Below are 288,358 nucleotides of genomic sequence, written 5' to 3'. Positions count from 1 at the left end.
CACACTGGTAAAACACATGCACAAGACGACACTGGGAAGGCTGATGCACCAAGCGCTCTGGGAAGGCTGGTCGACCGGAGCACATTTGTGAGGCGAGCACACTTGGGGAGGCCAGCAAGAGATCACACAGGTAAAGCTGTTGGACCAGACGCACTTCACCAGTGGCTAACGCACTAGATGACACCGGCTCGCCGATGCACCAGACCACACTTGGAGGGCGGATGCGCCAGACTACACTGCATAGTTTGAAACACCAGATAGCACTGAGGACACTGATGGAATACAACACAGTCCTGAGGACGATACGCCACAAAGGACCAGTGAGGCCGATACGCATAACAACACTGTGGAGGGTGTGCAAACAGACCCCACTCGTACCACTACTGCACAAGACCACACTGAGGAAGCTGATGCCACAGGCCACACTGGGTTAACTGATCTACCAAAGCACACGTTTGAGGCTGAGGGCCACAGTGGGAAGCCTGAAAACACAGTAGCAGACAGGTCAGGGTTATACACCAGACAATCCACACCCGGGAGCTGATATCCCTGAACCCATTGTGGATTTATACAGAGCGCAGCACGCCACTGACGCTGCATGACCACAGCACACTGGGTGGTGTACCACCAGTGCCCACTAGGGTCGTAGATGGAACAGAGCACACTGGTGAGGCGATACACAGACCAAACTGAGAAGCTAATATACCAGAACACATTAGTGAGGCTAACTCACAAGACCACACTCTGGAGTTTGATGCACTAGACCACAGTGTTGAAACTCATGTACCAAACCACACTCGGGACGCTGATAAAGCAGATCTCATGGAGGACAATGATGGAACAAAGCACAGTTCTGATGAGGATACGCCAGCGCGGACCAGTGCGGCCTTTAAAACAGACCACACTATGGAGAGTTTGCACTGCGTTGGGCTCGAACACATGATCGTGACATCCTCTATATTGGTGAGGCTGGAGCAATAGAGCGCTCTATAGAGTCTACCGCCTTAGACAACACTGTGGTGGCCAATGCACTAGACTAAAATGGGGAGGGGTTGCTGATGCACAAGAACACACTGGACGGGCTATACACCACATCGCACTGACGACACTGATGTTCGAGCCGAACGCTGTGCGCCACGTATATAACCTCCCCCCCCCTATACCCGGAAAAGTTTTTATATCTTTGAGTCGCTTGATATTATATTAATGAGTTGGATCTCTCTAGGGAGTGGCTATATCATTCAGTTGGTACAGATTATTAATAGTCTGTATTTATTTGTTATTGAGAGCAAGTTCATATCACGTACGTACCGCAGCATGGATGTTGTAGCTGGTTAGCAACTCCGAGTCCGGCGATGTCAGCATCCCCAATGAGTTCTGAGATATCAGCCTCCCAAGTTTGACTTGTCATTAGCCTCAAACGTGTGCCTTGGTAGATCACTTTGCCCAGTGTGGCCTGGTGCATCAGCCTACCCTGTGTGGTCTGGTGGATTAGTGTTACCAGTCTGCTCTTTTTGCAAAAACTCCAAAGTGTGGTCTGGATATAGGCCTCCCTGGTCCGCGCTGGCGCACTGCCTTTTTCCATCAATGTCCGCACGCGATCTGCTTTATCAGCGTCCGAGTGTGGTTTCCTACATCAATTTCACCACTGTTGTCAAATGCATCGGCATCCACAGTGGGGTTCTAGTGCGTTAGGGTCAACAATGTGTTCTGATCGATCACCTCCCCCAGTGTGGACTGCTGTACGGGACTCACACTTTGGCTCTGGCGCTTTGGCCAAACCAGTGTGCTTTAATGTGCCGAGTGGGCCCTACTTGTGCAGCACCCAGCGTACAATGGTCAAGCAGCGATGCTGTGCGCTGCGCTGTGTCAGCATCCAGAGTGCGTACTGGGATATCAGCCACCGCAGTGTGCATTGTCATTAACCGACTGTGGTCTGGTACATGAGTTTCACCACTGTGGTCTAGTGCATTGACTCCAGAGCGTGGTCTTGTGAGTTAGCCTCACCACTTTGTTCTAATACGTTAGCCATTCAAGGTGGTCTTGCATCGCCCTGCCCGTTGTGATCTAGTGCTAGGATCCTGCTAGGAACCATCAAGAGTCCATAGTGCGAATTGGTGTATCAACGTATCCATAGTTGTCTAGTGTTGTCAAGTGCATCGGCGTCCACAGACTGGTCTAGTGCGTTAGGCTCACAAATGTGTCCTGGTTGATCAGCTCGACAGTGTACTAAAGTGGATCGGCCACCTTGAGTTGTCTAGGGCGTAAGCCTTACGAGTGTGTTCTGGATAATTAACTTCGAGAGTGTTGTAATGTGCATCGGCCTCCTAGTGAGGTCTCGCGAATTAGCCTCACCAGTGAGTTCTGGCATCAGAAGACCTGTGTTACGGTGTTTCAGGCTACACAGGTGTTCTCGATAAGCCTCACCAGTGTTGTCTTGTTCATTAGCGTTACCACGTTTACATTGTGCTCTACCTGAATACCCTCCCCAGTATGGTCTGGTGATCGCTGGGGAACATTTTTCAGCACCTTGCTCTGTTCCAACCCTGTCCTCAGTGCGATCAGGTGTATAAGCCTCCCATTGAGGTCGAGACATTGGCCACTACCGTGTTCTTATGCGTTGGCTTCTGCAGTGTGCTTTGCTGTATAAACCTCACCTGTGCGCTACTGTGCATTCAGGCTTCCTAGTATGGTCCTTCGAATCTAACTCAGCTGCAAACGTGTGCTTTGGTAGATCAGTTTGCCCAGTGTGGCCTGTTGCTTCAGCTTCCTCAGTGTCGTCTTGTGCATTAGTGTTACCAGCGTGCTTTCTGCAAACCCTCCATACTGTGGTCTTGTGTATCGGCCACACTGGTCCGCTCTTGCGTAACCACCTCAGCACTGTGTTTTGTTCCTTTATTGTCCTCCATGAGAACTTCTTTATCAGCGTTCCGAGTGCGGTGTGGTACATGAGTTTCACCACTGTGGTGAGGAGTGTGCTATGTTCAAGCAGCGTCACTGGTGTACTGCGCTGTGTCCGTATCCACAGTGGGTTCTGGGATATCAGCCTCCCCGGTGTGGATTGTCACTAGCATCAAACGTGTGCTCTGGTCGATCAAATTGCCTAGTGTAGCATGGTGCATCACCCTTCCCTGTGTGGTTTGGTGCATTGGTGTTACCAGCGTGTTCTTGTTGCTCACACTCCACAGTACGGTCTGGTGTATTGTCCTCAATGGTCCACGCAGGTTATTCTCGTTGAACTGTGTTTTTTTAAATCAATGTCCTCAATGCAATTTGCTTTATCAACATCCCGATTGTGATCTTGTACATTAGTTTCACCACTATGGTCTAGTGCATCAGCCTCCAGAGTTTGGTCTTGTGAGATAGACTCAACCGTCCGTTCTGGTAGATCAGCCTCGACAAGGTGGTCTTGTGCATCGCCTTCCCCTCTGTAAACTAGTGTTTTAGTCTCAACAGCGTACTCTTCTGTACCATTGACGGCCTGGGCTGGGACCACGCCTGCTTGGATGAGAAGTTCTAGAATTTCTTGTTTTTCTTGAAGTACGGGAATGTGTCGATGTTCTGGAATATCTAGGAGTTCTGGAAACGATCTTTGTATTTACAGTATCCGGCGCCATCTCGGGCTCTGACTTGCTAACAGCCACAACATCCATGCTGCTGTACGAAGGTAATATGAACTTGCTTTCAATAATCAATAAATACAGACTATTATAAAATCGTTATGATTGATAACTTTGCCCCCCTTCCTTATCAACTCGAATGATAAAGCCATCCCCTAAATAGAATCCATGCTCATTAATTTAACATCAAGCGCCTCAAAGATATAAATACTTTTCCGGGTACAGAGAGGAGGTAATAAACGTGGCGCAGATTAGTGTGGCTAACTCACGACAGGCACTAGACCACAGTGGTGAAACCAGACCACAGAGCGGACACTGATAAAGCAGATATCATGGAGGACAATGATGGAACAAAGCTCAGTTCTGAGGAGGATACGCCAGCGCGGACCATTGAGGTCGATGCACCAGACCACACAATTGAGTGTTTGGACAGGGCACGCTGGTAACACTAATGCCCAAGACAACACTGGTGAAGCTGAAGCACCAGGCCACACTGGGCAAACTGATCTACCAAAGTGTTTATATCTTTGATATTAAATTAATGAGCATGGATTCTGTCTATGGGTGATTTTATCATTCGAGTTGGTAGAGATTTTTAATAGTCTGTATTGTAGCATTTCATTGCCCTGGTCATTTAGAATCGCGATATTAAAATCGGCGTTTTGCCGTGAATAGCGATAAAGTGTCGGAAATCATGCGGCAGAAAATACGACTTGTAATATACAGACGTGCAGAATTAAATAGGCCATGAATATCTTGGAAGAAAGTGCAGACATGTGGAATCCAAATGGCCGTGATTTAGATGAATGCAGTGACTTTTAATTAGAAGAAACAACAATAAGAACGGGTGAACATCGCATGAAGTCATCGGGAAGAGATTTACGAATGAATTGATAGGCATCTAGAACAGAAGAATATATGTTTTTCGTAGTCGTAACGGAAATCCCAAGTGGAGCCTCAAAAAAAAAAAAAAAAAAAAAAAAAGGGAGTAAATGAAGTAAATCGTGGAGCGCAGGTTCCGAGTAAACTAGCGTATCAAAGATTTATTATTGAAGACGAAAATCGATCAATTAATGTATCTAGTGAAGACACAGCAACACTTAAGATCATTCAAATTATAATATTGACGTTTGTCACATCATAACCTACTCTGCTCAACATAAGTATAGTTTAAGGAAGATATACGAGTAGCATGGTTGTCAAGCTAATGATGTCTTCAAATATGTGTTTTATGCATGTCTTCGAGAGCTACGAGATGACCGGCTAGACTGAAAATGGGACGAGAGTCTGACGGTAACTCGCCAACCATTCCTACGGACCCGAGGATCGTGGCCGCAGCCCGGTCATGATGTAGCGATAACCGGGAGATGAACGTCCTAGGAGAACCAGGAAGCAGCCATCCCAGTCCAGAAACGCAGATGGATTAAGTTAAGTTTCACAAATTTCTTTTCTTAAATTGTAGTTAGATGGTGATATCAAGTTGTCGATGGTGATTGTAAGAGAGCTAGGTCGATATATCTTCGAGAGGTGATCTCAATATCGAGTTTCAGCGCGAATGTACCAATGTTGATGTTTAACGCTACCGTTGACGCTACGGTTTCTATTAATAGTGAGGGACGCTATGAGGTCAGCTTACCTTGGAATGAGAGGTTCGAGGATCTGCAAGAAAACCTGGAAATTGCTGAGAAGAGGTGCAGGTCTACTTCAGTGAAACTGATCTGTGAAGGAAAGTATCGTGACTATGATGAGGTACTTAAAGAATGGCAACAAGAAGAAGTGATAGAAGAAGTACCACTCAAAGAAATGAATAAGAAATGCCACTACTTACCACACCGGGGAGTTTTCAAAGACAACTCCACTACATCTGTCAGGCCGGTATTCGATGCCTCCAGCAAGGGTAAGGGATCTCCATCTTTGAACGAGTGCCTAGAAAAGGGTCCCAATTTACTGGAGCAAATTCCACCGATTCTGACAAGATTTGCCGTGGGAGAATAGGTGTAGTTTCTGACATCAGGAAGGCCTTTCTTCAAATTTCTGTTGCTCAACCTGATAGAGACTTTCTCAGATTTCTGTGGTGGGAGGATTTTTCCCAAGGAAAATTCAAGGTTTTTAGACATAGAAGAGTAGTGTTTGGACTCAACTGTAGCCCTTTTTTGTTGAGTGCTGTACTTAACCTTCTTCTGGAGAAGAGTCCACCCGAATTAAGGCATACATCTGAAATGCTAAAGAGATCTTTCTATGTTGACAATTGTGTTGCGTCCGTTGACACCGAAGAAGAATTGATCCAGTTCATTGATGAATCCACACGACTTCTTGCAGAAGCAAAGTTCGAACTTCGAGGCTGGGAAAGTAACTGCTTGGAAAGGACTATAGGACTGCAAAGTGTTAATCCCGTTCTTGGCCTGCTATGGGATAAAGAGAATGATGAACTGTTCTGTGACGTTCGAATGATGACTGAAACGGGGACGATCACCAGAAGAAAGATCCTGTCTATGGCCCAAAGGATTTTTGATCCTGTTGGATTTTCATGTCCATTTACTTTGATCCCGAAACTTCTTATACAGAGTAGTTGGAACCTCAAGATGGGATGGGATGATCCATTGCCTGAAGAGATGCAAAAGAAATTCAAAAGGTGGGAGCAAGAAATTCCGCAGCTTTCCGAGTTGAGGGTACCAAGACGCATAAGTGCTTGTGAAACTGAAGAAACTTGGAGCCTCCACACCTTCTGTGATGCCAGCAAAAGTGCCTATGCCGCAGTTATTTTCCTGAGAAGTGGACTGGAAGGATCTGTTCTGGTGCAACTTGTCATGGCGAAGTCGAGAGTTACGCCTCTGAAGACTTTAACAATGCCCAGGTTGGAACTTCTGTCTTGTTGTATAGGGAGCCGTTTGGCAGCCACTGTGAGGGAGACTCTAGGTAAAGACATCCCAGAATATTTCTGGACTGACTCTTCTACAGCCTTGCACTGGATCAAGACAAATGATTCGTGGGGTCCATTTGTCAGTAACCGTGTGAAAGAGATTAGAACACTGACGAGACAGCAAGACTGGAGACACATAGCCGGTGACCTGAATCCTGCCGACCTTCCATCGCGAGGATCTTCTGTGCGATCTTTGATTGACTCCCGATGGTGGGAGGGGCCAGGTTGGTTAAAGCTGGAAGAAAAGGACTGGCCCCTATCATATATTAATGCAGACGAAGAAGAAATTCGGCAAGAGAAGAAAAAGTCGTCTCCATGCTTGGTTAGTACTTCGCACCAAGACGCAGCATGGTATCTACGACGATTTTCCAAATTTACTCAGATTGTCAGACTTGTAGCTTGGATACTACGCTTCGTTGCCAGAACGCTGAGGCGGATAAGGTGTGAAAGCGATGACCTCACAGTTGATGAAATAGAAGAGGCTGAAAGGAGGCTTCTGAAACTCGTCCAGACAGAAGCACTGGGAAAAGGAGAAAGTGACAGTATGAAATCACTTTGCACCTTCATTGATCGGGATGGCCTTCTAAGGCTGAAAACAAAAATTACTCGAAGGGAGGACGATGAAAACTTCAGATACCCTATTATATTACCTTCCAAACACAGAATCACACAACTTCTGATAGAAGAGTACCATGTGAAACATTCACACGCTGGAGTTCAGATGTCGTTGGGAGGGCTAAGAGAAAAATATTGGATTTTAAGAGGCAGGAAGACAGTTCGTGGAGTAATATCCAAATGTGTTACCTGCAGAAGATTTGAGTCAAACAAGATAATGGCTGAGCCTGCACCGCTGCCAAAGGACAGGGTAAATGATGCTTTAGTTTTGAAGTAACTGGAGTGGACCTCGCCGGCCCGCTTTACCTGAAGAGTGGTGAGAAGGCATGGATCGTGCTATTCACATGTGCTGTCTATCGTGCCGTACATTTGGAGTTGGTTCTGAGTCTCTCGACAGATGCATTCCTCCAGGGTTTGAGGAGGTTTATCGCAAGAAGAGGAAGGCCTCGTGTAATTTATAGCGATAATGGCACAAATTTCACCGGAGCAAATAGCTTGATGGCCTCACTAGACTGGAGCAAGCTAAAGGAGGTTGCAACCATTCAGAGAATCCAGTGGAAATTCATCCCACCCACTGCGGCATGGTGGGGTGGATGGTGGGAGAGGGTGGTGCAGATGATAAAGAAGCTATTAAGGAGGACACTTGGAAGGGCTTCTTTGAACTATGAAGAGATGTCTACAGTCTTGTGCGACGTGGAGAGTGTGGCTAACGCCAGACCCCTGACCTACCTGTCCGAAGACCCAGATGACTTGACACCACTGACCCCTGCAATGTTCCTGCAGGACAATCTTTCAGTTGGGGTAGCAGATCTTGACCACCTGGATGCTATAGATATCAGGAAGAGAGCAAAGTACGTCCAACACCTGCGGGAGCAGCTGAGGAGAAGGTTTCGGGAGGAGTATCTGAGTGTTTTGGTGCAGCAGCAGACTGGGAAGGTACACAAGGAACTTTTGAAGGTTGGTGATATAGTTCTGGTTGGTTCTGATGATAAAAGAAGACTGGAATGGCCTGTTGCTAGAGTGGTAGAGGTAATCCCAGGACAAGATGGTCACGTGAGAGTAGTGAAAGTTAGAGTTGCAGGAAGAGATATCATCAGACCTATTCAACGAATTTTTCCCTTGGAGGTGTCTTCACCAGAGGATGTATCACATCTGGAAAGAGATAGTGATGTCAGCCTGAGAACTGACGTTCCAGCTGTAGAGCCTGCAGTCTTGAAGACTAGGAGTGGGCGTTCAGTGAATGTACCAGTTCGGTTTAGGGAGTAATCTAATGATGATAATTTTTTGGGGTGATCATTTGATTTTGTTGTATAACAAAAAATCAAGGTGGGAGGTATGTCACGTTCTGTCCTTTTGTAGAGATCTAGTTGAGTGAAATAACTTTACGTTTGATGGGCTTTGGTGCAGGGACACGAGACAGTCACTTGTTACAGTCTTAGAGTTATGGTTATGTTGTGTATATAGATGTGTCGGAAATACAGTCTTACCTTGAATAAATCAATTTGTTGTTACTGTTTCCGAAAATAAGAAGTGCCTGCATTTTTGACAAACCAGTCTGTCAGGTAGGTTTTCTGGTTTGAATGGAACAATAGGAAAGGTGGGAGGGGGAGTTTTCATTCTGGTGAAAGAAGAATTTGTAAGCTACGAAAAAGTTAAAGATGAGACACATGAAATTCTAGGTGTAAGGCTGATTTCTAAAGATAACAGGCAACTTGATATATTTGGAGTGTACAGATCGGGAAAGGGTAGCACTGATGCGGATTCGGAATTATTTGATAGGATAGTCAGCTATGTGGGAAACGACATGGAAAGAAATGTGATTGTAGCGGGAGATCTGAATTTGCCAGATGTAAATTGGGAAGGAAATGCGAACGACAGGAAGCATGACCAACAAATGGCAAATAAGTTAATATGGGAAGGACAGCTGATTCAGAAAGTGATGGAACCAACCAGAGGGAAAAATATCCTGGATGTGGTGCTGATAAAACCAGATGAGCTCTATAGGGAAACTGAAGTAATAGATGGTATTAGTGATCATGAAGCTGTTTTTGTGGTAGTTAAAAATAAATGCGATAGAAAGGAAGGTCTTAAAAGTAGGACTGTTAGGCAGTACCATATGGCTGATAAAGCAGGTATGAGGCAGTTTCTAAAAAGTAACTATGATCGGTGGAAAACGGTAAATAAAAATGTAAACAGACTCTGGGATGGGGTTAAAGAAATTGTTGAGGAATGCGAAAACAGGTTTGTACCTTTAAGGGTGGTAAGGAATGGTAAAGACCCACCTTATTATAATAGAGAAATAAAGAGACTAAGAAGGAGGTGCAGACTGGAAAGAAATAGAGTTAGAAATGGCTGTGGAAGTAAGGAGAAATTGAAGGAACTTACTAGAAAATTGAATCTAGCAAAGAAGGCAGCTAAGGATAACATGATGGCAAGCATAATTGGCAGTCATACAAATTTTAGTGAAAAATGGAAGGGTATGTATAGGTATTTTAAGGCAGAAACAGGTTCCAAGAAGGACATTCCAGGAATAATTAATGAACAAGGGGAGTGTGTATGTGAGGATCTTCAAAAGGCGGAAGTATTCAGTCAGCAGTATCTAAAGATTGTTGGTTACAAGGATAATGTCGAGATAGAGGAAGAGACTAAGGCCAAAGAAGTAATAAAATTTACATATGATAACAATGACATTTACAATAAGATACAAAAGTTGAAAACTAGAAAAGCGGCCGGAATTGATCAGATTTCTGGGGATATACTAAAGACAATGAGTTGGAATATAGTACCATATCTGAAGTACTTATTTGATTATTGTTTGGTCGAAGGAGCTATACCAGATGAATGGAGAGTTGCTATAGTAGCCCCTGTGTATAAAGGAAAGGGTGATAGACATAAAGCTGAAAATTACAGGCCAGTAAGTTTGACATGCATTGTATGTAAGCTTTGGGAAGGCATTCTTTCTGATTATATTAGACATGTTTGTGAAATTAATAACTGGTTCGATAGAAGGCAATTCGGTTTTAGGAAAGGTTATTCCACTGAAGCTCAACTTGTAGGATTCCAGCAAGATATAGCAGATATCTTGGATTCTGGAGGTCAAATGGACTGTATCGCGATTGACATGTCTAAAGCATTTGATAGGGTGGATCATGGGAGACTACTGGCAAAAATGAGTGCAATTGGACTAGACAAACGAGTGACTGAATGGGTTGCTATATTTCTAGAAAATAGATCTCAGAGAGTTAGAGTAGGTGAAGCTTTGTCTGACCCTGTAATAGTTGAGAGGGGAGTTCCTCAAGGCAGTGTTATCGGACCTTTATGTTTTCTTATATATATAAATGATATGAGTAAAGGAGTGGAATCAGAGGTAAGGCTTTTTGCGGATGATGTTATTCTCTATAGAGTGATAAATAAGTTACAAGATTGTGAGCAACTGCAACGTGACCTCGAAAATGTTGTGAGATGGACAGCAGGCAATGGTATGTTGATAAACGGGCCTAAAAGTCAGGTTGTGAGTTTCACAAATAGGAAAAGTCCTCTCAGTTTTAATTACTGCATTGATGGGGGTGAAAGTTCCTTTTGGGGATCATTGTAAGTATCTAGGTGTTAATATAAGGAAAGATCTTCACTGGGGTAATCACATAAATGGGATTGTAAATAAAGGGTACCGATCTCTGCACATGGTTATGAGGGTGTTCAGGGGTTGTAGCAAGGATGTAAAGGAGAGTGCATATAAGTCTCTGGTAAGACCCCAACTAGAGTATGGTTCCAGTGTATGGGACCCTCACCAGGATTACCTGATTCAAGAACTGGAAAAAATCCAAAGAAAAGCAGCTCGATTTGTTCTGAGTGATTTCCGACAAAAGAGTAGCGTTACAAAAATGTTGCAATGTTTGGGTTGGGAAGAATTGAGAGAAAGAAGAAGAGCTGCTCGACTAAGTGGTATGTTCCGAGCTGTCAGCGGAGAGATGGCGTGGAATGGCATTAGTAGACGAATAGGTTTGAATGGCGTTCATAAAAGTAGGAAAGATCACAATATGAAGATAAAGTTGGAATTCAAGAGAACAAACTGGGGCAAATATTCATTTATAGGAAGGGGAGTTAGGGATTGGAATAACTTACCAAGGGAGATGTTCAATAAATTTCCAATTTCTTTGAAATCATTTCGGAAAGGGCTAGGAAAGCAACAGATAGGGAATCTGCCACCTGGGCGACTGCCCTAAATGCAGATCAGTATTGATTGATTGATTGGTTTGGAATTAAGTGCAAATTTATTACTAGACATGTTTGTACTATGATGGAAACAAAATTTTACATTGTACAGGAACCATTACAACAGAGTCACATTGTACCACAGTCAGTTATATAGATAACACAACTCAAACTAATCAATAATATTTAAAAAATACCAGACCACAGGGTCAAAAAGTAGAGCCAATTGACACAAATATTTTGTACTTGATCTCAGTCTTATGAAATTTACAGGAACAGTCGTTTCTGCATAGGAGTGCATTAGTACTTCGTGGGGTAACCCTTATTTTTGAGGATTGCCCTGCACCTCTTACCTATAGAGTCGACTAAACGCCTGCATTCGTCGCTGCTGATCAGATACCAGGCTCTCTGGATTTCTTCCCAAAGTTTATCTAAAGATGTAACTTTTGAGCGGTCAATTCTCTTGTCTATGATCTCCCATAAGTTGTCAATGGGTGATGCGTCAGGGGATTGAGGTGGCCACTCTAATACTTCGATATGGTGATCTTGAAAAAACTGCCTTATGATCCTTGCAGTAGGCTTTAGATCGTTATCGTGCTGAAATTTCCATTTCAGCGGCATTTCCTCTTCAGCATAAGGCAGAATCACATTTGCCAAGATGTCTTTGTACATTTCTGCGTTCATTATGCCGTTGATACGGTGTATTGGATCAATGCCGTACCATGAAAAACATCCCCATACCATAACACTTCCGCCACCGTATTTCGCAGTTTTTAAAGTGTACTTGGGATTAAATTCCTGGTTTGGTGGGCGGCGCACATAGACTTTTCCGTATGAGGCAAACCTATTATACTTATATTCATCGGATCAAAGGATGTTCCTCCACCAAATATTAGGATTTTGTTGATTTCTCCGGGCGAAGGCCAACCTTTTCCGAACATTAGCTTTTGAAACATGTGGCTTCTGTCTCGCAATGCGCCCATTCAATTTTGGGGATCTCAGTCGTCTTTGAATCGTTGAGGTTGATGGTTGAACATCATTTTTGTCGCTAAACAAAATGGATTTCAGTCGTGGTGTTGACAAAAATGGGTCTTTCTTTACTTCCCTAGAGATGAGTCTGTCTACGCGAGGAGTAGTTACACGAGGTCACCCCCTGTTCTCCACCTGCGGCTTTGTTTGTTTTGCCAGTCTAATGGCGTTCTGGACTCGTTTTCGCGAAACGTGTAAATCTTTGGCTATTTGATACATGGACATCCCACTTTTGAACATCCGGAACATTACTATACGCTCATCATCACTCGTATGCTTTGCTCTGCCCATCTAGAAAAATGTAAACAAAACCAAACGTCAATTTACATAAAAAGTAATATTGAGTGGAGGTTTGTTGAAAATAATATCGCTAGCCCCCATAACAACTGCAAAAAATCAATTTGAACGGGACTTCTGTAAAACGGCTCTATTATTTTGATCCATAAGATTCTTACCTTTATGCTTCTTTACGCACGTCTAGCTCAAACGCTTCCTTTCGCACGACTACAGATAGCAGCGACGCCTTCCCTGATGTTATCTAAAAGGGACTGACAACACGGCACTCGTGGAGATTTTGAGAAGTAATAGATATCCTAGTTCTTAATCCCATCAGTAGAGGTGGCTCTATTATTTTGACCGCCACTGTATACATCGTACCACAAGAAAGCTACCTCTATATTGAAGGACGACTAGATAAATCAGATGGAAGTGGACCTAGCACATCTCAACTAAACAATCATGGTCTACCATCTCTCTTTTCTGAAACGTGATATGAAGTAAATAATGTGGAAACAGATCGAAGAATGTTGGTATTACAAGTGCAATTAAACTCTACCCTTCTTTTAGTGATGAAAGTAATCCTTTACGGATGGCAGGATGGTATCAAAAATCTACTAACAACTGGATGATTAATGAGGATTGAACACTTACAGGTATGTTATCATTGAAATTTATTCTTGGCTTCAAGAAGACTTTAGACGTATTATAATCAACGCAAAACAAGAGCTAATTCTTATCCGTGATCGAAGTGATTACGATTCTCTGGAAGTAGCAGAAACACCAGTAGACTCGAAAATTACACTTCATCGTATATTGTGGAGGATTCCAAATGTACCATTATCTGATCGAGGAACACTTCGATTGCTCAAGATTGTAGAAGATGATACGTTTTCGATTTTGGCAGCTGCATGAGTATCCTGTGTTACCACCTACAAACAAGCATAGCTGGGCTGTTTAAACGTCACGTTTTACTGAAAAGCCTTTGCCTATTATTCTTGGATTTCAAACCAATCGTAAATTCAACATTGAAAAAGACAGCTCAGAGTTTGATCACTGTAAAGTAATAAATATTATACTACATCTCAACGGAATTACGTATCCATATGAAAACATGGACAATAATTTTGAGAAAAATAAATTTGGGATGCTCTATGCCATGTTTTGTAAATTCCAATCATCGTATTATCAGAAATAAGATTGTCTGCTATTTCCGCCAGAATAATTTAAAAATAAAGCACCGATTGTAGTTATAGACTGCTCTTATCAGGAAGAGAATCTATAAAAGAATCTCCTGTCGATATTCGTTTAGAATTTGAAACATCTCAAAATATTCCTGCTGACACAACAGCCTATTTTGTTATTATTCATATGAGTGATGTTACTTACTATCCGCTAACGAATATTATTAGAAGACTAAAAATAAGGACAGCCCTTTATCACGATCATTAGTGTGTGCTTCTACACTGTACACAATGGAACGGAAAGAAAAAAAAAGACTTCACAGTTACAATCGTCTTGATAACGAACAAAACTGTGAATGTGCATGCTGTTCGCCTACCATCGAAACTAATACGCTACATCTTATGTACAATCAATCAATCAATCAATCAATCAATCAATCAATCAATCAATCAATCAATCAATCAATCAATCAATCAATCAATCAATCAATCAATCAATCAATCAATCAATCAATCAATCAATCAATCAATCAATCAATCAATCAATCAATCAATCAATCAATCAATCAATCAATCAATCAATCAATCAATCAATCAATCAATCAATCAATCAATCAATCAATCAATCAATCAATCAATACTGATCTGCATTTAGGGCAGTCGCCCAGGTGGCAGATTCCCTATCTGTTGCTTTCCTAGCCTTTTCCTAAATAATTTGAAAGAAATCGGAAATTCATTGAACATCTCCCTTGGTAAGTTATTCCAATCCCTAACTCCCCTTCTTTTAAATGAATATTTGCCCCAGTTTGTCCTCTTGAATTCCAACTTTATCTTCATATTGTGATCTTTCCTACTTTTATAAACGCCATTCAAACTTATTCGTCTACTAATGTCATTCCACGCCATCTCTCCGCTGACAGCTCGGAACATACCACTTAGTCGAGCAGCTCTTCTTCTTTCTCTCAGTTCTTCCTAACCCAAACATTGCAACATTTTTGTAACGCTACTCTTTTGTCGGAAATCACCCAGAACAAATCGAGCTGCTTTACCTTTGGATTTTTTCCAGTTTTTGAATCAGGTAATCCTGGTGAGGGTCCCATACACTGGAACCATACTCTAGTTGGGGTCTTACCAGAGACTTATATGCACTCTCCTTTACATCCTTACTACAACCCCTAAACACCCTCATAACCATGTGCAGAGATCTGTACCCTTTATTTACAATCCCATTTATGTGATTACCGCAATGAAGATCTTTCCTTATATTAACACCTAGATACCTACAATGATCCCCAAAAGGAACTTTCATCCCATCAACGCAGTAATTAAAACTGAGAGGACTTTTCCTATTTGTGAAATTTACAACCTGACTTTTAACCCCGTTTATCAACATACCATTGTCTGCTGTCCACCTCACATTTTCGAGGTCACGATGCAGTTGCTCATAATCTTGTAACTTATTTATCACTCTATAGAGAATAACATCATCCGCAAAAAGCCTTACCTCAGATTCCACTCCTTTACTCATATCATTTATATATATAAGAAAACATAAAGGTCCGATAATACTGCCTTGAGGAATTCCCCTCTTAATTATAACAGGGTCAGATAAAGCTTCACCTACTCTAATTCTCTGAGATCTTTTTTCTAGAAATATAGCAACCCATTCAGTCACTCTTTTGTCTAGTCCAATTGCACTCATTTTTGCCAGTAGTCTCCCATGATCCACCCTATCAAATGCTTTAGACAGGTTAATGGCGATACAGTCCATTTGACCTCCAGAATCCAAGATATCTGCTATATCTTGCTGGAATCCTACAAGTTGAGCACCGGGCGAGTTGGCCGTACGCGTAGAGGCGCGCGGCTATGAGCTTGCATCCGGGAGATAGTAGGTTAGAATACCACTATCGGCAGCCCTGAAAATGGTTTTCCGTGGTTTCATATTTTTACACCAGTACCTTAATTAAGGCCACGGCCGCTTCCTTCCAACTCCTAGGCCTTTCCTAGACCATCGTCACCATAAGACCTATCCGTGTCGGTGCGACGTAAAGCCCCTAGCAAAAAAAAAAATACAAGTTGAGCTTCAGTGGAATAACCTTTCCTAAAATCGAATTGCCTTCTATCGAACCAGTTATTCATTTCACAAACATGTCTAATATAATCAGAAAGAATGCCTTCCCAAAGCTTACATACAATGCATGTCAAACTTACTGGCCTGTCATTTTCAGCTCTATGTCTATCACCCTTTCCTTCATACACAGGGGCTACTATAGCAACTCTCCATTCATCTGGTATAGCTCCTCCGACCAAACAATAATCAAATAAGTACTTCAGATATGGTACTATATCCCAACCCATTGTCTTTAGTATATCCCCAGAAATCTGATCAATTCCAGCCGCTTTTCTAGTTTTCAACTTTTGTATCTTATTGTAAATGTCGTTGTTATCATATGTAAATCTTATTACTTCTTTGGCCTTACCGCACTCAAGTAAGTGAGGCAGTTAAGATATTCTATATACAGAAACTTATATCAGATGCCAAAACATCTGATTCAGTGTTTACCACCAGGATTTTTATCTACGTACGCTGCTCCCTTCGTAGATGCTTTTTGGGACATACTTCCTCTCCATAGTAAGATGTCAACCGATGTAGCTTCATGCAGACGCTGTCGACGACATTACAATCCTCGAAGTGAAAATGGTTCAGACGATTGTGATGGAGATAATCCGACGATTGTAAACTGTATACAGTGTATGGATGAACTTTTTCCCTTCATTACAGTACCTGATATTAATTCAGTAAGGAACAAAACACATGTATAACAACAAGGTAGGAACTGCATTAACTTCTTTCGTAAAGCATAATATTCATAGTATAATATATTTAGAAAATAATTTAATAAACAATAAATGTGTTTGTTTAATTTAAATGTTGCAGGGGGCAGTAATCTCTTAGGGAGTAGAGCAACCTTGTGGGCAGAATAACCAGGATTGTTGTATAACCGGTAGTAGTCTGTTTAATTTTGTAAATAATTACACAATAAATATTTCATTAAATTAAGAATATTTTGTTTATTACATTCCCTTTGCCTCCTTACACCTTTCGAAAATATTCACACTCATGCTATCTATAAAGGCTAGAGTTTACTAGAGTGTGACCTTGATATCGAACAAGTCTACACATGCATAACCATGTCGACGTCGTCGCTGCAGGCTAAAACAGAATGATCTTGGTATGGCACGTGCTCAGTCCCATCGGAGACAGTCTGTCGGATGGAGGCGTAAAGCCTTGAGCATAAGATCACGTTGTCATGGTTATGCATGTTTAGACTTGTTCGTCACTGTCGGATGGAGACGCAAAGCAGAGTAAAACTGGGCCAGACCCCACCAAAAGAGTGTCTGTTAAGATAAGCCCTTTCAAAATCAAGTCTGTGTGGTTAGGCTTGCTCTCGTACGAAAGACTATGACTGTGATGTCACGTTATTTGTCCATCAGATGGAGACGTAAAGCCATAAGCAGACCACACGATAACACAGGTGCACAACTAGGTAGTCTGTGGGATGGAGACCTAATGCCTTGAGCTGACCCCTTTTAAAATCACAGATGGCGACTGTGTAATTAGACCCCTCCAAAATGGAAACGGGAGGGGTATCTGGCCGTAAAACGTTGCCCAAGATGGCGACTATGCAGTTAGGCCCTATGAAATGGTGGCGGGAAGGACATCTTACCGTAAAATTGGGCCTCTGAGTCCTGTGTAGTTAGGCTTCTTCCATGATGGCATCGGGATGAGCATCTGTCCGTAAAACCGGGCCCTAGATAGCGACTGTGTAGTTAGGCTCCTCCAAGATGACGTCGCGAAGGTCTTCTGGCCATAAAACTACGTTAGGCCATATGGGAGGATCAAAATGGCGACGGGAAAGTTATCTGTCGGTAAAACGGTGCCCCGTGTAGTTAGGCCCTCATAAATTGTGTTGGGAAGTGCATCTGACCGTAAAGCTGGGCCCTGTGTAGTTAGGACCCTCCGCGATGACGTCGGGATGGGCATCTGTCCGTAAAACAGGACCCTAGATAGCGACTGTGTAGTTAAGGCCCTCCACGATGACGTCGGGAAGAGCATATGGCCGTAAAACTAAGTTATGCCATATGTGCTCCCACTGGTCGGAGAATCAAAATGGCGATGGGGAGGTCAGATGACCGTAAAACTGAGACCTGTGTACGGGGTAATTAGGCCCCTTCAAAATGGCGTCGGGAAGGTGATCTGATCGTAAAACTAGTCAATCTGTACTCCATGAGAGTAGTATAATTGGATGGTTCGGCGGCCTCCTCCACCTCCGGCTCCCAGGGGCCTGCTCCTCCTCCTCCCGAGGGGCCTTCCCAGGGGCCTCCTCCACCGCAGCCAGCGGCCTCTTCCAGTGCTGCCAACTTAACCTTACTAGCGCGAAATTCGAATTGGTAAACAAAGCCACGTGCTTCTATGACAGCCACGTGCTTTCTGACAGACAACAACGCATCGCTATCCTCAGTACTGCCATCTTGACGGGCCTATACCTCAGTGCTACCAACTTAACCTAACTAGCGCGAGATTTGAATCGGTAAACAAATCCACGTGCTTTTTGACAGACAACAACGTATCGCAAACCTCAGTGCTGCCATCTTGACGGGCCTAAACCTTAGTGCTACCAACTTAACCTTACTAGCGCGAGATTTGAATCGGTAAACAAAGCCACGTGCTTTTTTGACAGCTGTCATCCGCCATCTTTAATCAAGAGAGCACCGTGCTGCCCTCTTGCAGGTAATTTCGTCAGCTGTCATCCGCCATCTTTAATCTACAGAGCACCGTGCTGCCCTCTTTATGGCTACTACCTTAAGCACGTGTTAGCGGGCAATTTGAAAAGTTCCGTTAGCTGTCATCAACCATCTTTAATCAAGATAGCACAGTGCTGCACTCTTTAGTTGAAATGTGGTGGTGGCAAATTCCACGTGCTCTTGTTTGGAAACAAACCCACATGCTTTTTTGACAGGTGCCTTCCGCCATCGTTAATCAAGAGAGCACCGTGCTGCACTCTTCAGATACTTACCTTTGAAATGTGGTGGCTGCAATTTAAAAAATTCCACGTGCTCTTGTTTGAAAACAAATCCACATGATTTTTTGACAACTGTCATCCGCCATCGTTAATCAAGAGAGCGCAGTGCTGCACTCTTTAGTTGAAATGTGGTGGTGGAAAATTCCACATTCTCTTGTTTGGAAACAAACTCACGTGCTTTTTTTTACAAGTGTCATCCACCATCTTTATTCAAGAGAACGCCGTGCTGCACTCTTTAGTTGAAATGTGGTGGCGGGAAAATCGAAGTGCTTTACAAACTCACGTGCTTTTATGACAGCTACCATCCGCCATTTTTAATCAAGAGAGGACCGTGCTGCCCTCTTTAGCTACATACCTTTAACATGTGGTGGCGGCAAATTCGAAGTGCTTTACAAACTCACGTGCTTTTTTGACAGCTGTCATCCACCATCTTTAATCAAGAGAGCAGAGTGCTGCACTCTTTGGTTGAAATGTGGTGAAGGCAAATTCGAAGTGCTTTACAAACTCACGTGCTTTTTCGACAGCCGCCATCCACCATCTTTAAACAAGAGAGCACAGTGCTGCACTCTTTAGCTACTTACCTTTGAGGCGCACAATTTGAAAAATTCTACAGCAGCCATCTTTAATCAAGAGAGCACCGTGCTGCACTCTTTAGCTAGATACCTTTGAAATGTGGTGGCGCACAATTTGAAAAGCAGCCATCTTTAATCGACACTCTTTATCGTAGTAGTGGACAATTTCTACGACACTGATGTCATCCGCCATCTTGCATTGCAAACCTTAGTGCTGCCCACTTTATCTACTTACCTTTGAGGCGGAGATAGGGATAGCTGTGTTGATTAAAGATGGCAGCTTGTCAAATAGAATTTTTCAAATTATCCGCCACTACATTTCAACTAATGAGGGCAGCACTGAGGTTTGCGATGAAAGGAGGAGGATGCCAGCTGTTAAAAAGTCACGTGGATTTTAAATTACCAGCAGTGTCGTAAAGAGGGCAGCACTAAGGTTAGCGGTGCAAGATGGCGGATGACAGCTGTCACGTGTACTTGCCCGCCACCACATTTCAGCTAAAGAGTGCAGCACGATACACTATCGATTAAAGTTTGCTGCTGTCAAATTGTCCGCAATACCCTAGTACTCAAGATGGCGTCGGGAAGGGCATCTGGCCGAAAAAATGAGGTTAGGCCCCTTCATGAGTTTAGGCTTGCTGTCTTACGCGAGTCCACATTGCTGAACTACTTAAGATGGCGTCGCGAGGATCCGCATTGTCCTACTACAAAATATGGCGTCGGGAAGGTCATCTATCTGTAAAAGTGGGGTTAGGACCCTCCAAGATGGCGACTGTTGGCATTGGGAAGGGCATTCCCGTAAAACTTAGGTTAGACCCGTCTAAGGTGGCGACTGGGTGGTTAGGGTTGCTCTCTTATGAATATCCGCAAATCTGCATTGCCCCACTACTGTACTAGGGGTCAATGACCTCGTGGGGAAATGTTGATTCAGTTCCAATTGTTTTAGAACCCGTGTTGCTATGCTAATTACACTACTTCTTATTTTCGCTAGTACACTTTTTTAGTGTTATACGCACACCCAGACATTTAATTTGCTAGCACACACTAACGTAAAGAAAACACAAGATGCAAAATACGAAATCGATTCTTACACAGAAAAAACAAGCAAATGCTGTGAGCTAGCCCTTACACACGTAGACATTTTATTACTACGCACAGTAAAAACTTAGAGATAGCAAACACGCGAGTTTAATTCTCTGCACACTTCATTCACCTACGCGCAGTAAAAACTTAGAGCCGGGCTGAGCGGCTCAGACGGTTGAGGCGCTGGCCTTCTGACCCCAACGTGGCAGGTTCGATCCTGGCTCAGTCCGGTAGTATTTAGATAAGGGTTATTCTGCCCGAAGGCAGGTCCGAACCTCCGCAGAGGTGTTCCTGAGCCGGAGTTTACGTGCGGTAGGGTGGCCAGTTCCTTTTCGTTCCTCCATTCCCTTACCCCCCACCAACAGCGCGTGGCAACCCATCCAACTCCTGACCACGCCCAATGTTGCTTAACTTCGGAGATCTCACGGGATCCGCTGTTTCAACACGGCTACGGACGTTGGCCGGTGGTATTTGAAGGTGCTCAAATACATCAGCCTCGTGTCGGTAGATTCACAGGCACGTTAAAGAACTCCTGCGAGACTGAATTCCGGCACCTTGGCTCCTCCGAAAACCGTAAAAAGTATTTAGTGGGACATAATGCAAATAACATTAATTAACTAAAAACTTAGATATAGCAAACACACGAGTTTAATACTGCATTCACATATTTTGTATTTGATTTTTGTTTGCCTGAGATTAACAATATATATTTACATGAGGAAAAAGGGAAACATTTTCTCATAGTTTAATATTTTTGTATGCGGATGTGTGCTTTGAGCGAAGCCATCAAAAAAAGTGAACGAGATACAGCGATCACCGTGTCTGCCAGCACGTCGCTGGAGGCTAGACCGGTTGTTTGACTCAGTGGCAAGCACAGCACCTTTTACTTACCTACAGTATCGATTCTATACAGTACTGAGTATTATATAAAAATAATTATCCCATCGGCGTCCTGGTGTTAATGAAAAAAGAAACATATGAAAACCATCAACATGTACAATATGACTATCTGTTCTATTGTTAATCGATTCTGATACTGTTTAATTTCTATGACTTCTCTATCGGTTATCCTTTCAGTTTTCCTGACCTGCTCAGGGAATAAAACCCGAGACCTGACCGGGGCCGCTATCTTTCTATCGGTTGATAAGTCTATAGCTGAGTAGTCACTGTTATGTTCAGTCCCTATGGCAGACCGTCCAGTCCCTCTCCGAGATCGCATGTTATTATTATTATTATTATTATTATTATTATTATTATTATTATTATTATTATCATTATGTTTATTTAGAAATTGCTCTTATCGTCATAAAAATAATTGTTAAGTCTCTAATTCTTTACTGTTGGCAGAAGATGCTAGGAGGCACCCTAACTTACGAGCCGTTTTCAAACTCACATGCAACGGAAACTTCTGTTATTGATTAAGTCACAGAGCATGTTTCCCAAACGTAGGCGACCTGCTCGTTGTGTTATCCAATACCAAACTCTATAGCACTACACCCCTTGAATGGCCTTGCCAACCAAACGGCCGCTGCAGACCCCGGAAGGCCTGCCGTCTGGTCAGCACGACAAATCCTCTCGACCGTTAGTCTTAGCTCTCGAGACCGGGGACCACAGTTTCTGCGGTTAGATAACAAGTGTCCTAGAGCTTTAGACTCTAAGTTTGGGGATTCAAATGGGGAAGATGACTAGTACCTCGCAGGGAAGCGGCCGTGGCCTTAAAGTAGGTACTATCCCGGCACTTGTCGGAAGGAAAAAGTAGTAAAATACGTTTTAGGATGACTAAGGTCGGAATCGAACCTACCTCTACTCAGTTAACCTCCCGAGGCTGAGCCGACCCCATTCCAGCCCTCGTAGCAGAGGTGGGAATCGAAATCTGGCCTCTGGGGGTAGCAGCTAATTATACTTACTACAGGGGACAGTTTCAATTCTACGAATGCATGACAGGGATTCGAACGCAGGCTTCTAGAAATAGCAGGCTAGGTACGATCCCGACATTTGCTTGGAAGGAAGAAGTAGGATGGCTGAGGTGGGAATCGAACCCACCTATACTCATATAACCTCTCGAGGCATAATGGGCCTCGTTCCAGCCCTCGTAGCAGAGCCGGGAATCGAATTCGGGCCTCCGGGGGGTAGCAGCTAATTACTGTAACTGGAGAGGTGGACTAGGAATTTTTTCAATTCTAAGAATGCATGACAGGGAATCGAACGCAGGCTTCTAGAGCTAGCCGCCGTAGCCTTAAGTTAAGCACCATCCCGAGTCATTACTGCCACATTACTAAAAATAATATCGTAAAACAGCACAGCCACTTCGTACAGCAGCTATGTATTTAATATTATTAATTCATACATTTGTTTCAACACACATAGGTATACTGGTAGTTTTGTTCAGTGAGCGAGCTGACTGCAGCTTTGATACAGGAAGCAGCATGCTGCCGTTTGCTAATAACTCTGATATGCCCGGCCAGATGTCTCCCTCTCATGGGTGTACAAAACTGGACTAAACTGCACGTTGTAATAAGTAATAAACTGTAATAAGTAAGAGGGATATCTAACCGTAAAACTCTGCAAAATATGGTAATTATGCATAGTTATGTAACTATATCAGTGCAGGTCTTTTCCTTAAAAGCCCCGTAGGCGTCGTGCGTGTCGTAATAAGGATAACACGGTAGGCAGGTTATCTATTAGTAAAACTATGTTCCTCCCAAGATCGCGATTTTTGCGTGTAGTTAGATCACCCCTATAACTGTGTGAGAGAGCTGGGTAGCGCGCTGCTGTAAGCTTGCATCTATGTTTTAAAACCCCTACTGTTAGGAGCTCTAAAGGTAGATTTCCGTGCTTTCATATTTCGACTACAGTCATATATTAAAACTGCGCCAAAAATGGTAATAGAGTGTAGTTAGGCCCACGTCTTTTGAATTGAAGCCCTTTGGCGTCCTGCGTGTTGTAATAAGGATAACACGGTAGGCTTGTTATCTAACCGTAAAGACTGTGCCCCTCCCAAGGTCGTGAATTTTTGCGTGTAGTTAGGTCTGCATGCCGTGTTGAGGTTGACTTAATTCAGTGAGTAACTGAGTGTAGTTAGGCCCAGGTCTTTTGAATTGAAGCCCGTTATCGTCCTACGTGTTGTAATAAGGAAAACACGGTAGGCTGGTTATCTAACCGTAAAAACTGTGGACCCCGGGCTCGAGAGCTAAGAATGACGGTCGATAATATTTGTCGCGCTGACCACAGGACACCACGTAATCGGCAGGCCTTCGGGGCTATGCAGCGGCCGCTTGGTTGGCCAAGGCCATTCAAGGGGTGTAGTGCTATGGAGTTTGGTATTGGATAACACAACGAGCAGGTCGCCTGCGGTTGGGCAACACGCCCGGTGATTTATGAATAACAGAAGTTTCCGTTGCATGTGAGTTTGAAAACGGCTCGGCCTCCTAGCATATTCTGCCAACAGTAAAGAATTATAGGGATAACAATTATTTTATGACGAAAAGAGCAATTTCTAAATAATCATAAAAATAATAATAATAGTAATAATAATAACATGCGATCTCGGAGAGGGACTAGACGGTCTGCATAGGGACTGAACATAACAGTGACTACTCAGCTATAGACTTATCAACCGATAGAAAGATAGCGTCCCGGTTAGGCCTCGGGTTTTATTCCCTGAGCAGGTCAGGAAAACTGAAAGGATAACCGATAGAGAAGTCATGGAAATTGAACAGTATCAGAATCGATTAACAATAGAACTGATAGTCATATTGTAAATGTTTATGGTTTTCATATATTTCTTTTTCATTAACACCGCGACGCCGATGTGATAATTATTTTTATATAATACTCAGTACTGTATAGAATCGATACTGTAGGTAAGTAAAAGGTGCTGTGCTTGCTACTGAGTCAAAAATCCGGTCTAGCCTCCAGCGACGTGCTGGCAGACACGGGTTCGCTGTATCTCGTTCATTTCTTTTGATGGCTTCGCTCAAAGCACACACCCACATACAAAAATATTAAAATATGAGAAAATATTCCCCTTTTTCCACTTGTAACTATATATTGGTAATCTCAGGTAAACAAAATTAAATGCAAAAAATGTGAATGATATATTAAACTCGTGTGTTTCCTATATATAAGTTTTTACTGTGCGCAGTACTAAAATATGTACTAAGTAAGGGCTAGCCCACAGCATTTACTTGTTTTTTCTATGTAAGTATAAATTCCGTATTTTGTGTCTTGTGGTTTTTTCACGTTGGAGTGTGCTAGCAATTTAAATGTCTATGTGTGCGTCTAACACTAAAGAAGCGTACTAGCGAAAATGAGAAGTGGTGCAGTTTCCTGACCTAATGCAGTGCGTTTGTAATCATGTATAGTTTGTTGTTATCTTACGCATTCTTTACGCTTTGTTTTCCACTACACAACAGAGATTTTTTAGTTGCCGATTCCATGCATGTAATACGAGGGCCATCCGGAAAGTAGTACCCGTTAGCGCCCCATTAAGCGCTGACGACTCGGGTAGCCGCTGGGCTGTTAGTGGCTTGTTTGCCTGCTCTGTGCGAGGTTGCGTGACGCCTGTGCCCTGTCTGTGATCGTTTAAAATGTTTAAACAAATTGAGAACCACGCCAGTTTTGAAGTGAGGGCCGTGATTAAATTTCTTAATGCACGAAACGTTCGACCTTGTGATATTCATCGCCAATTAACGAAGGTGTGTGGAGACAATGTGATGGACGAGTCGTCCGTTCGGCGCTGGTGTCGCAACTTCAACCTGGGGAGGGGGAATACACACGACGAGGAGCGTTCAGTGAGACCATCTGTCATTACAGACCAACTGCTGAGCGCAGTAGACGAACGAATGCGTGAGGAACGATCGGCGCGTCACAATTGATGAACTCGTGAACATTTTCCTAGCATGTCTCGAACAATTGTTCATGAAATTGTCAACGACCATCTGCATTATTAATTTTCTTGTGTGGGAAAGTTTCGCTTGACCACGTGTTCTGTAGTAAAATGATATCTTCACATTTCGTGTGCTGTGTTCACTTTCCGAAAGTCTTCTTTGATAAATTTCAATATGTTTGATTATGTCTAGTTTTCTTCCATTTGTGTTCCGATTGTAACATTTATGTAAATTCCGGTTGTTTCAAACCGCGTAGTGATATCGTGCTAAGTATTATCTCGATACGGTATTTGGTACTGTACTCCCGTGTCTGAATGTTTATCTCTTGAACAGCTGATGTGGTGATCTGTTAGAGATACCTGATGACTGACCTATACCTCGAGTCTGCGCGCGCATTTTCCATCTTATAAATTTACTCGTGTCGTAATCTTGTAGATTGTCAGGTCAGGAGTGATCCTGATACCGTATCCGACAGTAGACGGTACTACCTGCGACTGTCTGGCCGAGGGTTGGGCGGCCGACACCAAAGCCGACAAACTAGGGGAAGACCAACAGCTACGGGTGGAAGAGTTTTCCCCTAGAAGGTTTCATGAGACCCTTGTGTAGGAAATGACACATAAATTCATCAGCTGCTGCCTTGCAGTGAGGTAGGTGACTGCCAAAGGCTAAGGGAGAATACCCCTGACAGAAAATCCCCAGCAGTGTTAGGCTTAGCAAGTCAACTGAAGGGTTATATCGATTGCTTTCAACTACAAAACGAGCCTCGGAGCGCAAAGAAAATACCAGATAGACACGTCTTCTCAAACATCTGCAACGTATGATGACCGTAAGGCTGATGTTCAAGTACGATGTTCTGAGAAGCCCAAAAGAAAGAGTCCTAAACACAGAATTGGAACATTAAATATCCTGACCCTGACTGGCAGAAGCGAGGAGCTGATAGATATGATGGAAAGGAGGAACCTCTGTATTCTTGGCCTGAGTGAGGCAAAGTGGAAGGGAAGAGGAACAAAAAAGCTAAGAAAAGGATACAAACTACATTGGAATGGAAATAAAACAGAAGCCAAAAATGGTGTAGGTTTTATATTAAGAGAGGACATTGATGTCATCAGTGAGGTAATATATGTTAATGAAAGAATTATTAAGTTGAACATCTCTCTTAACAAGAGTGTGCTGACAGTAGTCCAGGTGTATGCCCCACAGACTGGCTGTAACGAAGAGGAAAAAGAACAATTCCGAACTGATTTAGAAGAAGCTATAGAAAGAGAGGAAAATATCATAATAATGGGAGATCTAAATGCTCAAGTTGGATCAGACAGGCGTGGATATGAAAATGTACTAGGTCCACATGGTTATGGAGACAGGAACCCAGAAGGAGAAAGTCTTCTAGATCTATGTGTAAGGAATGGCTTGAGGATAAACAACAGTTGGTTTCAGAAGCAGCTAAGTCATAAACTAACAAGATACAGTTGGAATGGAGATACTAAAACTCTGATAGATTATTTTATATCTGACAATGAAGCAGGAAAGACCATATGTGATGTCAGAGTTATACCAAGTGAAATCCTGGACAGTGACCACAGACTTCTCCTCGCAACAATGAAGCACATTGAAATTTATAGACCTCAGAAATACAGGAAACCAAAAATTAAGACATGGGAGCTAAAGAAGACAGAGAAACAAGTTGAATACACAAAAAAAGTGACCAATAAATTACCATCAGATGCATTACAAGAAGGCAACATCGAGTGGACTAGATTCAAAGAAAGCATTGTCGGAGCTGCATTAGAAGTTTGTGGTAAAACTAATAGCAAAATGAAGGGAAAAGAAACTCCTTGGTGAAACGATCGGGTGAAGATTGCTGTGAAAGTGAAAAATGAAACCAGGAAAGCCAGAGACAAAGAAATGCAAAAAGGAAGTCAAAGGAACGAATCTAGAGTAAACGAACTGCAGCAGAAATACAGAGATCAGAAGTTACAAGTAAAGAAAATTGTGGCCGAAGAAAAATAGAAAGCTTGGACTGATTTCACAGATAAACTACAGCAAGACAGCAAAGCTAATTCTAAACTACTTTACCGAACAATACGAAATATAAGAAGAGACAATGAATACATAACAGTAATAGAGGAACCAGATGGTAACATAGTAGGGAGGAGACAGAAATAAGGAAGATCATGAAATCCTATTTTGATAATTTTTACAACAGTACTGGGAAAGACTCCAATGATGTAACCACGCAGGTCAGTTTAAGCTGCAATGATGAGCCTGACCAAGAGAGTCCGCCAACATGGAAGGAAGTAGAGACGGCCCTTAATAGTATGCCCAAAGAAAGATCTACAGGATTTGATGAAGTCAGTGCAGATATGATCAAAGCAACTGGTGCAGTAGGAATACAGTGGCTTCATAGAGTAATTAATGCAATATGGAAGGATAGGAAAGTCCCAGATGATTGGAAAAAGGGAATAATAATACCTCTCTTCAAAAAAGGAAGCCGGAAGAAATGTAGCAATTATAGAGGGATCACTTTATTGTCTCATGGTTTGAAAATATTTCAGAAAATACTTGAAAAAAGGCTAAGGAAAATAATAGAACCACAACTACAGGAAGAACAATATGGATTCAGAGAACACCGATCAACTACCGATCTCATATTTGCACTTAGAATACTGTTAGAAAAACATTGGGAGAAGGGCAAAGACTTAATACTAGTGTTTTTGGATCTCGAAAAAGCATTTGATAGTGTTCCAAGGAAGACTATATGGGAATGTTTAAGAAAGAAGAATGTACCCAAAGGGCTTATCCAGAAAGTTAAAATGCTTTACGAAGACTGCTGCAGTTGCGTACAGATAGGAAACGGTAATTCTGATTGGTTCCAAACCACTAAAGGAGTGCAACTAGGCAGTACCCTTTCACCATTACTTTTTATCACTGTCATGGATGAAGTCATGAAATAAATTAAGCAGAAGAACAATATGGACATCAATGCATTTGCATTTGCAGATGATGTAGTAATTTGGGGAAATACAGAGAAGGAAGTCTAAGAGAGGCTCAACACCTGGAATGAACATTTGAAAGCACACGGATTAACAATAAATAAATCGAAAACTGTTACTATGTCTGTCAACAGGCAGAAGAAGAAAGGAAAAATAATGCTGGAAGGTACACAACTGGAAACAGTAGACCAATATAAATATCTTGGGTGCATCATTTCAAGTGATAACAGAATACAGCATGAGATTAACAACCGCATTCAAAAATCAGCTCAGTTTTACCATCAAGTTCGGAACCTCCTCTGGAACGAACAAGTTCCCTTAAGATCAAAGCAGATTCTATTCCAATCATACTTCACCCCCATAATAACATATGGCCTAGAAACCTGCACAACAACCCAACAAGTGGACAGCAAACTACAAGCCGCAGAAATGAAGTTCCTACGAACTATGGTACAGAAGACAAAAAGGGACAGGGTAAGGAATGAAAGAATAAGGGAGCAAGCTGGTGTGTACCCATCCCTGAATGAAAAAGTGACAAGGGCCCGTTTGAAATGGTTTGGCCATGTCAAACGAATGGACGATGGAAGGACAGCAAAACAATGGCTACACACAGACGTGGCCGGAAAACGACCGGTAGGAAGACCTAGGAAGAGGTGGCTGGACCAAGTGAAAGAGGACATAGGAACAAGAGGAATCAGCTGGGATGTCGTCTTGAGAGAAGAGTGGTACATGGACAGACAGAAGTGGAAAGTGCTCGTAAACCACACCCGGGCAACTGGAGTGGAAAACTGATGACGATGACGTAATCTTGTGTTTCTTCCAGTCTACGTAAAGTGTTGTGTGATTGTTAGAAGGATCAGTGTATTTGGTCAAGTTTTAGCATGATGTCTCATTAAGTTGTATGCAAGTTTTGTTTCTGCAAGTTTTCGGCAATAATTTTGAGTTTATGTTGTGAATTTTTCGTCGGTCTTTTCGAGTGGTTTTCTGTTCGTAAATCTCGTGTTTCGGCAAATTATTTCCTAAATTTGTTTCTTGTCGCCTGTTGTGATATTTTCGGCAGTATTCTACGTGTGTGATCTTTTAAAATTATTTTCCTGTGGTATTTTAGCTCTGTATGTACTTAAATGTCATGTGGTGATATTTTTGGTCTATTTCTGTGTTTGGGTTCGTTTCTGAATAGGAATGGGACTATTTTGCGGACAGTTTCCCGACCAGCCGCTAAATTCGAAAGTTTCCTAGTTTGTCTTGTGCTTTTCCATCGTTTAGGTGTCTGTTTCCTTGTCATGTATATTTATTTACGCGTGTGTTCCTATACTTGTTAGGAGGGTACTACATTCACTGTGATAGTCTTGTAGGGTGAGTCGTGCTCACCAAATTATTAGACCAGCTAGGCTGAGGCTCATTTTGGGAAAATTTGACGGGTTACGGATCTGCACTTGTGCTTGTGACATCTGGGAAATCTAGTAGTAGTAGTAGTAGTATTTATTCATTCATCATGTCGTTTACATCTGATATGAGATTCTTCTGTGATCCTTTGGCCCAATATTAGGTGCTTAGATGGAGAACGATGTCCATTGTGATTATAAGAATGAGTACTAGGAGGATTTTCTGCAAATGTTCATTTTGGTGTTCTTACGCTGAGCTATAAATTGTTGTTAAATTCATAATAGGTCTGCAGGTGGTCAAGATTTAACTTTCTGTTATTTTAAATTTGTCACTAGCTAAATTTTGAAGGTATCGTGATTTAGCTAAGCCATTCAGTTAATTTTTCTGCTTGTTTTCTTTTGTTCGATGTTATCGATATTAAAAATTTCTTGCTTTACGGGTTCGTGTCTTCTAAATTTATGTACTCAATTTGTAGAAGTATGGGATTCTGTAGACTGAGTGTGGTTCTAAATTTGTAGCTGTGTTGTATCTGTCCTACGATTTTCGCATGTAATTGTGTATTTGTCTTGGGTGCCTTGGGTAGGCAAATGGGTGTGTGTGCTGAGACTTAGGGTTTAAGGTGCTGAGAGGCTATTCCTCTTTTGGGAGTACGATGTTGGCCCTTAGAGTCTCAATGTTGTGTGATAAGTTCAAGTGTACTTGAGGTCATGTACTGTCCTTTTTTCTATTCTGGGTACTTCTTGATGTGTCATCGCACGGGTATTTTGTGTGTGTATGTGTACTGTGTTCTTGTGATGTGAGATGGAGTCAGTATTGAGGTCGTCCGTGCTTTTACCATTGGTTGGTTATACTCATTCAGGGATCGTCGCACTTGATTTGGTGGTTTGATGTTGTCTGTGCGTATGCCGGAGGACAGATAAGCTTGGTAGTCTTGTGTGTCGTGCGGTTATCTGTTAATCTCTGGTATGAAGGTTGTACTTGTGCCTTTTTATTGATTATATCAGTGAGTTGGATTTCTGTATGCGCACTCTTGCATCCCTTTTGTTTTTCATTTTTGAGTTCCTGTTGTTAAAGTAAGATAATTTTGATTTGGTATTCCTGGCCTAATTGCGCCTTAAGTTGATTGGTGTGACACGTAATACGCAATGTGAGTATCTATGCCAAAAAAATTATGAGTACATGACATGGTAAATAAATAGTGACTTACTAACCTCAGTTCATTGAAATTGGTTGCAATCTAACGTAATTCAGTATTTATTTCCCTGTTTTGAGTTTCCTTGCAAATTTCTAAATGTTTTCCTTTTATTTGTTTGGTTCTTTTCTTAACGTTGGATGATTAAGAATGCACACGGAAAATTAATTTAGTAGTTATAAGGGATTTAGTTATAAATAAAATTTTGTTTTTGGGGTAAAAATCCGGCCGGATACGTTGGCAATCTTATAGGTTATTTAAGAATATTAATTGTAATGAGCATGGTTGCTGTCACCGTGTTAGGTATAATTTAATGTAATGCTTTTTGGGGGTAAGATTTAGATCTTCATTTAAGTGTATAACTTGGGATTATCTGTAAAATTTTTGGGTACTAGAGTAAACTCCGGCAGATTTTCTTTTAGTCTTTTAACGTTGCTTTTGAAATCTTAAATAGCGCTTGCCTTGGGGGGCTGAGGAATACCTGTGCTACTGTGGGAGGAAACTTCCATAAAGAGCCTCATGGATTCACCGGTTTGGTGCTCATAATTTAGTTAGTTGAAGAATTAGTTTAAGAAGAAAAATACAAAATCCACCCTTCAGCCCTTCATAATTTTAAAAGCTCTTCTGGATGGTCAGACGATGGCGTTTCCGATGTCTTCTGTTTATGCTGCCGATTGGTTTCTGTTGCAGTAGCGGCGATACCATGGTGCTTCTTCAAATGGTGATGCCTGTTTGGGGGGCTGTTATGTGCCTGTTGGCCACTAAGATCCGACGACGGAGTGGGCTGGTGTTCTTACGAGTAGCAGTACAGCACCACACTTCCCACCTGTTATAAGTCAGTTCACTGTTTGAGTGAGCTGAAAGGAAGCTTCACTGGTGACCTCAGTGGGACTGAACGCGTGTGGAGGTTGTGGGCATCGGCCGAGGTCTGCGCCTTCATTAATCAGCGATACCGGTGGTCACCTGGTGTCTCTTCGACCTGGATGGACGTTCCTGAAGTGAACGAAGTATTCTAGTGTCAAGTGTCGGATAGGATGTGTGGTCACAACCCCCTCAGTGAAAGTTAAAAAGTAATTGTTTCGAGCGTAAGAGGGGGAGGATGTGGCCGTTGGTGAGTAGAAATCAGTGAAGCAACAGAAGTCCGTATTATGTAATATTATGTAAATTTTTGTCTTGTCTTCATTTTAGGTAAACAAAAACATTTAAAAAACTGAAGATTTTGTGCAAAGCAAATTATTGTATGAAGCTTTCTTATTTAAAAATTATTACATATTTTGGCATATGAAGAAATGGACTATGAAGAAGATTTATGTTCTGTTACATTTCCTGATTTAAATTGTATTATTTTGTTAACTATGGAAAGGGATGTGGAAATTTTATACATGACTTGTGAGACAGGGTGTGCCACGTGTAAGTGGCCCTTCCTGTCTTTTTGTAATATCAGCGAAGATGCAAATTCTGCAGAAAGCATAATTCTAGAATATCATTGTCATTGGTCAAAAGTACAAGTGTTTTTATTGGCCAGTATATTATAATTTTTAATTGGTGAATGTGGCAAACTGGACTGTTGCTATTGGTCATTTGTAATCACTCTCCTGTTTGTGGCTCCTCGTGTGTCTTTGAATTTGGATCACTACAGCGGGCGGGCGTGTTTAGCGCCCGTCCCGCAATGGGTCGTCAGCCGCCAAAGGTAAGCGCATTTTTGCCTTATGCTATTTAAATATTTCGGAAAATTCCCACTTAATGTAAATTCAGTAATTATGTAGAATTTCATCTCGTGTGCCGGAGTTTCATCTAGTTTTCTACATTTTCCAAAATAGAGCATTTATATGACTTAGCATTTATGCTAGTCCGCAACTTTGATTTATGAGGCAGACCTTCTTTTCTAACTCTAGTTGTAATTGTAGTAACTGTAACACTTTCTCGAATTGTGTAATTAATTTAGTTTCGTTCGAGGTTGCCTCCTTTCATTCTGTAAATTCTGAAACTCTTATGTCAAAGTCTGTTCGTCACTGAAGAGCTTAATTGTTTCCCTTACACATCTTTTGTTTGTACCTCAAGTATCAGTTAATCCGCAGTTCATTTATTTGTTCATTTATTATTGTATGTTCATTTTCTCAATAATTATTTGTCTGTTGGGTGTATTATTGTAAGTCTTTTCTCCCCCATAACGTTATACCTTCCATAGACCTCGTAGGGCTTCCAAGCACCTTCCACTCCCCTGTCTTAGTTGTCATTTTTAGGCCTGTAAGTGTTCCCTTGTATTTGATTTAATATTGCGTATCGAAAGATACTCGTCACATTTCCATGTTTTGATCTGAATTCACCGCCACTGCGTCATTTTTCTATTTCCTTATTCATATTAAGTGTTTCTATTATTCACTATTTCTGTATTCACATTTTATGCCTATTATTATTATTATTATTATTATTATTATTATTATTATTATTATTATTATTATTATTATTATTATTATTATTATTATTATTGTTACCGTGTTTTGGTGGTAGGTAGAGGTGTAAGAAGGTGCGGGCGTGAATGGGTCTCAAACTACGGAATCAAAGTTAATGTAAAATTTAACAAGGTTATATTTTCTTTTCAATATTAAGTAATAACAAAGAACAGGTACTTAGTAGCCGAAACACGATTTGAAATGTACAATTACAGGGGTTACAGAGTTTGGGCTTCGAGCCCTGAGTTCACAATTCTTGAGCAACTAGCCCAACTTTCCGATATACAAATTTTAACAAAGGGGCAGAAGACCCCAATCAAACCCTGGAGCACTTGCTCCAAATTACACAGTAAAGCCTCCTCGAGGCACACAACACTCCGTTTCCAAAAGAGCCTCTCGCTCTTTAATTTAAGCCTCTCCCAGGCCACACCAAACTCCACCTCCAAGTTGTCCTCAATGGACATAAACACAGGGGTAAAATACCCAATCTACTGAGGTCTATTAAATGAAAAGCAGGTTAATTAAATGACCTCTAAAACAATTTGAGAGGAGGCGAACTTGCACTCCTAATACACTTTGATTTTAAAACCTACTTTGGCTCTTAGGCTACTGATGCAAGGGCTAATCCCATACTACAGAGGTGACTTAGAAAAGAACAATTTGTTTTACGTTATCGAAGAATAGGTTGAGAAAAATAAGTTCACCTCAAAACAATATGAGTGGGAGCTCGAGAGGGTTAGCACTCTCTATCCCAGTATGTAGCTTTAAAAGAGAATATATGAAAAGAGTAGTTACATTTAGGAAAAGGTTACATGGTGGAACGCTTCGAACCCGCCCCGAGAGTTAAACTGCTGAGCAAGAAAAGAATGAATTTATTAATCGGCCATTACCTTATTGTTGACCGCTGCCGAGGAAAGAGGCGCTTCCCGCCCCCTGCTATGTACTTTACACACTGAAAGATGGAACAGAAGTGGCCCGGAGACCCTAAAATCAGCAGTTTATATCCTCTCGCGGAAGGTTCTAGGCGTTAGGGGAATGAAAACACCCTCCCTCAACGTTTTTATTGGATAGGACCCCGCAACAGATTCAAGTTGGGGGAAGATACCCCTGATTGGTCAGAAATTAATTAAAGAAATTCGGGATTGGTTACATTCATAACAAGGGGAAGAAAGGGGTAAATATTGCCAACTTAAACAATGACAGAAAGAAATTTAACAAAGAACAAACTCTTGAAATTAAATTTTCTCCAAAAAAATAGTTCTTTGACTCCTCACTAGGTTGCACTATTGTTGATCTTCAGTAGTGTCCTCTAGAAGAGAAAGTTCACACTTCTTACTTCAAGTGAAACAAAACCACATCAAAAATGACACAGTTCAAAAACTCAAAATTTTCCACGTGGTGACATCTTCTGAGAAAGTAGAGAATTAATAGCGTAGATAAAGTTCAGAGTTCCTCCAGCAGAGGAGTTTCAACTGGCGCACATTTTAAATTAGCGGAGTGGAGGTGTACCGCCCGGTACAGACCTCCCCCCCAAAAAATTCCTCCAGGGATGACACATGAAGTCAGTTTGAAACAAGTTCCAAGTTATGATGTGAATATGAAGATAGATTGCAGAAGCTTTTATGATATTTTCTTAATTTGGTTTGTTTTACTTTCAAAATTTTGTTGTTGCAGATGAAGAATAGTTTTTAAGTTTGTAGAAGTAGAATTCTGAGGATAAACTTTTAATACTTAAAAGCGATGAAAAATTTTGCAATGTCCACCAAATATTGCTGTTGAATTCCCATGAAACGGTATTAAGGTTGAACAGGAATGTCTATGTAGTTGATGTAGGCTAAGTTGGATGGCCAGACCGGCCGTTACAGCTTGCGTCCAAAGGAAGCCGCTCGGACCCCTCAAGTACCCTGAGATACCGCTCGCCCGCACTATGAGGGGAGCAGAGGTGTTGAAACACGCCGCGCCCGCGGTGAACATATACAGGCTGCGGGCAAGTAGCAGGTCGTGCGCCGCACATCAGCCTTGGCCGGGAGGAGAGCTCCGGCTCGCCGTGCACATGTCGTCCTCGCTGGGGCCGAGGGGGCCCGTCCTCGGGCCCAGTTGCCGCACGGCGCCGCGCGGCTGCGGGGGCACTGAAACATTAAAACTAGGCGGCAGAATTGTGTTGGACCATCATGTATCTTTTGAGGGCACAGGCATGTAGAGAGATTGAGGGGCCAGCGGCGTGGAGATATCCATGGCGTTTCATCTAAGCCAGCCACTGTGTGTAGTGGAGCAGGAGACGGGAACGTGGTAATGGCCGTGACAAGGACAGGATGGCAGTTTAACAATCGGGGGAGGTTTACAAGAAATGCTTACATATAAAATAAAATAGAAGGAGCAGAATGCCTTAAGAGTGGAACTCAAAAAAAAATATAACCCTCATATTCCTTTCAAATTATATGAAGCAAGTTGACACAAAATTTACACTGGTTTCACCTGTGACAGGTGAACCCTAAATATCCTCTCGGTGGCTGGATTGCTTACTAACAACGTAACTGGCGTACGAAAATCGAGAATGATACAAGGCCCATGAAATCTGGGGGCAAGCTTGCCCGCGGGAACAAAATTCTTGACCACCACCTGGTCACCTACCTTCAAAGGGGAGGGTCTCCGTCCACGATCATACTTTTCCCTAACCTTTTCATGAGATACCATAAGATTGGCTTTAGCCTTCTTCCAAAGATCTTTGATATTATCCGGATCTATTGTCTCGGGTAGAATGTCACTCAGAGACCAGAGGTTAGAGAGCGGCGTGTTGGGAACAAACTTGAACATCAAGGAAGCTGGAGTGAACTTATGAGATTCATGAACCGCCGAATTCAAAGCAAAAGCTAACCAATGCAGGGACGTGTCCCACCTGGAAGGATCTTCATGATGATAGGCGATAAGTGCGGACCTGAGATTACGATTAACCCGTTCAGCCAGAGATGGTTGAGGGTAATAAGCAGAAGTGGTTACATGAGAGATGGACAAGTCAAAACAGAATTTACGAAAAAGATTTGATGTGAACGCCTTAGCATTATCAGATACAATATATTGGCACGGACCAAAAGAAGCAAAAATAGAATTTAGACAGGTAATGGTGGACTGAGCGGTAGCCAGCTTAGTCGGAAATAACCAAGAAAATCTGGTAAAACCATCTACACATACAAGGATGAATTTGTTGGCATTTCCCTTCGACTGGGGGAAGGGTCCTACATAATCAATATACAGGCGTTCCATGGGGCGCGACGCTTGATGAGAAGACAAAAGGCCTACTTTAGTGGACATGGTGGGTTTACTGAGCAAACACGATTTACAAGCTTTTACAAGTTCCCGAATTTCACCGTCCATACCTTTCCAGATGAACCTTTCACGAATCTTTTCACGGGTTTTAAAGATTCCAAGATGCCCCCCTAATGGGGTCTCATGATAGTATTTGAAGATCATAGGCCCCAGAACAGCTGGAACGACAACTTTCATCATCTTGTCCTGCCTCGAAGGGCAACATAAAACACCATTCCTCAGAACATAAGGGACAACATGTTCCCCAGAAGAAAGGGTTTCCATTATCGGAGCCAGCGTCGGATCTTCACGTTGGTATTTCTCGATATCCCTAAAAAGCATGGGAGCGTCTGTTAGGATGGCATTAACCTCAGATAGCATGGACTCGGGAGTTGATGAACTGTCGACCTGTTCATGGTTATCAACGTCGTCTGAAAACATACGGCTGAGTCCATCAGCAACAACATTTTCGGTACCTCTGATATGCCTGACATCGAATTGGAAGGCAGAAATACGGATGGCCCAACGGGCTATACGACCAGTACGACGCGGCCTACCTAAGACCCAGCTTAAGGCTTGATTATCGGTCTCCAGGTCGAATTTAACATGTTCCAGATAGAGACGGAACTTCTCTAAGGCGAATAAGACTGCCAAACCTTCGAGCTCATAGATGGAATACTTGGCTTCTTGAGCCGACAAGGTCCTAGATGCATAGGCGATGGGTCGCCTCCCTAGTTCAGTCTCTTGAAGAAGGACTGCAGCTACTGCTGACGACGATGCGTCGGTTTGGACGATGAATTTCTTCGAGAAATCAGGCATAGCAAGTACAGGGGCATTACAAAGTGCTAATTTAAGGTCTTCAAAAGCGGCTTGTTGAGAGGGTCCCCACTCGAATTTGATGCCTTTCCTACGAAGAAGGTTTAAGGGCGCCGCTCTATTAGCGAAGTTAGGAATAAACTTCCTGAAGAAATTCACCATACCAATGAACCTGGCGATACCTTTAATGTCCTTGGGAGGTTTAAAATCACGAATGGCCTGTGTTCTAGAATGATCGACTGCTACACCATCAGGTGACACAATATGCCCTAGGAAAGACATAGAGGGCTTAGCAAAGGCAACCTTGGACAACTTAACCGTTAACCCAGCCTTACGAAGGCGATCGAGAACTTCTCGCAGATGATCTAGATGTTCTTCAAAAGTCTCTGAAAATACGACAACATCATCCAAGTAGTGATATAAGTACTCAAATTTAATGTCGGAGAAGACCCTATCTAGTAGCCTAGTGAGTACAGCTGCTCCAGTGGGGAGCCCGAAAGGCACGCGGTTGTATTCGTATAAATTCCAGTCCGTAGCAAACGCTGTAAGATGTTTAGACTCTTCGGCAAGGGGAATTTGATTATAGGCCTGATTCAAGTCCAAGATGGTGAAGAACTTGGCCTTACGAAACCATGAAAAACAAGAATGAAGGTCAGGAAGGGGCACAGATTGCAACACCACCTTCCGATTGAGAGCCCTGTAATCAATGACAGGCCTGAAGCCTCCTTGGGGTTTCGGGACTAGAAAAATAGGCGATGAATACGCCGACTTAGAGGGCCTAATAATACCATCCTTCAACATCTGATCGATAATTTCTTTCAGAGCCTTCATTTTAGGAGGAGATAGCCTATAAGGTGGAAAACGGACAGGAATCGAATCCGTTACCACAATTTTGTATTCAATAAGGTCAGTAACACCAAGAGTATCAGAGAACACCTCGGGAAACGACTGACACAGTTTGCGAATACTATCAGCCTGCTCCTCAGGTAGATGTCTAAGGTCTAACAACATCTCATCCTGGGTAGGCGAAATAGAAGAACATGACACAGAATTACACTTTAATAGTGGGATTTTACAATTAGAAGCAAATTTGAATGTGCACGACCTAGACTGGAGATCGAGCACAAGACCAGTGTGAGAAATAAAGTCCGCTCCCAATATAATGGGGCAAGACAATTGCTTGGCCACAAACAATTTAACTTTCCATGTAAACTTAAAAACACGAATTTTGACCAGTAAGGAACCTAGAATTTCTAATGGAGATGAATTAGCCGAAACGTATTGAACAGGAGAAGAAACATAGTCAGGAAGTTTACAAACCGTTTTCAATTTAGAATACCATTCAGCCGAAATAATCGAACAAACACTGCCTGAATCTAAGAGAGCTGTTATAGGCTCGTTATTTAACTCAATCTTAAGAAAAGGAACAGGTGCGGGGGTATCCGCCGCAATCCTAAGACATTCTTTAGGGCATTCAAAAGATGAATTTGAAGGCTGATCGTCCTCTGAATTTACAACCTGTTTACCAGGGGCTGAGTCTCGGGAAGATGGATTAATCGACTCAGCCGAAGCCACTAGTCACTTTTTGTTATTGGCGTAGGTGGAATTTGCACCAGAAGTTGAGCAGGAGGGGGTGCTATTCGAGTTTGGGCAATTCTTGGCGATATGTGAGAAGGCCCCACACTTAAAACAGCCTTGTGATGACCCGGCTCCATTCCTCGTCCCACTTGACTTGATCAGTGGACACTTGTTGCGCAGATGATCAGGCGACCCGCAAGCATAACATTTACGGGGATTGACTGGTCGGCGAGGTAGAGGCCGAGTGTTACTAAAGGAAGGCGGGGGTTCTTTCGCGACACGCAAAGAATCGGCGTATCTAACTCCTTCCGCTGAAACGGCCAATGCTTCAAGTTCAGAGGATGTTTGCGGGCACGCCGCGAAACACAAATATGACCTATAGGGAGGTGAAATTCCCTCTACAATAGCCTGTACAATTTGATCTTCAGGAAAATGAAGGGCAAACACCCTAGTATAAAACTTAATGTCCTGTATGAAATCAGCCAAGTTTTCATCCAACCTCTGTACTCGATAATAGTATTTCTGAATCAGAGATGACCTCGCGCGGGCAGGAATAAAATTTGCAAGTAGATGTGCATGAAAATCTTCGATGGATGACTGTTCAGCTATGGCTCTTACTATTTTGTCGGAGAGAATGCCAATTGCATAGGGATAGATGATTTGCAAAATTTGACATGGAGAAAGAGAAAACACGAGGGCATGATCCTGAAATTCCACTAGAAATATTAAAAATGAAATTACGTCACTGGTGGTATTAACAGAAAACTTGGATATACCTCTGAGCAACATTGCCAATGGATGAGGCAAGCTGCTGAATCCGGGTGACATAGTGGGTAAAGGTTTAAGTGGCAAGGAAGTTAATTCAGAACGGATGTTACTCAATGATGCACGACGTTCAGATTCGTTGTCCAATGGGGCAGGGATAGTTTGAGCAGCAACGGTTATCCTATTAACTTCTCCCTTGGGAGGCGCTTCCTCACTACCTGCATTCACTATGGTGGGTTGATCAGATTTGGGAGGAACTTCCCCAGTTAACAATAGAGTGACCTTACTAGATAATTCGGAAATATTTTCCAGGAGCGTACTAGCTTCCTTCCTCTGAACGTCATTCAGTTTTAGAGACAACAGATCGTTAACCCTATTCGAAAAATGATATAGCCTGCCTTGCACGCGCTTAATTTGATTAGGAGACGGATCATTTTCATCAAAAAAACGAACTACCGAAGCTAGCCCAGTAATATTCTCGACGATCGTGGAAAGAGAGTCATCAATTTCTTTCTCTCCCAAATTGGGGATGGAAATGGGCAAATCAAGGGACTCTCTAAGCTTGTTAGTGTCTACTGCAACCGTGCCTCCAGATTGCACATTTCTGATAGTTAATTCATAGATCAACTCCTCTTTGCGCAAATAATTAAGATGGAGAACATCGCGAGGGCCTGGCATGATAACAGAACAATTTTGAACAAGTCCAAAAAAATTCCAGCAACTGAGAAAATGGTTAGAGTTCGGATCAAAACAATGTGTAGCCGTCAAAAGGGGCTAAATTGAGACCCATTCAACCACGCTCTGCTACCACTTGTTACCGTGTTTTGGTGGTAGGTAGAGGTGTAAGAAGGTGCGGGCGTGAATGGGTCTCAAACTACGGAATCAAAGTTAATGTAAAATTTAACAAGGTTATATTTTCTTTTCAATATTAAGTAATAACAAAGAACAGGTACTTAGTAGCCGAAACACGATTTGAAATGTACAATTACAGGGGTTACAGAGTTTGGGCTTCGAGCCCTGAGTTCACAATTCTTGAGCAACTAGCCCAACTTTCCGATATACAAATTTTAACAAAGGGGCAGAAGACCCCAATCAAACCCTGGAGCACTTGCTCCAAATTACACAGTAAAGCCTCCTCGAGGCACACAACACTCCGTTTCCAAAAGAGCCACTCGCTCTTTAATTTAAGCCTCTCCCAGGCCACACCAAACTCCACCTCCAAGTTGTCCTCAATGGACATAAACACAGGGGTAAAATACCCAATCTACTGAGGTCTATTAAATGAAAAGCAGGTTAATTAAATGACCTCTAAAACAATTTGAGAGGAGGCGAACTTGCACTCCTAATACACTTTGATTTTAAAACCTACTTTGGCTCTTAGGCCACTGATGCAAGGGCTAATCCCATACTACAGAGGTGACTTAGAAAAGAACAATTTGTTTTACGTTATCGAAGAATAGGTTGAGAAAAATAAGTTCACCTCAAAACAATATGAGTGGGAGCTCGAGAGGGTTAGCACTCTCTATCCCAGTATGTAGCTTTAAAAGAGAATATATGAAAAGAGTAGTTACATTTAGGAAAAGGTTACATGGTGGAACGCTTCGAACCCGCCCCGAGAGTTAAACTGCTGAGCAAGAAAAGAATGAATTTATTAATCGGCCATTACCTTATTGTTGACCGCTGCCGAGGAAAGAGGCGCTTCCCGCCCCCTGCTATGTACTTTACACACTGAAAAATGGAACAGAAGTGGCCCGGAGACCCTAAAATCAGCAGTTTATATCCTCTCGCGGAAGGTTCTAGGCGTTAGGGGAATGAAAACACCCTCCCTCAACGTTTTTATTGGATAGGACCCCGCAACAGATTCAAGTTGGGGGAAGATACCCCTGATTGGTCAGAAATTAATTAAAGAAATTCGGGATTGGTTACATTCATAACAAGGGGAAGAAAGGGGTAAATATTGCCAACTTAAACAATGACAGAAAGAAATTTAACAAAGAACAAACTCTTGAAATTAAATTTTCTCCAAAAAAATAGTTCTTTGACTCCTCACTAGGTTGCACTATTGTTGATCTTCAGTAGTGTCCTCTAGAAGAGAAAGTTCACACTTCTTACTTCAAGTGAAACAAAACCACATCAAAAATGACACAGTTCAAAAACTCAAAATTTTCCACGTGGTGACATCTTCTGAGAAAGTAGAGAATTAATAGCGTAGATAAAGTTCAGAGTTCCTCCAGCAGAGGAGTTTCAACTGGCGCACATTTTAAATTAGCGGAGTGGAGGTGTACCGCCCGGTACAATTATTATTATTATTATTATTATTATTATTATTATTATTATTATTATTATTATTATTATTATGGTAGCCGTAATTGTCGTCTGGGCCCGACTATAGCTTCTTAGTTATTGCGACCAACTTGCCACGCAATTAAAAGCTTGTTGAAAGATGAATATCTATCCTTTCCAACTACTGATGCATGATATCGTACTGGTGACTCATTCCTCAGAAAATGCAACTTCACGAATTGCGTTGGGAGGGAGAGACGGAGAGCACTTTAGAATATGTTGTCCGTCTAAAATTTCGAGCACATATTACAATTACAAACAATACTTTTCAATTCTCCTATAAGTAGTGGTTGATGCGAACTGCAGAACCATTCCATTTGATTACCGTACAAAAAAGGCACCAGAGCGATTCTGGACACTTGAAAGGTAGTGCATTGTTTCAAATGTTAGGAAAATTTGGCTTTATTGTCCCACAAGAGAGAGAAATTTGATGCGACCGTTTGCACAGAAAAATATTGATGAAAGAAGAAGTATATACAACTATCGCCTCTCCGAAGTTCACAAAAGTGTTCAGTGTTGCTTCGGTATAATGGCAGCGAAATGGAGAATTTTGCATAAGCCTATCGAAATGAAGAAGAATACTGCTAAAGAGACTGTAAAAACAATGTGCATTCTCCACAATTTCGTGCTGACACATGAAGGACCAAAATTCTCTCAGGAGAGACAGAACCATTTTCGGCATGTTATGGTTTTAGGTGAGCCTAATCCCCGCAGACATAGAGCACGGTACAGATTTACAGACAGTGCGATACAAACCAGAAACATTTTGACGGATTATTTCAACGGAAATGGAGTTGTATCGTGACAGAGAGTTTATGCTTTAAATGAATACATTATCCAACGCTACAATGACCGCATGTAATTTCTAACAAACATGTGTTTTAAGAAGAACTCATCAATATCCCAACATGTAAATGAGTATCATAAATGAATAAATAAAATGTAAATAAATTTTAGATTACTTCCTGCACTACCTCTTCCCAAAGCTTCTTGAGGACAATGGCATTTTTGTATAGCTCGTGTGATGAGTTCCACAAGGCTTCTCTCTTAAATACCTACTACTGATACAAGTAATTCATCCATATTCCACTAAAAAGCGAACAAACGTACGTCAAAAGTAGCTAAAGTACAAAGACAAGTTCACGTTTGTAGCTGGATAGAAGCGTGGTTTAACAGCCCAGCCCGTTCACTAGGAGCGACTACCCAAGGAGCCAAGCTAAGCCAAGCGCTCGGTGCGGTCACTACCATTGGTTCTAGGCAGTTCGTTTGCTTGGATGAATCATCCTAGCGACTATCCACCATCTAGGCGCTAAGCGAGTCACCTCTGGTGTGGACGCAGCTTTGCTCTAACTCCCTAGCAGCATTATTTGCAAGCCAACTGAGACGGTGAAGCGCTGGCCTCCTGACCTTAACTTGGCAGGTTCGAACCTGGTTCATTCTTGTGGTATTTGAAGGTGTTCAAGTAAATCAGCTCGTGTCGGTAGATTTACTGGCACGCAAAAGAAATCCTGCGAGACTAAATTTCGGAACCTCGGCTTTTCCGAAAACCGATTAAGTGGTTAGTAGAACGCAAAAACTAAAAATATTGATTATTAGTCTTTTCAGCTTCGTCCAGCCATAACTTTATCGCAAAGGACTCTTCTTAACACACCACTATTTAAAGTTTAAAAATGTGAAATATTTCCCAAACTAATACAGCTACGCAGCTACGTAGTTGCAAACTGATGTCATGTATATCAGCAACTCTCTGTACATGTGGTTAAAATTTAGTTATGATACAATTAAAACTGTGGAAGTTTATAATTTGTAATACCTCCCCATAAGAGGAAAGAACATGATAAGGGTACTGACGTATTCTACAAGCACAAATACCCTAAGACACTCATAATTGGGTAAAAGAGAAAATTCAATAACTGTCACAGAACAAGAAGAACAATTACAATCGCGATCTTTTTAAGAAAGGCTTGCTGCCTAAACTACACGACAGGATGCCTAACCAACCCCTAAGCTTATCACTGCCCTGTTGAAGCTTCGACTGTTGATTACATCGTTTGGGTCATTGTATGATTCATTGATCTTGTGTTTAGGGTAGTTACGCCCAAAGAGAATATGAAGGTTACGCCAACAAGGGACAGTTGTGCGAAATTTCAGCCCGCTATCTTTGCGGCAAGTGAATTATTTAGTGATATTTTGTTTGGGGTTGTTATCTCAATTTCACCCTGTTTACCACAAAACTTCGGGATAAAACAAGTTTTAGCTTATAAGGAGCATCTGTGCTAAATTTCAGCCCCCTATCTGCATGAGAAGTAATGATTGAGTGAGACAGGGCCTTCGGTTTTATAGATCGTAATAATAATAATAATAATAATAATAATAATAATAATAATGATAATAATAATAATAATAATAATAATAATAATAATAATAATAATAATAATAATAATAATAATAATAATAATAATCCTCTGCGAACCATGTGACCTTGCCGCGGTGGGGAGGCTTGGGTGTCCCAATGATGCAGATAGCCGAGCCGCAGGTGCAACCATATCGGATGGGTATCTGCTGAGAGACCAGACTAACGAATGGTTCATCGAAAGGAGGGGGGGGGGGGGGTAGCAGCCTTTCGGTAGTTGCAAGGGCGGCAGTCTAGATGATTGACTGATACGGCCTTGTAATAATACTCAACATGGCTTAGCTGTGTTGATACTGCTACACGGCTGAAAGCAACGGGAAACTACAGCCGTAACTAACTCTCGAGGACATGCAGCTCCCTCTGTATGAATGATGTACTGATGATTGCTTCCTTCCGGTTAAAATATTCTGGAGGTAAACTAGTCCCCCATTCGGATCTCCGGGTGGAGACTACACGAGAGGGGGCGATCATCAGGAAGATGGATACTGACATTCTGCGAGTCGGAGCGTGGAATGTTAGAAGTTTCAATCGTTGTGGTAGGTTAGAGAATCTGAAAAGGGAAATGGATAGACTAAAGTTAGATGTAGTTGGTTGAAGTACGTTGGCAGGAACAACAGGATTTTTGGTCAGGCGACTACCGAATTATCAACACAAAATCAAACAGGGGAAATGCAGGAGTTGGTTTAATAATGAATAAGAAAATAGGGCAACGGGTAAGCTCCTACGACCAGCATAGTGAAAGAATTATTGTCGTCAAGATAGACACCAAACCAATGCCCACCACAATAGTGCAGGTCTATATGCCTACTAGTTCAGCGGATGACGAAGAAATCGAAAGAATATATGAGGAGAAAGAAGATTTAATACAATATGTAAAAGGTGACGAGAATCTAATTGTGATGGGAGACTGGAATGCAGTGGTAGGCCAAGGAAGAGAAGGTAATACAGTAGGAGAATTTGGATTGGGACAAAGGAACGAAAGAGGAAGTCGGCTGGTTGAATTCTGCACTGATCATAATTTAGTCCTTGCCAATACTTGGTTCAAACACCACAAACGACGGCTGTATACGTGGACGAGACCTGGAGACACTGGAAGGTATCAAATAGACTTCATTATAATTAGGCAGAGATTCAGAAACCAGGTGTTGGATTGCAAAACTTTCCCAGGAGCAGACGTGGACTCTGACCACAACTTGTTGGTCATGAAATGCCATCTGAAGTTGAAGAAATTGAAGAAAGGAAAGAATACAAAAAAGATGGGATCTGGACAAGTTGAAAGGAAAGAGTGTGAGGGATTGTTTCAAGGAACATGTTGCAAAAGGACTAAATGAAAAGGCTGAAGAAAACACTATAGAGGAAGAGTGGAGAGTCATGAAAAATGAAGTCAGCAGGGCTGCTGAAGAAATGTTAGGAAGGAAGAAAAGATCAACTAAAAATCAGTGGATAACTCAGGAGATACTAGACCAGATTGATGAATGACGAAAATACACGAATGCTAGAAATGAAGAGGGCAGAAAAGAATACAGGCGATTAAGGAAGGCTGTATGGTCCCGGGAAAGGTAGATGCTGCATACAGGAAAATCAAGGAAACCTTTGGAGGAAGGAAATCTAGGTGTATGAATATTAGGAGCTCAGATGGAAAGCCACTTCTAGGGAAAGAAGAAAAAGCAGAAAGATGGCAGAAGCATATCCAACAGTTGTATGAAGGTAAAGATGTAGATAATTTGGTTCTGGAACATGAAGAGGCTGTTGATGCTGATGAAATGGGAGACCCAATTTTGAGGTCAGAGTTTGACAGAGCAGTGAGTGACCTCAATAGGAACAAGGCACCTGGAATTGATGACATTCCCTCTGAATTACTGACTGCCTTAGGAGAAACCAGCATGGCAAGATTATTTCATTTAGTGTGTAAGATGTATGAGACAGGAGAAGTTCCATCCGATTTTCGGAAGAATGTTGCTATACCTATTCCCAAGAAAGCCGGTGCTGACAGGTGTGAAAACTACCGCACCATTAGTTTAGTATCTCATGCCTTCAAAATTTTAACACGTATTATTTACAGAAGAATGGAAAAAGAAGTTGAAGCTGAGTTGGGAGAAGATCAATTTGGCTTCAGAAGAAATTTAATGTAGGAACACGTGAAGCAATCTTGACTTTACGTCTGATCTTAGAGGATCGAATCAAGAAGGACAAGCCCACGTACATGGCATTCGTAGATCTAGAAAAGGCATTCGATAATGTTGATTGGACCAAGCTATTTATGATTCTGAAGATGATAGGGATCAGATACCGAGAACGAAGAATTATCTACAATCTGTATAAAAATCAGTCTGCAGTGATAAGAATCGAGGGCTTTGAAAAAGAAGCAGGAATCCAGAAAGGACTGAGGCAAGGCTGCAGTTTGTCCCCTCTCCTTTTCAATGTTTACATAGAACAGGCAGTAAAGGAAATCAAAGAGAAATTTGGAAAGGGAATCACAGTCCAAGGAGAGGAAATCAAAACCTTGAGATTTGCCGATGATATTGTCATTTTATCTGAGACTGCAGACGATCTCGAGAAGTTGCTGAATGGTATGGATGAAGTCTTTGGTAAGGAGTACAAGATGAAAATAAATAAGTCCAAAACAAAAGTAATGGAGTGCAGTCGAACGAAGGCAGGTGATACAGGAAATATTAAATTAGGAAATGAAGTCTTAAAGGAAGTAGATGAATATTGTTACTTGGGTAGTAAAATAATTAACGATGGCAGAAGTAAGGAGGACATAAAATGCAGACTAGCACAAGCAAGGAAGAGCTTTCTTAAGAAAAGAAATTTGCTCACTTCAAACATTGATATCGGAATTAGAATGATGTTGTTGAAGACTTTCGTGTGGAGCGTGGCATTGTATGGAAGTGAAACATGGACGATAACTAGCTCAGAAAGAAAGAGAATAGAAGTTTTTGAAATGTGGTGTTACAGAAGAATGCTGAAGGTGAGATGGATAGAGCGAATCACGAATGAAGAGATACTGAATCAAATTGGTGAGAGGAGATCGATTTGGCTAAATTTGACGAGAAGAAGAGATAGAATGATAGGACACATCTTAAGACACCCAGGACGTGTTCAGTTGGTTTTTGAAGGAAGTGTAGGTGGTAAGAACGGTAGGGAAAGACCAAGGTATGAATATGACAAACAGATTAGAGCAGATGTAGGATGCAATAGTTACGTAGAAATGAAAAGGTTTGCACAGGATAGGGTGGTATGGAAGTTGCATCAAACCAGTCTATGGACTGATGACTCAAATAAACGATGTCTTTTATTTTTTCTCATATTGACTATACGATCGTAACGTACAGCTGATCCCCGGTTTGGTTTCGAAGTGGCAGATATGTTGCTATTTAATGTTGATATGCAAGTGTTTTGTAGGATTCTTTTAAGGCATACCCCGATATTAGGTAAATATATATTGCGTTAACTTGGTTGTTTTCAAAGGATTTAAAAATATTAAGATAGCTCAGATACCTAAAGGCCGGTCTCCACTGATTAACATTTAACACCAACATGTTAAATTTAACGTGTTACAATGGACATGTATATTGTGTTTATGTCTTCCAATTGACTTTTCATGTTAACTCAGAATGTTGAGGTTAACACTTTTAACATGTTGGCGTGTTTTCCGCTCCAAGTGGAAAACATGTCAATTCAATTCGTTGTTCGTGAGATGTTGGCACAGCTTCGGCAACTTCCTTGCCGTTTCCATGTCAACAGATAGTCAAACGACGCAAACGACGTGCTTCTCGTGAAGTAGGATTATAGTTTCAACACTCCGCAACACTCGTTCTCTTTGTTATAAGCTACAAATACAGTACCAGTACCGGTACGCGTACGCGTGTCGTTCTGTCTACACTATACTAAAATTTATGGTCAGAAATGTAGTGGAGCAAGATTCCTTTGGACTTAATTAATGATATAATAGAAAGGCCTTGTTTGTGGAATGTCTCATCAAAGGAATACAGAGATAAAGCGAAGAAAGCCGACAGTTTCCACGGACTCTATATAATTATTCCCGCGAGTGCATCGAAAAATACCTAGCGTACCTCCGCTCCCAGTACAGTCGAGTATTGCAAAAAATCAGAAAAAGTCTGAAGTCGGGGGGCGGGAACGGACGAAGTTTATACTTCATAGTGTTTTGCTTTCGAAGCAATGAGCAGGATGAGGGGAGGAAATGTGTCTAATAAAACTGCATTTGTAAATCATAACAAGAAGCAACAGTGGCAATAACAAAGGCCAAATCTTTTTCATCTGAGTCCATTGTCCTTGTTTGAAAATACTAGACACCACCTAAATTTATTACCGCAAACTGATATGATGAACTACCTACATATAAACAAAGAAAGTTAAGTTTAACATGTTTATTAAGTGTGGACACAATGTTAAATGAAACAGTATTCAACATTTAACATTTAACATGTTGATGGTGTCACCAGTTAACATTTAACACTTTTAACATTTAACATGTTGTTGTTAAATGTTAATCAGTGAAGACTGGCCTTAAGATAGCTGTTGATCCTATTCTCTAAAATAAAGACAAATAAAACTTCTGCTTGGACATATGCAGAATGCAAGTAGACAGTACCGGTACAATAATTTATCTCTTAACTCTGTGCCTATGTTATATTGCGCTGTTTGTGATTGATTAAAAAATAGATAGTTCTCATAATCCTGACAGGAACATGACAAGGAACATTTTCATATAAGGAGTAATCAGTGCTGGATCCTTCATAAATGTTTCTCAGGAAATTTGAAAATGTGGCCTCTTTCTCTTGTATACATGCGATAGAAGATACACATGAAACATACAGTACCGGTAAGTATTAAATTAAACATCTTTTGAGTACAAACCATTGCAAAATCATACTGGACAAAACCTGCACATTTTACGAATGGTCAAGATTGGAGTTCATTTGTAAAATTCTAATTGGATACAAGCCTTCAAAAGGCTCTCCAGTGGTTGGATATGATTTATGATCTAATATGTAATATTATAGAAAAGAAAACAATAAGAAGTGTAATATTAGCTCATATGTCATCTTTTTTATAGTATAAACTGTTCTACTGGTAGAATTCTTTCTCTTTCCCATAGGTATGAAAATTCATACTTCCTTTGGATGTTAAATTTTATCAATCTGTTCACAAGTATCCAATGAGAGTGAGAAGAGATGATGATCATTTTGGAGAGAAAATACAAGATTCAAGATCTATTGAATAATTGTAGTTATTGTATTGGAGGGTTATGTATCTCTGTGTCTGATTTAAAAATGACATTCTTCATGTTGATTTGTTTTACCTTTACGGGATATAGAAATATTGGTATAAATGTTCCAGGTTTTAAATCTTGGGAGTTGTACTGTATTTCTGTAGAACTTCTTGGAGTATCAGAGATATTTGAAGATTCTCCTTTATCATATCTTTAGCCCACAAAAACTATATTCAGTACTCCTGACATTTTGTGTAGCTGTGTGTGATATCATGACCTGCTCTCATAAAATATTGCTAGGGAATTGTTGATGCCAAAAATAACTTCTTCAGGACTAAATTCTAGCTCTGTAAGCCTTTAGATCTGGGGTTCTCATAGGGCGTAAGCCTACATGCAGTAAGAACTCAAAACATAAGATACTCTGTCAATAATATTAGACTATTTTTGCAATTTAGTGGGAAATGTCCTTGTTTAATTTTGCACATCTGTTTGATGTGGGGAGGAATCACAGAAAAAGACACCTGTAATTCTTGATATGCAGAAGGAAGTCGTTCACATTTCTTAATTTCAATACAGGTCAGTGCCAAAAATCCCTGTTTGCACAGATATGTTGTTGAAAACTTTATTAATATATATATATGGCATGCTCTGATAACACCAAGAACTCTCCTTTCACTGAAATAGTGTTTCTTGCCAAAATTTCAGCTTCAAAGTTTGATCGGCTTGAAGTTCAGCCAATTCTTCTGCCTCTTCTAATGGTAGATGTTTTGTGTCCTCAGAAGTAATGACAAAAGGATTGCGAATCCAGTCGCATTCGTTCACCTTGAAGGAAGGAAAATATTCTTGTAGTTTATTCTCCAGAACAGAAAGATGTTCAAAAAATCAGACTGGAACAGATATCAGTATCAGCTGTAAGGGGAAGCATTTCAATATCAATATTTTTTAAATTTTAACTTCCACAGTTGAATTTTTCTTAAGGATCCATTCAGTTTGTCAGTTGATGTAAGAATATTCTCTTTCTTTGCCTGCATACTGGCATTGAGATTATTGAAATGTGCAAAAATATCAGCTAGGTATGCAACTTTGTAACACCAAGTTTTGTTGCTAATGAGGTCAGCAAACTCACATTTTTATGTGGCAAATATTAGTTATAACTGATTTTTAAGTTCATAAAATCTGGGAAGTGCACTTCCTTTGGACAACCAGCAAATTTAGGTATGAAGGACCAGAGTTTCATGAACTTCTCCTGCTTCCTGACACATTACTTTGAGAAGTCTAGCCTTTAGAGCTCTACTTGCACAGTAATTAACAATTTCAACAACCAAGCTCATTACTTTTCTTAAATCTGATGGAATGGTTTTTGTCACCAAAGCTTTCCGATGTAAAAAACAAAAAACAAAAGTGATGTGTGGATCCAGTGTGAAAAAAATCTTGCTTCAACCTTGAAGTAAAACCTCCCATTCGACCAGTCATTGCTGGGGCTCCATCAATGCACACTGAAATACAATTGTTCTAAATCAGTCCATTTCCTTCCAATGTTGCTGTCATAAAATTATATATGTCTGATCCTGTTGATGTCAGAGGCAATTCCTTGCAGGACAGGAACTGTTCAGTAAGTGATTTTTTGTTTAAAAATCTTATGTAGTGCAATCATTGACATTTTTTATGGTATAAGTCCAGGATCCGCCGGCACGGGCGAGCACGGACTCCGCCGCCGCTGCTTGTGCGTCTATATGACGTCATATATGACGTGTTGGCTAGTTGATGTTTGCAAACATGGCGGATAATTCGAAGGGACGTGTAGCGGCTGCTAAATGTATGAATTAATAGTCTGTTATATTTAGCTGTTTGAGACTGCGTGACACAATTTACAGGCAGTAGATTGGGTTACAACTTGACTAGATGGTTCGTGAAATAGGTATTAACGGTACGATATGATGGGGCTCACTTGATGTCGCGAAAACTTTACGAGTATTAAGTACGTCCGGCAACTACGAAAAGCATTGGTGTGGTTTGGTTAGGTCCGGCTAGTGGCAAAACCATCGGTCTGGGGACAAGCAAAGGGGGTCTGGCACACCATACAAAAGCAATTGTTTCTCACCAAAAAACACTGATAGTGACAGGTTAGGCTGTGATCCACCAAAAACCATTGATAGTGACAGGTTTGGTTGTGATCCACTAAAAACCACTGGTAGTGACACGTTAGGTTAGGTTTGGTTAGGTGCGACAGCATTGCTAACTGAATGGGGTGATCCACCAAAAACCACTGATAGTGACAGGTTAGGTTGTGATCCACCGAAAACCACTGATAGTGACAGGTTAGGTTGTGATCCACCAAAAACCACTGGTAGTGACACGTTACATTAGGTTTGGTTAGGTGCGACAGCATTGCTAACTGAACGGGGTGATCCACCAAAAACCACTGATAGTGACAGGTTAGGTTGTGATCCACCGACAACCACTAATAGTGACAGGTTAGGTTGTGATCCACTGAAAACCACTGGTAGTGACACATTAGGTTAGGTTTGGTTAGGTGCGACAGCATTGCTAACTGAACGGGATGATCCACCAAAAACCACTGATAGTGACAGGTTAGGTTGTGATCCACCGACAACCACTGATAGTGACAGGTTAGGTTGTGATCCACCGAAAACCACTGGTAGTGACACGTTAGGTTAGGTTCGGTTAGGTGCGACAGCATTGTTAATTCAGCGACCGTTCTTGGAAGTACACTTTTGGTGATCACATCACGAATGGGAAGGCAACACTATACATACAAGTATACTGCAATCACTGAGACAGAGTTGACAGAGGAGTGGACAGAAGATGAACTTCTTGTGTTTACGTAGATGTACTCCCTCTTAAAGTAATAATTACTAGTATGGATACAGCACCGAAGAGGAGTTTTAATTGTTTTGGCTAGTTGTACTTCGTCTTAAAACAATAATTACGACTATTACAGAGCTGGACACATGACTCGATTGTTTCTGTCTAGTAATACTTCCTCTTAAAACAATAATCTCGACTATGACACACAACTCGATTGCTTTCGTCTAGTTGTAGGCCTAATTCCTCTTAAGAGAGTAATCACGACTATAACATAGCTGGAGACACGACACACGGCTGGTTTGTATTAGTCTGTTATTTAGTTGTACTCCCTCTTCAAACAATAATCACACTGCCGGTAATGAAACTCATGATTTGAGTTTGATGTATTTTTGGTCCTCGTAGAAGTTAAGTTGGCAACAGTTGAGAGAGAGACGACAGAGTCATGCTTTGGGGTAAATATTAATTACTTCGCAATGCCATCTCTATTACTGGTAGTGTACTATATGTATCTATATATACATCGTATACACCTCAAATTATCAAGTAACATGTTAACTGAGTGGATAAGCTGATGGACTACGGAGTCGAAGATCACTGGTTCAAGACGACCTATTGCCAGGAATTTATAACAGGTAAGTAAAATTAGTATAGTATGCGAATATGTAAGTGGAATAAGTACGTATAAATTAGGTTAAGTGGACGCTGGTGAAGTACAGGCGTGAGTTGAAACAAGGTGAAGAGATAGAAAGTAGAGGCGAAATTTCTTCAGTAAGTTTTAATTTCTCCCCACCCGAAACCTCTCCTACCCAGGAGGTCCCATAAGTATGTCGTCACAGCTGTGCCGGCGAATTCTGGCCTTGTTCTGCAGCCTCCCCTGAAATGGAGTAACTATTTATTTACAAGCAGGTGAAGTCAAAGTTTTTGCTGCTGTATGTGCCTGCATATTCCTGGCAATTATTTCTGCTACTTTATAGCTCACCACTAGTGCTTTTTCTGAAGTTGTAATTATTTTATTCATTGCCTTGCCTTCATTAATTTGAGAAGAGGTTAAACAAATTAAATAAACTTTATATTTATTTTCGAAGTGACTACATTTTGTTTTCAAGTATCTCTTCAGTTTGCTTAATTTTTTGTCACATACAACACACTCAGGAAGTTCACGATTTCCATATTCAGTAAATGTAAATTGGAAGCATAGATAAGAATCCTGATACCTGCTCACAGCTCCGGACTGTGCAGAAGTAGCTTCTCACCGACACTTGATCTGAGTGATTCACTTGCTCCATTTTCACTGTGATGTTTTTCACTACTGTTTAATTGTTGGTGTTTAATTAAAAACTTCTCCATATTACAACATATGAGGCGTATAGTATCAAAACCGGCCAAGTCACAAAATTTACGAAAATGAGTTAAGGTTATCAATTCGAAGTAGAAGTATAGCACTATCAGGTGAAACAATAATATGGTTTAAAATCGTCCATGTCTTCATGTTATAGAACACTGAATTCTCGGTCGTGCAACAGAATCGGCCAAGTTATGCAGCCAGTGAATTCAAAACCGGCCAAGTCAAGGAACGAGCGACAACCTTTATGTTGCAGCATTATTGTCTGGAATCTTGTGTTGTTACATTAAGCAACAATGTGATAATACCAGTAGGCAAAATCGTTCCTTGTAATGTATATTCTTTGAAGTCATTATATTTTGTTTTTTGTTCGTTTTCAACACTGATTTACGTATTCGCGGGCTTCTTGCCATCATTGGCGCCAAAGCAATCCTATTTCCGGTGTGCTCGTATTTTGTCATTATTGTGTGCTGTAATGTGGATATTGTTCCGAGTGAAGAACTGAAAGATTTACTTTCATACCTTGTGAAATTGTACAAAACTGCAACAAAAACGGCCAAGTCAAAATTTAAATTAACAAAAAAGATGGGTTAATTATGAGTTAGATTTCTCAAAACAGCGGAACTTAAATATTAAACCATTAAGGATATAACTGTGAAAAATAATCTTTTCTGACCATCATTGCTTTGTCTCTACAGGTTTTTCGTCCATATTGAAAAATATGCCTTGAGTGACTTGGCCGGTTTTGATACTAGACGCCTCATATTATCTGTATATTTACTTCAGTTTTATTTTAACACTGAATATTGCGACTTATTCAACAATCAATTGCACTACATTTAAACATCTCTCCGAATCCAACTGAAGTATTGAACTGACTGAAGGTGACCATTGATTGTGTTTTCTTTTCTTTTTTTTTTAGAATATGCTCCACCAAGGTTTGGGAGTGATCGACATGTTTCTCTACTAATGTTTCATTGGTTCGTGTACCCTCCGCTAGGGTTATCCATCTTTCGGGACTACTCTGTAGCATTCGAAATTGCTTTAAAGCAGGCATAGTTACTTGTACGTTGAGGTGTGCTGCTATACCCAGCATAGCGAAACATTGTGCCGCGAACGAAAAATTTTTGAGAACCCCTGCTTTAGATAGTTATTAGAATATAAAACTTATAAAAAATTAATAGAATAACCAGTGATTGCCAGATCTTATAAATCAAACCCTGTATTACATGTAGGACCAAACTCCCCCACTAATAAGTATGTTTACTTACATAGTAAAGTATCGGTCATCAGTCACCACTGATCAACATTTATGGCAGTCATCCAGATAGCAGATTCCCTATCAGTTGTTTACCTGGTCTTTCCTTAAACAATTTGAAAGAAGTTAGAAATTTATTGAAAATCTCACTTGGTAAATGATTTCAGTCCCAAATTGCTCTTCAAATAAATATATCATGAAGAGTGTGACATTTCACAAAATAGTAGCTTAACAAAAAGTGCTCATGACTGAAATTAATTCAATACATGTCACTTCCAACATTCAACACATGTTTCATTATGACCTGAAGAGCAATAAAAACTCTGTAACATTTAGACCAATGGTCTGGTACAAAACTCCCGTAAAGGGGCTCTCTACTAAGCTTCCCTAGGTTCTGGTTCTAGCCAAGAGATGTGAAGACGAATAAAGAAAGTGTGCTTCAGTACAGGTTGGTAGCTTTGTTGGAGTAAATGAAAAAGGTCTAAAGAGAAGAGATCATTTTCCTTCAAAGCCACATGCAGTTTGCTCTCTCAGTGCTAGGTGAGGAACATACTGAAGTTGTACGTACACATTTCTTAAGAAAATTAATTTTCTCACTTCAGAAATAGATATTCATATTAGAATTTTGTTTTAAGGACATTGAGTTTATGTTTAGCTTGGGGAGATGGGAAACTTGTTTGTAAGTTTTGATTTAGTTAAAATCCAGCCATTCTTGAGGAAAATAGTATACCAAACAACTGAATTTTGGAACCTCAACAGGGCAGAATTACAGATGGATTTTGTAAATTTGATCATCGTACAGTGTGCCTATGATGCAGTCATTTACAGAGCCATGAAAAATAATGATCTGGTTCAATTCCAATCGGCTCCAGATGGTATAGTTCTGTGGTGTGATGTAAATAAAATGTGTGCAAATGTTCAGAAGTGTAATTATATAAGACTAAGCAGAGCTAGACAACCACTCCATAACTAGCCTACTCTATATGGAATCCAACTACCATGTTCCAGCTTCTTGGTATTCATATTACAGAGGATTTGAAATGGAATATGCACGTGGAGGAAGTGGTGAGTAAGGCGTACAAAGCAATAGGATTTTTCTGTATATATTTCTCAGGAAGAGGAAGGAAAGCCCTACAAATGGCTTATATATCCCTGGTGCGGCCCACACTACTCTATGGTCTTCCTTCCTGGCACCCAATGACAACAGAAAATATGAGGAAACTAGAAGGTGTTCAGTGATGAGCAGAATTTATAATAGAAACAGATCCCTCTAAACACAGCCAGGTTATTGCCACCAGTTAACTCATTATGTAAACAAATAGACACAGCCTTCCTTAAGAAATCTCTGACAGGCATTACATACCTCTCCCATTTCCACCACCTGCAGCTTAATTAATGCTCTGTTAAGATAGGCCAAGGACTTACTCTCGTTTCACCCCTCGCCAGAAAAACCTCACATATATATATAAATACTAAATAGATTTTGCACATGGTCTGTTTGTCTCTGGATAGTGCGGCCAGGATTCGGGAGATAGTACGTTCGAACCCCACTGTCGGCAGCCCTGAAAATGGTTTTCCGTGGTTTCCCATTTTCACACCAGGCAAATGCTGGAGCTGTACCTTAATTAAGGCCATGGCCGCTTCCTTCCAACTCCTAGCCCTTCCCTGTCCCATTGTCGCCATAAGACCTATCTGTGTCAGTGTGACGTAAAGCAACTAGCAAAATAAAAAAACAAATAGCTTGTCTCTAGAATCTTCTACCACCTGAAGTAAAACTACTTCCTCTTCCACCTTTCCTTCTCACTATAAAGAAAATCTATATGTAAATAAAAACCCATGTATGATGTATATAATTTGTATAAATTAGAATTTCAAAAACGATGAGTAGAAGTGCAGTTGAATGTGGGTGAATGTATATGCATGCTGTTGTGAAAGTGGTTGTGAATGAGGGGTGCGGGTATAAATGACTGGGTCTTATTACTCTAAGAGTACAGTGTTTGCAGTATAAATATGTAAATGTAAAATTGCTACATGCTGTATTTATAAATATTGAGGAGAGTTTATGTAAACATACATCTGGGGATGGAGGCACTTCGTTGTATGTGGGGCATGCGCTTTCTCTATCTACCACCCGTAGATTATACAAAAATGATTATTATAATAATAATACTACAGCAGCAGATGACAGAAGATGATGATGATGATGATGATGATTGTTTTTTAAAGGGGCTTAACATCTAAAGTCATCAGCCCCAAATGACAGAAAAAAGGGCTGGGAAATTTGATGTTTTGTTTTGGCTCTCTGTTAATAGAGATTCAGATGCTAAGTAGCAAAAATTTTTGAAATATGTCCTGACAGTGTTTGGGATAACATGTGTATTTTAAGGTATGTTTTCCATTATGAATTTTGTGAAAAAAATTTTAAGTCCAAGATAATTATTGAACACTTGAGAGCCTTTGCTGGAACTTGGTGTATTCCACACTTTGAAAAGACATGCCATTTCTGTCAATCATAAGGTTAGTTGGAAGAATTATATATTTCAAAGGTATGATAATAATTGAATTTAAAATACCATTCATTTAAAATTGTGTTTGTATGCAAATGTATTGTATTTAAACACTCCATTGGTAGAAATTTAAAAAATCAGGGAAATGCAGTTCAAATTGGCACTAGTATACATGATATTGCATTTTCTATTGTTATTTAATGAAGTAACCAGTCGCTGTAATCGAGACCGGCACCTAAATTAATCAACCAAATATTTGGACCCCAGAGCTTCCTCTATTACAATATACCATCAATTTGGACCCTAGGGAAGAAGCAATTAAAGATCCCGGAAGTAGATGGTCATGTAATACTCGAGGTCCTTTAGCTATGATCACAATATCAACAGTTGAAATGTTGAACCAAAACTTTGTTGCTTAGTGTAAGGACTGATGATCTGAAAATATTTTGTAATAATAATAATAATAATAATAATAATAATAATAATAATAATAATAATAATAATAATAATAATAATAATAATAATAATAATCATAATCATAATAATAAAGATGTATTTTCTGGCTCATGTTTCAGTGTAAACTCTTTGGTAGTAATTTGCAATCTCACAACTTTCTGACTACTTCATTAGCATCTTGAAATGGACGTGGAAGTAGAGATCAAAGAGGAGCCATTTTGGTGTGAAGGAACAGCAAATACTTCACTTGTAAGTATCATTCCAGATAACTTTATTGTGATTATAATTTAACCCTTAGGTATGAAGTGGCAACTTATTGCCACTATACCATTTCTTTATGGAAAACCTCCCAATGAAGGCCAAGAATCCAAGAAAGGCTTTGTAGAAGTGAGCTGTTAATCCTTTATTCTTGCTCTGTCTGTTGATTCACTCAACACATATTTTTTATAATCTTCTGAGTGTGATGCTTGTAGTTCAATAACTCTCATCATAGCAGGAAGAATGTCAGTCTAAATCATTCAAATGGTAAAGCAATGGCCTGCTGATTTCCTGGTTCAGTTCAGTGTATGGGAATAATGTTACTGCATTGAACGTGGGCCTGACATATGAGCACACTCTTGTTCATCATCTCAAGGTTTGATATTTCTTGTAATGTTCTTATGTATCTTGTTCAAATATCAAAATTATGTTAAGGAGAGCCAATATTGGAGGTGAAATCTAACAGCAAACTACTTGTTCTTCATGAACATACAGTGTTATTCTAGATGTATGATTGCAATTTAAAAATCTATAATTTATAAAGTCCTTCACATAATATAATGTTTGGTACATAATGGTACATAACCTCTTCAAGTTTTAAAAGGTACTACCATGGGTGCTTAATGCTTCTTCCGTTCATCACATGGAACACCTAGGCTGTAGTCCAGTTAGTTTAATAAAAAATCATGTCTGTATTGATGACCATGAGAGCAGCAGCAACCCTGGAGGTCATTCATTGTTACTGGAAGTTGTAGGGAACACTGACATAACGCCATTTTCACTTTCGCTCTTTCCTGACTTGAATGTTCTCTGCCCGGTGTGCTGATGATTGATTGTTTCACATATATTTTGATATAACTGATGTACAGTGCTGTAACAGTGGTGTCGTTAAACTTTACTAGTACTCATCACAACTCCAGATAATGAGGTTGTGAGTCCCCTGATGGTTAACTATACTGAGAGAGTTCAGAGTAGGTAGCATTAAGTTACATTTTATTGTCAGTATCAAAATTACTCAGCCAGTTCTTTGGTCCAGGGGGAAAGACCCTTCCTCTTACCTAGAAGCTCCTAGTTTGATTGTTGGCCAGTTCAGATATTCTTGTACCTGAATGTAAGAGTTAATTTAGGATCTATTCAGCCTACATGAGAATCTTACTGCTAATAACTTTTAGGTCACTCTTTTCAAATGAATTATTGAGAGTGACTGGTTAGGTCTGATTGGCTAAAGCACTGTTAGTTATGAAAATCATTATCTGCACTCATCATGTCCACCATGACAGTATCCATCTGTATATCTTATCATTTTTGGCACAAAGAGAATTACTGGTACTTAGCCTACTTATGGGGCTTGTTATGGGAGATGTAGATGCATGTATGGGTGATTTTTTGTCTCTTTTTCTCCCCTGATTTTCTAAATTTTGTTATCCAACATTCATTACCTTAAGGAACTGTGTGGTGTTCAGTGGACATTTTTGGTGGAATTTTTTGGCATTAGCTTTAGTGTCCTGCAGAGTTGGTGAACGTATGAGAGCAGTGCAAGAGGTCAGTATTCTTACAATGATAATTGCCCAGTCCTTGTAAATAGAGAGTATATTTAGTATGTCTGTACAGTGTTAAATTACTTGTAATAATATAGGGCAACTTTGAAAGGAATCTAAACAAGACAAAGTCATCCACAGTACTGTGTCCATTCCAGCAATCTGATAGTTCCTCATCTTGGTAGCATATCTGTGTACCAGTGAGGAATCCCATCTTGGAATATAAAATTGACAGAATTCTCATTCATTTGTGGAAATGACAATAATTGCAAAATTTCAACATCTGGTGGACATATCCCAGATATCTCTAATAAATGAAAGAATCCTTGTACCTTTAGTTTTAGATTGCAGAGCATATGTTAAGCTTTCGGGAGCCTTATTCTTATTCCACATTAGCAGTAGGTTATTCCTTGCCCAATATGTGGACAGTTTGCAGAATTATTCTCCCATTCAATGAAATGCCACCTTACCTCTGGAAATCAGACATACAACAAAATCGTTGACCTCCATTGCTCCACTGTGATATTCCAACTCTTTCGGTCATTTGACTGTAAATACTGTATCAACTAGTTGCCATAATTTAAAATCATTAGAAGACAATATATGGTAATACAATATTATTATTATTATTATTATTATTATCATCCTCCCCTGCGAACCATGTGACCTTGTCGTAGTGGGGAGGCTTGTGTGTCCCAGTGAAGCAGATAGCCGAGCCGCAGGTGCAACCGTATCGATGGGTATCTGTTGAGAGACCAGACTAAGGAATGGTTCATCGAAAGGGGGGTAGCAGCCTTTCGGAAGTTGCAAGGGCGGCAGTCTGGATGATTGACTGATATGGCCTTGTAATAATACTCAACATGGCTTAGCTGTGTTGATACTGGCACACGGCTGAAAGCAATGGGAAACTACAGCCGTAACTAACTCCCGAGGACATGCACCTCTCCCTGTATGAATGATGTACTGAAATGGCTTCCTCCTGGGTAAAATATTCCGGAGGTAAACTACTCTCCCGTTTGAATCTCCGGGTGGGGACTACACGACAGGGGGCAATCATCAGGAAGGTGGATACTGACATTCTGCGAGTCGGAGCGTGGAATGTTAGAAGTATGAATCGTTGTGGTAGGTTAGAGAATCTGGAAATTGAGATGGAGAGACTAAAGTTAGATGTAGTTGGTATAAGTGAAGTACGTTGGCAGGAAGAACAGGATTTTTGGTCAGGCGACTACCGAATTATCAACGCAAAATCAAACAGGGGAAATGCAGGAGTTGGTTTAATAATGAATAAGAATATAGGGCAGCGGGTAAGCTCCTACGACCAGCATAGTGAAAGAATTATTGTCGTCAAAATAGACACCAAACCAATGCCCACCACAATAGTGCAGGTCTATATGCCTACTAGTTTAGTGGATGATGAGGAAATCGAAAGAATATATGAGGAGATAGAAGATTTAATACAATATGTAAAAGGTGACGAGAATCTAATTGTAATGGGAGACTGGAATGCAGTGGTAGGCCAAGGAAGAGAAGGTAATACAGTAGGAGAATTTGGATTGGGACAAAGGAATGAAAGAGGAACTTGGCTGGTTGAATTCTGCACTGATCATAATTTAGTCCTTGCCAATACTTGGTTCAAACACCACAAATGATGGCTGTATACGTGGACGAGACCTGGAGACACTGGAAGGTATCAAATAGACTTCATTATGATTAGGCAGAGATTCAGAAACCAGGTGTTGGACTGCAAAACTTTCCCAGGAGCAGATGTGGACTCTGACCACAACTTGTTGGTCATGAAATGCCATCTGAAGTTGAAGAAATTGAAGAAAGGAAAGAATACAAAAAGATGGGATCTAGACAAGTTGAAAGAAAAGAATGTGGGGGATTGTTTCAAGGAACATGTTGCACAAGGGTTAAATGAAAAGGCTGAAGGAAACACAATAGAGGAAGAGTGGATAGCCATGAAAAATGAAGTCAGTAGGGCTGCTGAAGAGATGTTAGGAAGAAAGAAAAGATCAACTAAGAATCAGTGGATAACTCGGGAGATACTAGACCTGATTGATGAACAATGAAAATACAAGAATGCTAGAAATGAAGAGGACAGAAGAATGAAGTGGATAGAAAGTACAAGGTAGCCAAGGAAGAATGGCTGAGGGAGAAGTGCAAGGATGTCGAAGGTTGTATGGTCCTGGAAAAGGTAGATGCTGCATACAGGAAAATCAAGGAAACCTTTGGAGAAAGGAAATCGAGGTGTATGAATATTAAGAGCTTGGATGGAAAGCCACTTCTAGGGAAAGAAGAAAAAGCAGAAAGATGGCAAGAACATATCCAACAGTTGTATCAAGATAAAGATGTAGATAATTTGGTTATGGAACAAGAAGAGGCTGTTGATGCTGATGAAATGGGAGACCCAATTTTGAGGTCAGAGTTTGACAGAGCTCTGAGAGATCTAAATAAGAACAAGGCATTTGGAATTGATGATATGCCCTCTGAATTACTGACTGCCTTAGGAGAAAGCAGCATGGCAAGGTTATTACATTTAGTGTGTAAGATGTATGAGACAGGAGAAGTCCCTTCCGATTTTTGGCAGAATGTTGTTATACCTATTCCCAAGAAAGCCGGTGCTGACAGGTGTGAAAACTACTGCACCATTAGTTTAGTATCTTATACCTGCAAAATTTTAACACGTATTATTTACAGAAGAATGGAAAAAGAAGTTGAAGCTGAGTTGGGAGAAGATCAGTTTGGCTTCAGAAGAAATGTAGGAACACGTGAAGCAATACTGACTTTACGTCTGATCTTAGAGGATCGAATCAAGAAGGACAAGCACACGTACATGGCATTCGTAGATCTAGAAAAGGCATTCGATAATGTTGATTGGACCAAGCTATTTATGATTCTGAAGGGGATTGGGATCAGATACCGAGAACGAAGAATTATTTACAATCTGTATAAAAATCAGTCTGCAGTGATAAGAATCGAGGGCTTTGAAAAAGAAGCAGGAATCCAGAAAGGACTGAGGCAAGGCTGCAGTTTGTCCCCTCTCCTTTTCAATGTTTATATAGAACAGGCAGTAAAGGAAATCAAAGAGAAATTTGGAAAGGGAATCACAGTCCAAGGAGAGGAAATCAAAACCTTGAGATTTGCCGATGATATTGTCATTTTATCTGAGACTGCAGACGATCTCGAGAAGTTGCTGAATGGTATGGATGAAGTCTTTGGTAAGGAGTACAAGATGAAAATAAATAAGTCCAAAACAAAAGTAATGGAGTGCAGTCGAACGAAGGCAGGTGATACAGGAAATATTAAATTAGGAAATGAAGTCTTAAAGGAAGTAGATGAATATTGTTACTTGGGTAGTAAAATAATTAACGATGGCAGAAGTAAGGAGGACATAAAATGCAGACTAGCACAAGCAAGGAAGAGCTTTCTTAAGAAAAGAAATTTGCTCACTTCAAACATTGATATCGGAATTAGAATGATGTTGTTGAAGACTTTCGTGTGGAGCGTGGCATTGTATGGAAGTGAAACATGGACGATAACTAGCTCAGAAAGAAAGAGAATAGAAGCTTTTGAAATGTGGTGTTACAGAAGAATGCTGAAGGTGAGAAGGATAGATCGAATCATGAATGAAGAGATACTGAATCGAATTGGTGAGAGGGGATCGAGATAGTAGGTTCGAATCCCACTATCGGCAGCCCTGAAAATGGTTTTCCGTGGTTTCCCATTTTCACACCAGGCAAATGCTGGGGCTGTACCTTAATTAAGGCCACGGCTGCTTCCTTCCAACTCCTAGGACTTTCCCATCCCATCGTCGCCATAAGACCTATCTGTGTCGGTGCGACGTAAAGCCACTAGCAAAAGAGGGGATCGATTTGGCTAAATTTGACAAGAAGAAGAGATAGAACGATAGGACACATCTTAAGACACCCAGGACTTGTGCAGTTGGTTTTTGAAGGAAGTGTAGTTGGTAAGAACGGTAGGAGTAGACCAAGGTATGAATATGACAAGCAGATGTAGGATGCAGTAGTTACGTAGAAATGAAAAGGTTAGCGCAGGATAGGATGGCATGGAGAGCTGCATCAAACCAGTCTATGGACTGATGACTCAAACAACATTATTATTATTATTATTATTATTATTATTATTATTATTATTATTATTATTATTATTATTATTATTATTATTATTATTATTATTATATACTGTGCATTTATAGCACACATGAAATGTTCTTCACTACTTGTGCAGTCTGTTTAGGAATGAAATTTATAGAGTAAGATTTGTAGGGGTAAGTTAATAGTGTCACATGTCAAACACATTAGAAGTAATGTACAAGAATTATCCAGAAAAGGGTAGGACAGCAAAGAATGGCTTGGAAGCTGTTACAGTCCTGCTTGATGGACTGTGAACCCTAATGCATATATAACAGCAATGCAGGAGTAATTATTTTTGTTGCATAATTCTTGTAAACTGCATTTCAGAAGAAATGTAGGAACACGTGAAGCAATCCTGACTTTACGTCTGATCTTAGAGGATCGAATCAAGAAGGACAAGCCCACGTACATGGCATTCGTAGATCTAGAAAAGGCATTCGATAATGTTGATTGGACCAAGCTATTTATGATTCTAGAAACAAGATGCTAGTACATCAGAATTGTTTAATCAAATTGTGCCATGGAACTGCTTATGATCAGAGCACGTAACTATGATGTTTAGCTTCGTAACACTTACTTAACATCATACACTGATTGTTTAGCTGCAAACCTTCCCACACTTCCTAATATCTTCGAGCTCTGTTTGGTGTTGTACAGTGAAGGCTGTGAAATGCTTGTCATGCTTAATCTTTGTAGTAGGATTGTAAAGTCCAAGTGCTACTCCTCTGACACGTGACTCATCCTCTGCATAAGTACTGTTTCTATATGATGCCATATGGTATTCCACGTAAGTAGCTGATTACATTTTGTATATGCTATTGAGTTCGGTAAAATTGTCAACACAAAAAAATTATATAACAGAGTTTTGATGCATAAGAGATTATTCAGCTACTTTGGAACATTGTTTTCTTACTGTAAGATTACTGCTGAAGTTTATAAGTATACTTTCAAATGTTGAAATCATTGTTAAACAAGTCATGTTCCATAATTATTGGAATATGAACAATCTACTGTGTAACATGAAATATTTGGGTATGGATAGACACTATTTTTGCAGGGCTTCTGGCTGTTTGTTAAACTATAGCTGGTTGCCTGTTATTAAAGGTATTGAGAGTGTAATTTAAATAAGGCATGTTATTTGAACTGGTGTTGAAAGATGGTATTCAAATAAAAAATGTCCAAAACATGACTCCTGTCTTAATTGATACCATGAAAAATTAAATGGCACTTTCTGTCAATGACTTTGTGATGTCTGTAGGCATAGGATACTTCCCTCTGTGAAGCAGAACATTAGCACAGCTGTTATTTCTCCACGTTACACTCCCTTCAGGGACTCTGTAATATTCTAGGTCGACATGCCTCAAGGTCTATTCACTGTGACCTGCAGATGTGCATAAGCCTTGCGGACTGACAAAAAGGCTTTATCAAATCATAGAATGTGTGATATGATTTTAATTTAAGTTGAGGTAAGATGTAATAGAGGAAGGGCAAGATGAATATTCTGAGTACGTTTTCCCAACTGAAGACACTCAGCTTCTTTTGCTGTTCTTCTGAGACTTTGACACACTGGATGAGAAAAGTCTACATTTGAGGTCAGGGGTCATTCACTGGGGATGATTATTGAAAGTATTTTTTCCTTTAAAACATCAATCACTTAATTACTTGTACAGTTACTAGATAGGATACCCAGCTTAGTATATGAGGATGGCCTGATTTAAGCACTCTGATTTGTTCAAAGTAAATGTGCTGGCCCACCTCGACACTCGATGAAGAGCACCGCGGTAGGATTTCATCAGGGTCCACCTATGGCGTCTAGGAACCACACGCCTATTAACTATGGTGGCTACACGCTTTTAACTCGCCACCACCGGTAAGACGTCCCACGAACCATGCCAGCTAGGCACCAACGAGCGATGAACCGACCGTATGGGACACAAATACAATTACAAGCTTTTCAACTGCAACAACTTTAATATACGCTATTGGAATTGGAATTGCCACGGCTGTTGGCACCAGACTTGCCCTCCAGTGGATACTCGTTAAAGGATTTAAGGTGTACTCATTCCAATTATGGGGCCTCCGATGAGTCTCATATCGTTATTTTTCATCACTACCACCCTGTGCCAGGAGTGGGTAATTTGCGTGCTTGCTGCCTTCCTTGGATGTGGTAGCCATTTCTAAGGCTCCCTCTCCAGAATCGAATCCTGATTCCCCATTACCCATTACAACCATGGTAGGATCAGAACCTACCATCGACAGTTGATAAGGCAGACATAAAACATCGGAGCAGCAGTTTGTTTCATACAACAAGGACCTTTCCTTACTTACCAGCTGACTGCCTCCCCTCTTGACCCCTCCCAGAAGGCAGACTTTTATTGTCACTACTGGCTGAAGAGTTACTGAAAACTTAAAAAGCAGTGACTTTTAAAATTTAAACTTTAGTAACAACTTCCTAGATGGAGATATATCTGTGTGTATATCTGTTTTTATGCAATTCTTTTTGGCTCTTGTCTTCTTAAGATTCACTTCTCTCTCTTCCCAGTCACCTCTAATTGTTACGTACTTATGTCTTCATCTCCATCACAATTCTTCCTTCCTCTTCCTTTTTCTGTCATTTCTTTTCACTTCAATTCCTTCCCACCTATCTTTGATTAGTCTGATGACAATGTTGATTTCTATGTTTTGACTCATTTCAGTACTTTGTAGGTATTATTGGAGGGACAGAGTCATCCGGCCTATCTCAAGCAGCCATTTGTTTCAATGGGGCGCAACGTTCAAACCTACCTGTGAGCTTCTTTGTTTACTTTCACGACATGTTTAAGCTGAGCATGTATGAGTTGAAATATTACAATCTGTTAACTTCATTGTCCATATTCTGGTTAAAGTATTTGCATATATAAAGATAGGAACTTTCCTCCTAATCAATACATTTATTCTATTATAAAGTACATAAAACATGCTAATATGTCATACCGGTTTTGACCCTTTTAGTGGGTCATCTTCGGCTGATGAACCTATCATCTTAATAATAACAACTAATAATGCTAAAACACAGCTTGTCCTAATTATGAATGACCCATGCTAACTTAAAGTGATGTATTGTGGTAACAAAATATGATTGGGAAAATGGTTTTTAATGGTCTGCAAAGTTCACCAAGTTTGTCTTGATGCTGATCTTGATGTTCACTCATTTAAACCAGTGTTGCATTGTTGACACACTTAGTTGAAAACATTTCAATGTTGAGCTGGTAAAATATTACTAATGTCAATTGTGAATGATTAATTTTAAAATAATGATGTTTTATGATAATAAAAGGTGCTTGAAGGAGTAACTTTGACAGTCTGGAAAGTTCACCAGTCCATTAAAACACTGTTCTTGATGTTTGTACATATTCTCACTCATTCAATCCATTGTTTCAATGTTATACACCTGTATTAAAATATAAAATCTCTTATTGCTTAGTTACGTGGTGCTGTATTTATAAATTTCCCATGAGTGGGAGATTATTATTGTGTGATGATGTATGTTGATGAGCTTGTATGATGTCTTCATAAGCTCATCTCAGAGTGAAATTGTTGGGCTTTGAAGTCCTGTTAACTAATGTGCAAAAAGTTCCCTTTTTCATACTCGCATTTGTTGTATTGTGTCAAAAGATCTGGTGGAAAAAGAGAAGTGTTTTTCTAATAGAGAATGTCTATGGAGCGTGTTTTAAAAATCAATGTGTGTTACTTACTGTCCTTGTGCGCTAGTCGGGAGTACACGATGCACTGCTTCGTGTGTGCCGAGGACTAGCTATTGTGGCATTGGAGGTGAAAAGTAGTAGGGCCAAGGGGACAGCTTCAGGTAGGGCGGAGCGTGTCTATTGGAGATGCGTTTTTGCTTTAGTTCGTTGACTCTCTTTAAATAAAGGGTTTTTTAAAAGTGGGATGGCAGCATTAAAATGAATGGTTGCTTTCTCTGTGATGTTTAGATTAAAATTTGTATTAGCATACTGATCCATAATGATATAGAATTCTTCCAATATATATTGAGTAGGGGCCCTTAGAGTTTATGCTAAGTATTTCCAAGTCGTTTTCAATATTGGAAAATTTATGATTATAATCCTCTATGTGTTGTCCTATAGACGAGAAATGGTTGTGTTTTATAACGTTAATGTGTTCATCATATCGGATAAGAAAGCTCCTGCAAGTACACACTGGCTTCGCAATTATTAAATTTTATTTGGTATACACCTGAGTGACTGTACTTGTTATTTTCGTTCACAGATGTAGTGTTGTGCACGATTGTGGCATTATTGTGTGAGATTTTATAGGTTATTCTTAAATTTCATCTTTTAAGGATGTTAGTTATGGGGTAAATATTGGCGTTGTTAAAGGTAAATATCATGTAGTTTTTCTTTGATTGATTTTGATTTTGGCTAGTGTTTTATTTTGTGGATATTTTTTTTGATCATATCTTTATTGTATCCATTTTGCTTAGCTATTTGGTAGATTAGGTTTAATTATTTTTAGATCTTCGTGAGATAATGGTATGTTAAATGCTCTATAAATCGTACTATAGTAGGCTGCTTTTTTATGAGCATTGGGATGAATGGAATCTTTCTTTATTGTGTTAGATGTTTGAGTAGGTTTCCTGTATATTCTATATGTTAGGTGATCTTCTTGCTTGGTGAGTGAGAGTGAGATCTGTTTTGGTTTCCATTGTAAATTTTATGTATGTATCTGTTCTAGTAAGCTTTTTCCATCTGTAAATCTATGGTCTACAACAACAAAAATGTTGTCCACAAACCTACACCAAAAGGAAATATTCTCGATTTTACTGATCTTGGAACATTCTATACATTGAAATAATAACATTAAGTTATTTATTAGACCACCTAATCAATACAAAATCGTCTTGGATGATTTACATAAATTTGTTAGCTAATAGTGGGACATGTTTCGCCTTCTCTGAAGGCATCATCAGCCATAGTCTTAACCTTAAATTAAAAATAAGCGTCTAAATAACATGTAGTGATGAAATGAATTTTAAAATCTTGAAGAGATTTGAAGTAAAATAACATTAAAAATAACAATGATGGTTTGAAAATACAATGTGATGAGATACAATAGTGGAAGTATTAACAAAATTACCTTAGAAGGCTGCTAAAATAAGTACAATGGAATAAAACAACAGATTGTTATACAACAAGTAGTAAGATTGCATAAAAGTAAAGTTGATAGTAATGGCGGTTATAATTAGACGATGGCGAAAAATTTTATGTAATCAAAGTAAAGAGGAGAGAGTAAAAGTCAAAGTTAGTCGAGAGATCCGAAGTTCATTATGATCTTGAAGATAAAGGATGAAAGTCAGATGCATATGGTGAAGTTGTAGAACACGTTGAGGATATGAAGTTGGTGAATAGAAGTTGAAGAACAGTTTCAAATAGGATCACTATGGACCATCTCAAAATTTGAAGTGATGTTCAAATGTTGTAAATTGTGAGTTTGTAGATATTCTAGTTGAAAAAGCATATACAAGTGGAATCTGTAAATGGAAGCAAGAAACGTAGAGTTGATTGTGTGAAAAGATATTTGAAAAATCTTGAAGTAGAATCGTATGCACTTACCACTTGACGGTGACAAAGATAGCTTGTAATATTATGAGTAAGAAGTATTTGCAACAGTAGACTTCTTGCTACGTGTGTTATAACTGAAGTTTTGTGTTGGAGGGGGATCTGTTTGCGTTGACGTGACTATTAGAGGGGGGCTGCTATTGGTGGGAGGGAAGGAAGAGAGTGTATTACTGCGCGTGTTGTAACGGTGTAAGGCTATTGGAGGGAGCGATGTTCCGGTGGGTGTGGCTATGGGTTTATTGGTTGTATTTGAATTAGAGGTACTAGCGGTGGGGGGAAGGGAGGGGGGTATATTAGCTGTAGAGGAGGTGGGAACTCTAATTGATGTGAGGTTGAAGATTTTTAAGAATTTGTTGGTGAGGGAAGTTGATTCTCGTAATAAAATAAGAATCTGTTCATACAAGGGGCTTTTTTTATCAATAGTGTCATTTAGATTTTTATCTTTATTAAAATGTTGGTCGAGGAAAATAAATAAGTTTTCATATTCTGTCATGAGTTTGCTTTTATCAACTCTTTTTAGGATATGGAGGTCTTGTTCTATTGTGGTGAATTTATGCCCGGTGTCCCTCATATGGTTGGCCATTGCGGAGAATTTGTTGTGTTTTTGGGCATTGTAATGCTCGGCGTATCTGGTAGAGAAGCTGCGGCCAGTTTGGCCAACATAAGAAAAATTACATGTAGAGCATTTCAATCTGTATATTCCTGATCCAGAGTAACTATTGTCTGTGATGTTGATAGAGTTGTGATTGAAGAATAAATTGCGATTAGTGTTTTTTGTTGTGTAGGCTATTTTTATTTCGTGCTTCATTAATGAATTGGTTATCGGGTAAATGCTATGGTTAGTGAACGTGAATTTAGCGTATTTTGGTTTGACGGGTTTTAATGGAGTTAAATTGGTAGCTAGTTTTAGTTTGGTTTTATTGATGATTTTATCAATCATATTCGTGTTAAATCCATTGAATTTAGCTATTTCCTTGATGAATAGTAATTCTTTCTTTAAATTAGTAGAGGACATAGGGATCTTTAATGCTCTATATATTAAACTGTGATAAGTGGCTTTTTTATGTGAGTTGGGATGTAAAGAATCATTTTTTATGGTTGTTGGAGAAAAGGTGGGTTTTCTGTATATTTGGAAGTCGAATTTGTTCAATGCTCGTGTGATTTTGATATCTAAGAAGTTCAGAGAGTTATTGAACTCATCTTCTTTAGTGAATTTAATATTATTATCTAAGTTGTTGAGGAATGATAGTATGTTATTGCTGTTGTTGATTTGTTTATCAATGATAGCTATGGTATCATCAACATAGCGATGCCAAAGACAGAGTCCGTTGATGTTATTAATAATCTTACTATGTTCGAGATTATCTAAGTATATGTCGGCTAGTATTCCAGATAACGGGTCTCCCATCGCTAGACCTTCTTGTTTGTAAATTTTCTTATTGAAGGTAAAATAGTTGTTGTCTAAAACGAAATTAAGTAATTTTAACCATTCATCAATTTCGATTTTACTCAATGTGCTATGTTTCAACAGATTGTTTTTTATGATGTTAATAGTATTGTTGATAGGGATATTAGTATACATGTTGGTGATGTCAAAAGAACATAAAACGTGGTTTGGTTGTAGACTGAACTTATTTAGGGAATTACAGAGTTCGATCGAGTTCTTTATGGGGTTGGAGTTGTGAAATTTGAAGTGTTTTTTTAGGAATTTGTGTAGGAATTGAGAGGTTTTATAGGTAGGACTATTGATACTATTAATTATAGGTCGAATGGGGACATCTTTTTTATGAATTTTGGGCAGTGATCTGACTGTAGGTAATTTTGGGTTCATTACAGTTAATTTCTGATAATCTTGATCATTTAAAATGAAGTTAGAATTTTTCAGAAGGTTCTTTAAGTTACGCTGTATTTTGTTTGTAGGATCTTTGTTAATTAAGGTATAGGTATTGTCTGAAAAAAAGGTTTCAGTTTTATTGATGTAATCTTGTTTGTTCATTATTACTATGGTGTTGCCCTTATCTGCTTTTGTAATTACTACGTTGTTGCTATGGATTTTGGATTTCAGGTTTAGAATTTGTTTCGAGACATTGTGGTTATTATTAGATGTTATCTCATTAATCAAAGTTGGGAGTTTCTTTTTTACTTCATATCGTACGTCATTCTGTTTATCAATTGGGATTTGTTTATCGATATTAGTTTCGGTTTCAGCGATGGTAGTGATGATGTCTTCTGCCTTTTTGTGATTAGGCCAATTATGTTTGATGCCTTTATCTAATAGATTTAATTCTTGGTTAGAGAAGGTTGCATTAGATAGGTTGATTGTAGTGGGAATGTTAGTCAAATGGGAAGGGGACACTTTGTTGTTTGTATTTTGGTCAGGAGTTTTACATTTGTTTTCTTGAAGACTAAGTAATTTATGGTTTAGGGTTTTCTGTTTCTTGTCTAATACGTAAGATAGTTTGAGGTCAGTGTACCTTAAAAATGAGCTCCATTCAAGTGGGGGTAATTTCTGAGAGATGGTCAAATGAGTCCTATATAATTGTAAATTTAGTAAAGATTTCTTCTTGTATAATAGTTTAATTTCATTTTTCAACCATATGTTGTTTACTTTCTTTTGAGTGGCATTAGATTTTGAATAGGGATGACTTTTTCTTTGTAAAGATTTGAGAAATTTAGGTACCAACTCTAATTTCAAGCAATCTTTAAGAAACTTGATATCTCTAGAAATCTTGCCTATTTTAATTTTTAGGTTTAAGTACTTGTTAGGTTTTACTATTGCCTGGTTGGCATTGACATTACATGTAATAAATATCATTCTTGGTCCGTATTGATGATGTAGATTGAAATAATAACATTAAGTTATTTATTAGACCACCTAATCAATACAAAATCGTCTTGGATGATTTACATAAATTTGTTAGCTAATAGTGGGACATGTTTCGCCTTCTCTGAAGGCATCATCAGCCATAGTCTTAACCTTAAATTAAAAATAAGCGTCTAAATAACATGTAGTGATGAAATGAATTTTAAAATCTTGAAGAGATTTGAAGTAAAATAACATTAAAAATAACAATGATGGTTTGAAAATACAATGTGATGAGATACAATAGTGGAAGTATTAACAAAATTACCTTAGAAGGCTGCTAAAATAAGTACAATGGAATAAAACAACAGATTGTTATACAACAAGTAGTAAGATTGCATAAAAGTAAAGTTGATAGTAATGGCGGTTATAATTAGACGATGGCGAAAAATCTTATGTAATCAAAGTAAAGAGGAGAGAGTAAAAGTCAAAGTTAGTCGAGAGATCCGAAGTTCATTATGATCTTGAAGATAAAGGATGAAAGTCAGATGCATATGGTGAAGTTGTAGAACACGTTGAGGATATGAAGTTGGTGAATAGAAGTTGAAGAACAGTTTCAAATAGGATCACTATGGACCATCTCAAAATTTGAAGTGATGTTCAAATGTTGTAAATTGTGAGTTTGTAGATATTCTAGTTGAAAAAGCATATACAAGTGGAATCTGTAAATGGAAGCAAGAAACGTAGAGTTAATTGTGTGAAAAGATATTTGAAAAATCTTGAAGTAGAATCGTATGCACTTACCACTTGACGGTGACAAAGATAGCTTGTAATATTATGAGTAAGAAGTATTTGCAACAGTAGACTTCTTGCTACGTGTGTTATAACTGAAGTTTTGTGTTGGAGGGGGATCTGTTTGCGTTGACGTGACTATTAGAGGGGGGCTGCTATTGGTGGGAGGGAAGGAAGAGAGTGTATTACTGCGCGTGTTGTAACGGTGTAAGGCTATTGGAGGGAGCGATGTTCCGGTGGGTGTGGCTATGGGTTTATTGGTTGTATTTGAATTAGAGGTACTAGCGGTGGGGGGAAGGGAGGGGGGTATATTAGCTGTAGAGGAGGTGGGAACTCTAATTGATGTGAGGTTGAAGATTTTTAAGAATTTGTTGGTGAGGGAAGTTGATTCTCGTAATAAAATAAGAATCTGTTCATACAAGGGGCTTTTTTTATCAATAGTGTCATTTAGATTTTTATCTTTATTAAAATGTTGGTCGAGGAAAATAAATAAGTTTTCATATTCTGTCATGAGTTTGCTTTTATCAACTCTTTTTAGGATATGGAGGTCTTGTTCTATTGTGGTGAATTTATGCCCGGTGTCCCTCATATGGTTGGCCATTGCGGAGAATTTGTTGTGTTTTTGGGCATTGTAATGCTCGGCGTATCTGGTAGAGAAGCTGCGGCCAGTTTGGCCAACATAAGAAAAATTACATGTAGAGCATTTCAATCTGTATATTCCTGATCCAGAGTAACTATTGTCTGTGATGTTGATAGAGTTGTGATTGAAGAATAAATTGCGATTAGTGTTTTTTGTTGTGTAGGCTATTTTTATTTCGTGCTTCATTAATGAATTGGTTATCGGGTAAATGCTATGGTTAGTGAACGTGAATTTAGCGTATTTTGGTTTGACGGGTTTTAATGGAGTTAAATTGGTAGCTAGTTTTAGTTTGGTTTTATTGATGATTTTATCAATCATATTCGTGTTAAATCCATTGAATTTAGCTATTTCCTTGATGAATAGTAATTCTTTCTTTAAATTAGTAGAGGACATAGGGATCTTTAATGCTCTATATATTAAACTGTGATAAGTGGCTTTTTTATGTGAGTTGGGATGTAAAGAATCATTTTTTATGGTTGTTGGAGAAAAGGTGGGTTTTCTGTATATTTGGAAGTCGAATTTGTTCAATGCTCGTGTGATTTTGATATCTAAGAAGTTCAGAGAGTTATTGAACTCATCTTCTTTAGTGAATTTAATATTATTATCTAAGTTGTTGAGGAATGATAGTATGTTATTGCTGTTGTTGATTTGTTTATCAATGATAGCTATGGTATCATCAACATAGCGATGCCAAAGACAGAGTCCGTTGATGTTATTAATAATCTTACTATGTTCGAGATTATCTAAGTATATGTCGGCTAGTATTCCAGATAACGGGTCTCCCATCGCTAGACCTTCTTGTTTGTAAATTTTCTTATTGAAGGTAAAATAGTTGTTGTCTAAAACGAAATTAAGTAATTTTAACCATTCATCAATTTCGATTTTACTCAATGTGCTATGTTTCAACAGATTGTTTTTTATGATGTTAATAGTATTGTTGATAGGGATATTAGTATACATGTTGGTGATGTCAAAAGAACATAAAACGTGGTTTGGTTGTAGACTGAACTTATTTAGGGAATTACAGAGTTCGATCGAGTTCTTTATGGGGTTGGAGTTGTGAAATTTGAAGTGTTTTTTTAGGAATTTGTGTAGGAATTGAGAGGTTTTATAGGTAGGACTATTGATACTATTAATTATAGGTCGAATGGGGACATCTTTTTTATGAATTTTGGGCAGTGATCTGACTGTAGGTAATTTTGGGTTCATTACAGTTAATTTCTGATAATCTTGATCATTTAAAATGAAGTTAGAATTTTTCAGAAGGTTCTTTAAGTTACGCTGTATTTTGTTTGTAGGATCTTTGTTAATTAAGGTATAGGTATTGTCTGAAAAAAAGGTTTCAGTTTTATTGATGTAATCTTGTTTGTTCATTATTACTATGGTGTTGCCCTTATCTGCTTTTGTAATTACTACGTTGTTGCTATGGATTTTGGATTTCAGGTTTAGAATTTGTTTCGAGACATTGTGGTTATTATTAGATGTTATCTCATTAATCAAAGTTGGGAGTTTCTTTTTTACTTCATATCGTACGTCATTCTGTTTATCAATTGGGATTTGTTTATCGATATTAGTTTCGGTTTCAGCGATGGTAGTGATGATGTCTTCTGCCTTTTTGTGATTAGGCCAATTATGTTTGATGCCTTTATCTAATAGATTTAATTCTTGGTTAGAGAAGGTTGCATTAGATAGGTTGATTGTAGTGGGAATGTTAGTCAAATGGGAAGGGGACACTTTGTTGTTTGTATTTTGGTCAGGAGTTTTACATTTGTTTTCTTGAAGACTAAGTAATTTATGGTTTAGGGTTTTCTGTTTCTTGTCTAATACGTAAGATAGTTTGAGGTCAGTGTACCTTAAAAATGAGCTCCATTCAAGTGGGGGTAATTTCTGAGAGATGGTCAAATGAGTCCTATATAATTGTAAATTTAGTAAAGATTTCTTCTTGTATAATAGTTTAATTTCATTTTTCAACCATATGTTGTTTACTTTCTTTTGAGTGGCATTAGATTTTGAATAGGGATGACTTTTTCTTTGTAAAGATTTGAGAAATTTAGGTACCAACTCTAATTTCAAGCAATCTTTAAGAAACTTGATATCTCTAGAAATCTTGCCTATTTTAATTTTTAGGTTTAAGTACTTGTTAGGTTTTACTATTGCCTGGTTGGCATTGACATTACATGTAATAAATATCATTCTTGGTCCGTATTGATGATGTAGATTGAAATAATAACATTAAGTTATTTATTAGACCACCTAATCAATACAAAATCGTCTTGGATGATTTACATAAATTTGTTAGCTAATAGTGGGACATGTTTCGCCTTCTCTGAAGGCATCATCAGCCATAGTCTTAACCTTAAATTAAAAATAAGCGTCTAAATAACATGTAGTGATGAAATGAATTTTAAAATCTTGAAGAGATTTGAAGTAAAATAACATTAAAAATAACAATGATGGTTTGAAAATACAATGTGATGAGATACAATAGTGGAAGTATTAACAAAATTACCTTAGAAGGCTGCTAAAATAAGTACAATGGAATAAAACAACAGATTGTTATACAACAAGTAGTAAGATTGCATAAAAGTAAAGTTGATAGTAATGGCGGTTATAATTAGACGATGGCGAAAAATCTTATGTAATCAAAGTAAAGAGGAGAGAGTAAAAGTCAAAGTTAGTCGAGAGATCCGAAGTTCATTATGATCTTGAAGATAAAGGATGAAAGTCAGATGCATATGGTGAAGTTGTAGAACACGTTGAGGATATGAAGTTGGTGAATAGAAGTTGAAGAACAGTTTCAAATAGGATCACTATGGACCATCTCAAAATTTGAAGTGATGTTCAAATGTTGTAAATTGTGAGTTTGTAGATATTCTAGTTGAAAAAGCATATACAAGTGGAATCTGTAAATGGAAGCAAGAAACGTAGAGTTAATTGTGTGAAAAGATATTTGAAAAATCTTGAAGTAGAATCGTATGCACTTACCACTTGACGGTGACAAAGATAGCTTGTAATATTATGAGTAAGAAGTATTTGCAACAGTAGACTTCTTGCTACGTGTGTTATAACTGAAGTTTTGTGTTGGAGGGGGATCTGTTTGCGTTGACGTGACTATTAGAGGGGGGCTGCTATTGGTGGGAGGGAAGGAAGAGAGTGTATTACTGCGCGTGTTGTAACGGTGTAAGGCTATTGGAGGGAGCGATGTTCCGGTGGGTGTGGCTATGGGTTTATTGGTTGTATTTGAATTAGAGGTACTAGCGGTGGGGGGAAGGGAGGGGGGTATATTAGCTGTAGAGGAGGTGGGAACTCTAATTGATGTGAGGTTGAAGATTTTTAAGAATTTGTTGGTGAGGGAAGTTGATTCTCGTAATAAAATAAGAATCTGTTCATACAAGGGGCTTTTTTTATCAATAGTGTCATTTAGATTTTTATCTTTATTAAAATGTTGGTCGAGGAAAATAAATAAGTTTTCATATTCTGTCATGAGTTTGCTTTTATCAACTCTTTTTAGGATATGGAGGTCTTGTTCTATTGTGGTGAATTTATGCCCGGTGTCCCTCATATGGTTGGCCATTGCGGAGAATTTGTTGTGTTTTTGGGCATTGTAATGCTCGGCGTATCTGGTAGAGAAGCTGCGGCCAGTTTGGCCAACATAAGAAAAATTACATGTAGAGCATTTCAATCTGTATATTCCTGATCCAGAGTAACTATTGTCTGTGATGTTGATAGAGTTGTGATTGAAGAATAAATTGCGATTAGTGTTTTTTGTTGTGTAGGCTATTTTTATTTCGTGCTTCATTAATGAATTGGTTATCGGGTAAATGCTATGGTTAGTGAACGTGAATTTAGCGTATTTTGGTTTGACGGGTTTTAATGGAGTTAAATTGGTAGCTAGTTTTAGTTTGGTTTTATTGATGATTTTATCAATCATATTCGTGTTAAATCCATTGAATTTAGCTATTTCCTTGATGAATAGTAATTCTTTCTTTAAATTAGTAGAGGACATAGGGATCTTTAATGCTCTATATATTAAACTGTGATAAGTGGCTTTTTTATGTGAGTTGGGATGTAAAGAATCATTTTTTATGGTTGTTGGAGAAAAGGTGGGTTTTCTGTATATTTGGAAGTCGAATTTGTTCAATGCTCGTGTGATTTTGATATCTAAGAAGTTCAGAGAGTTATTGAACTCATCTTCTTTAGTGAATTTAATATTATTATCTAAGTTGTTGAGGAATGATAGTATGTTATTGCTGTTGTTGATTTGTTTATCAATGATAGCTATGGTATCATCAACATAGCGATGCCAAAGACAGAGTCCGTTGATGTTATTAATAATCTTACTATGTTCGAGATTATCTAAGTATATGTCGGCTAGTATTCCAGATAACGGGTCTCCCATCGCTAGACCTTCTTGTTTGTAAATTTTCTTATTGAAGGTAAAATAGTTGTTGTCTAAAACGAAATTAAGTAATTTTAGCCATTCATCAATTTCGATTTTACTCAATGTGCTATGTTTCAACAGATTGTTTTTTATGATGTTAATAGTATTGTTGATAGGGATATTAGTATACATGTTGGTGATGTCAAAAGAACATAAAACGTGGTTTGGTTGTAGACTGAACTTATTTAGGGAATTACAGAGTTCGATCGAGTTCTTTATGGGGTTGGAGTTGTGAAATTTGAAGTGTTTTTTTAGGAATTTGTGTAGGAATTGAGAGGTTTTATAGGTAGGACTATTGATACTATTAATTATAGGTCGAATGGGGACATCTTTTTTATGAATTTTGGGCAGTGATCTGACTGTAGGTAATTTTGGGTTCATTACAGTTAATTTCTGATAATCTTGATCATTTAAAATGAAGTTAGAATTTTTCAGAAGGTTCTTTAAGTTACGCTGTATTTTGTTTGTAGGATCTTTGTTAATTAAGGTATAGGTATTGTCTGAAAAAAAGGTTTCAGTTTTATTGATGTAATCTTGTTTGTTCATTATTACTATGGTGTTGCCCTTATCTGCTTTTGTAATTACTACGTTGTTGCTATGGATTTTGGATTTCAGGTTTAGAATTTGTTTCGAGACATTGTGGTTATTATTAGATGTTATCTCATTAATCAAAGTTGGGAGTTTCTTTTTTACTTCATATCGTACGTCATTCTGTTTATCAATTGGGATTTGTTTATCGATATTAGTTTCGGTTTCAGCGATGGTAGTGATGATGTCTTCTGCCTTTTTGTGATTAGGCCAATTATGTTTGATGCCTTTATCTAATAGATTTAATTCTTGGTTAGAGAAGGTTGCATTAGATAGGTTGATTGTAGTGGGAATGTTAGTCAAATGGGAAGGGGACACTTTGTTGTTTGTATTTTGGTCAGGAGTTTTACATTTGTTTTCTTGAAGACTAAGTAATTTATGGTTTAGGGTTTTCTGTTTCTTGTCTAATACGTAAGATAGTTTGAGGTCAGTGTACCTTAAAAATGAGCTCCATTCAAGTGGGGGTAATTTCTGAGAGATGGTCAAATGAGTCCTATATAATTGTAAATTTAGTAAAGATTTCTTCTTGTATAATAGTTTAATTTCATTTTTCAACCATATGTTGTTTACTTTCTTTTGAGTGGCATTAGATTTTGAATAGGGATGACTTTTTCTTTGTAAAGATTTGAGAAATTTAGGTACCAACTCTAATTTCAAGCAATCTTTAAGAAACTTGATATCTCTAGAAATCTTGCCTATTTTAATTTTTAGGTTTAAGTACTTGTTAGGTTTTACTATTGCCTGGTTGGCATTGACATTACATGTAATAAATATCATTCTTGGTCCGTATTGATGATGTAGATTGAAATAATAACATTAAGTTATTTATTAGACCACCTAATCAATACAAAATCGTCTTGGATGATTTACATAAATTTGTTAGCTAATAGTGGGACATGTTTCGCCTTCTCTGAAGGCATCATCAGCCATAGTCTTAACCTTAAATTAAAAATAAGCGTCTAAATAACATGTAGTGATGAAATGAATTTTAAAATCTTGAAGAGATTTGAAGTAAAATAACATTAAAAATAACAATGATGGTTTGAAAATACAATGTGATGAGATACAATAGTGGAAGTATTAACAAAATTACCTTAGAAGGCTGCTAAAATAAGTACAATGGAATAAAACAACAGATTGTTATACAACAAGTAGTAAGATTGCATAAAAGTAAAGTTGATAGTAATGGCGGTTATAATTAGACGATGGCGAAAAATCTTATGTAATCAAAGTAAAGAGGAGAGAGTAAAAGTCAAAGTTAGTCGAGAGATCCGAAGTTCATTATGATCTTGAAGATAAAGGATGAAAGTCAGATGCATATGGTGAAGTTGTAGAACACGTTGAGGATATGAAGTTGGTGAATAGAAGTTGAAGAACAGTTTCAAATAGGATCACTATGGACCATCTCAAAATTTGAAGTGATGTTCAAATGTTGTAAATTGTGAGTTTGTAGATATTCTAGTTGAAAAAGCATATACAAGTGGAATCTGTAAATGGAAGCAAGAAACGTAGAGTTAATTGTGTGAAAAGATATTTGAAAAATCTTGAAGTAGAATCGTATGCACTTACCACTTGACGGTGACAAAGATAGCTTGTAATATTATGAGTAAGAAGTATTTGCAACAGTAGACTTCTTGCTACGTGTGTTATAACTGAAGTTTTGTGTTGGAGGGGGATCTGTTTGCGTTGACGTGACTATTAGAGGGGGGCTGCTATTGGTGGGAGGGAAGGAAGAGAGTGTATTACTGCGCGTGTTGTAACGGTGTAAGGCTATTGGAGGGAGCGATGTTCCGGTGGGTGTGGCTATGGGTTTATTGGTTGTATTTGAATTAGAGGTACTAGCGGTGGGGGGAAGGGAGGGGGGTATATTAGCTGTAGAGGAGGTGGGAACTCTAATTGATGTGAGGTTGAAGATTTTTAAGAATTTGTTGGTGAGGGAAGTTGATTCTCGTAATAAAATAAGAATCTGTTCATACAAGGGGCTTTTTTTATCAATAGTGTCATTTAGATTTTTATCTTTATTAAAATGTTGGTCGAGGAAAATAAATAAGTTTTCATATTCTGTCATGAGTTTGCTTTTATCAACTCTTTTTAGGATATGGAGGTCTTGTTCTATTGTGGTGAATTTATGCCCGGTGTCCCTCATATGGTTGGCCATTGCGGAGAATTTGTTGTGTTTTTGGGCATTGTAATGCTCGGCGTATCTGGTAGAGAAGCTGCGGCCAGTTTGGCCAACATAAGAAAAATTACATGTAGAGCATTTCAATCTGTATATTCCTGATCCAGAGTAACTATTGTCTGTGATGTTGATAGAGTTGTGATTGAAGAATAAATTGCGATTAGTGTTTTTTGTTGTGTAGGCTATTTTTATTTCGTGCTTCATTAATGAATTGGTTATCGGGTAAATGCTATGGTTAGTGAACGTGAATTTAGCGTATTTTGGTTTGACGGGTTTTAATGGAGTTAAATTGGTAGCTAGTTTTAGTTTGGTTTTATTGATGATTTTATCAATCATATTCGTGTTAAATCCATTGAATTTAGCTATTTCCTTGATGAATAGTAATTCTTTCTTTAAATTAGTAGAGGACATAGGGATCTTTAATGCTCTATATATTAAACTGTGATAAGTGGCTTTTTTATGTGAGTTGGGATGTAAAGAATCATTTTTTATGGTTGTTGGAGAAAAGGTGGGTTTTCTGTATATTTGGAAGTCGAATTTGTTCAATGCTCGTGTGATTTTGATATCTAAGAAGTTCAGAGAGTTATTGAACTCATCTTCTTTAGTGAATTTAATATTATTATCTAAGTTGTTGAGGAATGATAGTATGTTATTGCTGTTGTTGATTTGTTTATCAATGATAGCTATGGTATCATCAACATAGCGATGCCAAAGACAGAGTCCGTTGATGTTATTAATAATCTTACTATGTTCGAGATTATCTAAGTATATGTCGGCTAGTATTCCAGATAACGGGTCTCCCATCGCTAGACCTTCTTGTTTGTAAATTTTCTTATTGAAGGTAAAATAGTTGTTGTCTAAAACGAAATTAAGTAATTTTAACCATTCATCAATTTCGATTTTACTCAATGTGCTATGTTTCAACAGATTGTTTTTTATGATGTTAATAGTATTGTTGATAGGGATATTAGTATACATGTTGGTGATGTCAAAAGAACATAAAACGTGGTTTGGTTGTAGACTGAACTTATTTAGGGAATTACAGAGTTCGATCGAGTTCTTTATGGGGTTGGAGTTGTGAAATTTGAAGTGTTTTTTTAGGAATTTGTGTAGGAATTGAGAGGTTTTATAGGTAGGACTATTGATACTATTAATTATAGGTCGAATGGGGACATCTTTTTTATGAATTTTGGGCAGTGATCTGACTGTAGGTAATTTTGGGTTCATTACAGTTAATTTCTGATAATCTTGATCATTTAAAATGAAGTTAGAATTTTTCAGAAGGTTCTTTAAGTTACGCTGTATTTTGTTTGTAGGATCTTTGTTAATTAAGGTATAGGTATTGTCTGAAAAAAAGGTTTCAGTTTTATTGATGTAATCTTGTTTGTTCATTATTACTATGGTGTTGCCCTTATCTGCTTTTGTAATTACTACGTTGTTGCTATGGATTTTGGATTTCAGGTTTAGAATTTGTTTCGAGACATTGTGGTTATTATTAGATGTTATCTCATTAATCAAAGTTGGGAGTTTCTTTTTTACTTCATATCGTACGTCATTCTGTTTATCAATTGGGATTTGTTTATCGATATTAGTTTCGGTTTCAGCGATGGTAGTGATGATGTCTTCTGCCTTTTTGTGATTAGGCCAATTATGTTTGATGCCTTTATCTAATAGATTTAATTCTTGGTTAGAGAAGGTTGCATTAGATAGGTTGATTGTAGTGGGAATGTTAGTCAAATGGGAAGGGGACACTTTGTTGTTTGTATTTTGGTCAGGAGTTTTACATTTGTTTTCTTGAAGACTAAGTAATTTATGGTTTAGGGTTTTCTGTTTCTTGTCTAATACGTAAGATAGTTTGAGGTCAGTGTACCTTAAAAATGAGCTCCATTCAAGTGGGGGTAATTTCTGAGAGATGGTCAAATGAGTCCTATATAATTGTAAATTTAGTAAAGATTTCTTCTTGTATAATAGTTTAATTTCATTTTTCAACCATATGTTGTTTACTTTCTTTTGAGTGGCATTAGATTTTGAATAGGGATGACTTTTTCTTTGTAAAGATTTGAGAAATTTAGGTACCAACTCTAATTTCAAGCAATCTTTAAGAAACTTGATATCTCTAGAAATCTTGCCTATTTTAATTTTTAGGTTTAAGTACTTGTTAGGTTTTACTATTGCCTGGTTGGCATTGACATTACATGTAATAAATATCATTCTTGGTCCGTATTGATGATGTAGATTGAAATAATAACATTAAGTTATTTATTAGACCACCTAATCAATACAAAATCGTCTTGGATGATTTACATAAATTTGTTAGCTAATAGTGGGACATGTTTCGCCTTCTCTGAAGGCATCATCAGCCATAGTCTTAACCTTAAATTAAAAATAAGCGTCTAAATAACATGTAGTGATGAAATGAATTTTAAAATCTTGAAGAGATTTGAAGTAAAATAACATTAAAAATAACAATGATGGTTTGAAAATACAATGTGATGAGATACAATAGTGGAAGTATTAACAAAATTACCTTAGAAGGCTGCTAAAATAAGTACAATGGAATAAAACAACAGATTGTTATACAACAAGTAGTAAGATTGCATAAAAGTAAAGTTGATAGTAATGGCGGTTATAATTAGACGATGGCGAAAAATCTTATGTAATCAAAGTAAAGAGGAGAGAGTAAAAGTCAAAGTTAGTCGAGAGATCCGAAGTTCATTATGATCTTGAAGATAAAGGATGAAAGTCAGATGCATATGGTGAAGTTGTAGAACACGTTGAGGATATGAAGTTGGTGAATAGAAGTTGAAGAACAGTTTCAAATAGGATCACTATGGACCATCTCAAAATTTGAAGTGATGTTCAAATGTTGTAAATTGTGAGTTTGTAGATATTCTAGTTGAAAAAGCATATACAAGTGGAATCTGTAAATGGAAGCAAGAAACGTAGAGTTAATTGTGTGAAAAGATATTTGAAAAATCTTGAAGTAGAATCGTATGCACTTACCACTTGACGGTGACAAAGATAGCTTGTAATATTATGAGTAAGAAGTATTTGCAACAGTAGACTTCTTGCTACGTGTGTTATAACTGAAGTTTTGTGTTGGAGGGGGATCTGTTTGCGTTGACGTGACTATTAGAGGGGGGCTGCTATTGGTGGGAGGGAAGGAAGAGAGTGTATTACTGCGCGTGTTGTAACGGTGTAAGGCTATTGGAGGGAGCGATGTTCCGGTGGGTGTGGCTATGGGTTTATTGGTTGTATTTGAATTAGAGGTACTAGCGGTGGGGGGAAGGGAGGGGGGTATATTAGCTGTAGAGGAGGTGGGAACTCTAATTGATGTGAGGTTGAAGATTTTTAAGAATTTGTTGGTGAGGGAAGTTGATTCTCGTAATAAAATAAGAATCTGTTCATACAAGGGGCTTTTTTTATCAATAGTGTCATTTAGATTTTTATCTTTATTAAAATGTTGGTCGAGGAAAATAAATAAGTTTTCATATTCTGTCATGAGTTTGCTTTTATCAACTCTTTTTAGGATATGGAGGTCTTGTTCTATTGTGGTGAATTTATGCCCGGTGTCCCTCATATGGTTGGCCATTGCGGAGAATTTGTTGTGTTTTTGGGCATTGTAATGCTCGGCGTATCTGGTAGAGAAGCTGCGGCCAGTTTGGCCAACATAAGAAAAATTACATGTAGAGCATTTCAATCTGTATATTCCTGATCCAGAGTAACTATTGTCTGTGATGTTGATAGAGTTGTGATTGAAGAATAAATTGCGATTAGTGTTTTTTGTTGTGTAGGCTATTTTTATTTCGTGCTTCATTAATGAATTGGTTATCGGGTAAATGCTATGGTTAGTGAACGTGAATTTAGCGTATTTTGGTTTGACGGGTTTTAATGGAGTTAAATTGGTAGCTAGTTTTAGTTTGGTTTTATTGATGATTTTATCAATCATATTCGTGTTAAATCCATTGAATTTAGCTATTTCCTTGATGAATAGTAATTCTTTCTTTAAATTAGTAGAGGACATAGGGATCTTTAATGCTCTATATATTAAACTGTGATAAGTGGCTTTTTTATGTGAGTTGGGATGTAAAGAATCATTTTTTATGGTTGTTGGAGAAAAGGTGGGTTTTCTGTATATTTGGAAGTCGAATTTGTTCAATGCTCGTGTGATTTTGATATCTAAGAAGTTCAGAGAGTTATTGAACTCATCTTCTTTAGTGAATTTAATATTATTATCTAAGTTGTTGAGGAATGATAGTATGTTATTGCTGTTGTTGATTTGTTTATCAATGATAGCTATGGTATCATCAACATAGCGATGCCAAAGACAGAGTCCGTTGATGTTATTAATAATCTTACTATGTTCGAGATTATCTAAGTATATGTCGGCTAGTATTCCAGATAACGGGTCTCCCATCGCTAGACCTTCTTGTTTGTAAATTTTCTTATTGAAGGTAAAATAGTTGTTGTCTAAAACGAAATTAAGTAATTTTAACCATTCATCAATTTCGATTTTACTCAATGTGCTATGTTTCAACAGATTGTTTTTTATGATGTTAATAGTATTGTTGATAGGGATATTAGTATACATGTTGGTGATGTCAAAAGAACATAAAACGTGGTTTGGTTGTAGACTGAACTTATTTAGGGAATTACAGAGTTCGATCGAGTTCTTTATGGGGTTGGAGTTGTGAAATTTGAAGTGTTTTTTTAGGAATTTGTGTAGGAATTGAGAGGTTTTATAGGTAGGACTATTGATACTATTAATTATAGGTCGAATGGGGACATCTTTTTTATGAATTTTGGGCAGTGATCTGACTGTAGGTAATTTTGGGTTCATTACAGTTAATTTCTGATAATCTTGATCATTTAAAATGAAGTTAGAATTTTTCAGAAGGTTCTTTAAGTTACGCTGTATTTTGTTTGTAGGATCTTTGTTAATTAAGGTATAGGTATTGTCTGAAAAAAAGGTTTCAGTTTTATTGATGTAATCTTGTTTGTTCATTATTACTATGGTGTTGCCCTTATCTGCTTTTGTAATTACTACGTTGTTGCTATGGATTTTGGATTTCAGGTTTAGAATTTGTTTCGAGACATTGTGGTTATTATTAGATGTTATCTCATTAATCAAAGTTGGGAGTTTCTTTTTTACTTCATATCGTACGTCATTCTGTTTATCAATTGGGATTTGTTTATCGATATTAGTTTCGGTTTCAGCGATGGTAGTGATGATGTCTTCTGCCTTTTTGTGATTAGGCCAATTATGTTTGATGCCTTTATCTAATAGATTTAATTCTTGGTTAGAGAAGGTTGCATTAGATAGGTTGATTGTAGTGGGAATGTTAGTCAAATGGGAAGGGGACACTTTGTTGTTTGTATTTTGGTCAGGAGTTTTACATTTGTTTTCTTGAAGACTAAGTAATTTATGGTTTAGGGTTTTCTGTTTCTTGTCTAATACGTAAGATAGTTTGAGGTCAGTGTACCTTAAAAATGAGCTCCATTCAAGTGGGGGTAATTTCTGAGAGATGGTCAAATGAGTCCTATATAATTGTAAATTTAGTAAAGATTTCTTCTTGTATAATAGTTTAATTTCATTTTTCAACCATATGTTGTTTACTTTCTTTTGAGTGGCATTAGATTTTGAATAGGGATGACTTTTTCTTTGTAAAGATTTGAGAAATTTAGGTACCAACTCTAATTTCAAGCAATCTTTAAGAAACTTGATATCTCTAGAAATCTTGCCTATTTTAATTTTTAGGTTTAAGTACTTGTTAGGTTTTACTATTGCCTGGTTGGCATTGACATTACATGTAATAAATATCATTCTTGGTCCGTATTGATGATGTAGATTGAAATAATAACATTAAGTTATTTATTAGACCACCTAATCAATACAAAATCGTCTTGGATGATTTACATAAATTTGTTAGCTAATAGTGGGACATGTTTCGCCTTCTCTGAAGGCATCATCAGCCATAGTCTTAACCTTAAATTAAAAATAAGCGTCTAAATAACATGTAGTGATGAAATGAATTTTAAAATCTTGAAGAGATTTGAAGTAAAATAACATTAAAAATAACAATGATGGTTTGAAAATACAATGTGATGAGATACAATAGTGGAAGTATTAACAAAATTACCTTAGAAGGCTGCTAAAATAAGTACAATGGAATAAAACAACAGATTGTTATACAACAAGTAGTAAGATTGCATAAAAGTAAAGTTGATAGTAATGGCGGTTATAATTAGACGATGGCGAAAAATCTTATGTAATCAAAGTAAAGAGGAGAGAGTAAAAGTCAAAGTTAGTCGAGAGATCCGAAGTTCATTATGATCTTGAAGATAAAGGATGAAAGTCAGATGCATATGGTGAAGTTGTAGAACACGTTGAGGATATGAAGTTGGTGAATAGAAGTTGAAGAACAGTTTCAACTAGGATCACTATGGACCATCTCAAAATTTGAAGTGATGTTCAAATGTTGTAAATTGTGAGTTTGTAGATATTCTAGTTGAAAAAGCATATACAAGTGGAATCTGTAAATGGAAGCAAGAAACGTAGAGTTAATTGTGTGAAAAGATATTTGAAAAATCTTGAAGTAGAATCGTATGCACTTACCACTTGACGGTGACAAAGATAGCTTGTAATATTATGAGTAAGAAGTATTTGCAACAGTAGACTTCTTGCTACGTGTGTTATAACTGAAGTTTTGTGTTGGAGGGGGATCTGTTTGCGTTGACGTGACTATTAGAGGGGGGCTGCTATTGGTGGGAGGGAAGGAAGAGAGTGTATTACTGCGCGTGTTGTAACGGTGTAAGGCTATTGGAGGGAGCGATGTTCCGGTGGGTGTGGCTATGGGTTTATTGGTTGTATTTGAATTAGAGGTACTAGCGGTGGGGGGAAGGGAGGGGGGTATATTAGCTGTAGAGGAGGTGGGAACTCTAATTGATGTGAGGTTGAAGATTTTTAAGAATTTGTTGGTGAGGGAAGTTGATTCTCGTAATAAAATAAGAATCTGTTCATACAAGGGGCTTTTTTTATCAATAGTGTCATTTAGATTTTTATCTTTATTAAAATGTTGGTCGAGGAAAATAAATAAGTTTTCATATTCTGTCATGAGTTTGCTTTTATCAACTCTTTTTAGGATATGGAGGTCTTGTTCTATTGTGGTGAATTTATGCCCGGTGTCCCTCATATGGTTGGCCATTGCGGAGAATTTGTTGTGTTTTTGGGCATTGTAATGCTCGGCGTATCTGGTAGAGAAGCTGCGGCCAGTTTGGCCAACATAAGAAAAATTACATGTAGAGCATTTCAATCTGTATATTCCTGATCCAGAGTAACTATTGTCTGTGATGTTGATAGAGTTGTGATTGAAGAATAAATTGCGATTAGTGTTTTTTGTTGTGTAGGCTATTTTTATTTCGTGCTTCATTAATGAATTGGTTATCGGGTAAATGCTATGGTTAGTGAACGTGAATTTAGCGTATTTTGGTTTGACGGGTTTTAATGGAGTTAAATTGGTAGCTAGTTTTAGTTTGGTTTTATTGATGATTTTATCAATCATATTCGTGTTAAATCCATTGAATTTAGCTATTTCCTTGATGAATAGTAATTCTTTCTTTAAATTAGTAGAGGACATAGGGATCTTTAATGCTCTATATATTAAACTGTGATAAGTGGCTTTTTTATGTGAGTTGGGATGTAAAGAATCATTTTTTATGGTTGTTGGAGAAAAGGTGGGTTTTCTGTATATTTGGAAGTCGAATTTGTTCAATGCTCGTGTGATTTTGATATCTAAGAAGTTCAGAGAGTTATTGAACTCATCTTCTTTAGTGAATTTAATATTATTATCTAAGTTGTTGAGGAATGATAGTATGTTATTGCTGTTGTTGATTTGTTTATCAATGATAGCTATGGTATCATCAACATAGCGATGCCAAAGACAGAGTCCGTTGATGTTATTAATAATCTTACTATGTTCGAGATTATCTAAGTATATGTCGGCTAGTATTCCAGATAACGGGTCTCCCATCGCTAGACCTTCTTGTTTGTAAATTTTCTTATTGAAGGTAAAATAGTTGTTGTCTAAAACGAAATTAAGTAATTTTAACCATTCATCAATTTCGATTTTACTCAATGTGCTATGTTTCAACAGATTGTTTTTTATGATGTTAATAGTATTGTTGATAGGGATATTAGTATACATGTTGGTGATGTCAAAAGAACATAAAACGTGGTTTGGTTGTAGACTGAACTTATTTAGGGAATTACAGAGTTCGATCGAGTTCTTTATGGGGTTGGAGTTGTGAAATTTGAAGTGTTTTTTAGGAATTTGTGTAGGAATTGAGAGGTTTTATAGGTAGGACTATTGATACTATTAATTATAGGTCGAATGGGGACATCTTTTTTATGAATTTTGGGCAGTGATCTGACTGTAGGTAATTTTGGGTTCATTACAGTTAATTTCTGATAATCTTGATCATTTAAAATGAAGTTAGAATTTTTCAGAAGGTTCTTTAAGTTACGCTGTATTTTGTTTGTAGGATCTTTGTTAATTAAGGTATAGGTATTGTCTGAAAAAAAGGTTTCAGTTTTATTGATGTAATCTTGTTTGTTCATTATTACTATGGTGTTGCCCTTATCTGCTTTTGTAATTACTACGTTGTTGCTATGGATTTTGGATTTCAGGTTTAGAATTTGTTTCGAGACATTGTGGTTATTATTAGATGTTATCTCATTAATCAAAGTTGGGAGTTTCTTTTTTACTTCATATCGTACGTCATTCTGTTTATCAATTGGGATTTGTTTATCGATATTAGTTTCGGTTTCAGCGATGGTAGTGATGATGTCTTCTGCCTTTTTGTGATTAGGCCAATTATGTTTGATGCCTTTATCTAATAGATTTAATTCTTGGTTAGAGAAGGTTGCATTAGATAGGTTGATTGTAGTGGGAATGTTAGTCAAATGGGAAGGGGACACTTTGTTGTTTGTATTTTGGTCAGGAGTTTTACATTTGTTTTCTTGAAGACTAAGTAATTTATGGTTTAGGGTTTTCTGTTTCTTGTCTAATACGTAAGATAGTTTGAGGTCAGTGTACCTTAAAAATGAGCTCCATTCAAGTGGGGGTAATTTCTGAGAGATGGTCAAATGAGTCCTATATAATTGTAAATTTAGTAAAGATTTCTTCTTGTATAATAGTTTAATTTCATTTTTCAACCATATGTTGTTTACTTTCTTTTGAGTGGCATTAGATTTTGAATAGGGATGACTTTTTCTTTGTAAAGATTTGAGAAATTTAGGTACCAACTCTAATTTCAAGCAATCTTTAAGAAACTTGATATCTCTAGAAATCTTGCCTATTTTAATTTTTAGGTTTAAGTACTTGTTAGGTTTTACTATTGCCTGGTTGGCATTGACATTACATGTAATAAATATCATTCTTGGTCCGTATTGATGATGTAGATTGAAATAATAACATTAAGTTATTTATTAGACCACCTAATCAATACAAAATCGTCTTGGATGATTTACATAAATTTGTTAGCTAATAGTGGGACATGTTTCGCCTTCTCTGAAGGCATCATCAGCCATAGTCTTAACCTTTGTCACCGTCAAGTGGTAAGTGCATACGATTCTACTTCAAGATTTTTCAAATATCTTTTCACACAATTAACTCTACGTTTCTTGCTTCCATTTACAGATTCCACTTGTATATGCTTTTTCAACTAGAATATCTACAAACTCACAATTTACAACATTTGAACATCACTTCAAATTTTGAGATGGTCCATAGTGATCCTATTTGAAACTGTTCTTCAACTTCTATTCACCAACTTCATATCCTCAACGTGTTCTACAACTTCACCATATGCATCTGACTTTCATCCTTTATCTTCAAGATCATAATGAACTTCGGATCTCTCGACTAACTTTGACTTTTACTCTCTCCTCTTTACTTTGATTACATAAGATTTTTCGCCATCGTCTAATTATAACCGCCATTACTATCAACTTTACTTTTATGCAATCTTACTACTTGTTGTATAACAATCTGTTGTTTTATTCCATTGTACTTATTTTAGCAGCCTTCTAAGGTAATTTTGTTAATACTTCCACTATTGTATCTCATCACATTGTATTTTCAAACCATCATTGTTATTTTTAATGTTATTTTACTTCAAATCTCTTCAAGATTTTAAAATTCATTTCATCACTACATGTTATTTAGACGCTTATTTTTAATTTAAGGTTAAGACTATGGCTGATGATGCCTTCAGAGAAGGCGAAACATGTCCCACTATTAGCTAACAAATTTATGTAAATCATCCAAGACGATTTTGTATTGATTAGGTGGTCTAATAAATAACTTAATGTTATTATTTCAATCTACATCATCAATACGGACCAAGAATGATATTTATTACATGTAATGTCAATGCCAACCAGGCAATAGTAAAACCTAACAAGTACTTAAACCTAAAAATTAAAATAGGCAAGATTTCTAGAGATATCAAGTTTCTTAAAGATTGCTTGAAATTAGAGTTGGTACCTAAATTTCTCAAATCTTTACAAAGAAAAAGTCATCCCTATTCAAAATCTAATGCCACTCAAAAGAAAGTAAACAACATATGGTTGAAAAATGAAATTAAACTATTATACAAGAAGAAATCTTTACTAAATTTACAATTATATAGGACTCATTTGACCATCTCTCAGAAATTACCCCCACTTGAATGGAGCTCATTTTTAAGGTACACTGACCTCAAACTATCTTACGTATTAGACAAGAAACAGAAAACCCTAAACCATAAATTACTTAGTCTTCAAGAAAACAAATGTAAAACTCCTGACCAAAATACAAACAACAAAGTGTCCCCTTCCCATTTGACTAACATTCCCACTACAATCAACCTATCTAATGCAACCTTCTCTAACCAAGAATTAAATCTATTAGATAAAGGCATCAAACATAATTGGCCTAATCACAAAAAGGCAGAAGACATCATCACTACCATCGCTGAAACCGAAACTAATATCGATAAACAAATCCCAATTGATAAACAGAATGACGTACGATATGAAGTAAAAAAGAAACTCCCAACTTTGATTAATGAGATAACATCTAATAATAACCACAATGTCTCGAAACAAATTCTAAACCTGAAATCCAAAATCCATAGCAACAACGTAGTAATTACAAAAGCAGATAAGGGCAACACCATAGTAATAATGAACAAACAAGATTACATCAATAAAACTGAAACCTTTTTTTCAGACAATACCTATACCTTAATTAACAAAGATCCTACAAACAAAATACAGCGTAACTTAAAGAACCTTCTGAAAAATTCTAACTTCATTTTAAATGATCAAGATTATCAGAAATTAACTGTAATGAACCCAAAATTACCTACAGTCAGATCACTGCCCAAAATTCATAAAAAAGATGTCCCCATTCGACCTATAATTAATAGTATCAATAGTCCTACCTATAAAACCTCTCAATTCCTACACAAATTCCTAAAAAAACACTTCAAATTTCACAACTCCAACCCCATAAAGAACTCGATCGAACTCTGTAATTCCCTAAATAAGTTCAGTCTACAACCAAACCACGTTTTATGTTCTTTTGACATCACCAACATGTATACTAATATCCCTATCAACAATACTATTAACATCATAAAAAACAATCTGTTGAAACATAGCACATTGAGTAAAATCGAAATTGATGAATGGTTAAAATTACTTAATTTCGTTTTAGACAACAACTATTTTACCTTCAATAAGAAAATTTACAAACAAGAAGGTCTAGCGATGGGAGACCCGTTATCTGGAATACTAGCCGACATATACTTAGATAATCTCGAACATAGTAAGATTATTAATAACATCAACGGACTCTGTCTTTGGCATCGCTATGTTGATGATACCATAGCTATCATTGATAAACAAATCAACAACAGCAATAACATACTATCATTCCTCAACAACTTAGATAATAATATTAAATTCACTAAAGAAGATGAGTTCAATAACTCTCTGAACTTCTTAGATATCAAAATCACACGAGCATTGAACAAATTCGACTTCCAAATATACAGAAAACCCACCTTTTCTCCAACAACCATAAAAAATGATTCTTTACATCCCAACTCACATAAAAAAGCCACTTATCACAGTTTAATATATAGAGCATTAAAGATCCCTATGTCCTCTACTAATTTAAAGAAAGAATTACTATTCATCAAGGAAATAGCTAAATTCAATGGATTTAACACGAATATGATTGATAAAATCATCAATAAAACCAAACTAAAACTAGCTACCAATTTAACTCCATTAAAACCCGTCAAACCAAAATACGCTAAATTCACGTTCACTAACCATAGCATTTACCCGATAACCAATTCATTAATGAAGCACGAAATAAAAATAGCCTACACAACAAAAAACACTAATCGCAATTTATTCTTCAATCACAACTCTATCAACATCACAGACAATAGTTACTCTGGATCAGGAATATACAGATTGAAATGCTCTACATGTAATTTTTCTTATGTTGGCCAAACTGGCCGCAGCTTCTCTACCAGATACGCCGAGCATTACAATGCCCAAAAACACAACAAATTCTCCGCAATGGCCAACCATATGAGGGACACCGGGCATAAATTCACCACAATAGAACAAGACCTCCATATCCTAAAAAGAGTTGATAAAAGCAAACTCATGACAGAATATGAAAACTTATTTATTTTCCTCGACCAACATTTTAATAAAGATAAAAATCTAAATGACACTATTGATAAAAAAAGCCCCTTGTATGAACAGATTCTTATTTTATTACGAGAATCAACTTCCCTCACCAACAAATTCTTAAAAATCTTCAACCTCACATCAATTAGAGTTCCCACCTCCTCTACAGCTAATATACCCCCCTCCCTTCCCCCCACCGCTAGTACCTCTAATTCAAATACAACCAATAAACCCATAGCCACACCCACCGGAACATCGCTCCCTCCAATAGCCTTACACCGTTACAACACGCGCAGTAATACACTCTCTTCCTTCCCTCCCACCAATAGCAGCCCCCCTCTAATAGTCACGTCAACGCAAACAGATCCCCCTCCAACACAAAACTTCAGTTATAACACACGTAGCAAGAAGTCTACTGTTGCAAATACTTCTTACTCATAATATTACAAGCTATCTTTGTCACCGTCAAGTGGTAAGTGCATACGATTCTACTTCAAGATTTTTCAAATATCTTTTCACACAATTAACTCTACGTTTCTTGCTTCCATTTACAGATTCCACTTGTATATGCTTTTTCAACTAGAATATCTACAAACTCACAATTTACAACATTTGAACATCACTTCAAATTTTGAGATGGTCCATAGTGATCCTATTTGAAACTGTTCTTCAACTTCTATTCACCAACTTCATATCCTCAACGTGTTCTACAACTTCACCATATGCATCTGACTTTCATCCTTTATCTTCAAGATCATAATGAACTTCGGATCTCTCGACTAACTTTGACTTTTACTCTCTCCTCTTTACTTTGATTACATAAGATTTTTCGCCATCGTCTAATTATAACCGCCATTACTATCAACTTTACTTTTATGCAATCTTACTACTTGTTGTATAACAATCTGTTGTTTTATTCCATTGTACTTATTTTAGCAGCCTTCTAAGGTAATTTTGTTAATACTTCCACTATTGTATCTCATCACATTGTATTTTCAAACCATCATTGTTATTTTTAATGTTATTTTACTTCAAATCTCTTCAAGATTTTAAAATTCATTTCATCACTACATGTTATTTAGACGCTTATTTTTAATTTAAGGTTAAGACTATGGCTGATGATGCCTTCAGAGAAGGCGAAACATGTCCCACTATTAGCTAACAAATTTATGTAAATCATCCAAGACGATTTTGTATTGATTAGGTGGTCTAATAAATAACTTAATGTTATTATTTCAATCTACATCATCAATACGGACCAAGAATGATATTTATTACATGTAATGTCAATGCCAACCAGGCAATAGTAAAACCTAACAAGTACTTAAACCTAAAAATTAAAATAGGCAAGATTTCTAGAGATATCAAGTTTCTTAAAGATTGCTTGAAATTAGAGTTGGTACCTAAATTTCTCAAATCTTTACAAAGAAAAAGTCATCCCTATTCAAAATCTAATGCCACTCAAAAGAAAGTAAACAACATATGGTTGAAAAATGAAATTAAACTATTATACAAGAAGAAATCTTTACTAAATTTACAATTATATAGGACTCATTTGACCATCTCTCAGAAATTACCCCCACTTGAATGGAGCTCATTTTTAAGGTACACTGACCTCAAACTATCTTACGTATTAGACAAGAAACAGAAAACCCTAAACCATAAATTACTTAGTCTTCAAGAAAACAAATGTAAAACTCCTGACCAAAATACAAACAACAAAGTGTCCCCTTCCCATTTGACTAACATTCCCACTACAATCAACCTATCTAATGCAACCTTCTCTAACCAAGAATTAAATCTATTAGATAAAGGCATCAAACATAATTGGCCTAATCACAAAAAGGCAGAAGACATCATCACTACCATCGCTGAAACCGAAACTAATATCGATAAACAAATCCCAATTGATAAACAGAATGACGTACGATATGAAGTAAAAAAGAAACTCCCAACTTTGATTAATGAGATAACATCTAATAATAACCACAATGTCTCGAAACAAATTCTAAACCTGAAATCCAAAATCCATAGCAACAACGTAGTAATTACAAAAGCAGATAAGGGCAACACCATAGTAATAATGAACAAACAAGATTACATCAATAAAACTGAAACCTTTTTTTCAGACAATACCTATACCTTAATTAACAAAGATCCTACAAACAAAATACAGCGTAACTTAAAGAACCTTCTGAAAAATTCTAACTTCATTTTAAATGATCAAGATTATCAGAAATTAACTGTAATGAACCCAAAATTACCTACAGTCAGATCACTGCCCAAAATTCATAAAAAAGATGTCCCCATTCGACCTATAATTAATAGTATCAATAGTCCTACCTATAAAACCTCTCAATTCCTACACAAATTCCTAAAAAAACACTTCAAATTTCACAACTCCAACCCCATAAAGAACTCGATCGAACTCTGTAATTCCCTAAATAAGTTCAGTCTACAACCAAACCACGTTTTATGTTCTTTTGACATCACCAACATGTATACTAATATCCCTATCAACAATACTATTAACATCATAAAAAACAATCTGTTGAAACATAGCACATTGAGTAAAATCGAAATTGATGAATGGTTAAAATTACTTAATTTCGTTTTAGACAACAACTATTTTACCTTCAATAAGAAAATTTACAAACAAGAAGGTCTAGCGATGGGAGACCCGTTATCTGGAATACTAGCCGACATATACTTAGATAATCTCGAACATAGTAAGATTATTAATAACATCAACGGACTCTGTCTTTGGCATCGCTATGTTGATGATACCATAGCTATCATTGATAAACAAATCAACAACAGCAATAACATACTATCATTCCTCAACAACTTAGATAATAATATTAAATTCACTAAAGAAGATGAGTTCAATAACTCTCTGAACTTCTTAGATATCAAAATCACACGAGCATTGAACAAATTCGACTTCCAAATATACAGAAAACCCACCTTTTCTCCAACAACCATAAAAAATGATTCTTTACATCCCAACTCACATAAAAAAGCCACTTATCACAGTTTAATATATAGAGCATTAAAGATCCCTATGTCCTCTACTAATTTAAAGAAAGAATTACTATTCATCAAGGAAATAGCTAAATTCAATGGATTTAACACGAATATGATTGATAAAATCATCAATAAAACCAAACTAAAACTAGCTACCAATTTAACTCCATTAAAACCCGTCAAACCAAAATACGCTAAATTCACGTTCACTAACCATAGCATTTACCCGATAACCAATTCATTAATGAAGCACGAAATAAAAATAGCCTACACAACAAAAAACACTAATCGCAATTTATTCTTCAATCACAACTCTATCAACATCACAGACAATAGTTACTCTGGATCAGGAATATACAGATTGAAATGCTCTACATGTAATTTTTCTTATGTTGGCCAAACTGGCCGCAGCTTCTCTACCAGATACGCCGAGCATTACAATGCCCAAAAACACAACAAATTCTCCGCAATGGCCAACCATATGAGGGACACCGGGCATAAATTCACCACAATAGAACAAGACCTCCATATCCTAAAAAGAGTTGATAAAAGCAAACTCATGACAGAATATGAAAACTTATTTATTTTCCTCGACCAACATTTTAATAAAGATAAAAATCTAAATGACACTATTGATAAAAAAAGCCCCTTGTATGAACAGATTCTTATTTTATTACGAGAATCAACTTCCCTCACCAACAAATTCTTAAAAATCTTCAACCTCACATCAATTAGAGTTCCCACCTCCTCTACAGCTAATATACCCCCCTCCCTTCCCCCCACCGCTAGTACCTCTAATTCAAATACAACCAATAAACCCATAGCCACACCCACCGGAACATCGCTCCCTCCAATAGCCTTACACCGTTACAACACGCGCAGTAATACACTCTCTTCCTTCCCTCCCACCAATAGCAGCCCCCCTCTAATAGTCACGTCAACGCAAACAGATCCCCCTCCAACACAAAACTTCAGTTATAACACACGTAGCAAGAAGTCTACTGTTGCAAATACTTCTTACTCATAATATTACAAGCTATCTTTGTCACCGTCAAGTGGTAAGTGCATACGATTCTACTTCAAGATTTTTCAAATATCTTTTCACACAATTAACTCTACGTTTCTTGCTTCCATTTACAGATTCCACTTGTATATGCTTTTTCAACTAGAATATCTACAAACTCACAATTTACAACATTTGAACATCACTTCAAATTTTGAGATGGTCCATAGTGATCCTATTTGAAACTGTTCTTCAACTTCTATTCACCAACTTCATATCCTCAACGTGTTCTACAACTTCACCATATGCATCTGACTTTCATCCTTTATCTTCAAGATCATAATGAACTTCGGATCTCTCGACTAACTTTGACTTTTACTCTCTCCTCTTTACTTTGATTACATAAGATTTTTCGCCATCGTCTAATTATAACCGCCATTACTATCAACTTTACTTTTATGCAATCTTACTACTTGTTGTATAACAATCTGTTGTTTTATTCCATTGTACTTATTTTAGCAGCCTTCTAAGGTAATTTTGTTAATACTTCCACTATTGTATCTCATCACATTGTATTTTCAAACCATCATTGTTATTTTTAATGTTATTTTACTTCAAATCTCTTCAAGATTTTAAAATTCATTTCATCACTACATGTTATTTAGACGCTTATTTTTAATTTAAGGTTAAGACTATGGCTGATGATGCCTTCAGAGAAGGCGAAACATGTCCCACTATTAGCTAACAAATTTATGTAAATCATCCAAGACGATTTTGTATTGATTAGGTGGTCTAATAAATAACTTAATGTTATTATTTCAATCTACATCATCAATACGGACCAAGAATGATATTTATTACATGTAACATTCTATACAGTCCATATATATCTCAGCCAATTTTCCTGATGCCTGTCATTGTAGGGAGGCCCTGTTGTTTATAGATAGTGTCATGGAATCCAAAATAATTGTTATTATGGGCAAATTCAAGCAGATTTATCAATTTATTATTTCTAGAATGCTTAGGCATGTATGATTTTTAAGATAGGCTCTATTAGTTTTATTCTTTTTGTATGGGTATGTCAGGGTACATATTAATGATGTATGATACTGCACACTGGTGTTGCTCAATTTTAAATTCTTTTGTGATTTTGCAAAATTCTGTTGAGTTTCACATTGCTTTCTTAGCTAAAAATATGTAATGCTTCTTAAGGAACGTTTGAATAAACTGTGATAATTTATATGTTGGACTTTATCTGAAACTTATGATGGGCTTCATAGAAACATTTTCCTTGTGAATTTTAGGTGATGCTTTAACTGTGGGCAGTCTGGGATTCATTATGGCAGTTTTTGAGATTTCTCGCTCGTTAGAAAGGAAGTGGATGTTTGTTAGTAGTGTTTTAAGAATTTTTTGGGTGTTGGTATTTGGGTCTTAATTTGAAAAGTGTTGTCAAGAAAACGTTGTTTGGTTTTAGTTGTGTACACCTTTTTGGCAATAATAACGGTAGTATTACTTTTATCTGCCTTCGTTACTAATAAGTTGTTATCCTTAATTTTGTCTTCAAGTCTCTTAAGTTGTACGCCGCTGATGGCATATTTTTTGTTGCTGTTATTGTTAAGCTTGTTAAGCTTGTTGATGTATTGTGGCAATCTTTTCTTGACTTTGTACCTAATTTCATTACATAAATCATGTGGAACTTTGTTTAGAGCATTTTCCCTTTCTGTAATAATGCTGGTAACATTTTAGAAGATTGAGGTGTTCTCCAAATTTTGTTTGGGTCCCTTGTTCAGCATATTGGTCTCTATTTTGTTGAAATTTATGTATGTTAGGTTTTAAATGATCAGGTGGAATGTGTGCTTAGCATCTTCATTTGATCTAAAAGGGGTGTTTCTATTGGGAACACTATCTTGTTTATGTTGGGTTTGTGAATGTCTCAGTGTATTTAACTTTTTGTCTAATGTGTTCTGTTTACAAACTGCTAAATTTGTTAGTCTGTCTTGAGTGATTTGCTGAAAATCGTCCCAATAGTATTGGGGTAAATCATGGGAATGCTTTAAGATGGGTGTCATATAGTTTTAAGAAATTTTTTTTTTCTGTGAAGGAATTTTATCTCGTCTCTTAACCATATTTTGTTGGTCTTTATCTGTGTGTTACATGTTTGAGTAGTGTTCCTGTGTCTGTTATTATATTGTTTGAGAAAATTTGGTTTTAGATCATTCAATAGGCATTCTCTTCGAAAAGTGATGTTTTTGACTATATTCGTTATTTTAATCCTTAGTTTATGATTTTTGTAAGCAGTGCTTCTTGCCTGATTGGTTGGAATATTATAATCTATTAACTTCATTGTGCATATTGATGGTTAAATTATCTGTGAATATAAAGACAGGAACTTTCCACCTAATCAATACATTTATTCTATTATAAAGTACATAAAACATGCTAATATGTCAGTACCAGTTTTGACCCTTTTAGTGGGTCATCTTCAGCTAAAGATCCTATCATCTTAATAATAACAACTTATAATGCTAAAACACAGCTTGTCCTAATTATGAATGCCTCATGCTAACTTAAGATGATGTATTGTGTAAATAAAATATGATTGGACAAATGGTTTTTAAAAGTCTTCACGTAGAGGCGCGCGGCTGTGAGCTTGCATCCGGGAGATAGTAGGTTCGAATCCCACTATCGGCAGCCCTGAAGATGGTTTTCCGTGGTTTCACATTTTCACAACAGGCAAATGCTGGGGCTGTACCTTAATTAAGGCCACGGCCGCTACCTTCCAACTCCTAGGCCTTTCCTATCCCATCGTCGCCATAAGACCTATCTGTGTCGGTGCGACGTAAAGCCCCTAGCAAAAAAAAATAAAAGTCTTCAAAGTTCACAAGTTCGTTTTGATGCTGATCTTGATGTTCACTCATTTAAACCAGTATTGCATTGTTGACACACTTATTTGAAAATGACACGTATAGTCACTCACGACAGTAAGTAATACACACATTGATTTTTAAAACACACTCCATAGACATTCTGTATTAGTAAAATCCTTTTCTATTTTTCCACCAGATCTTTTGACACAAAACAATGAACGCGAGTATGAAGAAGGGAGCATTTGCACGTTAGTCAACAGGACTTCAAAGCCCAACAATTTGACTCTGAGACAAGTTTATGAAGACATTATACAACCTCATCAACATACATCATCATACAGGAGTAAATCTCCTACTGACGCGGAATTTATAAATACGGCACCATGTAACTTAGCAATAAGACATTTTATATTTTAAAATATGAAACCATGGACTGAATGAGTGAGAATATGTACAAACATCAAGAACAGTGTTTTAATGGACTGGTGAACTTTCTAGACTGCCAAAGTCACTCCTTCAAGCAGGTTTTATTATCATAACACATCATTATTTTAACATTAATCATTCGCAATTAACATAGTAATATTTTACCAGCTCAACATGAAACATTTTTGAAGAAGTGTGTCAACAAAGCAACACTGTTTTAAATGACTGAACATCAAGAGCAGCATCAAAACAAAATTGTGAACTTTGCAGACTTTTAAAAACAATTTTTCCAATCATATTTAATTACTACAATACATCACGTTAAGTTAGCATAAGTCATTCATAATTAGGACAAGATGTGTTTTAGCATTATAAGTTGTTATTATTAAGATGATAGGATCTTCAGTTGAAGATACCCAGTAAAAGGGTCGAAACCAGTATTGATGTATTAGCATGTTTTATGTACTTTTATAATAGAATAAATGTATTGATTAGGTGGAAAGTTCCTCTCTTTATATTTGCAGATACTTTAACCATCAATATGGACAATTAAGTTAATAGATTATAATATTCCAGCCAATCAGGCAAAAAGTACTGGTTACAAATATCACAACCTAAGGATTAAAATAATGAATATAGTCAAAAACATCACTTTTCAAAGAGAATGCCTATAGAATGATCTAACGCCAAATTTTCTCAAACGATATAATAACAGACACAGGAACACTACTCAAGCACGTAACACATGGATAAAGACCAGCAAAATGTGGTTAAGAGATGAGATAAAATTCCTTCATAGGAGAAACAATTTCTTAACTCAAAACTACATGAAATCCACCTTAAAGCATCCCATGATTTACCCCGATGATATTGGGACACTTTTCCAGCAACTCACTCAAGAAAGACTAACAAATTTAGCAATTCATAAATAGAATACATTACACAAAAAGTTAAATTCACTGAGACATTCACAAACCCAACATAAAAAAGATAGAGTCCCCAATGGAAACACCCCCTTTAAATCAAATGGAGATGGCAAGCACACATTCCACCTGCCCATTAAAAACCTAACGGACACAAATTTCAACAAAATAGGAACCAATATATTGAGCAAGGAACCAAAACACCATTAGGATAACACCTCAGTCTTCCAAAATGTTATCACCATTATTACAGAAACCAAAAACACTGTAAATAAAATTCCTCATGATCTACGTAATTAAATTAGATATGAAGTCAAGAAAAGATTGCCACAATACATCAACAAACTTAACAATAACAGCAATAACAAGGATGCCATCAGCGTCGTAAAACTTAAGAGACTTAAGGACAAAATTAAGGATAACAACTTATTAGTAAGGAAGGAAGATAAAGGAAATACCACCATTATTATTACCAGAAATGAGTATATAACTAAAACCAAACAATGCTTCATTGACAACACTTTTCAAATTAAACAAAAAGACCCTACCACCAACATCCAGAAAAATCTTAAAACACTACAAAAAAGATCCAGTTCCTTTTAAACAAGCAATAAACGTAAAAAATGACCATAATGAATCCCAGACTGCCTACAGAAAAGCATATCCTAAAATTCACAATGAAAATGTTTCTATGAAGCCCATCATGTTTTAGATAAAGTCCAACATGTGAATTATCACAGTTTATTCAAACGTTCCTTGAGAAGCATCCCGTACTTTTAGCTAAGAAAGCAATACGAAACTCAACAGAATTTTACAAAATCCCAAAAGAATTGAAAATTGAGCAACACCACGGTCTTGCTGATGCTTGTTGTTTTAAGGGGCCTAACATCGAAGGTCATCGGCCCACACCACGGTCTAGTATCATACGACATCATTAATATGTACCCTAACATACCCATACAAAACACAATAAAACTAATAGAAGCCAATCTTAAAAAATCATAGCGGCCTAAGCATCCTAGAAATAGAAGAATTCATAAATCCGCTTGAATTAGCCTTTAATAACAATTATTTCAGATTCCATGACACTGTCCATAAACAACAGGGCCTCCCTATTGGATCACCAGCATCAGGAATATTGGCTGAGATATATATAGACCATCTAGAATATTCTGAGATCACCGAGCTCGATAGCTGCAGTCGCTTAAGTGCGGTCAGTATCCAGCATTCGGGAGATAGTAGGTTCGAACCCCACTGTCGGCAGCCCTGAAAATGGTTTTCCGTGGTTTCCCATTTTCACACCGGGCAAATGCTGGGGCTGTACCTTAATTATGGCCACGGCCACTTCCTTCCCACTCCTAGCCCTTTCCTGTCCCATTGTCGCCATAAGACCTATCTGTGTCAGTGCGAAGTAAAACAACTAACAAAAAAAAAAAAAAAATAATTCTGAGATCAGTAAAATCCAGAATATTTTCTTTTGGTGTAAGTTTGTGGGCAACATGTTTGTTGTTGTAGACTGTAGATTTACAGATGGAAAAAGCTTACTAGACCAGATAAACAGACTGGACCCATACATAAAATTTACAGTGAAAACCGAACCAGATCACACTTTAAATTATTTAGACATATCTATCACCAAGCAAGAAGATCACCTAACATATAGAATATAGAGGAAACCTACTCAAACATCTAACACAATAAAGAAATATTCCATTCATCCCAACGCTCATAAAAATCAGCCTTCTATAGTATGATATATAGAGCATTTAACATACCAATATCTCACGAAGATCTAAATAAGAATTAAACCTAATCCACCAAATAGCTAAGCAAAATGGATATAATAAAGACATGATCAACAAAATCGTCCAAAAAATAAAACACTAGCTGAAATCAAAACGTATCAAAGAAAGACTTCGTGATTTTACCTTTAACAACGCCAATATTCACCCCATAACTAACATCCTTAAAGGATGAAATGTAGGAATAGCCTCTAAAACCTCATGCAATAATACCACAATCCTGCACAACACTAAATCTGTCAACGAAAATAACAAGTACAGTCACTCAGGTGTATACCAAATAAAATTTAATAATTGTGAAGCCAGTTATATCGGGCGTATTGGCAGGAGCTTTTTTTATTCGATATATTGCACATGTTAATGCTATAAAACAAAACTCTTTCTCATCTATAGGTCAACATATAGAAGATTATAATCATAAATTTTCCAATATTGAAAACGACTTGGAAATCCTAAGCATAAACTCCAAGGGCCCCCTGCTCAATATATTGGAAGAATTCTATATCAATATGGATCAGTATGCTAATCTTAATTTTAACCTGAACGAGATCACAGGAAAAGCAAACATCCTTTTTAATGCTGCCATCCCACTTTAAAAAAAATATTTATTTAAAGAGAGTCAAGAAACAAAAGCAAAAACGCACAAATGAACCTCCAAAAGACATGCTCCACCCAACCCCAAGCCATCCTCTTGGCCCCACTACTTCTCACCTCCAATGCCACAATAGCTAGTCCTCGGCAGACACGGATTAGTGCACGGCGTGCTCCCGACTAGCGCGCAAGCCAACAGTAAGTAACACACGCATTGATTTTTAAAACACGCTCCATAGACATTGTCTGTTAGTAAAATTCTTTTCTCTTTTTCCACCAGATCCTTTGACACAATACAACGAACGAGAGTATTGAAGGAGGGAACTTTTGCACGTTAGTTAACAGGACTTCAAAGCCCAACAATTTGGCTCCGAGATGAGATTATGAAGACGTCGTACAAGCTCATCAACATACATCATCATACAATAATAAATCTCCTACTGACACGGAATGTATAAAGACAGCACCACGAAACTTAGCAATAAGAGACTTTATAACATAGAAACAATGGATTGAATGAGTGAGAATATGTACAAATATCAAAAACAGTGTTTTAATGGGCTGGTGAACTTTCTAGACTGTCAGTGTTACTCCTTCAAGCATGTTTTATTATCGTAAGACATCATTATTTTAACATTAATCATTTGCAATTAACATAGTAATATTTTACCAGCTCAACATTGAAACGTTTTCAAATAAAAGTGTCAACAACGAAACACTGGTTTAAATGAGCGAACAACAAGATCAGTATCAGAACAAACTTGTGAACTTTGCAGACTTTTAAAAACCATTTTCCCGATCATATTATGAAGTATGATAGGGCTCGACCGAAGTATGTTTGATAGGTACAAGTTCAAATTAATAGTATAACTAATTGGTAGATACTGACTCCATGGGAAAGTACTGTAAATGCCAGTGTGATTGGCTCAGAGGGTTGAGGCACTGGCCTTCTGATCCCAACTTGGCAGGATGATCCTGGCTTGGTTCGTTTGTATTTGAAGCTGCTCAAATATGTTAGCCTCGTGTCAGTATATTTACTGGTTTGTAAAAGAACTTGTGCGGGACTAAATTCTGGAACCTCAGTGTCTTCAAAAGCTGTAAAAGTAATTAGTGGGATATAAAACCAATAACATTATTATTGTACTGTACTGTAAATCCTGTTACGAGCCCATTGGTAATATTGAAAGGGAAAATATATTTTTGAAATCTGCAGGCTTATGAGTTATTGATGGTGAATAATTTAGTTGACTCAGTTAATGTGGACTGGATATGAAAGATTGAAAATGGTCAATAGGCTGATTGATCCACATTGACCATTTTCAATCTTTCATATCCAGTCCACATTAACTGAGTCAACTAAATTATTCACCATCAATAACTCATAAGCCTGCAGATTTCAAAAATATATTTTCCCTTTCAATATTACCAATGGGCTCGTAACAGGATTTACAGTACAGTACAATAATAATGTTATTGGTTTTATATCCCACTAATTACTTTGGTTCAGAGGGTCTTGGGCTCTAGGACGCTCCCGATGTGGGATTTTAACAGAATTGTTATTTGCTTTGACGGAAGGTGTATTTGTATTTGTCCCTATAGCCTTCCCTTCGTTTAAACTATGAACAAATTACACTATGAACAGTTTTCACTATGAACAAGCACAGAAACGCATCCCTTCAATAGGATGGACATTGGGCTTCAACATACATATCCCACGTCGTTCCATCTATACAATGGGTTGGTGAATGAAGCCCCTCCACCAACTTCTGTCTTTGTACTTTTCTCCTTCTTCAGTGTTGTCCCACTCCCCTCCTCATTGCTGAATGTAATTTTTCACCATGTCTCTATATCGCATTCTTTGCCGCCCTCTTAGTCATGAATATTTTAACTGCTTCGCTTGTGACCATACCATTTGAGTCTACGCAGTGTTATGTTATCCTGCATTGTGCCAACATGAACCTTGTCCCTGATGTTCTCATTACGAATTTTATCTCCTCTTGTTTTGTCAACCATCGCTCGGACAAATCTCATTTCAGCTGCCTGAATTCTTGCTTCATTCTTTTTCCTCATGGTCCAGGTCTCACTTCCATATGTCAAAATTGGCATGTAATAAGTTAGATAAATTGCTCGCTTGCATTTCAATGGTACATTTAGGTTCCATATTAGGTCTTGGACAGCTGTAATGAATGTTCCTCCAGCTTGAATCCTGCTGGTTAGTTCTTCTTCAATGAAAGCTCTCTCTGATATCATGCTTACTAGATATTTGAATTTGTTGGACGTATTGAGTTGTTTACTCTCTATTTCTATATAACCTTCAGGTTGACCATTTCTCTGCATAACCAAAACTTCACTTTTGTACTGACTGAATCTTAGGCCGTACCCTTTAGCTGTTACTGTCCATGCATTGATCTGATCCTGAAGTTCCTCTTTGAAATCTCCCCGTATACAGATGTCATCAGCAAATAGCATGACTTTCATTTTGTTGTCACTGATGTTTTAGCATACTTGTTGAATTTCATTCATCACAGTAACGAAGTGAAGATGTGACAGAACTCCACCTTGTCTTAGGCCCGTAGTTATTCTAGAGGGTTCTATAATTCCTGATGTTGTTTTGATGCGACTACTGATGTCTTGATATAAATTCTGAATTTGTTTTATTATGTCATTATTGATTCCACTGTGTCTCAGCATTTCCCAGACTTTGTCCCTACTTACTGCATCAGAGGCCTTTTTGATATTCAAGAAGGCCAGCCAAAGGACCTTATTATGTTCATAATACTTCTCCTCAGCTGACACAGTCCAAATGTTAGATCAACTGTTGATTTGCCTTTCAGGAATCTGTATTGTTCCCCTGAGAACTTTAATTCTATTAATGGTCTTATTTTCCTTTCTAAAATCATTTCATACTACTTTCCCACTTGGGAAGGTAATGTAATTCCTCAGTAATTGGAACATTTCTTCCTGTCACCTTTCTTAAAGAGTGGAATCATGATACTTTTTTTCCAATCTCCTGGTATCTGCCCATCCTTCCATATGTGTGAAAAAGTCTATACATCCACTGCTTTTCGGCATGACACATAGACCTGATCATTTCACCACATACTTCATCAATTCCTGGAGATTTTCCTACTTTGATGTATTCCCAAGCTTATTCTGTATCATTCCATGTCAGATCTGCATAGTGTCTTCCATCCTTCCATCATTAACTAATCTATCTAATGGAATGTTTGTGATATCATTCACATTTAACAGCTTATCAAAATAATTCTTCCATTCTTCTTTCATCTCTCTGTCATCTGTAATGAGATACCCACTATCACTAGTCATATAATTAGTCTGTTCTTTATCCCTCCTTCTATTCTTCATCATTCCATACAACATTTTATGTAGCCATCTACATCTTCATTTAGTTTATCACTCCATTCATTCAACCATTTTTCTCTTTCTGGTCTGACAACCTGCTTAGATTCTTTTTTTGCCAACTTATAGAGTTCTTTGTCCTTATCTGTTCAACTTTTGAAATATTTTCAGTAGGCATTGTTTTTTTTAAGGACTGTGTCTCTTGTTTTATCATTCCACCATGGTGTCTCTTTCTATTTCCTTTTGCCATTTGTTCTTCTGCATGTCTCCTCTGTTGTCTCGACCAAGCATTCCTTGAAATTTTTCCATTCTTCTTCAACTGCTGAGGTGTCTGTTTTTGGTATTTGATGCCGAATATTCATGATATTCTGCGGCCTCCTCTTTTTCCTTCGATTTCCAGACCTTTAATTTCTTGTCATGGGATAGTTCTTATTTCCATGAACTTTTTAATCTGGAACTACTAACAAGGAACCTATGATCACTGTCAAGAGACACGCTTAGGATCACTTTCACATCCAGCAAGATTTCTTGTATATGCTTATCTAAACCAAACCAAACCCCATGGCACTACAGCCCGTGAAGGGCCTTGGCCTACCAAGCGACCGCTGCTCAGCCTGAAGGCCTGCAGATTACGAGGTGTCATGTGGTCAGCACAACAAATCCTCTCGGCCGTTATTCTTGGCTTTCTAGACCGGGGCCGCTATCTCACCGTCAGATAGCTCCTCAATTATAATCACTTAGGCTGAGTGGACCTCGAATCAGCCCTCAGGTCCAGGTAAAAATCCCTGACCTGGCCGGGAATCGAACCCAGGGCCTCCGGGTAAGAGGCAGGCACGCTACCCTTACACCACGGGGCCGGCTATATGCTTATCTACCGTAATATAATCAATGATGGACACCTCTTGTCTGTTCCGTCCATACCAAGTTTCACTTCCATACAATGCCACGCTCCATACAAAAGTCTTCAAAACCTCTTTCTAATTCCTATATCAATGTTTGAAGTGAGCAAATTCCTTTTCCGAAGAAAGCTCTTCCTTGCTTGTGCTAGTCTGCATTTTATGTCCTCCTTCTGCCATCGTTAGTTATTTTACTACCCAAGTAACAATATTCAGCTACTTCCATTCAGACTTCATTTTTAAATTTAATATTTCGTGCATCACCTGCCTTCGTTCGACTGCGCTCCATTACTTTTGTCTTGGACTTATTTATTTTCAACATGTACTCCTTACCCAAGACGTCGTCCATACCATTCAGCAGCTTCTCGAGATCTTCTGCAGTCTCAGATAAAATAAAAGTATCATTGGCAAATCTCAAGGTTTTGATTTCCTCTCCTTGGATTGTGATTCCCTTTCCAAATTCCTCTTTGATTTCCTTTACTGCCTGTTCTATGTAAACACTGAAAAGGAGGGGGACAAACTGCAGCCTTGTCCTACTCCTTTCTGGATTGCTGCTTCTTTTTCAAAGCCGTCGATTCTTATCACTGCAGACTGATTTTTGTACAGATTGTAGATAATTTTTCGTTCTCGGTATTTGATCCCAATCACCTTCAGAATCATAAATAGCTTGGTCCAATCAACATTATCGAATGGCTTTTCTAGATCTATGAATGCCCTGTACGTGGGCTTGTCCTTGTTTTGATCCTCTAAGATCAGATATAAAGTCAGGATTGCTTCATGTGTTCCTACATTTCTTCTGAAGCCAAATTGATCTTCTCGCAACTCAGCTTCAACTTGTTTTTCCATTCTTCTGTAAATAATACGTGTTCAAATTTTGCAAGCATGAAATACTAAACTAATGGTGCAATAGTTTTCACACCTGTCAGCACCGGCTTTCTTGGGAACAGGTATAACAACATTCTACCGAAAATCAGATGGGACTTCTGTCTCATAAATTTTACACACTACATGGAATTGCCTTGCCAGGCTGGTTTCTCCTAAGGCAGTCAGTAATTCAGTGGGAATGTCATAAATTCCAGGTGCCTTGTTCCTATTTAGGTCTCTCACAGTTCTGTCAAACCCTGACCTCAAAATTGGGTCTCCCATTTCATCAGCATCAACAGCCTCTTCTTGTTCCAGAACCAAATTATCTACATCTTCACCTTGATACAACTTTTGGATATGTTCTTGCCATCTTTCTGCTTTGTCTTCTTTCCCTAGAAGTAGCTTTTCATCTGAGCTCTTAATATTCATACACCTAGATTTCCTTTCTCCAAAGGTTGGCTTGATTTTCCTGTATGCAGCATCTACCTTTCCTAGGACCATACAACCTTCCACATCCTTGCATTTCTCCTTCAGCCAGTCTTCCTTAGCTGCCTTGCACTTTCTATCCACTTCATTCTTTAATCGCCTGTATTCTTTTCTGCACTCTTCATTTCTAGCATTCTTGTATTTTCGTCGTTCAGCAATCAGGTCTAGTATCTCCTGAGTTATCCATTGATTCTTAGTTGATCTTTTCTTCCTTCCTAACATTTCTTCAGCAGCCTTCCTGCATTTTTCATGACAATCCACACTTCCTCTATTGTGTTTCCTTCAGCCTTTTCATATAGTCCTTTTTCAACATGTTCCTTGAAACAATCCTTCACGCTGTTTTCTTTCAACTTGTCCAGATCCCATCTTTTTGCATTCTTTCCTTTCTTCAATTTCTTCAGCTTCAGAGGGCATTACATGACCAGCAAGTTATGGTCAGAGTCCACGTCTGCTCCCTTTTCAGGTTCCCTAATCTACCACAACAATTCAAACTTCTAACATTCCATGCTCCAACTCGCAGAATGTCAGTATCCATCTTCCTGATGATCACCCCCTCTCGTGTAGTCCCCACCCGGAGATCCAATAACTGTGTTATTTCTCAGACAGAAATCTAGGAGTCTGCTTCCCTCAGTGTTCCTTGGTCCCCAACCATGTCTCCCCATGATGCTCTCATAACCTTGCCTATCGGACCCTACTTGGGCATTCATGTTACCAATAACAATTTCATGCCACCAATAACAATGGTTCCTTCACCTCTAACCTGCTCTTCCAAGGATTCTTCAAATAGGTCGTTCTCTGAACTATCACAACATACTTGCAAGGCATAGCACTGAATGATACTAATGTTCTGGTTAGGGTTTAATTTTAGACTGACTTGGATAATCCTGTCAGATTTGAAGTTAATGTCTGTTACATGCTGTTTCATTGAATGGTCCATTATAACACTCACTCCATTCTTAGCTGAACTTCCTCCCAACCAGTACAGATGTTAACCTTCTCTGAGTTCTTTTGACCCTTGTCCCTTCCAATTGGTTTTACTCAGTCCTAGTACATTAATATTCCTCACTTTCATCAAATCAACACACTCTTCTATTTTCCCTGCCAAGTTAATGATATTCAGAGTTGCTGCTCTGATTGTGGGCATTGTCTTGTAGATTTTAGTTCTCTTGTTCAATCCTGATGGAGCATCGAGCGTTGTGCTGTCATTAAAATCAATACCGGGAGGACTTGGTTCCTTATTGGGTTTATTTAGCACTCCAAGTCTTCTGTTGGTTTTGAAAGCAATTAAAATTTGTCTCTTGCACTGACTTGCTAGGCCTAACGTTTCAGAGGATTTTCTGTCAGGGGTTGTTTCCCGTAGCCTTTAGCAGTCCACTGCCTCACTGCAAGGCAACAGCTGATGAGTTTATGTCTCATTTCCTACACAAACGTCTCATCTAACCTTCTAAGGGAAAACTCCTCCACCCGTAGCTGTTGGTTTTCCCCTAGTTTCTCGGGTTTGGTATGGGCCGCCCAACCCTCGGCCAGACAGTCGCAGATAGTACTGTCTACTGTCGCATACGGTAGCAGAGTATTTCCTGACCTGACTGGGCTTTAAGCCAGGACCAAATCCTCATGTGCAACACAGTTCACCACATTGGGATGTGAGCAAAACTGTAGAAGGAGAAGGATCATATATGGCTGTAAATCTATTTATGCTTTATAATGCAGTCATATACCATTGCACTTATCACAGTGCATTTTTTTTAGTTCTCTTGTAGGACCCTGCACATAACACTGCCTCACCTCTCTACCTTATAAACACACCAAAGTTTTGAGTATCTACAGAATCTGAGCTTTTGGTATATGGTCATTTCAGTTATGTTTAGAGTCTTATATATAACTGATAGCTCCAGTTCATTAGTAGACATGTTAATTTGCCTCTGAAAAATAACTGAAAACACCTTCCAGGGGATGACAGATTCACCTATAGCACACAATAGTGTACCATTAAGTTACAATTGACACGGTAACTATCATGGCAATACAGCGGATAAACAGGCGCGGAGCAACTTCAGGCGGCATAAATACGAATGGAATATACCCATACGGCAAGTCGATCTTGAGTAGAAGGCGCAGGTCGATATTGACCGGCGAGAGAGAAAAGAGTTTCCAAGATTGAACAACTATGGACCGTAAAATAATTGAATGGAGTCGATTCTTAACTACCTTGTGAAGAAAACTGCGTTAAGGAAGAACAGCACATCTTACTACGAGATAAAGAGAAAAATCAACGTATTATAAAATACTAAAGTAATATATATAGATTAAATCGAAAAATTCAACCTCCAATATCTGCGGGATAATCAAGGAATTAAAGAAAAAACGCCCAGATATTGAAGTAAAGTGTGACTACAGCCGAGTCAGACATCGACGTGAAAAGGGGCCGAAAATAGCATAATAAGTGGCCAGTCTATACCAAAAAACGCAGAAATAACTGTCACAAGTTATAAGCGGTATCTGTTTAGGCGACATAGTTGACGGAAAGCAGGCCAAATTAAGGATATATATAATTTAAGAGAAACATTTCTATCAGTCATAAGAAATATAAACTCAATTATACGTATTGGAAAACCTGCAGTCCAACAGAGTAATATGTATTCTACAAAATATTTGCTGTCTTTTCGTTGCATGAACACTGCTGACGTGATGGAGCTCGCCTAAACTGATGGGGAAAGATTGCTCAAGATGAAACAGCTTAAGCCAAGATGCCTAGCCGAAGCCAGCCGTGACGTAATCCTGGAGCATGGTTGACTATTCCGAGATGTCCTAGTCGAGGAAGGAGCCAGCAGCGAAATGCCGATACGAGATAAGTAATATGGTTTCAAAGTTTACATTATAAAAATTATAGTCAATTGCTAGAATATATTTATTTGAGTACAGAAGTGCCTACAGAAAAATATAAAATGCCAATAATTGAGTACTAGTATGTGGATTTGAATAATTAACCGCTGACATGTGCTATTTTAAGTAATACAAATGCAGTGCTCGTGAGATAATTTTAGGTTGTTATAAACAAGATCAGAATGATCATGCCTATGTTTAAATGCCAATCTACTTGAATAGACTAATTAATATCGAACCAGTTGTGGTTAAGAGAAGCGTATGCGATGTACGTAACGTAACCTAGTAATTATGAACACTTGATCAGCAGACGTGGCCAGTACGATGATAGTATTGAAAGGAAATGATTAAATATTAGGAAGTTGCAGTTTATGAATGGAGATTCAGGCTATTGGACTGTTTTTACCGTAACACAGAGGTTATTGAGGTGAAGTTAGACGTGTATGTTTTTATATGTGGAGGTGTCGGAAAGAATTGATATATGAGAATTGCACAATGTTGTTAGTGTGAAGAGATATGTATTGTTCTTTGCATTCGCAATGGCTAGATGATGTTATTGCGAGTTTCTGTGTTGGTTACGGTTTTGATATAGAAGTTAACACTGCAAGCGATGGAATTAGGTCACGTTTAAGTGAATGTATGATACAGTCCAAGCATTAAATGGTCGATAAATAGCATTTGTACCAAAGATATCGCTAGGTTATTTGAGTATTACATGCAATATAGTCTGAATATAGCCTAAGAATATGAAGGAATATCGCATAAGTCTATAAACGTCTTAGTATGTGAATGTAGATTGGTAGAGCAGTTTTTCTTTTACCTAATGTTGGCACAGCGGTGAATATTTGAGAGTTGATTTTAAATGCAAGTGCACGTAATTATGAAATCATTTGGCACGAATTTTGCGGTTTCAAATGATTGATTATCTTTGTGGTGGCATTCAATAGTAAGAGTACTTGATTTTATCTTGCACATATGAAAGTGTATGATAATTATATACTTGATATTAGTATCGATAGGTACATTTATAGTTGCATTGATGTTTTTTTTTGAAACCTTAATTAAGAAGCATATTACTTATCTCATGTCGTGAAAGAGTCATAATGAAAATCCAAACCAGAACTCCAAATGAGAATCCAACGGATAACCCAAAGCAATTCCAAATAAACCTAACAAGAAGATATACCACTCCGTCCTTATAAATAAAGAGTTATCCCTATCTTACCCCATGAAACATTCTGAAATAATGAAAAATTGTTATACGACCGGATGAAATTGAGGAATATTCAGTTTAATGATTATAATTTGAGGAATTTCAATTATGTTTACCATTATGACTACGAATTCAAGAATGATATTGTAATCTGAATGCATTTTCTTTTCACTATTGCCAATAATTTAATTGCTATTTCGTTTATAATATATTAGCATGCTAATAAACTAGACTTAGGATTATTTATGCATTTCTTTTCTCAAAGTAATTTATAATACATAGTAATAAGATAGTAAAAGTTAATTAGGTTATTTATGCTGAATAATGAACATCATATCGGGTTATTACTTAAATGTGGGGGAATTGAATGATTGATTGCATACATGACTACTCTTCAACGGAACCTACGACTTGTTTGTATAATTTGAGAGCTGAAGTGAAACATTTTACCCTGAGAACCGAAAGTATACCCCCGACCATCGTACTTGTTCATGCGAAAGACCCCTGTTTACGAGTTGTTTAACCTAGATTTGGATAGTTCGAAGCCGTGGTATGATATTTTGATTGCCCAACGTGAATTTTCTGAGTAGATAGGTGCCGATGATAAGAGAGTAGATGGTTGGAAAGGTGTAATAAGTAACACAGCTCAAAATTTATAATGTCAGTACATCATATGTGAAATTTGCTGAATAGTGAAGGGTTATCTTGTTTAGGATGAGTAGAATAGTTATTTATTACTTACATTATCATTACAGACTGTTATGTCTTTCAGTGTTCAGTTTGCAAACCTCTGTGAATTTACTAAACGTCGCCACAATTCCCTATTTGCAAGTAGTGCTGTGGCCTCATTCAGTTCTATACCTGTTATCTTTAAATCATTAGAAACTGAGTCTAACCATCGTCATCTTGGTCTTCCTCTATTTCTCTTACATGGTCCATAATTCTCGTAGATAAATTTATCCTCCTCCATTCGTCTCACATCATCCCAACACCAAAGCCGGTTTTTGCCTGCAGCTTTATCCATCAAGTTCATTCCTAACTTAGCCATTATCTTCTCATCCCGAGTAACCACCTGCCATTGTTCCCACCCTTGACAGCAATCATTCTTGCTACTTTTACGCCGGTTACTTTTAACTTACGAGTAAGATATATTGAGTCCACCCAGTTTACTACACCTCGATTCAATCTTGCTTACTATATTACCATCCTGGGAGTTCACACAACCTAAATACTTAAAATTATCTACGTGTTCCAGCTTTGTATCACCATTTTAACATTCATTTCTGTTGAATTTCTTACCTAGTAACATCAATTTAATCTTCATAAGGGTACTTTTCATACCATACTCATTGCACCTTTTTTCAAGTTTCAAGATATAAGACTGCAGGCTTTCAGCACAATCTGCCATTAAGACCAAGTCTCGGAATAGGCCACATTGCATACTACATTTCCACCTAACTGAATCCCTCCCTGCCACTTTATACCTTTCAGCAGAAGATCCATGTAAACTATGAACAAAATGGTGAAAGATTACAGCCTTGTCTAATACCTGTAAGGTACCCTGAACCAAGAACTCATTCTATCATCAATTCTTACTGCAGCCCAATTGTCAACATATATGCCTTTGATTGATTTTAATAATCTACCCTTAATTCTGTAGTCCCCCAATATGGCAAACATCTTTTTCCCCGGTACCCTGTCGTATACTTTCTCTAGATCTACAAAACATAAACACAACTGTCTATTCCACACGTAATATTTTTCAGTTAACTGGCGCACACTGAAAATCTGAAAGTCTGAAACCACACTGGTTTTCATCCAATTTCCTCTCAACCACTGATCGCACACTGCCTTCCAAGATACTAGTGAATACTTTGCCTGGTATACTAATCACTGAGATACCTCAATAATTGTTTCAATTCTTCCTGTTCCCTTGTTTATAGGTAGGTGCAATTACTGCCTTTGTCCAGTCTGAATGTACCTTACCAACACTCCATGCTAATCTTACTACTCTATGAAGCTATTTCATCCCTGCCTTCTCACTATACTTCACCATTTCAGGTCTAATTTAATCTTTTCCTGTTGCTTTATGACAATGGAGTTTATTTACCATCCTTTCCACTTCCCCAAGTGTAATTTCACCAACATCATTTTCCTCCCCTCAATGAGCTTGGTTGTTCATACCACCACCAGGAAGATTTCCTTTTACGTTGAGAAGACTTTCAAAATATTCCCCCCACCTGTCCAATGATTCCCTGGGATCTATTATGAGTTCACCTGAATTACCCAAAACATTGTTGATTTCCTTTTTCTGTCCCTTCCTGAGATTCTTTATTACTGTCCAGAAAGGTTGACCTTCTGTTTGACCTAGCCTTTCCAGGTTATTGCCAGAATCTTGCCACAACTTCTTTTTGGATTCAACAACTATTTGTTTCACTGTTTTTTTTTTCATCTGCGTACAATTCTCTGTCTGCATCTGCCTTTGTTTGGAGCCATTTCTGATAGGCCTTTTTTTATGTGAACAAGCTTCTCTCACTGTATCATTCCACTAAGAAGTTCGCTTTTTCCACATCTTTGCACACACTCGTTCCTAGGCATTAATTTACTGTTTCTACTACATCATCCCTTTATGCCACCCATTCCTTTTATATATCCTGAACCTGCTTACTCTCCACTGTTTGAAAATTCTCACTAATCATGTCCATTATACTTCTTTCAATTTCCACGTTCTGGAGATTTTCTAACCATATTCGTTTGCAGACAGATTTGACTTTCTCTATCCTAGGCCTAGAGATACATAGTTCAGTACAGATCAGCTAGTGGTCCTTATCATAAAAAAATCCCCCAAAACCCATACATTCTGATTAGACTTCCTGAATTCAAAGTCGGTTAAGGTATAGTCAATTATGGATTCGGTACCCGTAGCCTCCCATGTATAGCGGTGAATAGCCTTATGCTCGAAGAATGTATTGGTAACTGAAAAAAACACACTAGCAAAGAAGTGCATCAAACACTTTCCATTCCCATTACCTTCCATATCTTCCCTACATTCGCCAATCACCCTTTTGTATCATTCAGTTCTATTTTCCACTCTCGCATTGGAATCACCTATTAGCACTATTCTATCCTTGCTGTTGACCTTGACTATGATGTCATTCAATGCTTCTTAAAACTTGTCAACTTCATCTTCATCTGCACCCTCACATGGTGCAATGAGGCAATTGTATTTCATTTATTTATTTTAATTTTATTTTATTTATTTTTTATTATTAGTCAAATATTGATAGAACCAAAGTTTGGAGGTATTTTATCTCTATATCTTATGGTAAAATATCATTATTTCATTTCACTGGGTGTCTATCAAATGGTAGGAAAAGTTGACCTATTCAGTATCATTAGGATATATATATCACAAATTGTTGCATCATGTACATCTTTATACATGTATTCATTATGTGTGCTGACCAGTCAAGAATTTCAGTCAGGGTCATACCTAGATTCTTTACTTCCTTAATGAATAAGAATATGGTTGCATTTAATGACACTGCAGGAATAGTATAATATTTGTACATGATGTTTAATAATTTCTGAGAACTGAATATAAAATTGAAAATGTGGTCAGAATGGGGAGAATAGCACCAGTAAAATTGTTTATAAAAGTGATAGGAATATCATCGACCTCACTCGCCCTGGATTTAGTTAAGTACAGGAATTTCTTAACTTCATTAGTGCTGACTGTTATCAGTATTTCTGTACATTTTTCCAGATGTCACAGTGATATTTTACAGTGCTTTATCTGTGATAAAATAAAAACATTATCACTGAACATTCAAATGGTATGTTTTTCATCTCATGGAAATGCATCTTTTGGTTTTAATAATGCTTTTAACACACAACTTTGTCCTAAACATTAGCAAAATATTGAAATTAACTCAGTCAATCAGTTACCTGCATTTAGGGTTGTTGCTTAGGTGGCAGATTCCCTGTCAGTTTTTTTTTCCTAGCTTTTTTTTAAACATTTTCAAAGAACTTGGAAACTATTTGACATTTCCCTTGATATCTTATTCCAATCCCATGCTCCTTCCCCTATAAATGAATAGTTGCCCCAATTTTTCCTCTTGAATTCCAAATACTGGCAGGTAATGAATTATTAGGCAGATTTGTTGGTGACTAATTTGGCAGACGTATGTGAAGATCTCACCTAATTTATATTCTTTTCCACAGGAGAATTTTGTTCTTGTATCAGAAATGGTCCCTCTGAAACAAGAAACCAAATCAGAGTTGATAGAGCCAGGTCCAACACAGGAAAATGCATTTGAGGTAATGTACATAATTTGATATGCTACTGTCTGATAATGGAAATAGTGAGGGAACAGATGAACATTTAAGTTCAGTTCATAAAATTTTAAGATCCTAGGGAAAATAATTTTTTTAATAAGATTGACAGTTTCCCAACCCAGTTTTTACAATTTCCTCAAGGGGTTCCAAGATATCGCACTAGGTATCATGACAGATGTTAATGCGGGAGCCATTTCAGTTTTGACTGAGTTAATTTATAACTTTAGTTCTTCAGTCTGTTGAAACTAATTTTTGAATACATACAGTTGAGAGAATATCTGAAAAAGAAAATGTAATATAAAACTTTACCTGAAAAGGAGAGAACTTAATTATGATAAAATAATGCATATTCATTTATTATTTCTACCTTCAGTGGAGCTTGTATATTATTATTAGATTTAACAATATCAGGGTACCAACAAACACAAAAGATTGTACAAAAGAAAATGGAAAGATGTTGTGAATTTATTTGAGGGCAATACACTAGAATATCATCAGTTTATTTCAAATCACACACTTATAATAATAATAATTATTATTATCATATTATTATTATAACTTACGAATTGAGAAGTGTAAATCCTGTTTCCACTCTTTCAATAAATTATTGTTGGAATGTTGGAACCAGGGCCAGGACTTATGATCTTTTCACTGGTGCATTATACACATTGCTGATATATATATAGATCCTTATTTTTAGTTACCCTATGGCAATTACTTTTTTAAAAATATTGCCTCATTATTTGTTACATTAATTTTTGTTTTTAAGTCATTTTGTATTCTTTTGCATTATCATTTAATCATTTTTTTATTTTTTTACTCTGTTTATCTAACATGAAAGTTTATTTCAAAATTAGGCAAAGATATTTATTTTCTGCAGATGCTCAGATAACTTCCTGAGAAATACGTGAAGTAAAAGTTGCAGCAGATAAATGATGTTCCATTCAGCAATATGCAGGTTGGGTGACATGTTTGCATATCTGACAAGTGACATGTTTGCATATCTGAAAGATATTCAAATTTATGCGATAGGCGATGAAGTGTGGTGTCAGAATTGGCACTATGTCCTTGAAAATCATGTTTGTTGAAATACACATTCTACACTTCATGGGGGTTATCATCATATGTGTTTAATATTGTGACATAGATGTGAGTCAGTCATGCTTTTATGGACAGGAAGAAGATGTTGTTAGCAACTTAATGAATTTGAATGAGGCCATAATATATGGCTACAAGAAGGGACATGTTCCTTCCCTGACAATGCATAAAGACTTGGCAGGGATGTATTTACAGTCATCGGTATTGGTAACAATGGTCAAGGAAAAGCATTGTCTCAAGAAGACTAGAGCTTGGCCACACCTTGACCATTATGGTAATGGAAGAATGCCATATTCGCTGCATGCTTGTGATGGATTATATGGCATCTGCAGCAGCCATTAAAGCTGCAGATGGTACAAGATTAACACAGCAAACTGTAACAAATGAATTACTCGAAGGACAGCTCGAAGCCAGACTTCCTCTACTGTTCATGGTAAAATCTCAGAATAACTGCCATCTGCGACTTCAGTGACGTCATGCTAGATGTCACTGGAGGGCAGAGTGTAGATCTGTTTTGTTCTCCAATGGAGGCATTTCTATCTTGGAGCCATTGATGGTTATATATTGGTGGCCAAATGATCACTTGGAAGCAAACTGTCTTCAGAATTGACTGGTAATTGAACCGGTTGTGCTGTCATTCATTCGCAGTATTCACAGGGGTGTTTCCCAGATGCTGCTGTCATCCAGTGTGCTCTAAAGTAGGTCGACCAATTGCCTTGGACTGTGAGATCACTAGATATTTAACCCATTGAACATATATATGATATTATGGGACAACAAATCTAGCATCATCTAATACCAGCATTAACCTTTGCTAATGTGACTGGCCAGGTGCAACAGGCATGGAACTTGATTCCACAAAATGACGAAAGGCACCTGTACTGCACAATGCATTCATGTTTTAGAAATAATGATGACTATAGCGGTTATTTATGTACGACCATGTTGCTTATCTTCTTGTGCTCTTTTGAATCTGTAACCTGGAAACATTAAAGAAATATGTTTCCTATACAATTGCTTAGCCTTAGTTTTGTTCCAATAAACTAATGTCTTCTTGGTCTTCTTCAATTTTATGCCAGATGTTTCTGTAATTATTATTATTTGATGAAACTTATTAATTGTATTCACTCAGTCATGAGTTAAAGGTAATGTGGACACTAGGACATGTTGTTAAATGCCCCTAGGAGAGCAACCATTGGTTGAGTAGGTATGTCATGTATCAGAGTGGTGATATCATATGACATGCCATGTTCACCACCTTGTTGAATTGGGTAAATATGTATTTTCCTTACTATTTTCTGGACCATTTCTCAAACATTTTAAGTCATTTTACAGAATTTTGGGGTCATTTTTGGTGTTTATTAGGTTATCAAAATCTGGCCTTGGTTATAACTCGTCCATGTAGGAGTTTTCTTAGATTTTACAGAAATGATTAATTTAGACGAGAGTTCATCTTTGGACAAAATTGAGCTTCATTTTCTTAACATGGGTAGATCCTAGTGTGCATCTTTTGTTATCCCAGCATTTGACAGTCAAGGTTCATAGTATTGAATTCATAGTATTATTACGGGAATGCTATTTAGTTCATCGACAGGAATTTCGTATGCCTCATGAATGAGATAGTTTGATTATTGTATCAAATGGTACGGAATGTATCGTGAATTTTTACATTGTCAGGCAATGTTAATTGATTATTTTGTGCTTTATATGAGCTGACTTTCTGTTATGACCAACTTCTATTAATTTGAGCTCCATTCATTTGCAAGCCTCCTTCTATGACATAGCCTCCATGGCTCAGGCGGCAGCACACCAGCCTCTCACCGTTTGGTTCTGTGATTCAAATCCTGGTCACTCCATGTGAGATTTGTGCTGGAAGAAGTGGGTGCAAGACAGGTTTTACTCTGTGTACTCCAGTTTTCCTTGTCATCTTTCATTCGAGCAACACTCTTGAATATTATTTCATTTCATCTGTCAATCATTAATCATTGCCCCAGAGGATTGCAACAGGCTTCAGCAGCTGGCACAATTCCTATCCTTGTTGTTGGATGGGGGCTTCATTCATTCTTTTTCTGACTGATTGAATGACAGGAAACAGGGAGTGGATTTTCATTCTCATCCCTGAGGCGGTACTTCAAAGAAGGGTGCTAAGTAGAGGTACTTTGGTTAATGCCACAAGAATATAGGCATAAATTACCAGCATGGTCTCTCCTGATTACAATGCAGATATGTTCGACAAAGGTTTCAAAGCAATATTCAATGAATGTCTCCTGTGGAGAGAAGCTGCAGAGAAGTCTGGGATTCCATGACCGTAGAGATGAAAGTTAATAATAGGAACACAAAGAGCATAGGCAGGAGGAAAGCAAACTAGTGGTTGTAATTTTTAAAGCTGCACATTGGAGGTTTCCTTTTACTGTTAGTTTTCTGCAGTAGTCCCACATAATATAATTATCTGGACATGTATGTCAGGAGTTATCTAAAATGCAGGTTTACTTCGGTCTTACAGTGTTTTAATCAGAAAGTTAGTTTCTAGTGTATTATTTGAAATTACATATTAAGACGTTCCTTATAGACACATCCGGCAGTAAGGAATGGAATAACAGTAATTCAAGCTAATGTTTGTTCTGGTAAAAACTGCAAAATAGTGTCCAAAATATCCCTAGGTGATGTTTCTTTCACATTCCTCTGGTAAACTTGTGATTCATCAATTTAACTAGTCACTGTTCTGTGATAGTTGATTATGTTGAAACTTTTCACCATTAATCGAATATTTGTGATTCACCTCTGAGTAAGTTCAACTTTAGTTTTTTTTCATAAACCAAGGATATGTCATTAGTCTAAACATTGCATACAAAGTCAAATTATTGTCTTTTAAATTTTTCTGAAGTTAGATATGGAAGGTGATTTACTGATATGTTTCCAATTCCCTTTTCTCCAGAATCAAATTTTCTCTGAACAGGTTTCTCCTTATTGAAGTTTTTGCTTGTTGATATTAATCACAGCCTACATTGTCCATTACCACTTTTTCCAGTTATCCTCACAGTATATTCTTTCCCAGTAGGAATATAAAACTTAATATGAAATCAACCTGCATGTTTTATGATGTGTACATTTTTGTATGATTTCTTCCAGAGTGTCAATAATTTATAGTTTAAAATTGTACCCTAATATAAATTCAGCTGTAGTTCCATTTCTCTGGAGAGATTTTTTTGAAGTGAGGCAAATATTTATAGGAAATTTTTATGAGCAGCTGCCTAAAATTATACATTCATGTTCTCAATTAATCATAAATGCTGCTCTTTTCTTTACATTCCATGTTTTTGGACTCTAAGATGCACTCTTTTTACCCAGGAAATACAGCCTGAAACTTCCCTTCATCTTGTGGTCTGTAGGTCTATAGATACTTGTCACTGATTATACAGAAATGCACTTTTTATAATACCATGATCTTGGATAAGATATCTAACATGAAATAATGGTAGGGGCAGTGACTAGTAAAGAGGGTGGGAGAGAGGGGAGTGTCTTGGCTTCAGACTTGAACAGTGAGTTAATCTGTTTTGAAAAGTTACTGAGTGGCATTTGTTGAGATATTTCTGTCTACTATAATACCAGAATTAGAAGAAGTAGAATTTACAAAACTACATGCTAATAGGACAGCAGAAAAGTCTTTGAAACATCATCTAGGGAAAAATTGATTTGCTGGTAGTGAAAAGAATTTTGAGGGAAGTACAGATTTTTACAAGAGCGTTATGAATTACAGTGGAAATGAATACATTATTTAGGAATGAAATGAGTTGCTGTAGTTTCATTTTCCAGTGTAATATGTTGTGTTCAAACTTAAAGTATAATATTTCATGATAAATGTTTTTTTATAAATGCATTTATAAATTTTTGCCTTAAATTTATTTTATAGTTAGGGTTATAATATTGATCTAGTAAAATGAAATATTGCTCTTTTAAGTCAATTAAAGGGCCTTTGTTTATTATTTCGATGATGTCTATATCGTGATTAACATCATGAAAGCTATGTTTATAATCATTTATATGCTGTCCTACTGCCGAAAATCTCCCGTATTTAATAGCATTTACATGCTCGTATCTGATCTTAAAGGATCTTCCTGTTTGTCCAATATATGTGCTGGCACAGTTGTTACAGTGAAATCTGTATACACCTGACTTATCAAAGGGGTTAGTAATGTTAACTAGGCTAGAATTATGAAATATGCCAAGATTTCTATTTTTGGTTCTAAAGGAAATATTGATAACTTTCTTCTTAAATATGTTGGTTATTCCGTAAATGTCAGGATTAAATGTAAAGGTTGAATAAGTTTTTGATCTACTTGTTTCTTTTTGTAAATTGGATTTCAATCAGTGCATAAACTTATATATTATAAATTCTATTAAACTAAGGTTGTAGCCATTGTGCAATGCAATGCTGCATATAGTGTTAAGTTCTTTATTTAAATCTGATTTTGACATGGGAATGTTAAAGGCACAGTGTATCAAACTATTATAGGTAGCATGCAGAGTCTTGTTTAATGGTTATAGCAGTGTGTGTTGGTTTTCTATAAATTTTGTATTTAAAAGAAAACAGAAGCCTAGTAATGGTTAAATGTAAAAAATTAAGGACCTTGTTAACTTCGGATTCTGTTGTGAACTTGATGTCTGGATCGATATTATTAAGGTGTGCTAGGGTGGTAGATGTGTCAATAATACATTGGTCCATAATAATAAACATATTGTCTACAAATCTGGACCACAGATGTATGTTGTTAAATTTCTTGTCTTTCTCAATTTTTTAATATTCTAGGAAATCTAAGTATATATTGGCTAAAATGCCAGATGCTGGTGAACCAATGGCTAATCCGTCTTGTTTGTGTATTACCTTGTCGAACATGAAGTAGTTACTATTGGTTAGAAGTTTTAGGATGGTGATGACGTCAGCTATTTTGAGTTGGCTAAGTCGGCTTTGAGTCCATAGATCTTTTTTAGAATGTGTGATAGTACATATATCACACCCTCACACTATATGTAGAGGTAAGAGATTTCATTGTCAGTATTCGATTTATTATTATTATTATTATTATTATTATTATTATTGTTACGGAGTTTCGTGGATTTGCAGAGGTGAAAGAAGGTGCGGGGGTGAACAGGTCTCAAAATACGAAATTAAAGTTAAGATAAAATTTAGCAAGGTTACATTTTCTTTCCAAGATTAAGAAATAACAAGAATGGCAGGTACAGAGTAGCGAAGCAACCAATCGAGAATGTACAATTACAGAGTTACAGGATTTGGGCTCAGAGAGCCAGACACATAATTCTTGAGCAATAAGCCCAACCTTACGCTATACAAGATTCAACAAAGGGGCAAAGACCCCAATCATGCCCAGGAGCTCTTGCTCCCAATTACACAGTAAAGCCTCCTCGAGGCACGCATAAACAAATTTTAAGAAAGAGCGACCCGCTCTTAAGTTCAAGCCTATCAAAGGCCACACCAAATTCCACCTTCAAGCTGTCCCCCAAGGACACATACACAGGGGTAAAAATACCCAACCTACTGAGGCCTATTCAGAGAAGAAACAGAAATATTACATGGCCTCTAAAATACCAACTTGAGCGGAGGCGTTCTTGCACTCCTAATATACTTTATTTAAAACCTACTTGGCACTAGGCCCCAAATGCAAGGGCTAATCCCATACTAAAGAGGTGACTTATAGAAGGAGACAATTTACATTACGTTAAGGAAGAAACGGTTGAGAAAATAAGTTCACCTCAATGCAATATGAGTGGGAGCTCGAGAGGGTTAAGCACTCTCTATTCCAATATGTAGTTTAACAAGATAGAATTGATACCAAGTGTCTTTACATTTTAGGGAAAAGTTACATGGTAAAACGCTTTGGACCTGCCCCGAGAGTTAAACTGCTGAGCTAGCAAGGAAAGAAGTTATTAAACGGCCATTACCTGGTGGTTGATCTGCTGCCCGACGAAAGAGGCGCTTCCCGCCCCCTGCTACGTACTTTACACACTGAAAGATGTTACTGAAGTGGCGTGGAGACCCGAAAATCAGCAGTTTATATACTCTCGCGGAAAGTTCGAGGCGTTTCAGGAATGAGAACACCCGCCCACAATCATTTATTGGTTAATAACGAAAACCCCTACACTAGATGAAGAAGAAACACATTATTGGTGGAAAATTAATTACAGAATTCCTGATTGGACAAATTCAAAACAAGGGGAAAGAAAGGGTTAATATTACCAACTTAAATAGGGACTGAAAGAAATTTAACAAAGAACAAACTTTTGAACCCAAAATTTCTCCAAAAACACAGTTATTTCACTTCGCACTAGGGTGCACCATTGTAATTCTTCAGTAGTGTCCTCTAGAAGAGAATGTTCACACTTCTTAATACAGGCAAAACAAAAATACATCGAAAATGACACTGTTCAGAACACTTCAAAATTTACAGGTAGTGACATCTTCTGAAAAACTTGAGAATTAGCACTGTAGTTAAAGTTCAGGCTTCCTCCAGTAGGAGAGTTTCAACTGGCGCAAATTTTAAATTAGCGGTGCGGAGGTGTACCGCCCGGCACAATTATTATTATTATCTGCATTTCAATTGTATATTTTGTCATTAATATTTGTAAGCTGGGAGGTCTCTATATATGTAGTATGATTAATTTGTTTTGACCATACGGCTGGGAAAACATTGCTATATTGGAACTTGGAAACTTTGCATGAGTCACGTATATATCCCAATCTGATGAGATGAGCTTGTTGTTGTACTAGGAAAGTTCTGTGACTCATGTGAAACACCCCAGAGTTTGTTATATTCTTGGGACCATGAAGGAGTTCATGGTGTGGTCTTGACAAGAGGATCTACCATGATTGGCTGGCGAGGATCAATCCAGACGTATCATGTGAGAGGAAGGGGAATGCTGATGTCTATAAAGGTTGATCAAACGGCGCGAATCAGACACACTCTACGAGAAGGAAGTAGTGCACACACAGTGTATGGGGATGAAGGAGTGCGAACACACACGGGAGTGAAACTGGATATACTGTAATGGAGTGACACTGCTGCACTATACTGGACTGGACTTCAAACGTTTGTGGTGCGTAGTCTTGTTTGTGGAACGTAGTATTTTTATGTTTGTGAGAAGTGACGGACATACAACTTAGTATTGTATCATTTAGTGGTGGGCTTGTATTACATGTTGCTGACAGCTGGCAGGTGCTATATCTCAGATTTTCCATAATTTATGCTCAGGAATGACAAGCGTGTGTTGCTCAAATGTATATATCTTGACAACAAGTGTTAAAGTATGTGAACTCAGTATTAGGAGGTACAGTATTTGTGTGATTTTATAAGTGCTGATTATGAGAATTGGCAAGTTGTGTTGATATAGAGACAGTGAAGGGTTCTTATATACATATATGTACATTGTTCAAGGAAATAACTACAAATGGTGGCTTAGTTCTCGGTTTCGTTTTCCCACTGTTTTCATTGTTGTTGTAAATATGGAGTCTTCCAGCAATCTTTTGTTTGTGTATTATAAGTATATTTTGGTGTGTTGGTGAGGTGCTCATGCACGGATTTTATTGAGAATATAGTTAAATAGAATGAGTGGTGTTATTGATTAACCTAGGTGCAGTTCCTATCTATTTAGTCATTTTCAGAAGGTTAGGTAAGGCCTGAAGCAGATGTACCCATACGCAGCATTATGTACACGCCCTGGGATATAAGGAATTATCATGCTCTATCTAAATTCGAGGGATCCAATCTGGTGAACTCTTGTGCCCATACTACGGACATTTCGATTAATTATGTTTATTAATTTTATTACGTTTTTGAGTAATTTTATTTATTCAGTTTTTATTATTATTATTATTATTATTATTATTATTATTATTATTATTATTAACAGAAAAGTTACAATTGGCGCCCTTGCATGGGGCTGAATGATTGGTACATCTCTTAGGCTTATAAGCATAGGTGCACTTGTCAGGTGTGGATGGAATTCTGAAAACCATGTCAGTGAAATGTTTCATATGTTTGTTGGGGTATGAAGAAATGTTTTAACGAGTCGAGTATTATAAAATTGAGAAATAGAGATGTTGTTGAAGTTCTTGATACTATGAATCAGGATAAGAGAGGCCAAAGGAATTCCACCACATTGAGTTTATCTAATTTAAGTGAGACTAGTGAAATGGCTGATATTAGAAAAGATCAGTTAATAGGTGAGGAACCGAGTATCCCGTCTCAAGCTCAGCATGAGCGTTTGTTAAGGAAATGGTTCAAAGGGATGATTAAATCGCTATTTAATGAATTGTCTAGTAAAATCGATAATCAGAGTGTTGAATTAAACAGTAAGAGTGATGAATTGTGCAGTAAAATCGATAATAATAGTATTGAATTATCTAGTAAAATTGATAGCCAGAGTAAAGAGTTGAAGTGTGAATTGAGTTTTTTAAGTAATGAAATATACAGTATTAATAGTGAATTAAATTCAGTTAGTACGGAACTGTCCAGTAAGATTGAGAATCAGTGTAAGGAGTTAAATTCAGTGAGTGTTGAATTGTCTAGTAAAATTGATAGTTTAAGTAGTGCTGTGAATGGTAGAATAGTTGAATTAAACCAGAAGTTTGACCATCAAAGCTAGGAAATTCAGGAATTCAACAATAAGGTAGAAGCTCAATGCTTGGAATTGACTGAGAAAATTGAATGCCGCTTTAATGTAGTTAGGAAGGAATTTGTTGAAAACGGCAAGGAATGTGATAAGAGAGTAAAAATAGTGGAAGATAAAGTCAAAGAAATAGATAGAAATAAAACCAGCCAGAATGTTTTAGCGAAGCAAATAGATAAAAAGACTGAGAAATTGGAGAAAGACCTCAAGTCAATAGAAGGAAATGCCAGAATGGTAGTTGAAGAAGGAGTTAAAGCATGTCATATAAAGTTAAGGCAGGAGATCAGTCAAATCCAAGTAGGTAGCAGTATATGTAGTAGATACGTATCTTGTACGAAGGACTCTGAATTACCCAAGTTTAATGGTGGACAGTTTAATCCGATGGAATTCTTGAAAACGGTCGAGAGACGGTTTTCCAAGAATCTTGACGATAGTTTAATTGAGTGGAATATGGTTGATGAGACGTTGGATGTTGCATTTGTTGGAGAAGTGAGATCTTGGTTTCAAGTTTGTAGACGGGGTATTTCGAGTTTGGAGGAATTTAGGGAGAAATTTATAGGCGCATGTTCTGATCAGCCAGAATATTGAAGGTCTAGCATCGGAGAGAGATACCATCCGCAGATGTTGAGGCATTTTCCTGAGAAGGTCGGATTGTTACGATTAAGGAATTAGAGCAGCTGTTAGAGAGGTTTGATGTTTTGGAAGGGCAGGGGAGGACTAGGCATTGTGAAGGTAGAAATTACGGGATAATGGGAGACAAGATAATCAGCTAGGGGGAGATAGGAATAATCATAATTTCAGTCATTCTCGGCAAGGGAATCAGGGTGTTAATTCTGGAAGGGGAAACAGGCACTCTAATCAGGGAGTTAATCACCAGGAATATTATTGCAGAAGACCGAATCAAGGGGAAAAACCTCCAGATCAAGTCCAGAGACATGGTAATAGTGAACAGGCCACGTCAAGTAATTTAAACCGGAATAGGACTTCTTAGTTGGGTCAGATAGGCAGTCCGATACCGAACTTCCTATTCACGCAATGAAACAGGTAAGTTATGAGGTAGACATAAAAGAGGAATTATTGTATGACGATGTGTTTTGTGATCAGGGAGATTTTGTGCATAGGGGGCGTGATGAAAATAAGAAAAATGTGTCGGATGACTTACTTTGTGCTAGTAGTGATGGTAATAGCAGTGTTGCGATCAATAATCTTGTGGAAGTTTCTGAAATTGAAAGTGAAGTTTTTTGTAAAGTTAATGAAAGTTGTTTAGTGAGTGAAGAGATTTTACAGAGTATACATCATGAGGATGTTTTTGTTGATTTAAGTGTACATGAGGAGATTAAGGTTAGGTCGATTATGTGTGAAAATGGTGACTTTGAGATTAATGAAACTTCTGATAAGAGAGTCGAAAGTAACAGTGTTGTTGGCATGAAAGTGGTGCGAGTGGGAGCTGATATGAAGGTGGTGAAGAAGGATTAATTGTTGGGGAATTAAGTAGTAATGATGGTGATTTCATAGTGAATTATGGTAATATTTTGTGTAATAGAGTGGGCGTAGGTGAGAATGGGAGTGTGTGCGAGATGAAGGAATGTCTATCCCAGCGATTGTGTAACGTTTCATTTAAAGCTCAAAGTTGTGTAAATGATTTGAATGACTTGCTGAATGATATCGATGTGGAATGTGTGAAAAGTATGTGATCTGTTTGTTTGCATTAATTATGATTTTGTAGAAGAGAAAACATTGTGAGATTCCTGCACATTTCAGAAATAGGGATTTCTTTGTTCTGAATGTTCTGAATGAAAGTTTGTATGATTCTTGTGTGACTGAATGGGATGAATGTTTGTGTGTGAGATAGATTGTATTTGTGACGTAGTTAGGTTTTATTATAGTACGCATTCCTCATCTATCAATGCTGATGTTAAGTTTATATATACTTTTTTCATTTATATCAGTGTCCATATACTGTGGACAGTAGAATAGGCAAGTGTGCTTATAGGCTCCTAACCGCTGACAACAAGGTCCTTGGGACATTTAATATCTATAGCCTTCGCAGATATAAGAGATAGGATCTGCACCTTGGATGTAAATATTATCGTACAGTAGTAAGAAGGGATTGTATTCATGGGTGTATGAAACAATCAGTGTTGCTTGTATATAGCCATATCATTATTGTTTGGAGAAATTGTATTTCGTGTGTGCGAATACAGTGCAGTAGACACAATGTATATATCATTATCACAGTAGTTTAAGTGTTCAGCTATGTCATTCTAGGGTTATTTATGAAGTTCTGTTGTGAGATGAATCATAATATGTGATATAATCAATTGACCAAGGGGGCGTTATGTGATAGTACATATATCACACCCTCATACTATATGTAGAGGTGAGAGATATCATTGTCAATATTCGATTTATTATTATTATTATTATTATTATTATTATTATTATTATTATTATTATTATTATTATTATTATTATTATTGTACCGGGTTGTACACCTCCACGTCGCTAATTTGAACTTTGCGCCAGTTGAAACTCCCCTACTGGAGGAAGCCTGAACTTTATCTACTGTGTTAATTTTCTAGTTTCTCTGAAGATGTCACTACCTGGAAATTTTGAAGTTTCTGAACTGGGTCATTTTCGATGTATTTTTGTTTTGCCTGTAGTAAGAAGTGTGGACATTCTCTTCCAGATGGCACTACTGAAGAACTACAATTATGCACCCTAGTGCAAATTGAAAGAACTATGTTTTTGAAGAAATTTTGTGTTCATAAGTTTGTTCTCTGTTAAATTTCTTTCAGTTATCGTTTATGTTGGCAATATTAACCCCTTCTTTTCGCCAGATTTGAATTTAGCCAATCCCGAATTTCTTTAATTAATTTATGACCAATCAGGTGTATCTTCTTCAACTTGGATATGTTACTTAACCCTAGCCAATAAAATTCTTGTGGGAGGGTGTTCTCATTACTGAAACGCCTCGAACTTCCCGCGAGGGTTTATAAACTGCTGAATTTCGGGTCTCCTGGCCACTTCAGTAACTTCTTTCAGTGTAAAGTACGTAGCAGGGGGCGGGAAGCGCCTCTTTCTTCGGGCAGCAGTTCATCCACAAGGTAATGGCCGTTTAATAACTTCTTTTCATGCTAGCTCAGCAGTTTAACTCTCAGGGCAGGTCCGAAGCCTTTTACCATGTAACTTTCCCTTAAAATGTAAAGACACTCGGTATCAATTCTATCTGTTTAAACTATAAATTGGGATAGAGAGTGCTTAACCCTCTCGAGCTCCCACTCATATGGCTTTGAGGTGAACTTATTTTCTCAACCGTTTCTTCCAGTCTAGCGTAACGTAAATTGTCTTCTCATATAAGTCACCTCTTTAGTATGGGATTAGCCCTTGCATTAATGGCCTAGTGCCAAGTAGGTTTTAAACAAAATGTATTAGGAGTGCAAGAACGCCTCCCCTCAAGTTGGTATTTTAGAGGCCATATAATTGACCTGTTTCCTTACTTAATAGGCCTCAGTAGGTTGGGTATTTTTTTTACCCCTGTTTTCATGTCCTTCGAGGACATCTTGAAAGTGGAGTTTGGTGTGGCCTTTGATAGGCTCGAACTTAAGAGCAGGTAGCTCTTTCTTAAATTTTGTTTCTGCGCGCCTCGAGGAGGCTCTACGGTGTAATTTGGAGCAAGTGCTCCTGGGCATGATTGGGGTCTTCTGCCCCTCTGTTGAACTGTGTATACTGTAACGTTGGGCTTATAGCTCAAGAATTGTGTGCCTGGCTCTCGGAGCCCAAATCCTGTAATCATTGTAATTGTACATTTTCGAATTGTGATTCGGCTACTGAGTACCTGTTCTATTTGTTATTTCTTAATCTTTAAAAGAAAATATAACCTTGTTAAATTTTATCTTAACTTTAATTTCGTATTTTGGGACCTGTTCACCCCCGTACTTTCTTTCACCTCTGCCATTCCACAGATACCTCGGAACAATTATTATTATTATTATTAATATTATTATTATTATTATTATTATTATCTGCATTTAAACTGTATATTTTGTCATTAATATTTGTAAGCTCTATATATATGTCTCTATGTATGTAGTATGATTAATTTGTTTTGACCATACGGCTGGGAAAACATTGCTATATTGGAACTTGGAAACTTTGCATGAGTCACGTATATATCGCAGTCTGATGAGATGAGTTTGTTGTTGTACCAGGAAAGTTCTATGACTCATGTGAAACACCCCAGAGTTTGTTATTTTCTTGGGACCAAGGAGGAGTTCATGGCGTGGTCTTGACAAGAGGATCTACCATGATTGGCTGGCGAGGATCAATCCAGACGTATCATGTGAGAGGAAGGGGAATGCTGATGTCTATAAAGGTTGATCAAACGGTGGGAACCAGACACACTGTACGAGAAATAAGTAGTGCGGACACAGTGTATGGGGATGAAGGAGTGCGAACACACACGGGAGTGAAACTGGATACACAGTACTGGAGTGACACAGCTGCACTATACTGGACTGGACTTCACACGTTTGTGGAACATAGTCTTGTTTGTGGAATGTAGTATTTTTATGTTTGTGAGAAGTGACTGACATACAACTTATTATTGTATCATTTAGTGGTGGGCTGGTATTTGTTGCTGAAAGCTGGGAGGTGGTATATCTCAGATTTTCCATAATTTATGCTCAGGAACGACAAGCGTGTGTTGCTCAGATGTATATATCTTGACAACAAGTGTTAAAGTCTGTGAACACAGTATTACGGGGTACAGTATCTTTGTGATTTTATAAGTGCTGATCATGAGAATCGGCAAGTCGTGTTGATACAGAGACAGTGAAGGGTTCTTATATACATATATGTACATTGTTCAAGGAAATAACTACAAATGGTGGCTTAGTTCTCGCTTTTGTTTTCCCACTGTTTTCATTGTTGTTGTTGTTGTAAATATGGAGTCTTCCAGCAACCTTTTGTTTGTGTATTATAACTTTATTTTGGTGTGTTGATGAGGTGCTCATGCATGGATTTTTTTGAGAATATACCTAGATATGTTAGAATCAGTGGAGTTATTGATGAACCTAGGTGCAGTTCCTACCTATTTAGTCAATTTCAGAAGGTTAGGTAAGGCCTGAAGTAAATTTACCAGTACGCAGCATTATGTACATGCCCTGGGATATAAAGAATTATTATGCTCTATCTAAATTCGAGGGATCCATTCTGGTGAACTCAGGTGCCCATACTACAGACATTTAGATTAAGTATGTTCATTAATTTTATTAGATTTTTGAGTAATTTTATTTATTCAGTTATTTATTTTAGTATTATTATTAACAGAAAAGTTACAAATGATTTGTAAAACTTTTTCTGGTGTTATATTTGTATACATATTGGTGATATTGAATGAATGCATTGTACTGTATGATGTGGTTGCAGTTTAAAGCTGTCTAATTGTTTGATTAATTCTGTATTTTTTTAAATGGATTTGTTTGCCTGAAAAGTGTAGTGTTTACCCAGGAATTGTTGAATGAATTGCGCTGTTTTATAAAGGGGGCTCATTCTAAAATTTACTACAGGACGTATAGGAACTCTGTCTTTAGGGATTTTGGGTTGCGATTTAACAGTCAGTAGTCGTGGGTTCATATTGATAATCTTGTTTTTTTCACCATCAGCAAACAGGTTGTGTGTTTGAGTATCTGTTTTAATTATTTTTGAATAGATTGGGTTGGATCATTATCAATTATTGTGAAGGAACTATCTGTAAAAAAGGATTTTGTTTTGGCAATATAATCTGTTTTGTCCATTATAACAGTAGTGTTCCCTTTGTCTGCTTTGGTAATAATGGTTTTTGTGTTTTTATATCTTGTTTTTTAGTTGAAGAATCTTTTTTCTATCTGCAAGTTTTGTTGTAGTTATGCTGTGAACTGGTGTACTGAGAATGATGTTTAATTGTTTTTTAGCTTCATGTCTGATTTCTTCTTGGGTATCATGTTGTAATTGGGTCCTTTGGAAAGGATAGCAATTTCTTCTTCATCTAAGTCAGTGTTGGAAAGATTGATAAAAGGTGGGTGAAACTGGGATAAAAGATGAGTATGTGTGTTATGTAAGATCACATTTTTGGGTGGGCTGTTGTCTGCAATGGATTTATTGGACAGAACTTAGAATTTATGGTCTAAAGTCCATTGTTTTTGAGAAAGTACAGCATAGTTACTTCCAGATGGGTTTCATAAAGACAATTATTTAAGAATGATTTTTTCCTACGTAAAAACTTAAGTACAATTTGAAGCCAAAGTTTGTTAGTTTTTTGGTGTAATTTTTTTCTGTTGCGGTAGGATATGTAATTTTTTTAATTGGGAGTCAAATTATTCACGATACACGTTTTAATAAAGTTTATATCCTTGCTCAACTTTCATGTTTAGATTCTTAAACTCATAATGGTGAGTTTTATTATTTGCCTGGTAGGCTATCCTATTTAATGTCAGAAATTTAATTTTGGTCCTATTGAATCAAGATTTACATGAAGAAATATGGGTAATTGTGAAGTTATTAAATACGTCCCATATTTATTTAATCTCATTATTTGACCGGTTTTGGCAAGTATGCTTGCCATCATCAGCCTAAGAAAATGGTGACAAGGCATTTAGAAAACTACAATAAAATAATTTTAGTTTTTTTTTGTATGTACATTTTGAACCATTGTTCTTAAATTATGTTTTCGTATTGGGTGCACACCATAAAATTTGTATATTTAAAATACAAAGACTAGAATAATTCTTACAAGATACAAGTCATAAATATTATATGATCTTTTGAATATAAAAATATAAATATGAATATAAATAAATATAAATAAAAAACTATAAAAATAATTCTGTGGTCCAGATTTGTAGACAATACATTTATTATTTTGGACCAACATATTACTAAATGTAGCAAAGGCTTTTCAGTCTGTCAAACACATAGCAAATACAATGTAAATTAAAACACTAAAAGCATATCTGTAAAAAACACACTAACATACAAAGAATGACATGTTTCGTTCTACAAGAACATCCTCAGATTCTATCAAATCACTTAAAATAAGCTTATATATGTACAGTATTGTTTACGTAGCGTAAACTTGTCAAAGATAAGGAGATAAGTGATAACATGAAACAGTAATGACAAAAAATAAATTATATACAATTATAATATAGTGAAAAACTTACGTATTTATCTAGACTGCCGATGTTAAGTCTGTTGTCACCAAACACTATTTCAGGACTGTGGTCATGGAAAGTTTGTGGTGAGCCACGCTGTGCGTGGAGAGGGGAGGGCAGGACAGGGAGGGGCCTAGTAGAACGATGTGGATCTCTCCTATTGGATGATAAAATCGGGTAGACTATAGAGTGGAGAGGGGGGGAGAGATGTAGGGCGGAGCGGCTGGAGCGCTGTGGAACTTTCCATCAACATTGGTGGGGGGGGAGAGATGTTATTGACCAATTTCATGTGAATTGTACCTGTATGTAATATGGATGAATGTAATTATTATAATTTTTATTATTTATAATAGGTGAATGAAGTACGGAATGGTATTATTATTATTATTATTATTATTATTATTATTATTATTATTATTATGAAAAAAGCAATTCACCTTCCGTCAACATTGGAGAGGGGAGAGAAGTTATTGACCTTTTACATGCGAATTTACCTTTATGTAATATGGAAGAATGCAAATTAATAATTTTTAGTTGAATAAAGTAAGGGACGTTATTATTATTATTATTATTATTATTATTATTATTATTATTATTATTATTATTATTATTATTGTACCGGGCGGTACACCTCTACACCGTTTATTTAAAAGTTGCGCCAGTTGAAACTCCTCTTCTGGAGGAAGGTTGAACTTTATCTATTCTATTAATTCTCTACTTTCTCAGAAGATGTCACCACGTGGAAAATTTTGAGTTTTTGAACTGTGTCACTTTTGATGTGTTTTTGTTTCGCTTGAAGTAAGAAGTGTGAACTTTCTCTTCTAGAGGACACTACTGAAGAATTACAATAGTGCAACCTAGTGCGAAATCAAAGAACTATTTTGTTGGAGAAATTTTTATTTCAAGAGTTTGTTCTTTGTTAAATTTCCTTCTGTCATGGTTTAAGTTGGCTGTATACCCCTCTTTTTCCCCTTATTTTAGATCTAGCCAATCCCGAATTTCTTTAATTAATTTTCCACCAATAATGTGTTTCTTCTTCCTCTATGTAGGGGTTTCTTTTCCCGAACCAATAAAGATTTTGTGGGAGGGTGTTTTCTTTCCCCTAACGCCTAGAATCTTCCGCGAGAGGATATAAACTGCTGATTTTGGGGTCTCCGGGCCACTTCTGTTCCATCTTTCAGTGTATTAAGTACATAGCAGGAGGCGGGAAGCGCCTCTTTCCTCGGCAGCGATCTACTACCAGGTAATGGCCTATTAATATCTTCTTTTCTTGCTAGGTCGGCAGTTTAACTCTCGCGGCGGGTTCGAAGCGTTTTCCATCATGTAACCTTTTCCTAAAATGTAACTACTCTTTTCTTCTATTCTCTTGTAAAGCTACATTATGGGATAGAGAGTGCTAACCCTCTCGAGTTCCCACTCACATCGTCTTGAGGTGAACTTATTTTCTCAACCAATTCTCCCGTAATGTAATGTAAATTGCCTTTAAGTCACCTCTGTAGTATGGGATTAGCCCTTGTATTAACGGCCTAGTGCCAAGTAGGTCTTAAGCAAAGTGTATTAGGAGTGCAAGATCGCCTCCTCTCAAATTGTTATTTTAGAGGTCATGTAATCAACCTTCTTTTCATGTAATAGACCTCTGTAGGTTGGGTATTTTACCCCTGTGAATACGTCCTTAGAGGACAGCTTGAAGGTAGAGTTTGGTGTGGCCTTTGAGAGGCTTAAATTTTAAGAGCGGATCGCTCTTTTGAAATGGAGTGTCATATGCCTCGTGGAGGCTTTTCTGTGTAATTCGGAGCCAGGGGCTCCTAGGGATGAATGGGGTTTTCTGCCCCTCTGTTAAAACTTGTGTTTGTGGTAAAACTGAGCTGATCGCAGAAGTCAGGGCGTGAAGCCCAAAACCTGTAAATATTGTAACTCCCCTTGTTTTGCTACATTGTACCTGCCATGTCTGTTATTGCTTTGTTTTTGAAAAGAAAATATAACCTAGTTAAATTTTAAATTAATTTTACATTAACTTTGATTCCGTAGTTTGAAACCCATTCACGCCCGCACCTTCTTACGCCTCTACCTACCGCTAAAACACGGTAACAAGTGGTAGCAGAGCGTGGTTGAATGGGTCTCAATTTAGCCCCTTTTGACGGCTAAACATTGCTTTGACTCGAACTCTAACAATTGTCTCAGTTGCTGGAATTTTTTGAGTTTTTCATAATTGTTCTGTCATCATGCCCGGCCCTCGCGATGTTCTCCTCCTTAACTATTTGCGCAAAGAGGAGTTGATATATGAGTTAACTATCAGAAATGTTCAATCTGGAGGCACGGTTGCAATAGATACTAACAAGCTTAGAGAGTCCCTTGATTTGCCCATTTCCATCCCCAATTTGGGAGAGAAAGAAATTGATGACTCTCTTTCCACGATTGTCGAGAATTGTTAGGTTCACCAATTAAAGATCAGAAAACACCCCGCTGAAATCATATATTTTTACTTTTTATTCAGAAGAAAAAACAAGCACTTCTCTATGTCAGCCATTCACATTTTTTTTCAACACCCACACACACTCTCCAACCCAGACATCTCTCTCTACTGCCAACCCCATCATATTACATTTAATTTCAAATATGTTACAAACTCAACATCCTCCCACCTTGAGTTGTGGGAACAACTCAACACATCATTTATCCACATAACAATACAAAACTGAATTTACTATACACAATACAAAACAGCAAGATCACCTCTCCCCTTTTCTTGTCTCTTTTGGAACTCAAAATAAATAAAAACACTTGAGATAAATATCACATAGAATAAATGAACACTTGTGAAAAAATATCACTCAATCCTCAAATCTTTTGGGTTTAATCACCAGTCTCCCACTACTAGTTTTCAGTTTGGAGCTATCGGTCGATGATTTAATTGTCCTTCGGTCACTTTCTTTCTTTTCACACAGCTTAAATTGTCTGAAGACATGGTCTTCTGCAGATGTCACTTCGAGTGGGTATACCTTCTGCACCGGTCTCACGAGTACCCCTCTTTCAGTCTTCAGACGAACAAGTCTCACAACACCACCTTTGCCAGGGATAACTTCCATCACTCTTGCCAACGGCCAATTCAGTCTCTTGGGGTTGTCATTGTCTACTAGTACTACTTCATCCACGAAGGGTTTGTACTGACTTTTTGTATGGTGGTTCTTCTGAATTAGTTGTCCAAGATACTCATTCCTAAACCTCAACCTTAAAGTTTCTTTTATTTTCTGTCTATATCTGTATCTTTTGTCGAATCTTACATTTTCTATCATGTCGATATCGGGCATTCCAACCTCCTTGACCTCTTGCAGAAACATTGCAGGGGTTATTGCCATCAGGTCACTTCCATCATTGGACAGGTAGGTAAGCGGCCGAGAATTCATCACAGCTTCGATGTCACACAAGACTGTCATCATTTCTTGGTACGACAAGCACGAATTTCCCAGAACTTTCCTGAGCATTTGTTTGAGAACACCAATCAATCTCTCCCACCAACCTCCCCACCATGGTGCAGCGGGAGGATTAAATTTCCATTCAATTTCATTTGCAGAACTATATTCAATAATTTTATCCCACTGAATCGTTTCCAAGGCATTACAGACGCCATGAAAATTCGTCCCATTATCACTGTAGACTATCGCTGGCCTTCCACGTCTGGATACAAAGCGTCGAAAGGCTTCTAGGAATGTTGAGGTAGCCAAAGATGTCACAAGCTCCAGATGGACCGCACGAAAAACAGCACACGTGAACAAACAGACCCAGGCTTTCTCTCCTCCTCTCAAAATCAAAGGTCCTGCAAAGTCTACCCCTGATATCTCAAAAACCGAAGCCTCTCTCACTCTGTCAACGGGTAGATGAGCCTGTTCCGCTTCAAGATGTTTTCCATGGTATCTTCGGCAGACAACACATGATGCAATTGCACTCTTCACAGTTCTTCTTCCACCGAGGATCCAGTATTTCTGTCGGAGCCCGCTGAGCAGAATCTGTGTACCAGCATGACATAACTCTTTGTGTTTTTCCCTAATGCGAGCACGAACTAAAGCATGTTTTGCAGGAAGGATAATAGGACAGCGGAAAGCGTAATCATCCCGACGTGCTATTATCTTTGTTTTCAGTCTCATCACTCCCTCGTCATCAGTGAAAACACAGAGTGTGCTAAATCTCTCGTCCTTTACATCTACAAAACACTCTTTTTGTATGAACTTCATCACAATTTTCTCCGCTCTGGTCGTCTCCTCAACTGATAGTTCTGCGTATATCCTAGTTAATTTTTGTTGTCGACAATTGTGCAGAAATCTCAAGATCCACCCCATCATGCGAACTGTTTTCCGAAAACTCGAGAAATAGTCGAGGTGCCACTCTTGCGTATTTGACTTATTTTCTATTGCGGTCATAGTGTTGACTTTTCTTCTTTTTTCTTCGAACACTTCTTCATCGTTTCTTGTAACTTCGGAGCAGGGCCATTGAGTAGGGGATTGTTTCAGCCATTTCGGACCCTCCCACCATCTCTGTTCCAGTAAATGCTTTGGATCACATCCTCTTGATGCCAGGTCAGCTGGATTCATGGTTCCAGGAACATGTCGCCACTGTTCAGTTCTGGATAATCTTCGGATTTCTTGAACTCTATTCCATACAAATGTTCCCCAAGGTTCGTCTAATTTTATCCAGGATAACACTGTCGATGAGTCACTCCAATAATGAACAATAATTTCCTTTGACCTTAATGATGGTAACACTGATGTGGCAAGTCTAACACCTATGGTAGCTGCTAATAATTCCAGACGTGGTATGGTGATCTTCTTCTTGGGTGCCACTCGTGCCTTTGCTTGTACAAGCCGTAGATCCACGTTATCAATCCTCTGTACTCGCAAGAATATAACTGCTGCATATGCGGTTTGACTAGCATCGCAGAATATATGTATAGAGATATCTTCAACCGATTGCAGCCTTCCAATCAGACATCTGTGAATCTTAATCTCAGCCAGGAGAGGTAGTTCTGCCAACCATTTCAGAAACCTTTTCTTTGTCGATTCATTTACCTCAGTGTCCCAGTCCAGCTCAGAAGCCCAAAGTTCCTGCAGAATTAATTTAGGGCAGAGAGATACAGGACATGAAAAACCAATAGGATCAAATAATCTATGAGCAGCTCTTAGTATTGTCCTCTTTGTTATTACATCAGGTATGATATCAATGACATGTGCCAGATTCAACTCCATAGTATCGTTTTCTTTATTCCAAACGAGTCCCAACACTTGTGATAGGTTTTCAGTTGTTTTGTCGTGAGAATACTCCCACCCTCGCAGGTTGAAAGATGCCTTCTCCATAATTATTTTTGCCTCTTTCATGAATGAATTGAGCTCAGCTTCATTGTTAACACTTGTAGTACAATTATCTACGTAGAAACATTCTTTCAGTCTTTCTATTGTCGGAACCAAGTAGGGATTGTTATCAACTGCTTCTCTCTTCATCTCGTTCAAATGGAATTCTATTGTTGCCGACAGCAAGAAAGGAGAACATGCAAGACCGAAAACAACTCTATTATGACGAAACACTTTCATCTTTTCTGTACTTTCCTTATCCCACCAAAAAAATCTTAGAAAGTCACGGTCTCTAGGATGGACGCTTATTTGGAGAAATGCCTTTTCTATGTCTGCGATGACTCCAATATCATTTTCTCTGAACTTGAGTAATGACCTAGGAATCAACTCTATAAGGTTAGGTCCTTTTTCAATACAATCATTTAGAGAAGGAGCGTTCCTCTGTTTCGCAGAGGCGTCAAATACAGGTCTTATCTTGGTGGTGCTGTTCTCTTTCAAGACAGGTCGATGTGGTAAATAGTGTCCGCCATTCGCCAGCTCTTCTTCGGATACCATTGCAATAATTCCTTGCCCCATCCAATCTCGTAAGACACCATCGTATCCTCCATAATGTTGCTCAGTTTGTAGTTTCATTGTGACTGTCTCCAATCTGCGCTGAGCTATTTCGCTATTGTCCGGAAGAGGTGGATGTTGCTCGCTCCAAGGTAGACACACTTCATATCTGTTGTCTTCATTCAGCCTTACAGTCTCAAGGAAATTCTTCCTAACTCGTTCATTCTTCTCTATGGTAGATTCCTTTTCTGCAGGATCAGTAATTCCAAGAATTTCTAAGTCCCAGAGATCACAAATTTTTGTTTGTTTTGAAAACAATGATGCCACCAACAGTGACGCTGCATCCCTTCTAGGTTTATTACTTATAATTTTTCCCATTAGTGTCCACCCTAGAACAGTCTCTACTAGAACTAGACCACACTTTAGTTGATGTGTCTTTCCAGTAAGCAATTCACCTGCGACATCTGCCCCCAGTAGAATCTGTATGGGTCCTCGGTCTTGTACGTCTGTTAAACAAATCTTCAGATCCTTTATCTCATTACTCCAAGCACCATTTCTAACATATGGAACATCTTCACAAATTATTTCTTGGCTCAAAACTTGCAGTTCCTTGGAATAGTTTCCCTCTAATCTTCTTAAACTTATGTTGTAACAATTATGCTTTACCTCTTGGGAACGTACTCCCCCAAACAAAGAGTGTATTAGAGTTTCCTTTCCGACTGACTGGTACCCCATTTGTTCAGCTAAGCCACGCACAATGTAAGATTTAGTAGACCCGGTATCAATGATCGCTCGCACTGTTTTTTGTTTACTCTTACCCATAACAACAACCGCCAGAGTTTGTAAATATACCTCAGGAGAACAAGAGACGTTAGCCATAGACTTATCTACATGAGTGGCATCCTCACTAATCGACTTTCTTTCTCCCTCAAAATTATTTTTTGAAACACTTTCTTTGTCTTTGTTACCAAGTTTATAACACATTAGTACCACATGCTTCCCACCACAAACAATACATCTAATAATGGATTTACAAGCTTTACTTTGATGACCTCTCTTTAAACAATTAAAACAACAGTGCTTGTTACTCAAGATTTTCCTTCTTTCCTCCACAGTCATTTGTTGAGCTTTAATGCATTCTGAACTTGAATGAAGTTTAAGACAAAATACACACTCCTGTCTTTTAGAAATATCAGTAGATAACAAGGCAGAAGCGGTGGGGACATTTGGTTCAGCGGCTTCCCTTGGTTTTTTGCCTCCCTTAATCTTGAGCCCTTGGGATGTATTAATGTTGAACCCTTTCATTGCTAATGAAATTCTTTCCTCACTAACAACTTCACTTTGGAGAAAAGCCATGAGCTGTTTCAAACGATCTTTGGAGACAGAATCACATCTGAAAGAAGTATTCCTTTGCCAGGCCCTTAGTAAGTCTTCTGGCAAGGATGATTCAATTAAGGGGTATAGCATTGCAGTGCACTTTTCTGTAGTAACTCCTAAACTTTCCAGAGACCTGAGATGTGATTCTAATTTATCATATAAACTACTAAGTGTTGTTTTTTCTGTAGAATTTACTGCATTGTTTAAAACTAGCTTCAATAGTTCACGAACGTAAACTTCTACCTGTAAGTCGTCCCTACCAAATCGAGCTTGAAGACTGTCTATCGCTTTATGATAATTGTCGGCAGTCGGAGGGAAACTTGTGACTAACTCGTACGCTCTAGAACCTTCTATCATAGCTTGAATGAGATACTGGAATTTATCTTCCTCCCCCATGTCCTCATCTTCGTGTATTTTACGGAACTGACTCCAAAAATATAACCAGTCAATTATTTCCCCAGAAAACTTCTTCAATTCTATTTTTGGAAGTCTGTATTTCTTTCTTTCAGCTATATTTTCATTTACTACACTTTGGGTAGAGGAAGCCGGCACAGTGGTATTCAAAAATCTTGTTGCTTTAGCCCTACAGCTCAAGAATTTACGTCTATATTCATCAGCTGATTCTTCCTCATCTGCTATTTGATCAACCTCACAATTATCATCTATCATCTGTTGAAATACCAATCCATCTAAATTAGCGATAGTATCATACCTTTCTTGAAGGATTTCTAGTTGTACCTGAATTTCTTCTGTGTCTGGTTCACCGTCTTGTAACGACGACATAACCTCGTTGTATACTCGTGTAAATAACCGCCGCTTTACGGTCCTTGCTTTCGTGAGGTTTTCCATCTTTTTTATTTTCACGGGGATCTTCCTTTATTAATGATGTCCTGTCACGGTCGCCAATAAATGTTAGGTTCACCAATTAAAGATCAGAAAACACCCCGCTGAAATCATATATTTTTACTTTTTATTCAGAAGAAAAAACAAGCACTTCTCTATGTCAGCCATTCACATTTTTTTTCAACACCCACACACACTCTCCAACCCAGACATCTCTCTCTACTGCCAACCCCATCATATTACATTTAATTTCAAATATGTTACAAACTCAACAAGAATATTACTGGGCTAGCATCGGTAGTCAGCTTTTTTGATGAAAACGATCCGTCTCCTAATCAAATTAAGCGTGTGCAAGGCAGGCTGTATCACTTTGCAAATAGAGTTAATGATCTGTTGTCTCTAAAGGTGAATGACGTTCAGAGGAAGGACGCTAATACGCTCCTTGAAACTATTTCTGAATTGTCTAATAAGGTCACTCAATTGCTAACCGGCGAAGTTCCTCCCAAAACTGATCAACCCGCCACAGTGAATGTAGGTAACGAGGAAGAGCCTCCTCAGGGAGAAGTCAATAGGATAACCGTTGCTGCTCAAACTATCTCTGCCCCATCGAACAACGAATCTGAACGCCGTGCGTCATTGAGTAACATCCGCTCTGAATTAACTTCTTTGCCCTTGAAACCTTTAACGACTATGACACCTGGGTTCAGCAGCTTGCCTCATCCATTGGCAATGTTGCTTAGAGGTATCTCTAAGTTTTCCGTCAACACCACCAGTGACGTAATTTCATTTTTAAGATTTCTAGTGGAATTTCAGGATCATGCTCTGGTTTTTTCTCTTTCGCCATGTCAAATTTTGCAAATTATCTATCCGTATGCTATTGGTATTCTTTCTGATAAAATCGTAAGAGCCATTGCCGAGCAATCATCTATTGAGGATTTCCATGCCCATTTGCTAGCTAACTTCATCCCGGCTAGGGCCAGGTCCTCCCTGATTCAGAAGTACTATTACCGTGTACAGCGCTTGGATGAAAACTTGGCTGATTTCATTCAAGATATCAAATTCTACACTAGGGTGTTTGCTCTGCACTTTCCTGAAGATCAGATTGTGCAGGCTATTGTAGAAGGTATTTCGCCATCCTACAGGTCATATTTGTGTTTCGCGGCGTGTCCGCAAACCTTCTCGGAACTAGAAGCATTAGCCGTCTCTGCGGAAGGAGTTAGGTATGCCGATTCCTTGCGTGTGGCGAAAGAACCCCCGCCTTCCTTTAGTAACACTCGGCCTCCACCTCGCCGACCAGTCAATCCCCGTAAATGTTATGCTTGTGGGTCGCCTGACCATCTGCGGAATAAGTGTCCTCTGATCAAGCCAAGTGGGACTAGGAATGGAGCTGGCTCATCACAAGGCTGCTTTAAATGTGGGGCTTTCTCACATATCGCCAAGAATTGCCCAAACTCAAATAGCACCCCCTCCTGCTCAACTTCTGGTGCAAATTCCAGCTATTCCAATAATAAAAAGTGACTAGCGGCTTCGGCTGAGTCGACTAATTCTGCTTTCCGAGACTCAGCCCCTAGTAAACAGGTTGTAAATGCAGAGAACGACCAGCCTTCAAATTCATCTTTTGAATGCCCTAAAGAGTGTCTCAGGATTGCGGCGGATACCCCCGCACCTGTTCCTTTTCTTAAGATTGAGTTAAATAACGAGCCTATAACAGCTCTCTTAGATTCAGGCAGTGTTTGCTCCATTATTTCGGCTGATTGGTATTCTAAATTGAAATCTGTTTGTAAACTCCCTGACTATGTCTCTTCTCCTGTTCAATACGTTTCGGCTAATTCATCTCCATTAGAAATTCTAGGTTCCTTACTGGTCAAAATTCGTGTTTTTAAGTTTACATGGAAAGTTAAATTGTTTGTGGCCAAGCAATTGTCTTGCCCCATTATATTGGGAGCTGACTTTATTTCTCACACTGGTCTTGTGCTCGATCTCCGGTCTAGGTCGTGCACATTCAAATTTGCTTCTAGTTATAAAATCCCACTATTAAAGTGTAATTCTGTATCATGTTCATCTATTTCGCCTACCCAGGATGAGATGTTGTTAGACCTTAGACATCTACCTGAGGAGCAGGCTGATAGTATTCGCAAACTGTGTCAGTCGTTTCCCGAGGTGTTCTCTGATACTCTTGGTGTTACTGACCTTATTGAATACAAAATTGAGGTCACGGACTCGATTCCTGTCCGTTTTCCACCGTATAGGCTATCTCCACCTAAAATGAAGGCTCTGAAAGAAATCATCGATCAGATGTTGAAAGATGGTATTATTAGGCCCTCTAAGTCAGCGTATTCTTCGCCTATTTTTCTAGTCCCGAAACCCCAAGGAGGCTTCAGGCCTGTCATTGATTACAGGGCTCTCAATCGGAAGGTGGTGTTGCAATCTGTGCCCCTTCCCGACCTTCATTCTTGCTTTTCATGGTTTCGTAAGGCCAAGTTCTTCACCATCTTGGACTTGAATCAGGCCTATAATCAAATTCCCCTTGCCGAAGAGTCTAAACATCTTACAGCGTTTGCCACGGACTGGAACTTATACGAATACAACCGCGTGCCTTTCGGGCTCCCCACGGGGGCAGCTGTGCTCACTAGACTACTAGATAGGGTCTTTTCCGACATCAAATTTGAGTACTTATATCACTACTTGGATGATGTCGTCGTATTTTCCGAGACTTTTGAAGAACATCTAGATCATCTGCGAGAAGTTCTCGATCGCCTTCGTAAGGCTGGGTTAACTGTTAAGTTGTCCAAGGTTGCCTTTGCTAAGCCCTCAATGTCATTCCTAGGGCATATTGTGTCACCCGATGGGGTAGCTGTCGATCATTCTAGAACACAGGCCATCCGTGATTTTAAACCTCCTAAGGACATCAAAGGTATCGCTAGATTCATTGGTATGGTGAATTTCTTCAGGAAGTTTATTCCTAACTTCGCTAATAGAGCGGCGCCCTTAAACCTTCTTCGTAGGAAAGGCATCAAATTCGAGTGGGGACCTTCTCAACAAGCCGCTTTCGAAGATCTTAAATTAGCTCTCTGTAATGCCCCTGTACTTGCTATGCCTGATTTCTCGAAGAAATTCATCGTCCAAACGGACGCGTCGTCGTCAGCTGTAGCTGCAGTCCTTCTTCAAGAGACTGAACTAGGGAGGCGTCCCATCGCCTATGCATCTAGGACTCTATCGGTTCAAGAAGCCAAGTATTCCATCTATGAGCTCGAAGGGTTGGCAGTCTTATTCGCCTTAGAAAAGTTCCGTCTCTATCTGGAACATGTCAAATTCGACCTGGAGACAGATAATCAAGCCTTAAGCTGGGTCTTAGGTAGGCCGCGTCGTACTGGTCGTATAGCCCGTTGGGCCATCCGTATTTCTGCCTTCCAATTTGATGTACGACATATCAGAGGTACCGAAAATGTTGTTGCCGATGGACTCAGCCGTATGTTTCATAACGACGTAGAGACCCACGAACCGGTCGACAGTTCATCACCTTCCGAGTCCATACTATCTGGTGTTAATGCCATCTTAACAGATGCTCCCATGCTCTTTAGGGATATCGAGAAATACCAACGTGAAGATCCGACGCTGGCTCCGATAATGGAAACCCTTTCTTCTGGGGAGCATGTCGTCCCTTATGTTCTGAGGAATGGTGTTTTATGTTGCCCTTCGAGGCATGACAAGATGATGAAAGTTGTCGTTCCAGCTGTTCTCGTGCCTATGATCTTCAAATACTATCATGAGACCCCATTGGGGGGGCATCTTGGAATCTTTAAAACCCGTGAAAAGATTCGTGAAAGGTTCATCTGGAAAGGTATGGACGGTGAAATTCGTGAACTTGTAAAAGCCTGTAAATCTTGTTTGCTTAGTAAACCAACCATGTCCACTAAGGTAGGCCTTTTGTCTTCTCATCAAGCATCGCGCCCCATGGAACGCCTGTATATTGATTATGTAGGACCCTTCCCCCAGTCGAAGGGAAATGCCAACAAATTTATCCTTGTATGTGTAGATGGTTTTACTAGATTTTCCTGGTTATTTCCGACTAAGCTGGCTACCGCTCTGTCCACCATTACCTGCTTAAATTCTATTTTTGCTTCTTTTGGTCCGTGTCAATATATTGTATCTGATAATGCTAAGGCTTTTACATCTAATTTATTTCGTAAATTCTGTTTTGACTTATCAATATCTCATGTAACTACTTCTGCTTATTACCCGCAACCATCTCTGGCTGAACGAGTTAACCGTAATCTCAGGTCCGCTCTCATTGCTTATCATCATGAAGATCCTTCCAGGTGGGACACGTCCCTGCATTGGTTAGCTTTTGCTTTGAATTCGGCGGTTCATGAATCTCACAAGTTTACTCCAGCTTCTTTGATGTTCAAGTTTGTTCCCAACTCGCCGCTCTCTAACCTCTGGTCTCTGAATGACATTCTGCCCGAGACAATAGATCCGGACAACATTAAAGATCTTTGGAAGAAGGCTAAAGCCAATCTTAAAGTGTCTCATGAAAAGGTTAGGGAAAGGTATGATCGTGGACGGAGACCCACCCCTTTGAAGGTAGGCGACCAGGTTATGGTCAAAAATTTTGTTCCCGCGGGCAAGCTTGCCCCCAGATTTCATGGGCCTTGTATCATTCTCGATTTTCTTACGCCGGTTACCTTATTGCTAAGTAATCCAGCCACCGAGAGGATATTTAGAGTTCACCTGTCCCAGGTGAAACCGGTGTAATTTCTGTGTTAACTTGCTTCATATTATTTTGAAAGGATATGAAGGTTATATTTTTTCTTTTTTTTGAGTTTCACTTTTAAGGCATTCTGCCCCTTCTGTAATATTTTGGTTTTAGATGTAAGCATGTTTGTGAAACCTGCCCCGACCCATTAAACTGCCATCCTGTCTTTGCCACGGCCATTACCACGCTCCCGTCTCCTGCTCCACTCTACACAGTGGCTTAATGAATACCATGAATATCTGCACGCCGCTGGCCCCTCACTCTCTCTACAAGCCTGTACCCTCAAAGAAAATGATTGTCCAACACAATTCTGCCGTCTAGCTTTAATGTTTCAGCGCCCCCGCAGCCGCGCAGCGCCGTGCAGCGACTGGGGAGGGGGATGGGCCCCCTCCTCTCCAGCGAGGACGACATGTGCACGGCGAGCCGGAGCTCTCCTCCCGGCCAAGGCTGATGTGCGGCGCACGACCTGCTACATGCCCGCAGCCTGTATCTGTTCACCGCGGGCGCGGCGTACTTCAACACCTCTGCTCACCTCATAGTGCGGGCGAGCGGTATCTCAGGGTACTTGAGGGGTCCGAGCGGCCTCCGTTGGACGCAAGCTGCAACGGCCGGTCCGGCCATTCGACTCAATCTACATCAACTACATGGACAGTCACCATAAGCAATAATTACATTTGGGAATTTAACAACAATATTTGGTGAACATTGCAAAACTTTTCTTCACTTTTAAGCATTAAAGGTTTATCTTCAGAAATTCAACTACTACAACAGGAAAACTTTACTGCACCGGCAACAACAAAAGTTTGAAATTGCAACCAACCAAATTACTAAAATCTTATAAATGCTTCCGCAATTAATCTTAATATCAACATCAAAACTTGGACCTTATTTGGAAACAAAGCTTATGTTCTTCTGTGTTACCCCTTGGAGGAACTTTTGGGGGGGGAGGTCTGTACCGGGCGGTACACCTCTACACCGTTTATTTAAAAGTTGCGCCAGTTGAAACTCCTCTTCTGGAGGAAGGTTGAACTTTATCTATTCTATTAATTCTCTACTTTCTCAGAAGATGTCACCACGTGGAAAATTTTGAGTTTTTGAACTGTGTCACTTTTGATGTGTTTTTGTTTCGCTTGAAGTAAGAAGTGTGAACTTTCTCTTCTAGAGGACACTACTGAAGAATTACAATAGTGCAACCTAGTGCGAAATCAAAGAACTATTTTGTTGGAGAAATTTTTATTTCAAGAGTTTGTTCTTTGTTAAATTTCCTTCTGTCATGGTTTAAGTTGGCTGTATACCCCTCTTTTTCCCCTTATTTTAGATCTAGCCAATCCCGAATTTCTTTAATTAATTTTCCACCAATAATGTGTTTCTTCTTCCTCTATGTAGGGGTTTCTTTTCCCGAACCAATAAAGATTTTGTGGGAGGGTGTTTTCTTTCCCCTAACGCCTAGAATCTTCCGCGAGAGGATATAAACTGCTGATTTTGGGGTCTCCGGGCCACTTCTGTTCCATCTTTCAGTGTATTAAGTACATAGCAGGAGGCGGGAAGCGCCTCTTTCCTCGGCAGCGATCTACTACCAGGTAATGGCCTATTAATATCTTCTTTTCTTGCTAGGTCGGCAGTTTAACTCTCGCGGCGGGTTCGAAGCGTTTTCCATCATGTAACCTTTTCCTAAAATGTAACTACTCTTTTCTTCTATTCTCTTGTAAAGCTACATTATGGGATAGAGAGTGCTAACCCTCTCGAGTTCCCACTCACATCGTCTTGAGGTGAACTTATTTTCTCAACCAATTCTCCCGTAATGTAATGTAAATTGCCTTTAAGTCACCTCTGTAGTATGGGATTAGCCCTTGTATTAACGGCCTAGTGCCAAGTAGGTCTTAAGCAAAGTGTATTAGGAGTGCAAGATCGCCTCCTCTCAAATTGTTATTTTAGAGGTCATGTAATCAACCTTCTTTTCATGTAATAGACCTCTGTAGGTTGGGTATTTTACCCCTGTGAATACGTCCTTAGAGGACAGCTTGAAGGTAGAGTTTGGTGTGGCCTTTGAGAGGCTTAAATTTTAAGAGCGGATCGCTCTTTTGAAATGGAGTGTCATATGCCTCGTGGAGGCTTTTCTGTGTAATTCGGAGCCAGGGGCTCCTAGGGATGAATGGGGTTTTCTGCCCCTCTGTTAAAACTTGTGTTTGTGGTAAAACTGAGCTGATCGCAGAAGTCAGGGCGTGAAGCCCAAAACCTGTAAATATTGTAACTCCCCTTGTTTTGCTACATTGTACCTGCCATGTCTGTTATTGCTTTGTTTTTGAAAAGAAAATATAACCTAGTTAAATTTTAAATTAATTTTACATTAACTTTGATTCCGTAGTTTGAAACCCATTCACGCCCGCACCTTCTTACGCCTCTACCTACCGCTAAAACACGGTAACAATTATTATTATTTACGATAGAAGCAATTTAAAGAGTAGGTGTTGTCAGATATTATGCGAGTAGAGCAAATATGGGGGAATTATTTAAATGTGTATTATTATTATTATTATTATTATTATTATTATTATTATTATTATTATTATTTACGATAGAAGCAATTTAAGGAGTAGGTGTTGTTAGATATTATGTGAGTAGAGCGAATAGGGGGGAATTATTTAAATGTGTATGCTCATTCAGGTTATTGGCATTAGTATTTTTTGCGACGTAAATTTCTATTGCTTCTTTAATATTCAAAGATTTACTTTTATTTTCGAAGTGTAAATTTTTTAGATCAGTGTTGATGTCTGTGAAATGGTGTGAACAGTCGTAGATGTGCTCCCCGAAGGCTGAATGCCGATTATATCTGATCGCGTTTTTGTGTTCTTTGTATCTTGTATGGAAATTACGTTTTGTTTGACCTATGTATGTGGCGTTGCAGTTAGGTTCTTGGCATTTGAGTTCATACACTCCTGACTTTGAGAAAGGGTCCTTTTTGTTTAAGTTGCACCTGCTGAAGTGTCTCTGTAGTGTGTTATTCGTTCGAAAAGCTACTTTTAAACCTTGTTTCTTGAAAATGTTAGCTACTTTGTATGTGTTATTGTTAACATAATTGAGAACCACGTAGTTTTCTTTGTCGTGTGTGGTGCTTTCACGGCGACTTTTCTTATGTTTATTTAAAAGTTTATCCACTGTGCCTGGAGGATGGTTGTTTTCTTTCGCGATTTGTTTAATTATTTGCATTTCTTCATTGAAATCTGTTTTGCTCATTGGTATGGAAATAGCTCTATGTATCATTGTATTCAGTCCTGCTATTTTGTGTGTGTATGGGTGGTTCGAGTTGTTGTCAATAGTGTGTGACGTCTGAGTGGGCTTTCTGTATACCTTGTAAGATAGGTTGTCATTATTCCTGTTGATTGTGATGTCTAAATAGTTTATTTTCTTGTTATTTTCTGGTTCCATTGTGAAGCTGATGGATTTGTGTAAAGAATTTAGAGTGTTTAATAACTGGTCTGCATTAGTGACGTCATTATCATATATGCATATGACGTCATCCACAAATCTGCTCCAATGTAAGATTCCTTTTGAAAGCTGGCCCATTAAGAACATGTTTTCGAAGTTATTGAGAAAAATGTTTGCTATTATACCTGATAACGGTGAGCCCATGGCTAGCCCTTCTGTTTGGCAATAGATTTTGTTGTTAAATGCAAAGCAATTTTGGTGTAGTGTTGTTCTAAGAAGGTTAATAATTTCCTTGGTTTCTTGTAGAGAGGTGTTTTCCTTAAGAAGGTTTTCGATAATTTTAATGGATTCATCTATTGGTATGTTGGTGTACATGTTAGTGATGTCAAAGGATATCATACGTGTGCTCTCTGTTATTTTAAGTTTATTTAATTCTTGAATTAGTTCTAGGCTGTTTTTAATTGATCTGTCTCCTTTAAGTGAAATTTTCTCTTTTAGGATGATGTTCAGTTGTTTGCTTACATTGTAACTTGGCGCGTCTTTAAAATTTACTATTGGTCTAATGGGACAAAGCTCTTTGTGTATTTTGGGCAGGGCTCTTAGTGTGGGGAGTAAGCAAACAACTGAACATCATCCTAAAAGAGAAAATTTCACTTAAAGGAGACAGATCAATTAAAAACAGCCTAGAACTAATTCAAGAATTAAATAAACTTAAAATAACAGAGAGCACACGTATGATATCCTTTGACATCACTAACATGTACACCAACATACCAATAGATGAATCCATTAAAATTATCGAAAACCTTCTTAAGGAAAACACCTCTCTACAAGAAACCAAGGAAATTATTAACCTTCTTAGAACAACACTACACCAAAATTGCTTTGCATTTAACGACAAAATCTATTGCCAAACAGAAGGGCTAGCCATGGGCTCACCGTTATCAGGTATAATAGCAAACATTTTTCTCAATAACTTCGAAAACATGTTCTTAATGGGCCAGCTTTCAAAAGGAATCTTACATTGGAGCAGATTTGTAGATGACGTCATATGCATATATGATAATGACGTCACTAATGCAGACCAGTTATTAAACACTCTAAATTCTTTACACAAATCCATCAGCTTCACAATGGAACCAGAAAATAACAAGAAAATAAACTATTTAGACATCACAATCAACAGGAATAATGACAACCTATCTTACAAGGTATACAGAAAGCCCACTCAGACGTCACACACTATTGACAACAACTCGAACCACCCATACACACACAAAATAGCAGGACTGAATACAATGATACATAGAGCTATTTCCATACCAATGAGCAAAACAGATTTCAATGAAGAAATGCAAATAATTAAACAAATCGCGAAAGAAAACAACCATCCTCCAGGCACAGTGGATAAACTTTTAAATAAACATAAGAAAAGTCGCCGTGAAAGCACCACACACGACAAAGAAAACTACGTGGTTCTCAATTATGTTAACAATAACACATACAAAGTAGCTAACATTTTCAAGAAACAAGGTTTAAAAGTAGCTTTTCGAACGAATAACACACTACAGAGACACTTCAGCAGGTGCAACTTAAACAAAAAGGACCCTTTCTCAAAGTCAGGAGTGTATGAACTCAAATGCCAAGAACCTAACTGCAACGCCACATACATAGGTCAAACAAAACGTAATTTCCATACAAGATACAAAGAACACAAAAACGCGATCAGATATAATCGGCATTCAGCCTTCGGGGAGCACATCTACGACTGTTCACACCATTTCACAGACATCAACACTGATCTAAAAATTTTACACTTCGAAAATAAAAGTAAATCTTTGAATATAAAAGAAGCAATAGAAATTTACGTCGCAAAAAATACTAATGCCAATAACCTGAATGAGCATACACATTTAAATAATTCCCCCCTATTCGCTCTACTCACATAATATCTAACAACACCTACTCCTTAAATTGCTTCTATCGTAAATAATAATAATAATAATACACATTTAAATAATTCCCCCATATTTGCTCTACTCGCATAATATCTGACAACACCTACTCCTTAAATTGCTTCTATCGTAAATAATAATAATAATAATAATAATAATAATAATAATAATAATAATAATAATAATAATAATAATAATAATAATAATGTCCCTTACTTTATTCAACTAAAAATTATTAATTTGCATTCTTCCTTATTACATAAAGGTAAATTCGCATGTAAAAGGTCAATAACTTCTCTCCCCTCTCCAATGTTGACGGAAGGTGAATTGCTTTTTTCATAATAATAATAATAATAATAATAATAATAATAATAATAATAATAATAATAATAATAATACCGTTCCGTACTTCATTCACCTATTATAAATAATAAAAATTATAATAATTACATTCATCCATATTACATACAGGTACAATTCACATGAAATTGGTCAATAACATCTCTCCCCCCCCTCCAATGTTGATGGAAAGTTCCACAGCGCTCCAGCCGCTCCGCCCTACATCTCTCCCCCCCTCTCCACTCTATAGTCTACCCGATTTTATCATCCAATAGGAGAGATCCACATCGTTCTACTAGGCCCCTCCCTGTCCTGCCCTCCCCTCTCCACGCACAGCGTGGCTCACCACAAACTTTCCATGACCACAGTCCTGAAATAGTGTTTGGTGACAACAGACTTAACATCGGCAGTCTAGATAAATACGTAAGTTTTTCACTATATTATAATTGTATATAATTTATTTTTTGTCATTACTGTTTCATGTTATCACTTATCTCCTTATCTTTGACAAGTTTACGCTACGTAAACAATACTGTACATATATAAGCTTATTTTAAGTGATTTGATAGAATCTGAGGATGTTCTTGTAGAACGAAACATGTCATTCTTTGTATGTTAGTGTGTTTTTTACAGATATGCTTTTAGTGTTTTAATTTACATTGTATTTGCTATGTGTTTGACAGACTGAAAAGCCTTTGCTACATTTAACTAAGTCAACACTGGAAAACATGGCTTCATTTTTAACAACATATTACTGACGCATCTACCACCCTAGCACACCTTAATAATATCGATCCAGACATCATGTTCACAATAGAATCTGATGTTAATAAGGCCCTTAATTTCTTATATTTAACCATTGCTAGGCTTCCGTTTTCTTTTAAATACAAAATTTACAGAAAACCAACACCCGCCTTTAACATTCACATGTCAAAATCAGATTTAAATTAAGAATTTAACACTATGCATAGCATTGCATTGGACAATGACTACAACCTTAGTTTAATAGAATTTATAATATATAAGTTTATGCACTGATTGAAATCCAATTTACAAAAAGAAACAAATAGATCAAAAACTTATTCAGCCTTTGCATTTAATCCTGTCAATTACAGAATAACCAACATGTTTAAGAAGAAAAATATCAATATTTCCTTTAGAACCAAACCTTGACATATTTCATAAATCTAGCCTAGTTAACGTTACTAAACCCTTGATAAGTCAGGTGTATACAGATTTCACTGTAACAACTGTGCCAGCACATATGATGGACAAACAGGAAGATCCTATATGATCATATACAATGCGCATGTCAATGCTTTTAAATACAGGAGATTTTCGGCAATACGACAATATATAAATGACTGTAAACATAGCTTTCACGATGTAAATCATGGTATAGACATCATCGAAATAATAAAAAAAGGCCCTTTACTTGAGCAAATGGAGCAATGTTTCATTTTACTAGATCAATATTATAATCCTAACCATAATCTTAACATATTGTCTGTAAAACTTACAATTTTATTAAATTTCTTTTGTAAAATAAAGGTATGTCATATGGTCTGGACTGATTTAAGGTCCGAAAAATGTGGTATATTTTATTTATGTACAACTGATTTTATCCTGTCCTGAAGTCAGATCCACTTCTCTTGAGTTTGTGATTTTACTGGTTGTACAATAGATAACTTCGGAATAACTGTCTTAGTATCAATCGGTTCTTGTTGTTATTCTTTTAGTGTGTGTACACAGAGGGATGATGTTTGCCTAATTTTATCAATAACACATCTGCGGTCATGTTTTAAGCACTGTCCATTTGTTGGAAGAAAGGTCATCATCATCATCATCGTTGTCCATATCCCTAGTTTAGCTTGCACCATGCCAGGGTGTTTCTGGCACCTTTCACTCTTCTTATAATTGACCACCATTTTTCTTCCTTAACTGTGTTCCAGTCAAGGTTTCTTTTAATTGTACTATTCTTCATCCCTTTCAACCACCTTCATATTGGTCTCCCTCTTGTGCCCCGCATGATCTATCTGAGTTTTTCCATCAACCACTTCGTGATCATTCCCTCTTTCATCTCCTTAACATGTTCAAACCATTTAAGTTCCTCCTTCTCCATTTTGTCCAAAAGTTTTTCCTTCCCAATCCTTATATTTCTTATCATCTTGAAATGTCATTTCACTGGCTTGGATTAAATTCTCCTACCCTTTGGCTGTGTCCAGGTCTCCTTTGTTAGCAGCACATCTTATACATCATTGGTACTACCTTTGCTGCACTGATTGGCTTAGACGGTAGAGGCACTGCTTTTGTGACTTGGCAGGTTTGATCCTGGTTCAGTGCGGTGTTATTTGAAGGTGGTCACTTATGTCAGCCTTGGGTTCATAGATTTGCTGGCATGTTAAGGAACTCCTGCTGGACTCAGTTCTGGCACCCCAGTGTCTCCGAAAACCATGAAATATAGTTAGTGGGACTAAAGCCAATTATCTTATTATGTACTTCATTCCCCCAAATCAGGTTTCTTTCACTTTGGTGGAATACATTTCCCTGTTGAATTGTTTTACTGACCACTAAGTTCAGACCTTAATTCTACATCATTTGATTCCCAATTACTTGAAGCTCTCCACAAATTGAGGGTTTTGCTGCCTTATTTTTCTAATTCCCTCCCTTTCTGTTCTTACTCTTTTCAGTGTTGATTTTCATCCCATAATTTTCAACAATTTCACTCTGCCTTCTTTGCTCCCCACCCCACAGTATTATGTTCAGCTCCCTGTCCCCATATTGTACCTTTGTCTCCTTCACACTGATCATAGGATGATAATATGAAAATACTGTGGGATTAACTGGTAGTAAAACAATGTGTTCTGAGATAGGAAATCTGTGGGGAAACTTTTTGCTGGGAATAAAATAATTGCCTTGAGAAAAAATGATTGGTAAAGCTGTCTGAGAATGATGGCAGGCAAGTCATCAACCTGGAGAGCCTGCTTGATGATTAGAATCCTTTCTGCAATAGAAAGAATTCAATACTGGCAAGTCATGTCTTGAATAGAGAGTATGCAATAGGAAAAGGAGCACATAATTGGTTAGCTACTCAGAGTGGGAAGAGGGAGCAGTGGAATGAGAGGCATGATGTTCTGTCTTCATTCTTTCAAGTTTCTCCTTTCCTTTTCCTACCTCATCTAATTTTACCCAATCCCTAGTTTTCTTATTTCTCTTCATATAATAATGACTTGGTTTGACACTTTTCTTTTTGCTTTCCTTTTGTTATGTTCTTAGATTTGAAGATATATTATTGATAATTTTACTGTGCCAATATGAAATTTACTTTTTGTTGTAATTTTCTCTTACTTTCCACCACCACTTAACCTTACTTTTTCACTCGTTTCTTCTTTTCTTACCCTGATCACATCTTTTGAGCTTTTACTATATTCTAGAATGTTACAGTCTCTTTTCCTTTTTGCCCCTACGTCACCCTTGTTTTTCTATGAATTCTCTGCCATCTCTCCACACTTGGTCAGTGTGCTATGGATTTAGTTCGAAGCTGGAACCTACTTCTACTTCATCTCATTGATGACACTTCATTGATTTCTGATGTGTCTTCAGCTGACTAAGGTAGGTGGAGAGATTTCTGAATTTTCTGTGCAAGCTCGTTCTTCCCAGTTCTGTTGTACAATGCTTTACATGGATATATTTTTTTGACTATGCTATCTTATATTTCATCATTCTTGTTTGCCTTGGTTGCTTTACTCATTCAGGACAAATATTTCATGTTCCCTATGGGAATCAACATCTATATCATCTTATGGCCAAGAAGGCATCAATTTTGGGAAGTGAGACATAGTCTGTCATAGTGCATTGGCACTGCTGGTGGCTTCAAGTAGCCTATGCAGTGGCCTCCACGGTATGCACTAGACTTGCGTCTTGGTAGGTGTGCTAAGTACCAACAGATGGGTCCAACTTAGCACACGAGGGCGAAACGCAGGCAACCAAGAATGAGTTAGCTGTAAAATTTATAATGTCAAATAATGGACCATTTTATTGTTATTATAAATTTACTCATTCAGGACAAATATTTCATGTTCCCTATGGGAATCAACATCTATATCATCTGATGGCCAGGCAAGCATCATTTTGTGGAGGTGAGAACATAGTTTCTCATAGTGCATTGGCACTGCTGGTGGCTTCAAGTAGCCTATTCAGTCGCCTCCAAGGTATGCACTAGCCTTGCGTCTTGGTAGGTGTGCTAAGTACCAACTGATGAGCCCAACTTAGCACATGAGGGTGAAATGCAGGCAACCAAGAATGAGTTAGCTGGAAAATTTATAATGTCCAATAACAGACCATTATATTGGTATTATAAATTTACTCATTCAGGACAAATATTTCATGTTCCCTATGGGAATCAACATCTATATCACATAATATGGTCTCAATAAGGACATTTCCAGATTTCCATTTACAACCTGAAAATTATAAAAAAAGATCCACCCCTATGACTGATTCAGTGCAGTGTGACACTAATAGACTTTCTCAAATTCCCAAATTGGTGTGGCCATCTCATCATGTACTCGACCCTTCCATCTTCTGGTAATAGCTCTTTAAGTCACTTAACTTTCACATTATTAAACAGTGTCTTACCTCAACTTGTTGCAACACATCCCCAATCATTATTTAATTAATTATTTCATGTTAAGAAGGTTTCTGAAGGCAGAATTGGCTCCTTTTCAGCTACTTCACAGGCGTTAAGCTAACCTTCCCATCAAACCTCACATCATCCCACATCTATTCAGATATATCATCCTGTGATAAGATGCTTTCATTTTAATGGCACTGGTCACACTACTATGAGTTGCTCTACCTGGCAACAGGGAAACGCTTTCCACACTCGTTAGGCAGTGGACATTAGTCTGGGTTAAATCTGCCAGTTTCTTCTCTACCATTCCAGAATACTCCTGTCAACATCCCATACATCTTATATTATTGTTCAGTCAAATAATATCTTTACCATTGCTCTCTTAGATTCTGGAGCTCCAATTTAGTTACTTAGTAATTCTTTTTTTTTCAAGATCTAAGGCACACATTCCCTACATTTGAACCCTGTTCTTCTATTTTACAATGTACCTCAATTTCTAATCATGTTCTAGAAACACATGGAAAAATTCAGCTTAATTTATAAATTAATCAGTTTACTTGTCCTTATATATTTCTGTTCATTAAAGACCTTTCATTCCCCATTGTTATTGTTCCTGATTTTTTCATCATAATGGTTTAACTTATAACTCTTTTCTTCTACCTCTTTCAATTTTCAAAAATATACCAAGATTCTTTTAATAAAACATTCTGATCATCATTTTTCTACAATGTACATTGCATCTCAACAAAATATATATTTTGTACATCTAGCCAAACTGTTTCTATTAATTGGTTATTAACAACTTTTGCTATTGTAATTACTCCTGAACTTGTTACTGTTTCAAATTATACCATCCACATTGCTATCAGTGATTGTATTCCGCTCATTCTACCTGTATGTGTGCATGTCCACAAAAATCTCATCTGCTCGTTATTTATACAGGTTTGCTTCTCACATTTTAAAATTCCTATTTCTTTCTTATAGCCTTCTGCTGACATTAAGGAGGAAATATTGGTAGAACAAGATAAAGTTGATCTGCTGGTCCCATCCATGGAAGAAGAAAAGTAAGTACACCACTAACTCTTACACCATATGGAATATAGACTCTAATATCTTAAAAACCTAGTCATTACAAATATTTTTTTGCTAGGGGCTTTACGTCGCACCGACACAGATAGGTCTTATGGCGACGATGGGATAGGAAAGGCCTAGGAGTTGGAGGGAAGCGGCCGTGGCCTTAATTAAGGTACAGCCCCAGCATTTGCCTGGTGTGAAAATTGGAAACCATGGAAAACCATCTTCAGGGCTGCCGATAGTGGGATTCGAACCTAATATCTCTCGGATGCAAGCTCACAGCTGCGCGCCTCTACGTGCACGGCCAATTTGCCCGGTCATTACAAATATGTGATGTGTTCATTTATGTTGAGAAGATGTTAAATATATTTTTAGATATAGTTTTATTGAAAAAATATCTGGAGAAAATATCTGAGGTAGATCAAAATACAGTAAAACCTCGTTAATTCGAAGTCGTTGGGACTCAAAAATCGGACTTCGAATTACGTGATTTCGAATTAACCGCCAATTCGCAATTCAGAAGTACCAACCCTTGCCGCGTTACAAAATATTCTAAGGCCCGTTACTGCATGCAGTTAACCTTGATTCACAGTTTATACCTTTCAAATGCCATGAAAAAAGAACTATTTACAAAATGTATCCAAGAAGGTGCATTTACAGTATTCAAATAATGCACTCGGATATCTCACTGGTAAACATAACCTCACGCAACGAAAGAAAAAAAAAAAAAGCATGATTCAAAGACGAGGAGAAATCTATGCTAGCTCCCATGTGCAAGTGCTTTATTAATTGGATTACTATACTGTGTGCATTTTAGATGCCTTGTATTTACACAGAAAGTACCTGATGCCCTTAAAATCGAACTTTCCTATGATTATCCTTGTACGATTTCCCACCATGGCACTTCCTTCGTACTTCAGAAATGTAAACACTTGCCGCGTCACGAAGTATTCTAAGACCCATTAATACATGCAATCACCCCGATTCACAGTTTAAACCTTTCAAATGCCATGGAAAAAACTATTTCCGAAATGTATCCAAGAAGGTGCATTTACAGTGTTCAAATAATGCGCTTGGATAAATCACTGACAAACATAACCTCACGCAATGAAAGAAAAAAAATCGCACAATTCAAAGATGAGGATAAATTATGCCGGTTCCCCTGTGCAAATGCATTATTTTTTGGATTTCTTTACTGTTTGCATTTTTATTATAGATGCTTTGTGTTGGCATGGGAAGTGCCCGACGCTCTTAAAACATTGTGGCTTATCGAAGTTTCCTATGACGAGGGGATAAAGTATCTCGCTTCCATGTGCATTGCAATTGCAACGCACTACTATGACCCCCATCCCTCACACTGTACGATTTTCGGCTGGCAATTTCTCCTTTAAAACCAAACCTAAGACCGTTTGGGCTCGCATTAAAATAAAGCAATGCAGTTTCACCGGCAATGACAATATTGTTCGGTGCCTACGAATTTATTATATTTGCCACGTTTTTTCGTCAACTGTCGGCATCGCCAGTGTTCACGGATTCTGTTTTCCCGCAGACTGCCTGTTGCGTGATACTACGGCGTTCCTTAAAAGGTTGAATACGAAAGAATTCAGATTTAATTCAATTTAGCAATCATGAAGCGCACTGTAGACCCACCAACGTGAGTGTAAGTGCGGAAAGCTACCCCTCCTCGTTCCGGAACGCGCGTTCTATTATGACGCGGAGTGGATAAATTTCAAGTTGAAATTACTCTGTAACATACTATTGTTTTAGAATGTAAAGGCAGTTTCGAATTAAAAGTCTGCATTTCGGTAATGGTGCCAACATTGTACTTCGAATAACGAATTATCCGTATTTCGAATTAAACAATTGAAATAACATGCAAAACTGTATCTCATGTTTCCGGGAACGAGAGCTTCTTCGAATTAGGCGGGATTTTGAATTAACCGATTTCGAATTATCGAGGTTCTACTGTATATCTGAAGTTGATTCATTATAATACCTCTGATCAACTGTGAAAAATTTCGTCATTCTTTCTGTGGCACTTCAACATTTGCCATCAGGGTGTATTATCTGAAATGTAATTTCAAACTATTTTCTCCAAAGCCTTCTGAATTATATCTAAGGAATATTAATCCCTTTGTACCACCAGTAACTCACAGAGGAAGCCATGTTCATAGATTGTCAACTGAACCTACAAATTCAACAATTTTTGATATCAGAATATATTGTAAGCAACATAGATAGTAAAATTATTATAATTTTAATAATTAATCCTTCATTGATTGATATATACACCTTTCATCATGGCTCCCTCTTAGTTCATAAACCATGGCAATTGCTATTAAGTGGTCCTAGGAGACGGAATACTGGTTGCACGGAATATTGTGAATCGTGGATCTCCTTGTGCTCAGGTGGCTAGGACTGAACTGTCCATCTGTAGTCCCTATCCTGTTAGAAGAGGGATCCTATTTGGGATCATGAGTAAGTGGGATAGCCTTCTGCTTCAGAGAATTTACCAAGCCTATTGGAGTAACGGTGCCCTTCTTTCTTTATTCGATAAACTAATTTGCTGAAATTCGGTCCCGCAGCAGTTCTTCTTTTGTTAAAGGGAGTCCCAGACTTTATCTCTGTTCAGGTTAAACATGAATGTTACTAGCTTTACATCCTACTAATTACTACTCAGTGATGGCAAAGTGCCGGAGGGATACCCAAATTCAATCTCTGTGTTAGGTCAGATGTTGTAACTTTAGTAACAATGTTATTTGCTTTACCTTTTATTAACTACTATTCAGAGACCCCGAAGTGCCGGAATTTAGTCCCACCATAGTTCACTTATTTTGAAGGGAGTCCAAAAGTCGATCTCCGTTTACATCAGATATTTTGGATTTAACAATAACGTTACTGGCTCCGCGTCCTACTAACTACTTTCCAGATCCACTGAAGTACCAGGATTTATTCCCACCATGGTTCATTCTTTGTTCAAGGGAGTCCCAAACTCGATCTGTGTTTTGGGTCAAATGTTATAAGTTTAATAATAATGTTATTGGCTTTACGTTTTACTAATTACTTTTCAGAGACGTTGAGGTGATGGAATTTTGTCCTGCAATAGTTCTTTTATAATTCAAGGGAGTTCCACACTTGGTCACTATTCTGGATCTTATTGACTTTATGTTTTATGAAATACTTTTTCGAGTAGCCGAGGTGCCGGAATTTAGTCCTTCAATAGTTCTTTTTTTGTTTAGCTCAAGGAATCCCAAATTCGATTTCTGATTGGTTGTTAAAAATTAAATAACTGGAAAGGAGGTTCAACCTATTCAATACTCAAAGGAAAGAAACGTAACAATCACATTTCTATTTAAATGGGACCGGTTTCGACCTTAGTCTAGGTCATCATCAGCCATAAAAACATATAAAATGTTTATGAATGTTGGAGGTCAGTTCCACACTCTGTTAGGCACAAAGACACGACACCACATTCTGTCCTGCATAAAGTCACAACACTACTAATCAACATACGAAGATCAAAAAGGCTTGAATTCGCAGACGAACAGATCTGTAGTAGAAAGCCGCCAACTCCCGGTGACCAGCGCGGCACACTCAAGGTCACGCGCTGCGGCCAAACACCAAAGTAGAGTGGAGAACGTTTCTAAGGTCCAGAACCTGTCACGGCTGCGGGAAGCCAATTAGGTATATAAAAATATACGACGCCAATTAGTGCAACTGAATGAGCACCCGTACTCCAGATAAGTTCTTGGTAAACAGTTGACTTGAAAAAACAATTGTAGAGAGAAGGAAAAAATGTAGTAAAAAGCGCAATATCGGAAAACAAATGAAAACTTATATGCACAGTGCGCTATTATTTATTTTATTTATTTACATATTTTACGCCCACATTGGAGCACTGAAATCAATACATTTGAGTTAATTTCTTCTTCTTCTTCTCCTAGAACTTTTTCATCCTCTCCGACCTGGAAGCCCTTTGTGTGTCCGATATAGTATATTGTTTCCGTTCAACTGCTTTTAGTTTGAGACTTATGCTTTTGTTCTTCAAAATCCTCTTCTCTTTTCTGTCTTTGATTTGCTGCCGAGTTATACCCAATTCTTCCAAATCGTCCTGAACTTCTTTGAACCAATTATTATTGATTTTATTCTTCAAAAAGTAATCGAATAGTTGTTTCAATATCCTGGTGTCTGCTAATCTTGATATGTGACAGAAAAAGGAAATTCTTCTTTTACGCATTGTAGATATTATTGATTCACATTCACGATAGACAATGTTGTTAGGCAACAATCTCCACTGTCCATCAACTTGGTGTTTTTTATTAATAATTGTTCTAAGAATTCTTCTCTCAGTTTTCTGTAATTTGTCTGTTGTAGATTTTACATTTAATTTGAATAAAGTTTCACTAGCATAGGTTGCCTCTGGTTTAACTATGGAATTATAGTGTTTCAGCTTAGCGTTTATCGAAAGAGATTTTTTTTTATAGGTTGGCCAGGTAAGTCTTTGTGCTTGTTTAAATTTAGTTGTTCTGTGTTCTATTGCTTCTTTTTCATTTGTGTTCCATGTTATTATTTCCCCAAGATATTTGAATTTCTGAACAATTTTAATCTCTTTATTACTGTTCAGCTGAATAACTGGTAAATCAACTTTAAAAGTTGGCATCATTTCTGTTTTTTCAAATGAAATTTGTAATCCCATTTTTTTAGCTATAATTTCTAGTTGTTCAATTTGAAATTTAGCCTCTTCTATTGTATTTGCAAGTAATGCTAAATCGTCCGCAAAAGCAAGGCAGTTGAGTTTAATATTTCTACCGATCTTGATAGTTGGTTGGCATTTCTTGTTCCATTCACGCATAACCTTCTCCAATGCACAATTAAATAACAATGGTGAAAGTCCGTCTCCTTGTCGAAGTCCAGTTCTTATAGTGAATGATTCTGATAATTCACCTCTAAATTTAACTTTTGCCTTCGTATTTTTAAAAGTCATATTAATGAGGTTAACAAGTTTTTGATGTAAGCCAAATTCTTTAAGGCTTTTTAATAATGAGTCACGATGAATACTGTCGTATGCTTTTTTAAAATCTACAAACGTGATGACCAGGTTATGATTGAAGTAGTCGAAGTTGGCGCAAGACAAAAATTTGAAAGAGGAGAATAAATTAAACGAGGAAGAGTGATAGTGAAATAAGAGAAAGAATAAAAGAAATTGAAGTTAGATGGTAATGAGGAAAGATAAGATAGGGAAATGAAGGAGGGGTAGTTTAAGGTGGGTTAGGAGGGTGGGTTATTGGAGGTAGAAAATGTGGGTGGGAACTATGTAAGACATGGAAAATAGAATTGGGGTTTTGGAATTTGGAATTTTTGAGAAGAAGAATTAGGAAGTCAAAAAGGATATTGGGTTTTTCAGAAATGTCGTTTAAATTGAAATTAGGGTTGAAGTACTGGTCAAGGTGGATAAAGCAATTTTCAGTAATGTTTAAGAGGGGGCCTTTGTTAATGATTTTAAGTATGTTTATGTCATTGTCAATATTGGTGAAACTATGTTTGGAGTCTTGTATGTGCTGTCCTATGGCGGAGAATCTGTTGTATTTAATGGCGTTAACATGTTCAGAGTACCTGATATTGAAGTTGCGGCCAGTTTGTCCGACGTAGGAGGAACTGCAGTTGTTGCATTTAAATCTGTATACACCAGATTTAGAAAAAGCATTAGACTTATTTAGAGATTTAGAGTTGTGTAAGATATCAAGACTTCTATTGTTAGTTCTAAAAGAAATTTTCATATTATGTTTTTTAAAGATATTAGTTATTTTATAAGCATCGTGAGTAAAAGTGAAGGTGGAAAAAGCAGTTGGTTTTATTGTGTCTTTAGATAAAGTGGTTTTTGGACGGTGTTTGAATTTGTTGATGATGCGGTTAATGAAGGAGTTGTTAAAGCCATTAAATTTAGCAATGTTGCGGATGGTGTTTAATTCATTATTTAAATCTTTTTTGGACATAGGGGTGTTGAAGGCACGAAAAATTAAGCTGTTATAAGTAGCACGTTTATGAGCTTGGGGGTGCGAAGAATCTTGTCTTATTGTAGTTGCTGTTTGGGTTGGTTTTCTGAAAATTTTGTAAGATAAAGAAGAAGGATGTCTAGTAATAGTTAGGTCTAGAAAATTAAGAGTTTGGTTGTGTTCTGATTCGAGGGTGAATTTAATGTTAGAGTCTAAGTTGTTGAGATGAAGAAGTGTAGAGGCTGCGTTGGTTGATTCCTCATTTAATATTACCAATGTGTCGTCGACATATCTCGCCCAAAAGAGGATGCTGGAGAAATTATTATTATTATTAATACTTGTGTTTTCTAAGAAGTCAAGTTAAATTTCAGCAAGAATGCCAGAAGCAGATGAGCCCATAGCCAAGCCATCTTGTTGATAAATGGTGTTGTCAAAGGTAAAATAATTATTGTTGAGAACTAATTTTAAAATAGACATGAAGTCTTGAATTTCAAGTTTACTTAGGTTACTGAATTTGTTTAGGTTGTTGTTTATAATGGGGAATAATTTTGGAATTGGAATACTAGGGTACATGTTGACAATGTCAAAAGAATGGAGAGAAAAATTTGGTTGCATTTCAAAATTTTTTAATTTGTTGATTAGATCAGAAGTGTTTTTAATAGATTTGTTGGATAAAAATCGATAATTTTTAGTAAAAATGTTTGGATGAATTTAGAAGTGTTGTATAGGGGACTGGGTCTGTAATTGATAATTGGACGGATAGGAATGCTAGTTTTGTGAATTTTAGGGAGGGCTTTGGCAGTGGGTAGTCCAGGGTTCATGTTTATTAGTTTAGTTTTTTCTTGATCTGTAAATCTATCTAAAACAACTCTGAGTGATGATGAAAACTCAATCCTTTCGAAGGGCTTCAAACACAATTGGCCCAATCTCAACACTTTCAATGTAGCCACCAATTTAATTATTGAATCTGAAATAGCCATTAACAAAATGCCAACAGATGAACAAGATGAAATCAGATATGAAGTAAAAAGGAAACTTGAAAAAATCTTCATTAACAATAACAAAAACACTTCTCTTATTAATTATAATAATAATAATAATAATAATAATAATAATAATAATAATTTAATTAAAGATAATAAAACCATTTCAGATCTTAAAAAGAAAATCAATGACAATAATCTCATTATCACCAAATCTGATAAAGGCAACACTACTGTCATAATGGATAAAACTGACTACTTAGATAAAACCAAAAACTTTTTCAGTGACCCTTCTTTTTCTATAATAAAAAAAGACCCAACCACAAAAATCCAATGCCTACTCAAACATACTTTAAAAAACGTTTCCTTTCTCCTCACAGATCAAGAAAAAACTAAACTAATAAACATGAACCCTGGACTACCCACTGCCAAAGCCCTCCCTAAAATTCACAAAACTAACATTCTTATCCGTCCAATTATCAATTACAGACCCAGTCCCCTATACAACACTTCTAAATTCATCCAAACATTTTTACTAAAAAATTATCGATTTTTATCCAACAAATCTATCAAAAACACTTCTGATCTAATCAACAAATTAAAAAATTTTGAAATGCAACCAAATTTTTCTCTCCATTCTTTTGACATTGTCAACATGTACCCTAGTATTCCAATTCCAAAATTATTCCCCATTATAAACAACAACCTAAACAAATTCAGTAACCTAAGTAAACTTGAAATTCAAGACTTCATGTCTATTTTAAAATTAGTTCTCAACAATAATTATTTTACCTTTGACAACACCATTTATCAACAAGATGGCTTGGCTATGGGCTCACCTGCTTCTGGCATTCTTGCTGAAATTTACCTTGACTTCTTAGAAAACACAAGTATTAATAATAATAATAATTTCTCCAACATCCTCTTTTGGGCGAGATATGTCGACGACACATTGGTAATATTAAATGAGGAATCAACCAACGCAGCCTCTACACTTCTTCATCTCAACAACTTAGACTCTAACATTAAATTCACCCTCGAATCAGAACACAACCAAACTCTTAATTTTCTAGACCTAACTATTACTAGACATCCTTCTTCTTTATCTTACAAATTTTCAGAAAACCAACCCAAACAGCAACTACAATAAGACAAGATTCTTCGCACCCCCAAGCTCATAAACGTGCTACTTATAACAGCTTAATTTTTCGTGCCTTCAACACCCCTATGTCCAAAAAAGATTTAAATAATGAATTAAACTCCATCCGCAACATTGCTAAATTTAATGGCTTTAACAACTCCTTCATTAACCGCATCATCAACAAATTCAAACACCGTCCAAAAACCACTTTATCTAAAGACACAATAAAACCAACTGCTTTTTCCACCTTCACTTTTACTCAGGATGCTTATAAAATAACTAATATCTTTAAAAAACATAATATGAAAATTTCTTTTAGAACTAACAATAGAAGTCTTGATATCTTACACAACTCTAAATCTCTAAATAAGTCTAATGCTTTTTCTAAATCTGGTGTATACAGATTTAAATGCAACAACTGCAGTTCCTCCTACGTCGGACAAACTGGCCGCAACTTCAATATCAGGTACTCTGAACATGTTAACGCCATTAAATACAACAGATTCTCCGCCATAGGACAGCACATACAAGACTCCAAACATAGTTTCACCAATATTGACAATGACATAAACATACTTAAAATCATTAACAAAGGCCCCCTCTTAAACATTACTGAAAATTGCTTTATCCACCTTGACCAGTACTTCAACCCTAATTTCAATTTAAACGACATTTCTGAAAAACCCAATATCCTTTTTGACTTCCTAATTCTTCTTCTCAAAAATTCCAAATTCCAAAACCCCAATTCTATTTTCCATGTCTTACATAGTTCCCACCCACATTTTCTACCTCCAATAACCCACCCTCCTAACCCACCTTAAACTACCCCTCCTTCATTTCCCTATCTTATCTTTCCTCATTACCATCTAACTTCAATTTCTTTTATTCTTTCTCTTATTTCACTATCACTCTTCCTCGTTTAATTTATTCTCCTCTTTCAAATTTTTGTCTTGCGCCAACTTCGACTACTTCAATCATAACCTAAAAATTTTTTTTTTCTTCTTAAAAAATAGCGCACTGTGCATATAAGTTTTCATTTTTTTTCTGATATTGCGCTTTTTACTACATTTTTTCTTCTCTCTACAATTGTTTTTTCAAGTCAACTGTTTACCAAGAACTTATCTGGAGTACGGGTGCTCATTCAGTTGCACTAATTGGCGTCGTATATTTTTATATACCTAATTGGCTTCCCGCAGCCGTGACAGGTTCTGGACCTTAGAAACGTTCTCCACTCTACTTTGGTGTTTGGCCGCAGCGCGTGACCTTGAGTGTGCCGCGCTGGTCACCGGGAGTTGGCGGCTTTCTACTACAGATCTGTTCGTCTGCGAATTCAAGCCTTTTTGATCTTCGTATGTTGATTAGTAGTGTTGTGACTTTATGCAGGACAGAATGTGGTGTCGTGTCTTTGTGCCTAACAGAGTGTGGAACTGACCTCCAACATTCATAAACATTTTATATGTTTTTATGGCTGATGATGACCTAGACTAAGGTCGAAACCGGTCCCATTTAAATAGAAATGTGATTGTTACGTTTCTTTCCTTTGAGTATTGAATAGGTTGAACCTCCTTTCCAGTTATTTAATTTTTAACATCAATAATTTCAATACGGAACAATGAAATTTTTATCTTTAAATTCTGATTGGTTGTGCGTAAATGAAGAGGGATTAGAACCTGCGTATCTTTCATGCATATGAAATTTATTCAGTTTAAGCTCTAACTATTGAGTCTATTATGCTGTTAACTGTGCAGGACTCCAGGCTAAATGCAAACAAACAATGAACTTAGTATTTCATGTCTAAGCATATACTTCCCATTCTAATGAACTCGTACATACTGCTGTGACCGCATTTATACTGCTTCCCCTCCCCGTATTCAGTTAATGTACCTTAAGGTAATAATTCCTACTTAGTCTTCAGTGAAGAAAAGCTGGTCATCGATCCCTAGTCAGTTTGATGATTTTTAATATTTTTTCTCGTTATGCGCTTGAGTTGTTTAGTTCTGAATCCAACTAAGCTGCAGGTTTGAAACCCCAGGTTGGTGATTGTTTTCCTTTGCTCAGAGTTATATGTTTTAATTTTTGGAGTTAGATATTTGAATAACACATCAGCTTTGATTTCAAGTGAACTCTAGTTTCTAATAATAATTTTGTCAGTTATTTTAACTTCCAATTCCTGTAGTGCTGAAGCCAGGTCTTTCATTTAAAGGCACAAGCTTTAAATGTACAGTTACTTAGTTAAGCATGCTTGTTTGCTGCGGATCTATGGGTTAGATTCCTATTTGGTTCAGAACAGTTTTTAAATTCTTGGAGCTCAAAGGTTGGGTGTTTTTAATATAGTGCACAATCCTTTAGTTACTTTGATAGCCAGCAATCCGAGGGAAAGAGTACCGAATTTGATGACTGGTCCAGGTGGTGATTTTTAATATCTCACATCTCAAACATTAGGTGTTTTGTATTAAATGCATGCTTTCAGTGAGGAGTCACTTACTTAGTGTGATACTCAGCAGACCAAAGGGGAGAGCCCTGGGTTCCCTTCCCACTCCATGTAGCGCAAACGTTTTCGGTTCAGAACACAAGGTTTTATCTCTAAGTGAAGTAAGCAATATTGTAAGCCAGACATCACGTAGTGCTGTAGGGAGCCGGTGTTACTCGCTCTGCTCGGGACGGGTGTTTGTCACGTAGTGAGAGAGCAGCAGTCAGGTGGGTTGCATACTGTGGCCGTACTGTACTTGCACCACTGGCCTTCAGTACATACTAAGTCATGCATTTCCCCCAGTTCTTACCCTACTTGCTCGCTAAGCTGCTCTCGTTCCTCGACAGCGGGGAGCAAACTGACTCCGAAGGCATTTCGCTCTCGATTGATTATGCCTGCTGTAAGCTACTATAAGTCTGTAGAATAAAGAACTGTAAGCTGAACCGTTAAATTAAAACTTCATTGTCCAAACAGTAAAAACTGGCAACACGTTACACATCAGCTCAAACACTAACGTACTGGACATTGTACTTGCTTAGCTTCAAGACCCAAGAATGCTTTCCAATCTTATGCCCCTATGAGTAAAGCATATGTATTATGCCTTTCACCTTCTCCCTATTCCCATTAATACAGTATGTGTGCATAGCTTGCACCAAGCTCAGCTCCAAGAACCTCTGGACCATGTCTCATCTTGTCTAGCTGAGTTAAGCCTGGTATCGAATCTCAAACTTGAATCTCTAAGGCCTGTGTAAGGTTAAGCCAGGCATCAAATCCATGCCTGTTAGGGTAACCTAGCACTCTTAGGCATCAAACTTCAGTCTGTAAAGCTAACGCCTGTGTAATGTTAAGCCTAGGGTGGAATCCAGGACCAGTGAGGTTAAGCTCAAGTTGAATCCGTACCTGTTAGGCTATGCTTGCACTCTAGGCAATAATCACATTGGCAGTTAGGTTTGGCTTGCAGATTTTGGCTTCAAACTTGGGTCCTTAAGATTAAAGTCCTTAATCCTGGGGTCAAACCTGGGGTCTGTGAGGTTAAGCTTGAGGAAGTTGCCAGCATAACACCATGGCAGTATAATGTGCACTCTTAGCCGGTCACTCTACTTTCCGTAATGCCCACCTAGTAAGGTCATGTGAGGTTAAGTGTGCACAGTTATTCAGCACATTCCATGTGGTGGCAGTATCTCCCAGGGGTGTGTGGAGGTAGCGGTTCCAGATCTGCCTAAATGTAACTACTAGTATTGTATTAGCAGTTATGAATACTTTCTAGAAGCAGAGGGCTGTTGACTGCTACACATGGGAGGGTAGGCCACCACATCTGCTGCACACTAGATCACAAATGACTTTTAATTCAGAAAATATGGTAGCAATTCGCAGGTATTCCAGAGATGTTTCAATGTTATGGACCAATATTTGATATCCAGAGAAGTATGGTAGCAATTCGCAGGTTTTCCAGAGATGTTTCAATGATACAGACCAATATTTGATATCCAGAGAATTATCTCTCGGTGTAGGATATAAAAAGTAAAATCTCTTTGTAGTGCAAGATGGATAGAAAATCTCCAGGATGAGGGAATTATACAGAATTACATGAACATTAGTATGGAGAGAATCGTAACTATAGGCAGTAAGCAATTTCAGGATACAGGAAGGGAATGTGTGTCATACCGGTATTGGGAGAATCATAACTATAGGCAGTAAGCAATTTCAGGATATAGGAAGGGAATGTGTGTCATACCGGTATGCTGTAGAAGGAACAGCAAGAGAATGCCTAGGAGCAGCTGTGTACAAAGATGGGAGAAAGTGAACATCTTGATGGAACAATGAATTGAGGGAAGCATTTAAATGTAACAAGAAGTGGTGTTCAAAATGGATACAAAGGTTGATGCAGACATGGAACTGTATCTAAATGAACAAAACACAGTGTAACACATGATTGTTGAATGAGGTTGAAATCTTGGGAAGATATTGGTATAAGTCACAAAGGCTAGGTGAAGCAGAAGGGAATATTTTTGGACAGTACTAAAGATTCTTATAAAGTGACGGCAACAAAGAAATGAATAATGTTTTGTGCAAATCAGGTGAATTCATAGTAGCTCCCAGGGAATCACTTTTCAAGTGGAAAAAAATGTTTTGTATGAAGTGTTGAAATTATTTAAAGAGGTTCTCACCTCACTACACTCCAAGTAAATCCTTTGCTAATGAATTAGGTATTATTTTATAATGAATTCTCCTCCCCTGTGCAAAATGTTCAATTTAGTCCAGCTAATTAGCATGAAAATATTGGAATAAAATGTCATTGCTAAGCCCTTATCACCAAGGGAGTTCATGTGAAATGTGTGACTGATAAGATTCTAAATTACTAGTAATAGTTCTTCATTAGACTTCTAAAGCATTTCTTTCTAGATACTTTTGTTCCGTTTCTCTGATTTTGTGATTATTATTATGTGTGTTGCAGTGTGTTCGTTCATAATGGAGAACGTCTCCCGCAATGCCACGAATGTAAGAAAGTTTTTAAGGAAAGATCTAGCCTCCGGAAACACGCCGTCGTACATACTGGAGAAAGGCCATTCCAGTGTAAGGAATGTGATAAGACTTTTACACAGCGAGGCAACCTGCAAAAACATCTGCTTGTCCATAATGGTGTAAGACCGTTTCAATGCCAGGAGTGCTATAAGACATTTACTCAAAGGTCTTCTCTCAAGACACACATGTTGTTGCATACTGGAAACCGTCCTTTCCGTTGTAATGAGTGCAATAAAGTGTTTACGACTAAGAGTTACCTTCGAATACACGCAGTTGTACACACTGGACAAAAACCATTCCAGTGCAAAGAATGCAAAAAGACGTTCTCTATGCTTCCTAGTCTTCGCACACACATGCTACTCCATAATGGAGAAAAGCCCTTCCAGTGTCAGGATTGCAACAAATTATTTTCTACCAGAGGTAATCTCCGGCAACACATGATGATTCACACTGGGGAGAAGCCGTTTCCATGTTTAAGATGCAATAAAGGTTATACAACAAGGTCTCTTCTGCGCAGACACTCCGTTGTTCATACTGAATAAGCGCCGTTCCCGTATGACGAATGCAATAAAGCTTATACAACAGGGTCTCGTCTCCGGAGACACACTACTGCTCATCAGGAATCAGCGCCCTTCCCATGTGAAGGGTGCAATAAAGCTTATACAAAAGGATCTCGTCTCCGAAGATCCTCCGTTGTTCAAAATGAATGAACGCCATTGCCATAATATCGTTTTTCTTTTGCGGTCACCTCCGAAACCGCCTAGTGTTTTATACTGGAATAAAAGGCCTTCTCAGGGTGAGGACTGCAGTCAAGAATTTTCTGACACCATAAGGTAATAGAGAATAGAATAGATTTAATTATCATCAACAGATTGTTTTCTCAATTAAAGATGATTGGATAAAACATAATATACAACAAATACACCTTAAGTAAATAACACTAATGCCCTAAAATAATAACCAAGTTCAGTCTAAAGTTAGAGACCTGTTTATATGCATATTTACAAAACAAATAAAATAAATAATAAATAAAATTTAATCTCCTTCAATAATTGACATTATTAAAATACATTTAGTAACATTAACATATCTTACAGATAGGGCCTACATTCATTAGGTCATGTCTGAATTTAGACGGGGGTGAGTGAAAAAGGTCCACTGATTCACTCACCTCATTTTGTGATGTTAGTGCCCTCACAAGCCATGAGTTAGCCCGAGCCACAGTTCTCACTTTAGGCAGATGAATAACATACCTTTGCCTAGTATTGCAACGAGGAACAGGTAAAGGAATCAGCTGCAGTAATGTATTCGTCAGACACTTACGTATAAAGATAGAGACAATTGGCACATTTGCTGCGTTAGTGCAATGTCTTCATGCCCATATTCTCACAAAAAGACTCCTAATCGGATGAAGAGAGAGAAATACCCAAACCCTTGTAGCTGATCCTTTTCATGAACCTTATTTAGACTCATTCCAAGTTTTGTATTAAATACTGCCGAGAAGGCAGCCACACCTCGCAACAGTATTCTAACGATGGCCTGATTAGAGTGCAAAACAAAGTTATTAGAGTTCTAGGAGAAACAAATTTGGCACAATGTCTTCTCAGAAAGCCAAGTATTTTAAACCCTTTCCTAGAAATCTTGTCTAAATGTTTGTCGAAAGAAAGACCATAGCAGTTTGAAAGTGTCACACCAAGATCATTTTTTTCATTCACACGAGCTATACGAATTATTGCATAAATGGTAGGAGCAATTTACTGGTTCCAACTTGCGTGAAAATGTAATTGGGCTGCATTTTGAAGTATTCAAACCAAGCAGCCACTTTTTACATCAGTTACTTAGTAGGTGTAAGTCAGGCTAACAACTTACAGTCCAACTCACTATTGATTACCTTAATGATCTTTAGATCATCAACATAGAGAAGGCAATTACTGTGTTGTATAGCTGATGTTATATCATTTATGAATATGAAAAACAAAAGACGGCCCAGTAAGGAGCCTTGGGGGACACCTGAAGTAGGGTGGTACGGTTTTGACATAATACCATCAGCTTTTACTATGCAAACTCTGTTAGTGAGATAGCTTCTAATCCACTCCAAAGCACTTCCTCCTATCCCATATGCTGACAATTTGGTGAGTAGAGCATCATTTTGAACTGAATCAAAGGCTTTGGAGAAGTCTGTATAAAGAACAACGTCTTGTTGCCTCCTACGAGAGATTCTGAAATGAAATTAATATACACCGCCATGCTGGACACGGTAGAGCGTTTCTGTACAAAACCATACTGTGAACCACAATCTCTTATGCACGAACTTCTCTGCCACCTTTGAACTTAGGGACAATAACACAACAGGCCTATAGTTATCAAACACCATTTTCTCTCCTTTTTTGAACACTGGTACGATGTAACCTTTCTTCCACTCACACGGAAAGTACCCAGATGAGAATGACATTTATTATTATGCTAAGTGGCCTACCTAGCTCAGATGCACATTCATTCAATACTATTGTGGGTACGTCATGTGGACCACATGATTTGGAGGTATCCATAGAAGCAAATTTCTTCAGGAAAATGTCCAGTAACCACGCTTCTATGATGCCTGTAAAAATAATATTATTTTCTGGGAGCTTGCGGATTTTTGCTTTGTTGTCCAGAGAGGGTGTTCAACTGTGTTGAATGGAATATAGCCTGTAGGACAAGGATTTTTCTCCAAAGGCATGCCAGTATACATACTCAAGAGATAATATTCCAGTGCAAGGAATGCTATCAATTGTTTCATTTTAGTCATCTTGGAACCCCCGTAGTTCATCAGAATGGAGGAATGACGCCAGTATTGCAATAAAATATTTGGTGACAAAAGTTTTTTTTCGTAAGACACGTCGTCGTTTATACTGGTGAAAGCAATTCCACTGTGAGAATGTACAAACCACGTCAAGAATGTGACAAAATGTTTATTACCTGATATAATCTCTGAATACTAACAGTAATTAATACTGGGGAAGGCCCTTTTTAATGCAAGAACGCAGGAAAGTGAATACTCAATTAATTCATCTCTGATGACACATAGCACTTCATACATGAAATAGGCAGTTTCAGATCCAGAATGCAACAAACAGTTCATTTTAGTATTTTTTGAAGATACATGTTAATTAATACTGAAGTTGGTCCCTTCTAATGCAAGGAATGCAATAAAGACGTCTGTAGGGTCCGAAGAAACAAGGTAGACCATATAGGAACAAGGGCTTACACATTTAGAAATGTAATAAATCGTTCGCTTGATGAAGTTATCTCCGACCCCACAAGGTAAATCATAATGGGTGAACGCCGTACCGTTGTGAAGAATGCAGTAGTATGTTTATTTAAAGAAGCACTCTCCTAACCCACGTAGAAATTCATACTCACAAAAAGCAAGAAGGTTAAGTGTTGTTTGCACTTGTACGTTTTCTCGTCCCAGTTGACTGCAAATATGCTGTCAACCATCTCGTGTCTGGCTCCAAGGCTAAATGTTTGGTGTGCCTGCCTTCGGGATAAGTGGGTCCCTGTTTCGCTTCACAGCTGTGTCGGGGATTCGAACATTTATCTGTGAATTCCGACCGCTCGAGGTCGTCGTGAGCTTGCCGTTTTGAACTTCAGAATTCATCGTATATAATACTCCATCCTAACAGACTAGCAGTTTGCCTATAAAGTATGAACTGGTAGAACCTACACCAGGCGTCTTAGGAGGAAAACGAAACCATTTTGCTATAAGCCTCGTCGTTAACAAACGTTCTGGATTGGGCATACAGTCGAACATGCCATTACGGACACCCTTAATCAGCGGACACCTCCCTATACGGACAATTTTCCTCGGAACCGATTTTATTTTACGTAAGACAAGTGTTAAATAGGCCTCATATTAGTGGACACCTCGAACTCCGGATAGCGAACATCGTAATTTCTCCGGTCCACTTGACCTAAGCGGACAATTCACACGCTGCCCGACAATTTATTACGCCGGACCACATGTTATCCTTTCTTTTAAAACCATTCTTCAGACATAAGGAAATAACTTTTTAATGTTTGTACTATTCCGCGAGCAAGGGGAGAGGAGGTACATCGGAATGCAGTTCTACCTAGTTGTGTACAGGCCTATTCCGAGAATTCTAATTGCCCAGAAATGCTGCCAGAGACTGTTGACTCACAACTTACCAGGTGATTTTCTTCCCTTCCTGCATCATTCCATTCATAACTCGGATTGTCGCTGATAAGGTAGAGCTCAGGTAGTCAACTTGAGAAGGAAAAAACAGTACAGGCGCTAATTAATAATAATAATGTTATTTGCTTTAAGTCCCACTAACTACTTTTTAAGGTCTTCGGAGACGCCGAGGTGCCGGAATTTAGTCCCGCAGGAGTTCTTTTTACGGGCCAGTAAATCTACCGACACGGGGCTGTCGTATTTGAGCACCTTCAAATACCACCGGACTGAGCCAGGATCGAACCTGCCAAGTTGGGGTTAGAAGGCCAGCGCCTTAACCATCTGAGCCACTCAGCCCGGCACAGGCGCTAATTAGTGAGACAGAAATACTGTAGCATTTCATTTGTCTGTTAAACATGGATTACAATGGATTACTTCACGAAGCTGTAATGTTTGTAAATGATGTAAAATCACTTACAGTAAATCTCTATAATATACTAACACAGAAATGACTTAGAATAATAAAATAAAGATATGTATGCTTATATTTATGGTGGATGTTTTTTGCCGTTTAAATGTCCGATTTTTACATACTTGTTTTAGCGGAGACCTCTCGTAACGGACATTTTTCCTTGGAACCAACGGTGTCCGCAGAAGGGAGGATCGACTGTATTAGGGTTTTCAATAATGAACCTCTGTACCGACAGGAGATATTTGAATTAATATTTTTCTTTGTATTCGTTTGAGCATCAAGTAATGAAAAATGTTGTTTGTTCCTCGTGAGCTTTTAAAACCATTTACACATTATGTCTTGATTTGTATATGAAAATAAATTTGACGTTCTGCTAAGTACAATTTTGTGAAAACCGGTTGTAATTCCCTAGATCGATCATGTAAAACGCATTGCAATTAAAAAACAAAGATATGAAAACGATCAAAAATAATTATTGTTCAGTAATAACAGTCAAACCGGCACCACCCTCTAGGTCCCAGGTACAACCTAGGGGTGATGGGTTTATAACCTTACCCACCAGTGAGAGAGGAAGAGAGAGAGAGAGAGAGAGAGAATGACACCCTGTTGCTAACGTGTTCGACCCAAAAAGGAAGTTTAATTGAACACGAGGGAGAACAAGGGGCACAAGTAAAACAACAAATCAAAGGTCAAAACAGAATAAAACAACATGTTACATTAGAAATTACCCAAAGGAAGAAGTTAGCACACTTACCGAAAGCAGCAAAGGAAGACGACTTAAGGTCGTGGAAGCAAATACTCAAGAAAATTGGTGGCAGTGCTCCACCGAACGTGGTGAATGAAAACCAACACTTTAGTGGAATCAAAAGAACTTTAATTGAAAAATAAATTGGAGGTAACAAAATTAAATCTTTAATTTGAGAAAACCTAGGTGTATTTTAAGAGGAAAAACCATAATCTGGAAATAAACCCAACGTAAAGTTTGAAAAGAGGTGAAATGTAAATAGCTATTAACGATAGTAAAATTAATCAGAAAAGACCTGGAATGGTTTGGAAATAATTAACACATTAGTAATCAACAATTAAGAAAAGTAGATATTCTTTAACAAATAATAAATTATTATTATTATTATTATTATGAAAGCAACGAAGTAGGAAAAAAGGTTGACCTCCGTACCTTAATGTTAGTTAAAATAAACTGTAATTTGAAAATAACAACAAAATAGGTCGACCTCCTTACATTGATACGAGCATTAATAAAAGGTTAAAATAATATGTGATCGATCACGGAAAATTAATTAATTAAAAATACTATACTCAGTAAACAAGGTATTCAGTTAAATTAATGGTCAACGCGGCCGCTTCTCACGATTATCACAATTAACTCGTTTAATTTCCACCGAGGACAGTTTCCAAGATATATAGAAATTTTACATAGAAATTACACAACCACCCAGACCAAGAAAAGGTAAACAACTGTAAATGGTGGCCAAAATTAATTAATGAACTTTTAAAGACAGCAAACGATACACACAACACGAAAATATATTATTCAAGATCCACACAGGAACCGAGCGCCAGACTACAACATCAAAATCCCAACAACAATTACCCACACAAACACGTTGCCTAGGTAACAGCCAAACAAAAACAACGCCCCCTTCAAACAAGGATGAAAACAGGCTTGAGAAAATAATTCACAGAAAACCCCAGGAAGAAAGAAAGCATACCAAACAAGGGGGAAGAATCACAGAAATACAAACAGAAACCCCAAGGAAAAGCTAAACGCGCTATATTGGAGACTGCACCTTGGTACACACCGAAAGTTACAAATTAAGGTGCAAAAAAACTTTTATTTTATATTTAAATTAAATATTCTAATTCAGCTCGCTATGGACCTACCACGCTAGTGTGATTAGTTGCCGAAACCGTTTTCCAGACTTTCATAACCGCACACGACAATAAGTACCAATTTGAGGACGAAGTCCAAATGGTTATTATTATTATTATTATTATTATTATTATTATTATTATTATTATTATTATTATTATTATTATTATATTCTGAAATCATCGGAAACACAAAAATCTTCTGCTTCACGGCGAGTAAGATGTTTCAGACACTGGTACATACCTTTTGGTGTGAAGAAATTTTGAGAAATCCAAGCCTGGCCATTGTTGATGAAGAAAGCTACCACGAGACCTGCAAACAAGACCTTGTTACCGAGAATCCAGGAGAAATATACCACTGAGAAAGTATTTCACAGGTACTTTGGAAGGCCAACTAGATGTTCATCAAGGGAAACATCCCTGTTAGTCAAGAATTCACGGGGGTTTTAGAATAATCCTCCGCTCCATAGCGAAGCGTACTCTCACACTTCTATCCATCATGGCTCCCACTAGCGAACTACTGCTCCAGTTCCTGGCGCGGCCAGCACCAGCTTCGTTTGGTGACTACACGCGCATGCGCCGTTAGGCGGAGACATTCACTAACAGAATAGAGTAGCGAACACGCCATAACGTAACTTAAAAAGGGTGTATTGGCGTAAAGCCGTTTGACACAGTTTTCCAATGGTACTACGACCAGTCCGAAAAGGTTATAAAGGGAGGCTCACACTACTTAATACTGTCTCAGCCCTCCCGCCCCGAAACAACAACAAAATCTCATGCATATGTCATCGATAATGTGGTGGTCACATATAAACTAAATTTTGGTGAAGTAGTCCAACTGAAAACGACCACGAGGATAAACAAGTTTTAATTAGGAATCCACACGGCCAGGTTAATAGTTCAAGACACAGTTCCACATTACGTTGCTTTTCAAAATAATTGGCGGTGTGCGATCAACATCAGTGTCCAGAAACGTTAATCGACCACTCAGAAAATCACAGTAGTAATGTTTCTCACCGGATAGAGAGCACAATGACCAGAGTTTATAAAATTCTCACTTGCACTCGATATACTTTACTTCAAGGCATCACACGATGATATAGTTTTGAAACATGAACAAGTTCACCTTTGAGGTTTGGCAAATCTTACATTAATCACAGATATACCAACCAAAACCAAACGAAATCCACTTGATTATTACTGCACGCATCCAGGTTGTTTCCTAAAGCACGGTGGTAATTTAATTTTAACACTAGAGTACATTTAAAAATCCCCTTTGGTATTAAGAAAGTGCATGATCTCGTGTTGCAAATGAGTGACAACAGGAGAAAGAAACGCACAGTAAGACCCGAAGGAGGGCAAAAACCGCAAGGAGAGGAAGATAAAGCAAAACAGGAAATTAAAAGCAGGTGAGTATTCAGTTACGAGGATCAATGGATCCGCCAATTAACTTTACATGATGCTAGTTACCAACAAACTAACTGAGGCCCAGAGCTTTCCACATGGCCCGATTAGGCACCGAAGGAAAATGAACGGTCAACACAACAACAATTAAGAAACCAACAGGAAACCACATAAAATATCCTATGTTACTCTACCACGAAGGGCACCTAGCAAGGGTACGTACAGAAACAATTAACAAGAGCACATAGAAACATAGGGTACATACCAACACTTAGTACCAATCAATACTAAGACTGAAACCGCAAATAGTTCATGAAAATAATGGAAGGGAAAGCAGTAAAGTTACTCAAGCACAAATCACCAAATGATAATCACATAAATAAGGATACAGGACCACGCAATAGAATAGACGCCCATGGAACACATGGCTTAGAATAACTGGAGTTAAATTAAGAGGGCAAATGAAAAACCAATCAAATTACACTTATAGATACATGAGTAACACACACACAACCACGGAGTGGCGAACCCGTCAATCTGCCCAAGGATCAGACAACAGGAGCAGGATTCAAATACGCAATACACTGAGATCGCCAACCTATCCTTGGTCACCTACATTATCTCGGGAAATGAGTAGAAAAGAGTAAACTATTACCTTCAATAGACCAAAGGAATACCAGCAGAAGGTAAAGACGCAGAAACAACTCAAGTTACATGGAGGTAAGACGGGGCGACAGTAGAATCGATGGGCAATCAGGAGACCCCTATAGGTTACCAGATGGAGGGATCGCGATCAGTCGGTCATCCGTAACAGTCACATCGAAAGTACCACCACTAGAAACAAATGCCCAGAGCCACAAACTACAGAAAGTGACGACGAACCGAGATTAAGAGAGGAAAAACAAGTTGAAAATCCTAGAGCCTTCAGAAAACCAAATATTACCAACCAGAAGGTTTACTACATCAGAATAGTGGATTCAAAACAAACAGCCAAATCTACCGTAACACAGAGGCAAATTAAAGGACAAATAACATCCCAACCAAGGTGTCTTGACAACCAAACATCATAACCTCAAACACGATTACAATAATGACAAGCTAGAAACACGGGTCAACTCATTAAGAGATCAAAGGATATCCATCCTCAACGCGTGCTCACCAGCCACAACACAATTTCAGCACAATACGAAGCAGAAATTACAACACCAAACCAGGTACAAGCTAAGGATTAGGTCCATTCCACATAGGCAAAAAGGAGATATATCCTCAGGAAAGAAGTCCAATAGTACCACTGAAAAACTTATACAGCAACTGGTAGATAAGGTAAATTACACTTCGTCACTAACAATCCACAATTCAAGGGATTAAAACAATACCACAAAACATTACCAAGTCACAAGACAAGAGATTCAACCACAATGCTGGCAGGAGTGCACTAACCAAACGCCCACAGATATCAAATCGGAAACAGATTTTCTACATAACCTCAAATCGATACCAAAATCAAAAGGTAGGAGGATGAATACCACCCCCAAAACAGTTACGGGCAAAATAATATGATGGAGGGTTCACGCATAGAATACCACATTAAAACAGCCGCGAAGAGTGCCCAAAGGAGGAGTGTCAGATCACTCGATCATGGATGAATACAACCATCAGTACCCGGAAAGTGAAACACCTTTAAGACGCGCAGTCCAAGCACAAAGGAAGCAGGGAACCTCTCCGACACCAACCAATCGTAATACACCATAACCAGAAATCGTACAATATTAAAATGGCACAAATTGCAACCAAATCATGACTAAGCTCCACACACCTACACACACACACAAACACACACACTGAAAGGATGATAAAATGATAAACACTCAGGTACCAAACACACTCCCTAACATTCCATCCCAGTAATGATTAAGTCACTAGATGACCACCGCATCCAGCGCAAGGAATTCAATGCGGAGCCACTAAAGGAGTAAGACTAAAAATTTGCATTTTAAACGCCTAGAGAAAACAGAGGGCCAAACAGAAGCACAATTTAAGTTTAGATGAAATTAGATTTCCTCCATGGTACTTCAGTAGTACACCACTCAAGCATAAGGTTCAATAACATGAATATAACATCCCGAGGTATTAATACCACCATCACAAGACAATTAAGGTAAACCAATTTCCAACTACAAGAAGCCAAACAGAGTAACAGTACCACACGTAAGGGGTACTAAATTAGGGTCACCAACCCAAGGCAAAATAAGGACCAGATTGACTCCCTCGCCAACCCACAGTATGTGTTCTAAGCTCAACTAACAGTACAGGTCAGTTACCAAAGGTGCATCCAACCAGCGGAAGATGCGGTACAATTTTGCCAGATCAGCCAGGTTTAACTTGTGAAACATGAACTCGCCTAATTCGTTTTGCTACAGGGTCACTTACCAAAATTGAAACCCGAGACAAGAACTCCAACACAGTACACGGGCCTTGGTACCTAGAGGCAGGCTTTGCCGAAAACTTATTCACAGCATTACTTATGGGGTAGAATTTAATGTACACCAGATCACCAACGTTCAGTTTTGATGGCTTTCTACCTTTATCGTACTGTCTTTTGGCCTTCTCATGTGACACAGCTAGATTCCTTTTGGCTTCGTTCCAGATCTTTTGAACATCATTAGGCCTAGATAGGTCCGGCAGAAGATCTTCAATACATAGAAGGTTAGACATAGGGGAGTACGGGGTATAGCTGAACATTAAAGACATAGGCGTCTTACCATGAGACTCATGAGTAGCGGAATTAAAAACATGGGCCATCCAATGCAGACAGGAGTCCCATTTAGACTGGTTGTCATGATGATAGGCAATCAAGGCGGACTTTAGGTTCCGATTCAACCTCTCTGCATAAGAAGGATTTGGGTAGTACGGGATACCCTTTGAAAGAGTAACTAGTGAAAGAACTAGCATTGTCAGATACTAAGAACTAAGGTGGGCCAAAGGATGCAAAGATAGAATTTAGACAGGAGATAGATGTACGTGAATTAGTGGACCTGGTGGGGAAGATCCAACCAAACCGGGAGAAGGCATCTATACAGACAAAGATGTGGGTGTTTCCCAGGGAAGATCGGGGGAGGGGACCTACAAAATCGATGAACAGTCGCTGCATAGGGCGTGAAGCTTGTGATGAAGACAATAATCCAACCCGATTATTCAAATTAGGTTTGCTGATGGCGCAAGATTTACAGGACTTGACCATGTTCCGGATGTCATTATCCATTTTCTTCCAAACGAAGAATTGCCTAATTTTCTGACGAGTTTTGAAATTTCCTAGATGACCACCAAGGGGAGAGCAGTGGTAATATTTAAAGATGACAGGTACCAGAACCTTTGGAACGACAATTTTGAAATTATGGTCCTTGCGACCCTTACAACAGAGAACACTTTTAGATAAGGAGTAAGGTTTTACTTCGGTCCCACTACTGATTGTGTCAATGATGTTTTTCAGATCCGGATCAGTTGTTTGATGATCTCCAATTTCTTGGTACAACAAAGGGAAATCGGTGAGGATGGCACTAACCCCTACGGTATTGACAGCAAGCTCATCGACACTCGGGTTGGCTTCAGTACAAGGATTACCTTCAAACATCCTGCTCAAAACATCGGCAATGACATTCTCTGAACCACGAATGTGTCGAATATTGAAATTAAAAGATGAGATTCGTAATGCCCATCTAGTTATCCTACCGGTCCTTTTAAGTCCATTTAACACCCAAGAAAGAGCCTGGTTATCGGTCTCTAGATCAAAGTTCACATGCTCAATAAATGATCTAAATTTTTCTAGTGCAAACAGTACAGCTAGACACTCTAGTTCGTAAATGGAGTATTTAGACTCCAGATCGTTGAGGACCCTGGACACATAAGCCACCGGCCTACGTCCGTCTTCATGCTCTTGTAATAGAACGCAAGCAATAGCACCCCCGGAGGCATCAGTTTGGACAATGAAACGCTTCTCAAAATCAAGAATAGCTAACACAGGGTCATTAGTCAATGCGACCTTCAATGAGTTGAATGCTTCCTCTTGGGCACTGAAAAATGAAAAACCTACAACCTGTTCTCCAGTCATTGACCGGGTCAGGGATGGAATGAATGAAGCAGATATAGGTTATTAGTACGATGGGTTCGTCACTCCCAAAGTGATTTATTAATGACTGATAGATGCTAAGAAATGAGAATGGAGAGTGTTGCTGGAATGAAAGATGGCAGGGAAAACCGGAGTACCCGGAGAAAAACCTGTCCCGCCTCCGCTTTGTCCAGCACAAATCTCACATGGAGTGACCGGGATTTGAACCACGGTATCCAGCGGTGAGAGGCCGACGCGCTGCCGTCTGAGACACGGAGGCTCCTGTTGGGCACTACCCCAAGTAAATTTTACATTCTTCCTCCTAAGGTAGTTCAACGGGGCAGCTATCTCAGCAAAGTTGGGGATGAATTTCCTAAAAAAATCACCATACTGATGAATCGAGCGACACCTTTAGCATCTTTGGGAGGTGGGAAATCCCTAATGGCTTGAGTTCTGTAATGATCGATTGAAACACCTTCTAAGAAACTACATGTCCTAGGAAGGACATGCTGGGTCTGGCGAATACTACCTTCGATAACTTCACTGTCAGTCCGGCCTTCTTTAGCCGTTGCAATACTTCCCTAACGTGCACCATATGTTCCTCACAGGTATTCGAATATATGACCAAATCATCCAGATAATTGAAGACGTACTTGAACTTAATGTCCGAGAGAATGGAATTCAGCAGTCTCGATAACATAGCCACTCCACAACTAAGACCGAACGGAAATCTAAATAACTCATACAAGTTCCAGTCAGTTATAAAAGCAGTGAGGGGAATGGATCATTTTGATAAAGGCACTTGATAGTATGCTTGGTTCAGATCTAGGACAGTGAAAAATTTCGCTCCCGAGAACCATCCAAAACAAGTATGAAGGTCTGGCAGAGGAATAGATTGGAGGACAATCTTGCTATTTAGGGCCCTATAGTCTATCACAGCTCGATAACCACCAGAAGGTTTGGGTTAAAGAACACAGGGGACGCGTACGGAGAAGTGGAAGGCCTGATCACTCCATCTCTCTCCATTTGCTCAACAATTTTCTTTAGTTCCAACATACGGGGTGAGGAAAGGCGGTAAGGAGGGTATCGAACAGGCTGATGGTCAGACAACTCGATATCATACTCGAGAACGTCGGTCAAACCTAACTTACTAGTGAACACATCGGGAAATTCCTTACAAAGATCACGGATTTGACGAGCTTCGGCATCTCCTAAATGATTCAGGTCAAGCCGATCAATGTCACTAGGCTCATCTGACTGAGGGTAACCCACACAAGAAACATTAGGCCTTTTCAAGGGAACATTAATCAATTCAAATTTCAAATCAGGAGAAATTTAAAAAAGAAATTCTGACACTTAAAATCCAAAACAAGTCCGGCCCAAGATAGAAACTTTGTCCCAAGAATAATGTTACATGATAGATTGGATGTTACCAAGCACTCGATTTTCCACGTAAAGTTTCCAATTCTCAACTTGACTTTCACAGAGCCCAAGATATTCAAAAACTGACAATTGGCCGAAATTCGTCTTAAATTAGTAGGTTCTATTTCAGGTAATTTACATGAAGTTTTCATTTGACGGTACCATGCATAATTCATCAAACATACGACACTACCAGTATCGAGGAGAGCATCTACAGGTTCATTATTGACCTCGACAAACGAGCAAGTACCAGATGATGGGGCATGAGCAGAGATACTATTGCACATGGGGGGGACACAGATTTTTTACGAGATTCGGAATTTACAATTTTAGTATGGGCAGACATTGCCCTCTTACCCAGTAGTCATTGGGTACCACTTCGACCTACCAAGGGGCAATTTTTCGTAACTTGTTTTCTAGAGCCACAGGAATAACACGCACTAGACCCTCGCTTAACATCGGGATAGGAATTCTTTAAATGATTTCGGGACCCACAGTTATAACATTTACGGGTTTTTACCTCTTTTAGGTGTACATGAAAGGACAGGATAATTGGGAGTAGCAGGGGAGGAAAATTCACAGGCCTAGAGGCATCCCCATGTTTGACATCTTCAGCAAAGGAACAGGCCTCTTCCAATTCTTCAAAGGAAGTAGGGCAACGGGTCAAGGAAGGGTAGGAACGATATGCAGGAGATATTCCTTTTAAAATTCTAGACACCATTTCACTTTCTGGGACTGAAATACTAAAAACCTTGCAAAAGAACCACAGATCTAGCACATAAGTTAGTAGGTTCTCATGAAGGAACTGGATTCGGAAGCAGTGTTGGGGCACTAGACCTTGAAGAGCAAGTGCGGGAATAAATTTAGAAAGGACCAGTTCATGAAACGTGTTAACTGATAAATTTTTAGAGATAGCTTCAGAAATTTCCCTCTTTAAGATCCCTTCACAATGAGGGAAAAGGGCGCGGAAAATCCCCAAATCATCGACTGAGTAAACATTTCCGGTCTCCGTCAACTCCACAAGAAACCGTAGGAATATGATACTCTCTTCGATAGAATTTACAGAAAAACTCTTTACTCCGCGAAAAACTTCCTTCAAACAGTTAGGCGATGACACCGAATTTAGCTTAGAGACTAAGCTTTCCAATAAGGGAGCTGTCACACAACACGGACCTTGGGTATGGGAAGAGGACACAATTTGGTTGGAAGGAACACTCAAGGTAGGTACAACAGGGTTAAGACCAGTTGAAATAGTACAGTTCTCCATATCTCTATTAATGAATAGCAAATCAAAGTCAGCAGTAATACCCGAAACCACCGTTAAAAATCTAGCACATTCTGACACAAAAACATAATCAGGCTTAATGGACAATATGTCCTGAATTCGGCCCGAGTAGTGGCATGCTCTGGCCCTCAGCCGGTTTACTTGGGCTTTCGACGGAGGCAATTCAATAAATTCTTCGCGAATAATGTTAATTTCGTTAAGATTCTCACAGATTAAATTAAGGTACTCACCAACTCGCCTCCTGTCAATAATAAGTAAGTTAATGGGGACCTGGGAGTTGGCTGATAGCAAGGCAGCACATTCAGCAACAGTACGGGCAGGTTCAAGGGCGCGAATGGATAACTCATACTCCAACTCGGCACGACGTAGGAAGGAGGGGTGCATAACAGCGCGCGCCATAGTAGTAGACATGGAGCAAAATAATTACAGAATTCCACGAGATCCTTGCACCACCTTTTACAATAATATACACAGTAGGTATTAATTTATCAAGTTCTGACCTTCATCCACCAACGCTCAATACAGCACTGCACCAAGCAAGGGTAAAAGGGGAGGGAAATTAGGGTGCACAATGCAGAAACAACCAGAACCAGGCAGCAGAGCAACAATTAAACAACAAAACAACAACAACAACAACCACGCTCTGCTACCACTCAAACCGGCATCACCCTCTAGGTCCCCGGTACAACCCAGGGATGATGGGTTTATAACCTTACCCACCGGTGTGAGAGGAAGAGAGGGAGAGAGAGAGAGAGAGAATGACACCCTGGTGAGAAGGTTGCTAACGTGTCCGCCCCAAAAAGGAAGTTTAATCGAACACGAGGGAGAACAAGGGGCACAAGTAAAACAACAAATCAAAGGTCAAAACACAATAAAACAACATGATAATTAGAAATTACCCAAAGGAAGAAGTTAGCACACTTACCGAAAGCAGCGAAGGAAGGAAGACGACTTAAGGTCGTGGAAGCAAATACTCAAGAAAATTGGTGACAGTGCTCCACCGAACGCGGTGAATGAAAACCAACACTTTAGTGGAATAAAAAGAACTTTAATTGAAAAATAAATTGGAGGTAACAAAATTAAATGTTTAATTTGAGAAAACCATAAACCATAATCAGGAAATAAATCCAACGTAAAGTTTGAAAAGGGGTGAAATGTAAATAGCAATTGACGATAATAAAATTAATCAGAAAATACCTGGAATGGTTTGGAAATAATTAACACATTAGTAATCAACAATTAAGAAAAGTAGATATTCTTTAACAAATAATAAATTATTATTATTGTGAAAACAACGAAGTAGGAAAAAAAGGTTAACCTCCGTACCTTAATGTTAGTTAAAATAAACTGTAATTTGAAAATAACAACAAAACAAGTCGACCTCCTTACATTGATACCAGCATTAATAAAAGGTAAAAATAATATGTGATCGATCACGGAAAATTAATTAATTAAAAATACTATACTCAGTAAACAAGGTATTCAGTTAAATTAATGGTCAACGCGGCCGCTTCTCATGATTATCACAATTAACTCGTTCAATTTCCACCGAGGACAGTTTCCAAGATATATAGAAATTTTACATAGAAATTACAGAACCACCCAGACCAAGAAAAGGTAAAAAACTTTAAAGGGTGGCCAAAATTAATTAATGAACTTTTAAAAACAGCAAACGATACACACAACACGAACATATATTATTCAAGATCCACACAGGAACCGTGCGCCAGACTACAACATCAACATCAAAATCCCAACAATTACCCACACAAACACGTTGCCTAGGTAACAGCCAAACAAAAACAACGCCTCCTTCAAACAAGGAGGAAAACAGACTTAAGAAAATAATGCACAGAAAACCCCAGGAAGAAAGAAAGCATACCAAACAAGGGGGAAGAATCACAGAAATGCAAACAGAAACCCCAAGGAAAAGCTAAACGCGCTATCTTGGATACTGCACCTTGGTTCACACCGAAAGTTACAAATGAAGGAAAAAAAACTTTTAATTTATTTTTAAATTAAATATTATAATTCAGCTCGCTGTGGACCTTCCACGTTAGTGTGATTAGTTGCCGAAACCGTTTTCCAGACTTTCATAACCGCACACGACAATAAGTACCAATTTGAGGACGAAGTCCAAATGGTTATTATTATTATTATTATTATTATTATTATTATTATTATTATTATTATTATTATTATTATTATTATTATTATTATTATTATTACCGTGATTTGGTGGATCAGCAGAGGTGAAAGAAGGTGCTGGGGTGAATAGGTCTCAATATACGAAATTAAAGTTAATTTAAAATTTAACAAGGTTATATTTTCTTTCAAGATCAAGAAATAACAAATATAAGAGGTACACAGTAGCCTAGCAACAAAATAAGAATGCACAATTACAGTTTATTAATGTATATTGGGCTTCAAGTTCCAGAAACACAATCCCTCAGCAATGAGCCCAACTTTACTTATACACAAGGTTTAACAAAGGGGCAGAAAACCCCAATCATGCCCAGGAGCACTCGCTCCCTATTACTCAGTAAAGCCTGCTCGAGGCACACAGAAACCAAATTTTGGAAGGAGCAACCCGCTCTCAAAGTTCAAGCCTATCAAAGGCCACACCAAACTCCACCTTCAAGCTGACCTCCAAGCACATGAAAACAGGGGTAAAAATACCCAACCTACTGAGACCTACTCAATAAAGAAACAGGACAATTACATGGTCTCCAAAATACCAACTTGAGAGGAGGCGTACTTGCACTCCTAATACACTTTATTAAAACCTAATTTGGCCCTAGGCCGCTTATGCAAGGGCTAATCCCATTCTACGGAGGTGACACGATAGAAAACTTTATGACATTACGAGTAGAAGGGAAACAGTTATGAAAACGTAGTCACCTCAAAACAAAATGAATGGGAGCTCGAGAGGGTTAGGCACTCTCTATCCCAATTTGTAGTTTAAAGAGACAGAATTTATGCCAAGAGTCTATTACATTTTAGAGGAAAGTTACATCTTAAAAGGTATCGAACCTGCCCCGAGAGTTAAACTGCTGAGCTAGCAAGAAAAGAAATTATTAAAAGGCCATTACCTTATTGATGAACCGCTGCCCGAAGAAAGAGGCGCTTACCGCCCCCTGCTACATAATTTACACAATGATAGATGTTACTGAAGTGGCGAGGAGACCCGAAAATCAGCAGTTTATATACCCTCCCGGAAGATTCGAGACGTTTCATGAATGATTACAACCCGCCCACAAAATTTTATTGGTTACCGAACACAGTTACAGAGTAGGTTGGGGAAGAAAGCCCCGATTGGTCCAAAATTAATTTAAGAAATTCGGGATTGGCTAATTTCAAAACTGGCGGAACGAACGGATTAACATTGCCAACTCAAACAATGACAGAAAGAAATTTAACAAAGAGCAAACTTATGACTACAAAATTTCTTCAAAGAAAGGTTCCTTCACTTTGCACTAGGGTGCACAATTGTAGTTCTTAAGTGGTGCCATCTAGATAAGAATGTTCACACTTCTTGCTACAGAGAAAACAAATATAAATCGAAAAAGACACAGTTCAGAACTCTTCAAAATTTACAATAGCGACATCTTCTGAGAAACTTTAGAATTAACATGGTTGTTAAAGTTCGGGCTTCCTCCAGTAGAGGAATTTCAACAGGCGCAAATTAACGGCGTGGAGGTGTACCGCCCGGTACAATTATTATTATTATTATTATTATTATTATTATTATTATTATTATTATTATTATTATTATTATTATTATTATTATTATTATATTTTCTGAAATCGTCTAAAACACAAAAATCTTCTTCTTCACGGCGAGTAAGGTGTTTCAGACACTGGTACATACCTTTTGGTATGAAGAAATTTTGAGAAATCCAAACCTGGCCATTGTTGACGAAGAAAGCTACCACGAGGCCAGCAAAGAAGACCTTGTTACCAAGAATCTAGGAGAAATATAGCACTAAGAAAGTATTTCATAGGTACTTCGGAAGGCCAACTAGAAGTTCATCAGGGAAACATCCCTGTTAGTCAAGAATTCACAGGGGTTTTAGAATAACCCTCCGCTCCATAGCGAAGCGCACTCTCACACTTCTATCCATCATGGCTCCCACTAGCGAACTACTGCTCCAGTTCCTGGCGCGGCCAGCACCAGCTTCGTTTAGTGACTACACGCGCATGCGCCGTTAGGCGGAGACTTTCACTAACAGAATAGAGTAGCGAACACGCCATGACCTAACTTAAAAAGGGTATATTGGCGTAAAGCCGTTTGACACAGTTTTCCAATGGTACTAAGACTAGTCCGAAAAGGTTATAAAGGGAAGCTCACACTACTTAATACTGCCTCAATGGGAGTTCCTAAAAAATCTTATTTCTTTATTTAAAATGTTATTTCTTAATTTTTATATGATGACAGAGGTTCGGAAGGCGATGTTTGCAAAGACGCTCAGAATGAGTTGGTTTGTCATTATATTTGTGTGCTCAAATGGAAATATTATTGATATACGAAAATGAATACGAAACAAACTCTTACATTGCGTTATGTTTAGATTTCGTTCCACAGCCTACGGCATTTTTCCCCGCATTCATTTTTGCTTGAATACGCAGGAATGTCTACATAGAGTATTTGGGAAAAACACCTTCACCAAACACTTATTTGCCGCGAGAAGTCATGTTTTAGGGCACAATGAGTAACAACATCTATTAATGCACACTCATCGATAATATCCTAAATTCTCCGACAGAAATAACACTGCCATCTATTGAAAAACTCTCGTAACTAATACACGAAGGATCATGATGTTGGCGTCAGAATGCGTTCATAGCTCGTGCTGGATTATTTAGTTCATGATCAAATCTTACTACGGGCTATGAATGCAGTGCGACGAGAACGTCATTATGGCCGCTGCGGGGTGTGCTCGCAGTTAGACGGAAAAGTTAATTATAAATAAGAAGAGCCGGGCAGACTCAGATGGTTGAAGCGCTGACCTTCTGACCTCAACCTGGCAGGTTTGATCCTGACTCTATCCGGTGGTATTTGAAGGTGCAAATACTTCAGCCTCGTGAAGGTAGATTTACTGGCAAGTAAAAGATTTTCTGCGGGAGTAAATTCGGAAACCTCGGCGTCTACGTAAACCATATTGTAGTTGGCGGGAAGTAAACAAATAACGATATTAAACAGTAAGTATAGTTCCCATCACTCTCGGCTACTACAACCTACGACCGACACTTGGAGTAAAACGAAAAACGAGTGAACGTTATGTTTAATTTTAGGTAACGGCATGAGATATTTGGGCCACAAATAGAGAAAATGATGAAACAACCAAATCAAACTGATCTGAAACAGTCACGTTGATACGGATACAACTAGTATTCCACTTAAATTTAAAACATTATTTTGGTAACGCAGAACAGTGGTCGGATACGCTCGAAATCTACGTTGATTACTGAATAAATAATCTAAGCTTAAAATATCTGTCTGAACAATTTGACCCATTTTGAGGAAGTTTTTATAAATTGCATGTGTATTAATTACATTATTAATAATCAGAAAAACGCACAATGTGCAGGAATAAAACTCACTTGCAACAAAGGTTTGTCAGAGAACAAGGCCTCATTGGGCACTCCAGGGCACAAATCTTTTCACACCATCGGCGCCCAAAATCATATTTCTGCTCGCGAAAACTGAGTACAACATGTGCCTCATGATGTGAACCATGGACCACTCCACGAGTCATTGTGTGCCTGAGGTCGAAGCAACTTTGGCACCAATTATATGTTTGCACTGAATCCGTTATATAAAAGTCACTCAGGGTTTCTATATTCATTTTAATGAACGGATGAGCTCTTGAAATTTTGTTGTAAATTGTAGAGTCATAGTCCTAAGTGATAAGGAGTTCCTGAGTCAGTTCATAAACAAGTCCTTATTGTGTGTGTTTAGATACGAATAGTAGCATTTTTAGGAAAATTGCTTTCGCCGTTTCTGTCTCTTTCCGGAGCCGGTTGCATAAAAATAGCTAAGTATAGTTCGGTCTTGATCGAAGATAAGAAATGAAGTTCGTTCTTTTCTCTGTGTGAGTTGTATAACATTAACCTCAGATCGCTGGACTAAGTTAAGTATTGAACTAAGGTCGACGAAACAGAGTTGACAACATTGCTGAATAAGAGAGATAACTGCGATTGTATGGATAGGAGTTGTATAGAACTTGCGATTTGTATAGGAGCGATTGACAATCCTGGACGCCATTCGACTTTAATTTTTCTGCGATACATAAACAAGCCCGCAAAATGGAGAAGAAATGTGTACTAAGAAGACGCGTGCTGCAAGTTTAAGAAAGATGAAAAGATATGTTAATTGATATTGCTTTAGAACACAGGGAAATTATAGAAAACAAAATGACTGACAGCTCCACTACGAAGTCTAAGGGGGAAGCTTGGAAACGCATAGCTTTGGAGTACAATTGCAGAAGCGTGCTCTAGCGGGAATGGAAGTCCCTCATATTATGTTAGCGAACATGAAGAAGAGAGCAAAACAGGCAAATGCCGAGGATGAGGTACAGTTGTATAAAACGGGGGCGGTCGGTATGTGCCGTCTTCCTTGGACGAAAGTGGGCAGAAACTTATTGCTGAACTTGATCCCCAGTTTGATTCCATCGTCAGCGAATTCGACGATGATGTTGGCTTCCATGCGGAAGTTATCACCAAAGTGGAGGACATGGAAGTCGTCACTCCAGATCCCGAATGTTGTTCAGGTTTTAGTGTTAACTGAAGGTGAGGATTTTCAAGTAGAAGAGCGAAATGAAGAGGCCATGTGCATTTCCAATCCAGGACCTTCAACTTCACTGCCTGAAAAGAGGAAGAGAGAATACATAAGGGAGGCTTTTATAAGAGGAGGTTCGACTGTCTGGAGGAAGAGCATGCAGTGAAAATGAAGATATTGAACTTGGAACTAGACATAAAAATGAAAGGATATCAGAAAAATCAAGTGATAATCAAAAGTTATAGTGTAATTAAAAGTTCAGAAATACCTGAGAGTGTTGTTAATAAGTGCAGTTCGTAGTTATGTGTTTCCTCTTCTATCTCCCTGATGCAGCAGAACCCCAATTTAAGCAGCAATGACGTTACGCTCAACAAATGCCATAGTGGTTACGAGAACGATGAAGAAGGTAGGGTGAACAAGCAACGTGTTTCAAACAGAATCACGATAAGAAATGAACTCACCCAGAATGGCAGAAAATTAGGGAAGCTAGCTAAAAGCCCACCCCATAATAAAAAGGACGGGATCCCCAGGATAATGCTCTGCCTAAGTCACTAAATCATAACAACTGAATACTTTAAATTAACATTGTAATTAATCTTAGGAACAGGTTACACCATGCCATTTAATATGGTTAATTGTAACCTATCATTTTTAAACATTAATCTTCTTTATCTCCCCTCAAAATTTTTATTGTGTATTATTCTGTGTCTTATGGCCAATTTGGGGTGTCCTGGATCAGATTAAATAAATAAAAATAAATCTTTAAAATAACAAGATACTTTTAACAATAAAATCGAGTTGTTTTAAAATAAATTACTAAATTAAAATAAGTTGGTACCAACATGCTTTAATCTTTTAAAATTTTAACATTCTCGAATTTAATAAATTTTAGTGTGGGACGAATAGCTTGGGTGAATAAACGTGAAGGTTTTCTAAAATTTCTAGTGGAGGATAACTAAAAAGCACATAACATAAAGCATAGATTAAATTAAGCAGTCCAGTGTAACAACAGCATAAAAGCCACACAGAAAAAAATATTTAAACACACGGAAACATAGTCCCAAATTTTAAAAAATCAATCGCAGGTCAAACAATCCAAAATGAAAATGAGGAGGATCAGTAAATAAAATAAATCAAATCATATGGACGTTGTCATAATCCCAGACTCAGTAGCCCATTGCCTCTACACACACTCTTGGTATGAACAACGATCCAATCCCAGGATCAAAACAAAACAAATCAGCGTCCCCACGCGAGAACAAAAGAAGAAGATCAGGTCCAGGCAACAATGACATAATTACGTAATTGGACAAAATGGAAAGGAGGCAAATGCAACAATATTGAAGGAAAACGCATGAAACATTCTACTAGAAACGCGTAAATGCCCACGAAATATTAAGTAAATTACCACCCTTTTGATGTACCAGTTTAAACCGAGGTTTCACATTTGTACAGTGTCTAAATATATAGGACGTCCCAAACTCTAATGGATATAACTAGCAATTTCCCTTTAAAAGTCTTACATAAGAAATTAAATTATTAACATTCTAAGTTTTAAATTAATGAATGATAAAGACTCAAGTAGAATTCAATAAATACCTAATTGAACAAAAAAAAATTAACTTTTAACTTAAGAGAAAATGGGGGAAATGGTGATTTACCCAGTGCATGAGGTCATCACGAGGCACTTTACGGAATCAAAGATAACGAAATTAACAACTGCAATGGAGAGACCGAAATAAAACCCCAAAATGTTGAGGGCGAAGAATACTATATCCACAAAACGCAAGAAAATTTATAGCAATAATACAAGGATTCCCAATAAACCAACCGAAATAATAATAAGAGAGAGAAAATAAATTTGATAAAGCGAAATATATTTTCAAGTTACCGGTCAAACGAGGTACAAGTCATCACCAAAATGGTGTTCAAACGCCGTAATAGACAGAGAACTTAAAAACCAAAAATCTCACCACAAGTCCCAGAATAGTAATCTAAATGACATATAATAAAACAAATTACTTGAGCCAAAAAAATATGAATAAGTACTTACAAGAGTGGTGAGGAATCTCATCGTAACTTATCGTATTGACCTATACACTGGTAAATCACCGAAAACCACTTAACAATTAGTAAATGTTAAATTTACACTATTAAGGTAGAAAATACATAAAACTATAAATTAATCCCTAAACGGGATTCTTAAACCGGACTCAACCGACTCCCACAGAACTTACCTTCATCTCCGCGGATGATAGCAGGGACATGCCTTGATGCGTCCGCACTCAACGAAGCTCAATCGCAGACAGCTTTACGTAAGCGACCGTACAAGCGTTAGTAGGGGGCAAATTACGTGCACTCTGGCGGGTGAGTTCGTACACGAGACGAGTAAGTTGATTCACTGACAGATGGCGCCCGTGTTCACAACAATTCCTGGCGGCAGATAAATGCCGCTACGAATGAATATTTCACATTAAGTACATACCGAAGAGATGTAGAGTCATATTTAAAATGAGCGGAAGAAAATGTAGACATTGTTCAATCCCTTTGTGAAATTCAAATTTAGATGCGTCGCCCAGACTCATAATTTAGAATACAACAGTTTATATTGGAAGGTAAAATTTCCAATTGTTATGTTTGTCACTTAATAACGTTATATGCCTACCCACCTGAAAACACACCAGGTGATCTTTAGATTAGTATAGAGACTCCAGGAATATGCAATAGACGTTAACACAGCATTATGCTTAACACAGTAACGGCCAATGTGCCTCGAATGATTCACAAGGTTAGTTTGACCATTCATGGATCGCTGCAGTGACAACAGATGGTTATCCACCACGTCGAGTTCCATCTATTTCATGCAACCAGGAATAACTTTTAGGACCAGTCTCACTTGGCCTGTTAATGTCATCAAAACGCAAGCACTGGCCATAGCACGTACAGTTCGATGTACAGAGAAAATGGTGTACAAATGGCCAGTAAGCACAGCGCACTACGCAACAGATGGTAACAGTAACATGACGTGCAAGGATCCAGCACCAAATAATGAACTCCAGTGACAGTGTACCAGTCCAGCAATGCTCCTTGCAACGGCAACTTCAAGAGCAGGTGCGCACAAAGCTGCAACAGGGACAAGAAAGCAGAAAGCGAGGTAACAAGTACTGTCCAGAAGACTATAAGGAACAAATATGGTCCTATCACACACACACACTACGGAACAACTTAATGTCCAGACAGGTTTCCAAGTCCCTTTTATAATAAAGTTCAAGAAAATTCCATGGGATAGTAGTAAGCACGAACAATTACATTGACAGGAGAACATTTCTCCAATTATAACTTCAGAGTTGAATACACAAGTGACAAGTTTACTGTAACTTGAGTTTAGTTAATTCACCATTGCTGGTATTGACATTTGAAAATTCACGAAATAGTGATAATAAACTTTTACATTTGCTTCCTCATGTGGAAGTTAATATACGATTCGGTATCTGGGGTACAAGTTATGTCCCATTGTATTGATAACCTGACAAAATTTTAATTAGAATAAGAAAAACATACTAAGAAAATTGGGACCTGACTTAACTGAAACGTTCCCAAGAAATAACATAAAAATGGGGAATAAAAGAGAAACAGAGAGAATGTTTTTGAATATTTAAGATGGGTCATGGAACCCAGTAAGCTACGTTAATTATGACCACAGAAAAGTCCAATAAAATTTAATTAACTTAACCAGGCTATCAAACATCCAATAATTAGATCGAGGACCATTACCGAATAGTTTCCACTTTCATTTATTAGAATTTACCTAGCACACTTCCACACATTACATAATTTCAAAGGTCAAAACACACACACACACACACACACACACACACACACACACACACACACACACACACACACACCAGTAGGAAGGCAAAACACTCAACAGAAATTAATAAACGGAGGGAGGATACAGGGAGAGAAAAAATGAATTGCTTCGTACTCACAACGATAAACCCATTTACACAACACAAATCTTCTCAATAACCAGATAATCCATAACGTGAGGAAATGTAGAAAAACGAGCAGTAAATAGAAAGTAGTAACCCAAACTATCCGTAACGACAAACGCAGAGATCACATGAAAATTGACCAAGAATAAAGGAAAGAAGCAACGGTAATGACTGGAGACTTAACCGGTATAACAATAGGTGTACTCAAGGATTGTTCGCAAGAGATTACCATGCAACAATTACCAAGGTCAACAACCACCTTATGGATGATAATTACAGTGTGGGTAATAGGGAATAACGGATAAGAACTGAAAATGGGGTTGCCATAGCTCAGCCCAGCATATATCAAGGCCAAAATTCATATCCATATAAATAACCTTTGAAAACAATAAGCACAGGTGTTTCATCGGGAGTTCAAGAGAACCTCTGGAAAATCCAGGACTGATAATATGGTGGCGTAAAGACAGTCCACCCTATGTGATTATGCCAATCTGCACAGACACCCGTCCAGCCAGTCGATATTCGCGGTATATAACAGGACATAAACGATGCAGAAATGATAGATAACAAGATCACAAAGCTCTAGAGTTGGTGGATAAGAACTTTCAGTCAATCTATTGGGTCCCATACCCCAAAGGCAGATAAGGATTTTTAGCTACTTACCAGGAATTATTCCTAATGATCCCATACTCACTAGAATAAAACCGAGAACAGTAGGTGATAACAAGCGACAATATGAATTTGCGAATACAAGCTGGATTGAGCTAGAAGCAACAGAATTACAAGCGGTTAGACAATTAGACCAGATGAGGAACGGATAAGGGTATGAAATGAGGAATAGCTCATGCAAATGAGATCGATCGTATCAGATTACATATTAACAGCACAAAAGTACAAAGGAAAAACTTCTCAGTACAAAAACTTTTCATAATACCAGATCACATACAACAGCTGACCCGCAGATATCATTCAAAGGAACGTATCAAACGAAGGTATGGTGTAAGCCAGTGTACATTCATGAAATGATTACAAATGCCCAAATGGGCTTCAGGATAATCCTGGGCTAATAATATTGTGAACTAAATCACCTGAGAGACATCCCATACTGACTGGCAACGACTTTGCCTACCTCTAGTATTCCAAGGGTAAATAAAATATACCAGGCAAGATATGGACATACGATAACAGGATGGCATAAGGTTATACTAGAGAAGATTTCATATCAATCTCGAAGACCCCATTATCAACTAGAAGGATAACGTTACACACCAGGCTGGCAAAATTTACAAGATACACTCCCATAATCCATAGCATATAAATAGGAAAGAAAGAATTAAAGCGAAGGTCAATTTTAGAGCAGATTCCACAATTATTAGGTAAAAAGGTGTGTCGCTGACTACATGACAATTGTGAAACCCACAAAAAATTCTAAGACGAAAACACAGTTAAAACGAAGGATCGTTTCAGCAGTAAGCCAGCCGTGGTCCATACCAGAATCCAGAAATGAGCCCACACAGAAACCAAGAAGCACCAGCAACTGTATACAGATTTTACAACGGCGATAAAAGGTGATATGAAATAGCGTATGGCTTTTAGTGCCGGGAATATCCGAGGACAAGTTCGGCTTGCCAGATTCAGGTCTTTTGATTTGACTTCTGTAGGCGACCTGCACATCGTTATCAGGATGAAATGAAGATGAAGACGACACAGCCCCCGTGCCAGCGAAATCAACCAATGAGGGTTAAAATTCCGACCATGCCAGGAATCGAACCCGGGACCCTGTGACCAAAGGCCAGCACGCTAACCATATAGCCATGGAGCCGAACGATAAAAGGTAAGAATAAGCAAGAATCAATACATGCAGCAACCAAGCAGAACTAGCAATGAAAAATCAGGAAGAATGAAAATTACATTCAAGCACAAGACTAAAAATTGACATCATCAACCAGAACAAGAAGATCACGTTACATGCATGAAATTAGTCACCCATTATAAGTGTACCATGTGGTACACCTCCACGCCGCTAATTCAAACTTTGCGCCAGTTGAAACTCCTCTACTGGAGGAAGCCTGAACTTTATCTACAGTGTTAATTCTCAAGTTTCTCAGAAGATGTCCCTACTTGTAAATTTTGAAGTTTCTGAACTGGGTCGGTTTCGATGTATTTTTGTTTTGCCTGTAGTAAGAAGTGTGGGCATTCTCTTCTAGATGGCACTACTGAAGGACTACAATTAGGCACCCTAGTCCGAAGTGAAAGAACTGTGTTTTTGGAGAAATTTTGGGTTCATAAGTTTGTTCTTTGTTAAATTTCTTTCAATCATTGTTTAAGTTGACAATATTAACCCTTTCTTTCCGCCAGTTTTGAATTTGACCAATAAGGAATTTCTGTAATTAATTTTCCACCAATAAGATGTTTCTTCTTCGTCTAGTGTAGTAGTTTTTGCCATTATCCAATAAAATGCTTGTGGGCGGGTGTTATCATTCACGAAACGCCTCGAACTTTCCACGAGGGTATATAAACTGCTGATTTTCGGGTCTCCGGGGCCACTTCAGTAACATCTATTGTGCCATTTCACCGTTCTATAGTTGCAGTATTAGGAACAAAAATGGCGTTCCAGCCATTAAAGGATCAATATAAAATCAATTAACAGCGGTACGAGTCGAAAAGATAATAATTTCAACCGGCAATAACCGAAAGAACCATTCTTAGAAGGCGGTGAAAAAGAATGGCAGGAGCGGATTATTTAAACTGATTATTGAAAAAAGACTTCCATTAACACAAAAACTCAATCCAGCACTGCAGCGAAGAAAGGACGGAATCGTGTAAAGAAACGAGTTACATATCAGAGTTTATAATCAAAATTATTGAAGAAGAAATTAAATCCGCGACAGCCCGCTCAACGTCAGCTGTAGGTTGACAGATATACGTGAAATTATAGACCAGCTATAAGGAAACGTCAAGTTGGTTCAGTTACTACGTCACGGTTGGGCTCGGAAGCATTATATTTTACCCGATACTGCACAACGTAGAGAGAGCGGAATTCAACTGGCTATAAAGTGCAATTCTAAAAGCACATAAAATTTACATCCGTTCAGCAAGCAAGGGAGTTGACAAATAAGAGCACATTTAGAGCTGTTATAGTCAAATTAGACGGCCCAGAACACATATATTTCTTTATCATTGGCAGTACGAAACAGATTACAGCATGTCTAAATCAACTAATGCATTGTGTTATTCTGTTCCTGACGTTCTGAAGACCACTATGATGTTCTAAGAGGCTGAGGCAGAGACTACTCCGACTATGGTGGCGCTTCACGAGATTGATGACCCAGGAGGGTGGTAATCAGCTGAGAGGACGAGATGGACCCGATTACCTAAGCCGAACCATGGAGCGAGGCCTACCATTCCCGATGAACAACAGCGAGATGGGAATCACTACCCAATAAGCAAAGTTAAGTCCCCTATGAGTCGTTTCGTAAGTAGAAACCTTTATTCTTTTGGCTATATGTGATATACTTTATAACATTGTGCGTGCGTAGTTAATATTCAAGTGTAGTTACAAGGAAGTAGGTATTCATCTGAAGTTACCGTTAATTCCATACATAGGCGTAAAATACCAGTGAATGCCGTTCGCAAGTTTATCAATATGGTGTTAGAGAAGTGATTGATATTTTTAAATCGTTGTCAGTGAAGTGTTAGAGTATTAAGTGAAGGTTAATATACATGCGTGATGGCTTTAACAGAATACCAAGCGTGGAGATCGTATTTAGGGAATGTTTACGACAAAGTATAGTAGCACAGTTTAATGTTGTGATGTGCTTTTCTTTGATACTATGACGGTAATGATAATGTTTTTATATGTGTAGGTTATGGCACTTATGCCGAGTACTTGATGAAATGAGTGCCTTGAGACGCACCAATGTGAATGCTACGTGATAATTGAAGTGATAAATGGTGAATGAAATAATGATATGAGTTGATAGTAGGTTATGATGGTGATAGTTATTGTTATTTGGAAAGTTGGTCATAGTATTCTTCGTGAGATGATAGTATGTGTAAATTGCACATGCTAAGGTATATATTGAAACGTACTGTTTCCAATTGCTGTTTTTATTCCCTGATATATAAAATAGGTTAGGATACGATCTCAATGCCATCAATATAGAGTTAATTGAGTATGTAGGTTCATCAGAGGAGCCGAGAGGCCAATAACGTGAATATTTAGGCCTTCACTGACTTATCTACGATCGTTTTCATGTATTCTCGCATACGGCAACTTAATTTATGGTTTTATGGGAGCAGTTTGACACATCACTGGTAACTTAGTCTTTCATATATGGATTTTAGATGAAGGTAGAGTCTTCTAATATGTCAATTTTTCCACTTATGGTATTATTTGTTGGAAAGTTAGTTAAATACACTTGGCAATGCTACATTCAGCCAGATACGCGCTCTAATTGAATTTCAACCATGAATTAAAATAATAATTGAGTGATTTAGCCACATAAGCCTTATGATAGAATTAATTTGAGATTACTTACGACTTAAAGTGGACTTGAATTTGCTTATATGGAGGTCAGACAACATGAAATATGAAAGATTATGGAAATTTTCAAACTTCAACTAGTGGAAATCCCTAATGAACAAACATTACTTTCTCACACGATTTTCCTACTGTGCATGGACATGGATGTGAAGTTTTCAGCAAAGTGATATTCATTTCTCTAGTCACATGTGAATTTAGGTTCAAATGATAGAATTTTTGGTAATTTTGAGGAGCAATCCAGCTCAATAAGGAAAGATTCCAGACCTTAATTAATTAATTAATTAATTATTAGCTATTTTCACTGCGTTTTTACATTCTTAATTGAAACCACAATTTGAAATATTGTATATAGTAGGGAGTATAGTTTTGTTTTCACTTAAACCAATTGGATGCATCTAATTATTTTAACTATATTGAATAATTTTTCACTTGATTATATATAATTTAATTTTTCCTTTTTACTTGATTTTTACGGACATTACTTAATTACAACATAATATTTCGACAGGCCAGAATCAGCGTATCGATAAATGAGGCCTGATTTCCATTTATTTGTTAAAGGTTTTTCAAACCTGTTTTCTTTCTATGCAACGTACAGAGATGTGATTGCGTTATAGGACTATCTACATTATATGAGACAATTTCTCACGATACTCTACGTAATTTTTTAATCATACTTAGACTGATTTGCTAATAAAAGCTGAGTAGTGAAATATAAAAATTCTTTTAATGCCTACTTAGAATAAGAGCTAGATATAAGGTTACAATGACTCTATTTCTGATTGCGATTTCGATAGCAACATGCACGAATTTCTTGAAATGCCGTAATAACCTGGATTTTACGATGAATTTCATCGACATGCAAGTATGGTATCCGACTGATACCGTGTTGGAGACGTCCTTCTGCGTAGGTTGAGATTTACCATAGACCATCGGCGTATTTTCTCACGCGGAACTCACAACCCAGCAATATTAGACAGATGGAATCGTTATTAAGAGCTAGTCTGGAACTCATGTATCCCCACCTGGACGCGGGAGCGGTGCACTATCATTGTGTAAATTATGTAGCAGGGGGCGGGAAGCGCCTCTTCCTTCGGGCAGCAGTTCAACCACCAGGTAATGGCCTTTTAATAACTTCTTTTCTTGCTAGCTCAGCAGTTTAACTCTCGGGGCAGGTCCGAAGCTTTTACCATGTAACTTTCCTTTAAAATGTAAAGACACTTGGTATCTATTCTATCTTTGTAAACTACAAATTGGGATAGAGAGTGCTTAACCCTCTCGAGCTCCCACTCATATTGCTTTGAGGTGAACTTATTTTCACAACCGTTTCTTCCCTTCTAATGTAATGTAAATCGTTGTCTTATATAAGTCACCTCTTTAGTATGGGATTAGCCCTTGCATTAGCGGCCTAGTGCCAAGTAGGTTTTAGTAAAGTATATTAGGAGTGCAGTTTCGCCTCCTCTCAAGTTGGTATTTTGGAGGCCACGTAATGGTCCTGTTTCTTCACTGAATAGGCCTCAGTAGGTTGGGTATTTTTACCCCTGTGTTATTTGTGTTTGGAGGTCAACTTGAAAGTGGAGTTTGGTGTGACCTTTGATAGGCTTGAACTTAAGAGCGGGTCGTTCTTTGTAAAAATTTGTTTCTGCGTGCCTCGAGGAGGCTTTACTGTGTAATTGGGAGCAAGAGCTCCTGGGCATGATTGGGGTCTTCTGCCCCTTTGTTGAATCTTGTATATCGTAAGGTTGGGCTTATAGCTCAAGAATTGTGTGTCTGGCTCTCGGAGCCCAAATCCTGTAACACTGTAATTGTACACTCTCGAATTGTTGCTAGGCTACTGAGTACCTGTAATAATTGTTATTTATTGATCTGGAAAAGAAAATATGACCTTGTTAAATTAACTTTAATTTCGTATTTTCAGACGTGTTTACCCCAGCACCTTCTTTCACCTCTGCACATCCACAATACTCCGTAGCAAGTGGTAGCAGAGCGTGGTTGAATGGGTCTCAAATTAGCCCCTTTTGACGGCTAAACATTACCTTGCTCTTGAACTCTAACAATTTTCTCTGTCGCTGGACTTTTCCTTTTCATTTTTCAAAATTGTTAAATTTTTGTCATCATGCCCGGCCCTCGCGATGTCCTCCATCTCAACTATTTGCGCAAGGAGGAGTTGATCTATGAATTAACAATTAGGAATGTGCAATCTGGAGGCACGGTTGCGGTAGACACAAATAAGCTTAGAGAGTCCCTTGATTTGCCCATTTCCATCCCCACTTTGGGAGAGAAAGAGATTGACGACTCTCTCTCCACGATCACTGACAATACTACTGAGCTGGCATTTGTAATTACCTTTTTTGAAGAAAATGACCCGTCGCCTAATCAAAATAAGCGTGTGCAAACTAGGCTATTTCATTTTTCTAATAGAGTCAACGATCTATTGTCTCTGAAGTTGAGTGACATTCAGAGGAAGGAAGCTAGCGTCGTTCTTGAAAGTCTTTCTGAATTGTCCAGTAAGGTTACCCAATTGTTAACTGGGGAAGTTCCTCCCAAAACCGACCACCCTGCTATGATAAACGTAGTTCAAGAGGAAGAGTCTTCCAGAGGAGAAGGAAATAGGAAAGCTGTTGGAGCGCAACAAATCTCTGCCCCGTTAGACAACGAATCCGAGCATCGTACCTCGCTGAACAATGTACGTTCTGAATTAGCTTCTTCGCCACTTAAACCTCTACCTACTATGTCACCAGGGTTCAGTAGTTTGCCGCATCCATTAGCAATGTTGCTTAGAGGTATCTCTAAGTTTTCGGTTAACTCTACCAGTGACGTAATTGCATTTTTACGGTTTTTAGTTGAGTTTCAGGACCATGCTCTTGTTTTTTCTCTTTCTCCGTGTCAAATTTTGCAGATAATTTATCCCTATGGAATTCGTGTTCTCACGGACAAAATTGTTAGAGCAATAGCTGAACAGGTCATCTATTGAAGATTTTCATGCACACCTTCTTGCAAATTTCATTCCTGCTCGTGCGAGGTCATCTCTGATTCAGAAGTACTATTATCGAGTACAGAGACTGGACGAAAATCTTGCTGATATCATACAAGACATTAAATTCTATACCAGGGTGTTTGCTCTTCATTTTCCTGAAGATCAAATTGTTCAGGCTATTGTAGAAGGTATTTCTCCACCTTACCGATCATACTTGTGTTTTGCGTCGCGTCCGCAAACTTTCGCTGAGCTAGAAGCTATGGCTGTATCGGCCGAAGGAGTTAGATACGCCGATTCCTTGCGTGTCGCCCCTCCTTCTTTTAGTAATCCTCGGCCTCCACCTCGCCGACCAGTCACACCCCGTAAATGTTATGCTTGCGGGTCGCCTGACCATCTTCGCAATAAATGCCCATTGATCAAATCGAGTAGGACAAATAGTGGAGCAGGTTCATCACAAGGCTGTTTTAAAAAATGCGGCGCGTTCTCCCATATTGCCAAGAACTGCCCTAATACCAACAGCACCCCCTCTTGCTCAACTTCGGGTGCAACTTCCAACATCAATCAAAAGTGACTAGTGGCTTCGGCTGAGTCGACTAATCCATCTGTCCGAGGCTCAGCCCCTGGTAAACAGGTCGAAAATTCAGGGAAAACTCAGTCTTCAAATTTATCTTTTGTATGCCCCAGAGAATGTCTTAGGATTGCGGCGGATCCCCCCGCACCTGTGCCCTTCCTCAAAATTGAATTACATAATGAGTCTGTAACAGCTCTATTAGACTCTGGCAGTGTTTGTTCTATCATTTCGGCTGAATGGTATTCGAAATTGAAATCTGTTTGTAGACTTCCTGACTATTGCTCATCTTCTGTTCAATATGATTCGGCTAATTCTTCTCCATTAGAAATTTTAGGTTCCTCATATGGTAAAATTCGTATTTTAAAATTTACTTGGAAAGTTAAATTGCTTGTGGCCAAGCACTTGTCTTGCCCCATCATATTGGGAGCTGACTTCATTTCTCACACTGGCCTTGTGCTCGATCTTCAGAGTAGGTCGTGCACTTTCAAATTTGCGTCTAATTGTAAAATCCCCTTATTGAAATGTAATTCTGCATCATGTTCATCTATTTCGCCTACCCAGGATGAGATGTTGTTAGACCTTAGACATCTACCTGAGGAGCAGGCTGATAGTATTCGTAAGCTGTGTCAGTCGTTTCCAGAGGTGTTCTCTGATACTCTTGGTGTTACTGACCTGATCGAATACAAAATTGAGGTCACGGATTCGATTCCTGTCCGTTTTCCACCTTATAGGCTATCTCCACCTAAAATGAATGCTCTGAAAGAAATCATTGATCAAATGTTAAAGGATGGTATTATTCGGCCCTCTACGTCGGCGTATTCTTCACCTATTTTTCTAGTCCCGAAACGCCAAGGTGGCTTCAGGCCTGTCATTGATTATAGGGCTCTCAATCGGAAGGTGGTGTTACAATCTGTGCCCCTTCCTGACCTTCATTCTTGTTTTTCATGGTTTCGCAAAGCTAAGTTCTTCAACATCTTGGACCTGAATCAGGCCTATAATCAAATTCCCCCAGCTGAAGACTCTAAACATCTTACATTGTTTGCCACGGATTGGAATCTGTATGAATACAACCGCGTGCCTTTCGGGCTCCCCACCGGAGCAGCTGTGCTTACGAGGCTACTAGATAAGGTCTTCTCCGACATCAAATTTGAGTACTTGTACCACTATCTTGATGATGTCGTCGTATTTTCGGAGACTTTCGAAGAACATCTAGATCATCTGTGAGAAGTTCTCAATGGCCTTCGTAAGGCTGGGTTAACCGTGAAGTTGTCCAAGGTTGCCTTCGCTAAGCCCTCCATGTCATTCCTAGGGCATATTGTGTCGCCTGATGGTGTTGCAGTCGATCATTCTAGAACACAGGCCATCCGTGATTTTAAACCTCCCAAGGACATCAACGGTATCGCCAGGTTCATTGGTATGGTGAATTTCTTCAGGAAATTTATTCCTAACTTCGCTAATAGAGCGGCGCCCTTGAACCTTCTTCGTAGGAAAGGCATAAAATTCGAGTGGGGACCTTCGCAACAAGCCGCTTTCGAAGACCTGAAATTAGCTCTCTGTAATGCCCCTGTCCTTGCTATGCCAGATTTCTCGAAGAAATTCATCGTCCAAACCGACGCGTCGTCGTCGGCGGTAGCTGCAGTCCTTCTTCAAGAGACTGAACTAGGGAGGCGACCCATCGCCTATGCATCTAGGACTCTATCGGCTCAAGAATCCAAGTATTCCATCTATGACCTTGAAGGTTTGGCAGTCTTATTTGCCTTAGAAAAGTTCCGTCTCTATCTGGAACATGTCAAATTCGACCTGGAGACCGATAATCAAGCCTTAAGCTGGGTCTTAGGTAGGCCGCGTCCTACTGGTCGTATAGCTCTTTGGGCCATCCGAATTTCTGCCTTCCAGTTTGACGTTAGGCATATCAGAGGTACTGAAAATGTTGTTGCAGACGGACTCAGCCGTATGTTTTCCAACGACGTCGAGACCCACGAACCGGTCGATAGTTCATCACCTCCCGAGTCCATACTATCTGAGGTTAATGCCATCTTAACAGATGCTCCCATGCTCTTTAGGGACATTGAGAAATACCAACGTGAAGATCCGACGCTGGCTCCGATAATGGAAACCCTTTCTTCTGGGGAACATGTTGTCCCTTACGTACTGAGGAATGGTGTGTTATGTTGCCCTTCGAGGCATGATAAGATGATGAAGGTTGTAGTTCCAGCTGTTCTTGTACCTATGATCTTTAAGTACTATCATGAGACCCCACTGGGGGGGAATTTAGGCATCTTTACAACCTGTGAAAAGATTCGTGAAATGTTTATTTGGAAAGGTATGGACGGTGAAATCCGTGAACTAGTAAAGGCTTGTAAATCTTGTTTGCTTAGTAAACCAACCAGTGTGCGGCGAGCCGGAGTCCTCCTCCCGGCCAAGGCTGATGTGCGGCGCACATCCTGCAACTTGCCCGCGACCTGTATGTTCGCCGCGGGCGCGGCGTGCTTCAACTCCACTACTCCTCTCATAGTGCGGGCGAGCGGTATCTCAGGGTACTTGAGGGGTCCGAGTGGCCTCCTCTGGACTCAAGCAGCGGCGGCTGGTCTGGCCGTCAAAGTCATCGGCAACTGATGTACTTAATCAGCTACATGGACATTTCACATCAACAATTACTACATTTTTTGGATTTTACTGCAATATTTGGTGGACTTAGAAAATTTTTCTTCCCCTTCAAGAATTAAAAGTTTCCTTCTGAATTCAACCTCTACAAGCATAAAGACTTTACATCTAAAGTAACTACAAAGTATTTTCAAACTGGATCCAATCATTTGAGATAATTTGGTTGTAAAGACTTCTGCAATTAACTTCTATATCAACATCATAACTTGGACCTTATTTTAAAACAAATGTTTATGTTCCTCTGTGTTACCCCTTGGAGGGACTTTTGGGGGCGGGGGGAGGTCTGTACCAGGTGGTACACCTCCACGCCGCTAATTCAAACTTTGCGCCAGTTGAAACTCCTCTACTGGAGGAAGCCTGAACTTTATCTACAGTGTTAATTCTCAAGTTTCTCAGAAGATGTCCCTACTTGTAAATTTTGAAGTTTCTGAACTGGGTCGGTTTCGATGTATTTTTGTTTTGCCTGTAGTAAGAAGTGTGGACATTCTCTTCTAGATGGCACTACTGAAGGACTACAATTAGGCATCCTAGTGCGAAGTGAAAGAACTGTGTTTTTGGAGAAATTTTGGGTTCATAAGTTTGTTCTTTGTTAAATTCCTTTCAGTCATGGTTTAAGTTGACAATATTAACCCTTTCTTTCCGCCAGTTTTGAATTTGACCAATAAGGAATTTCTGTAATTAATTTTCCACCAATAAGGTATTTCTTCTTCGTCTAGTGTAGTAGTTTTTGCCATTATCCAATAAAATGCTTGTGGGCGGGTGTTATCATTCACAAAACGCCTCGAACTTTCCACGAGGGTATATAAACTGCTGATTTTCGGGTCTCCGGGGCCACTTCAGTAACATCTATCATTGTGTAAATTATGTAGCAGGGGGCGGGAAGCGCCTCTTTCTTCGGGCAGCAGTTCAACCACCAGGTAATGGCCTTTTAATAACTTCTTTTCTTGCTAGCTCAGCAGTTTAACTCTCGGGGCAGGTCCGAAGCCTTTTACCATGTAACTTTCCTTTAAAATGTAAAGACACTTGGTATCTATTCTATCTTTTTAAACTACAAATTGGGATGGAGAGTGCTTAACCCTCTCGAGCTCCCACTCATATTGCTTTGAGGTGAACTTATTTTCACAACCGTTTCTTCCCTTCTAATGTAATGTAAATCGTTGTCTTATATAAGTCACCTCTTTAGTATGGGATTAGCCCTTGCATTAGCGGCCTAGTGCCAAGTAGGTTTTAGTAAAGTATATTAGGAGTGCAGTTTCGCCTCCTCTCAAGTTGGTATTTTGGAGGCCACGTAATGGTCCTGTTTCTTCACTGAATAGGCCTCAGTAGGTTGGGTATTTTTACCCCTGTGTTATTTGTGTTTGGAGGTCAACTTGAAAGTGGAGTTTGGTGTGGCCTTTGATAGGCTTGAACTTAAGAGCGGGTCGCTCTTTGTAAAAATTTGTTTCTGTGTGCCTCGAGGAGGCTTTACTGTGTAATTGGGAGCAAGAGCTCCTGGGCATGATTGGGGTCTTCTGCCCCTTTGTTGAATCTTGTATATCGTAAGGTTGGGCTTATAGCTCAAGAATTGTGTGTCTGGCTCTCGGAGCCCAAATCCTGTAACACTGTAATTGTACACTCTCGAATTGTTGCTAGGCTACTGAGTACCTGCTGTAATTGTTATTTATTAATCTGGAAAAGAAAATATAACCTTGTTAAATTAACTTTAATTTCGTATTTTGAGACCTGTTCACCCCAGCACCTTCTTTCACCTCTGCACATCCACAATACTCCGTAACAATAAGTAACAGAAAATACAATCCCAGAGAAGAAATTCAATATAGAGATAACCAAGAGAGTTTACGCAAGGGGGAAGAAGCTAATTAACAGTGACTACCATTAATCAGTTTCAAGGTAACCACCGGTGTTGAGAAGAAAACTTCACCAAGAAATTAAGACCACACCTTATTACAACTTGACCACGTAAGTGAAGCACATACAGAATGCTCAAGGAGACTAATGAGAAGAAAGAAGTAGTATTAAGAAAGAATCAGATACGATTAATATTAGCATTGGAGATTAAACATCTCACAAAAGAACTGACAGCCCTACTCATAAGGACACATCAAAATTAATTAAAAGATAATATAACTTCAGATGAGCTGTACAGCCATAGTCTCTCACCATTCAATCAAGAGAAACATTCCAGAGTACATGACAATTAGAACACTGTCCAACGTTACAATAATAGGATCAAACCCCAGCAGATCCAAGTGAGATTAACATCAATATATCACCATTACACTACATATTCATCCAATAATTCAATAGGCCCATAACAACACAATACCACCAAAGGGAAAATGTACAAGACCCCCATAAGTCAAAACAGGAACAAATTCCCAAAGCACTGGTCCCCGATAAGTATAAATTACACAATCACCTTTAGATCAAATGACATCTCACTATATCAATAAATCTCCCAATAACAACACTCGACATGTAGTAACCAGTGATACTCAGAATAGTAGACAATAACCATCTGAAAAGAAAGATCACCATGGGTCAAGATTGTAAATAAATTTTCAGTCCAAACAGCAAGGTGGGTATATAGTCACTGGAAGATAAAATATAATTATGGCACAATTTTATACAGGTTAAGCAAGAATTACGACAGTAGTTTCAACACAAAACAAATGCTTCAAAGGAGTAGATGAACCAAAATCATAGCAAATTCTTACTAGAACCATGGCATAAGAAGAACAAGGTAATAATGTTAAAATAACACAATTTCATTACTGTAAAATGTGGGAGAAGATTTAGTTAAATAAATGTTGAAACAGGGTCAGTGAAATAAATCATATGCATGCATTCATCAATAAAATAATGTAAGGGCCGATGACTTTCGATGTTAGGCCCCTTTAAACAACAAGCATCATCATCATCAACAAAATAATGTAATGCTCATCAACTCACCCAGACATCGCAGGTCCAGAATAATTTAATCCAAAGAATGTTACTAGATTCCATGAACACCATAGGAGTACCGCGTCAGCAAAACCTGGTTGGATTTCACAGCAGGTGAACTCAAACATAAACACATCATGGCCAAGATGACGGCCATAAGGGAGGACTCGACCATACATGAAACAAACAGGAAATTCCAAAACTACTTAGGCATATTTCAGTTTTACAAAAATTTTAAAACGTTCTTAATGTTATTATCCGTAGGTGCGATCATTCAGCAATCAAACTCGGCATTACTATAGTAGCGATTGAGCGTAGTTAAAACCAATGAACTACACCTAATGTACCACTGCAACATAACCGCAAGTTAAGCAGCAATTACGTTACGCTCAACAAACGTCATGGGGGTTACGAGGACGGAGAAAATTGAAGGGTTTACAAGCAAAATGTTTCAGAGAGAATCACAATAAGAATTCAACTAACCCAGAAAGGCAGACAATTAGGGAAGCTAGCTGAAAACCATTTTAAACTTAAGAAGAAAAAGGAAGGAAGTGGTGATTTACCCAGTGCATGAGGTCAACAGGAGGCAATTTACGGATTCAAGCATAACGAAATTAATGAATAACTACAAAGGAAAGACCAAAATAAAACTTCAAAAGTATGAGGAAGAGGAATACCATATACACCAAACACAATAAAATTTATAGTAATAACTCAAACACCAAACGAAGTAATACAAAAATTAACAATAAACCAAACGAAATAATAATAAGAGAGGGGAAATAAATTTGAAAAAGCGAAATAAATTTTCAAGTTAGCGGTCAAACAATGTACAAGTCATATTAATATATCACCAAAATGGCGCTCAAACGACGTGATAGAAAGAGAACTCAAAAAAAAAAAATCTCAACACAATTCCCAGAACAATAATCTAAATGACATACAATAAAGCAAATAACATGAGCCAACAACATTATGAATAATTACGTACAAGAGTGGTGGGGAATCCCATCTTAACATACCGTATTGACCTACACACTGGTATATCACCGAAAACCACTTACCAATTAGTAACTATTAAATTTACATTAATAAGGCAAAATAAATATAGAAAAATATAAATGAATCCCTAAAAGGGATTCTTAAATCGGACTCATACGATTCACACAGAACTTTCCTTCATCTCCGCAGATGATGGCAGGGACATGGTTTTATGCGTCCTCACTCAACGAAGATCAATCGCAGACAGCCCGCGTTCCATAAGCGACCGTACAAGCGTTAACATCGGGCTAATTACGTGCACTTTGGCGGGAGGGTTCGTACAGGAGTTGAGTAATTTTTATGACGTCCGTGACCACAACAGTTACATGCCGCTATGAATTAATCTTTCACACTAAGCGCATTGCGAAGAGATGTAGAGTCATATTTAAAAGAGCGGAAGAAAACGTAGACGATGTTCAATACTTTTCTGGAAATTCAAACTCAGAAGTGCCATCCAAACACATAATCTAGAATACAACAGTTTATATTGGAAGGTATAACTTCCAATAGTTTTGTATGTCACTTATTAACGTTACAGTGATTTACAGCAAGTTCAAGCAGTTTCTGATAAGTCATCCTTCCCTTTAAAACAGCATCATCAACATCAGGAGTGTCATCATCTGCATTTTGCGAAGGTTTTTAATACAAATGTTTCCACTATGAAAGATGGAACTCGAAGTACCTTTACTGCTAGTTTCATTTGTAAACATGGGAATCGCCTTTTGACAACACCAAAAGACCATTCAATTACTGATCTTGTCTTCCTGTGTGCCCTGTTATATGCTTGTTCTGCACAGCTTTCTTCGTGCATTGTAGGTGTAAGTAGTGACAACAGCGGTATGCACTATCCCCCAAGAGCACACCTCGCGGAAATTCTCCAGCTTCGAGTCGGGCATGAATTCTAGAATTCCTAAAATTATTGCTGTAATGTGCATGTCTTGGCCACCTGGAAACAATAGTTTGAAAACGAAGTTCTGAATCGCAGATAGCCTTTACATTTAAAGAAAACCAACCATGGTGATTTATTTATATTTCTGCATTAATTGCCACCAGGTGATATAATTGGTATATGTGTACAGTGTGTTGCACCTAAAACTCCAAGAAAGTTGTAAAAGTATCATATTACCCTTCTTAATTTACCCTCCTCAGTAGACATCTTGATGAACTGAGGTTTCAGAGCTGCAATCTCTCTAGTGACTGTGTATAGTTCTACTTAGAGTTCCTTTATTTACATTGGATACATCTCCAATTACTATTTGGAAGCTTCCATTTGCGTTAAATCTTAATGTGAGAAGGATCATGAATATTGGATTCAATGCATGATTTCGTTTAGTTTGTGTCCTTAAATGTAGATGTAATCTTTGTTCTAGTTCTTCAAATAGATGTTTCCCTAATCGGAACCTTATTTTAAATTGTCGATCATTAAGTTATAAAAAAGGATTCCTTCTACGTTAAAACACTTGAGGAGCTCTTTGGAGTTCAAACTCTTCATTCTCGGATGAAACATCAGAGTAATCTGAAATCTGAAAATAACATAACCTATAAGACCTAAGCATAAAGCAGTGGACAAAAATGACTTGTTAACTGTAGAATTAATATTCAACTAATTACAAATAGCATTACTTACCATTTTACTTTAATCAATAGTAGGCCTATTTATTCTTTTGTTATCATGTTACAGACACTGAAACAGATTTATTTCTCACAAAAATAAAAGCTATATTCCTTCTGCTGAACTTAGTTCAACCAGGTTAATCTGAGAAAATTCACCAGTCAAATCTGATCTTCTATCAGAAAGACCTGATCTTGCATTAACGTTAATACAATCAAAATTTTAAGTTCAGCTTTACTGGAGATCAGTTTCAGGTGGTTGAACTCAGATTAAATTGTATGCAACCCGCCCTGGGTGTCTTTTTCAGGAATGTCCACATGATTTCAGTGCCTTGAACCACGATTGGTGTAATCGAAACCGACTTTCAACCTATTAGGTCGTGTTACGTACATTTAGTACGTGTTGAAGAGATGTTAAGTACAGAACAAAAATGTCCAACCAGACACCAGTGGGATCCGAACCCACAACCTCCCGATTTTGCGCCGGAAAAGTTGCAAAGCTCTTTTGATCGGTACTTGACTAAGATGATGTATGTCGTTTATTTCTAACATTGTTGCCAGAACCTTTTCTTTTATGTGAGCTGTAAATTGAGTTCAGTCGTATGGAAAGTCATTCCGAGATATTTGAATGTATTTACAATTCTTAAAGGTTATCTTCCGCAACTGAATATATCTGTTTTATGTTCGTCTTCCTCCCTTTCTAAAAACCACAACTACTGCCCTCTCTTCATTAATTTCCAAATTGTTTTCGTTGTAACATATTTTCAGCTTGATGATTGCTTTTTGAAGTTAATCTCGGTGTGGTGACACAATTACCATATCTGCGTAGAAGGTTAATTCTGGCATAATTCCTAGCGATTGCCTCGGTTACATCATGCATTATTACATTGAAAAAAGAGGACTCTAAGGATCCTCTTAAAGGACCCCTGCAGTCTGAAGATTTGGTTTTGACTTTGCTAATTCACCGCACATTCTCATATAGTTTTGCGATAGTATATTTTCAGTTTTTGTAAGACGGCTTTCCTGATTATCTCTTCCAGTTTCTGAATAATTAGGCTCCTGCTTGTGAAGTTGCTTCTTATATATCTTCAATCAAACAATGAATTCTTTCAGTTGTTGGTCTACCTCTTCTAAATCCGAATTGTTTTTCTGGTATTTTGTCATCTACTATATCTCTCAATCTGTTTGTGAGCGTTTTTGTTAAAAGCTTCAATAATGTGCACTCTAGAACAATTCAGCGGTAGGCGTTCGGGTTACTTGCATCTATTTTACCTTTGTAGATCACCTTTAAAGTTGATTCGCGCCATTCGCCTGGAATTTTCCCTTGTCTGAGACACATAACTAAATTATGTTTCCTTCTGATGTTACATTAAAATTAAATGACTCATAAATATTTCTACGGAATGTAATTACTAATAATTAGAATAATTAGTTTAGGAACAATGAAATTATTGGATTGATAAAAAAAGATTATTTCTAGGGGAGAATAAAAATCGAACTCACTTAAGGGGAGATTAAAAGCCCTATGCTTATAATGTTAAATTTACCGTATTGATAACCAATTTTCTCATAAACTATTTCATGTAGAGTGAAAATTTACTGAAGGTTATTGAGTACGTATAATGTACACTGATCTACACTCAATGTGATAGCTTACTTGGGGAATGTGTTTCAATTTTTTTTTCAAATTACTTTTTTTGGGTCAAATTTTGGAACATTTATTAACATAACTCCCAAGATATAAAAGCAATTTACATGAGTGTAGATCCATTGTACTATCAGATGTTAATTAGCTATATATGAAGATTTCAAGTGTCTATCTGTTATAGTTTCTGAGATAATGGGTCATTTGTACAAGAAAAACATGTTTTTCAGAAATGAGGATTTAAAACTTACACAATGACTATTGTAATAAATGTTCATACAATTACTAGAAGCACCCTGCTCCATAGTCTGGATCCTGTTCCTTATCTTCCACACCAAGTTTATTGTTTCTTCTTTCTCTCCTAGCTCTTTTGGTCATGTTATGAGCTGCAATTTCTGCCTTTTGTATCCGTAATCGATCCAGGTCTTCGAAACATCTGACAGTATTTTTACCTATTCTAACACCAAGTTCCTGTAGGACTTTATTATGCCGTTTCTTGAACACTCCCTTTGGTTTAGTCATTGTTGTAGAATATACGAATCTACGTAACTTATGAATATTTCACACCACAACCAAATAATATCGAAAGTAAAAATACTGAGAAGATACACCCTCATTACGACAAATATTTTTAAAAAATGTCCTCCATTACTGTTTTGGCAATCCTGAAACCTAAAATAAATGAATACGGTATAACATGTCTCCAACTTCTACATAAAATATTTCTGAGACAAGCTTTAGAAAAAAGTGTTGCAGTATGGTGTGCCTCACAGATAAAAATTAAACAATGCAAGCCATATTTCAATATTATTTTAAAAACTTAGAACCATCATAATTTAACCAATGATACAACAAAATGAGCAGAAAGGACCCTGCTACAACTTGAGGCAAAAAAAGAAAAAGTCAAATTTTCACCAAAAGGGCTTTTAATCTCCCCTTAAGAATAACGAAATTTCCTGATCATTATGAATCTGAAATGTAAAGTGACTCAAAGGAATAAAATCAGTCTAAAGTGCACTGTACCGTGTAAACATGGACTAATTAACTAGAGAGCAAAGTCAGGACGTCACAATAAAATATGCGACATCCACCCTCTTGAGAAAATCAACGAATTCGCACAAAAGATTATCATGACAGAATAATAACAGTCATTAAAACATTGGGCGTGGCACAATAACTTAAAACAACTGAGTAAAGCAGAAAACATGGCAGAAGTACGAATCAAGGTATACAGAAGTGTTATAATTGTAAACCTGGAAGTCTTCTTCAGGTTCACTTAGGTTTCATTATTAATATATTATTACGAAAATTATAATTTCTACTAATAATCATACAAGATGCAAAATCAAATATGAAATGTATTAGAGATTCATTATTTGATTTGCAGTTCTTTACACAGTGGATCTATTCAAGACTTAAATTCAATCTGGTTTAATCTTGTAGATTTCAGTTACAAATTCAACTAAGTCTACCAGTAATCTGGCTGAGTTACAATTAACTAATTTTATCATGAAGTTATCATTATCGAGTTGCAAATAATCTTGGTGAATCTTCAGTTCGCTCATAATGGGTTACAGTTTCTCTTTATTTGAATCACCTTGAATTACAGTCAATCATAATTTGGATCGTATTGAGTTGCCTTTCTATCAAATTGTATTACGATTCTGCTATCATAAATAATGGTCTAACTATACATGTTTAAATTAAGAAATTGTCATTTTCTTTTAATTGGCACAATGCTCAAAATAAATAACTGTAACACACTTTCCATGTTTATCAAGGGCCTATTCAACGCCGAAATGATCACCTTCGTGGTAGAACACAGGGCAAATCACTCCCAAATATCAGAAAATATAACACATAAAATCAGTCACACGCTATTATACTTTTCTTTACGCAGCCGTGAATTTCTATAAATTCTATGTACTGATCTTTAAGTAATAATGGCACATATTATCATTGATGAACATCGACGTGCGTCTATAATAAACTATCTGTGGGGTGGTGATAAAATTGAATAAGTCACTGGACAGATCTATCTCCCATCAATTTACAGCGATGTACCATGAATATAATTCGAAGAAATGTTAGCTAAACTTCAGTTAAATATGCATTAAATCCCAATATCATGAGGGCAAAATAGTGGCAACATCTAACTAGCTGAGTGTGAATAAGTAATGTTTAATTTTCACCGTGGCGATAGTCAACACTATCGCGTTGCATAAGTGCTCCTCCATTACAAATTCTACAGAGACATTTGCTACTACCGTTTATTCCGCAGGAAAATATATCATAATTTACAGCACACTCCGCTTTTCAAATCATTCCATATATCAGTTTAAACACTCAACACCATTATACTACCACATTTTCTAGATGATTACATTTATTATTAAGCAATAATCCTTCTTATGTACGACTCATCCATCTTAACTGAAGTAAATAATAATAATAATAATAATAATAATAATAATAATAATAATAATAATAATAATAATAATAATGGCGTGTGTCCTCCGAAGAGGCGTGGCGCAAGTCTTCAAGTTGACGCCGTATCGTTGTCCTGCGCGTCTTTGAGCATGGGGTTCTATCTATGATGAGTTCTAATGTTGAAGCCCCCAAGTCATTGGAATTAACCAATGATTCCCTGCCGGGAATCTAACCCGGGACCACCTTGACCAAATGCCACACACTAACCAATTAGCCATCAAGCTGGACAATGCAGAGATGATCCCATAATAAACATAGTGAATGTTTCAGTAAAAGCCTAGCTCCTATCCATGGAAAAATAATCATCACCATCATAGGCAAATAATTAATAAAATCTGGATTAACGTCAGGGAGTCCTTTTTTAGGTAGTGATTAGGAGACACAACGTTGCTCATATTAAATTTTGATACTTGAAAATCGCATTCACACACAATATTCCCAAATACTACCACAACCAGAATAGAAGAAAATAATAAGAGTACCAGAATAGACTACTCTTTAATATAACCAAAATTACTAACTAGATATATCGTTATACATTCTAAAGATTGAAAAAACATACAATTTATAGTAGGACTTAAATTACCTGGGGCGGAGAGTCGAACTGCTGTCCAATGTGCTCTTGACTATATTAGAACTATCCTTGGCGGTGTGGTAGCGCTGTGCACTTATAAGCACATGTTGCGGGAAGTCCTCTTCAGGATGGTATTCCTCATATTTTGCTGCATTTTGAAGTCGTTTCACACAGCTGGAGTCTTCTAATTTCCCACGTTGACGGCAAGTGATTGAATTGTAGAAAGCTCCTACTGTCTATCGTCCAGGTAGCTGCCAATCGGGACTGTGGAAAATAATATTCTGCGCATCCCCTCAACAAATCAGATGTTTTCTCCTTTACGTAGCTAAGAAGCCGTGTTATTAAGACGAGATAGCTTAGACCTCAGTGCCCCCTCGCTAAAGTTCATGAATCCCTTCAAATAGCGGCACTAATGCTCCCTTCTACCATGACAAACATTATAAATTTAAATGTCAAGCTGACTAGGTTTCCGTCAACGCTTTAAGTATTTTCACACCTCTGAAGGAGTTGTCTTTTGAGTTCCCCAAGTATATCACTTAAAAACTGGAAATTTATAAGTACCCTTTCAAAGATATCGACCTCCGCAGTTTCGTCTTCCTGAACTGAGTACTCCAGGAGAAGTGGGGGTATTTATAGAGAATCCAATAACGCTAAGCAACGCTTCACATGCTGCATAACATGACACCTTCCCGACCGTTGGACCGATTTTACCAAAACTCACACAAGAGATTTCGCATATAATGCCAGTTATAATAGTGGTGTGTGCTGAACTGTGTTGTTTACCGATGACAAAAGAAACAAAATGGGTGAAAGTTAGGGCTAAGGTAATGATCAAATATAAACGATTTACTCTCTAAATAGTAGTATCTATGGATCGATTGTAGAAAAACCAAGATGGATGACACTGAGGACACAAAATTATAGATAAATATGGCCCTAAAACACTATCAAATCGCACACATATTACGCAAAATAAAGAGAGAAATACTCCCTAGGAACCAGAAAAGAAACTCAGTTCTTCTTTTTAGACAGATATATTGCGACTAATTTAAATCTGCCTTGAGGTCTGAATACTGTAGTTGGTCTTGTTCCAACAAACTGTACTGCACCATTTGCATTCACAGGTGTAGATTTCGCAGGTCCACTACACGTCAAGGTTGGGAGGCTCGTGCACCAGTCGTATGTTGTGCTCTTCATATATGCATCTTCAAGGGACCTTCACTTTGAACTAACTTCGCATATGAGTACGGAAAAGTTTCTGACGAATTCTTAGACGATTCTTAGGCAGAATATCTCTCCTGTACACTACCTACTAGGACAACGCCAGAGCGTTCCATGCTGTACATAGGTAATTAAAACAGCTCAGCCTATTCGTCACTGATCCACAAACCCTTTGTCCACGACAGAGTCCAGTGGAATTTATTGGCATTGCGGAACTCTTCATGGAAGGGAATGATGCGGCCTCTAACACCTCTTAAGAACATGATTTGGTGTTTCGGACTCAACTCAAGTCTGAAATATCACCAACATTTTCTATTTACTGTGTCTTAAGGAATTAAGATGATCTAAAATAAATTGTGAAACTAATTACTGAATTTTAGGACAATGTGTATCTTAACTTTGTTATACATTTACCGTCTTAGAGAGCCATTGGGTTCGAGTACGTGTTGATCTCTTTATCTTAATTCAATCAAATAATTGGAAATCATCATTATGTTTTATCAGTTTTATTTTATTTTATTTTATGGTTCATGTTTGTGGGTTACTCTAGTCACGTCCTAGTTCGTGAACCATGGGCAACGGCTGAGTGGCCTAGTAAGTGGTCCTGAGAGTCGGGATACCAGTTGCTAGGGAATGGGAGTGGGCATCTCGGACATATTCTGAGTCGTGGCCCTCCTTGTGCTCAGGCGGCCAGGACTACACAATTCACCGGTGGTCCATAACCCGTTAGAGGAGAGATCCTCACTTGGACTATGTGCAAGTAGGGCAGCATCCTGCTTCATGAATTTACCGAGCTCAGAACACTTTAAGCAAGCCTCGGACCTATGGGAGTAATGGAGTCCCACTCCCATTTGACAGGCGAGGGACTCCTTGGAAACAACTTGGCGAACGAAATGGAATTCGATGGGGAGCTATCAATATTAATGGGGCTTATGGAAGAAAGAAGGTAGAACTTGCTGGGTCAGCAAAGAGGGCATCTGGATGTGCTAGGAGTAAGTGATATTCGGGTAAGGGGAGATAAGGAGGAAGAGATAGGAGATTATAAAGTGTACTTGACGGGTGTTAGAAAGGGAAGGGCAGAGTCTGGGGTAGGGCTCTTTATCAGGAATACCATTGCACGCAACATAGTTTCTGTTAGGCACGTAAGTGAGCGAATGATGTGGGTAGATTTGTCAGTGGGAGGAATTAGGACAAGAATTGTGTCCATGTATTCACCATGTGAGGGTGCAGATGAGGATGAAGTTGACAAGTTTTATGAAGCATTGTGTGACATCGTGGTCAGGGTCAACAGCAAGGATAGAATAGTGCTAATGGGCGATTTCAATGCGAGAGTTGGGAATAGAACTGAAGGATACGAAAGGATGATTGGTAAATGTGGGGAAGATATGGAAGCTAATGGGAATGGGAAGCGTTTGCTGGACTTCTGTGCTAGTATGGGTTTAGCTTCAAGCATAAGGCTATTCACCGCTACACATGGGAGGCTAGGGGTACCAGATCCATAATAGACTATATCTTAACAGACTTTGAATTCAGGAAATCTTTTAGGAATGTACGAGTTTTTCGGGGATTTTTCGATGATACAGACCATTATCTGATCTGTAGTGAACTAAGTATCTCTAGGCCTAGGGTAGAGAAAGTGAAATCTGTCTGCAAACGAATAAGGGTAGAAAATCTCCAGGATGAGGAAATTAGACAGAAGTACATGGATATGATTAGTGAGAAGTTTCGAACAGTAGACAGTAAGCAGGTTCAGGATATAGAAAGTGAATGGGTGGCATACAGGGATGCTGTAGTAGAAACAGCAAGGGAATGCCTAGGAACAACTGTGTGTAAAGATGGGAAAAGGCGAACATCTTGGTGGAATGATGAAGTGAACGTAAAAAGAAGGCTTATCAGAAATGGCTCTAAACAAGGGCCGAGGCAGACAGGGATTTGTACGTAGATGAAAGAAACAGAGCGAAACAAATAGTTGTTGAATCCAAAAAGAAGTCATGGGAAGATTTTGGTAATAACCTGGAAAGGCTAGGTCAAGCAGCAGGGAAACCTTTCTGGACAGTAATAAAGAATCTTAGGAAGGGAGGGAAAAGGGAAATGAACAGTGTTTTGAGTAATTCAGATGAACTCATAACAGATCCCAGGGAATCACTGGAGAGGTGGAGGGAATATTTTGAACATCTTCTCAATGTAAAAGGAAATCATCATGGTGGTGTTGCAAACAGTCAAGCTCATGGGGAGGAGGAAAATGATGTTGGTGAAATTATGCTTGAGGAAGTGGAAAGGATAGTAAATAAACTCCATTGTCATAAGGCAGCAGGAATAGATGAAATTAGACCTGAAATGGTGAAGTATAGTGGGAAGGCAGGGATGAAATGGCTTCATAGAGTAGTCAAATTAGCGTGGAGTGTTGGTAAGGTACCTTCAGATTGGACAAAAGCAGTAATTGCACCTATCTATAAGCAAGGGAACAGGAAGGATTGCAACAACTATCGAGGTATCTCATTGATTAGTATACCAGGCAAAGTATTCAGAGGCATCTTGGAAGGGAGGATGCGATCAATCGTTGAGAGGAAGTTGGATGAAAACCAGTGTGGTTTCAGACCACAGAGAGGCTGTCAGGATCAGATTTTCAGTATGCGCCAGGTAACTGAAAAATGCTACGAGGCAGTTGTGTTTATGTTTCGTAGATCTAGAGAAAGCATATGACAGGGTACCGAGGGAAAAGATGTTCGCTATACGGGGAGACTATGGAATTAAAGGTAGATTATTAAAATCAATCAAAGGCTTTTGTGTTGACAATTGGGCTTCAGTGAGAATTGATGGTAGAATGAGTTCTTGGTTCAGGGTACTTACAGGACTTAGACAAGGCTGTAATATTTCACCTTTGCTGTTTGTAGTTTACATGGATCATATGCTGAAAGGTATAAAATGGCAGGGAGGGATTCAGTTAGGTGGAAATGTAGTAAGCAGCCTGGCCTATGCTGACGACTTGGTCTTAATGGCAGACTGTGCCGAAAGCCTGCAGTCTAACATCTTGGAACTTGAAAATAGGTCCAATGAGTATGGTATGAAAATTAGCCTCTCGAAGACTAAATTAATGTCAGTAGGTAAGAAATCCAACAGAATTGAATGTCAGATTGGTGATACAAAGCTAGAAATGGTCGATAATTTCAAGTATTTAGGTTGTGTGTTTTCCCAGGATGGTAATATAATAAGTGAGATTGAATCAAGGTGTAGTAAAGCTAATGCAGTGAGCTCGCAGTTGCGATCAGCAGTATTCTGTAAGAAGGAAGTCAGCTCCCAGACAAAACTATCTTTACATCGGTCTGTTTTCAGACCAACTTTGCTTTATGGGAGCGAAAGCTGGGTGGACTCAGGATATCTTATTCATAAGTTAGAAGTAACAGACATGAAAGTAGCAAGAATGATTGCTGGTACAAACAGGTGGGAACAATGGCAGGAGGGAACTCGGAATGAGGAGATAAAGGCTAATTTAGGAATGAACTCGGTGGATGAAGCTGTACGCATAAGCCGGCTTCGGTGGTGGGGTCATGTGAGGCGAATGGAGGAGGATGGGTTACCTAGGAGAATAATGGACTGTGTTATGGAGGGTAAGAGAAGTAGAGGGAGACCAAGACGACGATGGTTAGACTCTGTTTCTAACCATTTAAAGATAAGAGGTATAGAACTAAATGAGGCCACAACACGAGTTGCAAATCGAGGATTGTGGCGACGTTTATTAAATTCTCAGAGGCTTGCAGACTGAACGCTGAAAGGCATAACAGTCTATAATGATAATGTATATATGTATGTATGTATTTTATTTTTACGCTACTTTCTAAACCCATTACTATCCTCGAAATTACATACTACGGTGTGTTCAACCAAACAATCAAGACACTTTGTTGATGGGAATTTCAATTGCATTTGAAATTTGCGTGATAGCAAACTACACCAGGACTGTGAGCAGTAATTATGATTACCGAGAGAGCGACATGACTGGTCGGGAGGGCGGGGTCCAGCAGCTTGCTACACGATGTTCTTTCCATTCAGCATATAGGCTACCCAGCTATAACCCGATCTATACCTAATTCTATTTGCATTTGTTTCTAAACTGATGACCTCGTAACCTGAATCTATTGGAAAGCGCGTATATATGATACTACACCACCATAACACAGGTGTAAATATATTTGAGCCTAGAATTCTACTTTCGTCATATTCTTACGTGATTTTGGATGGTTCAGCGAAGCATCAAGAACGAATTAACAGTTTTGAATGAAAATCAAAGTGATGGGACCTTCATTTCGAATCTTAATTGAGGAAATTTTGAAATTATCTGCCGGTTTGGCTTATGAAATTCCCAGCGAGGTAAATCTTGCTTCGGAACTACCAAGTCTATGTTACCCAAGAAATTCATCAACGTTCTGAAATATCGTTGACTTACTGTGAGTTAAGCAATTAAAATGATTTTATATAAATTGTGAGGCTAATTACTGCATTTTATTATAACGTGTATCTTAAGTTTGTTATACATTTACCTCTGAGAGAGCCATTGGGTTCGAGTACGTATTGATCACTGTCTTAATTCAATCAAATAATTTGAAATTATCACTACTGTATGTGAAGGAACGAAATATGCCCCTACAACATTATGGGAAGAAAATGTTTTATCAGTCTACCATGCATTTCAGATGGCAGTTCCGTCGTGCGTTATTCACGATATTATTACTTATTTCTTATCATTTTCCTATATTTTCACTACTCTGTTGATAGATCATGCTAGCATCACTCCTCTGCTCCTTAATTTAATTCTTTATGACCAATATTCTTTGAATTTATAACAGCACTACGAATGTATGAAGCCCGGTAAATTATTTTGAAGTTAATTCGTATGTGTTTCCTGCGAGCGAAATGAAGGTGAAATATTTTCTATTGTGTTCATATTTTATTTTATGTCCTTATTTTGCGATATACGACCTTTCAATTTATTCCTTGAGTTCTCCCAGTCACCGTGTTACTGGTATTATAGCGGGAGCTTGGTTTCCTGCGATTAATTTTTCCTTTGCTGTGCTGCTTTCTTTTGTTTCAGTTCTTCTACATCTTGAAATTGTTAATACTTTCCCTCATTTTGGCCTGGGTAAACGTCATTCTTTCGAGTCTGTATTCTCTCATGAACCTCGTGCGTTTATCACTTTTGAGAGACACATCTTACTAATAAACAGGTAATGAAGTCAATTTTGAATTGGACATTAATCCGTAGTTTTATGGGTATTACTGTGGAAATTGCAAACTGATTATCTAATCTCTGGTTTATGATTTTCGTTCCATGTAATTTTGCTAGAGTATTTTGTTTTGTGACATTACTTGGTCACCTCCCTCATTGTGTATGTGCTTTATTTTTATCATGGGAAAGTTTTGTGGAGATTTTGTCTTGAAGTGACATGGACGTGGTTAATGCTCTGAATTAATGCAATATTTTTGGGTTTGCACTGGAATTTTCATTAATTTTCAATCGTGCTAATAATAAATTTTGTTGCATGTGTGATATTAACCAACGCCATCAATCCTGGAAAGTCAGTTAGTAGTGCTCGACTTCTACAGGATTTGCCCACTGGAATCTTTGATGCACAATTTAAAATATCATGATGTTTACTTCCTTAGGTTTTGACTACAGCGCTTACTAAATTATTTTCGCCAATATTTATCGTCAATGAAGACTTTAACCACTCATTTACAAATAATTTGTACCTTTTTAATAATTAAATTACTTTCTCTATCAAAACGATGTTATTTATTTGTGGCATCACTTCCTCCACCAATGTCATATTCGAGTGTAGTTTTATTGTTTTCATCCATAATTTGACTTCTTGAACATAGGTAACTTGTGCATTATTTTCTATGGTTCCAGCTGAGACTAAGGTAAGTTTTAAATCACGTTTGTTCCATCCTATGTTTTCTTGTAAATTTTTATCTTCTGCTGCTCATGGTACCCCTGCATAAGTAGTCGGAATTGAATTTCCGTTACTGAACTGAACGTCAGCAGTCCAGAAGCATCACTAAAGTACTATCTGAGATGATTCATTCTAGTAGGAAAAGACTCTTGTCAGAGCCCAATTTAACAATTATTTCTCTTAACATTGAAGGATTGTCTTCTTGTCAAGAAGATCTTTCACTTCCTCTTTAAATAAAAAGATGAGCATGATCAGTCCCATACCAGAGGCATATGACCAATTTATTGATGCCATTAGATTTTGTTCTAAAGAAGCCATTCCAAGAGGATGCAGAACTAATTATATACAAGGTCTTTGCCAGGAAACATCTGCCCTGCTGAAAAACTACTTCGATTTGTATGAAAGGGATCTTTTTAGTGCTGAAATTATTGCAAGCGGACAAAAACTTCTCTCTGCTGTTTCAGATACTAAACGAGAACAGTGGTTAAAATTGATGGAAGGGGTGAACATGGGTAGGAGTAGTCAAAAGGCCTGGAGGGTACTCAGGCGTCTCAGTAATGATCCTAATAAAGCATCATCTTTTTGTAACGTATCTGCAAACCAAATTGCTCACCAACTCGTCCAAAATGGCAAGTCTTTAAACTCCAGTTCTAAAACAAAAGTGGATGTTACTAAGACAAAATCCATACCAGAGACCAGTATGCTTTTTAATCCCTTTACCATGGCAGAACTGAATGAGGCTATAAATATCCGTAAAAATGAAAAGGCTCCTGGAGTAGATGAAATCTGTATTCAACAAATAAAGAATTTTGGACCTGTTACTAGAGAATGGGTACTAAATATTCTTAACAATTGCATTCGAACATGCAGAATACCCAAAATTTGGAGGAAATCTAGAGTTATAGCATTCCTTAAGCCAGGAAAAGATCCACAAAATCCTAAAAGTTACAGACCAATTACCTTGCTCTGTCATTTATTCAAGATCTTAGAACGAATGATTCTGGTAAAGCTTACAAACATAGTTGAACCACTTTTGATCCTGGAACAAGCTGGTATTAAAATCCTCCATTTGACCCAATGCATTGAAGATGGTTTTAAAAATTGCAAAATAACTGGTGCAGTCTTCATCGAAGATTCTTTGTAGATTTCCAAGGGCGACATAGTCGCTGGAGGAACCTCAGAAATGGCCTACCCCATAGTAGTGTTTTGTCTCCAATATTATTTAATGTTTACACGAATGATCACCCTCTGCCAAAAGGAACAAAAGCTTCATTTATGTAGATGATCGAGCTGTTGTCACCCAGGGTGATCAGTTTGAGAGTGTTGAACAGAGACTAATCGAAGCCTTAGATGAACTGAGTCCATACTACACAGAAAACCATCTAAAGCTTAACACCTCAAAGACGCAAGTTTGCGCTTTTTACTTAAAGAATATCCAGGCAAGAAGAAGACTGAAGATTTTCTGGGAAGGTGCTCTCTTGGATCATTGATCAACGCCTAAATATCTAGGGGTAACTCTGGATCATGCATTGTGTTAACACGAAACACAAAGTATCTACGCGATATTCCATTCTTCGCAAGTTATGCGGTACCAGCTGGGGAATGCAAGCTCAAACAATGAGAACTACTGCTTTAGGACTGAGCTACTCTTCAGCAGAACATGCTTGCCCTGTTTGGTATAGATGGTGTATGCCAAACAGGTAGATATTGCTTTAAATGAAACATGCCGGCTTGTAACTGGTTGCCTAAGATCTACACCTTGTGACAAGGTATATTGCTTGGTTGGCATAGATCCCCTAGATTAACAGACGTGAAGTAGCTGCAAAACATAAAAGATTAAGTAGACATTTTACAAACACATCCGTTACATGATTATTAACATGCTCAACAACGATCGAAATCGAGGAGAAGTTTTCTTCATTCTACTGACTGCCTTTCGGAGTCACCTCAATCTTCAATACTAATTTCCTGGAGACCCAGAAACCTGAACAGGCTGCCGTCTGGGGTCGGTCGATCTAAGAACAATATGAAGAAGTCTATCTGAAGAGTCAACCCTCTGTACCTGTGGAGAAGAACAAACCATGGCGAACCTACTTAATTGCAACTCCTGCCTTCTCGTTTGCACCATGCAAGATTTGGGGAAGGCCACACCAAATGGTCGAGATCTCACCAAATTCTGGTCCGATATGATATAATTGTTACTTGAATGTACCTCTAGTATGTTACCAGTTAGGCCTATCTAATTATTCCTCATTCTTAATTAATAATTTATATGATGTATTGCTTCTGATACGAATAAATAAATAAATAAATAAATAAATAAATAAATAAATAAATAAATAAATAAATAAATAAATAAATAAATAAATAAATAAATAAATAAATAAATAAATAAATAAATAAATAAATAAATAAATAAATAAATATCACTCTTCTCTGCGCTGTTTTACCTTTTTATCATCGCTGTTGGTGATTTGCTTGTTGAATTACGATAACAGCTTGAGGTAAACTTACGTCTCAGGGACAGCTAAAAGTTGTCTAGGAAGGAATGCTGGAAAAGACCTGAATTAGTGAGGAGCCACTGAGAACAGTATTGGTGGAAGTGGAGGAACAATAGTTCAAGATTGGTCAGAAACGCTGACCCCAAGTCATCTCCTGAATGGCACGTGATTTACCGCGATATCAATCGGCTCCGAACCTACGACCCGGATACTTCTGACGAATGAGATCAGACTTAGGGTGGAAATAAGCAGGATTTCCTGAGAAGATAGAGAAGCTTGACGCCCCATAGAACAGCGAATGGAGAGATTAGGGAAATCATGCTGCTTCCGGATGACCTGCGACCTAGATACATGCAACAGAAAGCGCGACTTGCTTTAAGGAGGCCAGGCGGAGACGGCGAGGTACGAACCCTCATCCTGTTCCTGGTCCTGATTGATTCCTTTTGATTCCTTCTTAATGTTATCGGGTAAATTAAATGTTCAAAGATCGTTAATAATAGAGTAAATCTAATGGTAACCTGGCGTTTCGTTCCGCAAAACTTTAGATGAGGTCGTACTGTCCTGCTATTCATATCAGAAGATCTAAACGTAATTTGTAACAGGCATCCAATAAGAATTTATTCTATTTTAAGTATGCATGTTGAGTATTCAGCCCGAAAGCTGGTTTGGTCCTCTGCAGCTCTGCCAACAGCTGTCATAAATAGCCTAGGCGTCACTGAAGAGGCGTACTAGGGAAATGAGGAGTGAGGTAGTTTCCCGTTGCTTTCCTCACCGAGCCAGCCGTTGCTATTACATATCAGTCTGCCAAGCCCACTGAAATGCATGCACCAACCGACCCTATGAGCGATATTTTCACACCATTCATAAGAGGGACTGGCTGCATAAGCAATCGTATTACTAGCATTGCTCATACATAGTCACTTTCATATTTTCAAAGCCAAGGACGAGACTGAGACAGGTCAATGAAAGTAAAAAATTTGATATAGCCCATACCAGAAGACACAGTGCACTGTAAACACTACATCTCGCCAGCAAAGGCATCTATTTTAAGAAGGATCATTAAAAGAACCCTGGAAAGATAAATTGGAACTGTCATTGATTTGCCAACCCAGCAGAGAGGTTTTGTGTCTACACCAGGCATATTAATAAATTCATCTTTAGTCAACAGTTGCCTTCAAGACGCGCAACTAAAGAAAAATAATTGTTGCAACACTTATCTATATGTATCCAAAGCATTCGATAATATTGGTCATAATCAACTGGAATAAACACTAAACTCGACATCTGAAGCTGAGATATTTAGTAATACCTTTTTTCAGGAATAATCCGACTCATGTGAAAATAGACGCGACCACTCAAGTTAAGGAAATTCAGGTTCATAGTGGAGTGGCTCAAGGATCGCATCTATCGCCTCTTCTGTTTAATTTAGCAATTGATTTCATATTAAAAGACACAAACGACTCAGAACATGCTCCTCAATTCGGCTACAATGTTGTGCAAGATATCGACAACGTGACAGCGCTAGGGTTTGCTGATGATATTGCGTTAATATCTCAACATTTCAGCGGCACTTATGGTCGATACAGCAAGCCAATGGATTTCCCAAGTAGGGCTCACACTGAATACTTCTAAATCAAACGCTACATTTATTGAGAATGGGCAACTTATGAGCGTTGTTATCAGGACTGTCAGACGACTGCAGGTATCATATATAGATAAGCAAACAAATAAATACCATGGCGCAACAGCCCCGAAGGGTATTGGTCTCCATCTCACGGTCATGTAGCTTCCCAATTGTAATCAAATAGTGGTCCTTGAACCAGCCCTCAGATCCATATAAAAAACCTGACCTGGCCCGGAATAGAACCCGGAGCCTCCGGGTAAAATACAGGCAAGCTACCCCTACAACGCAGGACTGGCGACTCTGTAGATTATCAGGAAAACCTTAAACATTTGGGTGTTACATACAACAACGAAATGACAGTAAATGAAAGGAATATTATAACTAAAATAAACGATACTTTGTCGAGATTTGTGCACTCAATTTTTCTTAAACCAGATCAGAAAATTAATATTACAAAATCAATACATTTGGCCGAGTTTGTTGTATCCCGTACAGTGTGCACCCTGATCAAAACTCAGACGCGGGTTCTTAGATGATATCGATAATTAATCATAAATTATTGTTTTTCCAGCGGATTGTCCAGGCTCTATGCTCTATAGCTAGAAAGATGTTCCTGGATTGGGAATGATGATAGCGTCGTCGGAAGCTTTCCTTCAGCACATTAACTTATGCATTAACGTTGTTGACGCACTTCTGGTATAAACAAGAAATAAAGGGGAGTATAAGCTTTGCTTCGGTCCTGATGAACAACATAAGGTGCACACTCTTCGGAAGAAACTGGGATATCTGCAGTTTGGAACAAGGAAAGAACTACCACGTCGTGGACAAGGAGTCTCAATTTTTCAGGATGGACCCAATCAAAACCTGGATTACAACAAAGGACTTTCATCTTCCCAAAGGACTAATGATATTAGTATATACTGTATGTGATAGCAGTCCGAAGCGTTCCGCGTACAAACCAAGGAAGCCTTTGCCGTCACTGCAGCGAGATTGAAACCCTCCCTCATGTTCTTGGTTTCTGACCGAAAGGGAAACTATTGAGAAATAACAGGCACCATAGGGTCAGGCACAGTAATGCAGAACTTCTCAAAATATCTGGCAGATTTGAAGTCTTTGAAGAAGTTCACTGTATCTGTACCGATGTACCCAGTAAGCGTGCAGACATTATCGTGATTGACATGAAGAAAATCGTCGGCGTTGTTATTGATCCAAAAATAAGGTTTGAGAGTAACAGTTCACAAGCGAAAGTAATTGATTCTGAAAAGAAGAGACACGGTGAACCCTGTTTTAAGTACTTTGAAGAAATGTATCACATACCCGCCAGTTTCTGGGAGGTGTTTTGGTTGTTCTTGGGTGGGCGAGGAACTATCATCAAATTTTCGGTTAATTTCTTCCGTCGTTTTGGTATTCCTCTTTCGTTTTTAAAAGGCATTATTTAGATGTTTTATGTAATTCATTGTGAATGGTGAAACACCATTTATAAGGTGTACGTAAAGAGAAATGAAGTATTCGTAGTCGGGGATAGCGTACAAGAGGGGAATTTCAAAATTAATAAATATGTAGGCTCATTTTTAGTAAGATAAATAGTATGAGTCTCACGACACAGTAAATTAATATGTAAGAGTGTTTAGCACTACCTGGGATAATAACAAGCAAAAGAGAAATAATAAATGACCAGAATACATACCCAGAAAACTCACCGAAAAGGTCGTCGCGATTTGCAGAAGCAAGGGCACAAGAGGCCAAGTGAATCAATTAAACTAAGTTTAATGAAATAATAATTCCTCAAATTAGATTTTTCAAAGAAAACTTTAATAGAAGGTAAATTAATTAAGCAGAATCCCGACCTTGTCAAACTACAAGTCAAAATATTTCAGATATCAATTAATTGAAAATTAATTGAAAATTAAAATTATTAACATCAATTATCAGTTATTGAACGCTAACCACAGAAAAGCCACCAGAAAACCTTTATAATGCACTATCTCGGGTATCTTTGATGCATGAAAACGGACATAAACCCCAAACTTCCCGCAACTTCAATTATCTGGGAGAAGAAAATCAATAAAGAAGCAAATAAACCCACAAGAAGGACAAATAAATAAATATCACACTTCCAACCGTTACTATCATTAAGTATCACAAGACTGCAGAAAAATGATCAGCACGCACAAAAAGTCATCTCCACATCAGATAAATGTCAAGAGTCATCAATAATTAACCGATACTCACATGTCAGACACAACAGAGCAACGCCCCCCAACCGTTTGCATTCTATTACACGGCTGTGTAACACATGACTACCACCATAATAAAAATGACTACTCGAAAGTACCGAGGAGTTCATTAGAAAAGCTTTCTTCTAAATATTTTACTTGCTCAAAAGGTGGTTTGAAAGTCTCCAAATGATAAATATGATTATTAGGATAAGTTAAAGAAAATTAAATTAGACCACCGTATTGATTATACAGACTCTACGTACATCATTACTTTGGTTAGGAGCTCCTCTACATAATTTATTCTTTTACGTCCATGAAACTTTAGATACCTGTACCAAGAAGGTAACATTAATTACATCATTATAATTTAAAATTGAAACCCCAAGCTAATTGTACTTTACATAGTTACATGTTTCTCAAATATTTTCAAATCTCAAATTTCCGAAAGATTGGATCCAGAATTTTTCACACATAGTAACGCCGAAAGGTCTCCTTTTCTCTTAACGCCACGAAATAGTAGATTTCGTAGACTACGTTAGCCCAGTAGTAAAGCTGATTGAAGAATACTCACAAGGTCGGATAAAAGCGACAGATTAGATAAAAACAAACCAAGTCTTCGGGCCTCATGCCCCAGATGGATAATCCATTATAGCGGATCGAGTCCCAACACCATCTTCACGTCCTCGAGTGATTAATTTTATCCGTTAATCCACAACCAGCGTAGCTTGCAATGCCTCGTCTTCGATGTAATAATCAGGAATCAAAACAATTGCCTTCCTCCTACATTGTCGTGTTACCGTTCATCGCATAGCAAGCTCATCTTTTCGCGGCTAGAGAGCAGCACATACTAGCGACCAGGAAGTCTTAGTACCAAGTCGGCCGCTAGAAAGCGTACCATCACCAAATCGGAGTAAAAGGCAATACAATCTCGATGTTCAAACTTACAGAAACGTCGACAATTACATAAGGCATAAATGAGTCCCAAAATACATCGTACCATGCGAGGAGTAATTCAAAATCCATTACATGAGAATTGGAATATCATTAAGTGCATTCGTGTTAATTGATCGCACGGTAGCCCTTGTTCTAGGTCAGCTATCCCTTGTAGCTTTCCTCTCCTCTCTGGTTGGATCACATTTAACGATCTTGGGCGTCCTCGTGTTGATATGCCTCTTGTCATCATCACAACTAACACAAGATTTCCTACCTCGATGGATTCTTATTGACTCTGGCTGCGTTACCGGAGAAATCCGAAATAGTCTTGTTTGAACCAACTTCTGAGTGACGTACTCTAGATACCACCAGCTATCATCCAAACTGTAAGTCACGAATATGCAGGGTTGGGGCGATTTCAGTCTGTGTCCCTCCTCACGAACATCAAGTTGTTCATCAGGCTTTCACAATGGCAAGGAAGTGTCAGCATTTGTTCCTTTCTTTGGCAAGCTTTACGTAAATTTCAACGCAAAAAATCCTTCCGTATTTTTTATAAATCTTTCTCAACATACTGTGGCCTAGGTGAATCGGATTTGTTCAAGTCCGAAGAAAATGCACAAAACACAGGCCAAAATATACAAGCATATTTTACATTTTGGATGAAAATGCATATGACTTTTCTTGTTGGAAGTTGAGTTTTAAGCACTATCACACATTCTTCTGAACGGCCGCCTTAAGAGACAGCATCTCAGGTCTTACTATAATTGTCTGTAGATTTCAACCAAGGTGCATCAAGTCCTTCAGACTTGAAAGTTCCGCAAACATTCTAACATATTTATTATGTTGGTCTTTATGGGTTGAACTCTCTTCTTTGTTGTTAGTCTCAGCACATGTTAAGATCTAAAATTCGTCTTGAGATTGAAAATCCTATCGGATGTCACGTGATAAACTAGACTGACCACTTTCGGGGAAACATGGCCCGCATCTCCATAATTTTCTTACAAAAGCCTTCTATGTCTAAATATTCCACTCAGCTTGTGCTAATATCTCGTAAACTAAAAATTCAAAATACAAGGAATGAAGTTGAAAGCAAATCATTACTTCATAAATTATATTTTAAGTTACCGGTAGAGTAAATACAAAGTTATATTCGTAGTAGAGCAACAGACAAGGAATCCGTGTTCACCCCTGCTCATTCCTTGAGTCAGCATTTTTGTGACGTAACAGGGTCAATGATTTCTGAAATCACAATGTAACTAACCTCACAAGCTCCATGGTTCAGTGACCTATTTTCGAGGAAACGGTCTATACTCTCCCCCCCTCCACAGTCCACAAAAATTGCCAATGTCTGCTCCAGCGATCATTCACCGGTTTTCCCCATCAGTAGTCCTCTAGTTACCCACAAGCTCGAAAATCAAGAGAGGTGGAACACTAGCGAGAACAGACTGGTCAGTTATGTGGCATTGTCCACTATTTCATGGGGTAGTGTTAGGTTGAGTGCGGGAATGGAGAGTGCCACTATCGGCCAGTTGTGTCAGCACGTTTCTTAAGATGGCGGTATTGTGACCGTTCACAACGTCACCTATGGTATGTCATGATATCCAGGAGATGAAATATGCCGTTTTCCGCGTCATTCTACGATAAAAACTGCCCAAGTTAGAATTTTTCTGCCCGTACCAGGACTCGATTTGCAGTATCCAGAGTCGCGCGACCGAGCTCTAGTTGCTGGTAATTAGCAGCAAGGCAGTGCAAGAGCGCTTGTACTCGAAGTTTTCTCACTCCAACCACGAGCGAGATGAAAAGAGACGCGTTATCACGTGACAGAGAATCTAGGTCACTAGCTGAGCCCAGAGAGGATATCCAACGTGAAAACTAGCATTATACCCTGTTTTCCTCGCTTATTCACCACTGCCAATTTAACGCATTCAGCTGTTTTATTTCTGTTAATTTTTATAAATCGCAAAATACCCAATGGATAATTAAGCGCAAACATTCATTTGAATCAGGGAATTTTACGCATAATTATGAGACCGAGAAGTGCTCTACTTAACTGACAGAGCGGTAACTACGCTGTAAACAAGGGCGCGTCTTAATGACTAACAGATGTTGGACCCTAACCGTGACAGCGAACACAAGGAATCCCCTGTGCTCGTCATCATTCAATGCCAGAGACAAAAGGACGCTTTTAAGATTGCTTGCGAATCTACGAAGTTATTATAATAATATTCACTCAGTGGAAATGAGAATGTAAGAGCTACAATTTGATATCCTGTTCGTCACTATACGTTGCGTATTAACGGACCAACGTGTGAGAAAGGCTTGCATTTTTCCCCCACCCTCAGCATTCGGGTCTCTAGCGTAGCCCACCTATATATTCAAGAGCTGAGAGGGAGAAACTACCCAGTGCATTTTCAGTGTAACGCCAGTACGGTAGTATTTCGTCGTGGTTTGTGTGTGAGTCTTTTGTGAAGAAATAATCTTGTAACTTGAGCAGTGTAATGCAGTGATTCATTAAAGTCTGTGAAGATATGTGGAAATAATCATCCTCTGAGTGAGATGTTAGCGTGTACAGTGTGCCGCAAATTAATAAAATAGGAACGGTACGAACCCGCAATAACCGATGTCCGTGTGTAGAAAAGGTCGTACATCGAGCCTCCTATGTGTCTAAGTTAATACGGCTCAGTTAACATATATAGGGAAGTACTTAGCGAAGTGTGTGGATGTGAACGTGCTTGATATAAATATGAATTACCAAGAAAGTCAGTGAACGGCTCACTGTCGACCTAATTGAGGACAGTGCCATGACAAAGTAATCCGCAGTGCAGTTGAGAGCTCGACTCACGGCTAAGTGCATTAGAACAGGCCTGAACTAGTATCATGAATACGAGAATTCTAATACATTAGTGGCCTAACCACTGTCGTTTCTAGGGAAACTAGTGAAATTTAGGGCCTATAATAGCAGCCTACAAGAAGAATAGATAAATGAGAAGGGATTAATGTCGGGCTTCTGGGACAGTACCGACATTGTGTTGGAATGCTCGTGCTAATGAGTATATCCAACCATATATTTAAATCGTGGTGTGTAATAAACTAACGCATTCACTTGAGATAATTTCCCCTCATTTACATGTCTACGAGAACGCCGGAGTGAACGCCGACGTCCAGCTGAATGCCAGAATTTTGCCTGTATATTAGAGAGAACCAGACGCCTAACTGTCTTCGCCTGGTGTAGCAGAGAACGTCGAGAACGTCATACCAGATCAAGCCGTCATGTTCGTGATTTGTCGGGAGGTCATCAAAGGTCTTCACATTGCCGATGACGTGATGCAAGCAGCTTAAGCCCATGGTGTGCCCTACTGTAAAGCTGTGAACGTGGTATCCAGAAGGCTGAGTACATTTCCAAGTATTTATATCTTTGAAGGTCGTGTTCCATTGTAAATATGTAGATATTTCACTTAGATGTAACGTAGACTGCAAGCACGCCATTTCAGAGGGATAAAAATTAAAATTTCATTTTTATTTGAGTCTTTTATAGAATACTTTCATCATGGTTTGGGACGACCATATTTTACTTCCATCCTTGTATAAGGGTTCGATAATGCATGACGTAATTATAAGGACCTTGGATTAATTAAGTGTGAAGCGCTGTCAAGTAGAGAATGCTTAAATATTCTGTAAAAGTGACTCCAGTTATCATCTTTCCATAGCATATATGAGTCATCAAGATTTTTCAGTAATTCATTTTCTTTGGTGCGCTTCACCTGGTAGAGATCCCTCCTAATTAGTAACTAAGGCACCTGGAACAAGGCATCGAGACAGTGGGTATATTACATCGTTAATTAATTAGTTCGCGAATGCGCAAATTAATTTGGACCCGTGTGGCAGAAGTTCATCAATAAATAGCACGGTATTCGAGGTATCGAGAGGAGAAACGAAACGAGTGAGTAGGCCATAGCCGTAATATATACTGTGAGATAAAAATGTGAAGTTCCCTTGGAACTCTTTAGTAATGTACACGAAGTGGATCTCGTGTTGTGAATATGTTAATTACGGCTGGACATAGCCGATATTGAATGTGAGGCCATTGTGGCTCGAGAAAAAGAAAGCAAGGTCGTTTACAGCGAAGTCATTGTATGAAGGCGGCCCAGTGGCCGCCCTTTAGAAATGGGTCTTGGAAGGCCATCAGTCGAATAGATTTACGAGCCTGGCTGTAGGGACGAAGAAAAGTGTTTTCTACACTGAAAGTAAACAGATACAAGTAGCTTTCGTGCCTCTCGGTGCAACGATTACGTGCATTGATTTAAGTATTATCAACGTCACGGTGATTCCAGATGAGCATTAAATGAAGGACCCCTCCAATTTTTTTTAATTATTCACAGGGTGTAGGGAATTCCAGGTCAGATATACCCTGTCTCAGAAGGTCCTGACTTCATTGCAGGAGACAGTAAAGCTTACTGTCACAAGCGGCAGGTGACTAAGGCCACCTGTGATTCATTGTGTGTATGTGAAATGTATATATTCTTGTCCATTTGTTGCAGGTAGTGCTATAATACTTTGTTTATGATGTCTGGTATTGAAGTCGCTAAATGCTTGTCCATAGGTAACATCGTTGAGTAAATAATGTCCTGATATATATGTGTTGATAATAATCCTAATGAAATGAGCGTGTTTATTATATTGCATATTTGGCAACGTTTAACTTAAGGAAGTGTTGTAACGCGACTTTCAAAGGATTATGAGTGTAAATTGCCTATGTTAGTTCATCCGATTCTAGCAAACTTATATCATAATTTGATGCAAATTGAATATATTAATTCTTGGCAGGTAAACAGAATTACAGCAGGAAATGCCTATGTTGAATAGATTTGTGTGTAAAGTGATTAGTGTAAGTGTAAAGTGAAATAATTAGAGAGAAAACGCCTCTCTAAGTCTGAGATAGTGTAATAGTTCGAGAGGGAACGCCTCTTAAGTTGAATAAATGAACGTATGATGAAGTGTAGAAAAGGGACTACCGAACATTAACGTCAAGATAATCTCCAATATTACATGTATAGAGTGGTATAGCATACCCATGTAAATAAAGTGTGTTTCACTAGTATAAGTAAAAATTTGTTATACAAGATATTGTCTCTCCTCTCATAATTAACTTTTCCCCCTACTATAGAGACTATTACTAAAGAACTTACCGCCCCATCGGACATTCCACAGACCCGAAAATGCGATATCGACTCGGCTAGCGAATTATTCTAGTAGGGGAGGGTGAGGCTTCGACAAACCGGGCTGAGTTCGAGGCTCACCGATGGTGCACCATTCTAACGTCATATTTATGAACAATGGTAACTGGTTCATGTACTGATGCCTTGGAAATGCACATATTTGGCGTCCCGTAACGTGTGGCCTTATTGTTGTTTGGGGCGAGCTACATATTGTTCTCGCGACGGATAATTTAGCGTCCCGTTGTTGGGGCAGGTTTGTAAAGCCCTACGGCACCATAAATATTGATATAGCCAATATTAGGGGACAAGTTCGAATACCACTACTATAAAATGAGTACCTAAGGTAGTAGGATTATCAAATTGATTCGGTTAGAACTGAACGAATGGAAATACCAAATTTTACCCGTATATTAAATTTGTTAGGAGAGAGGAATACAAAATAGAATCAGAGCGTGGGAACGTGGTAGTTAATATGGATAATGTGTCGGATGGAGTGCGTAAGCCGCTACCATAGACAGTTACGTCACGCGCAATGATATTTAAATGAGTGACGGGAATAAATTAAATCTAACGGATGTAGGGAGAAGAATGAAGAGATCGTTTACCAGGTTAAGTGGAAATATACACGATGGTCACTCAGAAGTATGGCGGACCTGGAACAAGTTATGGAGTTTTGTAACTTCAGGGGAGCAATAAAATGGCCTTCCCATTGTTGAGGATAAAATGACTGGACTGAGTTCTTCAAATTCTTCTGGTCACAGGTTCATGCCGAAGGCGATGCGTTTGTAGCAGGCCTTGGTAGTTTAGGGGATTCATCCAATGTAAACAGAGTAGATATCGCGGACAAGAGTGGAAGCCTCATCACTCTTAATTGTTTTCTCAAAATGAACAGTGCAATGTTGTCAGTTGGAGACGTGGAATTGTCTGCTAAAGCATCTTCCAATTCTCGAGGCTGAAAACATCCAATGTTTATTAAGTGCATCACAATTCTGGCACACCTAAAGTACCGAGCCCATTTAGGTCGCGGATTTAGGTAATTTTTATTTTGATAAAGGGCTACATGAATTTAAGTATTAAAAGCAATATATCGGGATAATGCTTATGAATTACGTGGGAAACTACTAGGGAAACACAAGTAATTGTTAGGAGGTGTGGCGCAGCTGTTTTGAAGCTAATTTTGGCGTAAAACGACTTGGTCATTTTCAAACATTGCACACCTTCCTAAGTTTAGGATACTGAATCGTATGAACTGAAATACCACGAGCAGCTTAATTCAGGGGGGCACAAATTTCTCAAGAAGTGAAGTATTATGGTTGTGGAAGGTATTAAACAGTTGATGGCCGTCTTACTGGCCGAACAAAGTGAGAAGCAGGCAGAGCTTTTCAGAGAACAGAGTGCGAAGTTTGATGAGCGTCTTGCGAAATTGGAACAGGCTAATGCGGACAATAGTGAAAGACAGGCAGGACTTTTAAAGGAGCAGTTCAAGGCCGATAGTGAAAGACAGGCAGGACTTTTAAAGGAGCCGTTAAAGGCTGATAGTGATAGGCAGGCAGAACTATTAAATAAACTAGGACAGGCAACCACACAAATTTAAGAACGTTTAGACCAGCACAATAGTCGAGTAGGTCAGCTCACTGCACGGTTAAACGGATACGAGGCGTCATGTAAAGCCCAAGCTGCGGAGCTTAAAGAACATGTTAACTCCCGCATTGATGACGTGACGGCGCGCATAGATTCTTTTACGTTGAAGCTAGAGCAAACAAGTAGCCGTCTGGATGAGCGTACAGCCGAAATAGAAATAAGAATGATAGCTCAGGAAAGCCTAATAAAAGAAATGGAAGGTCAGACAACGCAGGTTCGGGACAGCACAGAGATGAAGTGCAAAAATATATTGACCAGCAGATGGACCGGGTGAAGGTTGAATTGAGGATCACCGCCGAGGAAATGGAACATGAAATTATTTTCGACACAATTCAAAAGGATGTAAATGACAAAGCAGTGAATGAGGCAACAGGGCAACTGAATATTCGACAAAGGAACGCTGCAGAAATGAAGAGAATTCAGAAGGGCATGACGAGACGACGGAAGGAGAAGAAGAAGAAGACGGATAAGGTGAAATACCGGAGGAAGGAGAAGAAGTTGAGAGAATCACCGGTAATCCGGAAGAGTACACTTAAGGTTGGTCTTCATGAAGGCATAATCAAAGAGCTCCAGAAATTTTTGATTTGGACCAGAGAAATTGACAACCTTATGAGTTATCAGCGATTATCTAGGATCTTGAAAAGATGCGTCACTGAATCAGGACAAGCACATGACGATATTCAGTTCGTCAGGAGGAAGCTACAGAAGAAAATCGTCTATGAAAGGATACGTCAGATGGTACTTAGAAGACACGGGAAAACAGGAAACATTCGTCTCAACACAGCGTTCCAGACAAACTACGGATTTAAGAAGACCACTTTTACTACGGGAATTAGGGAGCGCACTAAGAAGGAAAAAATTGCTATGTCGCATGGCCAGAATGAGGTACCAGGGATGCTCAGCCTAAGACCTCGTGCTTTGGAAGAAGGGTTGAGTGAACAAGAGGAAGGATCGATACACTAATGATAAGCTACGATCCGACTTGAAATGTATATTGTGTACATATGGAATAATACTAATTTAACTAGTATAAGGAATAGAGGATATGCCATCAAAACACGTCAAATCTAAAACTGTACCATGTGCCAGGACAATTACCAGAGGAGAATCCAAACGATCCAGATGACCTAGAAGATGAAGGACAACCTCCAGAAGAAGACGAGGACGACGACGGAGTGGACGTGGCGGATGAAGAGGATCCTGAAGAAGAAATGGATGGAGTAAACTACATGGAACTAGAAGATCACCATGGGATGGGTGATAACATTGACGAGTCGGGAGATGAAGATTGTCTAGCAAGCACGGAAAGACGAGATATCATGACCCAAGAATGCTTGCGTATCCTTATGTCCACATACGCTCTAAGACAAGAAAATGCTATCCTACGATACACTCACATTTAATAATACGAAAATCACGTGATTGATAAGAAAAATCCCTACCCGTGATTTTTCTTATTTTAAGCAGGGGAGGGATGTGACCGTTCACAACGTCACCTATGGTATGTCATGATATCCAGGAGATGAAATATGCCGTTTTCCGCGGCATTCTACGATAAAAACTGCCCAAGTTAGAATATTTCTGCCCGCATCAGGACTCGATTTGCAGTATCCAGAGTCGCGCGACCGAGCTCTAGTTGCTGGTAATTAGCAGCAAGGCGGTGCAAGAGCGCTTGTACTCGAAGTTTTCTCACTCCAACCACGAGCGAGATGAAAAGGGACGCGTTATCACGTGACAGAGAATCTAGGTCACTAGCTGAGCCCAGAGAGGATATCCAACGTGAAAACTAACATTATACCCTGTTTTCCTCGCTTATTCACCAATGCCAACTTAACGCATTCAGCTGTTTTATTTCTGTTAATTTTTATAAATCGCAAAATACCCAATGGATAATTAAGCGCAAACATTCATTTGAATCAGGGAATTTTACGCATAATTACGAGACCGAGAAGTGCTCTACTTAACTGACAGAGCGGTAACTACGCTGTAAACAAGGGCGCGTCTTAATGACTAACAGATGTTGGACCCTAACCGTGACAGCGAACACAAGGAATCCCCTGTGCTCGTCATCATTCACCGCCAGAGACAAAAGGACGCTTTTAAGATTGCTTGAGAATCTACGAAGTTATTTTAATAACATTCACTCAGTGGAAATGAGAATGCAAGAGCTACAATTCGTCACTATACGTTGCGTATTAACGGACCAACGTGTGAGAAAGTGTTGCATTTTTCCCCCACCCTCAGCATTCGGTTCTCTAGCGCAGCCCGCCTATATATTCAGTAGCTGAGAGGGAGAAACTACCCAGTTCATTTTCAGTGTAACGCCAGTACAGTAGTATTTCGTCGTGGTTTGTGTGTGAGTCGTTTGTGAAGAAATAATCTTGTAACTTGAGCAGTGTAATGCAGTGATTCATTAAAGTCTGTGAAGATATGTGGAAATAATCACCCTCTGAGTGAGATGTTAGCGTGTACAGTGTGCCGATAATTAATAAAATAGGAACGGTACGAACCCGCAATAACCGATGTCCGTGTGTAGAAAAGGTCGTATATCGAGCCTCCTATGTGTCTAAGTTAATACGGCTCAGTTAACATATATAGGGACGTACTTAGCGAAGTGTGTGGATGTGAACGTGCTTGATATAAATATGAATTACCAAGAAAGTCAGTGAACGGCTCACTGTCGACCTAATTGAGGACAGTGCCATGACAAGGTAATCCGTAGTGCAGTTGAGAGCTCGACTCACGGCTAAGTGCATTAGAACAGGCCTGAACTAGTATCATGAATACGAGAATGCTAATATTTTAGTGGCCTAACCACTGTCGTTTCTAGGGAAACTAGTGAAATTTAGGGCCTATAATAGCAGCCTACAAGAAGAATAGATAAATGAGAAGGGATTAATGTCGGGCTTCTGGGACAGTACCGACATTGTGTTGGAATGCTCGTGCTAATGAGTATATCCAACCATATATTTAAATCGTGGTGTGTAATAAACTAACGCATTCACTTGAGATAATTTCCCCTCATTTACATGTCTACGAGAACGCCGGAGTGAACGCCGACGTCCAGCTGAATGCCAGAATTTTGCCTGTATATTAGAGAGAACCAGACGCCTAGCTGTCTTCGCCTGGTGTAGCAGAGAACGTCGAGAACGTCATACCAGATCAAGCCGTCATGTTCGTGATTTGTCGGGAGGTCATCAAAGGTCTTCACATCGCCGATGACGTGATGCAAGCAGCTTAAGCCCATGGTGTGCCCTCCTGTAAAGCTGTGAACGTGGTATCCGGAAGGCTGAGTACATTTCCAAGTATTTATATCTTTGAAGGTCGTGTTCCATTGTAAATATGTAGATTTTTCACTTAGATGTAACGTAGACTGCAAGCACGCCATTTCAGAGGGATAAAAATTAAAATTTCATTTTTATTTGAGTCTTTTATAGAATACTTTCATCATGGTTTGGGACGACCATATTTTACTTCCATCCTTGTATAAGGGTTCGATAATGCATGACGTAATTATAAGGACCTTGGATTAATTAAGTGTGAAGCGCTGTCAAGTAGAGAATGCTTATATATTCTGTAAAAGTGACTCCAGTTATCATCTTTCCATAGCATATATGAGTCATCAAGATTTTTCAGTAATTCATTTTCTTTGGTGCGCTTCACCTGGTAGAGATCCCTCCTAATTAGTAACTAAGGCACCTGGAACAAGGCATCGAGACAGTGGGTATATTACATCGTTAATTAATTAGTTCGCGAATGCGCAAATTAATTTGGACCCGTGTGGCAGAAGTTCATCAATAAATAGCACGGTATTCGAGGTATCGAGAGGAGAAACGAAACGAGTGAGTAGGCCATAGCCGTAATATATACTGTGAGATAAAAATGTGAAGTTCCCTTGGAACTCTTTAGTAATGTACACGAAGTGGATCTCGTGTTGTGAATATGTTAATTACGGCTGGACATAGCCGATATTGAATGTGAGGCCATTGTGGCTCGAGAAAAAGAAAGCAAGGTCGTTTACAGCGAAGTCATTGTATGAAGGCGGCCCAGTGGCCGCCCTTTAGAAATGGGTCTTGGAAGGCCATCAGTCGAATAGATTTACGAGCCTGGCTGTAGGGACGAAGAAAAGTGTTTTCTACACTGAAAGTAAACAGATACAAGTAGCTTTCGTGCCTCTCGGTGCAACGATTACGTGCATTGATTTAAGTATTATCAACGTCACGGTGATTCCAGATGAGCATTAAATGAAGGACCCCTCCAATTTATTTTTTTAATTATTCACAGGGTGTAGGGAATTCCAGGTCAGATATACCCTGTCTCAGAAGGTCCTGAGTTCATTGCAGGAGACAGTAAAGCTTACTGTCACAAGCGGCAGGTGACTAAGGCCACCTGTGATTCATTGTATGTATGTGAAATGTATATATTCTTGTCCATTTGTTGCAGGTAGTGCTATAATACTTTGTTTATGATGTCTGGTATTGAAGTCGCTAAATGCTTGTCCATAGGTAACATCGTTGAGTAAATAATGTCCTGATATATATGTGTTGATAATAATCCTAATGAAATGAGCGTGTTTATTATATTGCATATTTGGCAACGTTTAACTTAAGGAAGTGTTGTAACGCGACTTTCAAAGGATTATGAGTGTAAATTGCCTATGTTAGTTCATCCGATTCTAGCAAACTTATATCATAATTTGATGCAAATTGAATATATTAATTCTTGGCAGGTAAACAGAATTACAGCAGGAAATGCCTATGTTGAATAGATTTGTGTGTAAAGTGATTAGTGTAAGTGTAAAGTGAAATAATCAGAGAGAAAACGCCTCTCTAAGTCTGAGATAGTGTAATAGTTCGAGAGGGAACGCCTCTTAAGTTGAATAAATGAACGTATGATGAAGTGTAGAAAAGGGACTACCGAACATTAACGTCAAGATAATCTCCAATATTACATGTATAGAGTGGTATGGCATACCCATGTAAATAAAGTGTGTTTCACTAGTATAAGTAAAAATTTGTTATACAAGATATTGTCTCTCCTCTCATAATTAACTTTTCCCCCTACTATAGAGACTATTACTAAAGAACTTACCGCCCCATCGGACATTCCACAGACCCGAAAATGCGATATCGACTCGGCTAGCGAATTATTCTAGTAGGGGAGGGTGAGGCTTCGACAAACCGGGCTGAGTTCGAGGCTCACCGATGGTGCACCATTCTAACGTCATATTTATGAACAATGGTAACTGGTTCATGTACTGATGCCTTGGAAATGTACATATTTGGCGTCCCGTAACGTGTGGCCTTATTGTTGTTTGGGGCGAGCTACATATTGTTCTCGCGACGGATAATTTAGCGTCCCGTTGTTGGGGCAGGTTTGTAAAGCCCTACGGCACCATAAATATTGATATAGCCAATATTAGGGGACAAGTTCGAATACCACTACTATAAAATGAGTACCTAAGGTAGTAGGATAATCAAATTGATTCGGTTAGAACTGAACGAATGGAAATACCAAATTTTACCCGTATATTAAATTTGTTAGGAGAGAGGAATACAAAATAGAATCAGAGCGTGGGAACGTGGTAGTTAATATGGATAATGTGTCGGATGGAGTGCGTAAGCCGCTACCATAACAGTTACGTCACGCGCAATGATATTTAAATGAGTGACGGGAATAAATTCAATCTAACGGATGTAGGGAGAAGAATGAAGAGATCGTGTACCAGAAGTATGGCGGACCTGGAAAAAGTTATGGAGTTGTGTAACTTCAGGGGAGCAATTAAATGGCCTTCCCATTGTTGAGGATAAAATGACTGGACTGAGTTCTTCAAATTCTTCTGGTCACAGGTTCATGCCGAAGGCGATGCGTTTGTAGCAGGCCTTGGTAGTTTAGGGGATTCATCCAATGTAAACAGAGTAGATATCGCGGACAAGAGTGGAAGCCTCATCACTCTTAATTGTTTTCTCAAAATGAACAGTGCAATGTTGTCAGTTCGAGACGTGGAATTGTCTGCTAAAGCATCTTCGAATTCTCGAGGCTGAAAACATCCAATGTTTATTAAGTGCATCACAATTCTGGCACACGTAAAGTACCGAGCCCATTTAGGTCGCGGATTTAGGTAATATTTATTTTGATAAAGGGCTACATGAATTTAAGTATTAAAAGCAATATATCGGGATAATGCTTATGAATTACGTGGGAAACTACTAGGGAAACACAAGTAATTGTTAGGAGGTGTGGCGCAGCTGTTTTGAAGCTAATTTTGGCGTAAAACGACTTGGTCATTTTCAAACATTGCACACCTTCCTAAGTTTAGGATACTGAATCGTATGAACTGAAATACCACGAGCAGCTTAATTCAGGGGGGCACAAATTTCTCAAGAAGTGAAGTATTATGGTTGTGGAAGGTATTAAACAGTTGATGGCCGCCTTACTGGCCGAACAAAGTGAGAAGCAGGCAGAGCTTTTCAGAGAACAGAGTGCGAAGTTTGATGAGCGTCTTGCGAAATTGGAACAGGTTAATGCGGACAATAGTGAAAGACAGGCAGGACTTTTAAAGGAGCATTTAAAGGCCGATAGTGAAAGACAGGCAGGACTTTTAAAGGAGCCGTTAAAGGCTGATAGTGATAGGCAGGCAGAACTATTAAATAAACTAGGACAGGCAACCACACAAATTTAAGAACGTTTAGACCAGCACAATAGTCGAGTAGGTCAGCTCACTGCACGGTTAACCGGATACGAGGCGTCATGTAAAGCCCAAGCTGCGGAGCTTAAAGAACATGTTAACTCCCGCATTGATGACGTGACGGCGCGCTTAGATTCTTTTACGTTGAAGCTAGAGCAAACATGTAGCCGTCTGGATGAGCGTACAGCCGAAATAGAAATAAGAATGATAGCTCAGGAAAGCCAAATAAAAGAAATGGAAGGTCAGACAACGCAGGTTCGGGACAGCACAGAGATGAAGTGCAAAGAATATATTGACCAGCAGATGGACCGAGTGAAGGTTGAATTGAGGATCACCGCCGAGGAAAAGGAACATGAAATTATTTTCGACACAATTCAAAAGGATGTAAATGACAAAGCAGTGAATGAGGCAACAGGGCAACTGAATATTCGACAAAGGAACGCTGCAGAAATGAAGAGAATTCAGAAGGGCATGACGAGACGACGGAAGAAGCAGAAGAAGAAGAAGAAGACGGATAAGGTGAAATACCGGAGGAAGGAGAAGAAGATGAGAGAATCACCGGTAATCCGGAAGAGTACACTTAAGGTTGGTCTTCATGAAGGCATAATCAAAGAGCTCCAGAAATTTTTGATTTGGACCAGAGAAATGGACAACCTTATGAGTTATCAGCGATTATCTAGGATCTTGAAAAGATGCGTCACTGAATCAGGGCAGTCACATGATGATATTCAGTTCGTCAGAAAGAAGCTAGAGAAGAAAATCGTCTATGAAAGGATACGTCAGATGGTACTTAGAAGACACGAGAAAACAGGAAACATTCGTCTCAACACAGCGTTCCAGACAAACTACGGATTTAAGAAGACCACTTTTACTACGGGAATTAGGGAGCGCACTAAGAAGGAAAAATTGCTATGTCGCATGGCCAGAATGAGGTACCAGGGATGCTCAGCCTAAGACCTCGTGCTTTGGAAGAAGGGTTGAGTGAACAAGAGGAAGGATCGATACACTAATGATAAGCTACGATCCGACTTGAAATGTATATTGTGTACATATGGGATAATACTAATTTAACTAGTATAAGGAATAGAGGATATGCCATCAAAACACGTCAAATCTAAAACTATACCATGTGCCAGGACAATTACCAGAGGAGAATCCAAACGATCCAGATGACCTAGAAGATGAAGGACAACCTCCAGAAGAAGACGAGGACGACGACGGAGTGGACGTGGCGGATGAAGAGGATCCTGAAGAAGAAATGGATGGAGTAAACTACATGGAACTAGAAGATCACCATGGGATGGGTGATAACATTGACGAGTCGGGAGATGAAGATTGTCTAGCATGCACGGAAAGACGAGATATCATGACCCAAGTATGCTTGCGTATCCTTATGTCCACATACGCTCTATGACAAGAAAATGCTATCCTACGATACATTCACATTTAATAATACGAAAATCACGTGATTGGTAAGAAAAATCCCTACACGTGATTTTTCTTATTTTAAGCAGGGGGGGGATGTGACCGTTCACAACGTCATGATATCCAGGAGATGAAATATGCCGTTTTCCGCATCATTCTACGATAAAAACTGCCCAAGTTAGAATTTTTCTGCCCGCACCAGGACTCGATTTGCAGTATCCAGAGTCGCGCGACCGAGCACTAGTTGCTGGTAATTAGCAGCAAGGCGGTGCAAGAGCGCTTGTACTCGAAGTTTTCTCACTCCAACCACGAGCGAGATGAAAAGAGACGCGTTATCACGTGACAGAGAATCTAGGTCACTAGCTGAGCCCAGAGAGGATATCCAACGGGAAAACTAACATTATACCCTGTTTTCCTCGCTTATTCACCACTGCCAACTTAACGCATTCAGCTGTTTTATTTCTGTTAATTTTTATAAATCGCAAAATACCCAATGGATAATTAAGCGCAAACATTCATTTGAATCAGGGAATTTTACGCATAATTATGAGACCGAGAAGTGCTCTACTTAACTGACAGAGCGGTAGCTACGCTGTAAACAAGGGCGCGTCTTAATGACTAACAGATGTTGGACCCTAACCGTGACAGCGAACACAAGGAATCCCCTGTGCTCGTCATTATTCACCGCCAGAGACAAAAGGACGCTTTTAAGATTGCTTGAGAATCTACGAAGTTATTTTAATAACATTCACTCAGTGGAAATGAGAATGCAAGAGCTACAATTCGTCACTATACGTTGCGTATTAACGGACCAACGTGTGAGAAAGTGTTGCATTTTTCCCCCACCCTCAGCATTCGGGTCTCTAGCGTAGCCCGCCTATATATTCAAGAGCTGAGAGGGAGAAACTACCCAGTGCATTTTCAGTGTAACGCCAGTACGGTAGTATTTCGTCGTGGTTTGTGTGTGAGTCGTTTGTGAAGAAATAATCTTGTAACTTGAGCAGTGTAATGCAGTGATTCATTAAAGTCTGTGAAGATATGTGGAAATAATCACCCTCTGAGTGAGATATTAGCGTGTACAGTGTGCCGCAAATTAATAAAATAGGAACGGTACGAAACCGCAATAACCGATGTCCGTGTGTAGAAAAGGTCGTACATCGGGCCTCCTATGTGTCTAAGTTAATACGGCTCAGTTAACATATATAGGGACGTACTTAGCGAAGTGTGTGGATGTGAACGTGCTTGATATAAATATGAATTACCAAGAAAGTCAGTGAACGGCTCACTGTCGACCTAATTGAGGACAGTGCCATGACAAAGTAATCCGTAGTGCAGTTGAGAGCTCGACTCACGGCTAAGTGCATTAGAACAGGCCTGAACTAGTATCATGAATACGAGAATGCTAATACATTAGTGGCCTAACCACTGTCGTTTCTAGGGAAACTAGTGGAATTTAGGGCCTATAATAGCAGCCTACAAGAAGAATAGATAAATGAGAAGGGATTAATGTCGGGCTTCTGGGACAGTACCGACATTGTGTTGGAATGCTCGTGCTAATGTGTATATCCAACCATATATTTAAATCGTGGTGTGTAATAAACTAACGCATTCACTTGAGATAATATCCCCTCATTTACATGTCTACGAGAACGCCCGAGTGAACGCCGACGTCCAGCTGAATGCCAGAATATTGCCTGTATATTAGAGAGAACCAGACGCCTAGCTGTCTTCGCCTGGTGTAGCAGAGAACGTCGAGAACGTCATGCCAGATCAAGCCGTCATGTTCGTGATTTGCCGGGAGGTCATCAAAGGTCTTCACATTGCCGATGACGTGATGCAAGCAGCTTAAGCCCATGGTGTGCCCTCCTGTAAAGCTGTGGACGTGGTATCCAGAAGGCTGAGTACATTTCCAAGTATTTATAACTTTGAAGGTCGTGTCCCATTGTAAATATGTAGATTTTTCACTTAGATGTAACGTAGACTGCAAGCACGCCATTTCAGAGGGATAAAAATTAAAATTTCATTTTTATTTGAGTCTTTTATAGAATACTTTCATCATGGTTTGGGACGACCATATTTTACTTCCATCCTTGTATAAGGGTTCGATAATGCATGACGTAATTATAAGGACCTTGGATTAATTAAGTGTGAAGCGCTGTCAAGTAGAGAATGCTTAAATATTCTGTAAAAGTGACTCCAGTTATCATCTTTCCATAGCATATATGAGTCATCAAGATTTTTCAGTAATTCATTTTCTTTGGTGCGCTTCACCTGGTAGAGATCCCTCCTAATTAGTAACTAAGGCACCTGGAACAAGGCATCGAGACAGTGGGTATATTACATCGTTAATTAATTAGTTCGCGAATGCGCAAATTAATTTGGACCCGTGCGGCAGAAGTTCATCAATAAATAGCACGGTATTCGAGGTATCGAGAGGAGAAACGAAACGAGTGAGTAGGCCATAGCCGTAATATATACTGTGAGATAAAAATGTGAAGTTCCCTTGGAACTCTTTAGTAATGTACACGAAGTGGATCTCGTGTTGTGAATATGTTAATTACGGCTGGACATAGCCGATATTGAATGTGAGGCCATTGTGGCTCGAGAAAAAGAAAGCAAGGTCGTTTACAGCGAAGTCATTGTATGAAGGCGGCCCAGTGGCCGCCCTTTAGAAATGGGTCTTGGAAGGCCATCAGTCGAATAGATTTACGAGCCTGGCTGTAGGGACGAAGAAAAGTGTTTTCTACACTGAAAGTAAACAGATACAAGTAGCTTTCGTGCCTCTCGGTGCAACGATTACGTGCATTGATTTAAGTATTATCAACGTCACGGTGATTCCAGATGAGCATTAATTGAAGGACCCCTCCAATTTATCTTTTTAATTATTCACAGGGTGTAGGGAATTCCAGGTCAGATATACCCTGTCTCAGAAGGTCCTGAGTTCATTGCAGGAGACAGTAAAGCTTACTGTCACAAGCGGCAGGTGACTAAGGCCACCTGTGATTCATTGTGTGTATGTGAAATGTATATATATGCTTGTCCATTTGTTGCAGGTAGTGCTATAATACTTTGTTTATGATGTCTGGTATTGAAGTCGCTAAATGCTTGTCCATAGGTAACATCGTTGAGTAAATAATGTCCTGATATATATGTGTTGATAATAATCCTAATGAAATGAGCGTGTTTATTATATTGCATATTTGGCAACGTTTAACTTAAGGAAGTGTTGTAACGCGACTTTCAAAGGATTATGAGTGTAAATTGCCTATGTTAGTTCATCCGATTCTAGCAAACTTATAATTTGATGCAAATTGAATATATTAATTCTTGGCAGGTAAACAGAATTACAGCAGGAAATGCCTATGTTGAATAGATTTGTGTGTAAAGTGATTAGTGTAAGTGTAAAGTGAAATAATTAGAGAGAAAACGCCTCTCTAAGTCTGAGATAGTGTAATAGTTCGAGAGGGAACGCCTCTTAAGTTGAATAAATGAACGTATGATGAAGTGTAGAAAAGGGACTACCGAACATTAACGTCAAGATAATCTCCAATATTACATGTATAGAGTGGTATGGCATACCCATGTAAATAAAGTGTGTTTCACTAGTATAAGTAAAAATTTGTTATACAAGATATTGTCTCTCCTCTCATAATTAACTTTTCCCCCTACTATAGAGACTATTACTAAAGAACTTACCGCCCCATCGGACATTCCACAGACCCGAAAATGCGATATCGACTCGGCTAGCAAATTATTCTAGTAGGGGAGGGTGAGGCTTCGACAAACCGGGCTGAGTTCGAGGCTCACCGATGGTGCACCATTCTAACGTCATATTTATGAACAATGGTAACTGGTTCATGTACTGATGCCTTGGAAATGCACATATTTGGCGTCCCGTAACGTGTGGCCTTATTGTTGTTTGGGGCGAGCTACATATTGTTCTCGCGACGGATAATTTAGCGTCCCGTTGTTGGGGCAGGTTTGTAAAGCCCTACGGCACCATAAATATTGATATAGCCAATATTAGGGGACAAGTTCGAATACCACTACTATAAAATGAGTACCTAAGGTAGTAGGATTATCAAATTGATTCGGTTAGAACTGAACGAATGGAAATACCAAATTTTACCCGTATATTAAATTTGTTAGGAGAGAGGAATACAAAATAGAATCAGAGCGTGGGAACGTGGTAGTTAATATGGATAATGTGTCGGATGGAGTGCGTAAGCCGCTACCATAGACAGTTACGTCACGCGCAATGATATTTAAATGAGTGACGGGAATAAATTAAATCTAACGGATGTAGGGAGAAGAATGAAGAGATCGTTTACCAGGTTAAGTGGAAATATACACGATGGTCACTCAGAAGTATGGCGGACCTGGAACAAGTTATGGAGTTTTGTAACTTCAGGGGAGCAATAAAATGGCCTTCCCATTGTTGAGGATAAAATGACTGGACTGAGTTCTTCAAATTCTTCTGGTCACAGGTTCATGCCGAAGGCGATGCGTTTGTAGCAGGCCTTGGTAGTTTAGGGGATTCATCCAATGTAAACAGAGTAGATATCGCGGACAAGAGTGGAAGCCTCATCACTCTTAATTGTTTTCTCAAAATGAACAGTGCAATGTTGTCAGTTCGAGACGTGGAATTGTCTGCTAAAGCATCTTCCAATTCTCGAGGCTGAAAACATCCAATGTTTATTAAGTGCATCACAATTCTGGCACACCTAAAGTACCGAGCCCATTTAGGTCGCGGATTTAGGTAATTTTTATTTTGATAAAGGGCTACATGAATTTAAGTATTAAAAGCAATATATCGGGATAATGCTTATGAATTACGTGGGAAACTACTAGGGAAACACAAGTAATTGTTAGGAGGTGTGGCGCAGCTGTTTTGAAGCTAATTTTGGCGTAAAACGACTTGGTCATTTTCAAACATTGCACACCTTCCTAAGTTTAGGATACTGAATCGTATGAACTGAAATACCACGAGCAGCTTAATTCAGGGGGGCACAAATTTCTCAAGAAGTGAAGTATTATGGTTGTGGAAGGTATTAAACAGTTGATGGCCGTCTTACTGGCCGAACAAAGTGAGAAGCAGGCAGAGCTTTTCAGAGAACAGAGTGCGAAGTTTGATGAGCGTCTTGCGAAATTGGAACAGGCTAATGCGGACAATAGTGAAAGACAGGCAGGACTTTTAAAGGAGCAGTTCAAGGCCGATAGTGAAAGACAGGCAGGACTTTTAAAGGAGCCGTTAAAGGCTGATAGTGATAGGCAGGCAGAACTATTAAATAAACTAGGACAGGCAACCACACAAATTTAAGAACGTTTAGACCAGCACAATAGTCGAGTAGGTCAGCTCACTGCACGGTTAAACGGATACGAGGCGTCATGTAAAGCCCAAGCTGCGGAGCTTAAAGAACATGTTAACTCCCGCATTGATGACGTGACGGCGCGCATAGATTCTTTTACGTTGAAGCTAGAGCAAACAAGTAGCCGTCTGGATGAGCGTACAGCCGAAATAGAAATAAGAATGATAGCTCAGGAAAGCCTAATAAAAGAAATGGAAGGTCAGACAACGCAGGTTCGGGACAGCACAGAGATGAAGTGCAAAAATATATTGACCAGCAGATGGACCGGGTGAAGGTTGAATTGAGGATCACCGCCGAGGAAAAGGAACATGAAATTATTTTCGACACAATTCAAAAGGATGTAAATGACAAAGCAGTGAATGAGGCAACAGGGCATCTAAATATTCGACAAAGGAACGCTGCAGAAATGAAGAGAATTCAGAAGGGCATGACGAGACGACGGAAGGAGAAGAAGAAGAAGACGGATAAGGTGAAATACCGGAGGAAGGAGAAGAAGATGAGAGAATCACCGGTAATCCGGAAGAGTACACTTAAGGTTGGTCTTCATGAAGGCATAATCAAAGAGCTCCAGAAATTTTTGATTTGGACCAGAGAAATTGACAACCTTATGAGTTATCAGCGATTATCTAGGATCTTGAAAAGATGCGTCACTGAATCAGGACAAGCACATGACGATATTCAGTTCGTCAGGAGGAAGCTACAGAAGAAAATCGTCTATGAAAGGATACGTCAGATGGTACTTAGAAGACACGGGAAAACAGGAAACATTCGTCTCAACACAGCGTTCCAGACAAACTACGGATTTAAGAAGACCACTTTTACTACGGGAATTAGGGAGCGCACTAAGAAGGAAAAAATTGCTATGTCGCATGGCCAGAATGAGGTACCAGGGATGCTCAGCCTAAGACCTCGTGCTTTGGAAGAAGGGTTGAGTGAACAAGAGGAAGGATCGATACACTAATGATAAGCTACGATCCGACTTGAAATGTATATTGTGTACATATGGAATAATACTAATTTAACTAGTATAAGGAATAGAGGATATGCCATCAAAACACGTCAAATCTAAAACTGTACCATGTGCCAGGACAATTACCAGAGGAGAATCCAAACGATCCAGATGACCTAGAAGATGAAGGACAACCTCCAGAAGAAGACGAGGACGACGACGGAGTGGACGTGGCGGATGAAGAGGATCCTGAAGAAGAAATGAATGGAGTAAACTACATGGAACTAGAAGATCACCATGGGATGGGTGATAACATTGACGAGTCGGGAGATGAAGATTGTCTAGCATGCACGGAAAGACGAGATATCATGACCCAAGAATGCTTGCGTATCCTTATGTCCACATACGCTCTAAGACAAGAAAATGCTATCCTACGATACACTCACATTTAATAATACGAAAATCACGTGATTGATAAGAAAAATCCCTACCCGTGATTTTTCTTATTTTAAGCAGGGGAGGGATGTGACCGTTCACAACGTCACCTATGGTATGTCATGATATCCAGGAGATGAAATATGCCGTTTTCCGCGGCATTCTACGATAAAAACTGCCCAAGCTAGAATATTTCTGCCCGCATCAGGACTCGATTTGCAGTATCCAGAGTCGCGCGACCGAGCTCTAGTTGCTGGTAATTAGCAGCAAGGCGGTGCAAGAGCGCTTGTACTCGAAGTTTTCTCACTCCAACCACGAGCGAGATGAAAAGGGACGCGTTATCACGTGACAGAGAATCTAGGTCACTAGCTGAGCCCAGAGAGGATATCCAACGTGAAAACTAACATTATACCCTGTTTTCCTCGCTTATTCACCACTGCCAACTTAACGCATTCAGCTGTTTTATTTCTGTTAATTTTTATAAATCGCAAAATACCCAATGGATAATTAAGCGCAAACATTCATTTGAATCAGGGAATTTTACGCATAATTACGAGACCGAGAAGTGCTCTACTTAACTGACAGAGCGGTAACTACGCTGTAAATAAGGGCGCGTCTTAATGACTAACAGATGTTGGACCCTAACCGTGACAGCGAACACAAGGAATCCCCTGTGCTCGTCATCATTCACCGCCAGAGACAAAAGGACGCTTTTAAGATTGCTTGAGAATCTACGAAGTTATTTTAATAACATTCACTCAGTGGAAATGAGAATGCAAGAGCTACAATTCGTCACTATACGTTGCGTATTAACGGACCAACGTGTGAGAAAGTGTTGCATTTTTCCCCCACCCTCAGCATTCGGTTCTCTAGCGCAGCCCGCCTATATATTCAGTAGCTGAGAGGGAGAAACTACCCAGTTCATTTTCAGTGTAACGCCAGTACAGTAGTATTTCGTCGTGGTTTGTGTGTGAGTCGTTTGTGAAGAAATAATCTTGTAACTTGAGCAGTGTAATGCAGTGATTCATTAAAGTCTGTGAAGATATGTGGAAATAATCACCCTCTGAGTGAGATGTTAGCGTGTACAGTGTGCCGATAATTAATAAAATAGGAACGGTACGAACCCGCAATAACCGATGTCCGTGTGTAGAAAAGGTCGTATATCGAGCCTCCTATGTGTCTAAGTTAATACGGCTCAGTTAACATATATAGGGACGTACTTAGCGAAGTGTGTGGATGTGAACGTGCTTGATATAAATATGAATTACCAAGAAAGTCAGTGAACGGCTCACTGTCGACCTAATTGAGGACAGTGCCATGACAAAGTAATCCGTAGTGCAGTTGAGAGCTCGACTCACGGCTAAGTGCATTAGAACAGGCCTGAACTAGTATCATGAGTACGAGAATGCTAATATTTTAGTGGCCTAACCACTGTCGTTTCTAGGGAAACTAGTGAAATTTAGGGCCTATAATAGCAGCCTACAAGAAGAATAGATAAATGAGAAGGGATTAATGTCGGGCTTCTGGGACAGTACCGACATTGTGTTGGAATGCTCGTGCTAATGAGTATATCCAACCATATATTTAAATCGTGGTGTGTAATAAACTAACGCATTCACTTGAGATAATTTCCCCTCATTTACATGTCTACGAGAACGCCGGAGTGAACGCCGACGTCCAGCTGAATGCCAGAATTTTGCCTGTATATTAGAGAGAACCAGACGCCTAGCTGTCTTCGCCTGGTGTAGTAGAGAACGTCGAGAACGTCATACCAGATCAAGCCGTCATGTTCGTGATTTGTCGGGAGGTCATCAAAGGTCTTCACATCGCCGATGACGTGATGCAAGCAGCTTAAGCCCATGGTGTGCCCTACTGTAAAGCTGTGAACGTGGTATCCGGAAGGCTGAGTACATTTCCAAGTATTTATATCTTTGAAGGTCGTGTTCCATTGTAAATATGTAGATTTTTCACTTAGATGTAACGTAGACTGCAAGCACGCCATTTCAGAGGGATAAAAATTAAAATTTCATTTTTATTTGAGTCTTTTATAGAATACTTTCATCATGGTTTGGGACGACCATATTTTACTTCCATCCTTGTATAAGGGTTCGATAATGCATGACGTAATTATAAGGACCTTGGATTAATTAAGTGTGAAGCGCTGTCAAGTAGAGAATGCTTAAATATTCTGTAAAAGTGACTCCAGTTATCATCTTTCCATAGCATATATGAGTCATCAAGATTTTTCAGTAATTCATTTTCTTTGGTGCGCTTCACCTGGTAGAGATCCCTCCTAATTAGTAACTAAGGCACCTGGAACAAGGCATCGAGACAGTGGGTATATTACATCGTTAATTAATTAGTTCGCGAATGCGCAAATTAATTTGGACCCGTGTGGCAGAAGTTCATCAATAAATAGCACGGTATTCGAGGTATCGAGAGGAGAAACGAAACGAGTGAGTAGGCCATAGCCGTAATATATACTGTGAGATAAAAATGTGAAGTTCCCTTGGAACTCTTTAGTAATGTACACGAAGTGGATCTCGTGTTGTGAATATGTTAATTACGGCTGGACATAGCCGATATTGAATGTGAGGCCATTGTGGCTCGAGAAAAAGAAAGCAAGGTCGTTTACAGCGAAGTCATTGTATGAAGGCGGCCCAGTGGCCGCCCTTTAGAAATGGGTCTTGGAAGGCCATCAGTCGAATAGATTTACGAGCCTGGCTGTAGGGACGAAGAAAAGTGTTTTCTACACTGAAAGTAAACAGATACAAGTAGCTTTCGTGCCTCTCGGTGCAACGATTACGTGCATTGATTTAAGTATTATCAACGTCACGGTGATTCCAGATGAGCATTAAATGAAGGACCCCTCCAATTTATCTTTTTAATTATTCACAGGGTGTAGGGAATTCCAGGTCAGATATACCCTGTCTCAGAAGGTCCTGAGTTCATTGCAGGAGACAGTAAAGCTTACTGTCACAAGCGGCAGGTGACTAAGGCCACCTGTGATTCATTGTGTGTATGTGAAATGTATATATTCTTGTCCATTTGTTGCAGGTAGTGCTATAATACTTTGTTTATGATGTCTGGTATTGAAGTCGCTAAATGCTTGTCCATAGGTAACATCGTTGAGTAAATAATGTCCTGATATATATGTGTTGATAATAATCCTAATGAAATGAGCGTGTTTATTATATTGCATATTTGGCAACGTTTAACTTAAGGAAGTGTTGTAACGCGACTTTCAAAGGATTATGAGTGTAAATTGCCTATGTTAGTTCATCCGATTCTAGCAAACTTATATCATAATTTGATGCAAATTGAATATATTAATTCTTGGCAGGTAAACAGAATTACAGCAGGAAATGCCTATGTTGAATAGATTTGTGTGTAAAGTGATTAGTGTAAGTGTAAAGTGAAATAATCAGAGAGAAAACGCCTCTCTAAGTCTGAGATAGTGTAATAGTTCGAGAGGGAACGCCTCTTAAGTTGAATAAATGAACGTATGATGAAGTGTAGAAAAGGGACTACCGAACATTAACGTCAAGATAATCTCCAATATTACATGTATAGAGTGGTATGGCATACCCATGTAAATAAAGTGTGTTTCACTAGTATAAGTAAAAATTTGTTATACAAGATATTGTCTCTCCTCTCATAATTAACTTTTCCCCCTACTATAGAGACTATTACTAAAGAACTTACCGCCCCATCGGACATTCCACAGACCCGAAAATGCGATATCGACTCGGCTAGCGAATTATTCTAGTAGGGGAGGGTGAGGCTTCGACAAACCGGGCTGAGTTCGAGGCTCACCGATGGTGCACCATTCTAACGTCATATTTATGAACAATGGTAACTGGTTCATGTACTGATGCCTTGGAAATGTACATATTTGGCGTCCCGTAACGTGTGGCCTTATTGTTGTTTGGGGCGAGCTACATATTGTTCTCGCGACGGATAATTTAGCGTCCCGTTGTTGGGGCAGGTTTGTAAAGCCCTACGGCACCATAAATATTGATATAGCCAATATTAGGGGACAAGTTCGAATACCACTACTATAAAATGAGTACCTAAGGTAGTAGGATAATCAAATTGATTCGGTTAGAACTGAACGAATGGAAATACCAAATTTTACCCGTATATTAAATTTGTTAGGAGAGAGGAATACAAAATAGAATCAGAGCGTGGGAACGTGGTAGTTAATATGGATAATGTGTCGGATGGAGTGCGTAAGCCGCTACCATAACAGTTACGTCACGCGCAATGATATTTAAATGAGTGACGGGAATAAATTCAATCTAACGGATGTAGGGAGAAGAATGAAGAGATCGTGTACCAGAAGTATGGCGGACCTGGAAAAAGTTATGGAGTTGTGTAACTTCAGGGGAGCAATTAAATGGCCTTCCCATTGTTGAGGATAAAATGACTGGACTGAGTTCTTCAAATTCTTCTGGTCACAGGTTCATGCCGAAGGCGATGCGTTTGTAGCAGGCCTTGGTAGTTTAGGGGATTCATCCAATGTAAACAGAGTAGATATCGCGGACAAGAGTGGAAGCCTCATCACTCTTAATTGTTTTCTCAAAATGAACAGTGCAATGTTGTCAGTTCGAGACGTGGAATTGTCTGCTAAAGCATCTTCCAATTCTCGAGGCTGAAAACATCCAATGTTTATTAAGTGCATCACAATTCTGGCACACGTAAAGTACCGAGCCCATTTAGGTCGCGGATTTAGGTAATATTTATTTTGATAAAGGGCTACATGAATTTAAGTATTAAAAGCAATATATCGGGATAATGCTTATGAATTACGTGGGAAACTACTAGGGAAACACAAGTAATTGTTAGGAGGTGTGGCGCAGCTGTTTTGAAGCTAATTTTGGCGTAAAACGACTTGGTCATTTTCAAACATTGCACACCTTCCTAAGTTTAGGATACTGAATCGTATGAACTGAAATACCACGAGCAGCTTAATTCAGGGGGGCACAAATTTCTCAAGAAGTGAAGTATTATGGTTGTGGAAGGTATTAAACAGTTGATGGCCGCCTTACTGGCCGAACAAAGTGAGAAGCAGGCAGAGCTTTTCAGAGAACAGAGTGCGAAGTTTGATGAGCGTCTTGCGAAATTGGAACAGGCTAATGCGGACAATAGTGAAAGACAGGCAGGACTTTTAAAGGAGCAGTTAAAGGCCGATAGTGAAAGACAGGCAGGACTTTTAAAGGAGCCGTTAAAGGCTGATAGTGATAGGCAGGCAGAACTATTAAATAAACTAGGACAGGCAACCACACAAATTTAAGAACGTTTAGACCAGCACAATAGTCGAGTAGGTCAGCTCACTGCACGGTTAAACGGATACGAGGCGTCATGTAAAGCCCAAGCTGCGGAGCTTAAAGAACATGTTAACTCCCGCATTGATGACGTGACGGCGCGCTTAGATTCTTTTACGTTGAAGCTAGAGCAAACATGTAGCCGTCTGGATGAGCGTACAGCCGAAATAGAAATAAGAATGATAGCTCAGGAAAGCCAAATAAAAGAAATGGAAGGTCAGACAACGCAGGTTCGGGACAGCACAGAGATGAAGTGCAAAGAATATATTGACCAGCAGATGGACCGAGTGAAGGTTGAATTGAGGATCACCGCCGAGGAAAAGGAACATGAAATTATTTTCGACACAATTCAAAAGGATGTAAATGACAAAGCAGTGAATGAGGCAACAGGGCAACTGAATATTCGACAAAGGAACGCTGCAGAAATGAAGAGAATTCAGAAGGGCATGACGAGACGACGGAAGGAGCAGAAGAAGAAGAAGACGGATAAGGTGAAATACCGGAGGAAGGAGAAGAAGATGAGAGAATCACCGGTAATCCGGAAGAGTACACTTAAGGTTGGTCTTCATGAAGGCATAATCAAAGAGCTCCAGAAATTTTTGATTTGGACCAGAGAAATGGACAACCTTATGAGTTATCAGCGATTATCTAGGATCTTGAAAAGATGCGTCACTGAATCAGGGCAGTCACATGATGATATTCAGTTCGTCAGAAAGAAGCTAGAGAAGAAAATCGTCTATGAAAGGATACGTCAGATGGTACTTAGAAGACACGAGAAAACAGGAAACATTCGTCTCAACACAGCGTTCCAGACAAACTACGGATTTAAGAAGACCACTTTTACTACGGGAATTAGGGAGCGCACTAAGAAGGAAAAATTGCTATGTCGCATGGCCAGAATGAGGTACCAGGGATGCTCAGCCTAAGACCTCGTGCTTTGGAAGAAGGGTTGAGTGAACAAGAGGAAGGATCGATACACTAATGATAAGCTACGATCCGACTTGAAATGTATATTGTGTACATATGGGATAATACTAATTTAACTAGTATAAGGAATAGAGGATATGCCATCAAAACACGTCAAAACTAAAACTATACCATGTGCCAGGACAATTACCAGAGGAGAATCCAAACGATCCAGATGACCTAGAAGATGAAGGACAACCTCCAGAAGAAGACGAGGACGACGACGGAGTGGACGTGGCGGATGAAGAGGATCCTGAAGAAGAAATGGATGGAGTAAACTACATGGAACTAGAAGATCACCATGGGATGGGTGATAACATTGACGAGTCGGGAGATGAAGATTGTCTAGCATGCACGGAAAGACGAGATATCATGACCCAAGTATGCTTGCGTATCCTTATGTCCACATACGCTCTATGACAAGAAAATGCTATCCTACGATACACTCACATTTAATAATACGAAAATCACGTGATTGGTAAGAAAAATCCCTACACGTGATTTTTCTTATTTTAAGCAGGGGAGGGATGTGACCGTTCACAACGTCACCTATGGTATGTCATGATATCCAGGAGATGAAATATGCCGTTTTCCGCATCATTCTACGATAAAAACTGCCCAAGTTAGAATTTTTCTGCCCGCACCAGGACTCGATTTGCAGTATCCAGAGTCGCGCGACCGAGCACTAGTTGCTGGTAATTAGCAGCAAGGCGGTGCAAGAGCGCTTGTACTCGAAGTTTTCTCACTCCAACCACGAGCGAGATGAAAAGAGACGCGTTATCACGTGACAGAGAATCTAGGTCACTAGCTGAGCCCAGAGAGGATATCCAACGTGAAAACTAACATTATACCCTGTTTTCCTCGCTTATTCACCACTGCCAACTTAACGCATTCAGCTGTTTTATTTCTGTTAATTTTTATAAATCGCAAAATACCCAATGGATAATTAAGCGCAAACATTCATTTGAATCAGGGAATTTTACGCATAATTATGAGACCGAGAAGTGCTCTACTTAACTGACAGAGCGGTAGCTACGCTGTAAACAAGGGCGCGTCTTAATGACTAACAGATGTTGGACCCTAACCGTGACAGCGAACACAAGGAATCCCCTGTGCTCGTCATTATTCACCGCCAGAGACAAAAGGACGCTTTTAAGATTGCTTGAGAATCTACGAAGTTATTTTAATAACATTCACTCAGTGGAAATGAGAATGCAAGAGCTACAATTCGTCACTATACGTTGCGTATTAACGGACCAACGTGTGAGAAAGTGTTGCATTTTCCCCCACCCTCAGCATTCGGGTCTCTAGCGTAGCCCGCCTATATATTCAAGAGCTGAGAGGGAGAAACTACCCAGTGCATTTTCAGTGTAACGCCAGTACGGTAGTATTTCGTCGTGGTTTGTGTGTGAGTCGTTTGTGAAGAAATAATCTTGTAACTTGAGCAGTGTAATGCAGTGATTCATTAAAGTCTGTGAAGATATGTGGAAATAATCACCCTCTGAGTGAGATGTTAGCGTGTACAGTGTGCCGCAAATTAATAAAATAGGAACGGTACGAAACCGCAATAACCGATGTCCGTGTGTAGAAAAGGTCGTACATCGGGCCTCCTATGTGTCTAAGTTAATACGGCTCAGTTAACATATATAGGGACGTACTTAGCGAAGTGTGTGGATGTGAACGTGCTTGATATAAATATGAATTACCAAGAAAGTCAGTGAACGGCTCACTGTCGACCTAATTGAGGACAGTGCCATGACAAAGTAATCCGTAATGCAGTTGAGAGCTCGACTCACGGCTAAGTGCATTAGAACAGGCCTGAACTAGTATCATGAATACGAGAATGCTAATACATTAGTGGCCTAACCACTGTCGTTTCTAGGGAAACTAGTGGAATTTAGGGCCTATAATAGCAGCCTACAAGAAGAATAGATAAATGAGAAGGGATTAATGTCGGGCTTCTGGGACAGTACCGACATTGTGTTGGAATGCTCGTGCTAATGTGTATATCCAACCATATATTTAAATCGTGGTGTGTAATAAACTAACGCATTCACTTGAGATAATTTCCCCTCATTTACATGTCTACGAGAACGCCCGAGTGAACGCCGACGTCCAGCTGAATGCCAGAATATTGCCTGTATATTAGAGAGAACCAGACGCCTAGCTGTCTTCGCCTGGTGTAGCAGAGAACGTCGAGAACGTCATGCCAGATCAAGCCGTCATGTTCGTGATTTGCCGGGAGGTCATCAAAGGTCTTCACATTGCCGATGACGTGATGCAAGCAGCTTAAGCCCATGGTGTGCCCTCCTGTAAAGCTGTGGACGTGGTATCCAGAAGGCTGAGTACATTTCCAAGTATTTATAACTTTGAAGGTCGTGTCCCATTGTAAATATGTAGATTTTTCACTTAGATGTAACGTAGACTGCAAGCACGCCATTTCAGAGGGATAAAAATTAAAATTTCATTTTTATTTGAGTCTTTTATAGAATACTTTCATCATGGTTTAGGACGACCATATTTTACTTCCATCCTTGTATAAGGGTTCGATAATGCATGACGTAATTATAAGGACCTTGGATTAATTAAGTGTGAAGCGCTGTCAAGTAGAGAATGCTTAAATATTCTGTAAAAGTGACTCCAGTTATCATCTTTCCATAGCATATATGAGTCATCAAGATTTTTCAGTAATTCATTTTCTTTGGTGCGCTTCACCTGGTAGAGATCCCTCCTAATTAGTAACTAAGGCACCTGGAACAAGGCATCGAGACAGTGGGTATATTACATCGTTAATTAATTAGTTCGCGAATGCGCAAATTAATGTGGACCCGTGTGGCAGAAGTTCATCAATAAATAGCACGGTATTCGAGGTATCGAGAGGAGAAACGAAACGAGTGAGTAGGCCATAGCCGTAATATATACTGTGAGATAAAAATGTGAAGTTCCCTTGGAACTCTTTAGTAATATACACGAAGTGGATCTCGTGTTGTGAATATGTTAATTACGGCTGGACATAGCCGATATTGAATGTGAGGCCATTGTGGCTCGAGAAAAAGAAAGCAAGGTCGTTTACAGCGAAGTCATTGTATGAAGGCGGCCCAGTGGCCGCCCTTTAGAAATGGGTCTTGGAAGGCCATCAGTCGAATAGATTTACGAGCCTGGCTGTAGGGACGAAGAAAAGTGTTTTCTACACTGAAAGTAAACAGATACAAGTAGCTTTCGTGCCTCTCGGTGCAACGATTACGTGCATTGATTTAAGTATTATCAACGTCGCGGTGATTCCAGATGAGAATTAAATGAAGGACCCCTCCAATTTATTTTTTTAATTATTCACAGGGTGTAGGGAATTCCAGGTCAGATATACCCTGTCTCAGAAGGTCCTGAGTTCATTGCAGGAGACAGTAATGCTTACAGTCACAAGCGGCAGGTGACTAAGGCCACCTGTGATTCGTTCTGTGTATGTGAAATGTATATATTCTTGTCCATTTGTTGCAGGTAGTGCTATAATACTTTGTTTATGATGTCTGGTATTGAAGTCGCTAAATGCTTGTCCATAGGTAACATCGTTGAGTAAATAATGTCCTGATATATATGTGTTGATAATAATCCTAATGAAATGAGCGTGTTTATTATACTGCATATTTGGCAACGTTTAACTTAAGGAAGTTTTGTAATGCGACTTTCAAAGGATTATGAGTGTAAATTGCCTATGTTAGTTCATCCGATTCTAGCAAACTTATATCATAATTTGATGCAAATTGAATATATTAATTCTTGGCAGGTAAACAGAATTACAGCAGGAAATGCCTATGTTGAATAGATTTGTGTGTAAAGTGATTAGTGTAAGTGTAAAGTGAAATAATTAGAGAGAAAACGCCTCTCTAAGTCTGAGATAGTGTAATAGTTCGAGAGGGAACGCCTCTTAAGTTGAATAAATGAACGTATGATGAAGTGTAGAAAAGGGACTACCGAACATTAACGTCAAGATAATCTCCAATATTACATGTATAGAGTGGTATGGCATACCCATGGAAATAAAGTGTGTTTCACTAGTATAAGTAAAAATTTGTTATACAAGATATTGTCTCTCCTCCCATAATTAACTTTTCCCCCTACTATAGAGACTATTACTAAAGAACTTACCGCCCCATCGGACATTCCACAGACCCGAAAATGCGATATCGACTCGGCTAGCGAATTATTCTAGTAGGGGAGGGTGAGGCTTCGACAAACCGGGCTGATTTCGAGGCTCACCGATGGTGCACCATTCTAACGTCATATTTATGAACAATGGTAACTGGTTCATGTACTGATGCCTTGGAAATGTACATATTTGGCGTCCCGTAACGTGTGGCCTTATTGTTGTTTGGGGCGAGCTACATATTGTTCTCGCGACGGATAATTTAGCGTCCCGTTGTTGGGGCAGGTTTGTAAAGCCCTACGGCACCATAAATATTGATATAGCCAATATTAGGGGACAAGTTCGAATACCACTACTATAAAATGAGTACCTAAGGTAGTAGGATAATCAAATTGATTCGGTTAGAACTGAACGAATGGAAATACCAAATTTTACCCGTATATTAAATTTGTTAGGAGAGAGGAATACAAAATAGAATCAGAGCGTGGGAACGTGGTAGTTAATATGGATAATGTGTCGGATGGAGTGCGTAAGCCGCTACCATAACAGTTACGTCACGCGCAATGATATTTAAATGAGTGACGGGAATAAATTCAATCTAACGGATGTAGGGAGAAGAATGAAGAGATCGTGTACCAGAAGTATGGCGGACCTGGAAAAAGTTATGGAGTTGTGTAACTTCAGGGGAGCAATTAAATGGCCTTCCCATTGTTGAGGATAAAATGACTGGACTGAGTTCTTCAAATTCTTCTGGTCACAGGTTCATGCCGAAGGCGATGCGTTTGTAGCAGGCCTTGGTAGTTTAGGGGATTCATCCAATGTAAACAGAGTAGATATCGCGGACAAGAGTGGAAGCCTCATCACTCTTAATTGTTTTCTCAAAATGAACAGTGCAATGTTGTCAGTTCGAGACGTGGAATTGTCTGCTAAAGCATCTTCCAATTCTCGAGGCTGAAAACATCCAATGTTTATTAAGTGCATCACAATTCTGGCACACGTAAAGTACCGAGCCCATTTAGGTCGCGGATTTAGGTAATATTTATTTTGATAAAGGGCTACATGAATTTAAGTATTAAAAGCAATATATCGGGATAATGCTTATGAATTACGTGGGAAACTACTAGGGAAACACAAGTAATTGTTAGGAGGTGTGGCGCAGCTGTTTTGAAGCTAATTTTGGCGTAAAACGACTTGGTCATTTTCAAACATTGCACACCTTCCTAAGTTTAGGATACTGAATCGTATGAACTGAAATACCACGAGCAGCTTAATTCAGGGGGGCACAAATTTCTCAAGAAGTGAAGTATTATGGTTGTGGAAGGTATTAAACAGTTGATGGCCGCCTTACTGGCCGAACAAGGTGAGAAGCAGGCAGAGCTTTTCAGAGAACAGAGTGCGAAGTTTGATGAGCGTCTTGCGAAATTGGAACAGGCTAATGCGGACAATAGTGAAAGACAGGCAGGACTTTTAAAGGAGCATTTAAAGGCCGATAGTGAAAGACAGGCAGGACTTTTAAAGGAGCCGTTAAAGGCTGATAGTGATAGGCAGGCAGAACTATTAAATAAACTAGGACAGGCAACCACACAAATTTAAGAACGTTTAGACCAGCACAATAGTCGAGTAGGTCAGCTCACTGCACGGTTAAACGGATACGAGGCGTCATGTAAAGCCCAAGCTGCGGAGCTTAAAGAACATGTTAACTCCCGCATTGATGACGTGACGGCGCGCTTAGATTCTTTTACGTTGAAGCTAGAGCAAACATGTAGCCGTCTGGATGAGCGTACAGCCGAAATAGAAATAAGAATGATAGCTCAGGAAAGCCAAATAAAAGAAATGGAAGGTCAGACAACGCAGGTTCGGGACAGCACAGAGATGAAGTGCAAAGAATATATTGACCAGCAGATGGACCGAGTGAAGGTTGAATTGAGGATCACCGCCGAGGAAAAGGAACATGAAATTATTTTCGACACAATTCAAAAGGATGTAAATGACAAAGCAGTGAATGAGGCAACAGGGCAACTGAATATTCGACAAAGGAACGCTGCAGAAATGAAGAGAATTCAGAAGGGCATGACGAGACGACGGAAGAAGCAGAAGAAGAAGAAGAAGACGGATAAGGTGAAATACCGGAGGAAGGAGAAGAAGATGAGAGAATCACCGGTAATCCGGAAGAGTACACTTAAGGTTGGTCTTCATGAAGGCATAATCAAAGAGCTCCAGAAATTTTTGATTTGGACCAGAGAAATGGACAACCTTATGAGTTATCAGCGATTATCTAGGATCTTGAAAAGATGCGTCACTGAATCAGGGCAGTCACATGATGATATTCAGTTCGTCAGAAAGAAGCTAGAGAAGAAAATCGTCTATGAAAGGATACGTCAGATGGTACTTAGAAGACACGAGAAAACAGGAAACATTCGTCTCAACACAGCGTTCCAGACAAACTACGGATTTAAGAAGACCACTTTTACTACGGGAATTAGGGAGCGCACTAAGAAGGAAAAATTGCTATGTCGCATGGCCAGAATGAGGTACCAGGGATGCTCAGCCTAAGACCTCGTGCTTTGGAAGAAGGGTTGAGTGAACAAGAGGAAGGATCGATACACTAATGATAAGCTACGATCCGACTTGAAATGTATATTGTGTACATATGGGATAATACTAATTTAACTAGTATAAGGAATAGAGGATATGCCATCAAAACACGTCAAATCTAAAACTATACCATGTGCCAGGACAATTACCAGAGGAGAATCCAAACGATCCAGATGACCTAGAAGATGAAGGACAACCTCCAGAAGAAGACGAGGACGACGACGGAGTGGACGTGGCGGATGAAGAGGATCCTGAAGAAGAAATGGATGGAGTAAACTACATGGAACTAGAAGATCACCATGGGATGGGTGATAACATTGACGAGTCGGGAGATGAAGATTGTCTAGCATGCACGGAAAGACGAGATATCATGACCCAAGTATGCTTGCGTATCCTTATGTCCACATACGCTCTATGACAAGAAAATGCTATCCTACGATACACTCACATTTAATAATACGAAAATCACGTGATTGGTAAGAAAAATCCCTACACGTGATTTTTCTTATTTTAAGCAGGGGAGGGATGTGACCGTTCACAACGTCACCTATGGTATGTCATGATATCCAGGAGATGAAATATGCCGTTTTCCGCATCATTCTACGATAAAAACTGCCCAAGTTAGAATTTTTCTGCCCGCACCAGGACTCGATTTGCAGTATCCAGAGTCGCGCGACCGAGCACTAGTTGCTGGTAATTAGCAGCAAGGCGGTGCAAGAGCGCTTGTACTCGAAGTTTTCTCACTCCAACCACGAGCGAGATGAAAAGAGACGCGTTATCACGTGACAGAGAATCTAGGTCACTAGCTGAGCCCAGAGAGGATATCCAACGTGAAAACTAACATTATACCCTGTTTTCCTCGCTTATTCACCACTGCCAACTTAACGCATTCAGCTGTTTTATTTCTGTTAATTTTTATAAATCGCAAAATACCCAATGGATAATTAAGCGCAAACATTCATTTGAATCAGGGAATTTTACGCATAATTATGAGACCGAGAAGTGCTCTACTTAACTGACAGAGCGGTAGCTACGCTGTAAACAAGGGCGCGTCTTAATGACTAACAGATGTTGGACCCTAACCGTGACAGCGAACACAAGGAATCCCCTGTGCTCGTCATTATTCACCGCCAGAGACAAAAGGACGCTTTTAAGGTTGCTTGAGAATCTACGAAGTTATTTTAATAACATTCACTCAGTGGAAATGAGAATGCAAGAGCTACAATTCGTCACTATACGTTGCGTATTAACGGACCAACGTGTGAGAAAGTGTTGCATTTTTCCCCCACCCTCAGCATTCGGGTCTCTAGCGTAGCCCGCCTATATATTCAAGAGCTGAGAGGGAGAAACTACCCAGTGCATTTTCAGTGTAACGCCAGTACGGTAGTATTTCGTCGTGGTTTGTGTGTGAGTCGTTTGTGAAGAAATAATCTTGTAACTTGAGCAGTGTAATGCAGTGATTCATTAAAGTCTGTGAAGATATGTGGAAATAATCATCCTCTGAGTGAGATGTTAGCGTGTACAGTGTGCCGATAATTAATAAAATAGGAACGGTACGAAACCGCAATAACCGATGTCCGTGTGTAGAAAAGGTCGTACATCGGGCCTCCTATGTGTCTAAGTTAATACGGCTCAGTTAACATATATAGGGACGTACTTAGCGAAGTGTGTGGATGTGAACGTGCTTGATATAAATATGAATTACCAAGAAAGTCAGTGAACGGCTCACTGTCGACCTAATTGAGGACAGTGCCATGACAAAGTAATCCGTAGTGCAGTTGAGAGCTCGACTCACGGCTAAGTGCATTAGAACAGGCCTGAACTAGTATCATGAATACGAGAATGCTAATACATTAGTGGCCTAACCACTGTCGTTTCTAGGGAAACTAGTGGAATTTAGGGCCTATAATAGGAGCCTACAAGAAGAATAGATAAATGAGAAGGGATTAATGTCGGGCTTCTGGGACAGTACCGACATTGTGTTGGAATGCTCGTGCTAATGTGTATATCCAACCATATATTTAAATCGTGGTGTGTAATAAACTAACGCATTCACTTGAGATAATTTCCCCTCATTTACATGTCTACGAGAACGCCCGAGTGAACGCCGACGTCCAGCTGAATGCCAGAATATTGCCTGTATATTAGAGAGAACCAGACGCCTAGCTGTCTTCGCCTGGTGTAGCAGAGAACGTCGAGAACGTCATGCCAGATCAAGCCGTCATGTTCGTGATTTGCCGGGAGGTCATCAAAGGTCTTCACATCGCCGATGACGTGATGCAAGCAGCTTAAGCCCATGGTGTGCCCTCCTGTAAAGCTGTGGACGTGGTATCCAGAAGGCTGAGTACATTTCCAAGTATTTATAACTTTGAAGGTCGTGTCCCATTGTAAATATGTAGATTTTTCACTTAGATGTAACGTAGACTGCAAGCACGCCTTTTCAGAGGGATAAAAATTAAAATTTCATTTTTATTTGAGTCTTTTATAGAATACTTTCATCATGGTTTAGGACGACCATATTTTACTTCCATCCTTGTATAAGGGTTCGATAATGCATGACGTAATTATAAGGACCTTGGATTAATTAAGTGTGAAGCGCTGTCAAGTAGAGAATGCTTAAATATTCTGTAAAAGTGACTCCAGTTATCATCTTTCCATAGCATATATGAGTCATCAAGATTTTTCAGTAATTCATTTTCTTTGGTGCGCTTCACCTGGTAGAGATCCCTCCTAATTAGTAACTAAGGCACCTGGAACAAGGCATCGAGACAGTGGGTATATTACATCGTTAATTAATTAGTTCGCGAATGCGCAAATTAATTTGGACCCGTGTGGCAGAAGTTCATCAATAAATAGCACGGTATTCGAGGTATCGAGAGGAGAAACGAAACGAGTGAGTAGGCCATAGCCGTAATATATACTGTGAGATAAAAATGTGAAGTTCCCTTGGAACTCTTTAGTAATATACACGAAGTGGATCTCGTGTTGTGAATATGTTAATTACGGCTGGACATAGCCGATATTGAATGTGAGGCCATTGTGGCTCGAGAAAAAGAAAGCAAGGTCGTTTACAGCGAAGTCATTGTATGAAGGCGGCCCAGTGGCCGCCCTTTAGAAATGGGTCTTGGAAGGCCATCAGTCGAATAGATTTACGAGCCTGGCTGTAGGGACGAAGAAAAGTGTTTTCTACACTGAAAGTAAACAGATACAAGTAGCTTTCGTGCCTCTCGGTGCAACGATTACGTGCATTGATTTAAGTATTATCAACGTCGCGGTGATTCCAGATGAGAATTAAATGAAGGACCCCTCCAATTTATTTTTTTAATTATTCACAGGGTGTAGGGAATTCCAGGTCAGATATACCCTGTCTCAGAAGGTCCTGAGTTCATTGCAGGAGACAGTAATGCTTACTGTCACAAGCGGCAGGTGACTAAGGCCACCTGTGATTCGTTCTGTGTATGTGAAATGTATATATTCTTGTCCATTTGTTGCAGGTAGTGCTATAATACTTTGTTTATGATGTCTGGTATTGAAGTCGCTAAATGCTTGTCCATAGGTAACATCGTTGAGTAAATAATGTCCTGATATATATGTGTTGATAATAATCCTAATGAAATGAGCGTGTTTATTATACTGCATATTTGGCAACGTTTAACTTAAGGAAGTGTTGTAACGCGACTTTCAAAGGATTATGAGTGTAAATTGCCTATGTTAGTTCATCCGATTCTAGCAAACTTATATCATAATTTGATGCAAATTGAATATATTAATTCTTGGCAGGTAAACAGAATTACAGCAGGAAATGCCTATGTTGAATAGATTTGTGTGTAAAGTGATTAGTGTAAGTGTAAAGTGAAATAATTAGAGAGAAAACGCCTCTCTAAGTCTGAGATAGTGTAATAGTTCGAGAGGGAACGCCTCTTAAGTTGAATAAATGAACGTATGATGAAGTGTAGAAAAGGGACTACCGAACATTAACGTCAAGATAATCTCCAATATTACATGTATAGAGTGGTATGGCATACCCATGGAAATAAAGTGTGTTTCACTAGTATAAGTAAAAATTTGTTATACAAGATATTGTCTCTCCTCTCATAACTAACTTTTCCTCCTACTATAGAGACTATTACTAAAGAACTTACCGCCCCATCGGACATTCCACAGACCCGAAAATGCGATATCGACTCGGCTAGCGAATTATTCTATTAGGGGAGGGTGAGGCTTCGACAAACCGGGCTGAGTTCGAGGGTCACCGATGGTGCACCATTCTAACGTCATATTTATGAACAATGGTAACTGGTTCATGTACTGATGCCTTGGAAATGTACATATTTGGCGTCCCGTAACGTGTGGCCTTATTGTTGTTTGGGGCGAGCTACATATTGTTCTCGCGACGGATAATTTAGCGTCCCGTTGTTGGGGCAGGTTTGTAAAGCCCTACGGCACCATAAATATTGATATAGCCAATATTAGGGGACAAGTTCGAATACCACTACTATAAAATGAGTACCTAAGGTAGTAGGATAATCAAATTGATTCGGTTAGAACTGAACGAATGGAAATACCAAATTTTACCCGTATATTAAATTTGTTAGGAGAGAGGAATACAAAATAGAATCAGAGCGTGGGAACGTGGTAGTTAATATGGATAATGTGTCGGATGGAGTGCGTAAGCCGCTACCATAACAGTTACGTCACGCGCAATGATATTTAAATGAGTGACGGGAATAAATTCAATCTAACGGATGTAGGGAGAAGAATGAAGAGATCGTGTACCAGAAGTATGGCGGACCTGGAAAAAGTTATGGAGTTGTGTAACTTCAGGGGAGCAATTAAATGGCCTTCCCATTGTTGAGGATAAAATGACTGGACTGAGTTCTTCAAATTCTTCTGGTCACAGGTTCATGCCGAAGGCGATGCGTTTGTAGCAGGCCTTGGTAGTTTAGGGGATTCATCCAATGTAAACAGAGTAGATATCGCGGACAAGAGTGGAAGCCTCATCACTCTTAATTGTTTTCTCAAAATGAACAGTGCAATGTTGTCAGTTCGAGACGTGGAATTGTCTGCTAAAGCATCTTCCAATTCTCGAGGCTGAAAACATCCAATGTTTATTAAGTGCATCACAATTCTGGCACACGTAAAGTACCGAGCCCATTTAGGTCGCGGATTTAGGTAATATTTATTTTGATAAAGGGCTACATGAATTTAAGTATTAAAAGCAATATATCGGGATAATGCTTATGAATTACGTGGGAAACTACTAGGGAAACACAAGTAATTGTTAGGAGGTGTGGCGCAGCTGTTTTGAAGCTAATTTTGGCGTAAAACGACTTGGTCATTTTCAAACATTGCACACCTTCCTAAGTTTAGGATACTGAATCGTATGAACTGAAATACCACGAGCAGCTTAATTCAGGGGGGCACAAATTTCTCAAGAAGTGAAGTATTATGGTTGTGGAAGGTATTAAACAGTTGATGGCCGCCTTACTGGCCGAACAAGGTGAGAAGCAGGCAGAGCTTTTCAGAGAACAGAGTGCGAAGTTTGATGAGCGTCTTGCGAAATTGGAACAGGCTAATGCGGACAATAGTGAAAGACAGGCAGGACTTTTAAAGGAGCAGTTCAAGGCCGATAGTGAAAGACAGGCAGGACTTTTAAAGGAGCCGTTAAAGGCTGATAGTGATAGGCAGGCAGAACTATTAAATAAACTAGGACAGGCAACCACACAAATTTAAGAACGTTTAGACCAGCACAATAGTCGAGTAGGTCAGCTCACTGCACGGTTAAACGGATACGAGGCGTCATGTAAAGCCCAAGCTGCGGAGCTTAAAGAACATGTTAACTCCCGCATTGATGACGTGACGGCGCGCTTAGATTCTTTTACGTTGAAGCTAGAGCAAACATGTAGCCGTCTGGATGAGCGTACAGCCGAAATAGAAATAAGAATGATAGCTCAGGAAAGCCAAATAAAAGAAATGGAAGGTCAGACAACGCAGGTTCGGGACAGCACAGAGATGAAGTGCAAAGAATATATTGACCAGCAGATGGACCGAGTGAAGGTTGAATTGAGGATCACCGCCGAGGAAAAGGAACATGAAATTATTTTCGACACAATTCAAAAGGATGTAAATGACAAAGCAGTGAATGAGGCAACAGGGCAACTGAATATTCGACAAAGGAACGCTGCAGAAATGAAGAGAATTCAGAAGGGCATGACGAGACGACGGAAGGAGCAGAAGAAGAAGAAGACGGATAAGGTGAAATACCGGAGGAAGGAGAAGAAGATGAGAGAATCACCGGTAATCCGGAAGAGTACACTTAAGGTTGGTCTTCATGAAGGCATAATCAAAGAGCTCCAGAAATTTTTGATTTGGACCAGAGAAATGGACAACCTTATGAGTTATCAGCGATTATCTAGGATCTTGAAAAGATGCGTCACTGAATCAGGGCAGTCACATGATGATATTCAGTTCGTCAGAAAGAAGCTAGAGAAGAAAATCGTCTATGAAAGGATACGTCAGATGGTACTTAGAAGACACGAGAAAACAGGAAACATTCGTCTCAACACAGCGTTCCAGACAAACTACGGATTTAAGAAGACCACTTTTACTACGGGAATTAGGGAGCGCACTAAGAAGGAAAAATTGCTATGTCGCATGGCCAGAATGAGGTACCAGGGATGCTCAGCCTAAGACCTCGTGCTTTGGAAGAAGGGTTGAGTGAACAAGAGGAAGGATCGATACACTAATGATAAGCTACGATCCGACTTGAAATGTATATTGTGTACATATGGGATAATACTAATTTAACTAGTATAAGGAATAGAGGATATGCCATCAAAACACGTCAAATCTAAAACTATACCATGTGCCAGGACAATTACCAGAGGAGAATCCAAACGATCCAGATGACCTAGAAGATGAAGGACAACCTCCAGAAGAAGACGAGGACGACGACGGAGTGGACGTGGCGGATGAAGAGGATCCTGAAGAAGAAATGGATGGAGTAAACTACATGGAACTAGAAGATCACCATGGGATGGGTGATAACATTGACGAGTCGGGAGATGAAGATTGTCTAGCATGCACGGAAAGACGAGATATCATGACCCAAGTATGCTTGCGTATCCTTATGTCCACATACGCTCTATGACAAGAAAATGCTATCCTACGATACACTCACATTTAATAATACGAAAATCACGTGATTGGTAAGAAAAATCCCTACACGTGATTTTTCTTATTTTAAGCAGGGGAGGGATGTGACCGTTCACAACGTCACCTATGGTATGTCATGATATCCAGGAGATGAAATATGCCGTTTTCCGCATCATTCTACGATAAAAACTGCCCAAGTTAGAATTTTTCTGCCCGCACCAGGACTCGATTTGCAGTATCCAGAGTCGCGCGACCGAGCACTAGTTGCTGGTAATTAGCAGCAAGGCGGTGCAAGAGCGCTTGTACTCGAAGTTTTCTCACTCCAACCACGAGCGAGATGAAAAGAGACGCGTTATCACGTGACAGAGAATCTAGGTCACTAGCTGAGCCCAGAGAGGATATCCAACGTGAAAACTAACATTATACCCTGTTTTCCTCGCTTATTCACCACTGCCAACTTAACGCATTCAGCTGTTTTATTTCTGTTAATTTTTATAAATCGCAAAATACCCAATGGATAATTAAGCGCAAACATTCATTTGAATCAGGGAATTTTACGCATAATTATGAGACCGAGAAGTGCTCTACTTAACTGACAGAGCGGTAGCTACGCTGTAAACAAGGGCGCGTCTTAATGACTAACAGATGTTGGACCCTAACCGTGACAGCGAACACAAGGAATCCCCTGTGCTCGTCATTATTCACCGCCAGAGACAAAAGGACGCTTTTAAGATTGCTTGAGAATCTACGAAGTTATTTTAATAACATTCACTCAGTGGAAATGAGAATGCAAGAGCTACAATTCGTCACTATACGTTGCGTATTAACGGACCAACGTGTGAGAAAGTGTTGCATTTTTCCCCCACCCTCAGCATTCGGGTCTCTAGCGTAGCCCGCCTATATATTCAAGAGCTGAGAGGGAGAAACTACCCAGTGCATTTTCAGTGTAACGCCAGTACGGTAGTATTTCGTCGTGGTTTGTGTGTGAGTCGTTTGTGAAGAAATAATCTTGTAACTTGAGCAGTGTAATGCAGTGATTCATTAAAGTCTGTGAAGATATGTGGAAATAATCACCCTCTGAGTGAGATGTTAGCGTGTACAGTGTGCCGCAAATTAATAAAATAGGAACGGTACGAAACCGCAATAACCGATGTCCGTGTGTAGAAAAGGTCGTACATCGGGCCTCCTATGTGTCTAAGTTAATACGGCTCAGTTAACATATATAGGGACGTACTTAGCGAAGTGTGTGGATGTGAACGTGCTTGATATAAATATGAATTACCAAGAAAGTCAGTGAACGGCTCACTGTCGACCTAATTGAGGACAGTGCCATGACAAAGTAATCCGTAGTGCAGTTGAGAGCTCGACTCACGGCTAAGTGCATTAGAACAGGCCTGAACTAGTATCATGAATACGAGAATGCTAATACATTAGTGGCCTAACCACTGTCGTTTCTAGGGAAACTAGTGGAATTTAGGGCCTATAATAGGAGCCTACAAGAAGAATAGATAAATGAGAAGGGATTAATGTCGGGCTTCTGGGACAGTACCGACATTGTGTTGGAATGCTCGTGCTAATGTGTATATCCAACCATATATTTAAATCGTGGTGTGTAATAAACTAACGCATTCACTTGAGATAATTTCCCCTCATTTACATGTCTACGAGAACGCCCGAGTGAACGCCGACGTCCAGCTGAATGCCAGAATATTGCCTGTATATTAGAGAGAACCAGACGCCTAGCTGTCTTCGCCTGGTGTAGCAGAGAACGTCGAGAACGTCATGCCAGATCAAGCCGTCATGTTCGTGATTTGCCGGGAGGTCATCAAAGGTCTTCACATCGCCGATGACGTGATGCAAGCAGCTTAAGCCCATGGTGTGCCCTCCTGTAAAGCTGTGGACGTGGTATCCAGAAGGCTGAGTACATTTCCAAGTATTTATAACTTTGAAGGTCGTGTCCCATTGTAAATATGTAGATTTTTCACTTAGATGTAACGTAGACTGCAAGCACGCCATTTCAGAGGGATAAAAATTAAAATTTCATTTTTATTTGAGTCTTTTATAGAATACTTTCATCATGGTTTAGGACGACCATATTTTACTTCCATCCTTGTATAAGGGTTCGATAATGCATGACGTAATTATAAGGACCTTGGATTAATTAAGTGTGAAGCGCTGTCAAGTAGAGAATGCTTAAATATTCTGTAAAAGTGACTCCAGTTATCATCTTTCCATAGCATATATGAGTCATCAAGATTTTTCAGTAATTCATTTTCTTTGGTGCGCTTCACCTGGTAGAGATCCCTCCTAATTAGTAACTAAGGCACCTGGAACAAGGCATCGAGACAGTGGGTATATTACATCGTTAATTAATTAGTTCGCGAATGCGCAAATTAATTTGGACCCGTGTGGCAGAAGTTCATCAATAAATAGCACGGTATTCGAGGTATCGAGAGGAGAAACGAAACGAGTGAGTAGGCCATAGCCGTAATATATACTGTGAGATAAAAATGTGAAGTTCCCTTGGAACTCTTTAGTAATATACACGAAGTGGATCTCGTGTTGTGAATATGTTAATTACGGCTGGACATAGCCGATATTGAATGTGAGGCCATTGTGGCTCGAGAAAAAGAAAGCAAGGTCGTTTACAGCGAAGTCATTGTATGAAGGCGGCCCAGTGGCCGCCCTTTAGAAATGGGTCTTGGAAGGCCATCAGTCGAATAGATTTACGAGCCTGGCTGTAGGGACGAAGAAAAGTGTTTTCTACACTGAAAGTAAACAGATACAAGTAGCTTTCGTGCCTCTCGGTGCAACGATTACGTGCATTGATTTAAGTATTATCAACGTCGCGGTGATTCCAGATGAGAATTAAATGAAGGACCCCTCCAATTTATTTTTTTAATTATTCACAGGGTGTAGGGAATTCCAGGTCAGATATACCCTGTCTCAGAAGGTCCTGAGTTCATTGCAGGAGACAGTAATGCTTACTGTCACAAGCGGCAGGTGACTAAGGCCACCTGTGATTCGTTCTGTGTATGTGAAATGTATATATTCTTGTCCATTTGTTGCAGGTAGTGCTATAATACTTTGTTTATGATGTCTGGTATTGAAGTCGCTAAATGCTTGTCCATAGGTAACATCGTTGAGTAAATAATGTCCTGATATATATGTGTTGATAATAATCCTAATGAAATGAGCGTGTTTATTATACTGCATATTTGGCAACGTTTAACTTAAGGAAGTGTTGTAACGCGACTTTCAAAGGATTATGAGTGTAAATTGCCTATGTTAGTTCATCCGATTCTAGCAAACTTATATCATAATTTGATGCAAATTGAATATATTAATTCTTGGCAGGTAAACAGAATTACAGCAGGAAATGCCTATGTTGAATAGATTTGTGTGTAAAGTGATTAGTGTAAGTGTAAAGTGAAATAATTAGAGAGAAAACGCCTCTCTAAGTCTGAGATAGTGTAATAGTTCGAGAGGGAACGCCTCTTAAGTTGAATAAATGAACGTATGATGAAGTGTAGAAAAGGGACTACCGAACATTAACGTCAAGATAATCTCCAATATTACATGTATAGAGTGGTATGGCATACCCATGGAAATAAAGTGTGTTTCACTAGTATAAGTAAAAATTTGTTATACAAGATATTGTCTCTCCTCTCATAACTAACTTTTCCTCCTACTATAGAGACTATTACTAAAGAACTTACCGCCCCATCGGACATTCCACAGACCCGAAAATGCGATATCGACTCGGCTAGCGAATTATTCTAGTAGGGGAGGGTGAGGCTTCGACAAACCGGGCTGAGTTCGAGGGTCACCGATGGTGCACCATTCTAACGTCATATTTATGAACAATGGTAACTGGTTCATGTACTGATGCCTTGGAAATGTACATATTTGGCGTCCCGTAACGTGTGGCCTTATTGTTGTTTGGGGCGAGCTACATATTGTTCTCGCGACGGATAATTTAGCGTCCCGTTGTTGGGGCAGGTTTGTAAAGCCCTACGGCACCATAAATATTGATATAGCCAATATTAGGGGACAAGTTCGAATACCACTACTATAAAATGAGTACCTAAGGTAGTAGGATAATCAAATTGATTCGGTTAGAACTGAACGAATGGAAATACCAAATTTTACCCGTATATTAAATTTGTTAGGAGAGAGGAATACAAAATAGAATCAGAGCGTGGGAACGTGGTAGTTAATATGGATAATGTGTCGGATGGAGTGCGTAAGCCGCTACCATAACAGTTACGTCACGCGCAATGATATTTAAATGAGTGACGGGAATAAATTCAATCTAACGGATGTAGGGAGAAGAATGAAGAGATCGTGTACCAGAAGTATGGCGGACCTGGAAAAAGTTATGGAGTTGTGTAACTTCAGGGGAGCAATTAAATGGCCTTCCCATTGTTGAGGATAAAATGACTGGACTGAGTTCTTCAAATTCTTCTGGTCACAGGTTCATGCCGAAGGCGATGCGTTTGTAGCAGGCCTTGGTAGTTTAGGGGATTCATCCAATGTAAACAGAGTAGATATCGCGGACAAGAGTGGAAGCCTCATCACTCTTAATTGTTTTCTCAAAATGAACAGTGCAATGTTGTCAGTTCGAGACGTGGAATTGTCTGCTAAAGCATCTTCCAATTCTCGAGGCTGAAAACATCCAATGTTTATTAAGTGCATCACAATTCTGGCACACGTAAAGTACCGAGCCCATTTAGGTCGCGGATTTAGGTAATATTTATTTTGATAAAGGGCTACATGAATTTAAGTATTAAAAGCAATATATCGGGATAATGCTTATGAATTACGTGGGAAACTACTAGGGAAACACAAGTAATTGTTAGGAGGTGTGGCGCAGCTGTTTTGAAGCTAATTTTGGCGTAAAACGACTTGGTCATTTTCAAACATTGCACACCTTCCTAAGTTTAGGATACTGAATCGTATGAACTGAAATACCACGAGCAGCTTAATTCAGGGGGGCACAAATTTCTCAAGAAGTGAAGTATTATGGTTGTGGAAGGTATTAAACAGTTGATGGCCGCCTTACTGGCCGAACAAGGTGAGAAGCAGGCAGAGCTTTTCAGAGAACAGAGTGCGAAGTTTGATGAGCGTCTTGCGAAATTGGAACAGGCTAATGCGGACAATAGTGAAAGACAGGCAGGACTTTTAAAGGAGCATTTAAAGGCCGATAGTGAAAGACAGGCAGGACTTTTAAAGGAGCCGTTAAAGGCTGATAGTGATAGGCAGGCAGAACTATTAAATAAACTAGGACAGGCAACCACACAAATTTAAGAACGTTTAGACCAGCACAATAGTCGAGTAGGTCAGCTCACTGCACGGTTAAACGGATACGAGGCGTCATGTAAAGCCCAAGCTGCGGAGCTTAAAGAACATGTTAACTCCCGCATTGATGACGTGACGGCGCGCTTAGATTCTTTTACGTTGAAGCTAGAGCAAACATGTAGCCGTCTGGATGAGCGTACAGCCGAAATAGAAATAAGAATGATAGCTCAGGAAAGCCAAATAAAAGAAATGGAAGGTCAGACAACGCAGGTTCGGGACAGCACAGAGATGAAGTGCAAAGAATATATTGACCAGCAGATGGACCGAGTGAAGGTTGAATTGAGGATCACCGCCGAGGAAAAGGAACATGAAATTATTTTCGACACAATTCAAAAGGATGTAAATGACAAAGCAGTGAATGAGGCAACAGGGCAACTGAATATTCGACAAAGGAACGCTGCAGAAATGAAGAGAATTCAGAAGGGCATGACGAGACGACGGAAGAAGCAGAAGAAGAAGAAGAAGACGGATAAGGTGAAATACCGGAGGAAGGAGAAGAAGATGAGAGAATCACCGGTAATCCGGAAGAGTACACTTAAGGTTGGTCTTCATGAAGGCATAATCAAAGAGCTCCAGAAATTTTTGATTTGGACCAGAGAAATGGACAACCTTATGAGTTATCAGCGATTATCTAGGATCTTGAAAAGATGCGTCACTGAATCAGGGCAGTCACATGATGATATTCAGTTCGTCAGGAAGAAGCTAGAGAAGAAAATCGTCTATGAAAGGATACGTCAGATGGTACTTAGAAGACACGAGAAAACAGGAAACATTCGTCTCAACACAGCGTTCCAGACAAACTACGGATTTAAGAAGACCACTTTTACTACGGGAATTAGGGAGCGCACTAAGAAGAAAAAAATTGCTATGTCGCATGGCCAGAATGAGGTACCAGGGATGCTCAGCCTAAGACCTCGTGCTTTGGAAGAAGGGTTGAGTGAACAAGAGGAAGGATCGATGCACTAATGATAAGCTACGATCCGACTTGAAATGTATATTGTGTACATATGGAATAATACTAATTTAACTAGTATAAGGAATAGAGGATATGCCATCAAAACACGTCAAATCTAAAACTATACCATGTGCCAGGACAATTACCAGAGGAGAATCCAAACGATCCAGATGACCTAGAAGATGAAGGACAACCTCCAGAAGAAGACGAGGACGACGACGGAGTGGACGTGGCGGATGAAGAGGATCCTGAAGAAGAAATGGATGGAGTAAACTACATGGAACTAGAAGATCACCATGGGATGGGTGATAACATTGACGAGTCGGGAGATGAAGATTGTCAAGCATGCACGGAAAGACGAGATATCATGACCCAAGAATGCTTGCGTATCCTTAAACTCAGAATAATAAAATAATATAACATAAAATAAATAAAAAAGAGAGAATTCCAATTATAAAAATTAGATGCAATTAAAGAACTCATGTAAAAGTGGAAGCACTTAATGTTTCTGGGCTTTCACCCAAGAGGGGTCTGTGAACATACAGAATATAAATGAAACAAGTATTTCAAGAAACAGAGTTTGTAACATTCTGGAATAGAGTAGAAGATGGACAGGCGCAATGTGGGGAAGAAAATAAGAAACGAATGTAAAAGCAATATTTTGAGTGGTAGTAAGAGAAAATAACAACGAAAAATAAATTACATATTGGTACAGTAAAATTACACTGCCCTGTGATGGTTTCATTGCCGCTAGCCTGGATTGCTTTTTAGGATGATTTCTGAATCCTGAATCACAATCCAATGTTAATTTTCCCCCATCAAATCACATTTTCTCAACTATCCTATATTACGTTTATTTCATCACATGCACTAATGCACTTTTTACGCTGTTAGGAAGAGTGTTGCTTTAATTTAGATTTCCTTATACTTATAATAATTTATTTTATTAATTCGACATCCTCCAGCCATCTCGTAGTCCTGTATTATCACGCTCAGAGTGTAAAGCTGGCAACTATGTACAACATAGCGGGCAACACGTGGTTTTGGCTAAGTGGCATGATTCTCTTGTCGTGCTTCGTCCGCAGCAGTCTGAGCTGTGTTTCGCTTGCTAGTGAAAAGAGATTTTTGTCTTCATAAAAGTTCTATTTGTGAGTGACGTACTGTGTTAATATTTTTATTGAACTTACATTTATCAACATGCCATGACGTGGCTGCAAGAACATTCCAGATACATTCAACTATGTATGTGGAAGTTTTTCCTGCAAATGAGACAGCGGCACAATATAACCGAGTTTGTTAGAAAGGATTACTGTGCCTACTTTGGCTTGAAACTAGGACACCAAGAAGAGCCGTGGGCACCACATAAGGCTTGTATAACCTGTACAGAGCAGTTACGGCAATTGGTGAACAGTAAGCGAACTGCGTTGCCATTCGTTATTCCAATGGTGTGGCAAGAACCCCCAGACCACAGTACTCACTGCTACTTCTGTTCTGTGAATGTGAAGGGATTTAACAGCAGCAAATAAGGTAACATTGTGTATGCAAGCAATATTCGATCTGCAATTTTACCTGTTCCTCGTGGCTCTGATACACCAGTACCACATCATCCAGAACATTTACAGGATTGTCCCTCTTCGGAATCTGACGCAGAAATGGCGGGCACTAACTCTGACTGCATTTTCCTCCCTGAATGTGTTAAAAAAGAACCGAGACTGTTTGACCAAAGTGCATTAAATGACTTCGTTTCAGATCTTGGCCTTACAAAGGAATCTGCAAAGTTACTCGGGTCTAGACTTCATGAAAGGAACATGTTGGCAGTAGAGACAACGTACTATTGGTGCAGAGATCGCGAACAAGAATTTTCACCATTCTTTCCTGAAGAGGGATCCTTGGTTTACTGCAACAACATTCCGGAGGTTATCTTAAAACTAGGAGCACCACAGTATGACCCTATTGAATGGAGACTTTTCATCGACACCTCGAAGCGTAGATTGAAGTGCGTCCTTGTTCACAATGAAAACAAACTTGCATCCATTCCCGTTGCTCATTCAGTTATTATGCGAGAAACATATGGAAATCACGAAATGTTGTTGTGTAAACTGAAGTACGAGGAACACAAGTGGCAAGTGTGTGAAGATTTCAAAGTGACAGTTATTCTGTTAGGTTTACATGGTTACACAAAGCACTCCTGCTTTCTGTGCGAGTGGGACAGTCGAGCAAGGTTACATCATTGGACTCAAAAAGAATGGCCACATAAAAAATGGATTGTATGGTTGAAAAACATAAAACAAGAAACTCCTGTTACCTCCACTTCATATCAAGTTAGGGCTTATGAAGCAATTCGTTAAGGCCCTAAACAATGAAGGTTAATGCTTTCAGAACCTGTGTCATCGATTCCCAGGCATCAGTAACTTAATTCCAAATTCAAGGAGGGTATTTTAACAGGTCGGGATATCAGAAAACTTCCTTGTGATGCTAATCTTGAAGGCGTTATGTGCGCTGCAGAGCGATCGGCATGGATAGCATTCCGGAATGTGGTCAAAAACTTTCTTGGAAACACAAAGGATTCAGACTGCAAACAAATGGTGGATAGATTGTTTGTTTCCCTCCAAGATTAAGCCTGCAAAATGAGCTTGAAAGTGCACATGTTACATTCACATCTGGACTATTTCCCTGAGAACCTAGGAATGCCGTGCGAAGAGCAAGAAGAAAGATTCCATCGGGTTCTACAGGAAATGGAATGCAGATATCAAAGGAAATGGAACAAAAATATGCTGGCAGATTACTGCTGGTTACTAAAGAGGGAAGGTCCAACTACTCCTCACACATGAAAAGTAAGGTGAAGACGTTTCTTATACTAAGGTAGGATATTATAAAATTGAAACCGTGGACTTACCATTCTCAGTACGTTATGAGGCTTAATGCATGGTAAATTTTGGTCCATTTGGCTGTGTTTTTCTATAGATCTGTTAACACAATACACTACATACCCTTATATTAAGTTCATAATTATACCAATGTAAGACAAGAGTGTTCAGATGGGTGAAAATAATAAGAAAGAAGCGTTCTTTACATGTGATAATAGTAATAGGCCTATTGCATGTACGCTTGCTGCACATTTATCAAATTTTCATTCTGGATTTGCACAAAAACCTGATGATAGGGGAAAACTGATTTCAGTTCCGGAATCAGCATGCCCGACATATAAAATATCACTATGTAAACTTTATGCAATGATCGAAAAGTTTGAATTCGCAGGTCAGTGTTATCAATAATATATCTTAAAACATAAAAATATAAGAAATGGAAAGCAGAAAGACAAGTGTCATTATTATATATAGAGATAGGAAGAAAAAAGGGAGAGGGTAAAATTAGATGAGGTAGCAAAGGAGAGACTTGAAAGAATGAAGACAATCTCAAATAAGGGAGCAAAACCTTGCAATTGTGGAGAGCTTCAACTAATTGGGAAACAAAGTGATGCAGGATTCAGGTCTGGACATAGTGATCAGTAAAAAGATTCAACAGTGGAAAAGCATTCAACCAAAGTGTAAGAAAACTGGTGTGGAGGAAAGAAGTGTATAATAATAATAATAATAATAATAATAATAATAATAATAATAATAATAATAATAATAATAATAATAAAACTGGCTTCACACCCCACTAACTACACTTTATGGTTTTTGGAGACACCGAGGTGGCAGAATGAAGTCCTGCATACCTGCATATCTAGAGACCTGAGGTTGACCTTCAAATACCACCGGACTGAGCCAGGATCAAACTTGCCAAGTCACAAGGCCAGCATCTCCACTGTCTAAGCCACTCAGCGCAGCAAAACAAGTACCAATGATGTATACGATGTACTACCACACAAGGAGACGGAGACCTGAACACAGCGTAAGGGTAGGAGAATGTAATGAAAGCCAGTGAAATGATATTTTTAAGATGATACGAAAGATATGAATGCACAGAGTAACAAATAAGCATGTCAGACACAAAATTGGGATGGAAAACTTTTCGACAGAATGGTTTGAACATGTTAAAGAGATGAAAGAAGGAAGGATCGAAAGATAACAGAAATATCCTGGCCTGGCGGGAGCTAAACTAGGGAAATAGATGACAATGATGCTGATCGTATTCCCAACAAGTACACAGTGCTTAAAACATAACCACAGAGGTATTATTGATTATATTATGCATAATCCTCTCTGTATACCACACAAAAGGAATAACAAAAATAACGGAGTGATACTGAGATAGCTATTATGAAGTTATCCATTGTACACGAATAAAATCGCAACCTCAATTTAAGTGGATTTGACTTCAGGACAGGATAAGATTAGTTGTGCTGGAATAAAATGTACCACATTTTTCGGACCTTAAGTCAGTCCACACCATAAGACGTGCCATGATTTTACAAAATAAATTTAAGGCAAAAATATTTAAATGCATTTATCACAAAAACATTTATCATGGACTCAAAATATTACACTGTAAAATGAAACCACAGCAGCTCATTTTATTCATAAATATATGCTATTTCACTGCCTTTCATAATACTGATGTAAAAATCTCTACATCCCTAGAAGTAATCTTCACTACCAGTGATCAATTTGTCTCTAGATGATGTTGCAAAGTGCCTTCTGCTGTCGTATTTGCATGTGATTTTATTGCAATACTATACAGACATCTCCCAACAGGTGGCAGTCTGTAACTTTTCAAAACGGATTACAACACTGTTCATGTCTGAAACCAAGACACTCCCTTCTCTCCCACCCTCTTTACTAGTCACTGCTCCTTCCGTAATTGAATGTTAGGTAGCTTATCCAAGATCATGGTATTATAATAAGTGCATTTATGTATAGTAAAAGACAAGTGTCAATAATAATTGTACCGGGCGGTACACCTCCACGTCGCTAATTCAAACTTTGCGCCAGTTGAAACTCTCCTACTGGAGGAAGTCTGAACTTTATCTAATGTGTTAAATTGCAAGTTTCTCAGAAGATGTCACTACTTGGAAATTTTGAAGTTTCTGAACTGGGTCTTTTTCGATGTATTTTTGTTTTACCTGTAGTAAGAAGTGTGAACTTTCTCTTCTAGAGGACACTACTGAAGAACTACAATGGTGTACCCTAGTGCGAAGTGAAAGAACTGTTTCTTTGGAGAAATTTTTATTTCAAAAGTTTGTTCCTTGTTAAATTTCTTTCTGTTATTGTTTAAGTTGGCTGTATAACCCTTTCTTTCCCCTGGTTTTGAATTTAGCCAATCCCGAATTTCTTTAATTAATTTATGACCAATCAGGGGTATCTTCTCCAACTTGAATATCTTGCTTAACCCTAGCCAATAAAGTTTTTGTGGACGGGTGTTCTCATTCCTGAAACGCCTCGAACTTTCCGCGAGAGTATATAAACTGCTGATTTTCGGGTCTCCGGGCCACTTCAGTAACATCTTTCTGTGTGTAAAGTACGTAGCAGGGGCGGGAAGCGCCTCTTTCTTCGGGCAGCAGTTCATCCATAAGGTAATGGCCGTTTAATAACTTCCTTTCTTGCTAGCTCAGCAGTTTAACTCTCGGGGCGGGTCCGAAGCTTTTCCACCATGTAACATTTCCCTAAAATGTAAAGACTCTTAGTATCTATTCTCTTTTAAGCTACATATTGGGATAGAGAGTGCTTAACCCTCTCGAGCTTCCACTCATATTGCTTTGAGGTGAACTTATTTTTCACAACCGTTTCTTCCTTAACGTAATGTAAATTGTTTCTTTCTAAAGTCACCTCTTTAGTATGGGATTAGCCCTTCCATTAAAGGCCTAGTGCCAAATAGGTTTTAAACAAAATGTATTAGGAGTGCAGTTCGCCTCCTCTCAAATTGGTATTTTAGAGGCCATGTAATTAACCTTTTCTCACTTAATAGGCCTCAGTAGG

The 288,358-nt window shown here is 38.7% G+C and overlaps 1 protein-coding gene across 1 annotated transcript; it reads left to right on the top strand.

Moving 5' to 3' along the window:
• The first annotated feature begins 48,818 nt into the window (after window positions 1-48,818).
• LOC136874723 (zinc finger protein 665) lies at window positions 48,819-174,171 on the top strand. Its single transcript, XM_067148384.2, has 5 exons — window positions 48,819-49,566; window positions 58,468-58,597; window positions 118,682-118,777; window positions 159,973-160,052; window positions 173,105-174,171. The coding sequence occupies exons 2-5, from the start codon at window positions 58,532-58,534 to the stop codon at window positions 173,712-173,714; spliced, it is 852 nt and encodes a 283-aa protein (XP_067004485.2). The 5' UTR covers window positions 48,819-49,566; window positions 58,468-58,531; the 3' UTR covers window positions 173,715-174,171.
• Window positions 174,172-288,358: the final 114,187 nt, after the last annotated feature.

This window comes from Anabrus simplex, chromosome 5, assembly GCF_040414725.1.
Source record: "Anabrus simplex isolate iqAnaSimp1 chromosome 5, ASM4041472v1, whole genome shotgun sequence".
Taxonomy (NCBI): domain Eukaryota; kingdom Metazoa; phylum Arthropoda; class Insecta; order Orthoptera; family Tettigoniidae; genus Anabrus; species Anabrus simplex.
The sequence above is the reverse complement of the archived record's forward strand: the minus strand, read 5'-3'. Positions and strand labels throughout refer to the sequence as shown.

Excerpts from the sequence above, each read along its gene's own strand:
- LOC136874723 (XM_067148384.2), top strand. The coding sequence starts at position 58,532 with ATGGACGTGGAAGTAGAGATCAAAGAGGAGCCATTTTGGTGTGAAGGA. Across the intron at positions 118,778-159,972 it reads CACAGGAAAATGCATTTGAG|CCTTCTGCTGACATTAAGGA; the intron begins GTAATGTACATA and ends TCTTTCTTATAG. Across the intron at positions 160,053-173,104 it reads CCATCCATGGAAGAAGAAAA|TGTGTTCGTTCATAATGGAG; the intron begins GTAAGTACACCA and ends TGTGTGTTGCAG.